We start from the raw sequence: 263,173 nt of genomic DNA, 5'->3' as shown, positions 1-263,173 counted from the left end.
TGTCTTTTCCTGACATTCGAGGCCGGGCCCTGGGGCATGCTTCGAGGACTGAAAGAAAACAAGATCACACTGTCCATATTACTAATCTCTGCATTTACAATTCTATCAATAGGCTACTGTGTGCCAAATCATACAGTCTGCTTACAGCTTCCAATAAACGGTGTGTTACTTTTTCAGCTTCCGCGCTGCGAACCGTTGTTGGGAGCGAGCTGGTTTCAAACTAATAACTTGGCTCGTAACAGGTAACTTGCGTCTAGTGGTCCGGGTCAACAGAGCTGAAGCACAAAACAATGAGGCATCGATTAGTTGCAGTAATGAACTCGGGCTTTATTACTCACAGTGGTACACATTCACGGGCACAAAATGCACTTTTCTTGCTAGCGTTCGGCTGGAGCATGGACTGCGTTCCTATTACATTTGCGCCGTAGGCTCAGACTGATTCCCACACTATACTTTGTTTTTACTACCCACAACACACCTGCCCCACTACGTCACACATACGCATTTTCCCAACAAGCCGCCAGGGGGAGGTGGAGATTGCAACAGGTGGCTCCACGTGTTTGCCTAAGTCAGTGCTCTTTGTAGCATGTTTTAACATCTGTTTCCGTCTTTTGGACAGGTGACCTACTACAGATGACTTACAAAAGTAACAAATTCCAAATCAATTCAAAGTCCTATGGTACATAGATCACTTCAAGGTTTTGGGTGCTGACATTTTATGGCTGTGACATTTTTTCATTAGCACAAATGATAGGTTAATAACAAGTAGAACATATGATGCTAAAAAACATGCTACGGAAAATGCTTCATTAAAACAATATGAGTTTGCTGTCAGCCATAACCTTTTCAACCTACGCTAACTCCTTTTGTTAAAGATTGGACTGTCCCTGTGGAATTATTTGAGGGGAGAAAGGCAACCTGAGGACATTCAGATGCTGAAGCCTCACATGACTGCAAGGGCAGCAGATATTGTGAGCAATGAGGCACCAAACTGTTAATTATTGTATAATAACCAAGGACAGTGAGTGGGTTGAGGTCAGAGAGATCAGGCTCCAAGATGCAAAAAGTCAAAAATATTTGCCTCAAAGTATTTTTGCTTGTTTTGTTGTTCAGATACATTAAATGTTGTACTAGAACGTGCAGCCCTCTCCAGTCTCAATGTCAGCTCCAGCAAATGTATGCTGAATTGTCTGTTACCAATATTAGTTGTGTTTTATGTGGTTGACGTTGTGGTGTGATGGCATGTGGCCCCCAATGTGGCTATGAGTCACTCATCAGGATCGGAAATCAACTTGCCCGTCTCCTGCCGACTCTGCTAACCTCCTGGCCTCTCTGCTAGCCTGGGCTAGCTATCCAGCTGGCCGGTGAAGAGTAAATGCAGAGGAAGAAGATGAGCTTAAGCTAGCAAGATCTCTGTGGCCATCTCAAGACTACAAGTCACTCATCAGGATAGGAAAATCAACTCATCAGTCTCCTGCTGACTCTGCTAGCCTGGCAGGTCAAAGTCTTAAAATGAAAACACAAGCAATGAGTAAACACAAGCATAACAAAGATAGCTATCAGCTATGATCTATGTCTATGAACCTACTACGTGGACAAGTGAGGCCATCTCTGTGTCCAGTGATTGATTGATTGATATGACATGGTTATTTCAGAGTGTGGTACAACAGTCAAACAAGTGATATTCCTGACTCCTGCTGAATTTTCATCTGTAAAGCTACGGAGGCTTCATTATTAGAAGTGATATTATACATATAAGTAAGAAACACTGAAACCAACAGTACAGGTTAAAAAGGAATATGCAAAAAGTAATTTATTTTATTTATTCATTGTATACAGCACATAACCATCATTCGATTATACTTTAACGTTTTTACAGCTACTTCTTCACCACATTCATATTTCTAAGCTCTCCTGAAAAGGTAATTTATGGTAATCCTTAACAGGAACCAGCTGTTAATAACTGCACGTACCATTAACTGCAGTTTCTTTTCTAAAGGTTATCGTGTGTGCTGCAGAAAAACTAGAGTACGTAAAAATGTAGTACCTTTCCCAGTTGAAATTAGTTATATACTGCTACTGGTATTCATTTGCATTCAAAGAATGCTTGAAAGAGATCTCTCTCATCACAGGATTAGGTCTCAAAGTTTTTCAAAGCGTGCAGAATCTCCAGAGTCGACACACACAGAACTTGTCAAGTCTGTCTGCTGTATCTAGGTCACTCACACTGACACTTTATCTCTACTTCTTAGCATTATATACAATTGTTCCCTTTATTTCTTTATTGCTCGGCTAATTGCAGCCTTTAAGATGAAAACTAAAGCAGAAATATTTTCTTAATCACCCTATTTACTCTCCAGTGTAAAACATGCAAACCTTTATAAGAGGTATATAAATTGTAAAAGGGAATGTAGCCAACCACCACATGCACATAGACCAAATCTTTAAACCCTTTGCCACTGGCAGCATAATTTAATATAATAATAATAATAATAATAATAATAATAATAATAATAAACTGGCTTGCAACAGAGTGATACTGCTGCAGGGTGGTGCATGTGAGATGAAGCAAGATGAAGACAAATTAATGAAATCACAAGTATTATTGTAATTTCAACATTAAAAGTACATAACACTTAAATGTAACATTAAATGTTGATTATTCAAATTTACATTTTAGTCCCAAACACTCAGTATGCACATGGAAAAGAACATGTCACAAGAGCGCTGAGATTTTCTCACGTGTTCAGTGTAAGGGAGGAACTGGCATCATTTTAGTTTATTTCACATATAAATGCTTCCTATTATTATTATTATACATTACAAAGATGAGATCGTATAGGTTTAGGCAATGCTTTTTCTTAGGCAATTTGAATGATTTCATTCAGAGCGTGAGACTGACCTGGTGAAAGCGTTTACTGTGGCTTGGAAGATAAAACAGCACCACCTGATAGTAACAAGGACACCCACACTCACGCGCATGTTGTTTTACTTGCTTCTAAGTAGAGGGATTGAACTGCAGCCCTGTACCAGATACCGCACTGAAAAACACACACCGAGGGCTTTATTCGGCTGTTAAGTTTTACCTGGATTAAATGCATCTTGTCTTTGAAGAATAATACACAGATCACTAACCTCCCGCCTTGTGTGTTTCCCCCCTCTCAAAGTCACTCTGCTGCTATTGTACAGTATATCACAGTTGCAAATCATCAAGAGCAGGTCTGTTTATATATCGGGGAAGAGAGAGTGAACGAAAGTATATAACTTTCATGATATGAAAGTGACCCGAAGAAAAAGAAGGGGCAAGAAAGATGGAACCTTCCCTCTCTCTCTCTCTCTCTCTCTCTCTCTCTCTCTCTCTCTCTCTCTCTCTCTCCTTTTATAGTTCAGATGTTGTCTGCTTTTTAAAACATCATTAAAAGTTACCCGTTTCAAATCTCGTGGTTAATATTGTATGCTATTTTTACCGTCTGAAATAATACGTGACATGGCCCATTTAGCAGGAGGAGAAAGGACGGGTCAAACAGATAGGACTTGCACCCAGGAGACCTCTTTGTGTCCCGTGTGAAACCAAAAGTCAACGTTGACTTATTTTAACTTACATGCATAAATGAACTATGTAACAATGTTACGCTCCCTCACAAACGTAACTACGTCACTAGTCTATTGCCTTGACGTTCCACTTCCGGGATTGCTCCAGTGCTGCAGGAAATTCCACCCGATGCATGTATTTGCGCCGATGTCCGTTTCCTTCCGCTTTCTTTGTCTTGACATTTTAAACTCCGGTGGATTGATGAGGACTATGGTTAACTGCTCCTCAGATCTCTGCAGGGTAATCCAGACAGCTAGCTAGACTATCTGTCCAGTCTGAGTTTTCTCTCGCACAACTATTTTGCAGCTGCTCCGTGCGGAGCTTAGCACCACCCAAGACGATTCTGATTGGTTTAAAGAAATGACAATAGACCAGAGCACGTTTTTCTCCCATCGCAGAATGCTGTGTGGACTAGTCAGAACCTCCTCCGCTCCGCAGCGTGTGGATGGTCTGGCAAAGCGAGACTTCTAGGTCATATACTTACAAACATAACTGTTTTTTATTTTAACATGTTCAAAATGAACTAAATAAACTAAAAGTTACATCACAAATATACTTATTTGAACCTAAATCATGGTCTTTTTCCAAACCTAACCAAGTAGTTTTGTTGTCTTAACCTTACCAAACGGTGACGATTTCACATACTTAGCCACGTGTTTAAATCTGTGACTGATACGTTTAGGTATGAGGACGTGTTGATTAGTAGCAGGGGCGCTAATTAAGGAAATGCTCCTGTGGGTCGTATAGGGTAGGAATAAACGACCTATGTGGTTGTATGGGTTAGTTGGGTAGTAGGGGTTGTTCTGGTGCTTTCAATCCTAATGCATAATTTTCATCTTATTTTACTAATAAATAATTTAATATGGACATAAACTGGTTTCACAGGGCTGAACACATGTTGTGTGTTTGTAAAGGAGCCTTTATATGGTGCGACAACGTTGATCATGTACATTTTTGGTGCAAACTAAATATTGTGCCAATGTATTCTGTGTCATTTCTTTTCACATTCTGATTGGTTGGTTTGCAGATGTGGATCACATTGTGTGAATTTCTGAACATTGTGAATTGTGAATTTCTGACACAATTTTGCAGCAGGATTTTTTGTCACAAAAGCACGAAACTGGCCGTGGCTGGGCGTGTCTCACAGTGCGATCTAGGACCACCATTGTGACCCAATTGTATAATAGAAGTTCCTCCATGATGACAATAAGATAAAACATTACTGCGCTTAACGGAGAATACCGTTTCATTTGAAAGTATCCTGTCACCAGCTGTGAGGTCCGAAATGGATAAATGCTGGAGATTTAAAAAAATAAAAAAAATAAAAACATACGGAAAATGTGAAGAAATAAGACACATGAGTGCCTGACAACAGAAAGTGCTCGCATTGGCTTCTTCCTGATTTCCCCACAGGTTAATAAAAGATGCCATAATGTCATTCACAGATGTCCGCTGTTAATACATGTTATTTTTTAGTGCTCTGTATGTGTGTCAGAATTCAATTCCTCCTGTTCCCAAGTGCCTCTGGTGTATTTCAGTCTTCTTCTTTTTTTTCGCAATTTCCCAGTGGAACCTCAAGCAACATTACAATCTGCCAACATGCTGTCTGGGAGATGGGACCCCAACAAGAACTGCTCTGAGTTTTCTGGTGGTCAAATAATAAATTAATACAAATCTCTGAAATTGTGGTTTCAAATATGTTATGATTTGCTCCACCCTCCTATCTTTTCCATATCAGCATATCAACATGGAAAAAACAAATTACCAAGCACATAGTCTATGGTGCATGGGTGTGTGTCTGTTGATCATGCAGCACCAATCTAGCTTGTCAGTCACATTAAGCAGTTAAATCAGACCAGTCTCACGCTCTGCACTCAGAGGTCTAAACTGTGTGTCTCAAGAGACAGGGAGAAAACAGTTGGTAGACAATGAATAGTGCAAATAAATGTAGCAATGCAACAGCAAAGGCAAAGAACAAAGAGACTGCTAGCTATTAAAACATCTGCTTTGTAAATGTTTACAAGAAATATTCCCAAAATCCAGTTTTTGCTAATCTAACTATAAAGTTGAGTTCCAAATCGTAGTTAAGGTAGGCTATAAGAAAAAAACGAACAGCGACAACAGTACTACAAAGCCGGGGTGCCTATGTATGTCCATCCATCATCCTGTCCTCCTGCTTTCTCTGTGAACACAGCCATCAAACATAAACTGCTCATTTAGTCAACAACAGAAAATATGTCTCCCTCTCCAGTGACTTCACCAGCCTATTTTTGATCCTCGCTTAGGTTCATGAGTACAGTAGGAGGAAGCTTTTTAGCAAGCAAACGTTTGAAACCTCAGAAGTTGCTCATGAGGTCATTGGTGTAGGCTGCAGCTGACAGCAACATATACACAAATGTCTTGTGAATATATCTATCTCTCAGATTTCATAGAACAGTGCAGAGTAAGGCCCTGATCAGACAGAGCGTGTTATAGCAGCCTGGGGCGGCTTTTAAATTGTTTTCAATTAGAGCGAAGCGATTTCACAGCTCACCTCACTGCTTTTGCGTTGCGTAGCTCCTCGTTTTTTTTTGCCCGAGCAACGCCTCGAGTTGAAAAAACTTCAACTCAAAGTGGAAAAAGCGGTCAACGTCATTTAACTCCACAGCCAAATGGCGTTTGGCCTAGGACGAAGATTCGATGGTTGCCTAGCAAGAATAACAAAAAGACGCAACTGGTCTGATCAGTGCGGCTCACGTTTTCCCCTTTGCAAACACGCTCTGTCTGATCGCGGCCTAAAGAAGCATTTTTTTTACATTTTTGGGGAAATTTGAGTTATATACTCTAAAAAAATAAGGTCGCATCCAAGCAGACGAGGAGAGCAACTCTTAAGTGATCTCTTTTATTTGAATTTGTTTAAATTTAAACAACATAATACTGCTGGATGTGTGTGTGCAAAGCTGTTTGGCACCTACGTATAATGTTTATGTGTGCATAATGTTGTGGACGTGCATAATGTGATAGATATGCATAATGCTGCAGTGCTCACAGTACTGGATATGTTTGAAAGTTGAAATCCATAGGTGCAGCTTGTCCCCTTTTTCTCCTTTATTATATGTACATGTAACTTTGGACAGATTAAAGCTCCATGTAAAGCACTTTGATTTGCATTCAAATGAAAACGTGACATACGATTGAACTTGAACTAGATGACTTTTGCGCTGTGATTCATGCATGTGGATGATCAGGGCCTCAAATCCGGCACTCAAGGGCTCTGACTCTGAAACCACAGTTAATAATAATGTCACAGATGCATGTTCATCTGACATTAACTTTGTTCCAATTCAACAAAGCAATAAGAGTGGAGATGGAGCTTTATTTAATTACAGTAATGCACTCATTGTTTCTGCTTTTGTTAAAGTTGGCATGACTAAATGTTTTACTGTTTGCAGCCTGCCAAGCTAATCTCACAGAACAATGAGATGCCTCCCACGGCTAGAACGAGCATGTGGGCAGCTTTTGAAGCGGAACACAGGAAGCAGAGAGGCGCTCTCTTTTAGAGATACGCTGTGGAACATACATGGGCACGTGTGAGCCCACACACACCTAGACAGACACACACACACAACCGGAACCAACAAGAAAAGGAGTTTTTATTTCATCTTATTTTGGGTTTCATTGCTTGTCTGTCACCATTCAAACTACATCATGTACAAAAACAAAAGTTCACTTCCTGGATTCTCTTTTTTACTGTATATGTTTCACTATATCCAGGAGACTGCTGTTTTTGTCCTGTTTGAAAATAAAATTAAACAACGACTTTTTATTTGCAATTTTACGGAACAAACTAAAATATGTCACGTTCTGCGTCACTTACTTACACTCACTCCGGAAGTGAAGTAACGTAACAGATGTACTGATTCTAACCCAAACCATGATTTTTTTCTAAACTTAACTTAAACTTAAAGGAGAATTCCGGTTGATTTCAACACGTAGCTCTGTTGTTTGGAAATTTAGAGTGCTGTCAGTAGCAAGAAAAACTAAAACAATCGGTGCTGCCTACACCGTGTTATCCCCCTGCTAGCGTTAGCACCCAACAGGTTTGAACAGGGCAAGTTTTAAACGTGTTTTTAGCCTCTAAACATGCTCGAAATATCATTACAAGTGCCTGCCCATGTGCAGTGATTCCTTCCGAGGGAACACAGCTAATTTGACTGGAATATTGGATTGTATGAGTTCGACAATCGACTAGTGTGGACTTGACCGGAAAACAGGAAATAAACAGAGGTATGTGCACTGGCTGGACTGACACAACTTTTATGCCTTTCTGTCACATCTACTGCAGTCAGATTCGCTATGTTCCCTCGGAAGGAATCACTGCACATTGGGTGCTAACGCTAGCAGGGGGATAACAAGGTGTAGGCAGCACCAATGGTTTTTGTTTCTTTTGCTACTGCCAGCACTCCAAATTTCCACTCCAACAACAGAGCTACGTGTTGAAATTGACCGGAATTCTCCTTTAAGTAGTTTTTTGTGCCTAAACATAACCAAACTGCGACTGCTTCACAACATTAACAACGTGTTGTAAACCGCAACCGTTACGTTCTCTGGTTAAGATATGAGGATTTTTAGAGGAATAAATGACCTGTATCTTCGTGTAGTTTGTTGGGATTAGTCTCGCTTTGCCAGACCTTCCTCCACAGCACTGCAAAGGAGGGTCTGGCTAGTCCACACAGCATTCTGGGATGGGAGGAAACAAGATGGAACAGACTTGTTGGGATTTCCCCAACTCTTCCTTCCACAATAAGAACCAGACCAGCACTCCCTTTCTATGTACACTCAGGATGGTCGTTATTTAAGGCTTTAATTACAAATAAATATATATGGATAAAAAATAGTGATGCAGACTGTGAGAAAATAGAACTCTTCATTCATGCCATTATTATTAACAAACTCACCACTGCTATCCAGCAGTGCTACCACTCTTTCCACAAAGATCCTGTCAGGTCTGAATGAAGCCATAAAGAACAACAAAACCATCACTTCAACAAAAAGATAAAGCCAGCAATGTCTGAAAAGAGCTCATGACACAGACAAAGCCATGCAGACTGTCTTATCTGTGAGAAAAGAAATGTGTTCTCAGTTAAGGCTTCATAATAATGACTTATTGTAGACACATAAATCCCTAAACACATCAATCTTTCTGATCTGATAACTATGGATTCATACATTAATTTGTATTCTAACGCAAAGAATTGTGACGCATATACTGTAGAGGCTTTTCAAATGACTTTATGTGCTTAAAATCGTACTGACTATCCCAAAGACTGTTTGGCATCTGGTGAGCGAAACTGCTGTCTTCTTTTGTATGATCGCGGCCTAATGATGAATGAAATTTGAGTTTCTTTACACGTTGCATCCAAGCAGGCGAGGAGAGCGACTCTTAAGTGATTCAAGTGTGACTCCATCTCTTTTGTTCAGATTTGTTGACAGTAGTTTTCAGCAGATGTGATGAGCTAAGTCAATGTATATTACGCAGCTGGATGTGTGCAATGCTGGTTGGTACCCATGATGCTCTTCTATGGGTGCATAATGTTGTTGTGGGTGTGTTAATGTGTTAGATGTGCATAATGCTGTGCAGTGCTCACAGTAGCACATCCATTCACCACTGCTATCCAGCAGTGCGACCACTCTTTCCGTAAAGATCCTTTCAGGTCTGAATGAAGCCATAAAGAACATTAATATAAAGGCCCCCTTTGTCTGAATTAGCCTGGCTCCGCCCTCCTACGTACTTACGCTCAATTTTCCATTTTCCTTGAGTACTACGTCTGGGTTTGCGGTATATTCTTGGGTTTTCTCCAGCCAAATCTTTGGCGGTCCAATCAGCAAACAGAGGGAGTGGCTGAGAACGTTGACGTTGAGGTTGTGCGCTAGAGTTGTAGTTCTGTAATGGCAGCGGAGAAAGACGCGAGCGAAGTCATTCGGTCCGTTGTGGCAACGCTGCCGAATATCCAGAAGTTAAAGCCAGAGTAAGAACAATCTTTGCTGAGTTTTGTTGGTGGCCATGATGTTGTGGCCCTCCTCCCCCAACCCAGTCTCACGGCAGTTCGTGTAAATGTCACGTTATTTTTAATCTATTGATACGTGTTCACGGGGACGTTTTTCTCATTTTTTACGTGGTGGCCAGCATGAAATACCTTACGGGGAAAGGACGCCTCACACGCCGAAAGACGGCCGAAAAGGATGCCCCATATGGTGGGAGGCCACTGGGGACGTGACTACGGGGAAAGGACGTCTCACGCACCGGGGGATGGACGCGTGGGACGGCTGCTGGGGACGTGCCACAATAACGGGATGGCGGAGGTTGGGTTAAGGAAAAACACTACAGGGAAAGGACGCCTCACACGCCGGGGACGCCTGCTGGGGATGCTCGACAATAACGGGACGGTTGTGATTAGGAAGACTACAGGAAACAAAACACCACACGTGGGACGCAATCTCCGCTCGCCCGGGTGAAAGTCCTGTGTTGTTTGACCCATCCACCACCCCGACCAGCTTCCCTACGCAGATTTTCGGGTCTTTATACTACTCCCTACCATTCTCGTGCTGTGACCATGAAATATGCTTCCCATTGAAATACATTACTTCACATTTTCGTGCTGGCCACCACGTAAAAAACGAGAAAAACGTCCCCGTGAACACGTATCAATAGATTAAAAATAACGTGACATTTACACGAACTGCCGTGAGACCGGGCTGTCTCCCCACGAGGTTCGGGAAAAGTAAAATTTTCCAGCTCGCTCTGTTAGTGGTGAAGGATTTGGCTAAGGCTAACGCTAGCGATGCTAATGCTAAATATAAGCCTTGACGGTCTCCCCTATTGTTGCACATGCGCATGACATACGTCACGACCAAACGTTAGCGATTGGTTATGGCAGATCCAGAGTGGCTCTGGACAGATCCAATAGTTTTAAACTTCAACAGAGAACCCGCCTTCAAGGAAGTTAACACTTGTCAATGGAGAGAGGCCAGACTCTCTGTACAAATGAAATGTACCAGAGTCTGGTAGGACCAGGCTATGTCTGAATGACACAAAACACCAAACACCATCACTTTAACAGATGACGTCAGATGTCTGAAAAGGTCTCATGATGGAGAAAGTAAAAAAGGTAAGTGTCTGGCTCCAGAAAACGTGGACATGCTCGTTTGTCTGAAAAAGAACAGCAGCAAAAAGAAGAAAAAATATTTATGGTTAGTTGACAATATATCACGTCATATATATTGTCAATATCACGTGGTATCATCATTTTCTAAGAAATGTCCGGCTGAGTTCTCCCTGCAATCAATCTACAGGACCTCAACACTTCGCAATCCAGTGATGAGGTATGACCCATGAGATTTCTCCCCAGGACATCATTTTTTCCTATGCATTTTCTGCCTTGTGTGCTCGCTGCATTGGTAGCTCCACAGTGACATTTTTGGCCAGAAGAAAGAGGTATGATAAGAGCTACAGAAATGAGGTGCAGCTTGGAATCAGCCAGCGTGGCGGATGAGATGGAGTTTGCATACAGCTGAGTGATGGGAGAAGAGAAGCAGGAGAGAAATAAGCAGCTGGCACCGAACGCCCACCAGGTCAGCACAACACACACACACACACACACACACACACACACACACACACACACACATTTACAGTAAATTTAGGAACAACCTTTGACATCTGATCGATCTCTTACTGTCTGGCTTTAGCGATGACTGACATATAATATCTTTGATTTCCCTTCCCTGCTCCATACATGCAAACAAGATACCCAGATTTACCATGCCACTGATTTGCAGATATACTTGGACACAACAGTTGTTCTACTTAAGGATATAATTGAATGAAGTGCATTCTAGATCTTTTAATGATATCCAATGACAATGTAATTGTAGGAGAGGAGGAAAAGGATAAATGAAAAAAAAAGCTCAGAAACAATGCTACTGTCCTTACAAAAAAAAGAAGGAAAGAAAAAGAAGAAATTGAAAGTAGGGTCTCTGCCATGATAATAACCTGATCTGCATGTCAGCAGAAAGTGAGAGGATAAGCACAGGTAGACAATTATCCTGCTCTCCAATTTGTGGTGCACTTCAATAAAAGAAAGTAAGGAAAGCCCTGTGGATGTGACCCTTCACCCTGCCCCACTGTCTGACACACACACACACACACACACACACACACACACAGAGACTTGATGATGATGGTAACAAAGGCAAATTAGATTATCTTTAGATTTAAAAAAATAAGGTTGAGTGTATTATTTTAAGTCAATCTGCTTTATAAAATGATTATTTGTGCATATTTTAAGAGTATTGCTCCCATACTATGTTGTATTTATGTGGATAGCGCTTACAAATAGATGTGCATCGACCCATGTATGATTTTTCTTTGTATTTTGATGTTTACATCTTCCTTTCAGTGGAAATCCTGTGAATTTCAGCCTTAATGAACCACAACAAAGTTACCATGAATATACAGTTATCTTCATTTGCCCCATGAGATTACAAGGAAATGATTCAGGAGATGAGTCATAAGATAAAAATTAGTAGGCTTGATAGGTGTACCGTCATTCATAATGAGATGGTGATAATTACATCAATATACAAGGCCTCAATCTGCAGCTCAAGAGAATCTGGGCTGTTTTATTTGATTAAATCAACGTTTGTAACTCAGAAATTTCCCCTACCTTAGGATTTTTTTTTAGTTTTCTTTATATGCGTTTTTTTAAAACTCTAGTCCCAAGGAAAATGTATTTTCAGTTTCACAGCAGCTATTACTTTTTCTAGCTAACAGAAACGATAACACATATTAGTATTCAGGTTTCAACATTATCTTCTTTTACCAATCACACAGCTCCCAGCTTACACTACAGCAGGGTTGACTGCAGCCAGTTTGTGTGACAAATGACCATCATTTACACCCATTAATCTCTTCCTTAATGTGGCCAGCAGGAGGGCTGTAAACAGGAACTCTCTAGGGACAAGACTTTTGCAGCTCCTCATTATTTTCACACCTCCTTCCCAAGGCTGTTAATGGCAATGGGAACATGTACTTTAAGTTAATCGAGTCTATTTAAAGAACAATTGATTCCGTATGTATTTTTGCTGAGCAGCTGTGACCAGGATTCCCAAAAACTGCAGAAATATGATTTATAGCATTCAACCATCTTATTACCTGGCTGTGGCTGTCAGCTGTCACAAGTAAGTATAGCCACAGGGCAAGTGTACATTGTGTATGTGTGTATGTGTGTTCCTCAGCCAAGTCAACTGTCTGACAGTTGTCAGATGGAGTTAAACATTGTGTGCATGCATGTGGATGTACTCCACACCTTGCTAAGTATAACTCACTTCTATTCGGTGAAGACGGAAGAATAGACTGTTACTGTACAGCTAAAAACACCATACAGGCAACACAAGTCAATTTAAAATAATTTAAAAAAAATGTAAATTAAAATAAGAAGTTCAAAAATGTGTGTGTTAACAGAAACAATCAGCCGACCACTGAAAGAATAACAAATCTAGTGTTCACATCCTCCTTAAAAAAATTGGTTTTACTGTGGTATCCCCCAAGAGAAGAGAGAGAGAATGGTGATGAGTGAGTGTGCCAGGTGCTTTTAGTCTGCTGCGGCGTTCAATAAATTAATCCATAATGTCGACATGCAGCAGATGTCTTTCATCCTCCATAATCTTGCAGGACATCTTTAGGGACTGTTGGTCAAACAAAACCAGCAATTTGAAGAGGTCATTCTGGGCTTTAGGATGAGATGCCATGGGCATTTTAAACCATTTTATCGACCTACTGATATGCGGAGAATATAAATGGCACATTAATTGGTAATGAAAATAATCGTTATTCACAATTCTAAAATAGTGAACTCACTGAAACTTTTCTCTTGCAATGCTGACTGTCAGTTGTGAATGTACGTTGGAGAAAGAAACAGAACAAAACAAGACAGTTTTATTTATATTCTCTTTAATATATCTTTAAAAAAAAAATGGACATACAATCTGAGAAAGAAAAGGTTGAGGATTTGAAGAAGAACAGATTGTTAATCTTCTCCCCTGGCTCAAAGATGGAGTCAGCCAAAGCAGAGACATTTCCCAATAGCATCCAGGGAAAAACATAAACACTGCTAACTGCCAAACTAAAGGACATATGACAAGTCAGAGTATCAGTAAGGCTAAGTTTAAATACAGGGTGTTGGGCTACTATATCCTGGGGGCAACTACTATGACAATTAACTGTCATGGTGATTACACAGGATGGCTTCATATTAATAGGCAGTTACATTAGCCTTCATGGTTTGAGTGGACCAACACAATGCTGGAAAATAACCATGGAATGCCCACATTCACATTTGCTTTCAATGGACCTGGTACTCGTCATATTCTGAGGTCCTTTATTTTAGCAGAAGTCAGTGTCGTCTGTCTTTCACTTAGAAAACAATAACAATTTGAGCTGTTGAACCCTGGGCCAGAATAACAAAAAGAAGAGCAAGAGGGAACCAGAGCATGCCAACAAGTCACATCATTTCAACACGTTGTACTTTAACTGCCCACACACAGGCGCTCACACACGCGCGCTCAACAAGCATATAAATTTCAATCTTTACTCACACAGACACACACCTCCAACAAAAAATTCCATCTTCAACAACTACATTTCTGACATCCTTAGTAAATAATGCACCGCTGGCAGATCACATAGACTTTGCCTCATGCAGACCTGTGAACACAAAGCTGAACGGAGCGAGTTGATCTTCAGATATGTATACAGTATACTACTCAAACTGGAAGCACAATGCTAGCCAGGGCAAAGCAAAACAAAACACAAAAGCATACGCAGACCACACCCTCAATGGCTAACTGAGTGAGTGACAGCCCTTTCTTTCTCTCTCTAACACACACAATATGAACACACATTGTATGGCCAAAATCCACAATGGCAGTGAAATAGCAGCACCTACTCAAGTTCACTAGCAAGCTAGTCCGACTCAATAGATGTACGTTGCTGGGATGAATCCTAAAGGCTCTTTTACACTAGACGCATCCAAGGCGCCATCGTGACGTCAAAATGACGTAATATCCTGCCAGCGCGCCCGATTTATGGCGCGCGAGCAGAGGTCGCGCATGGCTCTTTTTTTTTTTTCAGCAGAGTGCGACAAAGCGGAAACGGGAGGCCTGAACAAGTTCGCCGACAACCGGATGCCAGGACTCTCAGAGTGACTGCTAGTCTCTCTTTTAAACTTACTAGGTTAAGATGAGTTCTTTTATGGTGAATGAAAGACTTGATCCGACGAAGTAGGTCATTGAATCAAATCGAAGCATTGACAGCAATGCTGCTGCCAGTTCTGCCGTTGTTTATCTTTTTCTTCTTCTTCTAGTCCGTAGAAAGAGCAACGTCTGTAGCCTTTGCTCATTAGTGCCACCTCTGTTCAGGAGAAGACTGCAACTAGTGTTGCGAGCACCAGCGCGGGTATAAACAGTCACGGCGATCCCATGACGTCACATTTGCAAGCGCCAGCTGGGCTGCGTCTAGTGTATAAGAGCCTTAACATCAGGTGTGGATGTCCCTCCCCTCTCGCTATCTCCGCTATGCATTCCCCCCCATACCAGAATAGATAGGCAGTGTAGCGAGACCATACTCCAGCGCTGACAAAATGCGGTGAAGATAGGTCTGGCAATGCGAGACTACTTGCAAGCTAACGAGTGAGCTAACAAGCATTGTAGCAAGCATGCTAAGCATGCCAACTGGCTACCGAGTGAGCAACGTGCTTACTTTCAGTCCTTTACACATGCCCAGAGTGCAACAAAGGCAACACCTCCAATGTTATCCATATTGTATGGATGTCAAGAACCACACGTACTTGAGTACGAGTAAGAGTCCCTTACAACGAGTGAAAAACACTACCTTGTTAGCTAGCTAGTAAGCTCACTCGTTAGCGTGTCACCTCACTAGTTTGCTTGCTAGCTAGTTAGCTTGCTATCTAACTGCCTTTATGAACATCTGCAATTGACTAGAGGTTCACATCCAGTGACAGTGAAAACAGACAGTCCATACAACACACAAAGAGAATAAGAAAATGGAGTACTGTCCTTCCAGGAAGACACACACTAAACGTTAGCTTGGGAAATCTCACACATAAACCAGAATAAGTGCGTACAACGTACATAAAGTCGTGGCACGGTAAAATGTCTTTTATTCCGTACTGCAGCACAATGACAATGCTATGAAACAATAACTTTGAGGATAAAATGCTGGCTTTTAGCACGTTTTCACATCCATGTTGAGTCAACGGTGTAGGACTTGTGGGCCTTTTATACCTAATCCCCAAATTTTAGGAGCGAACAAAAAGGATTTTTTTTTATGGCCAACACTAACATATCATCACCTTTTAAGTTGATATGGCAAACTCTGGACACCTGGCGAATGTGATATTGACTCTGGTTTAGCTCTGTTTTTTTTGGTCTTTACCAATTATACACACTATAAACAGAACGATCTGGCTCTTTAGCTGCTAAATGCTCCAATATGTTCACCAGCTAGTCGCTAACTGTGTTTGTTTGCTGTTTGGTGCAGTGTGCAGTGGGATTTTAGCTGCAGCTGCCTGCTGCGGGCGAAAACACCACCAGTAAGAGAGCTGTGAGAATGAATGAAAAGAGTATAAGAATTTTGGGCCGGACAGCTAAACAATGAGCCAAAACTTACAAGTTCTATAAAGCTGAGTGGAGCAGGTGATAATTCTCTGTAGGTTCATAACTACGACCGACCCCTTTCCCATTGTTCAATTACACGTTGTCCATTAAACCTGGGGGACTATGTACAAAGAGAGCTACAATCCCTACACTGTTTATTTGTTATGGATGCAAAACTAAATCTGAATCAGTCCTTTAAACTCGTAGTCACTGTTTAATTATATACCCACTGTAAAGCACAGAGCGACCACACACCGAAAATGTGTCACTGTCATAGTACGGTACTTTCTGTTTGCATTGTAAGTAGGTATGAACCTCTCCATTGTCAATGAAAAAAGGTACCTGTGGTTGTGGGTGTCTGTGTGTGTGTGAGAGACAGATGGAGGAAAGACAAAAAAGGATTGTGAGGAGAGAAAAGAGTGAGGGCAAAGAGGAGAGGTGAATCTAAAACCGGAAAAATTGATTTGGCTGTGGTTTTTTAAAAGTCGTACTTTATCCCACTGGAGCTGAAAACACAAAACAGAAAGTCTGTGTGTGAGTGTTGTGTATGTGTGTGTGCACATGCAAGAAGAATGACAACAGAAAGGGACAATGTGGTCATTCACATGCTGTCTAGTGGGGCTGGCGGTTTTCCAACTTCAGTGTGTGTGAATAATAAAGTGTATAGAAACGTGTATGTACGTGATAGCTTTTACAATAGGATGTGACAGTGTGTGTGTTTATATGTGTGTGAACTCACATGCATTTTCTCTTTTGCGACACAAACATAGCAGGCACTGGAACAGAGGACCGACAGCAACAGATATTCTTTCTCTTGATTCATGAACTTTTTTTAACAGCTGAATTTCACTTCCTTTATTTTATTTTTTTTACTGGCCGGTGAACCATCACATCCCTTGCCGATCGTTGCCATGGCTCATTTCCGACAGGCTCAGAGGGACACCTCAGGGAGGCGGCCTTATTCAGCAATCTCGTCACAATGAACAGACATTGTGGTCCAACACTCAATCGATTAGGATAATTAAAGCATATTTTACTTTTGTATGCAAGTCTTTACTTAAATGCATAATTTTTTTCTCTCTTTTTTTTCCGTTCCCGCAATGTGGAATTTATTGCAATTGGTTAACAGCAGGGCGTGGCCGTGGTGTCGAGAGGGGAGTTGTGAGAGTCAAAGAGTCGGCTGTTGATTTACACACGTGGAGGGGGAGGGGGAATTGGCCAAGATAAGCAGAGGCAAGGTAGAGCAGTTTGGTTGGTTGGTGCAGGCTAATGTAGGTAGCCGATGCGTCTATCATCTGGCGTATTGCTTGATGTAATCTTGAACCTTATTCCGAAAATCCTCCTGGATTGGAGACAGGGAAAGGTAAAGAGAGAGTATGAGAGTTAGATTGGAAAAGCCAGACATTAAACAGTTGTAGGGGGCGAGCAGTTGAAAGAAAATCAAGAGTGACAAAGTAATATGACTCACCATGTTTAAAAAAAAAAAAAAGACAATAAATACAAAGCACATCAACACAGACTTAAACAAATATACAGTGTAGTTAATTTTTGGACTTCTGGCCAATTCACAAATTACACCAATTAGTGAGTTGATATAACCATAAATGAAGTGTTTGCTCCAGACACTTAAAATATCTCAAAAGTCTAAAACTTTGTGCTTTTTGTAGCTGCTTTGAATTGTAATTTTGAATGCCTGTATGCTTTTACATATTGGATTATGTTTTTACACAATTCAATTTACAAACAATGTAGTGTAGCTATCTAGTGGAAAAGAGTAGAACCACATTACATCTTATGTACAGTGTCTCTCACTCGAGTTGACTTTCCTTGGCCAAATCCCTTCTGGTCATGTGTGCCCTCTCCACCCTTTTCCCCGTTTTCCTCTCCTCTTAATCATACCCCTCCTGGTTGTGCTTGGCTTCTTTCCATCCCGGCCCACCATCCATCACTCCATCCTATAACCACCCCTCTGTCACTCCCATGACCCATTCCTCCTGGTTACATCTCGCCTGATCGAGGCTGTAGACTGTTATTAATTTGAGCAGCAGCAGCTTTCCTCTCCGAAAGGATTTCCTTTATTGTTTCTATACAAGAAAGTGCATGGCTTAGCAACACTGCACTGTAGCTCAACACCGTGAATCATAGCAATGTAATTGGTTGCACACCATCCCCAGCTAAGGGGACATTCTTTTCTGGGATTAATGTCGGTATTGTTTCTGCAGCATCAATGTAACCATAGTCATTTAAAGAATTGTATTAGCTACAGGATGACTTCCATGAGAGACCACCAAAACAATTCCTATAGCTTCTGAATGTGAGGTGGAACTGCAGTTTAAGCATACTTTGTCCATGCAGATTTCTAATGAGAAACAAGAACGGTTGACATCTTTTTTAGCATACCGTATTTTCCGGAAGTCGCACTTTGTTTTTTTCATAGTTTGGCTGGCCTGCGACTTATAGTCAGGTGTGACTTATATATCAAAATATATATAATTTAACATGCTTTTAAATGTTAATTCATACTGATTGACATGAACCAAGGAGTAAACATTACCGTCTACAGCCGCGAGAGGGCGCTCTAGGTGGAGTTGTTCAGAAACGACACCGAGGATGAAGAATTCAATAGATTCAGTGATGTGGAACGAGATCGGGAGCTTGGTGAACTTGCTTACCGGTAACTTTCTTGTTGGACTCGCTGGCTTGTTATGTTAATTATTCCGCCTCCAAGGTATGTTCTTTATGCTATTGTGTATAGAGATGGTCCGATACCATTTTTTGCTTCCCGATACCGATTCCGATACCTGAACTTGCGTATCGGCCAATACCGAGTACCGATCCGATACCAGTGTGTCATATATTTTATTATGTTTTAACAACTGTATACTACTATCCCTGTATGGATGTGATATTATTTCTATCTTTGTTGTCGGTCTGGCTCAGGTTAAACTCTTTGTGAAACATGAATGCCACAGAACGTTCTTTTATTATGCAGTTTGACAGTCAGTTATAACGGAAAAAGAACATAAATAAACTACTTTAACATAGATTTTCTTTAGGGCTTTATTACGTGGTATCGGACCGGTGCATAAACTCCAGTACTTCCCGATACCGATACCAGCGTTTTAGGCAGTATCGGAGCCGATACCGATACTGGTATCGGTACATCTCTAATTGTGTAGCTCAATAACTGTTAATGTGTTACGTTAACATACCGGACACCTATTCAGCCTGTTGTTCTGTGTGCTATTGTGTAGCACACAGAACATGTGTGACTCTATGTTGTGACTTGCCTTTCCAGATTAAATGTCTGTTCTTGGTCTTGGATTTTGTAAAATAAATTTCTAAATAAATGCAACTTATAGTCCAGTGCGACTTATATATGTTTTTTTCCTCTTCATGACGCATTTTTGGATATAGTCCGGAAAATACGGTAAATGTAATTTGGGTAAATCATTGTTTTTCCAGGGCAGCACAAAGTCACTGCAGACAAAATGTACTTGGGCTGTGTGTCTTCACCCATGCATCTAATTGTTTAACAGCTTCCCACATCTCAATTTACTATTCACTTCACTAGAAATACAGTTAAATATTTAACCAGTTTATTTGTGGCTGACTTAATAGTGTGCTCCATACACTCTGGAGATATATCATTTTTAGTTTCAATGCTTTGCACCCTCCTACCTCACCCCTTCTTATCCCCCCCTCTTGTGTCTAATATTTCCGATCATCCATCAATGCCAGGGTCTGGGCCATTAAATGGCGTGTCCAAATTTCACATACAAGTGTCCCACAGTGACATCACTGCAATGATTTACGCACAGCTCCAGTCGTCAGTTAGTCACGCATGCACTGCTGGGGCTTCTGTGTATGATCGAGAGGCAGAGAACGTGAGAAAAACCACGAGTCAGAAGGAAAATAAAGATACATGGGAAGAAACGGAGAAAAGAGGCATGGTGTGTGTGTGTGTGTGTGTGTGTGTGTGTGGAACACAGATGACAGACAGGAATGCTAAAAAGCTGCCAGTGACAAAAACCTCAGCATTTTGAGTATCTCTCCAGAGCAGGATGATGAATTGGCCTTATTGCTGCTGAGGGATCTTTGCCTTTAGGCCCTATTGTATTGCTACAAGTGCAACGGCTGGCCGATGGATCTTGGGTGCACAGACTGTGAATCCCTTTTGGAGCTAGCCTCAAGTGGCCATTTCAGGAACTGCAGTTTTTGGCACTTCCCTGTTGACTTTATTTTTCAGCGGTTGATGCTTGATATGCATTGGAGTGGCATGGGATTTTGAACCGATTATGGTGGTAAAAACACCACAAAAGTGATTACAATTCATTCCCAGGGGGGCAAGACTGTTTGAACAACATTTTATGTAAATCAATCCAATAGTTACTGAGATATCTCACTGGAAAAGTGAGAACTATGACCTGCTAGTGGTGCTAGAGGAAAAGTCAGAAGATCACCAAAATCACTAGGATTCATCTTCTGGAAACCATGAATGCTTGTACAAAGTTTCATGGCAATCCATCTTGTTAAGATCGACAGACAGACATTGCCATCCCTAGAACCATGCTGCTAGCATAGCTAAAAAGCACACATTTCACAATTCTAATAGATCTAAATTGTGTGAAGGTACAGTGTAATATTTCCATATTTAGAAATGCAATACCTATTCTGACTTGCAGTAAGCATGCATCAGTAGAATAAGATATAAATTAAGACATTTGCAAGACAGACAAAAGCCTATACCTCAAGACTGACTGAGCACCATCATGATGATCAATGCAACGTTCAATGCAGGGATCAATGTCCTAAGGTGGGAGGGATACAGACTAGTTCCTATCCATATAGAGAGCCGAAGTCACGCCCTTCTACTTCCGGCCTATGGGACCTATCTTTCAAAAAAATATGAACAGGAGTCAATGGAGAGATAATAATTATTTTTTTTATCCCGTTTGAATTGAGCCATGGATTACAAGTATGATGTTCGTCAATTTAGAAGATAATTTTTCAACCGAAGAAAGTCTCAGTTTATTGTTAAACTGTTGAAGTATAAGACTGTGAAAACATGTAATTAGAAAGACTACACACTTCAATGTCGCATGGAGGACGTCTCGCTGAAGCTACAATGTCTGTGTGTATTGTACCGGGGATGTAACGTTACTCAAATGAGCAGAGGATCTTGCTTGTTCTTTTGCTTATCTGCTGAAAACACTTCACTGGATAAAACACATCAGGTAAAATAACGTTACATGTGTTGTGGAACAGAGCTAAGCTAGCTAGCTAGCGAGCAAGTTGAGCATCAAGTTAGATGACGTAAATTGTGTGACGAGAGATGTAGTTCACTTAGCGGTTTCACACAAAACTAAGTGGTACTATGACAAACCTACGGATAACTGAGACTTTCTTCGGTTTAAAAATTATCTTTTAAATTGACGAACATCATATTTGTAACCCATGGCTCAATTCAAACGGGTTCAAAAAATAATTATTATCGCTCCATTGACTCTTGTTCATATTTTTTCCGAATTAAGGTCCCATGAGGTCCACCAGAAGGGGCGTGACTTCGGCTATCTATTGATGGTATATGTTGTATATCAGTCTGCTTTTGTGCCAATTGGTGGTTTCTAACATCCTATTTGGTAAAAAGATGAAATAATAAGCAGAAACATGGTCCGCCTCAATAAAATAACACATTTTGTCCATTTGTCTGTCTCAAGTTGTGCAATGTTAAATGGACACCACGTGTAAACATGGGATATTGGACCGTCTGTAACTGCTCTTCCACCTGTCTTTCTGGCATCTTTTGTCTACCCAGCTGTCTCTTGCGATCTTCTGTAAATGTTTGTGGGAAGAGCCCCAAAAAAAACAAAGACTTAAACACACAGACGTACACACAGCATGCCATTTAGTGGAGAAAATGAGGAAGTACTGTAAAAGGTTTGCAGGCTGCACAGACACCAGAGAAAAAAGAAGATAGACAAACACATTAATTTGAAGGATGAGTTTACCAACCCTATCAATGCAATCTCACACAAATTTACAAGATGAATTTACATAAATTGACCTCATACTTTTTTCTTACTTTGTCCACCATTTCTCTCTTACAGCAGAAAACTGGCTGAGACTGCAAATTACTTTGGTGTTCATTAGTTTGAAGACTCCAAGCAAACCCTGCAGCCAATTAAAAACTTTCTTAGGCGACAGCTTACTTTTTTTTGGCTTTATTTCACCCGCGGAGGCAATTAACTCTCCTCTTCTCCAGCGATATTTTCAGGTACTCAAAATGTGCACCACAAAATATTTATCAGAGGGAAGCGGATGCAAATTAAACCAAAAGTTGATAACTAAGCAATGGAAAGCCCCTTGATATATTAGGCAAACAGATTGCAAAGGGAATTTTGAAGAGGAGAGGAAAGGAGAGGAGAGGAGAGGGAAAATAATAAGTGGAATAGACAAGAGAGAGATGAAAGGGATGCAGAAGGATTGAACACTCAACAGTCCCGGGTGTTTTCACACTTGCGCTGACAGAGGATTTCTTCTTTTGAGAATTCTGTAAGTTTAGTAAAAATGTCAAAGCCCTGTCACGGCTGGGTGTGGTCCAGAAAAGTGATTTTACCTGGAAATGGTGAGGATTTCATATAAGTGAACTCCAGTGTGGTCTGCAGCTTTCCACTCCACACTCAAAGTTGAATAATGTTAATGATTGAGCATGTCTCACCATGACTGTCTTTTTCATTATATATCCAGCACTAATGATAAAGAAACTAAAACGTGTATTCCCAGAATTATTCAAGGCATAGTTGTTGAGATTATCTAGACTAAATACTTGTGTTTAATGACAGACTTAGATTTGATGAAAATACAGATGGCATTGTTAAAAAGGCCCAGCAGTGTCTTAACTGTTATGCAAACTAAACTCTATGTCGCTTATATTGAAAGTATTAAAACTTTTTCATTTATTTGCTGATTTACAACCCTTCATTAAGAGGACAATAATCTATCTCAAGGTAGTGTTAAACACTAAACTGATTGAGAAAAGATCTCTGGCACAGTTTAAAACTGAATAATCTCAAGAGAGATTTTCAATGGCCCACCACATGTTCTTATTTCTTTAAGCCATCAATAATGGGTTTTAGATTGCCTGCATATATAACAAGTAGATGGAAGTTTGGTTTATTTTATGTATGGAAGTATTCTGAATTAAACTTTAGGTGGCTGGGAAAGGGATATGGTCTGCCGGTGAAAAGATACATAATTAACACACAGGATTTTTGGAAGTTTACACTCGGCTTATATAGGCTGCAAAAACACAAAGTAAAAAAGACCATACACACAAAATACTAAAATGTCCAAATAATGACAAACCATCTCTTAAGAGCGACAGAACCTGATGCATTACATTTAAACTTTAATCAGCCATACTGTACGGGAGATGCCATCAGATAATAGCAGAGCTGAGATGCAATCACAGGCATTAGTCTGAAGGAACGGGATAAATACTGTGACACATTAGCCCCAACAATAGGGATTCACTCTCTATGTCAAGCACACTTCAGCAGTGTGGATGCTTGCTGAACCAGAGCCAAGACGAAAAGTCGGTCTGTAGACATAAATACTGTAAATAGCAAAGGGCTAAAAAAATAAAAATAAAAAATAAAAAATAGGAGGAGGCTGTTGTGACAAGGAGCTAAGATTTGCCTCACCTTCCTCCTTAATTTGCGTTGCTCTCTGTCACAGTTTGCATCACTAATACCATGGCCATACCCAGACTCTCCAGGAAATCAATTTGTTTGAATCATCCTCCACCTCATCAAGAGTTGGTGAGTGTATTTTGGTATAGTCAAGGTTTTGGTTCACAACTTCTCCATTCAATTGGCAGGTTTACAGGGCAACACAGACAGACAGCCAGTCAGTAGAGAGCAGAGCTGCCAAGCTCTTTTGTTACATTATTGCAATAAGACCAAGATGTAGATATAATACTGAAAAAAAAAAAGCCTGACAAGTCAAAAGTTAGAACAGAAGTACATTGTCATGGAGATGCTCATGGAGATGGAGAGTCTGAACTGAACTTTATGCTCAGCTGAATTAAATGTAAGCTGTTTTTAATTAGGATTCTATGTGACTCAGGAACAACCTTGATGTCTCTTCTTCCTTTGGTACTCTAATGAGACCCCATAGGGCTACATCGATCACTACTCAGGGACAGAAAGCAAATAATGGAGACAGAAGCCAGATCAGTATCTAACACATGGTATGTGCGCTTGACATAATCAACTATTGATTAAAGAGGCTGAGCCACTTGAGATACCTGAGGAAGCCAGGGTGTGAGGATGTAAGAGACAGAGAGGGAGAAAGGGTCTCTTTCACACTGATGAGTAACAATCAATGTAGATGTAGAGAATTTAGAATGCAGAGGACAACGATGGGACGCATGGACTCTGGAGCTTAACTGGTCACACACTCCCCAAGGTCCCACTCCGTCACTATGTGCTTCAGTAGTAGTCATATTACAGTTAACAGAAACAAATCTCTTGCAATATGTGCCAGATACACTGGCAACTAAATTATATTTTCTGTTGAAACAATGAGGTACGTGTTGTACTGAAGACATCTGAACTCATCTGATTTATGGCAGTTCAGCCTTTTTATAGACATTTGCCATTTAATAAATGACACATGTTCATGCTGCTGGGTGGTGTATTAAAGGGTAAGAGCCTATTCGTTTTGGTTTACATCGTTCAGACGGTTTCCGCCATTGCTGTCTTTAAAACTACTATACTTTTACTACTACTACTATATCACTAAAGTAGTATAGTAGTATATCTTTTTTTTATATTTCAGAATTCCATATTACACAAATATTCATGTAAACACCGCTTATGCTGGAGCTGCAGACTCTTTCAAGCCGATAAATCTATTCCATTTAAGTGCCATCCTTACTAACTGTGTATGTTATAAAGGTGTCTGTGCATGTACATACACAAAAATCCACTCACAACCAACAATGGTACAATATGACACACACACACACACACACACACACACACACAAATTGCCCATTAGGATTCTTCCTTTCAGCCACTTTAACTAGCAAATGTATTTAGAAAGCACCCACAGGAGTTCCACTTCAAAAGTCTCAACACAGACATACACACATATCCACAAGCATACTTGTGTGCTGACACACACACACACACACACACACACACACACACACACACACACACACACACACACACACACACACACACACACACACACACACACACACACACAGCTTCACCCACTCGCTGCTGAAGTTGATTACAGCAGGCTGTGACGCAGTGGGAGTGGGTCATGGATGGATGCCTTTGTGTTCAGTTGTTGTGACTCCAGAGAACCACAACAGTACACTGAAACAGCACCGACACTTAACATAAAAAATAATTTAAATTTCTTTTATGACTCACTGAGAATAAAGTAGTATCAATTCGATCTCTCTCGAATATTGAGAGATTCAGGTTCAGTATTTTTGGGTAAAACACATACATTTTCTACATTTACAGTTTTGTGAGCATACTGCATTCTGTTATTTAGCAGCCGTGGGTGGAACTCATACACAGCACAGTAAGTGCCCTGTTGCCTCTAGATGCTATAAGGAACATTCCATTTAGGAAGTAAAGAAAGCATTAAATGAGACATTTGCCTAAAATTAAAAATGAACCTAGGGGTTAATAACACGTGTACCGAGTCGACCGTTCTCTACGATTTGTTTTCATGCTAATGGAATGTGACCAGTTTTATTGCAAACCGCTAATTAGCTTATAACGCTAGTCCTGGGGGCACGGGTAAGGTAAAACGAAATCGCTATTTCTATATCACTAACAAGGCTCAAAATAGCACCACACTTCCACGGTAGCATAGTGAGGGTCCATACATGTAAACTGAAGCACTGAGAACTTTGTAAGTGTACAGACAGTTTATTAAAAAGATAGTTAAGAAAGACAGTTCCGTTCACGTATACAGGCGGGCACCATCTTGGGAAAACAGTCACGACCAGTCAAAAGTTCTCAATGCTTCGGTTTACATGTATGGACCCTCACTATGCTACCGTGGAAGTGTGGTGCTATTTTGAGCCTTGTTAGTGATATAGAAATAGCGATTTCTTTTTACTTTACCGACTAGCGGTATAAGCTAATTAGCTGTTTGCAATAAAACTGGTCACATTCGATTAGCATGAAAACAGATCCCAGAGAACGGTCGACTCGGTACACGTGTTATTAACCCATAGGGTTAATGAAGAGTTCTGAAGATCAAGATTGCTAAGTGCCACTTTCAGTGTTTGGAGTATACATGCTGTTGCTGTTCAGATACATTTCTAAGAGGCTTTGGTTTACTAACAAATTAATCTGGGTCTCAACACCAGAAACAAGAACTTCTTTGCATTTACATCATGAAAGGCTCCCAATTGACACTCTCCCTCTACACTTGCTGGGACTATTGGCTAATCTAAACAATCATAACCCCTGCAACAAACCACCATTTATTTCTTGCACATTCAATCTCCCTTTTCCTCTCACAACAACACACACGCATGCACACACAAATGCAAGCACACACGCACAAATGCACGGACACACACTCCTGCACGGACACACGCACACGCACGCACGCACGCACACACACACACACACACAAATTATTTCACATCTAATGGGGTCACATGGCAACCATTATCACGCACTGCTGGATACATCCCAATGCATCATGGGAAAGGGTATGTGCAAAGCGCCAAAGGTCAAATGTTGTACTTTAAAAGGCTTTCAGCTCGCCTCAGCTCGGGCTCAACTAACAACTATTACCTTGGCCAGCAGGCTCCTTGCAGAGTTATATTAGTTTGGTTGGCAATCCAGGAAAGCAAATACTGTAAGCAAAACACTGAGAACATGAGTTTGTCCACTCTCTGACACTGTCTGATGTACCGATAAAGAACTGAATGGAAGAAAGTTGATGCACAAGATAGAAATAAATGGGAGAGTGCAAATGGTGAGAGATATAGGGAATACGTCAAGAATCAATTAGCCAGGGTGCTTATCTTTTAGAAACAAATTTGTTTTACTTAGAGCAAGGCTGGCATTCAACCGCTTGCACACGCACATCATTGTGTATGTATAATATAATAATAACTACACTGGATGGTAAGGCTGAGATAAAGTATAACTAAAGTTACAGTTCATAGAAAGACAAACACATGCAGGCATGCATATGTGTACCCATACATACAGAATCACTCATACACAATATATCTACATCACCAAGGAGCGGGTAGTGAGGTGTGTGGGTGCTTATGTGACTTACAAATTGTAGAGTCTGCAGTCTACTGTTTAGGCACACGATTAAATAGTTGTGCACGGACAAGTATTTTTGTTAAAATATAACACCATATGCATAGTTCCATGCATACAGCTCTGGAATATAACGTCATAGCCATCTCTGCTCAGAAAGGCTGCTGTTTGCTTTTCATCTTCTTCCCATTACACCAGATTAAAGCTCTCTCAACTGAATATCTCATAATTCAGTCAAAGCTGCAGCAGAAAATGGAGTTTCTGCAGCAGCTTTGTCTTGTCCAAATACATTTTCTATGCAGGCTGTCAACAGAAGCTAGGGTATGAATATGATTATGGAGGCCATAAGCATATCTGAGACACTATGGGGAGGCTTCAAAAGTGAATCGTCTGCATGTCAATGACTAAAGTCACAGTTTGCACTGAATTTATGTCTGATGATAAAACAGAATTTAAGATACAATCCCCCCCGAGCGTGTCAGTAAAACCTCACCTTGTCTCTCAGATGATGTTCTGCAGCATCGATGTTCAAAGGGTCGTCGAAGTTCAACAGGTCCTGGTGCAGAGGCAGAGAGAGAGAGAGAGAGAGAGAGAGAGAGAGAGAGAGAGAGAGACATGAAGAATTGCCCACATCAGCAATATTTGCTATCTGCAGTGTCACCCTGGATACTGCAATTGCGACAAAAACAAAACATTATAATTAAGCTGTTGCCGTAGAGATGCCACACACAACAAGCGAGGCGAAGTGTGGGAGTGTTCATAGAGAGATAAAAAGGAGGATGGCCTGAGAGGTTGTTTACTGATTAAGAGGTACAATTTAGGGCATGGCCCCACATCAATGCAGATTACCATCAGCATTATTATCATAGACACAGTGCTGACCCCAGGCCGAGTGTGGACGCTTTCAAAGTGCAATCAATGATAGATTTATGCAAGCTTGCAATTAGCAAAGTATGCATATTTTGGACTAAACTAAGTAATCTGATTATTATCAGCTTACTTACTTTGGCATCCAAAATGTTTAAATTAAATTTTTTTTTATTATTATTATTTAACATATTCCCCATTCCATTTGATATTTAGAAGCATGTTTGCACTCATATTCACAGTCAAATCTTATCCTCCCTTTATTTTAATATTCTTCTGAACGATGAAACATCTTTCCCAATATGACCAGAAAGCTGATTAGTTATCTTCATTTTCTGAAGAATTTGTAATGAATTACTTTCAAACTCAAGACCTGACAAAAGGGGACATCCAGAACCAGCAGGGGATGCATTTCCACAAGCTGATAAAATAATGTGTAATCACAACTGTGTTTATTTCCCTATAATTTTAACATATTCTTCATAACAAGAAAGATCATTTCCCCCAAGTCAGAAATGATGGTCTTATTTCCTATGTAAAGAGATGTAGACAATAGCCTTGGTTCATCGGATCTGAGCTTGGACAAACGTCATTGGTGTAACCATATACAGTAAGCAACTTCAAACTTCAGTAGTGTGGATTAAATTAATTTCTTTAGGTAGTTCAGTTTCTAACAACATGAAGGGAATATGTCATGGTATTAAAGTAAAAACAAGCAGAACTTACAGTAAACAAGGAGTTCAATCCCCAGACAACGTCCTAGGAAAAAAAAGAATAAAAAAAAACATTAATGGTCGCGCACAGAATTGGTCAAATTGCATCACACACAGCTTTTCTACAACCTAAAAGCAAGAAAGTACATTCAAACATACAGAGCAGTCCTCTCAGCCATCTGACTGTACCAAATCAAGCTTTTTGGCAGTTAATTCCAAACGTTTGATGGGTAGTGTATATAGTATGAAAGGGGTGAATCATTTTACTGACATTAATTCAGCTGAAGCTAACTTAGAGGAATAATGAGGACGATGCTAAAGGCTTCTACTTTATACAGTGGGGCAAAAAAGTATTTAGTCAGCCACCAATTGTGCAAGTTCTCCCACTTAAAAAGATGAGAGAGGCCTGTAATTTTCATCATAGGTACACTTCAACTATGAGAGACAAAATGAGGGAAAAAAAATCCAGAAAATCACATTGTAGGATTTTTAATGAATTTATTTGCAAATTATGGTGGAAAATAAGTATTTGGTCAATAACAAAAGTTCATCTCAATACTTTGTTATATACCCTTTGTTGGCAATGACAGAGGTCAAACGTTTTCTGTAAGTCTTCACAATCTGGAGACTGGCTAGGCCACTCCAGGACCTTGAAATGCTTCTTACGAAGCCACTCCTTTGTTGCCCGGGCGGTGTGTTTGGGATCATTGTCATGCTGAAAGACCCAGCCACGTTTCATCTTCAATGCCCTTGCTGATGGAAGGAGGTTTTCACTCAAAATCTCACGATACATGGCCCCATTCATTCTTTCCTTTACATGGATCAGTCGTCCTGGTCCCTTTGCAGAAAAACAGCCCCAAAGCATGATGTTTCCACCCCATGCTTCACAGTAGGTATGGTGTTCTTTGGATGCAACTCAGCATTCTTTCCCCTCCAAACACGACGAGTTGAGTTTTTACCAAAAAGTTCTATTTTGGTTTCATCTGACCATATGACATTCTCCCAATCCTCTTCTGTATCATCCAAATGCTCTCTAGCAAACTCCAGACGGGCCTGGACACGTCTGGCACTGCAGGATTTGAGTCCCTGGTGGCGTAGCGTGTTACTGATGGTAGCCTTTGTTACTTTGGTCCCAGCTCTCTGTAGGTCATTCACTAGGTCCCCCTGTGTGGTTCTGGGATTTTTGCTCACTGTTCTTGTGATCATTTTGACCCCATGGGGTGAGATCTTGCGTGGAGCCCCGGATCGAGGGAGATTATTAGTGGTCTTGTATGTCTTCCATTTTCTTATAATTTCTCCCACAGTTGATTTCTTCACACCAAGCTGCTTACCTATTGCAGATTCAGTCTTCCCAGCCTGGTGCAGGTCTACAATTTTGTTTCTGGTGTCCTTTGACAGCTCTTTGGTCTTGGCCATAGTGGAGTTTGGAGTGTGACTGTTTGAGGTTGTGGACAGGTGTCTTTTATACTGATAACAAGTTCAAACAGGTGCCATTAATACAGGTAACGAGTGGGGGACAGAGGAGTCTCTTAAAGAAGAAGTTATAGGTCTGTGAGAGCCAGAAATATTGCTTGTTTGTAGGTGACCAAATACTTTCCTGAGGAATTTGCAAATAAATTCATTAAAAAAGAATGAAGAATGGAAACTCTCCTGCCAATGATAAAAAAAAAGTGAAAACAACTACAATCATTAGTGTCGATGCACTATAATACTAAATAATTTTGCTCGATTGTCAAGTAAATTCCGTAAACTCGAAATGCAAGCTTTTCAACTTCCAGTCTCTAAGATGGAAACCACTATGAACAGTGCATATATTATTCTGCAATAACCTTCACAAGAATCTCTTCAACATTTCCCTTGAGACAAAGCAGCCATGGGAATCTTTAGTGTACCACTGCAACAAGCAGGATATGACTATAGAGTAGGTTTGACAGTGGCTATAGGCTGTAGCGTTCTGTGTATGGTAAAACAAAGTCACAATCATAATTGCCTTTTTATTGTAGCTTACAACTTTCATTATGCCCTGCTTTTTACCTTCAGGAATAGTCAAGTGAAATCTAACTAAGAAATGCAGGGACACGGTGACAGAATATAAGAGAGTGATGGAAAACATCAAAAAAGACCAACTAATAAGAGAAGTTTTATTTCACTGGGCGCTGCTGCATACAACTGTTAGATGGTCTGCTGATCGACAATTTCAAGGTAATAGTTTCAGGGATTCCATTTAATTAACTTTGGCTCATTCTACACACATGTATTTATATAATTTACATAATGAAATAAAGCCCTGAACTAACAACATGTCTGTTTCGCTAACTCTGTTATTAAGGCAAATTAAAATAATCTTGCAGAGAATTCCAGGCTGAACTAACCCCAAAGAAAATTGCATTGCTTTTTCTCCGTCTCCTATGTACCATGGTACATACTAATAGGTTTAATTATCAAACTAAAAAACTGCCCGATTCCGGTTGAACTGAAACCAAACTATCACCAGCTTTTATTAGAGCCAGCCGGTTATTAGAGACTTCATTTCTAAAGGCTACAGTATAGACCAAATCACCATGTCACACTTAACATAGACCTTCCTCCACAGCGCTGCGAAAGAGGGTCTGGCTAGTCCACACAGCATTCCGGGATGGCAGAAAAACGTGCTCTGGTGTATTGGCATTTCTTTAACCCAATCACAATTGTCATGGGCGGCGCACAGAGCCCCAGTGCCGCTGCAAAATAGCCTCTGGAAGGAACTTGTTTTGGTGGAACGTGTACGTTCAAATGTTATTTTAGTCGTGCAACAGAAAACTCAGATTGGACAGATAGTCTAGCTAGCTGTCTGGATTTACCCTGCAGAGACCTGAGGAGCAGTTAACCATAGCCCTCATCAATCCACCAGAGTTTAAAATGCCAAAACAAAGAAAGCGGAAGGTGACCGAAAATAAGGACATTAGGCAGTATTTCCGGCGGCAATGGAGCAATCCCGGAAGTGGAATAACATTGTGGCTATAGACTACACTTAACACAACACACTTTTGGGTAGACAACTGGCCAATGATTTCAATTGTGAAGAAATGTGAAATCAGAAAACTTGTTTTATTTGTCATGTTGTCATTTTCAACCGTAACTGTAACGTTTTATATATATATATATATATATATATATATATATATATATATATATATATAGTGAATCTTGAAAGGTTCCGACCTATCTGACGTTTCTGTTGTGATTATTTTCTTTTCTCTGTTGCTTTGCATCTTTGATAAACCAAATCTAGTGTTACATACAGCTACATCTCACCGCCAGTAGACTGATTGCTGATTTCGGGTGGTGTCATTTTCTCTAGTCTGTGGCCCAACAGATAAATTCGGTCTCCAACCTAATGTTAGTGAAAGTGGTGACATATGAAAGCGTCAAACATGCATTTAAGATGAATGAGATGAGAGTATATGCAGTTGTTCCTCGCCCCCAGTCATTTTAAATGCTGTCAAATTCAATGCAAGTGCTGGTACACTGACGGCAGCCAGAGGTTTGTCCTTCCACGGAGAGGGTAGAGTTTGTGAGTTGCCGTGAAACGTATGATCCAATAAATAATCATAATTGTGAGTGACATTTAAAACAAACAAAAAACAAGCTTGGATTGTTTACTGTCTGGTTGGAGTACACTTTAATTTGTCACTTTTCCAAAAAAACATCTTAGAGTCAGTATGTTTACTGTAATTAACTGCAGGGGTGTCCTGGTAGCCTGAAAGTGCTCTCAGACAGGGAGCAGTTACCGCTGCAGAAACTGGGTTTTCTGTATTTTGAATGAGCGGCCGCACCTCCTGACTACCTCCAATCCTACCAGCCCACAAACTACAGGCTGCTGCTATCCACCGAATAGGAACGCATCAAGCAGCTAGAGAGTAGATTGTAGCTTAAAATAGAGGAAATGGTTAGCAATATGACATGATTATTATAGCAAGTTTTGCTAGTATCAGAAACATTGTTTGTCACAAAAGCTTTTCGCCGCAATTGAAAAAAAGTTTGTATTGAAATTTGACGTCTCCATTCAGCTTTTCTAATGCAATGCTTCAAAATGCACATGAATATATGTGAATAGAAACACGACTATGGTCACACGGCGGGCCAGTAGGAAGTTGAAAAAGTTGAACCATCATGAACTCCTAATGCTGCAGCAAATAGTCGCTAACATCACAAGAGAAAGCACCTTAAATGGTAGGTGCTCATACCACAACTACAACATCCTCAGTGGATTCCAGCTGAGGACCTTTGTTGCAAACCCACTCCTTTGTCTATGAGAGCACCCTTGTTTCAATTTTACAATACGTCCATTAAACTGCCTTTAAATATACAGCTGTTTTACAAAAATAGATGAAATAGAAACAGAGAAATAGTACCTGTCAAAATGAAATATTTCTGCTTAAAAACGCAAAGCAACAAAGTGGTGAGTTTGACATGACTATTTTTTCCACTCAATGCTTTAAAAATGTATTTTGTTGAATTTACATGGTGTGTGTGTGTGTGTGTGTGTGTGTGTGTGTGTGTGTGTGTGTGTGTGTGTGTGTGTGCTGAAGTGGAGCAGAGTGGTGACCAGTGAAGAGGGACATCATCACCCACTCAAAAACTCACAATCCTTTCTGACTCACAGCTTTTGCACTTACTTTTTCTCACATATTTTTGTGCACTCACAGGGACAGTCGCTGACACACATGAACCCAAGCCTGACCACTCCCTCAAATATGACCACATCCACATCTACATTTACTAACGATAGACTGCATTTAAACTTGGAACACAAAACAAACATCCACCCACTGTCACACACAGGCCAGGGATAAGAAATGGATGGCCACGATAAAGCCAAAGCAACACATCTATGAGCAACATCAAAAGGTCACTGTACTGTCCTTCAGAGGGGAACTCACTATGGCTAAAATAAAAGATACGTAATGTCAGGCTGATCATTCATTTCAGAGCAAGGTACGTTTTCATGGCAAAGTCTTCCATTTCTTCTTGGTGTATCATGTGATTGGCGTCATGCAAAGTGGAACATAATGTGTTCTGTGATATGGAGACATTAAACCTGTCATGATGACACTGCAATGAAACAAACTTTATCCAGCTTCACAATTTTCAATTACGTAGAATGTGTTCTTTATTCTGTACAAGAAAGCTATCTATTTCAGTTTCTACTGAAAGCAGAAAAATAAGAGCTCCCAAGTATGTTAATGTGTGCAGACAACTCCAGATTGACTAGATTGACATAAAGAAGAAAAAAAAAAAAAGGGGGGGAAGAGAATCCTTGAGGATAAGACAAATCATGACAATAACTTCAAGAGCACTCTTGGCAGGAGTAAAAAAAAGGTAACAAGATTTACTGGATGACCCTCTAAACTTGTAAATCTGGCAATGGGTGTAGGAGGGGCATCCAATGCCTCTGCATCCACTTCTAAAGGCAACTGCACCTAATATGCATACATTTACATATGTTCATAATTACAAGTGCATCCCAGTGCAGTGATTGAGAGGAATGTTGATCTAGTCTTGCGTCCCTGCTGAGAAGTAGAGATATGTGTCGGTTGTAGCAGAATGTTTGAGTCAAAATTAAACATGGAAGGCAGAGCTTCACCATATAACTACATTCAGCTCCACACTAGGCCTGCACGATTCAGGGAAAGATATGAATCACAATTTTTTAGCTTAAAATTGATATCACGTTTCTCTGCCACGATTTTTTTCAAAGTGTAATGTTTATTGCACACATGAACCATGACAAAACAAAACAAATTGGCAGTACCAAACATTTTCTTTTGGCACCTATAGCATATTGCGCATCACCACAAGCCTGTAAACATAGAGGCTTCAATGAATAAAGAAAATAAAGTACATACTGGTCATTTAAGTACAGCAGGCTCCCAAAAATAGTGACATATAACTCACTGAACTAAATATGGCCCTGATACAGGCTCTATCTGAACTCCTTGAACATGTCTTAACATAATTAAAACATGTTAATGTCAATGTCAAATGCTTTCAATAAATTAATTGAAGGAAAATAAAAATAAAAAATACAATATATATATATATATATATATATATATATATATATATATATATTGTATTTTTTTTATTTTCATTATATATATATATATATATATATATATATATATTGTATTTTTTATTTTATATATATATATATAAAAATCAAAGTCATTTAAAAATGTAATCGTGAACGGGTGAATCGAGATCGCGATTTTATAACGATTTATCGTGCAGGCCTACTCCACACCGGAGTTGCCATAGTACCACACTATTGCTTTAAACTTCAGTAACAGTTTCTGATCAACTTGCAGAAAGTGCTCATTTTGTCACGGCCCTGCACTGTGGCCAGTGGTCTTTAGACTCTTTGTTTCAGCGCATCAGGATGTCTTTAATTGCCTTCATTCCAGTATCTATTTCTTAAAGGTTATATGTTTTTTTGTTCATGTTCCTTGTTTTATTCATTGTGTTATTTTGAGTTTTCTGTGTGTGCCTTGTCCTTATGTGACTCTGCATGTCTTCCAATTAACACCTGTCATATATAACACCAAGGCCAACACCTCGTCAGCCCGACTTTGTGTGGCCAGTCCTCGTTGTCTTGTTACCCAATCAGTGTTTCCCTCGTTATTCCTGTTCCCTGCCCACTCCAGCTGTGCCTTGTCTTGCAATTTCCTCCATGTGTTTGTTCTTTAACTTCTTTGCCAATTTGTTTGTCCTGTTTCCCTGTCTTGCTGTTCGTGTTCAGTCTATCTAAGTTTGTTTCTCTGTTATGTCATATGTCCTTGAATAGTCCCAATACTTTCTCTCTGTGCTTTGTTTGTGCTTTATTGGGCTTTTGAATTGGTTTGGTTGTGTATTTTTTTTTTCTTCCATCAGGCTGTGTGGGTTCTTGTGTTCATGTTATATTTTGTTGTTTGACGTGGAAGACAATAAAAAGTATACAGTAAAAAATGCTTTCATGTTGGACTGGAATATGTGCCAACAATGAAATATCACAGTATAAGATCTATTCTACTACACAATTGTTGTAGGTGCTGTAAAAAAAGAAATCTTACCCTCACTGTAAAACTAAACACTGTTGAAATACAGATTGATATCACATGGAGAGAGTCCTGTTAGTCCATTCACCACCCACAACTTGAAGACAGATGAATACATGCTACACTTACTTTTCCTGTTCTAGAAAAACAGTTCTAAAAGAGAGTAACATTTTCTTTAATAGATGCAATGTACCTACCTTTAATGTTCTAGTTGGGGCCCAGCCTGTGCCGTCAATAGAGTGTTCCCGCAATAGGCTGAAATAAAAAAAAAAAAATAGAAATACTTGCATGTTATCTAAGACACTTTGTGGCAGCTTGTCACTGTACGTTGTTACCCTCACGCAATGCCAAAAGTGTTGCAGAAGGTTACAAACTCCAAGATCATGAACAAAACTGTATCATTTGGATCATGAGAATGTGATAAGCTACATTGTTTAAAAGGGACAGTTCACCCCCAAACCAAAAATACATAAACTTGTTTTGGTGGTGGTCACACCAAAACAATGGTTTTATTTTTTTGGTGTGAACTGTCCCTTTAAGGGTTTGCCCATTACATTTCAGGGAATGTGGGTGAGAGTGGATGTCTACAGTAGCTAAGGGAATAATCTTTTATTAGCTTTTTCTATCAATTGTTTAGCAGGAAGAACAATAATGTAACTTAAAGTAAAATACGAAAACTAGAGCTAAACAGAGGAAGAAGCTTCACACTGTAGGTGAGTCGTGAAGGAGGTGTCGGCAGCATTACCTTAAACAGATCTCTCCATTCTCTGTGATGTTAGGATGCCATATTCTGGTCAGGCATCTCACTTTAGGAGGCTGGAGATTAACATGGAGAGAAAATTAAGAAAGGAGAGACACACATTTTTATTTACTTTAATTTAATAAACCTTTAATACCCAATATTAACTTGTCAGATCATCTTTATATAATAAAAGCCTTTGCAGAAGGTGTAAATGGAGATAACTCCATACTTATGCTGCTGTTGCAAAATAGCGTAATTTCCCATTTTCTCTGTTTTTGTGAAATTCTTCAGTCATGAGCATTTGAATAGACCAGCCCTCAAAACTCAAGCCAGTGTTTTTATTCACTGTTGTTGGTCAACGTGGAGGCTTCTGTGTCTTCTGTCTCTGTGCTCCATGTCCCACTGTGGTTTGAGGCTTTTAACTTGTCTAGTAGGACAATATTCAAATTTGAGAGAGAAAACATCCCCCACGGCGCTTCTTCATTAACTCAGTTTCAGAGTTTGACCATTTAAAGGCAGCTTACATGTTTTAAAATAGCTATATATTTATATTGAATAAATTATAGATTATTACATGGCTTGGTTGAATTCTAAGGCATTCTGCGTGCGGTCTGTTATTTCTTGATAACAGACCGTTGCTAAGGATAACACACCGTTGCCGTGCATAGCAGAGCGTTGCTATGGACGCAGTTCTGTTCACTCTAGAGGACAGCTATAGCAATCCGCTGAAAGAATTCCGGATAATTTATCAGCTGTGGCAAAAAGTGAGGAAACGTGGATCAACTTCTGTCCTCCAATTCAAGCAATGGCAGAAGATCTGGTGAGCGCCATCGCTACATCTTTATATACGGTCTATGATCGCTACACAGTAACTTCAGCCGTAGGGACCACACCGCTTAATTAGTTAGCTTACATTATAACATGTTTAACGTTACAGGTGTGTCAACTGCAGCGGCTGTGCAAAAAGGATGTCTTGATCACCCTGTCGGGGTTGTATTCGCTGCCTCGCTCTACATTATCCCTTACATAAAATATACTTTTTTACAAATTTACTCACAATGTCTTTACTGCAATGTACTATGTTCCTATTGTTCTAACTCCACTCTCAATCTTCAATTCAACTTGTTTGAAACCTTGCTGCAGGAACACTCACACAGACTAGAAAGCAAATTACTCTTACTATTAACATGACTTTATTACCGGTTATATACTGAAACTTTCTGTCTTGTCACACTACTCTAAGCTAATATCTGCCACGGGAGCATTTCTCTCCTTGAATGCCACTAGGCCCAACTTTAGGAATCGATTAACCTTTCATGATTGAATGTTAATTGAATTCTGTCATAAAACTGCCAGGGATGGCTGCATAGAGGAAACGGTGTGTGGGCGGCAGCTGTCATATATAGTGGAGACGCTGCTACTTATATCCCTGAGAACTGAGTAGGCCTACTATGTTTTTTTATTGTGAAGAGCTATGTCACTGGGCAATGATTCGGTGAATGTATCTGACAGCTAGTTAAATAAATAAATTGTTAATTTGATACATCGTTGTATGTGTGTGTGTGTGTGTGTGTGTGTGTGTGCGAGAGAGAGAGAGAGAGAGATAAAGGACTAGACAAAAGACGAAGATACAAGGCATACATACAGACACAAACAAACACACACACACACACACACACACACACACACACTAACTATCAAGTTTTAACAACAATTAATTTATTTAACTAGCTGTCAAATACATTCACAGAATCATTGCCCAGTGACATAGCTCTTCACAAAAAAAACATAGTAGGCCTACTCAGTTCTCAGGGATATATAAGTAGCAGCGTCTCCACTATATATGACATAGACAACATAAATACACAGGCGGGCACGGGCATGCACACAAGCAGACACACAACTTGAATTTTTTTGGCCAAATGATGAGAAAACACCTGGACAACTCACCACCATGTTATAGGCTTCGGGGACGTCTACTTCAAACTGAAACCTTCCACTCTGGTAGTAACCCTCATCTGGAAGAAAGACAGAGGGCAAGGTTTTTCAATAAAGAGTATCTGTTTTATAACAAACATCACTTTACAATTCCCTGTGAAAAGAGGGACATGATCATTGTCATACACTGTTGATCAGCGTTTAGAACATATCATCATGACCTTCTGGATTAAGTGACCAAACACTGTCAGACATCATCTTGAACAAGAAGCTCAAGCGTTTCTGCTGGTAACATTTGGCCTAGCGGGCAGCCAGATGTCACTGTTTAGCAGCAGTAATAGCAGTTACCTTATGTACTCTATAGCTGACTGGGTAGAACTCTTTCCAAGGGTCTGTCTGACAGCATAATACACGGATAAAAAAACAAAGCTAATCCTCTCTCCCACCACAAATACTTGTGCTAAATGCAGTATGCTGCCAGATGATGCATACATTGAGCCAGGTTAAGCTTTTTGTCAGACGGCGCATTTTTATTTATTTTTTTTAATAGCTGGAGCCCTCCCATGCCAACGCAGTGGTCACATTGAAATGAAGGTGGTTTGTCCCTGAACTCTACGTGACAGAATCCGGAGGAGATCGACCAGCTCTGCTGAGATCAAGGAAACTGCTACATGAGAGTAAATGAGAGGACCGATTGGACAAACTGAATCTCAACCTAGGAAGTTATCTCAGAGGAGAAAAGGCCTAATGTGTGATGTTTCAGTTGGACCACATTCTGTAGGTCAAATATAACACTGGCTTTAATCCTCCCTTTTGATCTTGCAATGGCAGACTTCAGTACACCAAAACACACAGACAGACAGACACACACACAACATGAAAGCATAAAAACAAAAATGTTTATTCATATACACACACATCACAAATTATTTGTCATTATATTTGTCAATATGTCATTTGCAGTGACATTTGTTTGACCGGTTTATATATCCATCTACCTTTGTAAGCTGTCCAGTCAATAAAAGATGCCTCTCTCTCTCTCTCTCTCTCTCTCTCTCTCTCTCTCTCTCTCTCTCTCTCTCTCTCTCTCTCTCTCTCTCTCTCTCTCTCTCTCTCTCTCTCTCTCTCTCTCTCTCTCTCTCTCTCTCTCTCTCTCCCCAAATGTAGCCAATTAAAGACATAGGATCTGTTGAAGAGGGGTCTTTACAGTGGCCATATTATGCTCATTTTCAGGTTCATAATTGTATTTTGAGGTTGTACCAGAATAGGTTTACATGGTTTAATTTTCAAAAAACACCATATTTTTGTTGTACTGCACATTGCTGCAGCTCCTCCTTTCACACGCTGGTTTCTTTCAGGTTTCTGTTTTAGCTACAGAGTGAGACCTCTCAGCTTCTGTAACATCTCTATTGTCAGTCGCACATGCGCAGTAGCTAGCTAAGGATTACATGAGCTAGCTCCAACTTCAACTGCAGCCTTCGATTAGCCGGGAGACTTCTTCTAAAGGAGGGCGCACTTCCAACTTTGCGTGGAATACCTGCAGAACAGGGACATGTAAGTAGTTCTATACAATTTATTTTGTAGCTTAGGGTGAATTTGTGTGTGTTGTAGCAGTGTTTTGCCATTGAGAACGAGCTAGCATGCTAGCGCTAGCATGCTAACGGTTAGGCCCCTCGTCTCGGCTAGTGACGTAGAAAGCCGTGCAGAGTTTGAACAGCTGGCCCGGAGACTGAAGGCAGGACACATTCAGAAACCTGTATCTCACTCAAAACAGCATGGATATTTGTTTTTTTTCAAAGTTTGTATGTGTGTGGAAGCACCAGAGACACAAAATAACACCCCATTCATAATATGGGCACTTTAAATAGTTGAACCAGAGGAGATGCTAGAGAATCATGCCAGAAAGAAAAAACTACCTATGACGGCCAATATAGCTAACACAGGTGGACTGATACTCATGGCAACTTTTGATTGAACTTAGAATGAACTTGAATTTAGAGGAAAGGAAAGCATTCGATAATATGTAGTGATCTGAACGGGTACATGTGCACTATTGATTAGGTAGCCAGTATCCAGTTTTGCACAATTTGTCTAAAAACACACTTCCACGGTAGCATAATGAGGGTCCATACATGTAAACTGAAGCATTGAGAACTTTGTAAGTGTGCAGACAGTTTATTAAAAAGATAGTTTAGAAAGACCGTTCACGTATACAGGCGGGCGCCATCTTGGGAAAACAGTCTCGACCAGTGGAACGACGAACGCCGTGCTTGACCTATGTTACCGGTTACTGGTTGCACGGCGTTCGGTGTTTCGACTGGTCGTGGCTGTTTTCCCAAGATGGCGCACATGTAGGGACCCTCATTATGCTACCGTGGAAGTGTGGTGCTATTTTGAGCCTTGTTAGTGATATAGAAATAGCGATTTCTTTTTACTTTACCCGTGCCCCGATGACTAGCGGTATAAGGTAATTAGCGGTTTGCGATAAAACTGGTCACATTCCATTAGCATGAAAACAAATCCCAGAGAACGGTCGACTCGGTGTGTTATTAACCCATAGGTTCATTTTGCGCCGGATTTGTCCTTTAATGAGGAACTACTAAAATACCAAGGAGGAGGCCACAAGCACAGCACACCTGTTATAACCAGTTCATTTCCTGATGTATTTAGGTAAATCCTTGCAGTCACATGCTGATGTGTATTAGCTTACCATATATACCATATTCAAAATATTTAAGTATATACTATATATTTAGTTTGCTTAGAAGATTGCCTCCTTGACAGCTCCCTTGTTCAGCAGAATTTCATTAGTTTATCATTTACATTTATGCTAAACTCACACATCTACATCATGTGGTTGGTCTGCTTTGCTTTCACACCACAAACAAGAGAGTTTAATTGAAAGCAGGCAGAGACCCGTCCTTTGGAGCTCTCTGACAGCACCTTTACTTAAAATGTAAATAGAGCCTTCGTCTGAATCAATGATTTTGACAAACTGAAGCAAAGAAAAATCATGTAGGAAGAAATAAGCCATCATACCCAGATGAATAAGCATAGTTGTGTTTCACCCTGTAGAAAGATAGAGAAGCAGAGTGCAGGTCCTGATTGGTGTTGACAGATAATTAGGTTTTCTGACAGAGCTCTGAAAGACTCATCCATAATTCTGAGCACAATAAAAAGACCAACAAACAAGAACGTGTTTTTTTTTCCTCCATGGTACTGATGTACAAACGTCATTGAAATAAGACAGTTAGGAGCTTTATCAACATTTCCTCTATTTTGTTGTTGTTTTGCCCGGATTTGTGCACTTACATTTTGCACTACTTATATTTTATTTTTACAACTGGGCTGGCACCAAGGTGATTGCCAGAAAAGCTTTATCCTTGCAGCACAACTCAAAACCAATTCTATATATAATATTTTCCCATGATGATGATGGTTTCCCAATACAAGAAACTCAAACAAATTATACTGAAAGGCAGCAGGGCTTCTGCAGAAGGAAACGCTGTTTACCCATACAGCTGTACTGTGACATGAGCATGAAGCCCGTACATGCAGACACACTACTGTGCAGAGTTGAACTTCTGATGGCCACGTAGCCCCTGTAGCCTCTGCTTGGCTGTCCAACAAAAAAAACACCACCACCACAAACAGAGCACCAGCAAGCTCCAACATTGATCTAATAATTGAAACCCCATTGTATAGCCAAATTAACCCGTCCAGTGCACTATGTACCAAGCATCTAATTGGACAGCCACAATTCAAACGCTATTGACGTGGCTTAAAAGTGCATTTAGAAATAAACCAACAACAAGGTAGTGTCCCTACATTTTAAAGGAGGACAAACTAAAGCACAAAACATATCCAGCTTGGGAGCTCACAAAGCAAAACTAATACAGAAGTAGTCAAACCCAAGCTTGACGTTGACTATTTCTGAGCAAATGTGCATAAAGACAATAAGTCATCCAAGGTGTTACAAACATATTCAAAAAAGGGCTGTAAGATATGATTGCTGCAAAAGGTCCCTGTACAAAGTGTTGATAGAGGAAAAAACTACATGCTGTTATTTTAGCAATGTAGTGGCAATCTGATCACCAAAAATGCCACTGGAGGGAATTTGAAACAATTTCCAACGCTTGCTGGTGCAAATGATGAGGTCCGCCATCGTCTTAAGGTTAATCCTTTATTTTATAAATGCATTCAAAAAGACTGACTGTGTCAGATTAACAACGAGCAGACGAGATCTAAAAAAACATCACTCGCACACTGCTGAGGTTGAAAAACTGTGCCGCTTCCCAGATCCTAAGTTCCTCAATCCTCTTCTCACCTGTGATTCCTTTTCTAACCTCTGATTAGCACACATACACACAGGTGTGCAGGTGACGTAACACACACACACACACACACACACACACACACACACACACACACACACACACACACACACACACACACACACACTATACACATAGCACGCGTACGCAGCACATGACTAAATTGGCTACAACAATCAATAAGGGTCATTGTGAGTTGAATTTTATTTTACTAAACTATATATTTGTTTGCCATAAATGTACTTTATTCAACACACACTACGACCTCTTGCCGTCTCTTATAAACTTATTAAACAAACTCTGCAGGTTTCTGCAGCGACGTGCACGACAATACATCAATTATCCATATGCAAATCAAGCAGAAAAAGTACACATCTGAAACACAAAGACAATGTGATTTGTTTTTCTTTCATTACTGTATTTCTATTGAAAATCCAAACAATGTCATGTGAGAATGTGTTTACCCCAGGGTGTTGCTGCTGTCCCCATTCCTCAGAGACACAGGGGTCTGGCGCAACGGGGGTGAGCGGTTGCATGGGAAAGAAAAATAAACTAAATCGAGTGACTAAATAGACATCCTAACTAGCCCATTGTTTTCTGTTGTTTTGTTTTTTTTTGTTTTGTTTTTTTAACGGAGCAAAATAAATGTTAGATTCATGTTGGAGAAAATACACTTTGATCAAATGTTTGCATACAATATACAGTTTATTATGTAAAAACAAACAATAGAAAATGATCTGCTCTCAGCCATACGCCGTGCTTCAATTACATCTGGGCAAACAAATGCTAAAGAAATTATGATTCTTTGAGTTTTGTTAATCATTTGAACATTTGTATGTATGCATCATGTTCAAAAATGCTCACACTGTTCACTGAGCTGTGATATGGAAATGAAGTCAAGAGGCCCACGTCGTTTTATTACCGCCGGAAACACCATGTATGTGGACTGAATGTGAACTGATGTATATGTCAAGGTCAGCAGTGGGGGGGGGGGAAATACTGTTTTCTTATAGGACACAGAGGAGTGTTGCTTGAGGACTTTCTGATAATAGAGTACTGTAGAGAGACTATTTCCCATAGGATAAGGAGAGATTTGTTTTTGGCTGTATTCCAATCAGAAAGGATTTCTTTTGTTCTGTCACAGTATAAAATCGATGTGCACAAACTTCTCTGTGGGAGTTATTGGGGAAAACTGATCTGGTGAGACCTTGACACCTTTTCTCTGTAACTTCCCTGTAATTAATTACATAAACTTTTGCAATATATCACTTTAACCATCTCTGTGCTCCCTGTGTTTGTATATTGAGTCCTAAAGCGCATCACTGGAGAGGTCAGAAAATCTCCATAACACAATTTGTTTTGGTTTCTTCTCTTAGAAGCAGCTTGGTACTGGAAATATGAAAGTGAACCATGCAGGGTGCCTTCTTCACCTAGATGAATACTGCACCACATGCCTCCAAAAAAGCCAAAGAAAGAGTGTTGTTCACAAGAACCACAAGTGGATAGTGTTAAGATGTGTAAGACCACATCTTTGTCTCTATGAATGGGAAGTTTAGTGTTTTATATTATTGTTGCTCTGTAAAACTGTTGTGTACAAAATGTTTATCAAGCACAGGACTAAGTGAAACAACTGAAAGTGAATTAAGGATATCAAAACGGTTTCAGCACAAAAGTTTAAGCACGTTTTTGTCAGTTATCAAAAAGCTGGGCATGTGTGTGTATTTTGTTCGGTTTTTGTCACTTTATGTGAAGCGGTACGTTTTGTGGCTGGGCCATTGGGCTGGACCCATTAAGACATGGGTGTTTTTTGGACCAGCAGTCAATCAAACACTACAATTACAGCATTACCTGTAGCGTGAACAATACTCATCGAGAGTAAACAGAGCTACTGCTATTCCCATGAGAAACGTAGAAGATAACAAAAAGAGAAGAGAAAAGGAAAGAAGCACTCATGTAAGCCTTGGGCTATGACTTATCCACATAGCCGAACAAGTTGAGATGATTTTACCTTTCACTGGTTTGGATATGCATCCTGAGGCGAGTTCCCTCCTTTGCATTGTATATTTTCCTGACCACTTCCGTGCAGTGCACATTACAGCGTCTGTGTGTATAATGTCTAACTAACAAACTGCTATTCTGAAAGGAAATTTGACAGCACAGCATGACGACCATAGAAAAATGAGACACCTTCGAATTAGCATCTTTCATCTTACGTCTTACAGAGAGACACAGCCAGCACTTGAGGTGGTATATTTGGCATTGTCAGGCTAGACAGAGGTTCTGAATAATTGAGCGCGTCTTTCTCTGAGAACTCAATCTCCTTATCAATTTCCCTTAAAGAACACGACACCAGACCTTGTCTCTAATTGCTGATCTTTGCTTTTCTCTGCAGAGTTTGCTTACAAAGACCTTTGAGAAAACTAAGCTTGGGGTTGCAGTGCCTACTCGGGTGGCAGGGAAACAGATGAATCACAGACACACGCATAACATACACACGCACTTACACACTTCACACACAAGGCCGGGGAACAGCTTGAAAACTTTTCAAATGAATTCACCACTTGCTAAAACATCAAGATTTGCAGTGACTTTCATCAACTCTCTCAAAAACTGACAAAATCAAGTTACCCAGGCCTTTTTCAGAATTGACAATGTCTGGTACTGAAACCACATATACCACGTTGTAGTATTAGCACCTACAACTGCAATAAAATAATAAATAAATATTCTGTCTAGGGCTGCACTATATATATATATATATATATATTTTATTTTATTTTTATCGTTATTGCGATATCAACTTCTGCAATAAACACATCACGAAAGACAGCAACATTACTGAAAGCAGCAGAAGCGCACTTTAATATTTGTTTATTTATCGCAAGTAATATCGTTATCGCGATATTGGGCAACGTTATCGCGTATCGCATATTTTCCTTATATCGTGCAGCCCTAATTATGCCTATGTTTCAGTTTTCTTCACTACTTGTCCCCTCCCTTTCTATTACTCCACACATAAACCCAAAGCCATGTGTTCCTCTTGAAATGAGAGGGTGACATTGGGCTTGAGGGCAGAGAGACAGTGTATGACAAATAGAGAGCAGGAAGTGAGAGGTAGGAGAGCCTGCAGAGACTTGGGTAATCCCACACCAGTGTGCTCGGTTTGTACAATATTCGACAGGTAGCCCATTTTGCTTGGAACACCGCTGAGCAAGCAGATTGGATTTGGGGATTAATGATGGTGCCGCGGTACTGTCGAAGAACAGAGACAAGACTGGAGTACCATCTCAGGAGAAAATACTTTAAGCCCCATAAACTTACTAACATTTGCAGTCTCCCACACATTCTGCACACACAAACCCTGCGTATTGTCTGAAAGTACAAAATGAGAAAGCAGTGGATACAGCTGCATGTCCTACCTGGGGGCAAACATATTTTGCTGAGCACTCCATATTCAGGGAACTGTGTCACATTTAGCTAACATTTTGTATTTCAATTTTCACATTTGTCATCAGGGCTGTCCCCGAAACAGGATTTTCAGAGTCGACTTGTCATGTGCTTGTGGTTCATGCTTTATCATATTTATAAATAGTTTTAGAATTATGAACATTATTACTGATGTCTTTTCCATACGCCCAACCTATAAATATGAGAAATGCATTAGTCACTCTCACCCTCACCAGTTAGTGTCTAGGGCTGCACAGTATCTAACTTTTTTCATCGTCATCGCAATATCAACAATAAACACAGCGCATAAAAGGCTGCGACATATTGTGAAAGACACTCAAGAGATTTTTAGTTGAAAGAAAATATCAGTAGAAGAAACTGCACTTTCAAATGGAACTGTCACTTTTTTTTTTAGTGGTGCCTTTTATATTCAATTCAATGTTCAATTTGTTCAATAAAAGAATGTTGGAAATGATTTCCTTTCATTTGTTTTAAATTCAACAAGCAGTTTGTTGCTGTTGAAAGCAGCAGAAAGGAAAAACTGAGTACACTTTAAAATCTGTTTATTTATCGCAAGTAATATCGTTATCGCGATACTCAACAACGTTATTGCATATCGCATAGTTTCCTCATATCGTGCAGCCCTATTAGTGTCAGTTCAGCTCATCTCCAGAGCTGCAGTCCCTAACTAAACTCCAGTCTACATCAGTCCCACGTTTTACCTATAAGACACATTTAATACCATTGTTCATCATCTGTGATGTGCAAACAACAGGGGCACGTTTGACCGCGCACCAGGCTAGTGAACGAGACCGTAACCGTGCCTAATGCATGAGTCTATGTAATCAAACGGGTGTCTAGGTTCTCGGCAAGTTTGAGTTATCAACGATCCCAGAAGCCTTTATGTCTCGTGCATCTTAGAATTGTGTTCATGGAAATTCATAGGCTACGTTAACACCGCCCCGCCGCCGCGCAAACCGGTGACCGAATCTATAAAATCAGTAGGCCAACCAACGACCGTCCGGTTGAACCGAGTCGCGTAAAAGCGCCGGCCAGCAAAGACGTGTCTGTAAACTCGTGGTAATAAAAAGGCAGAGGGCTGGGCGATATGGAGAAAATCAAATATCACCATATTTTTGACCAAATCCCTCGATATCGATACCGCAACGATATTGTAGTGTTGACTATTGGGGCTTTCACAAAATATTTACACAATGAGATTTTTGATAAATAATCATCAGTAATGTGGATATAATGACTAAGTGGATAAAGGCAAATAATAGAACAGCTAGAACAGTCTGGTGTGTTCAGAAAATGACATCACTTTACTGTAATGCAGCCTTTAAAACCAGGAAAAGACAACACTTGTGCCGTATTACGATATCCAAAATCTAAGACGATATCTAGTCTCATATCACGATATCGATATAATATCGATATATTGCCAAGCTCTAGCGCACACAACATGGTGTTCAACGTACCCCCGTTTCAGTTTTAAAAAAAAGTGTTGCTACGTTTTGTCGGTGCTGAACGTGGCACAGATTTCCACACAGTCAGAGAAAGTAACAAAGGAAAAGTGTCATAGTTGAGTTACAAAATCCTAGCACAGAGAGGAGCATATCTCCTGTATTGGCTGCAGACAGCGATATCAGCTGAAGATCCAATCACACTGGACGGCAGTAGAGGAGGATTTACCAGCGTCTGGTTTAAAAGTAGTTTAGCCGACTTCATTGACAGTCAGCACCGGAGCTGAGAGCGTCGGAGCAGCCGAAAGACATGAGTCAGGCTACCCTGCCACACGCTGCCCTCCTTTACATTACCCTTAATTACCATCACAGTCTGATTTAAAGTGTGTTTAATTCAAACATTGAACTCAGAGCGCACCAGAAAGCAGTTATGAAACAATGATTAAAGCAGTTAGTGTAAGAGAGAAAAGGGGACAGACTGATGTCGCTTTCTCTTACCAGGTGACACTGCCAGCTGGAAATGATGCAGCTTGTCCTCATCTGGGAAACTGGCTTTGCATGTACCTAAACAAGAACAAATGGAGGGGGAAGTTATTAAGAGGCAAAGGTTAAAGCCAGAAGCAGCTGTATGAAGATCTACCATTACTTTTTATTATTTGCCTTTGCATCAAATAATGGCATTAACATAAATCACATATTGTATTTTTATGAAATCCTTCCTGAGCCACAGTCTGTCGATACTGTCTACACAGACTGCAGGATATATGCCTTGGGCCTTGCTGTGGCACCACATTCCCCCCTGGTGTCCAAGGAAACATACTGCACTCAGGAAGACAGTTGGCACAACATAGTGTTTTTTTTTTTATTTAACTATTTTCACGTGTAAGCAGTTTTTAAACAAACTTAACAGCACATCAGCCCTTTTCCCTGAACAACCCTTCTTGAGACGTGTGAAACATGTTAGTGTTTATGACTGTAATGAATGTAAAACTCAAGTCATGCAGAGTAGATCATTTACAGTACTGTGGGCTGCACATAAAATGCAGCCCTCCACAAACAACTGGTGATCATTTATCACATCTGAAAGTTGAATTTGTCTTCTTTTGCAAACTTTCTCCACCAAGCTCATATATCATTTACGCCAACTTGGGCCCAGCAGTCATCAGACATGTCAAATAACATTATACAACAGCACAGTGTAAATTGACAATCTAAGTATAAAAATGTGTATGTGTGTGGTAATGTTTAGAGGGAGGATAATGATGGTAAACAGGATATAATTTTGAAAGAAGTTTATTTTAATAACACTTTTTTTTTCTCCGTAACATAGCCTAGGCTTAACATGCTTAAACTCCAAATCAGGGTCCAAAATTAGCACCATCTACCAGCCAAATGCTGGTAAAATATGCAGGTGGCTGGCAGATTTGCTTCACTCACCGGCCAAAAAAACAATGGTTATCTATTGAGTGGCTGGTGGACAAAAAAGTTAATTTTGGACCCTGCTCCAAATCCATTCAGATTAAAGGCTCTGACACACCAACCCGACGGCTGACCGTCGGCAGAAAAGGCAGTCGGACTGATCAGTCAGCTCCCGTCTCCCTGAGTGGGTCAAAAAAGTGCCTCGGAAGACACCGAAGCGACGTCGACTTGAGTGTACGTTCTGTGAGTGTGCTAGACGTAATACGTCTCCATAACAGCAGGCGGCGCTATCTGTATTGTCGCCCAAAAAATGAAATGACGGAACATCTCTCTAGACCTAGTAAACACAGAGCACGCTGTCATCAGTCACTGTTTTCATCAGAGAGTGTTGATAGTAGTCAAGAAGTATCGTTGTTGTCATTACTCGCTGAACGGAAGAAAATATGATGGCTAGTAATAAGAAGATACTGGCGTTGTCGGTTTTCTCATGCACTGATTCGCTAGTCAAGGGCTAGCACTCCACCAATCAGATTGGTCATTGAGTGACACTGCCCACTGGCCGATTCAACAAGTCAAATCGGCTAAAATGGATGCCGACAGCTCCTCCGACTGACGACGGCACGGAACACACCGAACTGACTCGAGTCACCGACCTCGCCAGACTGTCCGACGGCCGATGAGGCCCACCGTGTCCTATATGGTTTTTCGAACGCACCACTGCTCACTCAGAGTATATATATGATGAGATCAGATCCCCTCCTCCTTTTTTCCTGAGTTCCTGTCTGCCCGTAACAGTGAAAATCCATCAGTGTAATACAGCAAGTCCAGATCCACGGCACAAAGCCAGGTTCCCATGAAGCATAGTGTTGAAGCCTCGTGAAAATCAATACTTTCCACAGGAGCATATTTCATCATTGTTGTTGGTAATAAAGCACGGATCGATGAGCATAATAGTCATGTGGGCCGTATCGTTTCTTTAATGGCGCAGAGTCAGAGTAAAATCAACTTCCCTCATTCACCTAGTCCTTCACCCAGTTGTTCACCTCAGTTCCCCAAGGGGTGTAGGCCAACAACCCCACAACTACTCGAATGCATTTCTGAAAATCTAATTTATATATCCTATACACAGGCATATGCCGGTCAGCTTCCAGTGTGCAGCAAACATACAGGCTGTAGTAGGGCTGTGCAATTAATTGAGTTTGGCTCTACCCCCAAAACAATGTAATTGAGTAAAACGATTATTTTGCACATTAAGCTTTGCAAGTAAACTCTTATATTTAGAGATGTTCCGATACCGATACTGCCTAAAACGCTGGTATTGGGAAGTACTGGAGTTTATGCACCGATCCGATACCACGTAATAAAGCCCTAAAGAAAATCTACGTTAAAGCAGTTTATTGATGTTCTTTTTCCGTTATAACTGACTGTCAAACTGCAGAATAAAAGAACGTTCTGTGGCATTCATTTGTCACAAAGAGTTTAACCTGAGCCAGACCGACAACAAAGATAGAAATAATATCACATCCATACAGGGATAGTAGTATACAGTTGTTAAAACATAATAAAATATATGACACACTGGTATCGGATCGGTACTCGGTATCGGCCGATACGCAAGTTCAGGTATCGGAATCGGGAAGCAAAAAATGGTATCGGACCATCTCTACTTATATTATCTTGTGTTCTGAATGGGGGGAAAAAATATGAAGGGAAATTTCACAGTTCAAGGTGTTTTCACTGGGGATTTGTTCAACCATTTTATTGTATTTTTAAGTTCAATAAATGCAACGTCTTTTCAAAAGTCAATGAGTAATCATGTCAAATAATCGTGTTGTCAATACTGACCAAAATAATCGTGATTATGATTTTTTTTTTTTTTCATAATCGAGCAGCCCTAGGCTGTAGAGTAGATTCATGCATGGTGCAACCCATGCGTGGTGTAGTCTTTTTTGACCCATATTGTGTAGATTAACACTGCTGAATTATCAAGCATCTTATCTAGAAGATATTTGACAGCTATTATTTCCCAGCAAACCAGTCAGTTTTCTTACTTTCTTGTCAACGCTGTGTGCTACATACACTGTTTCCTTCTCTGGCTCTCATGATACTCAGCTGTGAGGGCGAACTCATCCGACCACAAACAACAACAGGCATGCGGAGCTCAGCATAAACAATCATAATTCATTCAGCACTACTCATGCATAACAATAACCAGATGACTGAGTAATGAAGATCTGACATACTGTTATGTAAATGCTCAAATAAAAAACCCGAACTAATATAGTAGTTGGGGGACCAGTCTGAGCAAATACATCCTGAGGCCAGAAGTATAACAAGCATGAAACCCGTCCAAGGCTCAAAGCGCATGTGTTTACACTCATGGCTCATTTCCAGCTTAATACAGCAAGAAATGTATTTGGAAGAGCTGGGCGATCTGGCTAAAAATGAAAAAATATACATCTGATTCTGCCTGAATACAGTTTTAAGTATTGTTACAAATAAACTACACCTTAAAGTATCAAAGCAACTTGTCAGAACATGGAGCACATCTATGGGCTTGGTTTTGTTTTCATGCCTCGTCTCAAACAATTGTAGGAATTATTCCAATATTCCCTAATTCCCAAAACACAAAATATATTCAAAATTAGCATGTCCGAAACAATTCCTTTATATTGTCATAAAAAGGGAGAAAAAAAACAGACTATAAATGTTATAAATGTTTTCTTCCTAAATTGAGAACATTTAAAGGACAATTCCGGCCAATTTTTACATTAATCTTGATCGCTATAGCTACGCGAGTACTTTCGATAGAAAAACCCCCGACCTGAATCAGTGCAGGTAACACGGAGAAGCTTGCAGCTACATACTACAAGCGTCCCCTGAGCTAAAACAGCAGTGGTCAGGGCAAGTTTTAGAGTGCCTTTGTGCCTCTTAACAGACACAAAATGCAATTAATATGTCTGTGCCACATGAACAGGGCCCTTACGTGTCAACAAGCTGCGTTTTCAACTCAGACATTGATTAAATTCACCTACCCTGGTCCCTGTCTCGATCCTGCCGGTAGCTAGCTTGCCCTGCTAGCTGATAGCCGTTAGCCGTTAGCTGCTAGCTGCCGTCTGGTGAGTGTATTCAGACAGGCGTCTGTGATAATCATCCCAATAACAATCCACGGAGCGGCGTAGGTGTTGCTATGTCCTCCAGAGGACAGGTCATGTCACGTATTGAAGTGTATTCCCCCCTAAAAAAAAACAGTAGTGCGGTAGTAGTGTTAGCTGCTAGCTGCCCTCCGGTGAGTGTGTACAGCCAGATAGCCGTTAGCTGCTAGCTGCCGTCCGGTGAGTGTATTCAGACAGTATTCTGTGATAATCATCCCAATAACAATCCACGGAGCGCCCGGTGGTCTGGTGGATGTCCTGCATAGGACAGATCATGCCTTCGCAGCGAAAGGTTTAGATTATTTCCCCCTCAAAATAGGTAATTGAGCACTCTAGTGGTTATGACCATATCAGTGACTATGTAACTACATGGAAACGGGATAAACGATGTCTGTGGCTTGCACAGTAATAGCGTTACTGAAGCTTAGCTGTAGCATTGTGCTGTCTCCTGGGAATTCAGTTGAAGCAGGAAAAGGTAAACAGCAGTGTGCAGATCGGAGCGTAGTGTGTGAAGAGTGACGAGCAGAGTTGTTCATAAGGGAAGAAGCTTGGAGTAACGCAACTATGGAGAATATAGCAGATATACAACACACAAAGAGCCTTTTCAGTTTGATGGTCGTCCTTATTTATTCAAACCCGAGTATACAGACGAAGATCTAGTCTCACAAGAGTTGGAAAGAACGAGACAGACAGAGGGGAAACAGGCTGATGAACTTGTTGCTCCAAGTGCAAGCTAAAGCTAGCCTTCAGTAACTGGAGGACATAGCAACCGCTCCGTGGATTGTTATTGGGATGATTATCACAGAAGCCTAGCTGAATACACTCACCGGACAGCAGCTAGCAGCTACGGCTAATGGCTATCTGGCTGTACACACTCACCGGAGGGCAGCTAACAGCTACTTCCGCACTACTGTTTTTTTTAGGGGGGGGAATACACTTCAAGACGTGACATGACCTGTCTTCTCGAGGACATAGCCACACCACCGCCGCTCCGTGGATTGTTATTGGGATGATTATCACAGAAGCCTGTCTGAATAGGACGGCAGCTAGCAGCTAACGACTAACGGCTATCAGCTAGCAGGGCAAGCTAGCTACCGGCAGGATCGAGACAGGGACCAGGGTAGGTGAATTTAAACAATGTCTGAGTTGAAAACGCATCTTGTTGACACGTAAGGGCCCTGTTCATGTGGCACAGACATAGTAATTGCATTTTGTGTCTGTTAAGAGGCACAAAGGCACTCCAAAACTTGCCCCGACCACTGCCGTTTTAGCTCAGGGGACGCTTGTAGTACGTAGCTGCAGCTTCTCCGTGTTACCTGCACTGATTCAGGTCGGGGTTTTTTCTATCGAAAGTACTCGCGTAGCTATAGCGATCAAGATTAACGTAAAAATTGGCCGGAATTCTCCTTTAAGAACACAGGAGGATACTATTTAATATACCGTATTTTCCGGACTATAAGTCGCACTTTTTTTCATGCTTTGGCTGGTCCTGCAACTTATAGTCAGGTGCGACTTATATATCAAAATATATATAATTTAACATGTTTTTAAATGTTATTTCATGCTGAAAACATTACCGTCTACAGCTGCGAGAGGCGCTCTAGGCTTGTGACAACTATATGCTGCTCCTAAAGACAACTGAGAAAGAAAAGAAACTGCAGGCGACTGCAGGTAGTAAAATACGCAGCCGAAAACGGTAATCGAGCAGCAGAACGAAAGTTTGGAGTGAGTGAGAAACTTGTGAGGGACTGGCGAAAAGGTTAGTCTTACTGCAATGAAGAAAACAAAGAAAGCTAGTCGCGCGCTGAAATCCAGATGGCCAGAGCTGGAGGAAGGAGTCCACAGATGGGTGCTTGAACAACGTGCTGCTGGGAGAGGCTCGTCAACAGTGCAGTTACGTTACGTTAACATACCGGACACCTACCGTATTCAGCCCCTTGTTCTTTGTGCTGTTGTGTAGTTTAATAACTTGCCTTTCCAGATTAAATGTCTGTTCTTGGTCTTGGATGTTGTGAAATAAATTTCTAAATAAATGCGACTTATAGTCCAGTGTGACTTATATATGTTTTTTTCCTCTTCATGACGCATTTTTTGACTGATGCGACTTATACTCCGGAAAATACGGTACTTTTTTTAAGTCAGTTATTTAGCTGTCTTTAGCAGTTTTGTCTGCTAAAGACTGTCTTAGCAGTGTTTCAGATGTATTGACTAGGAGAAGATGTGGACCTGAACAAACACTAATGTAAACATGGGGAGAAGTGCAAGGTGAAATAAACTAAACTAATTGAATAAGATCAGTGTGTATGGAAGTGCAAAGCAAAACTTACTAGGGAGATTGGTTTCAAGTTCTGCAACTTCTGTTGAGAGAAAAACAAAGAACCATGAATAAGGGTGGAGAGAAAAGGGCAAAGACAGTTGTGGATGTTCAAATTGTTGGGCTAAATCCTGGACCTTCGCAATCCTACCTACGGCACCTTTAAATAATTAAGCTAGGAAAGTTACTCTGCATAAAAGTATAATGTATAATATGCATGTTGTAAATGCATACAACACAATGTAGCAGAGGAAAAACAGAATTTGATCAGTAGGTTAAAAAAAAACAAGAACTAACAGAAAGACGTGTAAAGAGTAGGGTGTTGTTTAGCTGGTGTTGCCTCTGGGGTAAGTCTGGTTGGATTTCTAAAAGCACTCAGGTTCTCGGTTTTAGTTTCACATCGCTGACATCTCTTTTCACTGCTTATTTGCATCAGCACTTCAACACAAAAAGGCGAGGGGGGAAACTTGCTTGGTTTCTCTGTTGTTGTTATGGTGTGTCGTGCTAAGACTTTTTTCCATTGTCAGTTATAAAAACATATGCTTTGAGATGTGCAAAGTGCAATAATAAGGTACTGTAATGATACTCTGAATCAATATGGTAAAATAATATAATAAAACATAATAAAAATAATAATAATAACAATAATAAAAGTCCTAAATTTACAGACTAAAGCAAAGACAGGTGAATACCCAGAAAAGAGAAAGCATTAAGGAAAGTGGTGGCGGGCACAAGGGGTGAGAATGAGACAAATGTAAACAGAGTGACAAAAACTGAGAAGGACAAGGACATCCATGAAATTTAAAGGAGGAGAGAGGAGGTGTCTGGAAGCTGCATCTCAAGGCAACCAGAGGTACCTATAGATAAAAACCAAGGAGCAAGAGGCAAAAACATGGACAGACAGACAAAGAGGAAAAAAGAGAGGGAGGTAGGAACAGAGAAGGAGAAGCACAAACATCCATGGAGGAAGAGGAGCATGAACGCTTATATATTTCTGAAATGAAATTTCCCGGAAAACACAGTACAGAAACAATTTCTTTCTTGGCCTACAGTTTGTTTGTTTGTTTGTTTTGCTTCTGTGTACTGTCGTCATTGATGTGAGCTGACGAAATACACAACTGATGAAGTAGGTACCTTTGGTAAGGAGGCGGTCCCTGATGGAGATCCTATGGGCGGAGTCGGAGGCTCCGGAGGCACGGCCCGCCTTTCCTCCATCGTCCCTCTTCAGCTTACTGGCCAACGTAAGCATGACTTCGCTGATGTGGTCTGCCTCGGTCTGCCCCCCCGCTGCACTTTGCTGCGCTGCACTGCTGCTCAAAAGCCTGACGATCACACAACCCATAAAGAATGAATTAGACGTGGCCGGTTGGCTCAGTTGGTAGAGCGGGCGCACATATGCAGAGGTTTATTCCTCGACGCAGAAGGTCCAGGGTTCGAGTCCGACCTGTGACGGTTTTCCTGCATGTCTTCCCCCCCCCCTCTCTCTCCCCTTTCATATCTCAGCTTTCCTATCCAATAAAGGAAAAAAATGCCCAAAAATTATTAAAAAATAAATTTAAAAAAAAAGAATGAATTAGACAATGCAGAATAGAGGGGAAAAAGGCACAAAATATTCTAATAATTTAAAAATTCACTCTAGTGTCCTCTTAGTGGTGCACACAAGATGAACTCAGTCCTGTGATACACTGGCTCTCTGCCTTTAGCCAAATGTGCTGAAATAGGCCTAATGACTAACTGGGAATTTTGTTTTGAAGTATTTTTAAGATGTTTTTAAACTACAGTTTCAGTGGGGCGGCTCAATTGGAAACTGAGACTTTAGAAATATTTTTCAAATCTCCAGTTAGCTTTTAGCACCGACTTAATGTTCGGCCCTATGTAATCAGTCTTATTTTTTAGATTCTGAATTTCGCGATTCCGTCCATGAGTCTGTTGCCACAGAAACTATTGGGCTCTACGTTGATGCTGCCATCGGTGTGTGACTGGCCCCAGCCAGGCCCTCGTTGAAAAAGACACTTACCACCGGGCTAAACAACTTTTCTGGGGGAAACCCTGTTTTGTGTAAATAAACAGTAGTGTGTATCTTTTCAACTAGACCAACAGCCGCAGGTGACAAAATCCCAGATTTGAAATAAGTAGAAATGTAAATGAAAGCGTTTTGTGACGTTACAGAGCTGCCTTGGCTGCTGTTCGTTTGTCTGGTATGAACATTGTCGTTTCTACCACGCTGCTTTGTGGGATACTTATGCCGGCGTAGTGTCCAGTGGTTGCATGCTGTAATATTTCACCGGAAATAGTATGCATTTCACGTATTATTGGTTTCATACTAAGGTTTCTGACATACTCAAAAATCTCACATGCTGTACTGTTTTAGCCTACTAAATCGCATGTTAGTATGGAATTTCGGACGCCACCAATGAAGGGCTGGGTGGATGAAAAAAAACAAAAAAAACATTACAGAGAAGGGTCTTTCAATGTACATTATATCCAAGTCCAAAGTTCAGTTCTGACCAGAAAATGACACTGAGTAATCGTGTCAAATAATCGTGTTTTCACAATGATGATACATCGAAAACATATTTTGCATATTCTACAATATGGGTCACATTGCAAAGAGATAAAAAGGACAGAAATGGTTTAATGGGTGAGACACAGGGAAATAATGAGGTTTAACTCTATTCCTTCCTATACTTACTTACTAAAAATAACAACTAAGACACCATTTAATCACGGTGGAATAATGGAGTGCGTGACATCGATTAGAGGAGCCAATTGCAATTAAACTCCCTGTTGTGGAAAGACGTGTGGGGCTACAAGGTGTCTAATACTGTAACTGTTGAGTTATAGTCTTGTTATATGAGACTACCTGCAGGAAACTGAGCTATTTAATAACACAGCCTCTGAAACTTTCCTTTAGATGCAAGCCTATTTGTTACAACAAATAAAATGTATGCAGTATAAGCTAAAGGAGGTAACTTCTGACAATCTGCTCTTAAAACATTCATGACCATACTGCTGTGGTTTTCATAATGGGACCGTTGTATGCAACAGGGAACTCAGAAGTTCATAACAAAAAGATAAAAAAGAAAACACATCTTATCTTTGACACTCTTTTGAATATCTCAAAACAAAACAGACAGAGGGGAGCCTACAGAGGGGAGCGTCACAAATCCTCTAGTCTGGCTCAAAGAATGTACATTTCTGCAATAAAGCCTGACATCCTCCCCTATCACTATCTCCGCTGTCAGGCCCTAGCGCCGCCCAGGACGGTTTTGAATGGTTTAAAGAAATACAAACAAGCCAGATTGTTGGTTTTTTTCCCCTATCCCAGATCAGAATAGATAGGCGGTGTAGCCAATGTACTCCAGCGCTGACACTGCGCTGTGAGATAGGTCTGGCAATGCAAGACTACAAATTCTCTGATAGTATGAAAGGCATTTTGTCATTGCAAAATGACATCAACAGACTCCTGCAAAGTAATCAAAGGAAGCTTTGACGTCATGCTTCTGCCAACTTTCCTATTAATGCTGCAGCAGGAACCTCGTTAAACTCAGAGATGAAAGCATTCCCTCTTTGTTAGGGACGCACCGACTGTAAATTTCTCAGCCGACACCGATGTGTAGAATTTTCATTTAGCCGAGGTCGATGCTTGTTGTTTTCTTTTGCACCAGGTAACCAAATAAATAAAAAATAAAAAACAATATTAAACCATCTTTATCACACTATACCACTTTAAATGAGCAGAAATGTAATTAAACACATTCATGAACAGTTTGAGTTTCTCCAAGTTTTTGTTTTTAGTGGCGCCATTAAATGCACCATTAGGTTTACGTGAAGGCACCGTAGAGTCCCGTCAGAGCCCACATGCTTTACCTTTGTTATTTGTTTACATAACTCACTCACGATGAAGGCAAAAATGTTGCCACAACGGTGACTTTAGGGAAGCAAGATGATTTTCCAGTTCTGTTTTTCCCCCGTCATCTCTGACTCCGGCAGTGGCCATGGTGTCTGGAATAGTCAAGCTGCAGGCTACCGGTATGCTACCGCACCTGTTCTTGGAAGGTCACAAGAACATTATTTTTTGAAGTTGGGTAGGCTACTGTTGTATGAGGCTACATTTATATTGCTACTTTTCGGTTTAAAAACAAATATCTTTTGCTACGTTTACACCTCGCATTCACACTGCTCTGGCATTTCAGAGCCCCTAAACCGGAGAAATTTGAAAAGACTTCTGACCCCGTTTTGACGCCAATGTTTCGCCGCCTGATTGGGTCATGAAGTCTCATTCTCTGAGACTAAGCTATTAACGTTACCATGGCAACTACAAGCAATGGGCGGAGTATACATACGGCCTCCTGTTTACCCTGGCATTTGCATTCCCAGTATAAGAGAATGTTGATGAGATATGCGGTTTGGGCATGTTAGTTTAAACGGAGATTAGTTCTTCTACTGGAGCTACTGGAGTTTTCTTTGGCTCAAAACTCCGCTTAAAAACAAAAACGCAGCAATGTTAATGTAGTAGCCTAAATCAAACCGAGTAACACAACATAAAGGCAGCGCAAAATAGATAAACATCAGCTACTGCCATCGGCGCATGTCAACTTATTTTCCAAAAGGCCGATGACAGTAAATAGAGTGGACATTGGCCGATTCCGATGTCAGGCTGAAGCATCGGTGCATCCCTACCATTTGTAAACATGTCTTCCTGTAACTACCAATGCCATGCAACAACAAACCGCCTGAGTGGGTTTCTGCCTTTGCTGTTGCTTACTTATTTCCTGGGAGTTTCTTGTGCATTTATTGTAAATGCATTTGTAAAATTAACAATATCTGTAATGGATTAAATGTATTTTAATCAAGATGAAGCAGGTTTAGTCTGGCAAAGACAATGTATCAAAAATATTGTTTACATTACATTGTCAAATTACCTAAAAATGTAATCATCCAAAAGTTTAAAATTAGAAAGTCATGTTAAAGGTGCTCTAAGCAATGTCACGCGTTTTTTTGTGTGTCACATACAGCAAACATCTCCTCACTGCCCGCTAGCTGCCTGTCCCCTGAACACACTGTAAAAAAAAAACATGGTCTCTGTAGACAGCCCAGGCTCCACAAACGCCAACAAAAACAAACTGCGCCAACCTGCACCACCAAACATAACAAACCCAGCATTCCAGCCAATAACCGACAAGAAGGATTTTGGGGTGGGGGTTGGGGGGTTAGTGCGCGGAAGCACGGAAGCGATGGGGGGGGGGTGGAGACGGGATGAGGAGGAGGGAGGGGAGAGTTAGTCTTGTTTTGTTCGAAAATACTTCAAACGTCAACAAGAAGTGCCAGAATTCCAGAATTCAATACTGATCAGAGTTTAAATTTAAAAACAAACAATGCAGTATGTCATCATCTAAAATCACTATTAAAAGCAACTGTCAGGAAATGTCAAACTTTCAAAGACAATCACCTTGCCTGGTGCCGCATCCGTACTGCCTAACAACAACCTTGACCCACTGCATACATTACTCACTTAATGTAATATAATTCAGTCATGAATGGTTGGTCCCACTGATACCTTCTGCTGTTTTGAAAATGTTCTGTTCCCCCTAGTTTTCTGCTAAAGCCCACTATTGCTCTTTTACTGTTGTACAATTCTGTAGGTAGCGCAGAGGCCTTTTAACCTCTCCTCTCTAGGGGAGCAGCTCACTGGCATCTCTGCACTCTGTTTTCAGTGCGGAGGAGCAGCAGTAGCAGAGGGTGAAGGTCTCAGGTATCAGTGAGTCCATAAAATGTGTGTCACTGAGTCAGACTGTCAGTGACACACATTGCCCACCTGCCTCAGCTGTCAGTCACCGCACCCCCGTTTTGCTCACTGACACAACCTGGATGTGAGTCAATAAGCTGCAGGGGTAGGGACAGGGTCATGTAGGTCAAGCAGACAACATAGTTGGAAAAGAAAAGAAATGCAAACACAGGTTGATACAACTAACTAGCAAGTAAACACGCACGCATTGATGAAAAACCCTGTTGTGCAATCACACCAAACTCTCCTGGGTCTAACACAAAGGCACACATCTTTTTCATAGTAACGTTACAACAAGCTTAGCTAATTACTATAACCACGAATACACCTGTATTGGTAACGTCAGCATATGGAGTATGTTCACTTGTTTAGTAAAAAGGTGTAGCCTGTATTTAATTGTAAAATAGTCCATGTAGCTATAACTCAATGCATATACTCAGTTAACATAGTATAATACTCAAACACAAGCCAGTGCATATCCATTAAGAAACGATGAATGCTATTGTAAATACTTTTAGAAGTTAACAGTTACCACCTTGTCACTTGTACTTTTAGCTTAACCAATCGCAATAACAAACCGCTAACACCGCTAATCACAGCTAGCTAGACACAATGTCCAAGCTTAAAACATGTCTCAGCTCAGGCTTATTCCTAGCACATGTGGTTGAGTTCACTAAGAAATGTCACTTGTTTTAATTCATGAAAACGCATGCGAGTTTTTGATGAAATGTCTATGCTAGCCAGTGTTAGCTTGTGTGTTAACTGAGCGTTGCTGTACCTGCTGTCTCAGAGCTAGCGCTCCGTGCTACACCATAATCAGCCGCCCTCCTCTGTTCAAGGCGCTGTCTGCAACTCCAGCCGGAGGTTATAGGAGGCACGTCCGAGTGTAAATAACTTCCAAAGTGATTATTTGTGGGTTCGGGGTGGATATAAACTGATTGGAGAATAAGCTGTCAGAACTTCGCTCCGGTGTCATGGGCAACGGAAGCGCAGTAAATGCCGTTTGTTATTGTTGTCCGTGTAGACATGGCGGCAGATAAACAGTTCCGCAGAGCAGAAGACGAGTTCCAGTCGATTTTTGTAGGTTCAGGTCATACCATAGACCAGGGGCCTTCAACGTTTTTTAAGCCAAGGACCCCTTAACTGAAACAGAGACGGATCAGGGACCCCCTACTACATATATCGTATAAAATGAAGTTGTATTTTAAACTGGGCCTACAATAACTTTTAGGGCAGCCTAAAGCCTTTATAGATACTTTTTTTTTTGCATAGAATACCAAGCTATTCAGGCTATTCAAATAGCCTAATAATTGTCGACATGATTTTATAAACTATTTTATAAATCATGATGTGGAACAGTCAATCCTTTGGGATGAACTGTATCTGTGCTACCTTAATGACTACCTTACCTATGGGCCAGTAAGCCTATCATCAGTGGGGATTTATATTAGCTAATTATATGTTGGAATTTATTTATTTTTTTTTAAAAACGTTCAAAAATTAACAATAATTTGGAGGCCCCCCTGCAATGACTCTGAGGACCCCCTGTTGAAGATCCCTGCCATAGGGGATATTAAGGTCATACACAGTCATTAGTTCAGGTTCAGGTATGAAAATGAACATACAGTCACTAAAGAAGCCTGCTGGTACTGAGTGGATATGTTTTATTGTTGTGTTGTAACATTCATTAATATTTATGTTATTTATTTTGAATTATTACTCTAACTGTCTAACGTACATGTAGAAACAAAACCCTATACAGTACTTTACATTAGCACATTGCCCAGAATAGATTCAAATTTGTTTCCTTTCCCATCTTAAAAATAGTTAAAACAAGCTTTCTACAATCAAAAGAGATGAGAGAACATGTTTGCAGAATAAAGAGCAGTATGTATGCTGAAACTGCCTTATTCCTTGTGATTGTGCTACTCTGAACCACTGAACAGGGTTCAAGATAATAAATCTGTCCAGCAGCTGTGAAGCTTTTGTTATACGACACCATTTTATTCATTATTGTTGATCATTTATTTATTTATTCATGTATGTTTGCTTTGCTAATTACCCCAACATTAAGTAAATAAATAAACATCTTCCAAAATTCACAATAAAACTACAGAAAAAAAAAAAGCTCCAACATGAGAGAAGAACAAGAAGCATCCACATGCTGAAACCACACACACACACACACACACACACACACACACACGCACACACACACACACACACACACACACACACACACACACACACTCCTTGAAAAGTGCACAATTTGCAATGGAAAATGGAAAACTTAGACTCACTGTATGACAGAACAGCTGATTTGCTTCTTGGAGCAAACCCAGTCCACCCTAAAGTATCTGGACTATGCTGTGATTCACTCAGCCAGTTGTTATGGACCCAGGGGCATGAGGGCTGTCACTGTAAACAAGAGCATGCTATTGACTGACCTGCCTGGTTGGATGAAGGTTTTTAAAATGAGAAGTCTATTAATCTTGGAGCGGATGAATATATTGTATTTCATCTACATCCCTTTAGACAGGTGTTGGCCATCAGGCTTTCTGCAAAGCTCATATGCCAAAGGTTTTGCCCCTGTGACAATGTTATGTTCACTCTCTTCTATTTACACCCAAAACACATTGCTTTTTTTATTCAATGGATGCCGGCAGAGGACAAATCATACATCTGTGGTTATGCGAGTGGTTTCACTGTGTTGTAGAGAGCCGAATAAACTCTATCAAAAAACATTAATCAGATTAACACCCAAACAATGAAATGATAAAAACGGCCTTAAGTTAGGAGAGGTAAAGCCTTGTCAGGAGGAAGAGATGAAGAACAGAAGGTCAGAAAAACAGATGGGATCAAGAATTCTGGACAGGAAGGACAATTGTCTGAACATACTGAAGATATCAACAATTGAAACTTTCCATCCTGTCCTCAAATGACCCAATAAGAGAAAATCCAGTACTGAAGATGAAGGCATTCACTTTGAAAGAAAATCATTCTGTCACTTCAAGGTCTTCGAGCTCAACAACAGCGTAAAGAGGGAGATAAGAAACGTTTGTCGTGCTTCTCTCTCCAAAGGGGATAATTAAGTGACGCAGATGCACCTTAAGGAATTTCAGACTTCTGTTTATCATTTTGGACAGCTTTTGAAAACCGAAATGTTCATTTAGCTTTCAACTTTGATGTCTGCAGAACAGTGACTTGGAAATGATACCTCAAGTCAAAAAACAAACAAAAAAAAAACATCTGCCGTCTGCATGTCGGATACAAAAATATTAGGATTTGTCTCCTGCTGCTACAGTATGTTGTGGACAATCCAGGGTTTGGGTTGTCTCGTGGGCAAATGATTGGTCTCACCTCCCGTCTATGACTGAGATTCGGTCACTCAGTTTATTTCACTCATGGAGCAGGACATGCAAAATGCATTGTCCAATCAGTGACTCAAAAAAAAAAAAAAATCTGAGGTTGTGTTGTTTACACTCCTCACAATGCATGTGATGTGCTATTTGGTGTATTTACTTGATTTACAGTAACAAATGTTCCTGGATAGAGAAGGGGGGGCTGTATATATGATTGAAGAGGGAAACTTAATTTAAAACAATCGTATGCCTGCACTACTCTTAAAAGCATGTGTGTTTCTGTTCGTGGGGTGACTCTCTGTAATAGTTTGGAGGATGAAATCAAATTGAGTAAAAATGTCACACAGTTTAAAATGAAATACAAAAGAGCCATTCTGGAAAGGTATACAGTAAAGAGGAGGGAGGTTACAACCCATGAGAAGAGATTATTGACGGGTACAGTGTATCATTATGTATTAACTTGTTTCAGTTTTGTTCTGATCTATTTAGAAGCTAATTTTGCTTAATAAATGTACTGGATGGACAGTAGCTAAAGGATGGCACATAAACAAATTATTGAATTAGCTTTAAGCTTGTAAACATGCTAATATGTTTTAATTATTAGGCTACTAAAACAAAGCAGATGAAGCTGATGGGAATGTCATTGGTTTTTCAGGTATTTGACTGTACTGAACACAGTTTGAGCTGATAATGGCGCTAGATTAAAACTCAGAGGCTCACCAACAGCAGTAGGATGTATCCTCTGTGCACCATGGAACTCTGTTCAAATGTTCATGACAATCCATCTAAAAGATGATGAGATATTTTAGTCTTCGCTCAACTGAGATTTTTCCTATGCCTACTTCGAATAATTTCCACAGTCCTCTTACCACAGTCCTTAAATGTATTAGTTATACCACCAGTTACTCTGTATATGTACATCAATTCATTCACATCAGACTGTGACTGTGACTGCAGTGACAGTAGCCCCGGTGGCTCTAATCTTAATCATGTCAAAACAAAGTTTTACACCGGGGGCTTTGCTCTCCCTGCTGGACCACATGACCCAGATGTGAGTGTCTACTCAGTTTAAAGGAAAAAAAACAAAACTTCTCTACAGCAACATGACTAATGCACAGGTCATGATAATACATCCTGTTTTATGCTGTGTGTTCGCTTTCTGCTGTACTTTTGCTATAAGCTGTAAAGATAATAAAAAAAAGAAGACTCTGTACTCTATTTGAAATGAATTGAACATAAGAACTTAATACTTATGTGCAAGCAGAGCACAAGATTCAAAATAATGGCCAAACAAACACCGTTTGCAAGTTATGCAAAATATGTTACAATTTAAATCAAATTTCAGTGAAATTGACTGCAGCAGTTGCTTCTGAGAAGCATCTTAGTTTAGTGTTTAAGGTTAACGTCACATGTGCCAATTTGTCATTTCAGAAAAAGACATATCCAGCCCCTGACACATTGCAGGACAGACACTAGATGAGTGGCTCCTAACAGTTGTTTTCTCTTAGGGTCCCAATGGATGGCAATTTCCTAGCTGAGAGTGTTTAACTTGATAGCAATAGGGCACTGACAGAAGAAAAATGGATGGCAATAGATTGTCGCACTGTCCTCAGACATGTGGAAATATGATGTAATGTGCAATGTATGCAAGTACTAAGAATCACAGGCTCAATGCACATAACTCATCTATTGAACCATGGGAGGAATGTCACTGTCACTGTATTTCACATGAAAATGTCCACAGTAGTCAAGTAGGGCTTTTATTTGTAGCAGTGATCCAGTGAGTGGTGTTACACACATAGACAGTGAAAGAAATGGACACACCGACGCCTCAGACTTCGACGGAGACCAGTGAAGGATATTAGAAGCACTTTTCTGGTGATGACTGAGCGTTACTGCGCAGCCTCAAACTGAGCTTGAAGACGTAGATGTGACGTGAGCAACCTGTCTGAAAGTTGTAAGTCTTCTGGTAGCTGTGCCAAGAGAAATCTCAATCATTCCCAATCTTGCAGAGACGGAGCGCGTAGGTATATGTAAGGAGATAACATAGGCACAGGCTAATTATTGCTAACTAAAATGCTAGTTAACATTAGTAATTAAACTTAAACAGCTAATGTAAGTCGAAACTGCCAGCTTCTCCTGTACTGTACGGTAATTCCTCTACTATGCGACAGCAAGTCGCGTGGTTATGACACAATCGTTAGCCTATTTTTACAAAAACGTCTGCTACGGAGCCATACCGTGAGGTACAAGGTAATGGAGCCTTTTATACATTGTTATGTTTCTTTAGAAATAAACAATGGACAAATAGAGTCTTTAAACGCTTCAGATGTAAAGTCGTTCGCTGTCAAAGTGACGCCAAAATGAATGGCAGTCAATGGAATGCTAACGGCGAGTGATGGCTTGTTAGCCTCAGAATCTCCCCATAGGAGGTACGCTTTCCAGATGGTCGCTTTACCCCCTTGGTTACACAGCACTTTGGATGCTGAGATGGAAACATCTCTCCAGCAGACACACCAGACATGCTCACTGTTTGACAGAACAGCTCTGAAGTCAGTCCAACTCACTCTGCAGTATTCCAACACAACAGGAGTATAGACTTAACATGTGAGTCACTATCTTAGGAATCTCATGGAATCATTGATATAAATAGGCATAGTGCATTTGTCTTTTGTCACAAAGAAAAACGATGTAAACTCTCTCTCTCTCTCTCTCTCTCTCTCTCTCTCTCTCTCTTTCTCTCTCAGACAAATACACACACACACACTAAGACACACAGAGAACTAATAACCTCTGTTTGATTTGAATATAGGAGGAGGAAGGACGTTTTCTCCTGACTAATACAAATGAGTATACAAATGAGTTTTAACTCATATTTGTGTATTCAAAAATGCTGTATTCAAAAGTGCTGGAACGTAGTTTTGTTTGATAGTTCTTTGTGGTGGACTTTGAGTTGTGTGTGAATTATCGCTTTTACAAATTCTCGATTCATGATGACTTAACGTCATCAAAATAAATAGAAAATACGCATATGGAGCCAGAGTGTGCAACACTTTTTTCTGACTTTCAGGTCTACATCCAGTGATCACCACCTCACGACAGCCATTACTTTTCTACATCAATATTCCCTTTTATAACATTGCAAATACATATACTACTCTATAAACCTACAATGTTGATGACCAATGTTTTTTGTGTACGTCATGTGTATAAAACTGAAATCTGTGACAGACACTGAAACGCTGTATTATAGAAGGGAGGATCATATCATGACAAGACAAATTTCATAAAACAGATGTATAAAAACATATGACTTCAAGCTGAGCCTGTGGTGAAAAAACATCTGATTTCACAGGGTGGGAAGGGAATGTTTTTCCATCAATGATCTTCCAGACAATAGCACAATGTTTCTAGATCTGAGGGGAACGTTGTGCTCATACAGCTGCAACAACAGTTAGACAGAGGGGAAGGCTTGGATTCACCATGGTGCCATGTTTTTTCAAATATAAACTTGGAGCTGCATAAAACCTCACTATCCATTTGCGATGAATCACTCACCATGTAGTGCATTTAAAACGATTTTTCACTTTTTAAGATTTGTAACTTTACATTTCTTAAAACATGAATTATAATTTACTAGGATTGGGATAATAGTTATGATAAGGATGTTTTAGCCCATCACTGTAAAAAGTAGTAAGTAAACTGTACTAATATGGAATATTTCGTTGCAATATTCGAGGGTTTGTCCAGTCAGGTAGTTGCTTCACGGTTATCAGTGACGGACAGAACTTTTGCTCATTTATTCCAATATGGTGCACTGCACTGCACGAATCAAGAATCAAACAGGTAATAAACATTGTGATAGCTACTAACACAAATTTACCGTTTTTGATCAATGATACTGTCAATGATGATGATACTTACCACACACATACACACACACAGAATTGTGTGGTATGACTAAAGGCTAACAATAAAATAAATTAAAAAAACTGACAACTTTCCGCCACTGTGCTACCAGGTGCGAACCATACAAACATGCCCACTCACAACACCATGCATTGCTCATAGGTCATTGCCTCTAGTCATGCCAGTGGCTACCAATAGCACAACTGAAGGCTGAAGGCTGCACTGGGTTTGTGACTAATGTCTCCAGCATGGACTAAGATTGAAAGAATGTGGATAAAGAAAATAAAAAATTAAAAAAAGGTGCAGGATTCTGTCACAGCAGATCTTCCAGTGGTGGAAAAAGGTTGCCGAGAGCATTCCCACACAGATGTGAGACAGACAGCGGGGGGTTTGAGTTTGAGTTTAGATTATTTATGGAAGGGGGCAGCGCAAATTAATAAAACACATGAGTTCCCATGGGTTAAAAAAAAGCCAGAATTAGCCAAAAGGCTATTTTTCATCTGTAGGCCCCTGCCTTCAATGTTAAAAAAGGGCTTTTTAAAATACAAAATAAAAAAAAACAACACAAGCAAAACAAAACTTAGCATAAAGCGTCAGAGACAGAAAACAACAAAGCAAAGTACAACACACAACTTAGCATAAAACAAGACACAACACAAAAACAGAAAGATATACAGCAAGGCAAAACAACAGGGTATAAAGTGAAAAAAATATAAATTAGAACAGACACAACCATTAAGAACAATAAAAGCAGTATTAAACTAGGGGGAAACAATAAGTAAAATTCATATATGTTGACTCAAACTAACAGAATAATAAATAGTATTAGTGCTGACATGTATATGTATTGACCATCCAATGTTTTAGCTGCTTAGTAAAAGACGTATATGTGTTTAACTGTCTGATGTGGTTTGGGATTGAGTTCCACTCTCTTGACCCTCTGATGGACCAGGCTGACTGACTAAAAGAACTTTTCCGCAGCGGAATAACACAGTCTCCTCTTGAGGATCCCCTTGTGACTCGAGCAGTATCTGATCTTTTGTTGATATAGGCAACAAGTGGCGGTGGAGTGACTTTATATACCAAACATACGTTTACATATTTCATTAGGTCTTCCCAGCTTAAAAGCTGGTTCTTCTTCAAAATTAAGCAGTGATGGAAACACTTTTTTATTTATTTTAGATTTTTTTTATCTAAAGTTTTTATGGCTTGTTTGTAAAGTGATTCAAGTGGTTTCAGTGTGCTATTGTTGGCCTGGGACCAGCTTGTCAAACAATAATTCAAATGGGTGAAAATCATAGAATGTAAAAACATTTTGGCAGCCTCTGTAGACATGTGATTTATGATGGAATGAAAATTAGCAACATTTAACCTGATTGTTTTACAGATTTTTTTCACGTGACTTAAAGATATTTAAATTCCTTCACAACCTGTAATTTTGCACCCTCAACCGTTATGTGACGATCACTTGTGGATCTATTGGTTTTAGAAAAGAACATGCTGTTTTAGAGACATTTAGTTGTAGGCAGCACTCTTGTAACCATGTTGTAACATTAGCCATGGATCTTGTGAGCGTATCTGCAACATCTGCTTTGGATCTGCAATGTACAAATAAAACAATATCATCTGCGTACATTATGGTTTCAACCTCAGGACAAACAGATGGAAGGTCGTTAATATATATGCTGAACAAGAGCGGACCAAGAATGGTTCACATACAACGGGCGTGACAAGCATCACAAACACGACTAACGGCAACTGTGAGAATGGTAAAGACGCATAAATCAGTCAGCGGGACTGCTAATCATCTAAATACAAAGATAAAGGCCGTTTAAATGTGTTTTGGAGAGACTGCATGCTTTCCTGTCTCTGGTGTCTTCCAGCAAACAGGCCAATTTAGTGTATATTATATATTATATATAGAAAATACATATACAGCATGCAATGATTGAAATATACTATATTATTTTTGTTTACATACAGATAATGTATGTGTCAGTCAGTAAATATGATGATATAGTGTCCCACGTGTAGAGAGTGCCAATAATCACTTTTAATCAAATGTCTCCCTCTAGTGGTATTTTGTAAAAACAACATATCCAAATACTACACTTGTACACTTTGTTGACAGTGGGTGAGTCATTGAAAATGACCATTTACACATAAAGCAGATCAATTACAACATTCAAGTGTAGCTACTGCATTCAGGGAAGCTTCAGACAAAGATCCTCTGTGTATTTTACAAATCACTATAATGATGCAAACATAAATCTGCAGTGACCGCAGCACCGAGAGGCAAAAGGAATGCTAGATGCAGATATTGAGGAGAAGACAAGAAGACATACTTTAAATTCTTTTTTTTTTTACTCTGTTATTACACACATTACACACACAGGTCCGAAATTCACACAAATGCTGAAGGGCCCTATACATATGCATTAAATGGAGAGATTCCCAAGCCAAGTCCCGACGGAGTGAGCGACTGCTGCCCGGAATAGCTGCACAGTACATTTGTGCATGTTTTTGTTAAAGAAACAGCTGATCAGCTCTTTCCTTAGTTGAACTTTAAAGCAATAGTTTATTGATATTCTCAGAAAGCTTTCTTGCTAAAAAAAATATTTCAGAAGATCAATACACTCTCATGTCTATGAGAGAGGCATCACTCGTCTCATTTAACTTTCAACAAGAAAGTAAATAAGATTTGAGAAAATGTCAAACCATTCCTTTTAAATATGTGACATTTGTATGCAAAACAGAGATTCTAAGCATATATACATAGCTTATATAAGTAACAACTAGAACACTACACACTAGCATTCTGTATTTAAATGTCCAAGAGAAAACCTTCACACACAAAAGTTGAGAAAATACTGGGGGGGTAGCACACGTTCCTGTGCTGGCAGTAGTCAGGCTTCCTGGGGTTTGCAGGCCAGAAGGTAAAAATACCTCACAGCCACCATTACCTCTGTCTCCACAGAGGTCACCCTCATTACGGACATCAACCTGAGGAGGCAGTGTGTCATCATTCAGTATTAGGGCAACATACAGTATGTCAGACACTGGTAAAAACCTTACATCTCCAATATGGCAGTTTTAAGGAGCCAAAAAAATCCATGTAAAAATGTGTATTTTTTTTCATAAAACAATAATATCCTGAATACATTTTCTTCATGTGTTGATAGCACATAGATACATGACATTCATAAATACAAATCATAGGTCTACACTGCTTATTATCGTTTTTACAGAGAGCACTGTCAAGTGTGTGGTATGCACACAAGTGAACTGCACACTGTACTGTATGTGTGCTGCCATTAGGCATTTACCTTTGACAGATGTCCTGGGAGAGTGCGGTGGCTTTCTGCGGGTCCTCTCTCAGCAGAGCCTGATAGCTCGAGAAAGACTCCACCAACCCCATGTAGCTGGACAGAGGCATGGGTCTTTTCACCCACACACACTCTTGCCTGTAATACATATTTAATAAAAACAGTGATTATGTACCTACTGTACATTTATGTACATATGAATCCAAATAATGATTTTTTTTCCTAAGCCAAAAAGAGGGAATTTGCTGAAATTGATCAAACAAAAACATGCTCTCACCAGTCCTTGTCAGGGTAAGGGATGGATTCATAGGCCTCCCGGTATAACTCCATAGAGCTGGCACCAAGGTGGGGAATGCGGTAAGGCTGCAAGGCTGCATATAACTGGTAAAACCCAGAGACAGGGAGTCATGAGATTGTTCATCACTATAATAATAGCATGATATATAACATATGTTTTAATCACTGATGTGTTTGCGTTCATTTCACTATAAAACAGCTTTAATGCTATGTGTGTTTGTACCATCTATCCAGAGTTAGTGTATGTTTTTTGTCTGACTCATAATGAACTCATAATCCATATATTTACAATGTTTTGCCTTTATTCATCTTAAAAACTTCTCCTGACTCCGGCCATCACTTTCTGACTCAGAAACCCTCATACATGCTTTCATTACCTCGCGTTTGGACTACTGCAATGGAGTCCTGTCTGGGATCCCCAGCAAAACCCTAGACAGGCTCCAGTATGTCCAAAACTCTGCGGCCAGGGTCCGCACCCACACCAAGACGTGGCAGCACATCACCCCAACCCTCATCCACCTTCACTGGCTCCCAATTAAGTCCCGCATCAAATATAAAATCACCTACAAATCCCTCCATGCCCCTGGCTCCACTGTACCTCTCCGATCTCCTCCATCCATACACCCCACCCCGAAACCTGTGGTCCTCAGACACTGGCCTGCTCTCCATTGCCCACACCAGACTCTGTACCTTTGGAGACAGAGCCTTTAGTGTTGCAGCCCCATCCCTCTGGAACACCCTCCCTGAAGATATTCGAAATGCTACATCCCTGGACATTTAAAAAAAATTTTTTGAAAAGTGTCCTTGGGATTCATGAAAGGCACTATATAAATAAAAGTTATTATTATTATTATTATTATTTGAGATCCAATAGATGGCGCTGTTGTTCATTTCTGATTGAAGGCCATTAATTGTTCTGCACAGAAAATCCACTAGAGTGTGATGTAAGGATGTGTCTGATGACGATGGCAGACAGTATAGTACAATATACTGTATATCCCCTACACCAGCAGAACTGGAAAAGGGTTCTCCTTTTGAGTTTATGGATCAGGCAGATGAGGCAGTTGGTGATGCTGGTACTCTTGTACAAAACCCCAGCAGAGGCAAAGAGAAGATACAGTAAATATATAAATATGCATTTGCCTTAGAAATGCTTGTCTGGGACTGTTGATATTAGTGATTCAATTGTTTTTATAGAATGAAAAAACAACTTTAAAAAGTGTGAAAAAGATGAACATAATTTTCTTAAAACAATACATCTCAATCGTAGGCCCTTTTTACAGCAGACATTTTTGTTGCAGTAGGAAGAACATAGGTGTAAATAATAAAAAATAATGATGGCAGTTTTAAGGCCCTGCAGCCTATTATTCATGCTGGCTCACTGTCACACTGTCATGGCTTAACCAGTCCACACGTACACGTGTATTTTTAAAAACGGGGTTCTTCCTTTGTTTGTTCTAAAAAAAAAAAAAGAAAAAGTCCTGTCCACACATGCACTGTCTAGAAAAAATCTCTGCCTGTCCCTCTGTCAAAAACACAATGGAAGCGCTGTCAAGAACATGTCAAGCCAACAGTTGGCAAGGGCTACCGACTAACTAGAAGTCCGATGGTCTTGTCGGAGAACGGCAGTGTTGGCGGCAGGGTCTGTGGCGTGGCAGTGATGGATTATGCAGCAGTGACCTCCGTGGCAAAATCTGATGCCTGCGTTCCACAATACAACAAAGAGTAACTTTACATTTATGTGAAAACGTGTTAAAAAAAGTCCTGCTAGCAAGCCTGTTATCAGCACTATTTTGGCCACATCTGCCATTAAGAGAAATGTCTGCTCATTTGTGACGCCTAACAAAAGAGATAACGGCGCACACTCTGACATTACAAGCCCAAAAACTCTGTTTTCTCTGTCTACACGACAACACACAAACGGCATTTCTAAAAGTCTTCACCCTGGCAGGAGTGTTTTAAAAGTTCCGTTTACAGTGACCTTAAACATCCTCTGTGTGTGGACGAAAGGCCAAAATGCATAGGAAAAGCTATGCGTTTTTTAAAAATAGCCGTGTACGTGTAGACAAGGCCTAAGAACAGAGCCATCATTAATGTTATCAATAACAGCTTTATTGCCGTGCAGCCTAATATCTATCTCTGTACATACAGCTAAGGAGGGTCTATCAGTGCACAGTCACAATAACTTCTCTCAAATGAACATTCTTGTAAGCACCTCTTTGCAGACTTGGTTGAGTGTATGTGAGCAGCAGTCCGGGTAGCTGAGCTCCATGTTAATGGTGTAGTTGAGCAGAGCCAAGCAGCCATTGGACTTCAGGACCCTGTGGGCCTCCTGGAGAAAACGTGGTCGGTCGAACCAGTGGAAGGCAGACATGGCTGTCACCAAGTCCACCGAGCTGTCAGCAAATGGCAGCTCCTCGGCCACACACTGTCTAAAGATGGAACAGTAGCAACAGCCATGTCAAACTTCAGACTACTGCTTAAAGTATAAAGAATACAAATGTAGGGGGTTTTCAGGTACTAGCTCTTGAATTGTCAAGCTACTTTTTAAATGTGATGTGTACATTGCAGTCTAATGTGCAGTGCAACAAAACACTGTTGTCTTTTAAACAGCAAAGCCTGATGCAGATGCCAGATGTAATAAGTGCCTCATGCAATTTCTTTCAAATGATCCATTGTTTTGTAAAAAGAGATGGTTGTTGGGTTTCACAGGTGAAAGAGATCTAATAATAATCACAGAAAATATCAAAACTCATTATTACAGAATATAATTGCATCATTTATTTTAAGGAACATTGGATATCATTTTTATTTTTTCATTGAAATTTTCATTTAAAAATGCCTTTTTGTAATAGTCTGTTTTTAAGCGCCATGTTGGTATTTTTCCCAATGACATCTTTATTTAATGTCAAGTTTTATTTCATAATGACTTCACTTTTAATAACTGTATGGCTGTCAACCCTCAAAGGAATGTCCCGCCCTACTCTGCCTCTGATTGGCTTAAATATTGGTTAAATATTTGTTCTTCTATTCTATCCTATTATTATTTCATGTTTGTATCCTATTATTTCATGTATATTCTGTATGTGTGCGGTGTGTCTGATATTCTGCTGCTGTAACACTGTAATTCCCCATTTTTGGGATCAATAAAAATCAATCCTATCTATCTATCTATCTTATCTATCTAGCCTACTAGCCAATCAGAGGCAGAGTAGGGCGGGACATTTCTTCACCGTCCATCGATTTTCCTCTGTAAAATCCATAAAATCGTTGTTTACAGACTTGAGTTAAAACTAAAGAGTAATTGGGACTCTGGCTGCATCATGCTTACCTATATGAGATGTTTGGCTCTTTAGCATGCTCCAACGCCACTTCCACCTGGGCAGGACTAACGTCTGTCCCCACCACCGAGGCAAAGTGTTTGGCCAGCAGCACTGTTCCCTGTCCTGAGCCGCAACCAACATCTACTGCCAGCTCGAAGGGATGTCCTTTCTGCCCAAATATTGAGCATGTTATACAACATTGCTGCAAAGTTAGTTTTGTTATTTCATCCATGGACAAAGCTAGTTCATTTTATATTTACCAAATAGGCTACCACACGTTTTCCACTTGCACTTACCCGTTTTTCCACAAAGTCAAGCACATGTCGTATTAGATCATCTGATGGTGAGATCCTGTACTTCCAGTAGGAAGAAGCATGCTTTTTGCCTTCAAACAGACGGTAAGCCATAGCTCGTTGATCCCTCTCAACAGCTGATATAGCATACGTTTACATAAAGATAAAAACCATCTATTTTATCTTAACGGTTTTACTGGGTAAGAGGAGCTAACTTCCACATTGTAAAGACCGTGTATTCTTTTCTGTCGGCAGTCAGTCACGTCACACACACAAACACACTCATAAAAGGGGGAAACTGGGAACAGGGAAGTCACTTCTCCCCCCTTGTACATGGCATGTTTGATAATTAAGCCCCTTAAAGGGACAGCTCGAAAAACTTCTGTTTTTAACTTTTTCTGAGCATAATACGTTCAACAATGCTTTGTTTTGAATATAATCCATGAGTAATCAAGGCCAAGCTCAAAGGTCTGTGTGAGTAAGAGTCAGCTTATTATCATGTGATTGTAAGCATTTCTGTCAGAACCAATCAAAAGCCCTGAATATCACAAGTGTTACCGTAATAACATCCTATGTGTGACTCTCCTCTGCATCTATTGGCTGATTTCTTGTTACTCTTTAACCAAGGACTGTTTATTCATTAGTGTTGTTGAAATGTGACAGTGATCAACTCAACTCAAGACATTTCAACAACGTTTTATTTTTTTTATTGGTCAATATGAAAAGTAAGTCACCATACAATTGTGATCCCAAATCATCATACTTAGGGGTTAGTTAGTTTTCCAAATCAAATTTAAGCCCCAAGAACTTTTAATTAGTATATAAACTATTAAGACATCACATATCAAAATGTTTCCAATTGCAGGTAAACTTACGCGATACTATGCTATATCGATTTTTTCTCCCACCACCAATCTAAACTGGCCTGAACACTCTTCCGTACGAGCAAAAGGTGTGTTAATGATTATGTTGTAAGTCTGGCAGAAAGGTCTTTGTCAATTGACAACTGACAAGGAAATCAAAGAGTTCTAGTAAGAATAAAGAGTAAAGGCATGTGATCATTCAACAAGCACACACCTTAAGGCATCCATAGTTTTTTAAAAGTTCATAAATTGCAACATCTAAGACTTGAAAACCATCTCTCAAAACACACACTCCAATGCCACATTGTTGATTATTGTGGTTTTGATGCCAGGACACAGAAATATTCCATTTCCTGCTCTATTTCAGTGTCAGGAGACGTGACTCCCATCTCCTCCAGAAACCTGTGGAGCAGTGCACAGATTGATTATTCTGCTCAGTGCTCAAAGTAAAACATTCAGACAGTTAATATGTACAAAATGGATGGTTATAATAACAGACGTGTGTGTGCGTGCGCGTGTGCGTGTGCGCGTGTGTGTGTGTGTGTGTGGCTAGATGACCTCTTCTGAGTATTAAGCAGCAGGTCTTCAGCAGCCTGGGGATCTTTCTTCTTGTAATCTTGGAACATGGACCAGGACTCAATGAAACCCACCAGGTTCCTCACCGAGAGTGTTGAGTTCACCCGAATACGTTCAATCCTGTTGTACCATTTTATTGACTTATTATTACATATAAAGACAATTAAACAATACAGTGGCATAATAAAACACACTTTCATTCACATAATTTAACTGTGCATTTATCGATTCAAGACAGCAATAATAACTGCGTTTCTGTTTTATGGAACAATGATACGTGATTTCAGCTCTGAGCGCTCTGTGTGTTATCTTAGCCAAACAAAGGTATAACAACTTAATCCTCTATCTGACTTCGTAGGGAGAGCAGACAATGGTATTGTATTAAGCTATCACAGAGGTGTGTTTATTGTAGGTGTGTATGGTAAATACCTCTCCTTGTCGGGAAACGGGATGGCTGAGTAGAGCTCCTGCAGCTTACTCTCAGATACAGCTACTTGATTATTAGTGTAAGGCAACAGCACCTGCCTCACAAGTGAACGTATAGAAATGTATAACTATTCCATCATGTATTGAATTTATATTGCATGTATATCATGTCTGTATATATATGTATCTATATCTGTATCTATTTCAAATATCTTCATCTTTAGTTTTCTGTACTGTTTGATTTTGCCTTACATTTGCACTATTTAGAATTATTACCTTATTGTATGTATTACTTATCTTTTCTTTATCTTATTTGTACATATTACTTATATTTTTTTATCTTTATTTGTATATATTTCTTATCTTTTATATTATACTTGCTGTACGTGTACTTATTGCAACGTGGGTCAGAGAGAAACGTATTTTCAATTGCTCTGTATGTCTGGCACATATTGCAGAATTGACAATAAAGTTGACTTGACTACTGTATGTTTTTATGCTTTATGCCTGCTGCGACGCAAAGTGCCCTCTGGACAAATACTAAATTAAATAATTGATTGATGACTGCCTGTCTAATAACTGTAACTTGTACTTTTACATTTCTATTTATTTGCACAATTATAGGCAACAACATATTACATAGTGAAGTTTATAAGTGTTGGTATAAGCAGATTTTTTTAATTCTGGACAGGACCAGACTAGGTGTTTTCCCCCTGCTTTAAAGGTGCTGTAGGTAGGACTGGGAAGATCCAGGATTTAGACAAAAAATTTGAACATCAACAACTTCTCAGTCCCTCCCCCCTTTCTGCTAAAGCCCAAAACGGTCTCCTAAGCCCCTCCCTCCACAAGGAAGAATGAATGTGTGTGCATGAGCAGTGATTGACACGCAGTTAGACACCCCCCCGGCCCTGATTGGTGCATCTGAACAGGGAGCTGTGGATTTTTGCAAATCTCACTACAGGCTGTAGGTGGTGCCAGAGGAGCCGGATGTTTTTTTTTAAATGACCAGCTTCATGTAGTTCTACTGGAACATAGGGTCAGTTTCAGCAAATATGACAGAAAGTTAGTTTTATAAGTCTTTACCTACTGCACCTTTAATCTTTATGCCAGGTTAAGATGACCACATCCTGACTCTAGCGATGTACTTGACACACTCAGAAATTTAGTTTTTTTCCCTAAATGTTATAAAACTATTCATTTAACCCCTATAAAAGGTAATTATTAGAGGTGTGACGAGATCTCACAAGATTAAAACATTACGATATTTCTCGTCGAGGTTCAAAGTTGTCTCGCAATATGATATCAGTAGCTTACACAAACTGGACCAATAAGGTCTGCGGTTAGATTTTTGCAGTATGCAGTTCGGGACTACAAATACAAAAATCTATCTGCTTGTTCAGGTACACATTCAGCCAGTTGGAACAGAAGAACACACCAGAATAGGCCTGTTTAGTAAGCTGTATGTGATGGCCGCATTCCTACACTTATAAAATGCAATTCAATGTGGAAGTAATCCAAGTATTCAGAATACGTTACTCAGATTGAGTAACATAATAGTATATATACGTTACAAATTACATTTCTGGGCATGTATTCTGTATTGGAATACGTTTTGAAAGTATCCTTCCCGACACTGGTCACACCCAGTAATTATATTTATATAGCCACACCAGTTCAGTGCCCTAAGCTCTGTGTTTACAGATTGCATAAGTGATACTGTTACTCACAAAAGCTTTGCATTGAGTCTACACCCACCTCTTTATACACGTGATTGAGTCTTTCTCCACAGTCCTGGTAGGTATGTCTGGTGTTCTTGAAGCCCAGCAGAGCCATGCAACCCCGGGGTTTTAAAACCCGACTTGCCTCAGCCAGGAACCTTGTCTGATCAAACCAGTGGGCTGCTGACGCTGCTGTGAGCAAGTCTACAGAACCATCTGGAAAAGAAAGCTCCTCTGCTGTCCCCTTCCTGCAGGGGCAACAGTCAGGTCACACTGATTTCCAGTGATGGAAGAAGTATTCAGATCCTACTGATACCACACTGTAAAAATACTCTGTTACAAGTAAAAGTCCTGCATTGAAAATGTTGTTTAAGTGAAATTATGCATCAGGAAAATGTACTTAAAGTATTAAAAGTAAAAGTACTCATTGCAGAAAAATCCTCACATTTTAGAAACTGGAAACGATAAAAACAGTTCTGTCAATCAACTAAGTGTTTTATGGTCTAACCATTTCAGCTGGACTTGTAGGCTGTTATGTTGTTGGGTAGTTTAATTTATAATAGAGCATATTTAATAAACCATGTGTTTTGTGTGCAAAAATCTTAATTTGAATGAAGTGGAGTAAAATGTACAATATTATTCTCTGAAATGTAGCGGAGTAGAAGTAGAAAGTGGCATGAAAAGAAAAGAGCACTTTTTCTATGTACAGTACTTGAATGTCGATGCCCACCACTTCCTGGAAGTGCGGTGCCAGTAGCCGGGAATTCTGACCTGTCCCACATCCCACATCCACTGCCAGCACATGTGGCTGTCCCTTCTGAGGATGGGAACAGATATGCAGTAATTGTTGTCAATATGTTGAATGATGCAGATTTTTGCTTTATAATCTCGGTATTTTCCGATACCATTTTTTCTACCCGATTCTGATTAATGAATACTGCGAATTGGCTGATACGAAGTACCGATCCGATACCAGCGTGGTAAATACATGTATTTGATTTGATGTATTTGTTTTAACAGCTGTATACTACTAACCCTGTATGGATGTGATATGATTGCTATCATTGTTGGATGGCTGGCTCAGGTTAAACTCTTTGTGAAAAATGAACAAACAGAAACAATGATTTCATTATCCAGTGTCAGTCAGTTATAACAGAAAAAAAGACATAAATAAACTACTTTAAAGTAGATTGTCTTTGGGGATAAATTACGCGGTATTGGATCGGTGCATAAACTCCAGTACTTGTCGATACTGATACAAGCATTTCAGGCAGTATCGGAAAAGCCTCCGATATCGGTATCGGAACATCTCTATCATAAACTCTTGTTTTGTGCATCAAATAGGCAGAATTAATGCACTATGATAACAGAATGTAGTGCATATTCACAGTGTATTTGGCCATGGCCTACCTTTTTATCTAGGTATTGAAGAATAATGTTCTTAACCTCATCTGGAGGTGTAAAGCGATATCTTTGGTAGATTGAGGCATGATCCTTCCCCTCAAACAGCCGGTATGTCATGATGGTCTGTTTTTTTCTCTTTTTGTTCTGTTACCAGTTTAGCTTTCTCTGAGCCTGTGCTCCAAAACAACCTCCTTTGTTCGTCTTTGTTCTCTTTCAGTCTCCTGTCTTGTTTGCCTTTGTTATGTTTCCTTGCTTTTAGCCTCTTTTACCCTCTACGTGTCTTCTCTCTTATCTTGCACCTTCTTTTCCTCCTGCTGCCATTTTCTGCCAACACACACTGCCCTACAGCATTTAACTCCTCACCCACTTCCTAAAGTGACACACAAGTAAACAATGCCTAACCGAGGCCGGTGTTGCCCATTTCCAAACTAATTGGTTTCACATATCATCTGTGACAGTCACGTACTAATTAACTATCGCCAGCATCCAGGTAACATTTCAACTGGTTACCTGGGTTAAGTTTAGAAAATACCCAAATGTATTCATCACGTTTCTGTCCTTGCGGCTACAGCTATATTGACCACTAGCCCGACACACGTATTACGACACACGTAGGCCTTGACTCATTTTAAATAGTGACGATCTAACTCAGATAAAACTGTTAACATACACAATTGCTGATCGAGCCACTGAGCCAGGAAATGTAGAATACAATCGTATTCTACCCACAATTTCTACATAGATAATATCTAGTCATTATCCTTCCTTTTGTAGGCCTATATTGAATAGTAAAACATACCTCTGTGTTTGCAAAAAGGTGCTTGCAATACAGTGTTACTTGAGCTTTGCTCCGAATTAACCAAGCATGTGTGTCATTAATCGAATGATTCTATCTGAAGCAATGTTCTGAAATCAAACTCCAACACAGCAAAGTAGTAGTAGTAGTAAAGGGACTCTTGCTTAACCCCAGGGCTCGACAGTAACGGTTGTACGGGTGGTCCATATGTGTTTGTGTTATGTGGTGAATGTGAAAATGAACTGCTACCTCCTCTGTCAGCTCTAGCCACTGAAAAGAAATAAGAGGAGAAATCACAGCAATTACAAAAGCTGGTCAGTCTGACGTGGTGTTGCCTGAGCTCATTACTATTCATGAGCTCACCCAGTTGCGCTGGGTAAATGATGCTGATAGCCAGGCTCTCATTGGCTAGCTGTTAGCCAATCAGAGTCAAGCAGCTTATTCGTTGAATATTAATGAGAACTGGCACAAATTGAGCTGAGTCTTCCTGCAGGCTTTCTATACCACGCTAGAATGGCTTGAAACAAGGTAACCAAGGCATTTATTCCACAACAAATGTTACAGAGTCCATGGTAGAACTTTAGACATTACCACAAAGTAATGAAATATGTGTGGCAGGGCACCTTTAAGCCTTATGTGGTGTTCATGTTTTTGTTACTCACCCAGTGTTCGTGGGTCTGGTGGACCCGCTGTATTTTTGGGGATTTTAATTCAACACTAACTATTTTATGTTAAAATACTCAAGAGATATTTACTTCATCCCAATGATAAACAATATAACATGGTTCATTTTTGCCCTTTACCTTTTATTAGATCACATTTATGAATTAAAGTGCTACTCGTTTATAAAATGTAATTAAAAAAAATCAATTATAATCAAGATGTGAGGGTGATGAGGCTGATGGGTATTTTTATGAAAGATTTAGATTTTCAGCGGAGGGAATTACGTATAAGCTATTTGTCGGCTTGTTGAGCCATGTGTTGCCAATGCCACACATCGGTTTGAATTATGTTTTTATATTTTTTATTTGCTCTCATGATTGCTTACCACTACCAGAGTTGCAACTGATAATATAATAAACGACAGTTTATGGAAAGCACAAGTGTAATTATGGTCAGATCTTGTGCCTGACTGATGAGGAAGTGATATTGATAAGCGTTTTGATTTACGCATTTACAGCGTCAGCTTTTTTGCCAGCTTTCCTGCATTTTGCCTGTAAAACCGTGTCTGTGTTCTTCATATTTATGTAGATATAGTTTGCTCTTCTTATGTAAAATATGTGTCTCTGGTAGATGTTTGCGATTGGTCGTGCTGTGCAAACACCGCCTCTTATGTGAATGCTCGCCTCGCTGGATTGGGAAACCCTGTGTTGAACTAGTTGTTAACCACCGTCGTGACACAGCTTTTGCGGGACCGCGGTTGTTAGGTTAGGTGAAGCCGGGTAACGGAAATAAATCCAGGGCATGTTGATCTTGATTCGTAGTACAGACCCCCGGTTCTGACAGCTGCCCTGAACTACAAGTCAAACAGGCTATTTGAGCAGGAGGTAGACTTCACTGGAGCTCCTCGATTGGGTCAGTGGTGGCATGCGGCACCAATCAGCGTCACCATCGCAGGGAACCCCAGAAACTAGGCGGGACTTCCCTTAGCATGGAATGGCACAGCCTGCTCCGCATCTCAGATAAAACACAATCACAGTTAAATATAAACACAAGGGTGCCGGCGGCAGCCGTAACACATACTGTCCTCATCACTAAAAAAGCGGAGCATGTTGGGGAGGGAAAACGTGCTTTCTCTGCTGTTTTTTTCTGTAACGTTAGTTTATAAAAACAACCTTGAACTAATGTTATACAGAACAGTATAGCCGACTTAGCCGACAGCTAAGAATGGTGCGGGCAGTAAACAATTCCAGCCGCTCCACCAATCAGAGACGTCGCTGTGATAGGACTGTGGGTAGTGTACATAGACTGTATATTATTAGTGGACAGCGCATCCGGTTCGGCAAAATGTGGCAAATGCGTAAATGCCTTAAACCTGCATTCTATCTGAATTCCAGCAGGGGGCGACACGTGCGGTTGCAAAAAGGAGGTCGGTTTCTATAGAAGTCTATGGCGAAATGACCCACTTCTCACTTGATTTATTACCTCAGTAAACATTTCAATTAAGAGTTTATATTCTCAATCGCTAGTTTTAAGTCTTCTGCAACACAGAATGATGTTAATTTTTTGAATTATGGTCTCGTTGATTTTAAAATCTGCGATAAAGCAGGGGGTATTTTAGGGCGTGGCTAATATGTGATTGACAGTTTGCTGCCTGTCAATCGTGACAGGTTTAGCAAAAGCTTATCCATGGCACGTAAACTTCATTTTGGTGGGTTGACCAGCTTTCGTCTTCGTGACTGAGACACTTGGTCGCCTAATAATGTCTTGTTCAACGTTCGGTTGTACGACAAGACAGTCGGCAGTTCAGTTTTTCCGGTAAGTAACGTTACATTTTGTTTTAATACTGTTTTTCGTTAGCCAATGTTAGCATCCCAATTAATATCAGTTAGCTAGCTAGATTGCACCTTGCTAACCAAGCTAGCGGCCTAACTAATAACGTTATGCAGACCAGACCGTATAAACGGATTAAAATATATATATATATTTAACGTTACAGTCGTATACAGTAGGTATGCACAACGGTCTCACCGGTGATCTGTTTTTAACCATATGTGATGTTATTGCTAATCGATGCCTGATATAGCTAACGTTATAGTGCAAATTCATATAAACCCTATTCGCACAGGATTAGAATCATTTTGGGACCGCGTGTGATTTAGAAAGTACCCCCTCACATCTGAGTTTTGTGTGGCGCATTCGCACGGGACAAGCGGAGACTGCTTTTACTTGAATATACTGAAATATATGTACTCTGCCCGAGAGTTGGGCAACGTTACCCGGAGGCGCCCGAAGGACAGGCACATATGCTATCACTCCCGCCGCGGCGGCACCCACACAGCATCACCGTCACCCTCACCTCGGATAAAGCCGCGCTGGAGCGCGCCGACGGACGGGGCTGTAGGCCAGAATATCCGTTTTTGCGATAAAATGTTGCACATGAAAAAATATATGTATTATTGTAAAGTTACATAAGTGTTCTATCTTGAAATTGTATAAAGCACCAGGTTCAATATTCTTTTCTCAAAAAATCTTTTCTCAAACAATTCTAAATACATTATTTCAGATTGTTAATGTACCTAACAAGCATGCTGTTGCAGGAGTTATTAACCACTGTTGTTGATGCTGTTACACTGATGTATTTCTTCCACTTACTGTAGTTGCGTCTGCTAATCTATTTGAAGCACATTAATCTGTTTTAAGATGAGTCACATACATGTTACAATCTATATTTACAAATTCTGTTTATTACTAAAATGTACATATCACTAAAAAAGTGTTGCATACAATACACAATGTCTAAGATAAATTTGACATGTAGGAGTATGTTTACTTAATACTGCATGTCCTCAACTGAAACATACATTCATGTACAAGCTCAAATATTATTAAAATTCATTGTGATCTACCATGCCTTAACTACGGTGCATGTTTGTCTTTACAAAGGTATCCACACTGAAAACTGAATGACCAGAGCCTACAGAAGGAAGACCTGGTGTATAGAGCAGTGTATTTGGTGCCATTCATCTGGTTGTGGAAAACAGATTGCATTGACCACATCTGAAGTTCTCAAATGTGTTATTATAACGATGCCAGAAAATCATTTTTGGTTCAGCTTCTTCTGCTGAAGGGACAGAAGCAGAAAGCTAGGAAAGCATTGTCGGAGGAACAGAGAAAGAGGAAACGGCAGACTGACCGAGCGAGGAGTCAGAGACGAGTAAACATAGGAGCTGACAAATGTCTATATGTAGGGGGAGCTCTATAGAGAAAAAAAGCGAAGAAATTACCAAAACTGCATAGCGCCCCTTTAATATTACAATGTTGTAAATAAGACCGTTTACAAAATAAATTTAAAAATGATTGTACAATAATTCAAGTGTCTGTTAAGTTACTTTTCATAGAGAGGTATTTTGACATGTATGTGTTAAAGAAAAACAAATCACATTTCTCTTTCAGGGAGCTTAATACAGTGCTGTCTCGGCAAATGCGCTGCACAAAAATGTCATCGTGGGCACAGACAACAAAATCACACCATTCCATGCCTGTGATGAGTAACTGGACTTGCCAATAATAACAATGACTTTCCTTCAATTTGTGTAGGCCATGGTCAAATCTCAGGAACTTGCAGTCTATGTAGCTGGCTTCATTTGGGCATTTCATTTCAACTAGACCCACTAGACCCACAGCCAAGGTGCGTCCGGATGCACGACTAGCCCACATTTTGTCAGATTAAGATTTTTTAGAACTGCATAGTCCTTCAATGCACCTGCTTCCATTTCCAGCCCCCTTTTCATTAGTGGTGTTTGTCTTGTCCCTCTGATAATTCTTTCTGCCAGTTTTTCTGCTGTGTTTGTACCTCTAACATGGCTTACCTCCCAGAAATGTGAAGCAGTCACTCTCTCCTTCCTCAGTGAATGCCACTCGGGTGTTTCACTTTGGCATCTGGTTGCTTCCTCAATCAGGTGTGACTGTGACAAAGTCACAGACAGAGAACTGAGGTGAAGCTTTTCTTGATCCGTCATGATCTCCACTGTCAGGTGGAGGTGGTGGGTGTTGATATGACAGGATACTGCCAGTTTGTACCTTGCCAAAAATGGAGTCCACGAGTGGTTTGTCAGATGTGATGTTCATTCTGCAGATAAGGGGAAGAGAGTCTGGTTCCATGTCAGCATAGGCAGGTAGTGGGTTGAGGGTTGATGGGTCTGGTAGCTCACCGCTGTAGCCCTTGTAAGGTGTAGATCTGGAATAATAATATCAGGAAAATTAAAGGTTTCACTAGGAAATACACCAGAATCTAACAGCGATTAATAACATTTATTTCGCAACACATTGTAGTCTGCCTATTTAATTGGACTCTGCATACCTAATTCCGCTTGCCGGAGTAGCATCTGGTTTGGGCTTCACTACAAACATGGCATCCACAGGTCCTGGCTTCACTCCCTATTTATTTATGAGATGGTATTAAGAGAGATGCTAGTATGCATGTGACACAACTGTCTGGTATTGAAATGATACAAACCATTGTTCGTGGTTTATGTCACTTCTGCTCTGTTTCAGTGCACAAAAGTACAGGAGGGACGACAGACATGCCACATTCAGAGTAATTGGCAGTCTGATATAGTAATGCAACCAAATGATTGCATATCCCACACCCAGCCACACACAAGAACAGTAGCTTTTAACAAGCACAACTGGCTGTGAATCACGTAATGTCATCTGAAATACACAGAAGCATAATTTAATGGGTTTTGAAAGACGAGGGTCTACAGCAGCAGGAGTAGGAGCAAAACTTGTTCTTTCTACTTTTTACTGGTGTAAGCAACTCATCTACTCTCTCGTGTCACTTTTGTGCTTTCTGCATCACTTTCCTACTGTCTTGCACCACTTACCTATTGTCTTGTCCTTCAAACAGTATTGGCAGAGCAGTAGGTGAGTGGTGCAACATTGTAGCCTAGTACCAATAACAACAGTAGAGTGAAGGTTTTGCTCCTAATTCCTCTTGAAAAGTACAAACATCAAGTACAAAAGCAAGGAAGTTGGGCCATATGTTTATAAAGAAAGAAGTAAAGATGACAGGACAGTTTTGAGTAGAACATCAGCAGTTTGAAGAATAGCTGAGTGGAATATGTTACAGTCATTGCAGTCATCAAGTCAGGAAAAAGTAGTAATCTCATTATTGTTTACATTTCAAACCAAACTCCAATTTGTTTACAACAGATCCAAAAACAAAGCATGGCAATTCCCACTCAGCTACCCTGGTCTGTATTAGGCTACCACTGTTCAGCTATCGTGAAAACCACTAAAGTTCTAAAGTGTTCTCTTAGCAATGGCAATCAAAGCTGTGGTAACATTACACAAGTAAAACATGTGTTGAACGGAACCTTGAACAAGTTCAACAGAACTTTGAACGTGTCACTTAAAGGGATATTTCACCGTTGGAAAGACGAATATATCTTTAAATTGTAGTAGAAATGTGAAAAAAGTATAGAAATTGGTGCCTTCTAGGCCGAGATAAGCCAGAAAATGTGTTTTTGGCTCATATGGATGAAAGACACCAAATCCCAGAATGCACTTACTTCGCTGCTTTAGACTCCACTCCCAAGCCACGCCTACCGTTACAGACAGACAGTGAGGCAGCATTCAACTCAAATGTGTTTTATTGTCATTTCAACCATATACACAAAACAACGTGTGTATATATATATATATATATATATATATATATATTATTTTTTAGTTTTTTTTTAATTTATTTATTTATTCGGGACAGTGCACATTAATGAACAATCTAACATTTCTGTACAGACTGTAAATGAGCCAGGTTATAGCATAAATGCTAATTTATGCTATAACCTGGGACTTATCTGCCTAGTCCCGAGGCAGGAAGACAACAACATACAAGATAATACAACACAAAAGAACATGACAATATACAATATCAAGCAAGAAAAACATTAGCTCACATTCAGGCAGATTACATTACATCAATAAAATTAGTCAAAATGATGACATAACTGGGAACTTTTAAGAAGTTGGACATTCTCTAATGTTTGTTATGCTGTTCCAAAATTGACCTCCTCTGATAGACAGAACAGTTTGTCCAAAGGTAGTTTTTCTATGCGGGATCTCTATATCTCCTTTAAATGAAGCTCTGGTACAACAACCTCTGTCAGACCTCGGTTTAATGTATGTAGAAAGTGAAGGTAGGGCCAGTCCATGAAACACTTTATAAATTAAACAGCTATTTTTAAAATGAATACAATTTTCAAAGTTGAGCATATTGTATTTTCCCAAAATATTACACTGATGGAATGAATTTTTGATCAAGTATTTTTATAGATTTTTTGAATAACATTTCTATGGGTTTTAAAATTGTATTTCCAGTGAGTGACCAGGTTGTGATGCAGTAATCTATATGTGAAAATATCATTGAATGTAGGAACATTTTAGCAGTAGTTGTAGTAGTTGTCATTGATGGTCTGATTTGTTTAAAAGTTTGTAAATTGAATGTGATTCTATTCGCTGTAAGTTTGATGTGTTTTTTAAATTAAAGTGTTGGGTCCAGTGTGACACCGAGGTACTTGAACTCCTCTACAATGTCAAGTTCCACTCCCCCCAGGAACACATTGGACCGCTCCAGTTTTATGAGTTTTCTTTTTGTTCAATAATAGGCAGGATTTAAGCAGCCAATACTGTAGATTCTCCAGTGATGATGTAAGGATGGATGATGCTTCCTGTGTGCTTTTAGAAGGTGTAAAAATAACCGCATCATCAGCATACATTTGAAAACGGACTTTTTGACAAACATTTGGCAAATCATTTATATATACAGAGAACAATACTGGTCCCAAAATAGAGCCGTGTGGGACCCCTGCTGAACATTCCAGGTAAGATGACTTAGTGCCACTAACGCTCACAGATTGTCTTCTGTTGGACAAGTAAGATTAAAACCAAACTAGTGCATCTTCTGCAAAGTTGAAGTGAGTCAGTTTAGACAGAAGGGCTCGATGATCTACTGTATCGAACGCCTTCTTTAAGTCCAAAAAGACTGCACCAACACAGGTGGTTTTATCAAGCAAGGATTTCACTGTTTCTATGAAGACATAGTTTGCCGTCTCTGTGGAGTGGTACTGGCGAAACCCAAATTGCATGAAATGCAGGAGAGAATGGCCATGGCTGAGGTGTTTATTCAGCAGCTTGGCGAGCCACTTTTCTGCAACCTTAAGGGGCTTTCCGACCGGAGGGATTTTTGCAGGGAGGGCCACTACGGGAAGCAGAGGGACCACTCGGGACAGGGAACAGAGAGGCACAGCACAGATGGGACCCCTCTGGCGGTCAGTGGTGAAAGCGGTGTCCCTCTGGTGGTCGGCGGCGAAGGCAGAACCCATCAGGCGGCCGGCGGAAAAGGAGGTGTCCCTCTGGCGGTCGGCGGCGATGTCCGTCTGGTGGTCGGGCGGTGAAAGCGGTGTCCCTCTGGTGGTCGGCGGCGAAGGCAGAACCCATCAGGCGGCCGGCGGCGAAGGCAGAACCCATCAGGCGGCCGGCAGCGAAAGCGAATCCCTTCTGAAGGCCGGCCGCGAAGGCGAAACCCCTCAGGAGGCCGTCCGTGAAGGCGAAACCCCTCAGGAGGCCGTCCGCGAAGGCAAAACCCCTCAGGAGGCCGTCCGCGAAGGCGAAACCCATCAGGAGGCCGGCCGCTAAGGCAGCATCCCTCAGGCGGACAAGCAGGACGGTTAAGGCTGAATCCATTGGGAGACCTGGCGGGCCAGCGAAGACTAAACCCCTCTGTGGGCCAGGCAGGCGATGGGTCAGTTGGGCTGAAGACAGGCGATGGGTCAGCTGGGCTGGAGACAGGCGACGGGTCAGCTGGGCTGATGTCTGCCAACAAGGCAACAGGATCAGGAACATGCAACATGCAACAAGGCAACAGAATCAGAAGTCGGCAACTCCACCGACAGGGTAACTGGAGCAGAAGTCGGCCTGACTGGCGACAAAACCCGAGGGGCAGGAGTCGGCCGGACCGCCGACCAAACACAAGGGGCAGGAGTCGGCCTGACCGCCGACAAAAGCAAAGTCTCAGGGATGCTGCAGTCGGGCGAAATTTCAGGGGTACCGGGAAAGGGCATAGTCACTGGGGCAATCTCAGGGACAGTCCCAGGAACGCCGCAACCGAGCAAAGTCACTGGGGTGTTGGAGACCGACAAAGTCGCTGGGGTGCCGGTCAGCCAAGACTCTGGGAGAATGGTCAGTGTAGACTCTGGGAGGTCAGTCGACCTAGACTCTGGGAGAGCGGTCAGCAACGACTCTGGTAGAACGGTCCGCTCTGGCCCTGGAACGCTGGTCCACTCTGGCCCTGGAATGCTGGTCCACTCTGGCCCTGGAACGCTGGTCCACTCTGGCCCTGGAAGAGTGGTCATCGAAGACTCTCGACGGCTGGACGTCAGCTGAGACTCTGGACGGCTGGACGTCTGCGGAGGTTCTGGACGGCTGCATGTCTGCGGAGGTTCTGGAAGGCTGCACATCAGCGGAGGTTCTGGAAGGCTGCACGTCAGCGAAGGATCTGGAAGGCTGCACGTCAGCGGAGGATCTGGAAGGCTGCACGTCAGCGGAGGATCTGGAAGGCTGCTCGGCTCGGAAACGTTAGAGAGCACGGGCTCAGGTCCACTGGAGAGCGGTTGAACCAGTGCATGGCGTCGGGGACCATGTCGACCACGTCCTCTTGCGGCCTCCACGGTTCCCAGAAAATATGGCCAGACGGGTCCCTTCAAAAGACTGCTCAAGGGAGCTGCATGAAGGCGAACTGGACCGTAGATCACCAGCTAGTAATCTAGCGGCTTCGGCCTCCTCAGTCCGTCTAGCACATTTAGCTAGGTACTGGAACAAAGTCATATAAGTCTCTGGCTTTCCTCCAGGTGGAGAAACTTCCTGACTGGGAGAAGCAGGCAAAGGGGTAGGCGGGGTCAAAGACAGAGAACCTGTAGCCATAATGCTAGCAGGCCTAGAAGCAGGCAGGCTAGTGGGTGCTAGCTGGCTTGGAATCTGATGAGGAGCTGGTTCGTGACTGAGTGAAGCATTGGTGGAGTTAACAGGTTTGATTGAACACAATCCTTTATTAAGTGGAGGAGCTGGAGCAAAAATGAAGCTTTTCCAAAACCTTCTTACGAGCCAATGCCAAAATTGCCTCCTTCTGGCAATCATCGTTAGCCTTCCTCCACCAGGCTTTGAGTTCCATAAGTTCACACATAAGGTCATGAAGTTCATCAGAAATCATCTCTGCTGGGTCCATGTTTGGTGGGAGCATTCTGTCACGGAATGTCAGGAATGGCTTGGACCCAAATGCAGTTTAGATGATTTATTAAACAAAAATCAAGTACATACCAAAAGTATCCAGAAAGCAACAGGCAAAAACTAATTCCAGAACAAACAGAACAGGATCTCAAAAACCGGAACTCAGAGACGAAAGGTAGACTCCAGACACGGACACAGTCACAGAACACACAGCAACAGACTACACGGCAAACAGAATGAACAGCAACAGAAACGTAAATGCTCCCACACAAGACAAAGACAACACAGATACTAAATACACAGGTTAACAAGGACTAACAAGAAATAGGTGACACAACAGGTGAAACAAATCAGGGCAGAACAAACAGGCGGGAAAATAAAAGACAGGAAGTAAGTAGATAGGACAAGGGAGACAAGACAGACTTCAAAATAAAACAGGAAACAGAACATCACAATCATGACAGTTAACTTTTATTTCCAATCAATCATTGTCCATTTTATTTTGCTTTCCAATTAGTTTATTAATATTTTGCCATATTAGTTTGCCATTTCCATTTGCACTTGTAATATTTGTAATATACTTGAATAAATTTGCCTTGGCTTTACGTAGGTTTTGAGTTGTTTTATTTCTCATGGAAGTAAATCTTTGCCTATCAATGGTAAGACCAGATTTTAAAAACACTTTAAGTAAGATGTCTCTTTCATAAGTATTTTGCAGTGATTATTCAGCCAGGGTAGATGATTTCCCCTTTTTTTTACCTTTTCCTCTTTTTATGAAAGGTTCCATAACATCTCTAATTTTAGCGTGAAGTATCTGGGAATTGGTTTCAAAATCATTATCAGAAAACAATTCAGACCAATTAACTTCATTTAGAATAATATCAAGATTTTGATGTAGATGTTTTGGAATATAATTGTAATGTTTATGAAATGTAGATGAATTAGTTTTTAGGTTTTTACTTAATTTTCGGGAAACAAATACAATATTATGATCAGAAAGCCCTGTAATCAAATTGTATGTTTTACCAATCCTTTCAGCATGGTTTGTGAATAACAAATCTATTTTAGTTTCCGAGTGGTTTGTTATTCTGGTTGGTGTTTTTATCATTTGTGTTAAATTAAAATAGTCAGTAATTAGTCAATAGTCAATAGTCAGTAGTTGTTTAAGAGTTGTTCGTTCCCTCTTCACATTCCAATTAATATTAAAATCACCCATTAAATGACATTAAATTTGTTTGGGATGTCTTTGTAATGACAACTTGACATTAACCAGGATGACATTACCAGAGGATGTCTTTGTCATGACAACTTGACATAAAAGAAAATCCACCTCTTTTTGTATTCATGACATGATTCATGAACAATGATTATTATAATTAGATGTGCAAGGTTAGAGACCAATTCCAGCACTTGATCAGATATATGTGTGACAGGATGTTTCACAAAACTGGCTGTCATGACACTATTATGACAGTGTAATGGATAGATTCTTAGATATCAAGTAAAGTGGTACCATTTTTGTCATTAAGATATCATGGATAAGACTTGCTGTTATGACACTATTATGACAGTGTAACTAATAAATATTTTGACCTCAAGTAAAGTAGTACCATTTTGATTTGTCATTAAGATATCATGGATAAGACTTGCTGTTATGACACTATTATGACAGTGTAACAAATACATTCTTTGACCTCAAGTGGTACGATTCTGATTTGTCATTAAGATATCATGAAGGATAAGACATGTCATCGCACACCAAATTACCTTCCTAACACATTATCATGTGATGTAAAAATCTTTGTTGACAGTATGGTTATGTAGTTGATATCAGTGTGAATTTGGACCAGAACCAGAAGAAAACTAGATTGTTAAGAGCCAGAGAATGGAACGTCAATAAAGAGACTAGAAAACCAGGATACAGTTTGAGAAGTGTATTAATATACACAGAAACATGGCATACATACAGATAAACACAGGTATGAAAACTAACAACTGAAATAATAAAGTGTGCACATAAATGAAACCCTTTTCAGTTCTATGAGCTCAATTGTTCTTTGATGACAAGAGTTCAGATATGTTCAACGTTGGGGCCCATATGAGTTTGGTTTCTGTTTGTCCTACCACCATGAAGAAGGAATCCAGGGCAATCCGTCTAAGTTCAGAGTCTCGATCCTGTAGCTCGCCACCCAGCCAACTGAACTGGGAATCTCTAAACCCTGGAAGTCTCTGGGATCTGAAGAGTCGATCAGTATCCCACTGTGGACTGGACCTTAAACTCACAATTTGTACTAATATTCATTCAACAAAAAACCCACAGCTAGCAATAGTGTTGAAAAGCAACATTACTTTCCATAACCAGTAGATAGAATCATTAGCCTTTTCACAGGCAATATGGAGTAGTCCGCTAGCCTTTTGTGGCTAATTACCCTATTAGCATATGAATGCAGCACCTTAGCTAACCCGTTAGCTTTGCGCTATTAGCACCGATTAGCATGGATGCTAGCGAACTCAAGGCCTAGCTAGTGCTAAGGAGAGACTCACCATTTTGCTGCTTTTAACTCCGTGACGACAGTGGATTCAAACAGCTCTCTTTTGCTCTATTTACAACAAGGCATAGCCAGTATTAGATAGTATTTAGTATGTAGAATGAATGTCTACTGTCAAGTAAAGTGTTACCCTTTTCCGTATGTTGCTGCTCCATAATAAAAGCTTTTAAATAATAAAATAACGGGGGGACTTATATTGTGAAGGATTTATAGGAAATGAATGAAACCATTATGACAGCAAAAAATCATAGGACAGAAGTTGCTTTCCGAATGTATTCATGTATTTCACGTTTCCTTTGTAAAATCTTTGTTTACAGACGTGTGAAAACTAAAGAGTAATTGGGACTCCTGGCTGGTTCATGCTTAGCTACCTATATGTGATGTTTGGCTCTTTAGTACGGTGGCCGACAGGGGCAAACGCCCTGCAACTTAAGACAACACATGCAAATAGACAAAACACAAGCAATTTAAGGAAACATCTTCATTCATTTGACAACACGTGCAGCATTCAGCAAACGCTCTGCAAATACACACAACACAACCAAATACATAAACGTGCTGCAAAAAGAAAAGCACACAAACCCCGAAAACAAATGCAATAAAAAAACACAGCATCCAGATTACACAACGGAAGTTCTCCAGACCTCTAGAGGGAGCAGCTAAGTGGAACAGCTGGATTTTCGACCCCACGGGGAGAGAGGGCTCTGCCTTTTTATTAGAGTCGGGTATGGCTGCCTGGAGAACTCCCGTCTCATGCCTCCCGTCCATAGACTGTATATTAAATTTATATATATATATATATATATATATATATATATATATATATATATATATATATATATATATATATATATATACACAGTCTATGCTCCCGTCTCATGCCTTCCCGGCTGGTGCCGTCCCTGAGCTTCGACTTTTCAAAATCAAAGCTTGCGTCTGGTCCCTATGTCTTCGTACTTTAGTGTTTTAGATGTTTGTGAACTAAACAGTACGGCAATCATGCTAATGAATACAATAACTTTTTCAGCAGATGTCTTACTTACAACACGATGGAGTTAGCGAAGCAGTTTTGTGTTTATATGTGCGGGCGGGATTTATTCAGTTTGATAAATCCCACAGTAATTCAGCTGGTTTACTAAACAGGGAGGGACTAGAAATCCTGTCTGTTTTTTGTTTTTTGTATTTCAAGAGCGAATTGCTCCACAATATGAATACAGATTGATCACCAATTTTTCTCTGATCAGTCTCTGCTGATTGAGCATCACCTGTGACCTGAGCCGAGACACACCCACCAAACGAGAGAAAACATATCTCAAACATGTCTGATTTCACAGCAGTTGCACACCGTTTCACAACGGTGCACACCATTCTGAGATTGAACGTGCCCCGCCGGCTCTCTCTCTCTCTCTCTCTCTCGAAAATCCAGCTGTTCCACTTAGCTGCTCCCTCTAGAGGTCTGGAGAACTTCCGTTGTGCGCTTTTCTTTTTGCAGCGCATTTATCTATTTGGTTGTGTTGTGGTATTTGCAGCACGTTTGCTGAATGCTGCGCATGTTTTGTCAAATGAGTGAAGTTTTTTTTCTTTTTGCATCGCTTCTTTTTTCGGGGTTTGTGTGCTTTTCTTTTTGCATTGTTTTTATTTGCAGCAATATTTGCAGAGCGTTTGCTGAATGCTGCACGTGTTGTCAAATTAATGAAGATGTTTTCTTAAATTGCTTGTGTTTTGTCTATTTGCGTGTGTTTTCTTTAGCTGCAGGGCGTTTGCCCCTGTCGGCCACCGTACTTTAGCATGCTCCAACGCCACTTCCACCTGGGCAGGACTAACGTCTGTCCCCACCACCGAGGCAAAGTGTTTGGCCAGCAGCACTGTTCCCTGTCCTGAGCCGCAACCAACATCCACTGCCAGCTCGAAGGGATGTCCTTTCTGCCCAAATATTGAGCACGTTATACAACATTGCTGCAAAGTTAGTTTTGCTATTTCATCCATTGACAATGCTATTTTTTTTTTTACACAACAAATATCACAAGTTTTCCACTTATCCTTTTTTCCAGGAAGTCAAGATATCAAAATGTTTCCTATATTGCTAGTAAACCTATTTAAGGTGAGATGTAACTTTTGCTAAACAGCAGCAAAAAGAGGCAATTGCAAGATAAAAGCACGTTAATTTTCCCTTCATTTTCCAATATTCTTTTGTCAGTTTCTTTAAAGACATCATCATTAGGCAATCTGGCTCAAATCGAGTGGAATGGGACCAAAAAATAGGAAACAGTCTCCCGATAAGGTACGCTGTTTTTGATTCTTAGTTTTACCTTTGTGAAAAAAACATTGAAATGTTTGCCTGTGACATGCTAAGAGAAGAAAATATTCTTAAAGTCGGCGAAATGACTCAATAATGTCACTTATATAGCAATGCCAATTTAAAGTTAGCTAATAATAGCTAATATTAGCCATGATCTCTTTGTCATACCAGACAAAGTAATGCGTTTTATTGCTAATTGATTACATTTTTAATTTGTGTTTCATACTGTTGCTTTAACTTTTGCATAACTCACCCCCTATGTGTGAGGATGTGATGTCACATTATCAACAAAGGGTTCGTGCAGGTTTTATGCTGATTTTTTAAACTAGTTCTAACCAGTCATGCTGATAATCAGTAAGAGTCTTGCCGTTTTACTTTAATACAACTCTTAAAAGATTTTATTGCAAAACCAATAGGTAAAAGTCAGAAAATTCACAATCTAGTTCTCATTATTTGTTATTGTTATCTACTGTACATTCTGTTTGCCTTTTACTTACTGAGAAAGAACAGAGAAGCATAATGGGCCACACACTATGCCATGTTTTCAAGAGCTTGGCTGAAAACTTCAAAAGACTTTGAACGCTTTAAAGCCAAGCATCTAAGCACCCATACTGTGAAACAACAGTGGTAGGTAATTATTTTTCAAAAGAATGCCCAGTTATGTAACCTCTCAGTGTGCATTTAAGGCTGTAAGGGATCAGCTGTTCTATTGGGAAACCGTTTGAGAGGTAGTTTCACTGCAAAATGAAAGACAAGTGACGCAAAATACAGTAGATGCTCTATTGACAGATATCTCAACATACCACTGGAATACAGATCATCTAAACTGGCCTGAACACTCTTCCGTACGAGCAAAAGGTGTGTTAATGATTATGTTGTAAGTCTGGCAGAAAGGTCTTCGTCAGCTTAATTATGCACCTGCATTACAAAAGACAATTGCAAGGAAATCAAAGAGTTCTAGTAAGAATAAAGAATATAAGTATTTAAGGTCATCTAAGACTAAAAAAAAAACCCTCTCTCAAAACACACACCCCAATGACACATTGTTGATTATTGTGGTTTTGATGCCAGGACACAGAAATATTCCATTTCCTGCTCTATTTCAGTGTCAGGAGACGTGACTCCCATCTCCTCCAGAAACCTGTGGAGCAGTGCACAGATTGATTATTCTGCTCAGTGCTCAAAGTAAAACATTCAGACAGTTAATATGTACAAAATGGATGGTTATAATAACAGACGTGTGTGTGTGTGTGTGTGTGTGTGTGTGTGTGTGTGGCTAGATGACCTCTTCTGAGTATTAAGCAGCAGGTCTTCAGCAGCCTGGGGATCTTTCTTCTTGTAATCTTGGAACATGGACCAGGACTCAATGAAACCCACCAGGTTCCTCACCGAGAGTGTTGAGTTCACCTGAATACGTTCAATCCTGTTGTACCATTTTATTGACTTATTATTACATATAAAGACAATTAAACAATACAGTGGCATAATAAAACACACTTTCATTCACATAACTTAACTGTGCATTTATTGATTCAAGACAGCAATAATAACTGCGTTTCTGTTTTATGGAACAAGGATACGTGATTTCAGCTCTGAGCGCTCTGTGTGTTATCTTAGCCAAACAAAGGTATAACAACTTAATCCTCTATCTGACTTCGTAGGGACAGCAGACAATGGTATTGTATTAAGCTATCACAGAGGTGTGTTTATTGTAGGTGTGTATGGTAAATACCTCTCCTTGTCGGGAAACGGGATGGCTGAGTAGAGCTCCTGCAGCTTACTCTCAGATACAGCTACTTGATTATTAGTGTAAGGCAACAGCACCTGCCTCACCTGCAAGTGAACGTATAGAAATGTTGTTAAGATGACCACATCCTGACTATAGCAATGTACTTGACACACTCAGAAATTGAGTTTTTTTCCCCAAAAGTGTTTAACTTTAAACCCTATAAAGGTAATTATATTTATGTGGCCAACACAAATCTAGCATAGTGCACATACTACTCTATTAGCTCTATGTTAACAGCAACACGTTCTCACTCCAAACTCGTAAAATACGGACGTTTGGACAGTGGCTGAAGTGACGGAAAAAGCGCCCTTCAGCGTGTTTGTAGAACGCACCAGGGAGAGCAGCAGCTACACGGGGTTTGAAGATGACATAGCACTAAGAGCGACTATGGTAGCAAGTAGTATGAAAGGCCAAAAGTCTGCATAGGGAGGTTGGTTGGGGTGGTGGATGGGTCAAACAACACAGGATTTTCACCCAGGAGATCGGGGATCGTGTCCCGCGTGTCACGTTTCCTAAACCAAACCGTCGCTTTCTTAATTTACTAAACCCAACCATCCCATTCTTCTTTTCCTAAACCTTACCGTCCCATTCTTTACCCAAACCCAACCGTTCCGTTCTTCTTTTCCTAAACCCAACCGTCCCGTTCATCTTTTCCTAAACCCAACCGTCCCATTCTTCTTTTCCTAAACCCAACCGTCCCGTTCATCTTTTCCTAAACCCAACCGTCCCGTTCTTCCCGTGTGTCATGGAAACGTAAGCCCACCCACAACCTTTCCTTAACCTAACTGCATCAAAAGTGACGCCAATAGACCGACCAAGCACGTTTAGATAAAGCACGTTTAGATATGACGCTAAAGGAGACTTTTAGCGTTAATAACAACGCCAAAGGCACCTGACCAAGCGTCCGTATTTTACGCGATGGGAATGAGAATCATTGCATTAGTGATACAGCTATTCACAAAAGCTTTGCATTGCTGATCAGGTTTAACATGACTGGAGTGAAACTAGAGACACCCACCTCTTCATACACGTGATTGAGTCTTTCTCCACAGTCCTGGTAGGTAAGTCTGGTGTTAGAGTAACTGAAGCCCAGCAGAGCCATGCAACCCCGGGGTTTTAAAACCCGACTTGCCTCAGCCAGGAACCTTGTCTGATCAAACCAGTGGGCTGCTGACGCTGCTGTGAGCAAGTCTACAGAACCATCTGGAAAAGGAAGCTCCTCTGCTGTCCCCTTCCTGCAGGGGCAACAGTCAGGTCACACTGATTTCCAGTGATGGAAGAAGTATTCAGATCCTACTGATACCACACTGTAAAAATACTCTGTTACAAGTAAAAGTCCTGCATTTAAAAGTAAAATTATGTAAGTATCATCAGGAAAATGTACTTAAAGTATTAAAAGTAAATGTACTCAATGTAGAGAAATCACATTTTAGAAACGATCAAAATTGTTTTATGGTCTAATTATTTCAGCTGGACTTGAAGGCCGTTATGTTGTTGGGTGGTTTAATTTATAATTAAGCGTCCTATTTTATAAACTAGCCTACATGTGTTTTGTGTGCAAAAAATCTTATTTGTAAAGTAACTAGTAACTACAGCTGTTTGTGGAGTAAAAAGTAGAATATTTTTCTCTGAAATGTAGTGAAGAAGAAGAAAGTGGCATGAAAAGAAAAGACTCAAGTAAAGTACAAGTACCTCAAATTAAAGTAAAGTAAATAAGTACATGACTTGAGTAAATGTACTTAGTTACATTCCACCACTGCTTATTTTGCACTTTTAAATAAATCGTATTTACATCATTTGTTTCCAAACCCTTCTGGAACGTTTGCATTTCAACGTCAATCTTTATTTTCAAAGAGAAACTACGTCCACACATGTAGAGCAACTCACACACTCCTACCTGTATGTGATGTTAGGGTATCCTGGCACAGCTCTGGCCTCCTCCAGTTGACTCTCACTGATGTCGATGCCCACCACTTCCTGGAAGTGCGGTGCCAGTAGCCGGGAATTCTGACCTGTCCCACATCCCAGATCCACTGCCAGCACACGTGGCTGTCCCTTCTGAGGATGGGAACAGATATGCAGTAATTGTTGTCAATATGTTGAATGATGCAGATTTTTGCTTCATAATCTAGAGATGTTCCGATACCATTTTTTGCGAATTGGCCGATACGAAGTACCGATCCGATACCAGCGTGGTAAAAAATACATCTGTTTGATTATGTTTTAACAGCTGTATACTACTAACCCCGTATGGATGTGATAGGATTGCTATTATTGTTGGATGGCTGGCTCAGGTTAAACTCTTTGTGAAAAATGAACAAACAGAAACAATGAATGCCACAGAACATTCTTACATTATCCAGTTTGACAGTCAAGTCTTAATGGAAAAAGGACATAAATAAACTACTTTAAAGGGGTGATAGAATGCAAAACCGATTTTACCTTGTCATAGTTGAATAACGACAGTTCGGTGGGTAAATAGAACATACATAGAAGCTCAAAATCCCATTGATACCCCTTTACTATGCAAATCTCACATTTTGAAACTGCCGCTAAAAATGGGCGAATCTGAACAAAGCTAAAAGTTGACGTAAGCATCTCAACTCCTAGTCTTTGCAAGTGTATCTCGCTGCAGCCTGCGGGAAGGCCACATCCAAGTCAGCCATTTTTCTTTGCTTACGTCACTCCCCATACGCTCGAACGGACCAAGACAGCCTGGTGGCATTTTTTACTATGAAGGAAATTATTTGGATAAATGTTTTCATTTTGAATCTTTTAATTTTATTTGAAATTTTTATTTCCATAAATGTAAATGATCTGAAAGAAAACCGAATATTCACCAATTTAAAAATGACATGAAATTCTATTTTGAAACTTTAAAACGACTGACAAATAAGAAAGCCATCTGGACTCCTAACATTTACAATTAACGCCTCTTTAATGTAAATTCCATGCGCCCCTTTTTCATGTATGTATGTATGTATGAATTTAATGTTTTCAATGTGTTTATGTATCTGTACTTGAATAATAAAGTTTTTTGAAAAGACAGCCTGGTAGCGAAGCTGATATAGCCTCTTGTTTCACATTAGATAGACACTGATGATGTAGGCTAAACACAAATGGCATTTCATGCAACAACTGTGAAGTTTTCATGTAGTTACTATAATTGGGCCGGTGTACTTTTTCGTTCATTTCATTTCCGATTTTGAAACGATATCCAAATTTGAAAAATGGGTCATTTTAAAGCTTGTTAATATTGATGACAATGTGTTCAAACGGAAAACGAGCCATTTTTCATTTAATTTAGCCCTCAAAAGTATAATGGTGTGTTGTTTCGTTGAGGACTTTCCTATTAGCAGCAAGAATTCAGTGTCTATTACAACCAAATGTACAAAGAAGCATACGGTGAAACTCGAAAAATTTGAATATCGTGCAAAAGTTCATTTATTTCAGTAATTCAACATAAAAGGTAAAACTAATATATTATATAGACTTATTACTTGCAAAGCGAGATATTTCAAGCCTGTATTTGTTATAATTTTGAGGATTATGGCTTACAGTTTATGAAAACCCTCAGAAAATTTGAATATTGTGAAAAGGTTCAATATTGTAGGCTCAAAGTGTCACACTCTAATAAGCTAATTAATCAAAAACATCTGCAAAGGGTTCCATGAGCCTTTAAATTGTCTCTCAGTCTGGTTCAGTAGAATTCACAATCATGCGAGATGCTCCTTGGATATTACCTGCACAGTAACACACCTAATCTAAGTATTTCAAAAGGTCAAACACACATACAGAGGTCTAGATACAGTAAAATCGCTACGTGATTACCGTTATATCCGAGGGTTGAAGTTGCATTTTAACGGGGCAGTGCAAGTTGCTGCTGTGGTTTAGCTGAAGCTAACGCAGCCTGAGCTTTCACGTTATACACAATATCAAAATCAAATCAATATCACAATATAAAAAGGTGTTGACCGTTGACTTAGCTAACAGTTAATTTACATGTCTACGAGCATGTTAGCAAACTACACCAAGAGACAAATACGGAGGAATATTGATAGAAAGCAGGGGAAACTAGTACTTCCATACTTTTTAGCATTAGCTAATTAGCAACCTGCCTGCCATTAGATGTTAGCTTCCGAGCTAGTTAGCAGCTAGCCCCAGAGGCTCATGAAAACAAGGCTTTCACCGGAGCAGTCTTACGGTATTTCCGAACCACTCTTTTCGTTTCAAAATTGGAAATCAAATGAACGAAAAAGAACACAGGCCCAATTACATTTCACTGTTGTTGCAGGAAATGTCATTTGCGTTTAGCCTACATCCGTTTCGATCACCTAATGTGAAACAAGAGGCTATATCAGCTTCGCTACCGTCTTGGTCCGTTCGAGTGTATGGGGAGTGATGTAGGCAAAAAAAAAAAAAAGACTGACTTGGATGTGGGCAGGGCTTGATGTCAAGCCCCGCCTTCCCGCAGGCTGCAGCGAGATGCTCCTCAGTCTTTGTCACGCCCCAACATTTGCATAGGCTACACCACTGACCTGAGGTCAGCTTAGTCTTCTGAATCTAGCTAGGTCATGCAGATCTCCAGAGGTCCGCTATTTAATTACAAAATTCACTTCTGAAACTTTTTTATGCGAGAAATCAACTATGTAGAGGTCAAATATGGGCCGTTTTACGAAAATTGATGGCTAATTGCAAATTTTGTCCGACTGTGTGTCGCAGTTCAGCAGGAGCTCAGCAGGCTACATGACAGCGGCCGGTGCTGCCTCGCCACCCGGCGGGTCCTACTTCATAGACTCGCTGTGAGCTGGCTGGATCTCCGTCACGAAGGGAAGCCCGCAGGGCTCCATACCCACGCAAAGTCACCGTTTCTGGGTTACTGGACTACAAAATGCCGAGGCCCTCATGGAGGGCCTGCAGCTAGCCACGATCTTTACCCATAGGATTGAAGGGACAGTAGCAGCTAACAAAATCCCTAATGTTCACAAAAATTCATTAAATTGAAATCGGACACCATTGTTAGCTTTATAAGACCTTGGGGTATATGTTATATAAGTGGCATGACGAAATTCAAACTGTAAATATACTCTAGTTATGCCGGCATCTGGCAGCCAGCCTGCTCCGCGGAGCCCCGGTAGTCCAGTAACCGAGAAACGGTGACTTTCACTGGGTATGGAGGTTGCCGTTTTCTAGTCAGACTGTGTGGAGCTCCTAAAGTCCAACACGTCTTACCAAATTTGCAATTAGCAATCAATTTTCGTAAAACGGCCCATATTTGAGCTTTATATAGTTGATTTCTCGCAAAAAAAAGTCTCAGAAGTGAATTTAATAATGAAATAGTAGAGAAACAATGTATAACTTTGCAGTGTCTGAAATATGAGACCTGCTGTCTCGTCTCCAATGTATGTGTATGTAGTTCGCTCAAACCAATCAGTGCGCAGCTCATCTAGATGATTCATCAAGCTCTTGTTCCAAATAGGGCCATATTCACAGGGTAGTTAAGGACCCATAAAATAGCATTCGAGCAATTTTCAGCCCAAAAAATGTTACATACCCTATTAGGAGACCTTAAGGAACAGTGTGAAATACCCTATATAATCATTCTATCACCCCTTTAATATTTTAAAGTAGATTGTCTTTGGGGCTAAATTACGCAATATTGGATCGGTGCATAAACTCCAGGACTTGTTGATACTGATACAAGCATTTCAGGCAGTATCGGAAAAGCCTCCGATATCGGTATCGGAACATCTCTATCATAAACTCTTGTTTTGTGCATCAAATAGGCAGAATTAATGCACTATGATAACAGAATGTAGTGCATATTCACAGTGTATTTAGCCATGGCCTACCTTTTTATCTAGGTATTGAAGAATAATGTTCTTAACCTCATCTGGAGGTGTAAAGCGATATCTTTGGTAGATTGAGGCATGATCCTTCCCCTCAAACAGCAGGTGTGTCATGATGGTCTGTTTTTTTCTCTTTTTGTTCTGTTACCAGTTTAGCTTTCTCTGAGCCTGTGCTCCAAAACAACCTCCTTTGTTCGTCTTTGTTCTCTTTCAGTCTCCTGTCTTGTTTGCCTTTGTTATGTTTCCTTGCTTTTAGCCTCTTTTACCCTCTATGTGTCTTCTCTCTTATCTTGCACCTTCTTTTCCTTCTGCTGCCATTTTGTAACACACACTGCCCTACAGCATTTAACTCCTCCCCCACTTCTTAAAGTGACACACATGCAAAACAAACAGTCAGTTACAGAGTAAATCAAGCAGTAGTTTTACACATGCAATGGGACTACAAATACATCTACAATTTTGAAGTAAGCGCTGCACAGATGAAGGTAAAACAGATTCTTTTGTTTAGAGAAAAATGTTCCTTACTAGTTGAAAGCGTCCTTTGATTTCGGAGGTCTTGATAACTCAGCTGCAGATCAGGAAATGCCTAACAGAGGCCGGGCCTCTTGCTTAACCCTTTCATGGCCAGAGAATTTCTGCAGATTGTATTTTAACAGCTGCATATTGACATAAATAAATTATATTATATTATGTATTTACATAGTGGAAAACACATTAGATTTTAGTTACAACATCTATCTGCATGTGCTCATAAACATGTCTTTGTTTGCAACTGTGGGGGTTAATCTTTAAAACGACTATAAATTCAACAGTTGTTTACAGAAACAAGCTGTATGTACGACCCCGCCTTCTGCATTTGGTCAGGTTATAGCCAGCCTCATCCACGTATACAAAGTTGTGAGAGGGTTCACTTGATTCCAACTCCATTTTACGCTATATCCCAGAACACACAGTTGAATTTGTTTTGGTAGGGAAGAGTGACATAAAATGTACATTATATTGCATGTTCCTTCCACAGCAATGGAAATGTGTGCAGTTTATGCTTACTGTACTATGTATCACTATAAAATGTTGCTGTAAAGTAGTTACATAGATATACGTTTTACCTGTACATACTGGTACCGTAGCTCCTTAATTCTGTCCTCATTCCTTTGGAATGGTACACGGTACAGCTGTTTCATACTCATCTGGTTTCTATGCAGCACCCTGTCGATGGTTGAGATGCTAACCGTATGGATGTTTTCAAAGACATCGTTGTCGACTATAATGGTCCTTTGTATTTCCCTGAGTCTCATGGCATTGTTTGCTCGGACCATGGTGCAAATAGCCTCCTCCTGTCGAGGTGTGAAAAGGCGTCCTCTGCCACCGGTTTGAGGTAATCTTGCAGTCCTATGTGGGGAAAAATGCAGTAATGCATCGCACAATTTCACATAGACAAAAACTATGCGAACACACATTTTACTGTAAAACATACAGGTGGGTGCATGTAAGGTGCAGTATGTATCTGTATATAGTATATTTCTGTATGCTGTGAACTACAAGTGGACTATTGTAATATGAAGCATTGTAGGAAGTATACTGCTTATATACAGTAACAGTGCACTGTATATTGGTGGACATACCTGTTCTCTCTTCGAAACGTTTGAACTATTGAGGACACGGTTGATCTCCCAATATTCGATCACCCTTCGACCTGCCTCAGCCATTGTAAGGCCATGATTGACAACATGGTCTACAATAGTGGCCCTTATGTCATCAGATATGTGCCTATGTCTATATATATTTTTTGATCAACATGACATGAGCAATTGAAAATGTGGAAAAAAGCTGACACTTGTACATTATCAATTGCAATATGTACAAAAGCAATTCCAATTTGTTCAAAGGAATAAGAAATTGCTTTAATGATGTGCACAAGTGACTAGATGATTTGGAATTTGTACAAGTAGTATCAAAAATTGCACTTTTGATCTAAGAAATGCACCAAAGCGACTGAGAAAAACTGTAATAAAGCTAGTTGCTATGATCACACAAACCCATTGTTTATAAAATCTCATGACATTTAATGAATTGATATATTATTATACATAATGTAAATAATGTTCAGAGTTAAAACAAAGTCACTGTCAGACTGCGTGCAAAGGCTTTTTTTTATTACATGAACGCAAATATGATTCAAGAGATGTTTGTGAATTCACAGAAAAAAAAGCTATGTAAAAAATGTATTAAAGGAAAACATACTTCTATTTTTGGGGTTTATTTATAGAACAATGCTAACATAAATATAAGAATGTGTAACTCACTTTTGGTTTTCAAAAGAATAGTTTATAAAGCTATTTTTTTACGGTAGCAGATTTTTATTTCATTATTACTGTTATGTTTTACTTCTGGAGGGTATTTTAATGAGAAGGTAGGATAGGCTTATATAAGCATCATGCTTTGCCTGTGCCTTTCAGTCAATAGGCTCGTCCAAGATGAACTGCGCCTCGCCAGTAAAGTGGGCGAGAGCAGGCGGCGGCGACAAAAATCCGCTGTCAAGTCGGACAGTTAACTGCCGTTTCCAGCAGCCTTCAGGCTGAACAGGAAGTCACACACTCAAATCATGTTAGGTCCGATTTAATAAAATGCTATCAGACCCATATATCAGCCTGTACTCAGTCTACAGTATTATGACAGAGTAGCTGTTAAAATGATCTACATGCAATCTGTTGCTAATGTCAATAAACAACAGACTGTAGATGATCCGTAATCTGAACGGATTTAGTCTCTCTGACTTCTAAACGTAACTATCAGCCACACAACATGTGTTCTGTACAGAATATGTCATGAATTCTGCTTCCTAAGTTTATTTTCTGCCTCAGTTTCTGTTTTCACCTGTGAGTCTGTGTTTTTCTGGGAGTTCCTGAACGCATCTTGTCTGGTTGCCTGGCGACGAAGCAAGGCGGGAGAATCTGCAATCACACTCACCTGTATCTCATCTGCAATCTGCACACCTGGTCCTGATCATCACCTCACCACCATTTAAGCCGTGAACTGACATCCATTCCCTGCTGGATAGTTATACTCACCAGTATGTTTGCTAGAGTAGCAGTTAGAAAGTTTGTTCTGCTGTTTTGTGACGTTTTTCCGTTGCTAATCTGCCTGTTCCTCTGTCTGCAGTTTTGTGACCTGGAAGATTCTCTCCATCTCCGTCTGGCCGTCTGCATCACCATTTTTACTGGATCTGCATTAATCCGTCAGCCGACTCAATTCCACCCACTGCCTCACCAGCTGGACTCCCCTGCTTCCACGTACCAAAACCAAATAAAAACTTACCTTTTTTTCCATTCTACTTACCTTGTCCTTGTCTGCTTTTGGGTTCCTGTCCTAGTGAATCGTGACAGAATAAGCCTTTAAATCAGACAAATAGCAGTTAAAATCCCTCCAATTCAAAAATAATAATAAAATGTATGTAAAAGGTCTTCATGTTGAGTCGATTCTGAAACAATCAGCTGTTAGATCAGCTGAGAGCCAGGCATTTCCCAGCATGCCCTGGGTCCGCCTGGGTCTTGCAGTTGGTGGAAAGCAACTGCGCTGCCTGCCTCTCAAACCTGCGGCCGCCTTGTGCATGACGTCAGAGCAAGTCGGGATCAAGTTGGACACAAATCCGACCAGCATGCATTGGGCAGCAATCGCCGGTGATCGACTCTTCGCAGACCTGGCTCATCTCGAACGAGCCTATTAACTAGTCTATATCCTCGACGTTGCACTTCCGGGATTGCTCTGTTGTGGATTTCTGAGGACTATGGTTAACTGCTCCTCAGATCTCTGCAGGGTAAATCCAGACAGCTAGTTAGACTATCTGTCCAATCTGAGTTTTCTCTCGCACGACTAAAACAACCTTTGAATGTATACGTTCCACCAAAACAAGTTCCTTCCCGAGGCTATTTTGCAGAGGCACCGCGGCTTTTCCCGGTGCTTAGCACCACCCAAGTAGATTGTGAGTGGTTTAAAGAAATGTCAATAAACCAGAGCATATTTTTCTGTCATCCCAGAATGCTGTGTGGACTAGCCAGACCCTCCTCCGCAGCGCCGCGTTGAAGGAAGGTCTGGCTAAGTGAGACTAGTCACTAACTCTCACTCTTAATTATCTTCTTTATACCTTCTAGACGGTATTGTATAGGTTTTATATAAACTGTTTATTTCCTGCTTATTGTATTGTGTGTGATGTATGAATAAAAATACTACTGAATGAATAAATGTTTTTTGTTTCAAAAAACATTAAAAAAAAAGTAACACTTTACAATAAGGTACACAAAAAAGTAGGTAGTTAATGATTAACAAATGAGGAATTAATGAGTAACGAATGGTTAGTTAATGATTAGTTACTGATTGACTGTAATTCAAGCACTAATGATTAGTTACTGATAAACAGACTGTGTGTGTGTTAATGTATTAATGAATCATTAGGAAATTTGTTCATGGGATTTATAGTAATAAAAAGAAAAGACATGATACAGGATTATTCTCATAATATATTTAAATAATGATATTCACAAAACATTTACATTGACATACAAGGTATATTCTGTAGCACTGACATTGTTGAAGGCTTAAAAGCAATTGTATGCTGCTGCAGGGCCCTTTGTGCGCTGTCGAGTGGTAGTTAAAGACCAAAGAAGGATTGATCCTTAGTTATCTACTACTTATTAACGAATGATTACTTAACCATTATTTACCATTACTGAAGCATTGTGCATACCTGCAAATAAAGTGATGCATCATACTGAGTGGTTAATCATTAACGAATGATAAGTTAAGCATTCACCACCATTAGTTAAGCATTGTGCGTACCTGGAGATAAAGTGATACGTCATAGTACCAATGGTAGTGAATGCTTAACTAATTAGGGAGGATTAAAGCATGCCCTGCAGCAGCATACAATTGCTTTTAAGCCTTCAACAATGTCAATGCTACAGAATATACCTTGTTTGTCAATGTAAATGTTTTGTGAATATCATTATTAAAATATATTATGAGAATCATCCTGTATCGTGTCTTTTCTTTTTATTACTATAAATCCCATTAACAGATTTCCTAATGACTCATTAATGTCTGTTGTCAGTCTGTTTATCAGTAACTAATCATTAGTGCTTGAATCACAGTCAATCATTAACTAATCATCAACTAACCATTCGTTACTCATTCAAAAAACAATAACTACCAGTCTGTTTATCAGTAACTAATCATTAGTGCTTGAATCACATTCAATCAGTAACTAATCATTAACTAACCATTCGTTACTCATTCAAAAAACAGTAACTACCAGTCTGTTTATCAGTAACTAATCATTAGTGCTTGAATCACATTCAATCAGTTACTAATCATTAACTAACTATTCATTACTCATTCAAAAAACAGTAACTACCAGCCTGAAAATCAGTAACTAATCATTAAAGCCCCAGTGTGTAACGTTTGTAGTTGTTCATTATCAGAATCTGTATTGCCCTTCACAAACTTTTTTACGAATATTGACCACCACCATCAATTCCAAGTATTCCTTTTGGCTTGGAATTTTACATTTGTGCTTGCATGAACTGGGGTACGGCGCAGCCTCCAACTGAGAGAGATGACGTAAATGTGCTGTGAGCAACCTGTCTGAAAGTTGTAAGTCTTCTGGTAGAAATCTCAATCATTCCCAATCTTGCAGAGATAAAATAATAAAATAAAATAAAATAGGCACGGGCTAATTATTGCTAACTAAAATGCTAGTTAACATTAGTAATTACACTTAAACAGCTAATGTGAGATGAAACTGCCTGCGCGCTTCTCCTGTACTGTACGGTAATTTCTCTACTATGCGACAGTAAGTCGTGTGGTTATGACACAATCGTTAGCCTATTTTTACAAAAACGTCTACTACGGAGCCATAACGTGAGGTACAAGGTAATGGAGCCTTTTATACATTGTTGTGTTTCTTTAGAAATAAACAATGGACAAATAGAGTCTTTAAACGCTTCAGATGACGTCAAAATGAATGGCAGTCAATGAAATGCTAACAGGAGGTGATGGCTTGGTAGCATCAAAATGGCGCCATAGGAGCTACGCGGTCCGAGGAGAAGCTTACCCCTTTGGGTAGACGCTCCAGGATGATGCGCCATCTTGAAATATGTTAGCCAGTAAGAGACATACAGGCTATACTGCTCCGCCTTTCGCGTTTTCGACTCACAGCTGCTGCTAATGGGTATCTTAGCTTCCCTTCCCCGGCAAATTTGAAGAAGGAAACATGGAGGACCACAAGTATTCAAAATCAAAATTTTAGGAACAGGAGTCTTCTTCTTCGCCCAGAAAAAGAAAAAGGATATTGAAAAGAGCAAGAGACTGGCGTCATATAGAAAAAAAGAGTGAACATTGGAGCTGCTTTGGACACACACACCAAATCCCAACTAGTTAATTATCCTCCGGACCGCTGCAGTCTCCTTTCCTTTCTCTCTCCTTTCCGTCAGGTAGCGCGCGTGCCCGCTCGTGGTGTGAAGCGAGCGTCCGCGCCACTCTCCGACATGAACTCGTCCATGAACTCGTCAATGAACTCCAACAACCACGGCTGATAGACAGCCTTTTGTACACCTTCCCTTTTTGAAGCATGACGGCTACCGTAGCTGTAATACTGCGTGGCGAGAGAGAGTTGATTGCGATATATGATCTAAACGCTAGATGGGAGTAATTCTTACACAATGTAGCTTTAACTAACCATTAATCGTTAATCATTAACTACCTACGTTTTTGTGTACCTTATTGTAAAGTGTTACCAAAAAAGTATTTCACTATAAAGAAAAAGAAAAAGCAGGAATAGGCTAAATAAATAAATACTCCTATTATTATAAATACACATTTATGGTGCGATCTTTGACTAGGTTTTAAATCTAACATGTCATTCATCACAACTGCAGTTCAGTGACCAGCAGTGTCTCTAGAAATCATGTCACTTTTAGTGCAAAGTACATTGAATAAAAGTGGCGATGAAAGTTTGAGACCATCAAAACTGTGTTTACAAATGTGTGAGGTCACAAGCTCAGTCATCTGTGTGAAACCACTGACTAAACCTATTGTTGGCTGTGTGTTTGTCAAAGTTTGTTTTTCATTCTCCTGACCATTTGCTAAACTGAAAAGTCTCTTTGTTTTGGTCTGGTTACCCAGGATTGCCCTCCAGGGTAGCAAAGCGTGTTTAATTGCACGCGAGGGAAAATGGAGATAATGGCCTGTTGACCATTTCCAACTTTGTTATTCTACATTAAAGCCTTTGAAAAATAAACTACCATCCCATGGGCTCTCATTAGTGTTGACATCATTAAACATAGCATATTTATCACATCTTATGTCTTTTCACATTTTCTTTCACAAAAACGCTCTGTGTTTCAACACCTGGTAGAAATACATTAGGGATGTCAGGCCAATGGTGGCCAATAAGGAGGACTGAGGGACTAATACAAATCATTACAGTAACGTCACATCACTTATGGCCTTTGTGTGTACGTGCGCGTGTGTGTTACATTACATCATGTGCTCTGTTTTTCTTCTGATCCCTCTGAGCATTTTTTGGGGCATTTTTAGGCCTATATTTTCACAGGACAGAAGAAGACATGAAAGGTGAGAGAGAGGGGGAATGACATGCATTAAAGCGCTTGGAGTGAAGCGGGTTGGAGTCAAACCCGCGGCCGCTACGTACAGTAAACCTCTATGTATGTGCGCCTGCTCTACCAACTGAGCTAACCCAGCCACAAACCTAAAGATTTAAACACGGGTGTGTACAGAAGCTATTGTTAAAATTTACAGGTCCAAGCAATTATTTTCTAATCAATCATTTCTAGAGAACAACCTTTCCTAATGACCGTTTGCCTGGTTGCATTATTAGATGAACAATCCTTGCACACCACTATAGGTATACAAAAACACACATTCATGGATTTCAAAGAAGTGACTTGAATCAACATAATGCTTAAAGAAAAGAGCTGGTTTGCCTCAAGGAGAAGTTTTATCAGTATTTTTTTATTTGAAACATCAGAGATCATCTCAGAACCTACTCGACTGGTTTCCGCTATTATTTGCTTGCTAAAGAACAGGAGCGATTAGGATCCAACCTTTAGGGGGGCTCAGCGCCTAATGAGAATGTGACACGGATACAGTGCCTTGCAAAAGAGTTAACCCCCCTGCTAAATCAGTAATTTCATTATCTGATAATCTCTGAGCTAGCTACTGAACAACAACGTCAACAGACGTTTTTTGACACTATTAATACTATGATGGTACTAAACCTGACACTTTTTAAGTCACAGTAATAACCAATTTGACACAACGTTCGAACATTCAGCAATTTTAGGTGCTTACGTTTCAATTTGTAGTCTAATCTGCGCCATGAAATTACCGACTTCTTCTCTGGGGACTATCAACGTTAAACTTCACAAACACACTCTTGCTCTCCCTCAGACAGATCGGATAGAGCGAGACTCAGCCAAAGGCGGGAGTCTGGCACAACCAACTCTGATTGGCCAAAACTATGTTTCTGTTAACCCTTTCCTGGACTGGGTTACAACTTACAGGTGCATAGCATTGGCGACAGACACACAGGATATTAAACCTGTTTCAATACCTTTAAACCTGTTATTGTTTGTCCTCTGTCACTAACAGACAAGGTTGCAACTCTAACTTGAAGCACAAAAAAGTTTTTTATTATTCTATTTTTTAGGGGGGCTCAAGCCAATTTCATCTCAGCCCCCCTGAAAAGGGTCTAAAATCGCCCATGCTAAAGAATAATACTTCTGTAAGTCTGATATTTTTCTTACTGTCAACAAATCCCATGAAAACAAATAAATTGATCTTGATAGCAAGTAGGCATATTGTCTGTGTAATGACAGTCTAATATAGAGTATTCCTCCGTGCCACACAGCCCTACTGTTGTCCAAAACTATTAAAAACACATCAATGAGCCACCCTGTTGAACTGGGCCACATATGTTCCTTCATCAAAAGGAGTACGGTAGGCCTGCTGCTGTAAATACTCACTAGCGCCTCAGTCAGCTTAAAGGAGAATTCCGGCCAATTTTTACGTTAATCTTGATCGCTATAAATATGCGTGTACTTTCGATTGAAAAAAACCCGACCTGAATCGGTGCAGGCAACACGGAGTAGCTGCAGCTACGTGTATAAGTTTCCGCCGAGCTAAAACGGCAGTTGTCGGGGCAAGTTTTAGAGTGCCTTTGTGCCTCTTAACAGACATAAAATGCAATTAAAATGAACAGGGCCCTTACGTGACAACAAGATGCGTTTTCAACTCAGACATTGTTTAAATTCACCTACCCTGGTCCCTGTCTCGATCCTGCCGGTAGCTGGTAGCTGCTAGCTGCTAGCTGCCGTCCAGTGAGTGTGTTCAGCCAGGCTTCTGTGATAATCATCCCGACAACAATCCACGGAGCGGCGGTGGTGTGGCTATGTCCTCCAGAGGACAGGTCATGTCACGTCTTGAAGTTTATTCCCCCCCCAAAAAAACAGTACTGCGGTAGTAGCTGCTAGCTGCTAGCTGCCGGCATTAAAGCATTTGAGAAAAAAAATAGAAAAAGTTTCAAAAGAGTGACTAAACTTTGACAGTCTGTGATTATCCATCAACATATGTTCCTCTGATGTTAACTAGTCAAAATAATTCATAATTAAAAAATTTTTTTACTGAAAATGTAGTCAGAATTTCATATAAATGAGGTTTATTGATCATGAATTCCAAAAATAAGTGTAAAACTAGTGGCAATAAGTTGGTGTTAGTGGTGTATATATTAGTGGTAGTAAAAAAAATAAAACTCGTCGAAAAAAGTGACTAAATACGTCAAAAAGGTGTTCATTTTTGACCCAGGAGGACAACACGTTGCATGGTCAGCGGTAAGACAACACAAGGGTTAATGTGTTTTGCACACAAAGTTTCCATTCTGGATTCCCCATGGAGTGATGACTGCAGTGATATAACTATGTGTGACGAGTAAAGAGGCTCTCAGCTGCTCCTGTGAACCACAGCAGGCACACACACACACACACACACACACACACACACACACACACACACACACACACACACAGACAGACAGACAGCATGAAGACCATTGAGGAGTATGTATGCATTAAATCGAACTGAGACTCTAGCCATTCTAATCTAACATACTTACTTTTGAAGTTGGTGTTGATTAAGAATATTGTTTATTAAAAATATGTTTACTAGTAATCCTCATCCTCATAATTTATTACTCTGTTTTTTCGTTTGGTTAGCTCTTTTTTAAATATCACTGCCTCAATTTGCAGGAGTTGCAGATGAATTGTAACTGTTGACAAGATCCAGCTTTAAAATTGTCTTTATTTATAAAACAATCTCTGCTACTGTCTATGGGGCAAATGGAAAACTGCACTTATCCTCCTTATTTTAACCTCACCATGTTTGGGAACATAGGCAACTACCGCTACCCAGCATTTGTCCTGTGTCTCCTGTTGTATGCTTGTATTATCTCAGCTAATCTTGTCATCATAGTGGTGATATCACGAGAGAAAACCTTGCATGAGCCCATGTATATTTTTGTTATGTGTCTTTCTATTAACTCTCTGTACGGCTCCGCCGGCTTCTTCTTCCGATTTCTGAGAGACCTTCTGTCTGATACTCATTTGATCCCAAGGTCAGCTTGTTTCCTTCAGATCCACGTCATTTACACCTATGCATCCTATGAGCTCACTATCTTAGGCATTATGGCTTATGATCGCTACGTTGCTGTATGTCAACCTTTACATTACCACATCAAAATAACCTCCAAGATGGTCTCTAAGTTGGTTGCCTTTGCATATGTCTATCCAGCCTTTTCTATTGCAGCCTGTGTTTATCTGTCCTCCAGACTTCCATTGTGTGGCAATACCATACCTAAGGTATTCTGTGCCACATGGCCTGTTGTAAAATTGTCATGTGTCAGTATTGTGATCAATGACCTTGTTGGCAGGTTTGTGTCCATAAGCACAGTCTTTCTGCCCCTGGCTTTTGTCCTGTATACTTATGTACGAATTATTCTCCTTTGTAGGAAACGCTCTTCAAAGTTCAGGAGCAAAGTGATACAAAACTGTCTGCCACACATTATTACATTCGTCAACTATTCCATTACTGCGTTTTGTGATGTTGCGCTCAGCAGAATCGATCTTGAAAATCTGAATCCATTTCTAGCAGTCATTTTATCACTTGAGTTTGTTGTGATTCCTCCCATTGTGAATCCTGTTGTGTATGGCCTGAAGTTACCAGAAATTAGAAAATGTTTGTCAAGGATGTTATCATGTTCGAAACATGACAGACCTTAGAAATAAGAGTAGCATGTGCTGTTTCTATAAGTTGTCTGAAAATTGTCTAGACTGAGTTATTTAATCATTAAGTTCAAACTGGCTGCAATAGTGATGTGTGTCATAGTAAAGAGGTTGACTACTGTGATATAATGGATTTGTTTTAATCTGTAATTTAAATCAATGTGTAGAGATGTATTTTAAATTTGATATTTAAGTCTTTTTTGTTGTTGAAAAAACATAATCACGTCCACTGTATTTAGTGTTGTACTAAACAAAGGTGTTCAAATATTTTTCAAACACTCTTGATTGACGGACAGTGTGTGACAAAAAGTGGGGTTATTGTATGACATGAAAGACTCACTGAAAAAAAATGCCTTTGTGAACTTTGGATAATGTACATTTTTAAATAAAAACTGCTGTAATTACTGTTACCCAGGATAGTGTTATTGTGACAAGAAACAGGGTAACATTTAAAAAATAATGAGCTTTGAGAGTTTTAAAAATGTTTTGGATTATCTCACAAGTTAATGGTTATATTACATATCTTGTCGATTGGGTAATTTATTTCAGAAGCTATTTTAAAGCTAAAAAAAAAAAAAATACTTATTGTCATATTTGCCCAAACTCTCACTATATCCTGACAGTATACATGAATCAGATAATAATTAATAATAAAAAAATATGTTCCTCTGCCTCCTCCTGGAGCTCCTAATGGCATTAAAGGTACAATATGTAACTTTTCTGCATTAAAATGTCTAAAAACGACCATACCTATGTTATATAGTTTTTTGAGTTAGTAACACTTAGTTACACTATCCCAAATTTTTCCATCAAATGGCAAACCCAAAGAAATCTGTTATTTTAACACGCCACGTTTCATTTAGTCGCCCGTCAGTGGTGTCATATAACCTTTCACTATCTAATTACTCGTTAATTCCGTTAAAACACGGGCACCCAGATGCTACGTCCGAGAGTAATTGTAAATCATACAATGTCACAGAAAAAAATACTGGTAACACTGCTTTTTCTGCCAAAATGCATCATTTTGTGATTAATTACATGCCACTTTGCAACACAGTAATACAACAGAAACCTTATTTATTGATACATATCAATATTAATCCAGCTTTTACTACAATGTATGTGCTGGTTGACAGGTAGCTAACATTCATGCTAGCTAATGCTTGGTGGATAACATCATAGGGTTACAACATCGTTCATCACGCTCATAAAGTTATTAGTAATATGATTGTTTTGACCATGGATAAAAGCAGCACTGCGCTAACCCACGATTAAGTTCACTAGTAACGTTAACGTTAGCCTATAGATAGACGATTAATCTAATGCTAATTTAGTCAGCTAGCACACTCCAGTCTGCCTGCCTCACTCCCCCGGCACAAAGAGACATCATTCGGGATGATAGCTGACAACACAGCCGGGACATGTAGCAATAGCTAGTTACCGTTAGCCCCAGCCGGTGCCAGGTGCCTTCGACGTTAATGGCAGTTTAATGAAGCGTCGGGAAACAGAGAATATAAGACCCAGGCATCCTAGTCACAACATTGGCCATCCATAATGTTAGCTACCGGTGTTTGTTCCGAAAATCTCCTCCCTGCCGAATTTCTCCCCCCTTCGCGTCTAGCTGTCTTTACAGTTAGCTAGCTAAATTAACCCGCCAACAGGTGGGTTAAGCACCAAAACAAATAGTTAAGATAACAGAAAATTTAAGGGGGAGATCGGGCAGCTGGGAGATGTTCTGCTGCTGCACAACAGGCATCGAACATCATCGCCGTCACAGAGATTCCCCCTGCAATCCCCACCCACACCCGTCTCTCAGCCACATTGAGTAGCTAGCTAGCGTTACAACAAACCCCGTCCAGCTTGCGGTGCCCTGTACCCGGCTCAAAGGCCCCTTTTCTCGGGTGACTAAACTACCAACTGTCACTGATACGACATAGCTTTGTAGCCGGCGTCTGTACCCGATCAGTTATACCCTAATTAAAGGCCAAACGCCTAAATTATCCTGTAATTAGTACATAAATAAGATATAATAAGCCTTACTTTCTATCAAAATTATTTGGTCCTTATTAGATAGAAAATGAACACAGACACATAAGAAACCATACACCTACATTATGCTGTAACTAGAAATGCACATATTGCCGTATTAAACTCAAACTATCCAGACAATATATTATACCAAATTACACTCTATTTAGATACTAAATACCGGTGCTTATTAGAAGAAAAGTATTGGCAATGTCAAAAAACGTCGTCACATCTGCTCTGCCTCAACTTCAGTCACTCATGCCTGGAGGCGCTCAGGAGTCCCGTCGTATTTGTAGGTGTACATACTGCATATAGTATATATATAATGTATATAATAATATGTGCGTTTCTAGTTACAGCATAATTTAGGTGTATGGTTTCTTATTAGCGTCTAACTGTGTTCGTTTTCTGTCTAATAAAGACCAAATAATTTCTTGTTTTAGTCTAATTTGATAGAAAGCAAGGCTTATTATATCTTATTTATTTTGATCCTTCTCTCTCTCTCTCTCTCTCTCTCTCTCTCTCTCTCTCTCCCTCTCTCTCTCTCTCTCTCCCCGATAGAAAAAGACAGGATGACTGGGGAAAACTGTGGTAATTGTAGCCTATATGTGGCTGTGTGTGTGTGTGTGTGTGTGTGTGTGTGTGTGTGTGTGTGTGTGTGTGTGTGAGAGAGAGAGACTCTCTCTGTATGTCCGTCAGTCTCTCTCTCCGTGTACCTGATCGCGTGTCTTGCTGTGAGAAGTCAAGACAGCCAAAATCACCATAAACCTGGCTGTTTTACAGTATTTTGAAATGTGTTTATTTTGGTCTGCTATACGCGACACTTACGCCTGCGGTGTATTCCCGGTGTAACTGTGGCAAAAATGTTCATACATTTTTAACCCCACCTTAATCCCCAAATAGGGGATATTATTAATGTGTAGTGATAAATAAAACATAGGTTAACACTGAATGAGTATTCTTGTGTTTATCGTTTATCGTCTTTTGTAGAACCAAACCTATGGAGGGTTAGTGGTATGTAACACTTGTGCCTAATATATTTGGTACCCCCATGGCCTGGCCATGTTAAATGGTCTAGAACCACAACTGTTCAAAGCGTCTTTCTTTACCATCCAACATTGAAGGCAGTATCAGTGACTTCAGACGTGCAATGCCCGCTTGGAAGCAAGAAGAGAGACAGAGCATACTTTTGACATCTTCTGACAACAGAGGGTCTCTGAGAGCAGCTGAGCTTCCCAGCACGAACATTTTTAGCAAGGCTAAACAAATATCCATGCATTCGCCAGATGTGTGGACTTGAAACTTGGTGACTTGAACTCTATTCGACTCGAGTCACCGTTTTGATCCACTTCCGGGATTGCTCCGTTGCCAACTTTCCGCTTTCTTTGTGTTGGCATTTTAAACTCTGATGGATTGATGAGGACTGTGGTTAACTGCTCCTCAGATCTCTGCAGGGTAAATCCAGACAGCTAGCTAGACTATCTGTCCAATCTGAGTTTTCTGTTGCACGACTAAAACAACTTTTGAACGTACACGTTCCACAAAAACAAGTTCCTTCATGAGGCTATTTAGCAGAGGCACCGTGGCTTCGTTCTGCGCTTAGCACCACCCAAGACGATTGTGATTGGTTTAAAGTAATGCCAATAAACCAGAGCACGTTTTTCTCCCATGCCGGAATGCGGTGTGTATTAGCCAGACCCTCCTGCAATAGTGCACAATATCCATCTCTTGATCACTGCAAAGCGAGTCGGACGACAAAAACTTGACGTACGCTGTCTAGCACCACAAAGAGATTTACTCCCGGTGCTTCGGGCTCTGGGTGGGTCCCCCTCTTGAGTCGTGTCTCTCAAGATGCTGTCCCTTGAGTGAGTGACTTATCCGTGCTGTGGGTCTCGCCGTCCTCCGTTTCTGTTAGAGCGGACGGGGGCGCAGTGACCTTACAGCACAATCTGTCATTCACACCAAAAGTGATAACAAGCTCTTTTCGGTCAAGAATTGTTTTCCTTGTAGGGTTCTTTCCTCCGCCTTATAACAATGAAGAGGTGTCTTACGGACTCTGGCCAGCACCCGCTTTGTCAGTATGTTTTACGCATGGCAAATATCAGGCAGCTGTTTGTTCGTTACAGAGAGCACTCCCAAGGCATGTCTCTTCAAAAACAGCGTCTGACTCACTGGCTGTGTGATGCCATCACTCAAGCCTACTGTGTAGCAGTAGTGGAGCCCCCTTAGGGCATCCGGGCACACTCCACGAGAGCCTTATCCTCATCCACAGCCCTCCTCAGAGGGTTAAGAGTGGCTGACATCTGCACAGCGGCATCTTGGGCGTCTCCGTGCCCTTTCATCCGTTTCTATCTGCGTGATGTGTCTGAGTTCTTCATGACTCATTCTGTCTTATCCACACTAGACGGCAGATGATGCGCTGTTAGATCTGGTATTTAATATGGAATAAAAACTGGATCAAATCCACCTGGTTGCCAAACCCCCTCTAATTCCATCATCACAGATAAGTAGGCTGCATAAGGGCCCAGAATGATATGTTAACGTCCCACCCTTCTGCAGCAGCAGTGCAGCTGTGGAGAGCGTGTTTTATCTCTCGGCTTCTCCTCTTTTTCCACTTAGGGCTATCATGGCGTCAACCATGATGCAGGCAGTGCCTCCCCTGAGCTTAGCATTAAATCACAGAGTCTGCCCGACTTCAGTCCACACGATCTATAACACTATGTGGTAAACGGGGTATCCCCATATACTGGTGCTGATCTCAAAGCTTTTAAAAGTCTGGATGCTTACCAGTTCTTTGTAGCTGGCTGGGTAACAGCGGGGGGGAGGTACCTCATAATGGCAAATATAAGACATCAATCTAGGGTTTATTTTGTATCAACATCTATTCTTTACTTAAGTAAAGATTTATATAACACTTAACCCATGTTTTTAGAGGACATGGTCGGTCGCGATGGGCAGCAGCTAGCTAGCAGTCCAAAGCTAGCTGCAGCTAGATCGTCAGCTAGCCGGGGTAGGAGCTCCGCAGACCCGCATTTAATGTTTTTTTGGCCTTTTTGAAGCTAGTTTCCGTGCCATGTCATCTTTAATTTAACCGATATTTTTTGTATGTGTGTTAAGTTAAATGGTCAAGGGAACGGCTAACTTATGTAAACTTTATGGTAATGAGCTATGACGCGGTTCAGCGGCAAGCAGCAGCAACCAATTGGAATATAGACGTCCTTCGTGCTGGCTGATTACAGAGAAACATACGATGTAAACTTTCGTTCCTACAAAAACAGTAATTCCGAGAAAAAGGAGGAGAAGCTCATCATCGCCGTTGCTGGGTTCCCTATCATTTATGATATTTGCATATAGGGACCAGTTAACGTTACCTGCCGGTCACATCGTCTCTAAACAGTCTGCTCACGGTGGTCCTGCATGGATCAACAGCTGGCGGCTGCTCGCTCTGCTGCATTCTGCTGCGGTTCAGCGGCTAACTGCTAACAGACACCGCTGCGACCAACAACCAATACAAATTCTGTCATTATATATGTAATTTATAAAAGGTTTCTAGTGTCAATGTATTGGCCGTGCAGTGGCTGCTTGTGCTTTTTCCATGATCGAACATAGAATGCTACTACGTCAGAGCGGCCAAAGTGTCAAACAGCTTCCCCGTACTTTTTGACAAGCGTCCTTGACAGGGCGGCCAGAGCTTCTTTGCAGCTCAAGTCGGCGGCAGTGTGTACGTACAGTTACTCTGCATGCTTGTGTTGGTGAGGATTACTCTGCAGATTGTAAATGTGAGAACACAAACGAAAACGTACGCGTTTAGCTTGCCGTCCGTCTACAGCATAGCTCTTCCGCCGTCCGTCATGGCGTTCATAATTTGCGCAAGTGGAGCCTGATGTCACGTGCAAAGGGTCTACACATTATCTGCCTTTAGCACATTTGTCTGCATATCTCATAGGATTAATCAAAAGCAGACTTTGCACCATATAGCCTATTAATTCAATTGGCCATTTTATAGTGTTGCTGAATCATGCGTTTTGTCAGTGACATATTTGCTAGTGAGCAAATGCATTGCACATTCACAAATAACAAAACATGGAGAAAAGCAAGACTTGCAATAATAGAACAAATAAATAAACTTATATTTTAACCTATTCAACTGACACATACATAGTTTCAATTTTCAACAACAAAAAAAATTCAATAAAAATGTTTAAAAAAATAATGCTTGTATACTAGATTGCAGCACGCTGGGAAAAGAAAAGAGAAACTCTTTCTGAACGTTGATTAGCTGGTTTGAATTTCCAGTTTCTGTGTTGCTGTAGTAAGAAAATATATTAATAGCAGTGAGATTAGGGAACTGTCACTGTGTTAAGGATGGAGGTACACAACACAAGTTTTCTCATCATGATGGATAAAGTCTCTATAATAATATTGTTTGTTCTTTCAGGTTTGAATGAAACAAAGAGCCACCGAGTTGCTGTCTTCTCTCTCAATTTACTGTGTTACTGTTTCATTGTGCTGGTAAATGTTTCTCTTATTGTGACCATCATCTAGGATAGAAATCTGCATGAATCCATGTATATTCTATTGTGCACTGTCTGTATAAATGGACTTTATGCCAGGTTTCTACCCCAAGTTTCTCTGGGATCTGCTCTCTCCTGTTCATGTTATCTCTTACGGCGGATTTCCACCAACTGCAGAACGGCTGCGGATCAGCTCTGTTGCGTGTCGGCTCCGCTGTCCTTCAACCAGGTCTGTATTTGTTGCGGAACGGCTGCGGCCATCACTGACAGCTGAAGTCACTAGGACCCACGAGATCTCGAGAATTCACGTATGATCGCATGATATGCATGATATGATAACAGGATGTAGTTTCTATAAACAGACCACAAAACCACAAACAGTTTGTTTCCATTCCGACTTCAGGCCTCTCTCCGCCCATTATGACGTTTTCAAGGTGTAGTGCAGGGAAATATGATCCGCTGTGAGCATGGTGTATTTTATTTTGAAAATGAACTGGATTTTTTATTTTGCTTCTGTGCTCGACTTCCTGTCCCGCACTATCTGCCCTGTGCTGAATTGCTGCGGAGCTCTCCGGTGTCCGGCAAAAATAGAAGCTCTGCGTATCTGCTCCAGAGGGCTGCGGATCGCCGGAGCTGGGACGGAGTTGGAACGCAGCCGTTCTGCAGTCAGTGGAAATACACACATTGACTTTAATGGAAACCTATTGACTCCGCAGCGCATCCGCAGCCATTCCGCAGTTGGTGGAAATTGGGGGTTATTCTGGATGCCTTGTTCAGGCTCTAGTAATGAACTCATATGCCTGCAATGAACTGTCTATTCTTGCAGTCATGGCATATGACAGATACGTGGCTATATGTCGACCCCTGGTGTACCACTCTATATTGTCAAAGCAAAGACTTTTAAAGTTAGTGTGTTTCACCTTTTTGCATTATAGGCGCAAATATTATTCTAACATCTAGATTAAAGTTATGCAGCCCCTTTATTGCCAGAGTTTTTTGTATGAACTGGATTATCGTTAAACTTGCTTGTTTACCAGCTGACACTATTGTTAGTAACATTGCTCACACCTCAAACTCTTCAAAACTTTAATGCAGTAGAATTTTTCATCATACCTCCTATTATGAATCCGCTTATTTATGAAAAAAAAATTCAAAACAAAATTTTGGGTTGTGTCATTCTATTACAAAGTAAAGAAGCTCAAGTGTCTTTATTGTCAGAGCTATAGTCTTCGCTATGCGGTTGGTCTCATGTAATGCTGTACGCATGAAAAAAAAAATGAGTGTATATTTTTAAGTTGTATGCCAAGCAGAATGGATTTGAATGAATGAATAAATCCTGAATACATAGCCTACATATTATCAGATGTTTGCTTAACATGATTTGAACTAAAGCTTGCATTTTATTAAATTAAATGTGTGCTCACTTGTGTGTGGAATTGTTGCTCTCTTTCCTGTATTCCATTGAAAGTGCTAAATGCCTATTTTGGGTGTATATACACTACTACTGTACTCTACTACTGTACTCATAGCATAGGCCATACTTAACAATGGATGGAGAGTCCTCTATGCCAGTGGTTCCCATACCTTTTCATGTCAAGGACTCCTAAACTAACACAAATCAGACCACAGACCCCCAGTTTTTATTGACTTTGTTCAGGGTCCCTGGATCTGAAAGGGTTTTAGTTTTTAGATGTTTTATTATAGAAAGTGTATGAAACCCATGACTAAAATAGTCATGCATTCAGTCATTGTGTTACTTATGAATGGACTCTCAAGACTTTTCTTATTGATGCTGCCTTTTTAAACCAAGTAATTGTTAATTTCTTACACTGCTTCTTTTAACTTTTTTTGTAATTTGTACCTGTCTTATTCTATATTAGTTGCCTTTATATCCTCTTGAATGCATTTTTTTTTTTTTTAACTGCTCTTTTATGTTTCATGTAAAGCACTTTGTATTACCTGGTTGCTGGCAGGTACTATAAAAATAAAGCAGACTTGCATATAGTGAAAATAAATGATTCCACTTTTTGCTGCGGAACCTCTGGAACCTTTTCAAGGACGCCTGGGGTTTCCCGTCCCCCACTTTGGGAACTAATGCTCTGGTCCTCCTGAGCATATAGCTGCAGCAGCAGAAGCTGCACTTTCAGGATCACATTTTCAGGATCGCAGTTCTAGGACCCTAGCTATAGGTCGGGTCTTGCAAAGACAAGTGGGATTCATAATAACGCGACAGGACCACATTTCCACCAAAAATGGAAGAAGAGCTCGTCAAGCCAAGTGTGAGTAACATTACTGATTGTGAATAACGTTATTTTTATTTGTTTAATGCTAACTGTGAAAAGAGTTGGTGTCTTGAATTGGAGAGTAAAGTAACATTAGCTGTCTAGCCAAAGTGTGAGTGAGTTAACTAACGTTAACGTTAAAAGTCTGATGCTGTGTGTCCATTTCCCTGCTTCCCATTCATTTCTATGGGAGCAACCGTGCAATGTATTCTGGTAGCGTTTCGAGGACTTTGGAGAGGCGGGGCGTTGATTTGCCCTCTCCTCATTTGCATGAAGTTGAATCCAGCCAACTTTATGCAAATGAGCAGCGGTCGGCTCGCCTTTGTCGATCCGAAGTGAAGACAGCTTCAGCAACTGCATGGCCTATTTCTCGCTTAAAAATGTTTTCAGAAACACGTTTCGGTGAACTATTTTCGTAAAATACGAGATCGTATTCTGAACGAGCCGCCATTATGGTCGGTTATGAAATTCGGGAGCAGCCAGCCCCACGTTCGTCCAATCAGTTGCAGCCATCGCGGTTGTGGGAGGGTGTAGACTGTTTTATTTGCTTGGTCAGTGAAGAGAAATTGGTGGGAAGCTCACTAGCGTGCAATGCTTCGAAGCGGAGCAATCCCATCCGTGAAAACAACGCGTATATGGACACCCACCATCACACGAATGACGCGGCGCGAATATTTTATTCCGCCTTGGTGTGAACAAGCTATCAAAGTTCCTAACGTTACAATCATCGTTAGCTTATGATAGCTTGCTAACTGTTAGCCTAAATTATTTGTTTAATGAAACCGTAATGTTTTAGCTATCTTTGGTGAGCGCAACTAGGTGTATTATCACCGGGTGGTATTATATTACTTGTTAACTTTATGACTATAATAATTAACTATAGCCAGCACATTCAACTTCAAAAGATGATAAAAGCCTGTCCTTATGGTTGGTCTTCACTGTCTTCAGTGTAGGCCTATGTCAAATGTTTAACATTAATGTTCATTGTTATACCTGCGACACTTTATCAACACAGGTATTTCACAGTTTTTTACACAATGCCATGAAAACTTTTCAACTATTTACTAATATTAGGTAATACCTCAATTAAGAAGTAGTAATGAATGCATCTTTTTTAAGTGTCACCAATATTTTTATAACCCAGCAGTGATTATGTTGTCCATTTACTTTTTCAATGAAGTGGAGGAATTCTGCAGACGATTGGAAAAACAAATGAGAAAAGAAGGAAGACCACTCAATTAAAAGGTAGTGGTCTTATCGACTTCATAATGTCGGTTTCAATATTGCATGGTCAGGAAAAGTCAAATGTTAATATAAAATGTAATTTCTATTGTTTTCTTGCATCTCTATCTCTCTCTCTCTCTCTCTCTCTCTCTCTCTCTCTCTCTCTCTCTCTCTCTCTCTCTCTCTCTCTCTCTCTCTCTCTCTCTCTCTCTCTCTCTCTCTCTCTCTCTCTCTCTCTCTCTCTCTGTCTGTCTCTCTCTCTCTCTCTCTCTCTCGCTCTCTCTCTCTGTCTCTCTCTCTTGCAGGAATCTTTAAGACTGTTGAAAGTGTTCAATTATGTGAAGAACAGAAACAAAAATACTGTTTGTCTGTATTTCATGTGGAAATGCCACATGATAATAACAAAAATTGCCCAACATGTAACTCTTAGCAACCAAGTTGAATTGCAAGACAGAAAGTAGTATCCGTGGAAAAACCTTTTTAAACTTAATATTTTGACAGAAAGTAGCTTTTTGGTGGAATGAACCTTTTAAAGGTGCCCTGCCACACAAAACCGTTTTTACTTGCATTTTTTGAAATATGTTAGGTCCATATGTGTTTGTGTTATGTGGTGAATGTGAAAATGAACTGTTACCTCCTCTGTCAGCCTTAGACACTGAAAAGAAACAAGCGGAGAATTCAGGCCAATTACAAAAGCTGGTCAGTCTGACGTGGTGTTGCCTGAGCTCATTACTATTCATGATCTCACCCAGTTGCGCTGGGTAAAAGATGCTGATAGCCAGGCTCTCATTGGCTAGCTGTTAGCCAATCAGAGTCAAGCAGCTTAGCTTGTTGAATATTAATGAGAACTGGCACAAATTGAGCTGAGTCTTCCTGCAGGCTGCTAGAATGTCTTGAAACAAGGTAACCAAGGCATTTTTTCCACAAAAAAATGTTACAGAGTCCATGGTAGAACTTCAGACATTACCACAAAGTAATGAAATATGTGTGCAGGGCACCTTTAACCCTTGAAATACTAAGGTCCTAGAAATGCGGTCCTGGAAATGCAGCCTCCGGTACTGCATGAACATAGTTGGATTCTCCTGACCGGCCTGCATTGACTCCACACCACACGGCGGCGCTAATGCACCATTTCCTTTACCGACCACATCAAAATATCAAGACGAAGAAGAGTGCCGACAGCAGTCTGTGGACACTGCAGTACATGCGACCGTACAACAAACCGCTCTCAGTCTCTGTTCGTTTTTTCTCCAACGCCAGCGACGACACGGATGAAAACAGTCATCTGTGTTTTGTGAAGTGAAGTGGCGAAGAAGATTCCAACCTATCCGGAAACCCTAACTTTCCGTTACAGCACGAACCGTGAGTAGGCTGTTAGCTTGTTATTTTGGGGCTGCGGAGGATGAAAACGGTGTTGCTGATTTGGGTTCCGGTTGTGTTTATGTAATAATAGGCTAGTAATCCTCGAACAGCGCAGACATGGGGACTCACCGGTCCAAATCACATCAGCCGTTTACCAAAAATATGTACTTCTTCCTCTGTAGGCGGTGCGAAATAACCTTTGTGTATGCAGTGCGACAGTGGGATATATGGCTGTCATCTTCCCTCAGCTTTACCATGTCAGTGGTGCCTGTGAAGGTCTACCAGGGAGACCGCATCATGTACAATACACAGAGATACAGTAATTATGATGCTATGCTAGCTGCTACAAAATATTGAATTAACATGCAGGTATACGTTGAAGTGTTCGAATCTGCTCTTGTCGCTGTAAACACGTTTGCACAGCCCTGTTGGACGGCAATTAGAGAAAAAAGATTAAACAATATATCGGCTACATATACATTCAGTATTGTACATTGCAGTACAATGCAATGGTATTTTAGACGTGCCTCTTTTCCGACTGCTGTTTTGTGAAAGCTAGTAAGGAAGTAATTCCTGCCTAAAAGTGTAACAACTGCATTATTGAAAAGTCAGTATACACCTTCTGATCCCCCTGTTGCTTTAAGCACAAGTAAAATAATAATAAAAAAAAGAAATGTGATGTTGCTATAAACGTGAATACTACTGTATTTCTGCAAGTAATGAATTCATAGAGTGAAGTTTCCCACAATGCACCTTAACCTGTGCATGCGCTGGCATTATTGCATGTCTTTTTAGCATGTCAGATTAGGCCAGCAGAATGCAGACACACACAGTGAAACTGAAACAGATCCCAATGTAAATTTCTAAGACATTTTTCATTTTTCAAAAAGGTTTGTGTTAAAATAAAAATAAAAACTGATGTTACCTCAAACATATGTTTCAGATTTCTGTTAGGGCTCCACACTTTTAAACATTTAGGGGCATAGCCACTATTTTATTTATTATTACACATTTATTCTGTTATTATAATTTTTGACTTATTAAATGACAGGAGAAGGGGGGAGAGAGAAAGGGGTGGATGACATGCAGCAAAGGGCCGTGGGTAGGATTCAAACATGGGCCCCTGCCAAGGACTCAGCCTACACATGGGGTGCATGTAGGGCTGCTCACAATCATTACTATTTTGGTCAATATTGAAATCACATTTAACATGATAACTCATTGATTTTTGGAAAAAAAACTCATTGACAGTGAAACACCTTCAACAGTGAAACTTCCCGTTTTGAACTTGTTTTGGAGACAAAATAAGAGTTTACTTCCAAAACACAATGTGCTAAATAAATGTTCTCGATTACATGGTTTTTGTGATCCGAAAGAGCCAAAATCGTAATCGTGATTCAAATTTTATTGCACAGACCTATAGCAGGCGCACGCTCTACCATGTGAGCTAGAGGTCGCCCCGGCACAGTCATTTCAAAGACTCAAAGAGTTACATTTTCCTTTGAACAATGCAGCATAGTTGGATTATTTTGCAGAAAAGCAATGCAGGACAAGCATTTTGCTGACAAACTCTTGCTTTCATTTAAAGAAATAAGGAGAATGATTGAATCTTTAGTGCAGCTGTGGGAAAAGCTGATTTGCTGAGTTAAGGGAGTAATGGAGGTTTTGCAAAATCCCAATTACTGTGTATTTCATATAACTGCTGCAGTACTGCTCCACTTGCTGAGATGGCTTTAAAGATGGAAAAACAGCTCAGAACAAGCACTGAGAGTACCATGACAAACTGACTGTGTGTGTGTGTGTGTGTGTGTGTGTGTGTGTGTGTGTACGTGTGCAAAGTTCACTCAGCTCTGCTGCATTGTGCCATCCCAGGAAAGCTGTATGGCTCTGTGTTAGTGGACCCATGCAGCAGCAGCAGCAACAACAACAACAGCAACAACAGCAGAGGAGCTGCCACTGCTGCCACTTGTGCTAATAAATTGTTGCTGGCTGTCAGCGGACTGTCCGTTAATGCTCCTATAATGCATAACTGCAGGCTACAAAAATCATAGCCATCCCCTTCACACAGCTCCATGTGGACATAGCTGCTCCTGTGATCGATACTTATGTTCTCTGCCCTGAGGACATTGCTGTTTGAGCCCCGACGAATACACCATTGCTGCATCATGGCGATAAGGCACTTTGAAAAGACAATGCATTTCCTCACGATTTGCGGGCTGATGCGTGCTGATGAGCATACACTTTTGACGAAGACCACAGGGGCTCAATGTCAGTTCTTACTGTGGTAAGCTGCTGGATAAACATCATCTGTTACTCCAATGCAAGTATTTTAGCTGATTTTCAGCAAATAAATCAACCGAAGTAATCAACCTTCGGAGAAAGGGCATGTTTTGTTTGACAGTTTATATAGCTTTGCTTTCCCTTCTCAGTGACCATAGCAGCTAGTTTGGTGTTTCCAATGATTGTCAGAAAAACTGTCAGGCATTCTGGTGTTTGCCAGAGCAAATAAACAACCTGCCAAGCAGCAAATTTGGGCAAGTTGTCCTTTTTGGCGAGAAGAGCGCCTGCTAGATTGGCCAGTAATTGTTTGCATGCAAAATATTTGAACGCATCGGTTGCATGAAATGAAATCGCTCTAGCTGCCTTCCACTCTGGATTGCTTTCCAAACATATTTGCTGTCCCCAGCAGGATTAGCGCTGCAAAAACAAATGTCAGCAAGGTTGACAGGACCAAGTTTAGCTAATTTAACTTCCATTAGCTAAGGAGTGATTATACAAGTGTCATGAACAATTCCATAAACAGTGATGTGGATGATAACAAGCCACCTGTCTGCAGGGATGCATGGTTCTCCAATTAGCAATGTTCCGATTACAAGCAGGAGTCCCACATTTTGTCCAACCGCACTTTTGGACAGTTTGACATGAATACATTTCTTAAAGGAACTCTCTTGACTTCCCTTGTGCTCCTTATCAGTGGCCACTTGCATGCCGTTTTTGGCTTACAAGTATTCAGCCTTTGTCCTGTGTACTCTTCCTGAAACACAACGGGCATCCTGTTTCCTTCTCTCACTCAGTTATTGATTTAAGTAAAATGCAGCTAGCATTTCATGGCATTGCGTCAACCAGTCAACCCTTATTAAGCAGGCTAGATTAGATAAGCTTTGAGAATGTCATTCTTATTAAATAAAAATGTTTCTTAAACCTTTTTTTGTTGCTAATATTGTCATAGGCTAAATACTGTTGTATGTTATGTAAAAATACTTTAAGCCAAGTGTTCAGGGTAGGGCTGGGCGATATGAAGACATTCAAATATCATGATATTTTTGACCAAATACTTCGATATCTCATTCACAATAAAATTAGTGATTAATAATCGTCAATAATGTGGATATAATGACTACGTGGGTAAAGGCAAATAATAGAACAGCTAGAACAGTCTGGTAAGTTTAGGAAATGGCATCATTTGACTGCAATGCAGCCTGTAAAACCAGGAAAAGACAACACTTATGTCATATTACGATATGCAAAATCTAAGACCATCTAGTCTCGATATAATATCGATATATTGCCCTGCCCTAGTTCAGGGGCTTGACATAATGTGGTCAAACTGTGGAGTTATTTAAAATCTGCTGTTGTGGCACCTTGTGCACTACTTGCTATGCGTCCAGCAGTCATGTGCCCTGATATTTTTGCAATTAAGTAGGTCAGAAAATAAATAAATAAATAATTTTCCTTTGATTTGTTATTATCTTTTATGTTCTGTTACCTTATTAAGGTCTGAACAGACAGTGATATGTGTGGATATGTTGGTGATGGAGAGGCTTTGTAAAGTGCTTTGTCCTACTCAGCTTGAAAAGCACAATGTAAATACAGTCCGTACGCCATGCAGTGCGTGTGAGGTTTCACATCTTTGCCACAGGATAATGAGGCTGCGGATGACCTCGCTGTTTCGCTGCGACTTTCAAAATTCGTCTTACAAAGCTGTTGTTCCCCACCCAGTTCAAATTAGAACTCAATATTGATTTTTGACTTAATTTTACATGACTGGCCAGTTTCAATCAATTCAATCAGGCTGTGTAAAACATACTCGTGTTATACATACACGTCATAAATAATGTTGGCTCAAGGCTAGTGTTACTAAATACAAGCTACAGACCAGTGTCAAAGCCTTGGAGAGGCATGAACTGGGTGATATGAAATATCCGTCTGTGTATGTTAGCATCAAAGTCACTCACATTTGTGTAAAAGAGATCAAAAGATCCATATTGTGTTTACATTATAGTATGGTATGACTGTCTGTTTGGCAACCTACCCCACATACCCTTCACCATACCTAGAGATTGGCATGGGGTACTTTCCATAAAATCATCTCTCTATCGTCTCTTTATCAGGATGCATAGTATCCAGGATACATACCTAGAGATTGGCATGGTTTTATTTCAGTTAGCCTAATAGCTGGATTGATTTGCAATGAGAGATGATGTTATGGAAAAGTACCCCATGCCAATCTCTAGGTATGGTGAAGGGTATGTGATGATGTGGGGCTATTTTAATTCCAAAGGCCAAGGGAACTTTATCAGGATGCATAGTATCCTGGATCCATGAAATAACTGGCCTTTAAAAATAAAAATCTGCCTGCCTCTATGGGAATTTAACATAGGGGTGTACTCACTTATGCCCCCTGTATTTTAAGAATCAACATTTGTTTATTTACGATACAGTATTCATTCACAAAGAAAATTGGTGTCCTTAAAGGTTGGATTTTTCCTAATTATTTTAATTAAGGAATTAAGATACATTTCCAAAAGATGATTTTTTGTATTCCTCTTTTTAGTCAACTTTAGCATGGGTTCATAAACTTATGAGCACCACTGTATAAAATGTATCTATGGTGTACTGCAGATATATGATGATGGGTTGAACAAAGCAGTCTCCAAGGCTTTGTGTTCCCATTATACTGTAGAATCCTTAGCTTTAGCTTTATTAATAAGCAACGTCATTGCGTTATAATCGATTATGGTGGGCCACTGCATCGATGCAGCATCGTCCATGTCCGCATCCCGATGCATCGATTATTTGATTAATTTCAACACCTCTAGTTGTACGACACACCTCCAGGACATCGTAATTGACCGTGTGTCGGGGAAAAAATCCAATTGAGCAGTGATGTATAATGTATCTCTTGGTACGTATATATTAGGGGTGTGAATCTTCACTGGTCTCACGATTCGATTACAATTATCCTGTCAACGATTCGAATCGATTCCATAACACGATGCGCCACCCCCTCAATATTATTATATATTACTACACATTGTTTTCATCAACAAATTCGAGCAGTCAGATATACATAAATTCCCCTTTTTATTGTATCTGCTCTTAAAAAAGACACTTACGGAGTCTGAACACAGCAGACAACAGACACAAGGCAAAACCCCAAAAAAGTAGTGACCGGAAAATCAACACGCAACATCATTAGGCAACAATCGATTATGGTCTGTCACTCCATCGATGCAGAATCGTCCAGGTCCGCATCGTGATGTATGCATACATTTTTCAAACCACTCCTAAAACCCTTTCAGAAGCCATACAGTAAGAATATCTTTTAAAAGAACCATGTTTATAACAAGGCTGTTTTATTTTGAATTCACCACTATTTTTCATTAAAGTTGGGAGGAAAGGGCAAAGTAGGGCCCTATGATTTCCGTGATGCGGAAAACGCAGACGGAATCACGGAAAACGGAATTCTCTTATACACGTGGAATCGCACGGAATTTGCAAAACAACAAGCGTAGAAAGGTCTCTACTTAAACCGTGGCCAAATGGCATTGTTAAACATGTTGCCTATTAACCATGCGTCCTCACGTTCACGTTGTGAGTTTGTTGCGTGGGGAAAAAAAAGTCGAATCGAGTGGCTCCTGATAAGCCAACGAAGAAATTAAGAAACTCTCTCAATTGACTGCCAAATACCGGGCTGAACAATACCCCAACGACTACTAAGAGTCTGGACAACAACTGTTTTGTAAGTTCTGTCAACATACAATTGACTGGACCCGCAAAGACACATGTAACGACCATTTGAAATCAAAAGTTCATCTCAAGAACAAAGTTAAATCCACAGCGGGCAAATCCCTCCAGGTTACCATTGAGGCAACGACAAAATCATTAGACGCAAGGCGTGAGTTTGTGGAAGATTTTGTTGCATTGTGTGCTGAAGCTGACATACCGCTTGAGAAAATGAAGAGGATACGTCCGTTTCTTGTTAAACATTGCAAGCAGGGAGGCACACTCCCAGAAAACGCCAGCAGCCTCGGGCAGACCCACCTGCCACGGGTCTTTGACCAGCACATGCAAAAAGTGCTGCAAGAGATCCGTGGAAAGAAAATCTTCATTGTTGTCGACGAAACCTCTGACAACCGAGATCGCAGTGTCCTCAACATTGTTATAGGTGAGCATCCAAAGCTTTTATTTAGGTCATTTTGAATGTGCTTTGCTGAATATATTAACAGTTTAAAGTGCCCATATTATGAAAAAAATCACTTTTTCTGGGATTTTGTGTCTCTGGTGCATACACACACATACAAACATCCATGCTGTTTTGAGTGAGATACAGGTTTCTGAATGTGTCCTGCCTTCAGTCTCCGGGCAAGCTGTTCAAAATCTGCACGGCTTTCTACGTAACTAGCCGAGACGAGGTGCCTAGGGGGCTAACCGTTAGCTTTGAGAACGAGCTAGCATTAAGAATAATAATTGAGAATAATTCTCAATGGCAAAACACTGCTACAACACACACAAATTCACCCTAATCTACAAAATAAATTGTCTAAAACTACTTACATGTCCCTGTTCTGCAGGTATTCCACGCAAAGTTGGAAGTGCGCCCTCATTTAGAAGAAGTCTCCCGGCTAATCCTGCCTTGTACAGGCCGAAGTTGGAGAAAAAGATAGCTAGCTCATGTAATCCTTACCTAGCTGATGCGCATGTGTGACTGCCAACAAAGATGTTACAAGTTGCGAGGTCTCACTCTGTAGCTAAAACAGAGACCTGAACATAGGGTGAAAAGAGGAGCTGCAGCAATGTGCAGTACAACAAAAATATGGTGTTTTTTGAAAATAAAACCATGTTAACCTATTCTGACACATGATGATTCTGAAAAATCCTAAAGGGCTAAAAATAAATCCGAAAACACGGAATTTGAAAAAAACATTAAACGGATTTCATAGACCCCTAGCAAAGTCAGCCAATATCTGCTGAGAACCTTTGCATTTTTTAGCAAGACACCTTTTCCGTCTGTCGTGCCATTTGTCGTTACAGAGTGTACTAGAGCAACTCCTTTCTTCTTCTGAGTTCTACTTGATGTGAAAGGTATGTCATGTTCAGTGCACTTTGCTTTGCAGACCAACAATAATCCAAATATACTTTTTACCCATTCCACCATACAGTCTCATGGACTTTGTGGATCACGTGGGAATCACACCTCTGTCTTCATGTCATACTCCGCTATGGGGCTACATCAAACTACTAAGCTCCTGTAGGCCGAGTAGGTCCGATCTTTTCACTAGGTACAGAATTGGAAGAGTGATGATGGTGCAGGGTAGGGGTTTGTGCAAATAAAGCAGCTTGTATGGCTGAGACATTCTGCACTTCGCTGAGGGGGACAGCATCAATGCCGCCCCATCACCCCTGTCACCAAATTGTGGTGAGCACGAGCTGCATGTAGTGGCCATTATTTATGCAGTATAGGCTGCATTAACGCACTCAACACACTCGTGAGTGCATAACGTATTAATCTTTACTTTGGGGAAAACAATAACAGTCTGCACCATGTTTAAAAAAAAAAAAAAAAGAATGGGTTTTGTATAATTTTTTTTTTTTTACTTTTACTGGAGATGAGTTCTCGGTGAAAACAGAAGAATGGGCTAACGCATATGCCAGACGAGGTTAGCATCAGACCGTGAATGTGACATTACAGTCAATGCTATACACACAGACACACACACACACTCACACGTTAGCACTACAAAGTGCAGTACAAGGCCTCCATAAAACCACCAGGACCAGGTCATAGTTAACTGGACCACTCATTGGCAAAATTGCGACGTAGACCAGCCCACATATTACTGCTTGTCTGTTATTACTCTTTGAGCATGTATGTCAAATAATCTTCAAGTTTTCATTAAATGCTAAAAATTAGAAGAAGAAAGAAATGCAATATTATTGTACAATGTATTCCTATAGCAAGAAAATGCATATGGTGCAGAATATTTGCAGAGGGAGAAAATGCTCGAGTCACTCTGAGAATAGTCTTCCTGCTGGGTTAAAATCAGGTGTGTGCGCCCTATGAAATAGGGTTGGGCGATCATTTCAATTTTCATATCGTCCAATCGTGGTCAGATGGCAAAAGGTTTGCAATTAAGGATTCAAAATTATTTTTTTAATTTTTTTTACAACACCTCAGTTCTGTTAGTAAGTTAGTTCAAAATACCTTAATATTGGTGTAGTAAAACCACATCGTCGATCATCCCTTTCATTGTTGAAATACGCTCCGATCGCCAATCAGCATAAGCCTAGTATGAGACCATTCTTGTTTGGGTACGTTTCTAACTTGCCATTACGGCGTTGCCAGTTTTGGGAGTTTCTCTCTGAATTCTGTCATGAAGAAACATTAAAAGGAGTAACTGCTTTTAGGTGATGTGAATTAAATCAATATGGCTAAATGAACATCATGTTTATTTATGTTCTGTTAACTTTGTTGGTTGAAGTACGTCTGGCTGAATATTCATGCTCCCTCGCTGCTCTACTTCACATTTAAATGGTTGCACTCATTCATAACTACAGGCTTCCCACTCCAACTACAATTCTGTGGACATAAAGCTGCTCCACTAGAGTAGGTAAGGGGGTTAAATGCAAGAGTATAGGCCATCTAATTGGTACTTTTGTGTTTGAGGTAGGGAGGATGTTAGTCATTGTAAAGGATAATATTGGTAAATGCTAGCTCTAAGAAGTCTTTGCTGCTGGTTATTGACTTTTTATTTTCTGTCAAGCACCTGACTCAGCATCTATATTGTTAGTTCCCTGAGCATGCTTGGCCTGAGGCAGCACTAGCAACCCCAATTTCTTCCTACATATTACATCTTTTTGGAAGATGACAGTTGAAGTTGGCCCTTATTGTAAGATTATCAGGGACAATGAAAATAAGTTGTTCCTTATCATCCTTGACAACATCTATGATATTGACCAAATCATATATCAGTTTAATTGTTGAAGTTGTCAGGAATGATTAAGAGCAGCCTTGCTTTCCACAGTGTTTTTGTGTGTGTCTTAATTTCTGAACTAATAGCCGTACACAGCTAATATACTGACGTGTTGCCAGGACCATCATTAAAGACAGGGGGAAAAAAAAAACGTGGTCGTTTTCCCAAGTTAATATATATTTCACTTCCACATCCTCTCTCCTTCATTTTGTGCGTGGTAAGTCAAAAGCTCAATAAAGTCAATAACTGAAACCAGCTGAAATTACTAAATAAAACTGAAATATAAGTCAACAAAAGTGAAAATGTTGACTGACACCAAAATGGGTTACGCCTACCTTGAAAAAGTACTGTCAGATTCTTAAAATACAAATCGGTCTTATTTTGACCTTACAAACAGAATTACAACTTGAGTTGTATCGGTATTGTTTTAGACAACCATTTACCCCTTTCACACCACATAGCATAGAGCAGGCTGACTTGTTCCCTCTCTAGAAGAATTTGGTTTTGCATCCGCACAATCCGTTTACTATTGAGTTTGAATAAAACATTTGGAAAGCATGCATACAACACATCCCTGTCAAGCTTTAGGAGAATATCCCTGATCAACCACTGTCCTCCGTCTCTCCCAGATGTTTTTTTTTTACGTAACACAGAAGTGTACCTGTCCTCTCCTTAACATGAAATTGCAGTAGATTTCCAGCATACTGGGGGAAAAGCCACACTGCCCTAGGGTATGGCTAGGGGGCTGCCATGTCGCTCTGTATAGCCACTATGGTGCTTTTTCAACACAATCTCTTTAAGGCTTTATGAACATATGCACAAGAATAGAAACTAGAGATGTCCGGTATCGGCTCCGATACTGCCTAAAACGCTGGTATCGGTATCGGGAAGTACTGGAGTTAATGCACCGATCCGATACCACGTAATAAAGCCCTAAAGAAAATCTACGTCAAAGTAGTTTATTGATGTTCTTTTTCCGTTATAACTGACTGTCAAACTGCATAATAAAAGAACGTTCTGTGTCATTCATTGTTTGTGTTTGTTCATGTTTCACAAAGAGTTTAACCTGAGCCAGACCGACAACAAAGATAGAAATGATATCAGATCCATACAGGGATAGTAGTATACAGTTGTTAAAACATAATAAAATATATGACACACTGGTGTCGGATCGGTACTCGGTATCGGCCGATACGCAAGTTCAGGTATCGGAATTGGTATCGGGAAGCAAAAAATGGTATCGGACCATCTCTAATAGAAACCGCCACAAATGTTCACGTCATAGCTGTCCTATGTGTGTGTATCACCCCCGAAAACATGGATTGTGTTATGATGTGACTGTACATGTATTCGCAGTGGATTAGGGTAAACCCATCAATAATGCATGGCCACACAGAGAAGCTGTGAAAACAGTCTTTTTTTGTTTTATAAGCTCTATTCTGCTCCTTGGCCTCGTGCTTTTACAGAAGGTACAGGCAGACAGTAAATCCTCTACCTGCGAGCAACGCATTGTTCTTTAAACTTTTGACTGTCTGAAGAGAGTCTGTAGCTGGATAAATGAATAAAGATCCCCTCTCCTCCGCTTGCTTGTCCTTTTCATATTCATCAACCCTCTCCGTTTCCGTCTCGTCCTCCATATTCTATGGAGCTCTGCACGGAGCCCTTGGTGATATGGCTATATATAGAAGGAAAAGGAGGAGCACGATTAAGGAGAATAGAGTGCCTCTTAGTTCTGTCCTGGGGAGCTCGCTTCAACGCTCCTGTTTGAAAGGGTTAATGATCCTCAGATTTGGCCATGTAGATAGTTTTTGTCTGTGTTGGGGTGAAGAGGTAAAGCCCCAGCAGTCTGAGATACACTTCCTCAATTAACAACAATACCTTCTGGCTAAATGTAATTTGTAAAAGAACAGCCTTTCCGCTTTCATCTCTTTGCTTCCTTTTTTTATTATGGCTATGAAAGTTCAGAATTGAGCACAATCTTTGTTTGTTTGGTAGTGGAGGACTCCCTTGAGGCCCATTTGAAGTCCCTGAACACCACTAGTAAAGAACCTGTAAATGGGTTATCAGCTACAATGAGATTGATTGATTTTTTTCACTTTGGCCCAAACATACACTACCTCAGCGTTTTAAAACCCCTAAAACGGAAGACTTTTGAAAGTGTGGCTGACCTCGTTTTAGTTTGAAAACTCTGGGGTTGCGTTTTAGTCTGGACGTCAGTCTGGCGTTTTCAGCCCTACACAGCATTTACACCAGCACACGCATGCTCAGTGTAGCTGAAAGGGCCTGTGGTATGCGTTTTCAGGCGCTTTAATATGGACGGAGATTTGGCTATTTCCGAATCGTGCTAAAACACTCGCGAGGACGGAGATCATTTTCGTATTAAAATGAAAACGTATTTGAATGGATGTAGCCTAAGACTTCTTTAGTCCTGTCCTGGCAGGCTTATACCCACATTCTACAACCAGTGAGTCAGACCACAGTGGATCTAAACACGATGCAAAGAAATTGGGAGGGTTGCTGGGAGCAGAGCTTAGCAGGTGCTGCTGGCCCATTGGGGCATATTTGTGTACTCTGCTCACTCAGTGGGAACATTTTAATTTGATCCCTTTGTTTCTATAAAACAGGTCAGGATTTGTTCTACCCCTGGGCAATTTGTGTCAGTTCTTGTACAGAAACCGCTACAGTGATGCAGGAGCTTCATGCACTTTCACAAACAATCATCAAAACACGCACTCTGTTTTTAGGTAATATCTTAATAAAGTTCCCTGTAGAATCTCACACTGTCAGTCAAAAGCAGGAAATAGTGGGATCTGTCTCACCGGGAACACAATTCATTTAACGTACTGTACATTCATTCATTTTGAGAATACTTTCGACATGTCTTTCAATTGCTGATTTATTTTGGTAACACTTTACTTGTTTTCTACATAAGAGTGACATGACACTGACATGAACACATGAACCCTAACCCTAACCATAACTTGTCATGACAAAACCGAATGACACTAAAAGTAGCGTTCTGTCATAAACGTTTATGACTTGTTTATAATGTTTTATGACACGTTCATGACAGTGTCATGTTACTCTTATGTAGATACCTTCAATTAAAGCTTAACCTTTTTTTCCTGCATGCAGCTTGCTTTTGCAACAGAAAACAAGCATTGGCCTTTCAGAAGTGGAAAATCTGTGCCCGCCACAGTGGAATGTTCTTGGTTTACTTTATGTGCCTAAAATTGTAGATCGTTTGTTCTGCAAAAGCAAACAATCACAACATTTATTTCCCTCAATACCACATTATGTATCCATTTAAAAAAAAAAAAAAAAAGAAAAAAACGGCTGCATTTCAGTAATTTCATGCAGGATTGATTACATGATTTCTTTTTTACAGAACTGTTATGTTAGCTAGGGTTTTCCTTTAAAAATATATTTGGAAATTTGGTCATGCACACAGTTCCCTCGCTGTTTCCTTTCAGTGATAGTCACTGGGAGGGAATTACCTCTAATTAATAGACCAGTGGTTCTCAAACCTTTTTTTTTTCAGTGTCCCCATTTTGAAATATGTTTTCAGCCAAGTAACCCCAAACAGGTAAAAAAATAAAAAATAAAAGCCATTATACAGAGGTTCAATACAGCGCTCCGGCCTCAGTGTCTGATTTACTAAACAACAACCTTGTAACTGAAAAACACTTACGTCCTTATAATCCATCCCTAAATTCATTTATTATCATAGTATAATTATTTTAGGAATAAAAAAAGTCTCATGTACCTCCTGCAGTACTCCAAAGTACCCCTAGTACTAGTACCCTCATTTGGGAAAAAACTGTAATAGGCCATAGCAGCAGGTATGTATGCTCTTAGACAATCAGTCTGATACAAACTGATACTGATATCTGGTTTTAATTGAATGTCTTTACAATCAGCTGATCCTTTGCTGTAGGGATGCACCAATACCACTTTGTTTAAGATCAAGTACAAGTACTTACATTTGGGTACTTGCCGATACCGAGTACCGATACGAGTACTTAGTAATCCCTCTGGGGTCCGAGGGTGTTTTCAGACACACAGATGATTTTGGCCTTCTCTGATATTGTTGTCAATTAGAACAAAGCAGGATTTTCAAAGTGCCATGCCTTTTTTCTATTCAAAGCTCAGTGCCTGGGCCTGGACATTTCCCCGGGCTAGTGTCAATAAAATAAATCATATAATTCCTGATACCAAAATACTGAGTGAAGTTTAGAAAGAATGAAGAACGCAAAGTCCGATGACGTCAGTCACGTGCATGTGAAGCACCCATGTGGATTTACTGATCCAGCGGAGAGGATGGTTTGTTTACGCCAGCAGCTAAGTTCACAAGATTTTGATTTACAGACTTGTGGCAAACTATAACAGTTAAAACAATTAGACTACACACCGAGAGCTTTCATTTGAGCGTGTTTATGAAAAAAACAATCGCTATTTACAGAGTAGCACTGTGGTTGGTAAAACAGCGCTGTATACTAGAAACCGCATGCAGACAGAGCAGATTGAAATATGGCTTTCTTTATGTTTATGCCCGTTAAGCTGATGAGAGACATTGGGTTAGCACCGCTACTCCAAATATCAGTGGTGAAGTTTACGGGCAACAGGCTGCTGACGTGCTTTTTCTCCAAGCAGCTTTGGAAACACGGTTTCTGTGATGTGGTGACGGCTGGGAATCTCTGGGCTCCAGTACACTGAGAAGACGTCGAAACCCGGTATTATTAACAACTGACAATGGCTGGTCGTTAAGTGCAATCATGCATTGGGCAAGAGCCTAGTTATTTTTTCACAGCCAAAAATCACCAACGGGCTGGCATTGCTCCTCTTCTGTCGCCTATACCTGCTTGACGGAGAAGTTATTGTCACATTGCTATGAGGTGGTATCGGGTATGGTAGTATCAGAGTAATTTCATGACTACAAGTACGGGTACATGCGCACAGCATCCTGGCATCGGTATCGTTGCATCCCTACTTTGCTGATTATTGATTTGTTTTTAAGTTTGACTTGCTACTCCAACATATTATTTGAGTATATTTCCTTACAATAATAATGACTAATTTCATTACAGTTAGCCTATTCATTGCATCTTGTTATTGTCCCTTGTCGAATCTGTGGTTTCCTTATCTTTAAACGTTTGGATAGGTCTTCGTCCCCTGTAAGTCTCTCTGAATGATCAGAGCAGTGGGAAAGATCAAATGACAAAACAGATCATCTTACACACGTATGTATGTATGTATATATATATATATATATATATATATATATATATATATATTTTATTTTATTTTATTTATTTTTTTTTGCACTTTCTAATGATGGCAATGTTGGTAGGTTGATCGGTCGGCCCACCACTTTGGACCACTCTGAAATATGTCATTTACAGTCAAGATTTGACATTTGAAGTGAAACATGACCCCAATAATTCAAATCTAATTATAAAATTCCCCAAGATTCCCATCCCCGGTGTTTGACTATTTCTGACTGTTATGTTTGACTGTGTTCCCTCTGTCAGTTTTTCATCTGCGTGTATGCCTAAGAGACATCTCTCCATGGGCAAACCCACACACACTCACAGACACACACGCTCCTTGTTATTCCCAGGGTTGAGAATTCTTTCTCCCCAGGCGTCACCCTCTCTCACTCAGACCAAGTGGTGATGAAAGATGTGCCTAAATTAGGATGTTCTGCTGTACCAGAGGCAGGTGTGAGTTTTTAGCACCTCTCCCAAATCTTACACTTTTCAGATGTGCACTGCATGGTGCTGAACTTTTTCATTAGCAGCGTTTTACTTTAAGAGGCTTACATTTCCATCAACACCTTGACTTGCAGTATGTAATTAAGCCTGCGTGTCTGTGTTTTGCTCAAAGCTTTTGTTTTGGTTTTTGTGTCCTGGAGAGTATTAGTGAATATTAAGTTAAACTCTTATCCCACAGGCTTGAAGCACAGAGTCAGTGGTCTGTTTATTGACATCATGACGCAGAAGGGTAGACTAATGATGAGAAATATTGACCATTGGCATTCAACCTCATGGCCTAAATCTAACAAGTATTTGGATACAATTTCAGCTTTGATGTAGCTGAATGTATTCCATAAATACACGTCTGCATGTATTTTCAAATGTGTTTGTTCCGTACCTCAATGGCAGACAGGCCTTTACTTGGAATTTGTATTGGAGACAGGGTTTTATTCCCAATTTACCTGCTTCACAGTTGTTGCTAACAATAATCAATACTTCATCTACACCTACCTCGTCGGTCCGGGCTTTAGGACTTTTCAGTTCAGGTGTGAAATCTCCAAACAGCCGATATTTGGTCCTACGAAAAGAGGTGGTCTCGGTCTGGATCAAACTGAACCATGGTGTGGTTTGTTTCTACTGTGATGGTTCGGACTTTCAGACCAAATACATGACGTTCTGGCAGGCTATCGACGTGTCATAAGAGAAGCATAGTTCCTATAAGGAATGGCTCAGTGCTTAGTGTGTATACTTTCTTTTTTTTAAGTTATCCCTCTTAGTGCTGTTTTGTGAAAGAAAAAATAGAAACTCTTTCTGATCTGACATTATATCCGAGTCAAGCCTTATTTGTATAGCATACAGAATATTGTGTAATGCCCATTGTGCTAAAAAAAGGTGACCACTGCAGACCAAATACATTTACCAGGATGATTTCCTTTAATTAGGTGGAACTATTGAGCCGTGCGTTAATCCAACCCGATGGCCTAAATCGACACAATGAAGAGTGCTGTCAAGCAGATGGGGTCTAAACAATGACCCACGCACGCATGGAAAAAAAGTGTTGTGCTGCCTTTAAATGGCAGTGTAATAACAAGGGCCATTTGAAAGTCTGGGAACAACACTTTCAGTAACACTCCAGTTTGTTGGGGATTAGCAGGGCAGGTGGCTGCTTCTCTGTACACTTCCATTTAAATCACATTTTTGGCAGTTTGCTCATCCACTTGTCTGAAGAGACTTATAATAAATACAGTAGTAACATAAACAGCCATTACTTAAGTGAGCAGGGGGTCAAAGCCATAGCAAAGCATCGCTGTTACAAATAATCCTCTGTTGCTTAAATGGTTTTGCAAAAAAAAAAAAACGAAAAAAGAAGGAAGGTGGTAGAAGAGATTTAAAATTTAGGATGGAAAACTGAACAGGCAACATGGCATGATATTACATCTGCCACTCTAATGGGACATCCACACGTTGCGAAAGAATGCTCTTCAAGTTTCAAGTAAAGGAATGTGTGCCACTTGGAATGTGTTTTTTTTGGCCAGTTATGTTTCTGTGCTGTGCTGCGAGTAGGTTTTGTTGCAACTTGTCCCCTTTCTACTGCTAAACACAAAGCTTTTTGTTTGGATTTGATCGCCAGCCACAGAACACTTTCCATCCACAGCTATGTGACCCTGTCTGTTCACCTCTCGGGGACAAAGGGTCATTTTATCCTTCAACTGAACTCATTTTTCAGTCACTAGCTTCAGGATCAATACTCAATCGACAGAAGATTCATTTCAACTATTTTGAAAATCAATAAGTCATTTAAGTCATTTTCTTCTAGCATAAATGCCAGCCACATACAAACATTCCTGTTTACAGTGTCTCACATGTGATTTGATACTTTCCTTTGTCATATCCAAATAGCTTTGGGTTTTGGACCATTGTTTTTAATGGAACAAGCTATTTTAATAGTTGTCATTTCGGAATTTATAATGGGAATTTCCCCACTATTCTCTGTCAGTTTATTGACAAAATGATTAATCTATTATGGAAATAATTGTTAGTTGCAGTCCCGCTATGAATTATCACCACTGCTACAGCTGACACATGGCATGTTTTTGTTTGATGAACAAAAGCATTGAATGATTGCACATGAGTATATCTAAAATGAATTGGCAACAATTTTCATAATCAAGTAATCATTTAAGTCATTTTTTAAAAGCAAAAATGCCAGACATTTACCGGCTCCAGTATCTAAAATGTGAACATGGGCTGGTTTTCTGTGTCTTTGCCTATGATATGTTGTAACTTGTGAATACGCTCTGTTTAATAATAATAGGCCTACATTTATTTATATAGCACCTTTCATGCAAGAATGCAGCACAAAGTGCTTTACAATAATGAAAATACATAACATAAAATGAGCATGAAAACAGGGAATCAGTGTAAAATTAAAACAGGGATATGATACCATAGCTAATGTAAAATAGGATCTTAAATAAAACACACCAAACAACAGCAATTAGGTACAAATAAGAAATAAAATATAATTGTTAATAAGTATCTGTAAAAAGGGTTCAGCACCTACACTCCCTGACCTAATGTGACACCCACAGGCTGCAGTAAAAAGACCTCATAATATTCATCCAAAGTGGATCCATTAAGACTGGCTGCTATGTTCACCAGCCCATATGAAGGAAGTGTTTGGGTCCCACCGAGGGGCTTTGCATCCTCACAGTTTGCTACAGGCTGCAGAGCAGAGAGTTGCAGACTCCAGTGGAATGCGTCAGCAGGCACTCGTGGTTTTTTTTTGGGGAGGAAGATGTAGCAGTTCTATTACTCACCTCTGTAGAAGTGATAGTGCTGTGTGGTGCCTCCCAGAGGGTTCTGTTTAATCATTGGCGCACACTTTACCTTGTTCTGTGGAGGAGTGTGTACACTTGCTGCAGAGCCCTCTGCTCTTAACTTTATGTATTGCACGGGGATTTGCCTGTCTGTATTTGCAGTATCATTTGTGCTGTTTGAGGTGCATTTTCTCTTGTACGTAGCAACATCAAACAAATGCGTCTGTGTGTTTTAGATAAATAGCTGCGTGTTTGCCACGGGTCATATATGCATGTCAGGCTTCATTTTTCTCCTTTTCCCTCCTCCGACACCAGCGCTGTGATGATGATGATGCTGCTGCAGCTTTTTTTTTTGCTACATTCGCCACAGATGTTGTTATGACCCCAGTGGACAAAATAGTTTTTTTTCTCCCCCCTAATTATTTTGAACAACATCTGGGCACAAGGAAGAGAGGAGGCGGAGAAGGACGTTCGTCCTGGAGGGCGGTCGGCCGTAATCGAACCGTAAATAAGACATGGCTCAGGGGATGTGGGATGCTTGTGCAAGCAAGCGTGGGTTTTTGTGTGTGTGGGAGAGAGGCCATTTCAATAGAGTGCGCAGCAGGGCAGGGGGAGGGGAAGAGGTGGAATCTGCCATATGGATGAGAGAAAAAGACAAAGGGAGCAATGGGAGGAGGAAGGAGAAAAGGGGGAGACTCAGCGTCCCACGTCAACTCACTTAATGCTCCCTGCTGGCCCTGGGGATGCTGACAGCACAGTTTTGTTGATTCATTCCCCCTCTCCAACTAGTCCCCTCGTCTTTTGCAGTCAGTCTCTATTCGTGTTGCCCTTGTGTCGCGCTATTTGCGATGCTCCCCCGATCTGTTTCCTCGTCCTCTAGTGTCACCTTGTCTTCCCTGTCATATTGTCAGGTCTGCTGATGCATATGCCTAATGCCAGAGTGTCTGTGTCTTCAGAGTTAAAAACGATGCGCATTATGTAATCTTTCCTACTGGGTTTGAGGTGAAGGGTAAAGCCAGTGTGCCACAGGGATGGGTTACAAAAATGATGGATGGATATGATTGCTCTAAGTATGAAGTGTTCTTTCTTGTAGGCTATGCTTCCAAATTTAACACCGGAACTGGCTGGATTAAACATATTCAGAAACTGCCACTGGGTCTTCTTGACCCCTATAGGCTTTAAATATTTTTTTCCTGCAGGGCAAAGGTTTGGCATACAGATGAATTTGTGTCGCCACACATTAATGCTTATCAGCTCCTGTGTTAGCGGCGCTTATTGTTTGCTTTGAAGCCCTCCAGCAACGTGTTATGGTAATATGAAATTGGGAAAAATGTGCATGAATTAGGGATGTACGATGTGAGGAAAATATGCAAAATACGATAACGTTCGATATTAAAGTGTCTGCATTTCTGCTCCTTTCAGTATTTTGCTAAAATACAACAAACTGCCTGTTGAATTTAACACAAATAAAAGGAAATCACTTCCAACATTCTTTTATTGTACAAATTTAACATTAACTTGAATATAAAAGGCACCACTAAAAAGTGTAGTTTTCTGCTATTTTCTAACTAACACAAAAAAGTGTCCATCGCGCGATATGTGGCAGCCTTTCGCGATGTGTTGATAAGTTGATATCGCGATGATGATAAAAAAAAAAGATATAATGTGCAGCCCTAGCATTAATGTAGTGTGCATTGCTATGAGATCTGAGTATGGCTGGACGATTAATCTAAAAATAATTCAAAACCAAATTTAGAACCTCTAAGCAACGTAATTTTCCCATGTCGGTTATTTTTCCTTTTTTTTTTTTTTTTTTAAATCCTGTTATCACTTTCCTCACTGTGTGTGTTCATGTACGTCAGTCACGTAACTCCGTCCCGTCCAGTCTGCAGCATGGAAGCAACATGGATGAGAAGCGCGTATTCGCTTCGGTCCTCAGACAGAAACCGGCGAAAACGCAGGTCTTTCCTTGCATTTTGTGAATGGGTAGTGCGTTTTAGGCTGCGGCCGTTGGGGCTGCAGGAGGGAGCCATTCCAGGTGCGTCCAGATTCATCAGCTTAACCAAAACCATTTAAGCTTTATATTAGGCTATGTTTAGACGGAAACGATCTGAATAGAAAACGCAAAAGTGGCGTTGCGTTCTCACTTTTTAGTCCGCGTTTAGAGAGTGATGGCACAGTGGATGTGACCCATGCCTTTGGTGTGGGAGAGCCAGGTTCAATTCCCGCTGTGGTACATCAACCAATGTTTCCCTGAATGCATATGGTGATGCAAAAGTGTGTGAAATTACATAGGACATTACTTCTACTTCTCTCCTTAGTAGCACGAAACCAAAACATGGCAAAGAAATTCTGTCTGGAAAGAGGAGGTGGAGTTGCATGTTTGTCTGATGATGACCGGCACAGTCGACCGTGATAAGCCACAGCACAGCACCCACTGGAGCGAAAGGCAGAGGAGACTGGTTCTCTCTTTCTCTTCATCCACAACGTTGTCACCTACTCTGGCTCAAATGAATAGCCTACATGTGGTCATCGAACTGTAACAACCTTATCCACATTGTCATATCATTTAAATATTGAGCATTACATTATACATACATATTACATAGAAAATCTTTTAGATAACAGGAGCCTATAATTTCTGTAGCCTACTCCATAACAACAGACTACCTGGACGCCTTTTTCTCGTCTCTCTCCACACCGCTGTCTTCAGACTTTTGCGTTTTTACCCTTTAGACGGTAACACGACGGTGGAGCGTTTTTAAGATTTCCACTCTGGAGGGTGGTTTCACTTTTTTGCGTTTTTAAGCCCCAAAAACGCCGTCGCCGTATAAACGAAAGACACATCTGATAAAAAAAAATTAAAAAAAACTTTTTCACCCGCGAGCGTCATCGTGTAAACCGGGCCTTAATAACAAAGCAGACAAACTGTATCAAAACCTCAATAGATTCTCAAATGACTTGATGCTTGATTGAAAAATAATAAAATATTTGAATGCTATGTCTAATGAGGGCACAGATTGGCCTAAAAAAATACATTTTCTTTGCCTTGGTAAGTTTTGCAGCAAATAAGCGGCAGGTATTAAGTATTCAAACAGATAGAAAAGCAGGCTTCCTAAACAGAATAACCCAACTTGTATACATATAAATAAATGGATGAGCTCAAAACCAGTTTTGAAGCCTTTTTGCCTCTCCTTTTTGGGATTAAATATGCGTTGAATTGATTTTTTTCTCTGTAGGTAGGCTAATTGTGACTAGAGATGTTCCGATACCGATACTGCCTAAAACGCTGCACCGATCCGATACCACGTAATAAAGCCCTAAAGAAAATCTACGTTAAGTAGTTTATTTATGTTCTTTTTCCGTTATAACTGACTGTCAAACTGGATAATAAAAGAACGTTCTGTGGCATTCATGTTTCACAAAGAGTTTAACCTGAGCCAGACTGACAACAAAGATAGAAATAATATCACATCCATACAGGGATAGTAGTATACAGTTGTTAAAACATAATAAAATATATGACACACTGGTATCGGATCGGTATCGGAAAGCAAAAAATGGTATCGGACCATCTCTAATTGTGACTCTTTTGTGAAACCACTGAAGCCGTTATGTGCAAATGGCCAAACGTGCTTACATGGAGATAGACTTTGACCCCATGCCAGTTTTAAATATTGTACCACCAATGGAATAGCAGAGGTCTAATGCCTTCCAGCTTTTATTGAAGCTTTGTCCTAGTAAGTCCAGTAAGGACTGTGGAACATGAAACTGTTGCACTTCGGTAATTTGGCTCTCCAGTTTACAGATAACTTGAGTGCAGTTCTATTTAATATGGATGTGTGAGAAGGGGCAGCAAAACAAGAAGCAGACATATTGCATTTCGGAGGACTCCAGACAAATAGATACAGTGAGCTCTAACAAAGGCAACTTACGTAATTGGAGTATTCATGTAGTAAACAACAATGGGTTATGATGGTGTCATTGTGGCATTTGGGGAGGATTTTGGCCTTGATAACTGACTACAGATTTTGGGAAAATAGACTACCCCCTGTAAAATAAAGACAAGCTATAAACTTTAACTACTTTGTTGTGGAGTTTTGATCATAGCCTTTCTTCTGTGAAATACAAGCACAATTTCCCAAATGAAGCAATCTGTTTGGACGTGCCGCCCATAAAATGTTATGTGGGGAAACACAGTTATTATATAAGTTGCACAGTTTCTTTATACTGAAACTGTCTAGGAGATGCCAGCTGAGGAACATCCCCTGTCAAGGTTATAGAAAAGCTTTTGATCTAGGTTTCAGTTGTAGAGGGATGATAGCTTGCAAAAACAGACAACCCCTCACCGACATATTAATTTAATAAGATAACATAACAACCTATCCTTTTATTTTAGTCTCTCCTTTTTATTGTCGTTTTTTGTTTTTTTTAAAGGTCCCATGGCATGAAATGTATGAGGTTTTTTAACATTAATATGCATTCCCCCAGCCTGCCTAAGGTCCCCCAGTGGCTAGAAATGGTGATAGGTGTAAACAGAGCCCTGGGTATCCTGCTCTTCCTTTGAGAAAATGAAAGCTCAGATGGGCCGATCTGGAATCTTGCTCCTAAGGTTACCTCCCCTTTCTCTGCTTTGCCCGCCCAGAGAATTTGGCCCACCCATGAGAGAGAGAGAGACATCATGGCTTTCAAACGAGCAAAGTGGCAGTTGGTCAAGGCAACACCCCCACTCTCCACCTTGCCCCCCCTCTCCTCTTCAATAGCTACAGACACAGAAATGGCACATCCTAAGGAAAGCTCATTGTGGGACTGGCTCTAGTGGCTGTAATTCTGCACCAAGGCTGAATTTCGGGAAAGAGACTTCAGATACAGTATTAGGGGACCACTAAGGCCTATATAAAAGAGACTTCAGATACACTATTAGGGGACCATGAAGGTCTATATAAAAGCATCCAAAGAGCACCATGTCATGGGACCTTTAAATACTGATTGTACTGTAGATCAAGACAGAGGATACATGAATCACCTGCTACTTGAAAACAAGCTTGCAAGGGTGACTTCACTGATGTTTTTTTCAAGCAGAACAGATCATGTGCGCATACACCAAAGCACAGACCAATTAGCGGCCAGGACCTTTTTGAGCACGTCACGCAGGAGGCATGAGGTCAAGGTGACACTACGTAAAGATGTTTTATTACTGGGTCATCCAACCAATTGCCACTCTGGGTCAGCTAATCCAGAGGCCAAACCCCCCCCCCCCCCGTGGTAAACATTTTTCTTGTGAAGCAATTTGCTGAACCTTATGTACACAACGCTAGAGCAGTGGGCAAACTGGAAAATAAGTTAACACCATAGGGTAACACATACAAAATGCAGATATTTTGCAGGTACATGCTTGTCCATAAATCGTGTATGACTTGGTTCTCTGTGTATTTTTCCCCCTTTACCTTAAACCAAATCGATGTCTAGTTTAGCCATTCCTAGGTAAAACTAGGATGTACATTTAATTTACAAAGTAAGTTTTTTCCGTAAGAAAGTCAAACTAAACAGAAACTGAATCTATATTTGGTCCTTATGTCATTTAGGTTAATTACTTAAAAATAACACCAGATAAAACTCAGCACCACACAGGAAGCAGACAGACACGTATCTGTAACAAACAGATGGAATTCCGTAGGCCACAGGTACAAGATCAGCGGGGGTTTCGCAATTTCAAGCATGTTTTCTATATGTACTGACTTACAAGGTCCTGTCAGATATGTTTTTTCGTGTGTTTGACTAAGACCATTGAAACCCACAGATTTATTTCAACTGTACAAGTGGCAGCCACTTGCCTTTTGAAGTCTAGAAAAAAAGGGGAATGACATTTTCAGGGGACTTGTTTTGTGTCATTGAGTATCAAGTGTTGTTGCTGCAGCAGGAGCATCTCTCAGGGCTGTAAGAACTGCAAATTATGGTTCTGGCTACAAGTAAATCAGAGCTGGCTTTGGTACTTAGAGACCGCATGAGGCAAACAACCACTTGAGAGGTTTCCAAACACTGGTTTGGACTAACTGCCACTCACTAGAGAGTCAGCTTTGATGACTGTCTATTACTGATAGGGTTTGGTTGTGATTAGTCTCCCACTGCCAGGCCTATCTCCACAGAGCTGCAGAGTAAGGTCTGGTTCATCCAAACATACATTGCAGTAGGCCTGCACGATATTGGAAAAAAAACTGACATTGCGATATTTGTTTTCCTGCGATATATATTGCGATATGAAAAAAAGACAAATTTTTTACAAGATGACATAAATAGCTCTATTTGGAAATAATAAATCATTCTCGACTACTGGGGTGATTTTGTAGGGGAGTGCATCTACAAAGAAAATAAAAATGAAAAAGGACATTTTCTAATGTGAACCATTCTTTGTTGAACTTTAATGCTTTACAAACACCAAAGCAAGTAAGCTGTGACTACTCTTCTGAAATGATTTTGGAGGGAAATTAGGTAGTTAAATACACTGGTTGACTGACATGACACCATTGTATTCATAAAATACTATCAATCCAGGCTAAAGTGAATGATAGTAATAATGCGTGCATGCTTGTTTGTTTGATAAATTGATCAACATTGATTGTGATTGGTGGTTCACTGTGCATGCATACCTGCATGTCACACACTAGCAACAAGAACACTTAAATCAGTGTGAATTACGTTATTACGTCAGACAGCTGTTGTAGATAAGTGTTACGTTTCCAGCGTCGCGGCTCCGAACCGTAAACCGTAACGTTAGTTGGGACAGATGCCTTGTTTCTTTAGGCTAACTATATTATACTATATTTAGCCTGGCAGCTTTCTGCGGTGAAAAATGGCCAGGAGATGTCGTGATTACGTTGCATTTACCAGTCCCTCCAGGATTTTGCGATGTCGCGATCGCGCCAATTCACGCAAATTCAACCAATCACCGCGAATTTGGTGCGACTCGCAATTTTGACCAATCACCGCAACTTCTCCGCACATTTGACCAATAACCTGAAGTTTCCCGCGACTTCAACCAATCACAGCAGTCCCACGTGCACTCTGAGAGCCAATGACCAATCGGGAGTGAGAACGGGTTGATCATTTCCTTGTTTTTGATATGAAGACGAGACGTGTGTGTGACTCATTTACCAACAAAACGTACAGCGAAAGACCGAGCAAAACATTTCAGACCGTCCGATACATTTTAACATCAGTGTAGACTTTAACGATTTAAAAGTCGCTGAAGTCGCTGTCGTTTCCATCCTGGCTGTCGGCTCTCTGCAGCGGGTGGGGCTACTGCTCCGTACCCCCCGCGACTGACGCTTGCACACACACAAACACACACACAGACACACACACACACGGTGGATGCAGGAGAAAAAGGAGATGAGACGACACGATGACCTAACTTGAGGACCGCTGCGCTCGTTATCGTATGTGCAATGATAACTTAAAGTCAGTACTTTATCAAACCGTATGAATGTGTCCCAGCCCAGGCCAGGATAGGAAAATAACTAACAATGTAAAGATCAACAAGCCACTGACAGATATGTTCAAATTTGATTAATTCAATAAATTATTAGTTTTTGTCTTAAATCCACCAGCCATTTTCATATTATACCAACATTTACAGCATCCTGAGCCTTTTTGGTAAGGTTAGTAGGAAAACTCAGCCCAGAGTAGTATTATTCTCCCCAAAACAAGTTTCCTTTTTATTTTGAAAGAACTATACAAAAAAAAATCGCAACTTTCACTGTCTCCCACAACTTCATTGCGAAATCAGGCATTTTGGGCCGCAACAATCTGAAAAAAAGGCTGCGAAATCCTGGAGGGACTGATTTATCAGGTGATTTAGTTCGTCTTTGCAGTAAACATAAAACACTGACTACTGTAGCTTCCCTACCCATGGTAAAGCATGTGCGTCACTGTGTCGGCGGCAGCTGCCGTTTACGGCTTTTCTACACACGGGAGAGCCTCACTTCCCATTACAAACCCTGTTGGACTAACGGTACGTCACATACACACGTTGTTCACATGACCACCTGTTCAAGGGGAAGGGTCGGCCGGTAACAATCATGTAAAAGGAGAACGGTGAAAGTTTACTTTTCTATCACGTTAAATCAATCGGTGCCAAAATTCGGTACCTGAGAGCGCAAGCTTCCTCTCTGCATGTTTCACAGAGCGGGGCTCAGCTCCGACACACATACATGCATACATACACACCGATACTTTTTACTTGTAACGTCACGATCATTGAATAATTGTGATTTTGCCTTTGATTATGATAAAGCACAGGACAAAGATTTTAGGCAAATCTAAATGTTTTTATTTACTAACTAGAACAATATAAAACAATGTAACGGTATAAAAATAATAAAATAACAAAATATAAACATAAGAAAGTCAACAACAACACAATCAAAAATTTTAGGCAAATCTAAATGTTTTTATTTACTAACTAGAACAATATAAAACAATGTAACGGTATAAAAATAATAAAATAACAAAATATAAATATAACAAAGTCAACAACAACACAACCAAAAATACCTTCCATTACACACTGATATCTGTGAAAAATAAAGTTAGTTGTGCAAAATAAGTAAGCAAAAGCCACAATGTATAAATATGAATATAACCGTTCTGACTCTCCGCTCTCCGCCTCCGGCACAGCAGGGAGGGGGGTCCTACAACCACGATTGTAGGACGAACGCGTCATGTGGGGCTGGCTGCTCCCGAATTTCAAAACCGACCATAATGGCGGCTCAGTCAGAATACGATCTCATATTTCACGAAAACAGTTCACCGAAACGTGTTTCTGAAAACACTTTAAGCGAGAAATAGGCCATGCAGTTGCTGAATCTGTCTTCACTTCGGATCAACAAAAAAAGATTTTGAGAGGCGGCGATCCGACCCGGCCGAGCAGGCCGCTCCTCATTTGCATAAGGTTGGCTGTATTCAACTTCATGCAAATGAGAAGAGGGCGCCTCGATGCCCCGCTTCTCCAAAGTCCCCAAGATGCTACCAGAATGCATTGCACGGCTGCTCCCATAGAAATGAATGGGAAGCAGGGAAATGACGCTGACAATGGACACGTACTATTACGCCGTCTCTCTAGTCTGTTCAGGTCATAGTGAGACACGGCAATGCCAGTAATGAGGGCGCAAGTGTGGTTACACTTTTTAAAACTTAACGCAGACAGCATTTGCTGCAATATAATATAATAACGAGATCGCCATGCAGGTCATGTTTAACTTCCGAGACAGACAGGCACTGGTGACTGACTGACAGGCTGAGGTTGTACAGGCAAGGCAGCTTTATTTCTATAGCACCTTTCAGCAACAAGTCAATTTAAAGTGCTTTACATAAAACATGAGAGCAATTAAAAACGGTCATGAAAATAAAATGGCTTAAAAAATGGCATTTCACAGTGCTCATTTTTCATTTTGTGACTTTCGATTGAATAAAAGACTATTTTTCCAGGCATATTTCATCATTTAAGATTTCTTTAAACTAGTGTTAAAATATCGTCTCGTATCTATCTTGTCTCGTCAGCGGAGTGTCTCGTCACACCCCCCTTTGCATTTCTTTAAACCAATCCCAGTCGTCTTGGCCGGCGCAAAGCTGGACGCAGCAACTGTGGCTTTGTAAAATGATCTCTGGAAAGAAGTTGTTTTGGTGGAACCTTTGCACCATGATAAAAGAAAACACCACATACAATATTAAATGAAGTTAACTGTTCACCCAATACAGCAACGTGAGCGATTTGAAGTAGCTGGATGCATGGTTAAATATAATTTGCTCTTACCAGTGTATCGCCTTGTGTAATGTTACTTCATCCACAGCAATCCTGCCACAATCGGGCCCAAAATGTCCGAGTTAAATAATTGCCGTAACGTTAAGAATATTCTTTGTAAATCTTTACAATTATTACCCGAAAGAACCAAGCAAGCCGGCCTTGTTGCACTATTCAAATTTTCAGCGTGTAGCTTGCTAGCTTGAGGTTTGTTGTTGTTTCCTGAAACTAACAGAGTTTTGCACGGCAATGGACATCCGGCGGATCTTCCACCAATTACAGTATCCAGTAAATGAACTGTTGTCGATCCAGACTACTGTAGGTTCTGATAAGCTCCAATGCTAACAAATCTCTTAACGAACCGTTTATCTTTTCTTAGCAAAGACCAATGTTAAAAGGTAATGACAGCAGCTTCTCTTTTACAGCCACCGCTGACTGTTTCCCGTTTTAATCTGAGGTGTAGTTATTTATAACTTTAGTTACTTGCAAATGATGAAAGCTAAACTTAATGAGATTCAATAAAGGATTCAAAAGGATTCAGATTTGATGAATGGATATAATACTGGATTCAGATTTGATAGAATGCTAACAAACCCCAAACCTAATTACTAATAAGGCAGAGAAGAGAGGGAACATTTGGCACCCTCCCCTCTCCTCCCATGCTCCCTTTGTGGTAGTTCTGTGCCCAGGGTGGAGCACAATGTGTTGCAAAGGTCATTGTTTGTAATAGTTTGACTTCTTGTTTAGTGGTAGTTGTTACAAAGCCTGACAATAAAGTGAAGGCCATAGATTGTTCTATTGTTGTCTGAGTCAAACCCACGCAAAGGATTCCTGTATTTAAAGAAATATATTTCTTTAATGAGCCCATGCAATGTAGAAGTCAAACCGAACCGAGCTCTCAGAATTAGGAACTTGATCTGCAGAGGATACAGTCCTGTTCACTGCCTACAGTTCCCTGCATGCTTGACTGTCTGGAGCTGGCTGGGCTCAGAACGGGTAATCCCTTCAGAATTTTTGAATGAATCTATAGCTGATATCCAGCTCATCCACTGCTCATGTAGAGTGTCAAGTCCCTCATAGACAGTGTCTCATTCACTGCCAACTGCGTATATTGTGTTTTTTTTAATTGGAATTTTCAAATCCACATGAACCACGCTTCACATCCGCATTGAATTGGATCCACCGCACAGCGCTTATTTAAAAAGAAAATACGTCACTTTTACTCCCGATATTTCCTTACAAGCAATGTAGCATTTAAAAGGCTGTTTTTAAAACGGAGTCCGGCGCAGTGCTCGCTCCACATAAAACGCTACATTACATCACTTGCAGCAAACTTAACGGTGAACAATCAGGGCAAAACAGCATCATCCAAATGTTTTAACCGAATATTCTCTGGTCCAGCTCAGCTAAAAACACAACACAGAATCCGCCAGCACGTGAACGTGTCGTTTATAACCGAGCCTGTTTGTAACCGTTACCGACAACATTATCTTCGTTTCACCTGTTCAACTGACTTTAGCAATAAAGGTTAGATAACACACTTGACCGTCCTGCTGTTACAGACGTGAACTAACCACAGACAGTTGCCTCGACTCACTGCAGTGCGACGCTGAATGAATGCAGGGGAAACACAATAGATGCTCTATATTATAAAATTCTGGCATGGTGGGGTTTCCCGTTGGCCTGGCAGGAAAAACTGCTTACGTTATAAAGTTCTGGCTTTGACCACCAGCCCTTCTCTCTGCTCTGCAGGGTGCAACAAAACTGCCCATGCCATTCTGCTCAGAAGTCGACGCTACCCTCCATAATCCATAAATCAGATTAAATTAACAGGAGTGAGTTAGACCATTTCAGCATCTTCTACCACCTGCACCGTTGTACACACTGTATAGTCTTTGGTTCTGTGAAAATAGCTAGGTCAGGTAAAACAAGCCCAAGGATACAAAGGCATATTGTCCCAAAAGAAAACTAATGCTTGTTGTTTCCGTGACGGTGTGATATTGTGGTATGCGCTGGTGGAAAATTAATTAGGATCTAAGTGCTCATTAGTTCCCCGCTTTAGTTTTTTTTCTGCTGGGGTTTCTGTTAGAGCATGCTGTTTCTAACAGAATGATTGCTGTTGGGTTGTACAGGAGAGATGGATTCACGGCAGAGTAAACCAGGATAAATAAAGTAGAGTTGAATGACATTTTTTAGAGCTTTTTTTCCGGCGTGCCTGCCAAGTAATGCTTTAAAAAGGACAGCGTTGACAAAGTTGGTGAGTTTGAAACATCTTAGTTCTGTTGAGAGTAGAGCAGCCTCTTAGGGCTGTTTGAAGGATGTTTTTTCCCTCTTCAGCCCAGTGTGAATTACGTGTTGGTAGTAATAGAGCTTACTCAATAGTATTGGTATTTGGATAATGAAAGTCCTGTCCACATAGACACATTGTTCCTTTCACTTTGCATGTGAAGAGCGCCATTTCCCGTTATTGAATTTCCATCATTCGTTCACTGAGTCTTAATTCTGTGCACTATAGAGTTTTGTGAGGTTTAATGGAAACATTTGAAAAATGACCTGATGGATATGAAGATATACAGCCATAAATTGAAAGTGAGCTTTTTGCTGGCAGGTTTCTCTATAGAGCTCCCCCTACAGCTTCAGAACAGATATTTGTCTCTGACTCCTCGCTCGGTCAGTCTGCTGTTTCCTCTTTCTCTGTTCCTCCGACAATGCTTTCCTAGCTTTCTGCTTATTTTTAGCCGGCTCAGCCATGACGATAGCGCGAAAAACTCCATCGCTACCTTGTTAGCCGGTTCCTGAATGGGCGTATGTGTGCAGTGCCATGAAGCAATTCGTTACATCGCGAGACCTGATATCACGCCATACTTCTACTTAGACGCTGAGGCCGGCGGCTCCCCGGCCCAAAGTTGCAAAGGTGTTTTTTCTGCTCACAGGCGCTAGGGGGAAGCGAGACAACCACCATTCAACCTGAAAAAAAGTCATATAACCATTCTAATGACTCCGAAGCTGTTCAGTTAAGGTAAATTAAGCTAAAAAAAAACGGCATAGTTCCCCTTTAAGAGAACAACAACCTGCAAGTTCATCAAGTAATTGTGATGTCATCTACAGCTCATGCAAGGCTGTAATCAGCCTTCCTGTAACTGATTGTATGTGCCACAAGCTGGGGAATTTATTTCTCGAATAAATCCTAAACTATGCATGTCTTTTTAACCTGTGCACGTTTAAAAAAAATCTAATAAATGTAAAAACCAGCGGCCGAACTGCGTTACTCTTTACATTCCTTGCACGTTATGTTCATTTTGCACTTAAGTTCTTAATAAAATAAGAAAAGTACTTTTCATTTGTCAAGTATTTAATTCACACAGGGTTCTACAAATATAGGTTTTATAATGTGCTTATTTCATTTATTCAATTGCTGCCTGGCAAGCCTAAACACACCCGCCCCCCCTCCCATAAATCAGACTTAACAGGAGAATTCCTTGGCACTCATCAATTTTGGTGTTGACTCATTGTACAATCTTGTGGAAGTACGCTCATCACCCTCGGGGGCTTTGCTGTCTGTTTGACGATGGCATGCTGTAAATCAAATACTTGAATCCGGCAGTCAGTTCAACCGAACTTTCAGCTGCAGTCAAACTGAAGCCATTTGTCCCCCATTTGACCCTGTCTTCATTGCTCAACTTGAACCAACTGAGGAGTTAGTGACCTTTTTAGCAAGGAGGATGACTCCTCATATAGATCTCAGGGGAATAGCGTTGGAGCTTAACCTGCGCCTCTGGCAGGCCCCACTCATCTTGCTCTTCCCATCTCTTCCTTGTGTCACCCTTTGAATAGTTCACCATTGTGACTCCATGCAAGGACAGACCTTGCTCATCCGTACCACGGCCACAGATCTTTTTTTTTTTTTTTTACCCGATGAATTGTGATGAAGATTAAGTGCCAAAAATTAAAACTGAATTTCCTCTAAGATGCATTGTCATGAACATAAGAGTTTTTCTCAAGGGTTGTATTTTTTCAATTTGCTCTGACCATTTAAATGGAGGAGACATTTTTCATGGACAAGTGCTTCTTCGTCTGCTGCCTGCGCCTTGTAAATGAGGATGGGCATCTGTTCATCTGACTGGAGTGGATGTTAGAGTAAAGCTCAGGAAAGATTTGTGACCATGACGTGTAACAGATAACTCAGTTAAAGTATATCCTACAGGTATATTCCAAACAGCTCAACTCAAACTGTTTTAATAACAGTATTAAATCATGTAAGAACATGCAAAAACAAAGTATACCTATTCTCCTTATTCTGTGTCCAAACCATCTTCTTGTGGAAAGTATACATCAGAATATAGAAAGAAATCGACTCATAATTGTGCATTGAAGGGAGGACAACACTCACATAGTCACATAGGTCCCCGAGGACAAGCTAGAGAAAGTTCCAACGGAAAAGGTCACGTTGGCTGCCCTGCTTCTGTACGGCCCTGACAAACTGACAAGGATGAACTGCCGCTGAAGTGCTCATTTTTCGTGGAAACAGTGGAAAGACAGGCCCAGAGAAACATCGAGCCTGGCCGAATGAGTGTGTCACTTGCGGTCTCTCGTCTGTGCGTATGAATGCGTCATGAATGAGGCCCATTGATTTATTCCTATATTAATTAGATATTGAAATGTTGGAAGTTCAATAAACATTGATTTCTTTTTTCCCCTCCACAAAATCGATGCAAACGAGTTCATTGCTTGCATTTTAGACCTTTGGCATGTCGTTCTTCCATTGTTTTTCCAGACCTCGGACACACTCCGCTGTATTGGTGAAAAGACCACAGAGGACGAAATATTTATCTTGGCAATGCTGGTGGAGGTCCGACTCGTGACCACATCTCATATCTGTTATAGTATTAATTTTCCTTCCACTTGTTTGTAGTCTGCGGGCAGCTAACAGGAGCACAGACAGTGACAGCTTTTATGATTTATGAGGCCACTGTTTGATCGCTCAATGGCAGAGATAAATGGGATTGTGGTTAGTGAGCCAGCGAGCTGGGTCCTGTGTGTGTGTGTTTCTATGTGTGTATCCGCACTTCTGTACGAATGCATCCCCCCCCTCTCCTGCAGTCAAACACGACCCTTTCAGCATAGCCATCATAAACTCCAAGACAAAAGCTTTTGATTGATTACTTAGTGACAGTTATATGTCCTGTGTCATCAGTGAGCTGGCCGTTGCTCGATGATTGATTATTGGTATGCCAATAAATCAGAGCAGTGTGGCAGAGCAGCTCTCATCCCGACACTGCTGTAAGTTCTGTGCCCTTGAGGCAACTTTCAGGGAAAACCCAGTTTCATTGAAGTATGGCATTGCTCTGGTCTGAATCATCAGTGGATAACTTGGTTAACTTGTTGAGCTTTCTCCTTGGTTCTGTTTCGTTTCATACTGAAAAAAACTATAACAAATAATGTTTCAATAGAAGCCACGTGAGAACGTTCACTTTGCTCATTGGTTCGATGTGTCTGAGGTAGGAGTGAGAGAAAGGTCCTATCTGCCCAAATAACCAGCATGCATTAGCTGCATGTAGAGCTGCAACTATGTTTATTTCCATACAGTAGTTGATTAATCTGTAGATTATTTTCTTGATTAATCGATTAGTTGTTTGGTCTATAAAATGTCAGAAAATGGTGAAAATTGTCCAGAGCTCAAAGATATTCAGTTTACTGTCACAGACAAGTAAATCAACTATATATAGGGTTATATATATATAACCCTATATATAGTTGATTTACTTGTAATGAAGGAGGGAGACGAGAATGTGCTGCCTGGATCATTAATTGGAACATTTACTTGTAAAAATCTTCTTCCTGCCAACCTTGGCTACCAAAATCTGGTGCCACTGATATGGTTACACTAGTTAACACTATACTTGACAGCAGCTAACGTTAGCCAACCGCTAGCTAGTAGCTGGATTAAACACGGTTACAATGCTGACAGCTAACGCTAAAGTGTGACTGTGTTTTACTGTAGAGGATTCAACACCGGGATGTAACAATCTGCAGCTGCCGTCGGAAAAACAACACAGATGGTGCGTTCAATGAAACTGGTAAACTACAGCATCGTGGTGCATTTGAAGTTATTGTAAATGTCCTTTTCCCATCTGGTGGTTGTTTTTGTCGTTCAACAGCAATTTACTAGTGAAATAAGTTATTGTTATTGTTATACATTATTATTAAATCATTTAATTTTGACCATATGGCCTTAGCAATAAACAAGCCGTTCTTTAATGTCACTGACTGTTGTTTAGTACCCTTTTTTTTTCTTTTCTTTTTTTACTTTCTTAAAAAGTATCGGTTCAGGCACCGTTAATTATGTATGCGATTAATTTCGATTAATTAATCACAGAGTATGTAATTAATTAGATTACATTTTTTAATCGAATGACAGCCCTAATATATATATATATATATATATACTACTAGAAAATATTCACGTTGAAGAAGCTGGAATCAGATCATGTTTTTCACTTTTTTAATACAAATTAGCAGTTAGTGTTTGCAGATTATCCATGGATGTACAGACATCAAGTTCTGGATTCAATAAGAGCATCTTTTATGATTTCTAAGCAGAATTAATGACTCCACATGGAATCCACAGAAAGTGCTAATCACACTTTAAAAACCTCTGATCTGTACAGCTGCAGCTATAAAGGTCTGCCCCCGACTCGAGTACCATTGCTGTGTTCAGATCTGCCCAAACAAATTGTACCGAGAGGGAAATCACACCAGAGTACAATTCAACGGGGCTTGACAATGCATGTTTAAAACCACCCTAAGATTATTTCAGAACAAGTTCTTGTCCAATGTAAGAGCGTGTGCAGGAAAGACTCGTACACCTTCTGCTGGGAAATAAATAGCTTGTTAGGCAAGAAAAGAAAACGCAAAGGGTTTGATTCTGCAATCGCAAATCACTGCCATGGCTGCAATATTTTAATGCCACCACATGTTTTCATTCCAACGGGGTATTTAAAGTTGTAGCAATGATGATGTCAATAAGCTCAGCGGCAGTTCACCTAATTTGTATGCAGTGCTGCCATGTAAGACCTAATACAGAATAGAATAGATCTTTATAGTCATTGTTTTCAACAACAAAACACAGTTTAGCAGCTCTCAATATGACAGTAAAGCACAGACAAACTTATTTTACTAAATTTAAAACAGATGAAAGTTGTGGAATTTCCCAAGACATGTCTCCGCATAGACAGGTACTGTAACAGCTGGATTACATGGTTATAGTGCCTAAACAAGCCAAAAACAAAAGGATCCTTTCTAATATTGTTTTGTTTCTTTTCCTTTTTGAGAATCAGGAAGATGTTCTCTGATGCTCTGCTGTTGGAAGGTGCAGTAACATTTAACAAAGTTATTTTCTGACAACTTTTAGTGCAAATATATACATTACATGCATTTGTGTTGCAGGCACACATTCAAGTAATTGGAAATTCTGGTGTGGAATACCATCGTTAAGCTGTGATATGCACTTTATATGTGGTGCTGTTAGGCAAAAATTCCATAATATCTTTTCAGCATGTTTTAATTCTAGTGGTCTGAGAGAAAACTAGACTTATGCATCTCCTCTTGCCTCTGTTTTCAGGTTTTAGTAAATCTAGCCTGTAACAGTAAACTTTGGCCAATCACAAGTCATGTTCGAGAGAAAAAGTACTACATGAAGCTGGTAATTTAAAAAAAGAAATCCGGCTCCTCTGGCACCACCTACAGCCTGTAGTGAGATTTGCAAAAATCCACAGCTCCCTGTTCAGATGCACCAATCAGGGCCGGGGGGGGGTGTCTAACTGCGTGTCAATCACTGCTCATGCACACGCATTAATTCTCCCTTGTGGAGGGAGGGGCTTAGGAGACCGTTTTGGGCTTTAGCGGAAAGGGGGGAGGGACTGAGAAGTTGTTGATGTTCACATTTTTTAAGTCCTGGATCGTCACAATCCTACCTACGGCACCTTTAACTATGCCGCTGGTAATGGCTCAGCAAGAACAATAGAAAGCCATGTATAGCTTCATTTGACTTGTCCTCTGAGAAGCCCATTTACCCAGACTATAGCCTATACATGGATTTCTCGGCAACGTCATCACTACTTGCGCACGCAACCGGGGGGCAGAAAGAAGATGTGTTTCGTGTAACTAGTAGTTGTAGCAGCATAGCATAAGTCAAAATGCCAAGGAGTTGTTGCGTGGTTAATTGTACAAACAGAGCCAGTGATGGGTGCCTGATGTTTAACATACCTAGGGGGAAGCATGCTTTTGCCAAAAAACGGCGGAGGTTATGGGTTCAAGTCATAAGAAGGGCAGATTGGGGTCATATGCAAGAATCAGGCTTTCATTGTATCAATCAGAAAAGTTGCAGCTTGTTCAGTTGTTCAGCTAAGTGATATCTACCTGTCAGGGCTGTAGTACTTGAGTCGAGACCATAGACAGTTAAAGGTCCGGACTCGAGATAAGTTTAGACTGCTAGCTAAAGCTACGCCGATGTTTTGCTAACGTTAGCGCAACAGCGTTAGCCTAGCCTGCTAGGTAAATATTACGACTGCCTTCGGAGTTTCTTATATCTGCGTCCACGTTGTCAACATAAGACCTGTGGCTTTAGTGCTCCTTTTGTACCATAATTTTATTAAGCTTCGCTCCTACGAGATGGGTGGGTTTTTATTACGTTACACACAAAGCTAACTGGCTATAGTTAGCCTGTTACGTATGCTAGCGGACATTAGCTAACATTGCCGAGACAGCTGCAGTAGAGTTTCGGCAAGCTAACCACGACAGTGTTGGCGCCCTCTCGCCCACAATCAACCTCTGCTGCTAAAAACAGTCAACCTGCAGTGATGTTTTGAAATGGAGACACACATATCGTACCTTTTCCCGGAAATCCTGGCCATTATTTTAAGGCATAAACCAACCATAGGGGGTACACTCAGGGGTAACCCTGCTGCTAACATTGGCTGTTACATTAGCCTAAAACAATATTTATAGCCATACATATATATCACAGTAACACTGCAAAATTAAAGACAGACAAACAGATCCAACTAAAATCACGTTTTATTGAGTCAGCAGTTATATACAAACAATAAGGAAAGCATCAATACTTAAGGTTGTTGCAGTAGCGGACCAGCTCACCAATCTGGCTTTCTGCCCCTGGTATGCGCACGCACCCTGTAATGTTTGTAAACAGGAAACCCGTATATAGACTTGGCTCATGATTCCCTGCAGCATAATCCAACAGCTACAGTTTATTGATACTGTTAACGGCCATGTTAAACATGTCCTTTCATGCCGAGATGTTGCTTTGAGGTACAAATTAAAGTTCTATATGTGATTGGCTCGTGGCTGAGGGTGTACAGTGCATTTCACTAATTGATATTAATTGATTTAATTATCATGTTTGTGTTTGACACTCAAGGCACTACACATTGCCGGATGGCAATTCTGATTGAATGGTTGTCCCCATGGCACAAGCCCACAGCTGGGGAACATGTCTCGGTTATGGTTGCTGGAAATAAATGACAAGTAGCGCTTGGCGCTGCAGTGGTGCGTTTGTTCTCTGAGGGCTCAGTCACTTGCTGTTTCACTTGCCTCTCTTCTCCTTGCCTCTTTCGTGTTACAACTTTCAACTTCCTCTTCCAGTAGTAGGTTACAGTATATTATAGTCACGTCACACCATTTTTTCCACAACATAACAGTTATGTTCTTTAAGGAATGGAACTAAATTACTGTATGCTCCTTTGTTTTGACACGTTATCTTAATGATCATGTTTTAATTAAACCCATGGGAACTGATTATTTTCTACCACTCTGTCCTGGCATTTTTATAATTATACCAGTTGGCCCGAGGGTGTTCTCCATTGTTTGTCCATGTGTCACAAGTGATCTCTCAGACATGGCTGACAGGACTTTAAAAGCACTTAGAGGAACGATGCATTTTATCGTTGCATATCGGGGATTTACATAAGCCTGTGGCCATAATAGGAAAAGGCTTTGCAACATTCTTATACCATGTGCATGTTCTTTTCCAGCAACTCTCTTCATACAATCATTAACTTTTAGTGCATAGAGCCACACATAACAATTTTCTACCTGCTCCTCTGTAGCAGTTAGTATGAATTGTTTCATTCAAGGCCACCAAGGCATTGCTGATTGACCTTTCCAATCTGGAGTTTCTCTGCTGGTCTTGCGACTCGAACCACTTGTTATGTGTCTGCTTTACTTACATTTAATGCTGCTTACCCTTTTACCAAACCAAGGAGTATTGTAATTATAGGCAAGACGTTTGTATCATTTTCAGAGGCAGAATTACCTAGTTGTGTCAGATCACAGGCAGCTATGCACCTTTTCTTAGTGTCATTAACAGCCACGAAGCTGGCAACATGATGCAAATTGAGAGCTTGACTGTCTCCATTCAGATGACTCGAATAATTTCTGTTGACTACTTTTTTTTGAGTTTCACAAACAGCCACCAATCTTACTCAGAGTTCAGTTAGACTTTATGCAGGGGATGAAAATGAGTGCACATATGCTACATCAACCATAACGATGACAACACAGAAAAATGTGGCTGCTAGGGAAAGACTAAATGCTCACGACTCAGGCAGGAGCGGCTTTGTTTAACAGATTTCTGAGTTCAGACACTCAGGGTTCCAGAAATTGGGGTAAATAATCTAAAAATAAATGCTACCTTGGTGATGGCAGGAGATGCCTGTTTGTCTGTGCACATAGAACATAGCAGCAAAATCCTTGCTAAACAGAATATTAGTAGAACTTTGTGAGACATAATTACTTTTTTTTTCTTAAAAAAAAAAGCATTACTTAAAAAATGTAAGCTCCCGGGGCTAAATACTGTTAAATAAGGTGCCTTCATATTTCTGTTGTCATGTTGCCTTTTCATTGTGTACTGCATTGATGAGCATGCCACATATGCATCCAAGGTAAGAAGTCATTTGACCTGATCCAGCCGGACCAGGTGGTTCCGGGGGGGGGGGCGGGGACAGATTTGTTTGAGAAATAGGGTGACATTTCACTTTAAGCTATTGACTCATCAACACTCATTGCTGAATCCATTGTTTCCCATTCATGAGTAGCAAAATATAGCTGGGTAGAGCACTGCACACAGTTACAGAATTGTAATTCAGCACTGCATTGGATTGGATGTAGAAAATCTTCCCTTAGTAGCTGGTGACTCTGATATCATGCAGCAAATTATACTGTTAAAAATACACACACACACACACACACACACACACACACACACGCACACACACAGGGGCAAACACTTAAGCACAGTGAACAAGGAGAGCTTTCACTGCTATGAGAATGCGTAGCAATGGCTGAATGGTTGAGTGTGTCCTCTGTCTCTGTGAGGTCGGCAGCCCAGGGAAGATTAGGAGGAAGCACATCAAATGAATAAGAAAGGAAGAAAGAAAGAAGAGAGGGAAGGGGAGAAAAAGCTGATGGCTCAGGAAACCCTGCTGCATTACACTCTCTTTAAGGGAATTATCTCAGTGAGAATTCTGCAGGGTCTGAGAGTGGACATGAGGACAAAAACATAAAATCTCTCCAGGTTTCAATCTGTCCTTCATCAATCTGACCAGCTCCACCTATTTGTAGTTGATACTCGTGGTTCCTGTGTTTGCTTCAATTCCACCACCCTCTTCTTTACCTCCTTGACCCGTAGTGCACATTCACGTTTATTTTTGTATATGTGTTTCTGCATTATTCATTACTAGTCATGGTTTCACCTTTGGCATGCCTTATGGGTGGCGTACATGCACAGATTATATTCTTACCCTCTTATCTGTTCTGAGACCTTACCACTTCTATTCTGTGTCTTGACACAATTTGGGATGCCATTCCTATTGCTGCCAGTTGTGAAATCACAGTAAAGCTGATAATAATGACAAAGGGTCTGTTGTTGACTGGGTGCGAGACCCTAGTCAAAGGAATCTGTGTCACTAACTAGTGGCCAGTGCAGTTGGCAAGGATGTTAAGGGTGGGGCTGGGTTGTAAATGGAAGCTGTTTGAAAATAGTCTCCCAGACATGATGCGTCACCACAGCCAGGCCACATCACAGCTCCCTGCTCCTTCTTTACTGGTTTCCATATGTTCCGTTGGCACCATGCTCTACGCTGTCACACAGCTCCCAGTGTTGCATGTAGATCAAAACACATCCCTTTCAGTGCCTGGAGCATCTGAAGAAATGTTTCATAATCACAATAATTAGACATTTGATTTGCCACAGTCATTTTTTAACAACATGTAGAACCCATTTTCAAGCCATGCTAGCAGCTCTAGAGAAAGCAACTTCATCATCAGTCAGTTGCTTGGTTGGTCCTCCGCTTTCATCCGAACCAAAATATATCTTAACAGATATTGAATGGATTGCCATGAAGTTGATACACACATGAATGGGCCTCATCAGGATGGATTTTCAGAAAACATTTCATCTAGCACCATTTAAAGAAATTTAAATTTTCCTAATACTTTAGGTTTATGGTCAAATACCTGCAAAACTAATGACATTCCCATCAGCCTCAACTGTGTTTAGTCTTAATTAGCAAATGTTAGCATGCTAACATGTTAACATTGTAAATTAAAATGGGGAACTTTATACTTGTTAAACATTAGCATGCTGTTGTTGTGAGTATGTTAGCATGCCAATGTTAGTATTTAGCACCACTGTGCCTGGGTACAGCCTCACAGAGATGTTAGCGCGGCTGTAGACTCTGAGCCTTGTCATCAGATTTATTAGTTATGAAAGCATATATGTTTGGTCAGTTGCAAAAGCCAAAAGTTTAACTATTGATTGTTGTGAAAGAATGTTCATTACTAATAGAGCCCGACCGATAAAGGATTTTTAAGGCCGATACCGATACAAATATTTGATGATTTAAAAATCCAATATTCCGATATATTGGCCAATATATATATTTTTTTTAAATCCAGAAATGCAGAAAAAAATCAGATTTCCTTAACATTAGTTATGTATGTGTCCTCACTAAAATAATATGATAATGCAGTTTAAAAATAATAGTTTGTTTTATTGTCTCAACAGAACAGAGGGACATCAAAATATATTAAAGTTCTGATAAATAAAATGTATAAAAATACAACCTTAAAATATGAAACTTAAAGTCCTTTGAACAAAAAGACAATAACAACAAAAAAATCAAAGAGTGTTGCCAACAGGGATGTTGTAGAGCGTCCTCTGGTGGACAAACTATGCAACGCCAACACTCATAACATGGTTGAATGGTGTTTCGTCCATTTAAAAAAAAAAAATTAATATTCAATTATCAGAATCATTTGTCATTATAAATTATTCTGATGAATGAATATGTATATAGATCGGTCCGGCTCTAATTACTAGTGTTTGTTGGGATGGTCCAGTTGGGGATAGGATTGATATGATATGATGATTAATACTGTGGTTACATGTAGATTTTCATATGATGTGGTTTCCATTAGCTTGAGGCCATTCTTTACAATGTTTCAGGTCTGTGTCTATGTCTGCCTCGCATAATAGCTTGTATTATACGGACAGTAAAGATTAATTTATTCATTGTTTGTTAGTTACGTATAATACGTTTTTTGACTTGGCATCGTCAGATTGTCCAAGTTTGACAAAAATAAAACACCAACCTACACCCTCTACTCTGACATTTGTGCTGACCTTTAACTTTAGGAAATGGTTCAATCCCAACGGATGCTCTCTGCATTTGGCTGCAACCCAAAGTCAAGCATTTAGAAAAGCCGTCGTCAATAAAAGTAACTACCTTACTATTTCAGTATACAAAGGCAACTCCTGCCTCTTTTAAATAGACGTGGATGGGAGCGATGTACATGTGTAACTCCTGGAGGTCATGTTCACAACAGTAGATGTTCTCGGACCTTCATACTGTATGAGCACATAAATTCCAATGGACAGATTCCTGAACACATTTGGTAATTTGAAATTACATACGCTTCTGCAAAATATGATATATAAGAAAAAAAGAAGTCAAGGTGACGAAAGAGAGGGGTAAAGAAAATGTGCCCTAAGTAGCTTTACAGCTTGAATGTATTATGCAAGCATTATTTCCCTACTGCACAGAACTCTGTCGCCTCACTGCTTACGGTATACCTCTCCTCCTTATTCTCCTTCCTTCTCTGATCGTCAAATTGAGACTTGACCCTGTCTCCGCTCTGTGAATTATATCTTTTTGACTTTCTTCTAAAGTTAGCTCACCTGTTCAACACCCAGCAATTATGTTCTAGGTAGCTCTAGGCACTCGGTCCACTGCTGTCAAACAGCATTATAAATTTAGTTCGATGGGTTGTCATAGTGAAATGAGAATTTTATAGTCGGAAAGGTTGTGTCACCTGGAAAAACTGATGACCATGACTGAAATGGGTCCAAATAAAAGCCATTCTAAAGGGATTTAAGCCCTTCCAACATTTGACGTGTTTGTAGACTTGTTTGTAACCTTGTTTAATAGGGCCACATGATATTAGGAAAATATCTAATTGTGATTATTTTGGACTGATATTGCAATAATGGTATGATTCACGATATTGGAGGGAATGATCATTTTTGTATCATTCTCATTTTCATTGAAAATTATTAAAATTAAAATTTAAATAATTATAGTGTGATTTTTGCGAGGATCTGTACCAAACAGCTTTTTTCTTCACGTTTCTGCAGCACCACAATACTTCATTCAGAATGGTTTGACACATATTTTGCCTTCAACAAATATTGCGCCCTCCCCCCCTGCGATTTGGATATTGAACTAGTCCATATTGCGATTTTGATAAAATTGTGATATATTGGGCAGCCCTATTGTTTAACAAGGTTAAACTAAATCAGTGTAAATCTAAATATATGTTTCTGACCTACAGACTAACTAAAGGATGGATAGATTCAAACCATTCCCTATTACCTTGCTTTCAGCCCATTATCTTTTGTATTCTTGGTTTTGTTGATTATGATGTTGATGTTTGCTCAGACACTCTAATCCATTGAGCCCAGATTTGAATCTGACTGGTCTGTTTTATATTTGAATTAGTTCAGGACCTTATTTGTCTATGTTTACATGTGGTACTTGTGCAGGAAGAGCGAGTGCTAAACCCTCCAGGCCACAGAGGATGTTGGCTAACTGAACCCATCTGTTATATTTGCCAAGTGTATACCATGCTAATCAGAAAGTTGTTTACTTTGAGTCAGAACAAATTTAAATATTTAAATTTCGAAGTGGAAAGTACAGTTTCCATGCTTTGGTTTTTTTACCTCCATCCTTGCCATAGAGTGGTATTGTTTTTAGCCATGCTAGCAGCAGGGCTCTAGGGATGGGATTGTCAGCTGTTTGGTGCACCACTTTGGGCCTGACTGAAATATCCGTTAAATGGATTGCCATGAAAGATTTTTACACAAATTCATCAACTTTTCCTCTAGCTCTATCGCTATCATCAGGTCACAATTTTATTCATAATACTTTATGTTTACGACCCTATGTCTGCAAAACATTCCTATCTGTACTTTGAGTTTAGTGATAATTGGCTAATGTTAGCATGTTAACATGTTCAACTAAGATGGTGGCCATGGTAAACATTAAATCTGCTAAACATCAGAATGTCAGCATTGTTATCGTGAGCATGTTAGCATGCTGACATTAGCATTTAGCTTAAAGCACTGCATGGCCTAAGTGCAGCCTCTTAAGGCAGTGACACACCAACCCGATAATCGGCCGTTGGACAGTCTGGCGAGGTCAGTGACTCAAGTCTGTTTGGTGTGTTCCGTGCCGTCGTCCGTCCGAGGAGCCGTCGGCCTTCATTTTGGCCGACCTGACATGTTGCGTCAGAGGGCGGGCAGTCAGACTCCATGACCAATCTGATTGGTGGAGTGCTAACCCGGAAATGACGAGCAGGATGAGCGTGACTAGAGCCTCTCAAAATCTGACGAAAATCTTTCAAACTGACCTTTGTCGATCTGAAATGAAGACAGATTCAGCAACTGCATGGCCTATTTCTCGCTTAAAATGTTTTCAGTAACACGTTTCGGTGACCTATTTTAGGACAATATGAGATTGTATTCTGAACAAGCCGCCATGACGGTCTCGCTTTGAATTTCCGGAGAAACCAGACCCACGTGACGCGTTCGTCCTATCAGCTGCCGGTTTTCATTTTTTGGGCGACAATACAGATTGCTGTATTGGAGACGTATTTCACGCTCATGTCGGCGTCGCTTCGGTGTGTTCTGAGGCACTTTTTGGACCTCGGGGAGCCGACTGATCAGTCCGACTGCCTTTTCTGCCAACGGTCGGCCGTCGGGTTAGTGTGTCAGGGGCTTTAGAGCAAGCGTGGCTGTAGACTCTGTCTTGTTCTGAGTTTAATTGATAATGATGAAGATATTTGTTTTTCTCAACAGTGTCACCATTCATGACTGGCAGCAGCACCTACTCTGAAACAAAAATAAACGTATTCTACTAATTGTGCAATAATAAATAACACGACAAACCATTTGCAGTTTTTATCACTGTTGCCTAGTTTATCTATCATACAGTCACGGTTAAAATAAAAACAGCTTGGGTTTATTGCAGAATCTGCAATAAACACAGAAGGACAAAATAAAGGCGTATTCCCGACTACTGATATTCAGATATTTTGAATATGTTCATTGCCTGGGCTCAAAGCAAAATACATGGGTCTTATGCATGGCCTTAACAGATGTACGCAAACACAGATGCACAAACACTTTTGCCCACGGTGACAATGTGGGGTCACAATGTATGTGATGGAGTCAGTCAACCAAGAGTGACCTCGTTTAATGCAGCCGCTCTGTTTAGTCCTCTTCTAATGAGTTGTGACTCATAATCTATACTGTGTACCAAAGCCGGAGGGTTAATCAGGCTGAATATGTGTCTTTGCGTTTGTGTGTGTACAGTATGTGTAGTCCGTGTCAGACTGAAAAAATGCAAAGTGGCTCTCAGACATACGTAGTTTCTCTTGATGGGGTGTCTCCACAACGTTTAGCCTTTCGTAGTAATGTCAAGAGTTGCTCTTCAATATTGAGGTGTACAACAAGGTGTAATGAACAGTTGTGCTTTTGAGGAAATACTGTGGAGTTATTATTGTTGTGACAATACTTTAATAGTGCAATGACAACAGTAGCTGTTATACCAAAGATTATAAAATGCATGAGGTGTTCAGTGGTCAGTGGTCAAAAGAGCTAGTTGTAGTGATGATATTAACTTGTGTCATCAGTAGCACTGTGGCCAATTGGCAAATACAGGAATAGAAAAATTGCTAAAACATAGTCTAATAGTAGCCCGGGTAGATAACTATTTATAAAGTCAACAAACTAACTCAATGGTGTCAATTACACAGCAACTAACATATATCAAAAGTTTGCTAACACCATCTAAAATTAGCCACCATACGCTACTGGCATAGAGTGTAAAAATAATGGACGTAGCTTTGGCGACGTCACCCATTGGTTTGTGGACTGCCGCTTTGCATTTGGCATCTTGGTTTTGAAACCGGACGTGACGAGTTTTGATGGGAGGTTGGAGAATGGGGAGAATGAAGCAGCCAAGCCGGTGTTTTTTAGGGTTGCAGTGGCGCTGCGTAAAGCTAAACGCTAAAGAGGAAAAGTTGCCGATTTTCGATCGTGGATACGCATTGCTAAGCCTCTGTTCTAATTAACAGGTTGTTGGTAGCCACGCCCTAAAGCAATCCCTGCTTTATCGTCATAATCTACTAAATAAACCCCATGCTGTATCAAAGAAGACTTGAAACTAGCAATAAAGACCATAAACTCATTATAAAAATGTTTAATGAAGTAATCAAGAGAGAAGTAGGGTCATTTCCCCATAGACGTCTTATTTTTGCAAACAGTGGCGTTGCCCTGCACGAAATTAGATAGAATGCAGGTTTAAAAGACTTCTAAATTGGCCCCACTTTTCAGACCCGGAAGCTTCCTCCATTCTTTTTAGAGTCTATGGCTACTGGTCAGGATGAAGAGGCAGAAACCCCTAAGTGTATTTAATTGAATTTAATTGAATTGAGCAAGGGTGGGCTCAATTGCCAAACAATCAAAAATGCAAAACGTTAACTATGTGACTGAAAAAGGGACCTTCTTGGTTGTTTTCACTTTCTCATAAGTCAATAAAATGGTTGATATAGTGTTGGCTGTTAGCTTTTAGACTATTGGCCCTACATTTTGTTAATGCCTTCTTTTGGCTTTTAGTCAAGCATCAGCTGAAACCGAATCTTCTGTAGCTCCTTGTGGGGGTTGGGCTGAAACGTGTCTTTTGCTGCCTTGTGCACTGGCAAGATGCACCAAGCTGTCAACAGAGGTGTCAAAAGAGTCAAATGTTTTTTTGGAGCAAGCAAGAAAAGAAGATGGGTCAGGAAAAAGAAAGGTGCATGGGTAGACAGTCGCAAAGGAGAAAGAAATAAGATAGGCATTGGGGTGCTAACTGCATTGGCTACAGAAGAAAGTGTTGCAAACATGCATTAGAGTTTCGAATCCCTCATTTCCTTCATCCTCAGGATGGTTCATTCCTGTAAAAAATGACTTGGCTTAGTGCTTTGTTCTTTTCATTATGACTCTCAGTTGACACATCACACATCAAACTAGTGTTGCATCGGTATTGCGCTCATGTCACATTTTGACACTAACAGGGCACCTTTGATCACATGCCTTTAATTCAAATTGCAGTGGGGTTGATGCTGCAACCTTTCTCTTAAAAACTGTTTTTAACCAGGAAAGGTTTGCTGACCACACAGGCCTATTCGTAGCACCGCCTGCACAATTTACATTCCCGCAGCCACTCACATTTATAGCTTTCTGATATTGGCCGCTGAGCAGCTCAATTGGATTGACTAGATGTTAATTCCCCAAAGATACCTTTGCAGCATTTTGAGTAAGCGAGAGTGAGTCATTCGCCTCTCTCCCTCACAAACATCCCCAGTATGTGACTTTCATCCTAATCCCCGATTTCAGTTTTTTAGAAGTGAAGGCTTTTTGGCAGGCAAAAAAGCCCAAAAAGCCATCAGCTGTCACGCCATCTGCATAATGATGTAGAAGCGTGCTGAAGTTTGTTGCAGTCATCCATCACCATCACAGCATCATCTGGCCCGTCAGTTTCACTGCTGAAATATGTTGCACTTTACAAAGAGAATTTTAGCACTAATTTCAATACAGAATCTTAATGTAGGATGGCGGGGGTTTTTATATTGTAGTAAGTGTAAGGTGTCAAATTAAGTAGCATCTTTCAGAGGGATTTGAAAGGAGAACAGTAGATACAACATTTAGTGGGTGATCATTCTCACACATACATCTGTATGCAACAGTGGATAATAACTGTCAGGGTCACTGAAATGTCACTGAAAGAGGTCATATAAAATTAAAGGAAGTTTACGCTTGCCAGCTTACACTGTCATTCATCATTAATTGTAACTGAAGTCTGCCTTTGTACTTGTGCGCTCCATGAGTCATTTGCCAGCTCACTAACACCGTCTGTTAGGAAAGAGATCCAGCGTTTTAAAGAAGGTCACTGTGTTTTTGATCGCTGGTGCACCCAGAGTGCAACAGGACACCATAAACTAAGTGAATAAATACATGCTTTGCACATGTAGCTGATAAATTAAGTAATTATTGTACGTAATTGTCCACGAATATTAAGATTTGTGATGTGGAGATACGTTGTTAGACCAGTATTGACCCTAAGCGTTTAACACTCAGAGGGAGGAGTCAGCAACTTTGTAAAAAGGGAAAACATACATTTTGACTTCAAAAAAGATCCTGTATACATATTAGATAATGCTTCAGAGACAACATACATATACTGCAAGTCTTCCTTCACTGAATCGTACTGTCAAAATGACAGTCGGAAGAGAGGAGTGTAACACTGACTGCATTTTTTTATCAGTTTGGTCTGCAGTGTTCTGTAAAATATGCATCTTTATTTATTTTTTAATTTTTTATTTAATCTTTATTTAACCAGGTAGGCCGTCGAGAAAAGGTTCTCATTTGCAACGGCGACCTGGCCAAGAAAAGTGTAGGCGTGCAAGACAACATACAGTTTCACATTCAATACAGTACAAGAATACAATATGCTACATAAAGTGCAGAATAAGTGGGCATTACAAATGTCGGCACGTAGTGAGGTGTAAGTAAGTCGATGGATGTGCAGTATACATGAACAGAGAGTCTATATCACTTCTGAGATGGTGTAAAGAGTCAATAAAGTTAGTCTAGTGGTCTAATAGGATCTCAGTGAGATATTATCATTGTTTTATTTTCTCAACCTTACAGAAAAAACAAAACAAGAGAGAGGCTTAACCATAGTCTTAAATTGCTCATATTATGCTCATGTTCAGGTTCATAATTGTATTTAGAGGTTGTACCAGAATAGGTTTACATGGTTTAATTTTCAAAAAAAACACCATATTTTTGTCGTACTGCACGTTGCTGCAGCTCCTCTTTTCACCCTGTGTGTTGAGCTCTCTGGTTTAGCTACAGAGTGAGACATCTCACTTCTGTTCCATCTTTGTTGGGAGTCACACATGTGCAGTAGCTAGGTAAGGACTACTAGCCAGTCAGAAGCAGAGTATGAGGGAGTGCCACGCTAGCAGCTAGGTGAACATTATAACGTGTGTTACAAAGTGACGCACGTTCATCACGGAAGTAAAGGCTGGACTACAATAGAGCTGTTTGGAGCAGTTTGTGAACAGTGTTTTCTGTTGGAGATGGTAAGTCCCTTTGGGGTGGACTTTGGGCTTTCTTCACTTTGTAAACCTATAACATGCACAAAAAAAATATATAACACAATAAAGGAAAGGGAAAACGCCAAAAAGCATAATATGAGCACTTTAAGTGAGACTGCAGATGATTTGAGGATGTAGCCTACAATGAACCCATTGATGAACCAATATTGTAATTTTGTTTTCTAATTGGTAGCAATAGCAGCTCTTCTTAACTAACTGAAAGTGAGAAACACAGATCATTGAACAATGTTTTGGGTTTCTGCCCCTGGGAAATGTGATGGCAGAACAGAAATGCAAGTGAACTGTTTTTCTCACTCTCTGGAATCGGGGTTAATTGCGCTGTGTTGAAAGTTTGGATTAGCTTAGGGCAGGCTCCATTAACAGCAGTCGACACTTTAGAAAAAAAACAGAAGTTTTGTCTTCAGGTTTCACAAATTAAGAAGCGACGTGACGTGCAGAGGTAATTTAAGAATCGGCAACCCAAGCGTATTGTTCCTGATTCATCAACGTTAAATTGCTTACCGACTGTTGTCTTTAATGTATCATGATTGACATCTGCCACCGTGTTTGGCTGCTCATGTGGAAGAGCAGCGGTAGTTAGAGAGAATGCAGAGTCTGTGTAAAAACCACTGAATCAGGGGCTGAATTCAATAAGACTTGCAGCTGCTGAGGATTTTTCGATTTATTAAACAGACTTAGCAGGCACAGTGGAAACGACTGTCAGGATGAACCACATAATGCAGATTCTTTGCTACTGCTGGAGGGAAGCAAGTGTCATCTATGGGACACGAGTCATTCCCCTCCATTTCAGCAAAACAGTGCGTCTTGATGCAGTGTTATAATGAGATTTCCCCTTGTTACAGGGTTGTTTGACTTCAGACCTTCTTATAGTTTAAGAGCAAGCAACCTCTGCTGTCACCACTAGCCCCTTGGATTCATTTTTTTCCTCTGATCTTTATAGTTAGTGGGGGAGGCACGGCAGAGTCCCCAGAGCAGATAGTAGTTGTGGCTGAATGTTCTTAAACTCAAATGGATGGTATTCACTACTGCTTAATTAGCAGTGCACACTTACGCCCTTAAAGACTAGGCTGCATGACTGTTAGCGTAGCCCGTCCTCCTCTTCTGTTGCATTACTTGGTCACAAGACAGGGGAGAGAGAGAAAACACAAGGTGAGTCATAGCACAACTCACAGCTGACTTATGTAACAAATGTACATTTTATTAACAAAAACCAACCACGTCTCTTGTACATACAGTACGTAGATGATCCAGAGACATCGCTGCCTTTAGCTCACATCCAAGCCATACAACTGGAAAGCGATGGTAAAGAAAAAAATGAATTGCAAAGCTGGTACATGCTGTTTAGGGTTAGGAAATGTAACAAGATTGTAGAAAAGAAGGACGTTGCTCATATATTGGTATATTTGATTCACAGAATCCTTCCAAGGCCAGTTTTAGCTATGTTACATCAAAGCTAGGATATGTGAGCCGGATACATCTAAGAGATATGAGTGTGAATATGAAGCGCTGTGTGTGCTGTATGATTAAAATATGTAAGCCTTATATGCTCTTGGTTATAGTTTCTGAACTCACTTGAAAGCCATATGCACATGTTGCAAGGCAAGATATGTAAATTGAAACTAACTTTTAAGTAGGTGACTTCTGTGCAAGAGATCCTTGTGGCAGCTCCGAGAGGTGTAGAGCACCTTGGTGGATGTCTTGAATACAGATGATAAACACACACGCGCATGCGCGCGCACACACACACACACACACACACACACACACACACACACACACACACACACACACACACACACACACACACACACACACACATCCACATCCACAGGACATAGGAGGATGTGGGAGACACTGTCTTTTTTTTTTTTTTTTTACAACCAAGTTGCCCATATGCCCAAGCGGATACCATATGGTCTGCAACAATCACCCCACAGGGTTTTTTTTTATTTCAAAGGGACAAGCCAACTCTTTTCAGTGTAGACCTGCTAAAGTAAAGTATAAGGTATTGGTTAAGAGAATCTTGATTTATTTGTATCGTGACGTTTTTCAGTTTGTTCTGAGTTTTCTTTTTTGAATGATAATTCAAACTGTTACTGGTATTTGCATAAATGTGCGACTTAGGTTCACTCCATGCTAAACCTTGCCAGTGTCACCTCCCTTTTTAGTGTTCTGTCCTTGTGCCTGTGACAGTGGATCACTATCACTAATGTGATTGGACAATGGGGCAGCATCTGCTTCATTTTCCCCACACCTCTGTGGTTGTCTTGGCCGTTTACTGCCACTCTGTTCTGTCGTGGTATTGATGTGGTTGGTGCTGGTTTGAGTCGAGTTGCCTGGGGCAGGGTCAGGAGGGTGTTGGCCAGCGGTTTCTTCTGATGTAGTGGTGAGCCGTGACGTCCGACTGACTGCCTGTGGAGATTCTTGGCCTTGTTTCATTGCTGCTTTGGGTCGAATGTGCCTCAAAAAAAGTCATTATGTCAGCTCCTTTTAAGAAATCATACACCCTGTGCCTGACACTGGTCAAGCCTTATTTCAGCATTACAGCTAAAAGCAGGGTGTCTGAGTACAGAGGATTTTATGCAGAATGACTAAACCAGACTCGTATACATTAATTCACTATTTTTTGATGCCATATTCGAAGAAAGATTTTTTCAGATATATATTTAGCTATTATTTATATTTATTTTGAAGACCTTAACGTACTCCATAGATTTTATACTCTATGAACTAGTTCAGAATAGAGCTGGGCAATATATCAATATTATATAGATGTCGTGATATGAGACTAGATATTGTTTTAGATATTGGATATCATAATATCGTCTTTTCCAGGTTTTAAAGGCTGCATTACAGTAAAGTGATGTCATTTTCTGAACTTACCAGACTGTTGTAACTGTTCCATTATTTGCCTTTACCCACTTATATCCACATTACTGATGATTATTTATCAAAAATCTCATTGTGTAAATATTTTGTGAAAGCACCAATAGTCAACACTACAATATCGTTGCGGTATCGATGTCGAGGTATTTGGTCAAAAATATCGTGATATTTGATTTTCTCCATATCGCCCAGCCCTAGTTCAGAATACTTTTATATAGAGAGCCACATCACACATATATTAATGATCTACTTTCTTTCTTGCAGGTGCAGTGTGTGGCCTTTGGGGATTCTAAAGGATTGGCAAATAAAACAGCTTTCCCCCTCGACTACTCAGTGGAACGGTGAGTTCAGAACTGCGGCATTTCAGGCACTTAGCTGGCACTTACAGTATACAACAATGTGACGAACATTGCAGACAAATCGTAACATGGATGCATTTCAGGGACTATGATCTAAGAAGAGAGAAGTACAATAATGGGGAAAAAAAAGACAATGTGCTGAAGAGGTTTTTTAAGGGACATTGTTGCTGATATACTGTGCACACTTGGCAACAGGATAACCGATAATTGAGAACAGAATCTAGTCTTGTCAACAGAGATCCGTTGCTATCTCAGATGCGAAACAAAGTCAGAATTGTGCCTAAGCTGCAGTGTGCTGACTACATGACTCTTCCAACCCTGGAGCTACTCCAGTGACAGTTGAGCCAAATGAGGAGTAAGGTTACCAATCACTCAGAAATGAAGAGGGTTCATATTAAGTATGAGACAGAGTTCATAAACAGCGGTGTAACTAATACATGCACCTGATGCCAACTCACATTCCTTTGTTGTCTGAAGACTTTGAGGAGTACAATTCATACCTCTGCTCCAGTGTGGCTATTTTTAGATTGACTCAGATATCAGGGGATCCTGGGCTCTTCCTCCATCTCTTTTTGTCTCTCTTTGCCTGTCTCCTCCACTTACCCCCAATTCGGTCTCAAAACCCTTGCTCCGTTGTGTATGGATGATTAATTATGGGGTATGGAAATACATTTGTGTATAGAGCATACAGAATGTATATGTGTCTATTTGTGCCTTCATGTTGTGGTGACTCATTCTGATGACGATCTGTTTACTCATGACTGGGAGTACTACTCGGCCTGTGAACATGGTTGTATAATACTGTATCCTCTGTGGCTCTTGAGGAGCTTTCTAAAGTCTGAAAAAAAAGAACCCTGATGATCCATAGGGATATCATCATGTTTATCTTAGCTTGGGCTTGAGATTTTAACTGAACGCCAGAGTCACAAACTGTGATTTGTAGAGTTCTAAAGACGTGGGTGTTTTATCAGGTAGGGTGGGTATAATACTAGGCGCTATAGAGTTGTAATATGGGGTGTGTAGGATCTTGTGTTTTTTGGAGCTTGAACAAGAGATGTTTTAGAACCGAGACGCCCCAACTCAGAGTACTTTCCTGTATCTGTGTCATGTGTCATGCCACGCCTCTTTAGGAGACTAGCAGCAGGTCCTGAGTGTATCGATTCCAATGGGAGAAGTGAACGTGGACACAGATTATGACCAATTCTTTCGCCACATAGTCGCCAAGGTAAATAAGCGACCCATTTTTCACAAGCCTACATATCTCCAGAACATTCTGACAAATACGGAGAAAATTGCCTTAGTTTGAGACCTCTTTCCGTCAGGAACAAACTCTCGTGAGATCTGGCAACATGGATAAGATAACAACAGCTAACGTTAGCAAACCTTGTGACAAACACATCTTTTGTAATGCTGATTGTGGCTTTTAGCTGCGTAAATATCTAATGTTTGTAAGAAAAGAAAATAGAAATAAATTATGCAAACTTTTCATCCATCCACACAATGTTCACTACTCTTACAAACGAGGCCACGGCCATTTAGGAGACAGGAAGTGTATACAGTGTATAAGTGTCCTTAGTTATAGAGAATCTTTGCTCCAGCTAGGCACCAAAAGTCAGAATATCTTGTCCTAGAGCTGAGCGATATGGAAAAAAATCAAATATCACAATATTTTTGAGCAAATACATTGATGACGATATTGCGCAGATATTGTAGGGTTGACTATTGGTGCTTTCACAAAATATTAACACAATTCAAGTTTTGATAAATAATCACCACTAATGTGGCTACACTGACTAAGTGTGTAAAGGCAAATAATAAAACAGCCGGTAAATCTGGTAAATTCAGAAAGTGACATCACTTTACTGTAATGCAGCCTTTAAAACCAGGAAAAGACAACACTTTGTTATATCACGATATTACGATATAAATTGAAGACGATATCTAGCCTCATATATTGATGATATAATATTGATATATTGCCCAGCCCTAGCTCTCTTCTGCATCACCTTTGGCTATTCTTTTTTTATTCTGTCTCTCGCAAGCCCCTCAACTTTAAGAAAGTGCAATACTAAATCCCTCGCGTACCCCTTCGGCTGAGTCTTTAACATTTTAATGGCGCAGTTATTGTTCATGGAGAGCCAGGGACAGCTCAGACACCTGTGGTGTTATTGACAAGAGGAGACATTTATCGCCCTCCTCGCAGTCCTCTTAAATAGTCTCCATTTTCCTGCTGGGTGCTCGGGGGAAGGAACTGTCAGGTAGAGAAGGAGGGCCGCCTTGAGATGATTCTGATCACCATAGGTTGCTGCATGGGGGCTGTGCTCAGTGGCGCTCAGGTGATGGCACCATGCTGTCATTGTTAGGACTTTTCTTTGTTTTTTTTATTTCTCCCAGGGTAAAGGTAGAGAAAAAGTATAAAAAGGCACAGTGTTCAGTTCAGTGGTCAGCTCAGCCTGTCTTCCTCATCTGCCACTCCTGTAGAAAGCAGACATCCTTAAACCACAGACAGCATGACAGCATTAGCTTCTGTATCAGCCCCACACACACACACACACACACACACACACACACACACACACACACACACCACGTATGTTGCATTTGGCGATGTAACCCCACATTTGTTTGCTTACATCATCAAACTGCAAAACAGCCCTTCGCATGGAGACATAACCTGCTGCTAATTTCCATTAGGGCCTAGTTGTTATGCTGACTTTTTAGCCAATGTCCTGTTCTCTGTGTGCGCTGACATTTGCGTGTGTTTAAGGCAGCGGCATTCATGTGGCCTGTGTGGTTCGAAACACACCGCACATGGCATCTTGCCCTCCTGCATCCACCTCACTTCCATTATTGTAATGAATATTTAGTGCAGTGTTGGCGAGACAGCCAGCGCTCATCCAGCCACAGTGTGCTGTGTTGCTGCTGGATAGTAGAGTGAGACGGACATTGGACAAACTTGTGGCACTCCAGTGGTGTATTTTTATAAATGTATTAAGACGAGGCAGATTTTTTTTGGTTGGACAGGATTTTTGCAAAACCAGCTGGGGAAATCTGGAGAGGAAAACTGAGAAGCGGCCAATCCCTCAACAGTTTCTGTGGTACTTTTGAGCATTTAGAGCATCCACTTCATAAATCCACTGTAAAAACAGCTATTGGTAATGTACGCACCCCTGAGTTCACTTTGCTTGGTGTCATTGTTGCAGGTTACATTGATGACTGTGATACGCTAGATGATAGTGTCAGGTCCTCACTGAGTGATGGAAGATGAGGGCTGTGTACAATAATAACACACCTTATTTGATCTTTTTTTTTCTCTTCTTCTTCTTCTTGTTGCTGCTATGAAGGCAGCGGCCTCAGATGATTTAATCTTTCTACCACCAGGAACTAGGCCAATAATATTTCATCGTGTCATGAGCCAGAGTTTTTTTTGCATCTAAGCAGTGCACCATTGAAATGCGAACTGCTGGAAAATTGACCTTTAGTCCCACAGCTAGGATTTATAATTTGGGATTGTGTATTGAGGTGTCATGGTGTCATGTATAAAGCTGAGAGATGGGCTGCTACTGTGTGTCGCTGGACAAGTCTGAATCGAGATTTGAGTTTATCTTTATCTTTTTCCCTGTCTAAAGACACACACACACACACACACACACACACACACACACACACACACACACACACACACACACACACTGTATTTACTGTATGTTTAGCTCCACATATTATGAACCTATTACCACGGTGTTTTGCTCAATCAGCAGCAACCAGGGCCATTGCTAAAATGTTAGGCAAGTTGTTAGCTAATGTTGTTTCAGTCTCTCACTTTAGTCCAAGCATTTCAAGCTGGGGCATTTTAACATACTGCACCAGAGAACATTTTAGCTTATATACTGTATTTAATGCCTAGGCTAACCCCTCTGTCACGTAATATGGAGGTTCTGTTGACATTTTGATAGCAAAGCTGCTGGACTGACCCACATTAGTGAAAGACCATTAAAACTGCTCCCCACATTGCTTGGGATTCTATTACTGAAGTATTTATTGGGCTCCAGTCTTCTAAAATGATTAAAAGATTTAAATTATGTTCAGTAGCAAATTATATTGCCCTCCGTAATCCTATTATTATTATTTTTTTTTATATTTAACATTTAATGTACCTGCAAATAATGTCCCACAACAGTGGTATTTAAAGTTGAACACTATGGGTCTCACCTCAGACAACCTGTACTTTTTGGCCACCACACTGGCACCATTCAAAGTATGCTGAATTAGCTATTAGCATTGGACCCATGGACGGACAACTATCACTGGGACGTGATGATCCTCAAACAAGTTCTAGAGTTCTAAGGATAATGGCATCCTTGGAAAGTGTAAGTCACATTGAACCTAAGAATATGTGTACCATGCTTGCATGTTCAGATTTGAATGAGTTACGAATTGGAGGAAGCGTGTGCTGCAGGTTTAAAAGAACCTTATTTCCTTCATGAGCTGTGTGTACAACAATAATTAACTTCCCGTTATTTCCACCACACCGGCAAACAATATCTTTGCCTCATGTCTCTCCCTTCACAACCCCCTTGCAACTCTTCTTCCCCGCTCATAGTTTGAAAATCTCTGTCCCACACCAGGGGCTCTGACCCCTCCAGCATTGACCAGATGTAACAGATGTGTTTTATAGGTTCCCAAATTACAAACAGAAAGCAAGCGTGGTCTCCATTGTTCAGTTAGGATATAAAGTTGGTTGACTCTGGAAAATTTCCCCAGGAGTCCAAAAGCGGGAGATGTTTTCCCACTTTGGGCTGAAGCCCTCACTCAGAGCAGCTGGTGGGGTGTGCCTTGGTCGATGAAGCTGATATGTGATCACCAAAAATCAAGGTGAATCAAATGTGAAGCAAAGCTACAATGGCATTAGTTTGATTGGTAGAAAAGAGACGTAACTGCCTTATTTCGGCTTCGGTTAAAGAGTTACTCCTAACGTCAATCATCTTTTCTAATATGTTCATCCTCATAAATCATTGCACTCTAATGTTGCTTTTGGAAAGCTGCAGATTTTGACTCTTTTCTGGTGAGCACGTAGTCATGTAGTCTAATGTGAATCAACGTCAGCATTATTAAATATCTTAAAATAGATGGTGCGTTATGTTTTAATAGAATTATGTTACTGTAGTTTGGCATCTCTCTTCAGGCGCTCCAACACCATATGTTCTGTATGATCCAGAAGCCAGAGTGCTTCACAGCACTGTATCACACTGATTAGCATGTATTTCTACGAGAGGAATCCACCTGCGTTCTTTCACACTTGGCACCCACACTCTGTTGATCTGTTTCTCACTTTCTCTCTCAGTTCTTTCCTTACCCTTGCTAGCTGCCATACAAAAGTGCATCGTACATGTACACTGGTTTCCATCCATCCATGCCTGTGACCGGATAGGAGACGAGTGGAGCCGGTATCAAAGCCCACATTTGTTTTGGAACCAGGAAGTGGAAGCGGTGACCAGATGTGAAAACAATGTAGTCATTTCGCTGTAACAGAGGCTGCGATCACCGATAAAGTAGCTAGAGGCCCAGCAGAGTAAGTCTGCTTACTGTCTCAGTGACATCTGTTTTACTCTGTACAAACTACAGATAGGACTTGAGGCAGCATCTGGATCAGTATTGAACGTCCTATTACTACAATGGCAGGGTTGTGTTTACGTTTTTGTACTCTAACATCAGTTCTGTGTACTTTTTGGATGAATGATAACCCTAGTTATCATTATTTGGTGCTGACATGTGTGTATACAGTATGAGTGTGATTATACATTTGCGGAATTATAAGTATGTCACAAGCACAGTGTCCAGCAGGGCCTGGCTGATACATCATGTCTAAGGTCCATACCAATTCCAATATTAAAGTGCCCATATTATGAAAAAAATCACTTTTTCTGGGATTTGGGGTGTTATTTTGTGTCTCTGGTGCTTCCACACACATACCAACTTTGGAAAAAAACAAACATCCATGCTGTTTTGAGTGAGATACAGGTTTCTGAATGTGTCCTGCCTTCAGTCTCCGGGTGAGCTGTTCAAAATCTGCACGGCTTTCTACGTAACTAGCCGAGACGAGGGGCCTAGGGGGCTAACCGTTAGCATGCTAGCTCGTTCTCAATGGCAAAACACTGCTACAACACACACAAATTCACCCTAATCTACAAAATAAATTGTCTAGAACTACTTACATGTCCCTGTTCTGCAGGTATTCCACGCTCCAAAGTTGGAAGTGCGCCCTCATTTAGAAGAAGTCTCCCGGCTAATCCTGCCTTGTACAGGCCGAAGTTGCAGAAACAGCTAGCTAGCTCATGTAATCCTTACCTAGCTGATGCGCATGTGCGACTAACAACAGAGATGTTTCAGAAGTTGAGATGTCTCACTCTGTAGCTAAAACAGAGACCTGACACAGGGTGAAAAGAGGATCAGCAGCATTGGGCAGTACAACAAAAATATGGTGTTTTTTGAAAATTAAACTATGTAAACCTATTCTGATACATTCTCAAATTACAATTATGAACCTGAAAATGAGCATAATATGGCCACTGTAAAAGCCACTAATATTAATTATTTATTAATTATTTTAAACATAAACACAGCACTGGTTATATAAAGAGTTTGGAGGGTGGTGTTTTTTATCCTCTCTTCCAAAACCACAAGTTAGGGCTGGACAATATATTGATATTATATCGATATATATGAGGCTAGATATCGTCTTCAATTTCGGATATCGTAATATCGTAATATGACCTTGTGTTGTCTTTTCCTGGTTTAAAAGTAAAGTTATGTTATTTTTGAACTTACCAGAGCTGTTGTAGCTGTTATCCTGATCCTGATGTGATCCTTTATCCACTTACTGTAAGTCATTATATCCACATGACTTATAATTATTTATCACAAATCTCATTCTGTGAAAATATTGTGATAACACCAATTGTCAACCCTACAATATCACAGCAATATCGATATTGAGGTATTTGGTCAAAAAGATCGTGATATTTGATTTTCTCCATATCGCCCCCGCTCTATCACAACCGCAGTAAAAGCACTTAGAGCAAAAATTCAAGCAACTCCAAAGTAAGCAAAACATTTGCACGGCTAACTTGCTTACTACAGTCGTAACGCTAACATAGCACTTACAAGACCAAGACTTCTACACTGTTGGGCTGTCAATGGATATTCTAAATTTGAATATATCTTCGAAAAGTAAAAAGAAACAGACATTCGAATATAAAAATGTATATTAGAAAATTATAAGTAAAAAAAAACGTCACTACCGCGGCACTCTGCCTCGCGCGATCGGGCCGCTGCTGCCTTAACGTTCAGCTTCCCGTCTGATTGAGCTCAGCCAGTCCGGAAGAGCGAGCGAGTGGGCGTGTTGATTGCGTTTCTATCATGCGGCTACTGGAAGTGAACAAACGACGACGGTGACGCTAATGTACATCTTTAACTGCAGAGACAACGAGACGGCGGTGTAATCCGCGTCCTGTACTGCCTCCTGCACGCTCCAGAGAGAGAGAGAGTTATGTCTCCTGTTGTATTGTTTTTTAACTCTTGTAGACCTGATGTTTTTTTTGGCCAATTTTGACAGCCCTACTACACTGTGGTGTAGTGAATATTTGAGTGTGTAGATGTGAAACATAATTTGGTTTCATTCTTAGCAAACAGCGGTTTACACAACAGTCAGCTAGCAACTTCTCATTTTAAGCCGGCGCTGACCGCCACTTTGACCAGTTAAAATGACAAGCGTTGCGGGTGGCAACTTGGTCTGTTGTCGGGAGTGTGTGTCGGGTGTGTGTGCTCTCTGCAAGCCAGTGTCTTTTAAAAAAGAAAGCATCACTCTGCAACACTGTTGTACAGATGCGAGTGGACCTCCAGTATTTGGATCAAATAGCTCGTGAAAGGTAAGGTGGGCCGAATTTAGAATTTCAGTGTGTGAGCTGTACATTTAATCAACACTTAGGTATATATATTCATCGGATGGGACTCTGTATCGGCAAATACCCAATATTAAAGGACTCAGATCTGGATCGGGGCCAACGATAGTTGATCGGGGAATTGCTAATTTGAGTCTTCTTTTTTTGGTGTAGACTTAAGCTGTTCTATATTGCAATGATAAACATTCATGCATACATTCACATATCGACTTTCGACAGAATGTGTTGAAGCCAATTAACACCAGCTTGGCAAGATGATTACAGATGTGTCTACCTCAGATCAGACCATCTGATCTGACACCCAGGTCACACAATATTCACACACAGATGAAACCGTGCATCGCTACTTATGGAAGCACCCCAAAGGATTATCGCCAGGAGATCATTATAAGTCTAGATAAAAGACTAACTTCAGTCAGCCACACACAAACAACACAGAGAGATGTGAGCGCATAGAGCTGCACGCACACACGTTTTAATATAGCGCACTGAAATTCTGATATTTATTCATTAAATAATAGCAAACAGCCTCTCAACTAACACAGACCACATAACATAAGAGTGAGAAATATCTTATTAGCTTTCTACAGATGAAACAGACCATTTCTATCAGGCTCATCACAAGATCAAGTGTAGTTTCCTGTCAAAAAAAAAAAAATTAATGAGTATATTCATTTGCAGTTAGAAGAAGAGATATTTTATTGATCCACAGGGGGGACATTACATTTTTACACTCTGTTGATGTATATTACACATAGGCCCGAAATACAAACACATGCACAAACAGGACCTTAAACATGCATGCAATGGAGAGATGTCAGAGTGAGGGGGCTGCCCATTAAAGGTGCCCGAGCAGTTGGGGTGTTGGTGCCTTGCTCAAGGGGACTTGAACCGGCGACCCTCCGGTTTCCAGGCCAAGTCCCTACGGACTGAGGGACCGCTGCCCTGTGTTTGTGTGTAGTGTTTGCCTTCTTTTTTTTATATCATCCCTTGCATTGGTTGAGATATGTATTTAATTATATTTTCTTTTTTTTGGTCTCCAACTAGACAAGCAGCATAAATAAGAATAAAATATGTCTGAAATGCAATCTATTTCTTCATAAAACACTGGGACCTCCTGCTTCCTGTCGAAGCCAATAAAAACCTTGTAGTGGCTGTCTTCGTGTAGGTAGCCAACCATTCCTCGTAGGTCTTGTTTGATTCTAACAGTATAACGTTGTTGAATTAATAAAAAGCAATTTAGCAGCCCGAATGGCCTGCAGACAACAGAGATAGCTTTATTTACACACATACCACACTAATCAGCCACCATACCGAGTCAAATCAGATTGTTTAAGCCTAGCAAGAGAGAAAAGGCTGTGATTTGATCTTCCTCACCTTGATCAGATTACACACTGGAATTAGTATAATTACAGCCGTCGCTGATTAATGGGCAAGCTATTATTAGCACTCTGGATATAGGGAGACTGTGTGTGTGTGTGTGTGTGTGTGTGTGTGTGTGTGTGTGTGTTTAACAGCAATAAAGAAGACGTAGTTGAAGTGGTTTGAAAGTGAAATCGACTCAGGCCTTAAAAATAATAATAATACTCATCTTATTATCATTAAAGTCCTCAGAGAATCAGTGTGTGAACATCAGAAGAAGCAGAGTGGTATACACACCAGAGCTGGGAAACCCAGCTTCAAGACACTTTTTATTTTATCATTTTATTAACTTTACTCAAGTCATACACAGGGGAGTGTAATTCACATGGACACTTTGGCCTAAGCTTTCATCAGTGTGCAATAACTTCATTGCTAATCTTTTTAACCTCTCGGGCCTACCTACTGAATCAATCACCATCCATTAATATCAGCTGTGCAAAGGGATATTGCTGTCTCTGGCATAGCTCCACATGTTATACCTCAATTAAACTTCTGTATGCAATGTTTTATTTATTGAGCACATTTAATACACAAACGCAAGTCAAAGTGCTTTACAGTACATAACACAGAAGCATTCAAAGAGCAATACTGCATTAGAACACAAATTAGAAATACACAAACAAATGGAAGGAAGTTCGAAAGTAAGATGGATAGTAGTGAGTGCTGGTGAGATTCAGTCGAAGGTAGAAGCATGGCGAAGTTATTATTTATGTCACACTTATATATGACTCTTGACTTGCTGTTATGTTTTTAAGATGATAATCAACAAACATTAACAACATAACAGCATAATTACTGCGGAAAGGATCTATGGAGCTATAGTATAGCAGGTGACAGAGCTAGGTAAATGTGTGTGTCATCTGCATAATTACTAGATTACGTGTGACGAGATTTCGTCCCCACGAGATCTCGCAAGATTAAACGTGACAAGATTTCCCGTCGAGGTAAAAAGTGTCTTGCGATATCAGTACACAAGCGCAGAGCAGCAGCCTTGAAATTAGCATAGAAGAGCTCCCTCCGATTCTCCAAAGTTGACTCCCAAGTTTACTTTTTCAGAGCAATAGCGGAAGAAAAAACTGCCTGTAAAACCCAGCGTTAGAACGTTAAATGGACTGTTTTTATATGGCGCTTCTCCTGCTGCTACCTGCTCATCATATAAACACTCCGATGGCTCAGCATCAGGGGCAACTCGGGGTTCAGTGTCCTGCCCAGGGACACTTCGACACGGGACTGCAGGGCCAGGGATCTGTCTTCACAAAAATCATCTGTTGAGTGTTTGATGGTAATTTATTTGTGCTTTAGAACATAATCAATGTGAAACAATAGTAAAATAAGCTTTATTTCTCTCTGTCTACTGTACAATGACAAATTCAAGTACAACACATTTGGTCTCGACTACTGCCAGAAAACGCTTGGTTATGTTGTAACTTTGGTTCTCTGAGTGAAGAGACTCTCTCCACCACACATATGGAATAAGTAACGGTGTAACTGTTGGTTATACAGGAGAGAAGCCAGTCAGTTGAGTTTGTGGCAAAACCTTTCAGTGCTCGGTTTTCATTTTGTGACTTTCGATTGAATAAAGGACTTTTTTTCCCAGTCTTATTTCTTCATTTAAGTTTTCCGTAAAATAGTGTTAAAATCTCGTCTCCATCTCGTGAACCCAATCTGGTGTCTTGTCTCTTCTCGTGAACTGAGTGTCTCGCCACACCCCTAGTAATTACAGTTGATGATTTAAAAAATTCCTCCCATAGAAACAATACTATTATAATAGATACTTCATACAAACGTTATCAACCACATTATAAAAGCAGCCACATGTTACACAGATTATATAGCAGAAATAAGAGTGCCCTTAAATATCTTTAGCATACTGCAGTAAAACAAAAGTACACTAGAGGAATTTGACTTGTGTACCAAAAACCCCAATATATTCTGTCTTTGTCAATTTGTCGTACAAAAAAGTTTAGTGGAGAGAGCATTTACTGTTTGAGGTATGTATGTACTAACTTGGACAGTGGCGTAACGAGCCAACACCGGGCCCTAAAGCAGGATTATCAAGGCGGACCCCCCCCTACTACAGCACGTGATGACGGCGCAATGTCCACGAGTGAGCTACCATCAATAGGACAGGATAGGATCATAGAGACACAGCATATAGGCTAAGAGATGAGATGACAAAATCAGGAGTAGCCTACGCGCACCACAACAACAACAACAACAAAAGCACTGGTGAATGCCCATAACACATGAAAAAACACACAAGGGCAGTCCCTCCAGGATTTTGTGGCCTTTCTGGGTGTTGTTGCGGCCCAAAATGCCTGATTTTGCGATAAAAGTTGCGATGTCTTTTGTATGTTTGTTGCAATGAAGTTGCAGAAGACAGTGAAAGAAAAAGTTTTTATAGTTCTTTAAAAAAAAAAAAAAAGAGCTTGTTTTGGGAGAATAATTATTACTGTTAATTAATTACTCTGGGCTGATTTCCTGGGAACTTTACCAAAAAAGGCTCAGGATGTTGCAAAATATTGGTATAATGAAAATGGCTGGTGGATTTAGACTTAAAGTATCAATTTATTGAATGGATCAAATAAAAAAAATGTAGGGTCATCCTGTACGTCTCATCTCCGGTTTTCCTTTGTGTGTGTGTGTGTCAGTTGCGAGAGACTCAGCGGCCCGCCCTGCAGAAGAGATCAGAAAAGGATGTAAACAGCAGCAGCTTTCAGTGACTTTAGAGTGAAAAAAGCGTTAGGTTGGCAAGGCGATTTGAAGAAATGTTCTGCGGTCTTTCGTTAATACGTTTGTTGGTAAATGTGGGAATGTTTGAGTCACACACGTGAAGATGGTCTCTGAAACAAAATTAATTTGACCCACGTTCTCACTCTCGCTTGGTCAGTATTATGCGATGGGGAACTGACTGTCAATCAATATCTTCCAATCACGCGGGCCCCTAGTTGGTCCCAGACGTAACCTGCTTACCCTGCTTACCGATAGTTACGCGTCTGAACTCGGATGTACGTGAAGGGATAGGGTTTTACACACATGGTTAAACATGAGTGTATTTCACTGCATGTACAAGTACAGATTCCCCACCCCGCACTCTTCCTTTAATATTTCACTGTTTTCCAAATGTCTACAAATTGTTGGTAGTTGGATGGATTCGGACTTGTCGGTTGAGTATGATGAAAAGCTCACTCGTATAGCAGTTTGTGGATGAATGGTTCTCAGATGGGAATGGGAATGTATTTCCATTGCTGCTTGCCACCGTCTGCATGCAAGTCTTACACACAGTGTCATCAAGATTTGGTGGCTGTCACTTGTCATTTGCTACGAACCTACTTTGCTGCCAAATGGCATCAGTTGCATTCTCCCGAGTGTCCAATTTGTTTGCATCTTTTTATCCATCTCTAACCCGAAGAGGAGCGTCTGGTGGTAAGGGTAATTATAATTCCCTGCACATGCAGGTACAGTACAAAGCCACATGGCTTACCTCCCACGAACCCCTGGAATATAAATTCTGTCCTAATTGGGCATGAAAAATTTTGCAGCCATGTATGATGACATATTCTGAGATTTCCACTTACATTTAAATGAATCACTGAGGGAGCAGGCGATACATACAAGATGGATAGCATGGAGCTGTTCTCAGAGCAGCAGTAGAAGGGGAGAAAGGAAGCGACAAGAGATTCAACTGCAGGATTTCAAATATTAATAGAGATGGAGTGTATATCAGACATTGTGCATGCATGAGCTATTTGTGTGCACTCCAGGTTTTCAACAAGCTAAGCACCCCCTACCTCCACACAGCAAACTTCTTAGTCAGTGACCAAGTGTAGCCAAGCAGAATGGGGGAGCAGATTAAATGGACAGGATGTCTTAAATAGATTCCGTAGATGCTACAGCGACCTCGGTGGCAGGGCTTATAGTGCCAAACCCTACCTTATCTCAACTTCTCTGTCACGGTCCCACAAGAGCTGTGACGTATCATATCCCTTCTGTTTCTCAAAAAGTCCTAAATATAACATGATCTGCAGGATATGGTCTTTATTATAGCTTGGCGTTTGAAATAAAAGATAATTTGCAAGCTAGTTATCGAGTATACTACTAATTATTCCATCGATTAATCGTGTAATCGGATAAGAAATACTTTTGCTTTATTGGAGAGCAGTAGTAACTATTCAAAAGAGTGGTTTCCTTCTCATAAAAAGCAACATATTTATTGCTTAAATTACATACAATAATATCATCTGTCAAAAAACTGAACCCATTTAGTGCATTCAAGTGCCGTATTACATTCTGTTTTTTAAAGAAAACGTCATCTGAAATGCAAAAGCAACCTCAAACTAAGGCATACGTTCAAATACAAAAAATACACTTAAAAGTAAATACAAACTAATAACAAAACTTGAGCCTCATCTCAGCACGCTATCGGCTAACTCCTTACTTTGTCTTTTATTCAACACATTACTATTAGGTGCAGTATGTTTTGGATAATGTCGCACGTTTAACCTCTTAATACTAATGCATAATCTGCTCCATAGAATTTGCCTGTGACAATTATGGGATAATGGTCACAAACTGACTTCAGTAGCACGTCAAAATCTGTCTTACATATCTAACATACATTAGTTAACATTAGCCACCATAGGCTACTAGTCATACCAGACCAAGTGATGCTGTAACTGCAAAACCCCCTGAGTGTTTTGTAAGAGGAATAATGTGTTATTTTGTTTTATAAAACCTACACAATCTCACTTTAAGTCAAACTTCACTAATAATAATAATGCTCAGTGTTGTTGTTGTTAGCTTTTTATGTGGAGCTTTTAGTTTTTAAAAATGAATTTAACAAAACAAACATGAAAACACATTTTTTTTCAGATTTCGCCAACTTCCATTTAGATTGGCAGGGAAAACCCCAGCCTAACACCGTGGCAGATCACGCTCACACATACAGTAGGTGATGTTAAAACACACAGCGCCTCAAACTATATGATTCACCGTCCCCCACTGTCATTGTCTCCCTGTTTCTCTCACACTACCTACTGCAGTACTGCTAGTGTTTAGGAGAATTTCCAATGCAATTTATTTGTTGCGGAGGATATTTAACTGTTGAACATGCAGCAAAACTGCCCAGTTTAAAAAAATAAATAATGTATTGTATAGTTGAGATGGCTAAATATTTCTGGGGCTTAGTGAGTCAGTTCTCATTTCCAAAAACCCTAAAGGCCAAAATACGCCGCCGCCGAACAGTGCTTGTCAAAACAAAACAACCCCGCTAGGGGCACACCACCAACATTTCCAACCCCGCCGCCCCTGAAAAAAAGCTTCTTTATTTTTCTCTGCTCCTGTGGCAGCTCCACTTCCCCTCCTCACCTCTTCCTGTCGCTATGTCTCGTGTGTGTCCAAGAATGGATAAGGAGAGACTAGTTGTTGAGTTTGAGAAATATCCCGGGCCGTCCGACCCACAGTCCCATTATTATGAAGACAATGGCATATCCCACGCTGTGTGGTCTTCTGTTGACGCACTGCAGTGCAGCGGCAGTGTTCAACTTGAGTGTGACACTTTTGAAATAGACTTTTTTTGAGAAGGAAGAAAACAAAGAAACATGGATCAAATTGGACAAAAGAAATACATTTGCTTCACCTAACATCCTAAGGTAATGACTTTTAATCTGTCCTTTGGTCCCTTTATTCACACCTTGGCAGTCTATATCTACGACGTTTCATTTACGGGATTGTTCCGGTGCCGCCTGAGGATCCACCGGATGTCCCTCACCTTCCGCTTTCTTTTGTGTCGGCATTCTAAACTCCGGTCGATTCAGGAAACATCCTCCGAGCTAGAGCCGACAATCAAATTATATTTATCTTTTTGTTTTAGTAAAATTCTCATCACACACTCGACACCCATTTTAATTCCAGAGCTTGCCTTTCTACGTGCACATCTTCCACCAAAACAAGTTCCTTCACGGAGTTTTTTTTTTGCAGCGGCACCGTGGCTCCGTCCGGCGCTTTGCGCCACCCAAGACGATTGTGATTGATTTGAAGAAATGACAATAAACCAGAGCACGTTTTTCTCCCATCCCAGAATGTTGGGGACTAGCCAGACCCTCCTCCGCAGCGCTGTGGAGGAAGGTCTGGCAATGCTAAACTTACACCTTGGAGAAATGCTGAAAATAAAGAAACATGGCCTAAAGTTAATAATATAAAAATGCACCATTAGGCTTGTAATGTAGAATACTGTACATGGTGTCCCTTGAGTAGTGTTTGTAACTTTCAAAAAGTAAGAATAATCAGTCTGTGACTGAAGCACAATCAAAGTGAATGCTCGGATAACAACAAGCGCAGAAAACCTTTTCAAAGTTCTCCACATCCATCTGGAATTATTTCCAAAGATGATTCAGTAGTCTATGAAGGGAGTGTTCCAAGTGTATGCATCCCCCCCCCCCCCGCAGCAGCGGACACTTTCAACATGACTGCGTCATGGCATGAGTTTGCATTTCCAGAAATTATATAAGTACGGAAATAAGCGGAAAAGCTATGTCAAATCGACACACTGCTACACACATGCACACGCATATTTCCAAATGTTCCAGCTGGTTGGCTGCCGCTGCAGTCAGAGCCATACTGCTTGGACAAGACGGTTGCCAATATGTCAAGTTTAACAGCCAAGTTCATTATTTTCGGATTAATGTGGATCGCAGAAAGAGTAGGTGAGCTCGGTTGTAATTGATTCAACAGTTTTCACAATCCGCTAACTTGAATTAAAGCAAGGGCCTTCAGTGTTTTTTTTAAGCCAAGGACCCCTTAACTTGCAGAGAGACGGAGCAGGGACCCCCTACTACAGACATTGTATAAAATGAAGTTGCATATTAAACTACAATAACGTGTGGAGCGGCCTAAAGCCTTTATACATACCTTTTTTTTTTGCATAGAATACTAAGCTATTAAGATAATAATTGTTGGCATGATTTTATAAGTCATCCTTTAATGTTAAACATACCTGTGGCACAGTGAATCCTTAGGATGAACTGTATCTGTGTGTGGCTACCTTAGTGACTACCTTACCTATATGCCAGTAAGCCTATCATCAGTGGGGATTTTTTATTTGCTAATAATATGTTGGATTCATGTCAAGACATTTACATTTATGAAAAACAACTTTCAAATGAACAATAATGTGGTGCCCCCCCTACAGTGACTCTAAGGACCCCCTGTTGAAGATCTCTGAATAAAAGCATCCCATGTACACAGATATATTGTGTTCTTCCTTACAATGACCAGTGGTGTTGCGATGACAAAAGATATGCATTTAGGTGCCGACATTGCAGCACACGCACGCACAACACGGTAGTGCTCTGATGGTGTGACCATGTTGGTGTTAAGCTTCATGCTGTTCGCCCATTCTGCCATAGCGAGGTTTTCTCCAAGCCTGTGAAGTTCGCTGATAAAATTAGCACAGCATATTAGCACTGATGAGTCACTCATTATCAGCTTGGTGTATGTTGGCAGGAGATGGTTTGTTGTGGGCTGCTTTGCTTATTCGGGTCTTCTATTTACAGGAAAGCAAATGCTGTAAACAAAGAAAATATTCGTGTGAGATTTCAGTTTGTTGTCATGATGAACAGAAGCTGTGCGGTCATGATTATTTTTCACAGCTTTCTACATCAAGTTTGCTGCATTTGTCAGAGTGCTGTAAAGCAAAATCAGGACACTGAAAAATTTTGGGGTTTTCTTTTGCACAAACACGACAATTGTTTTTCAGCTGCTGCTATCTTTTTGGTGAAGCTAATTTGCAATTCATATAGGATATGATACAGCTGAGTAGCTCTGAATCAAGCAAATAGAACCAGCTTTACTGTTATGGTTTCCTATAGTGTTTTGTACTGTGTCCATGGGGAGAGGAGTGTCATTCTGGAGGTGTTGTTGCATTAAGGTTTGGACAGCAGCACTTTAGAGGCATGCTGCATCGCCAAGTGTCACTGAAATAGAGCCAAACACAGTGGGACGACTACTTTCTTTCTCAAAGCGGCTCTGCTTACTTTGCTGGCTGCGGTTATCCTTAATTGAAAGTGCCTCCTGCAGTTTATTTCTTCATGTTGCTCCACACTTGCATTGCTGCGCATCAGGAAAATGTTCGGGGGGTTTTAACAGAGCACCATGGAGCCGTTTTTAGAGCCCAATGGGTTACAATAAACAAAGAATCAAAGTGAGTCAGGCTTTGTGTAGCTGTTACAGAACAGTTCCATTAAAAATCAGCTCTGATATTCATATTGCAGATTGTAGGGGTGGAAAAAATACGTATGTATCGTGATTTGTTATGCAACCATTTTTTTTTAAATGGATTCTTTTTCCTAGAATCAATATTTTGTATTTATTTTCTTACCAATGATTCACCTAAATATTGTTTTTGACCGAAAGCAGAAAATACATGTTATGTACTTACTGACCTAATGTGCATTCTTCTTAGAAAATAATTCATTTTTAGAAATGTCTAATAAATTGTCTCTAGAAGTGTATTATTCAACTTTTGTTTTTGTTCAAGATGAAAAACAAAATAACAATACTTCTAGAATTGCAATAAATTAAAATTGCAAAACAAATTGCATTGGCTGAATCACTTTTCCAGATGTCAATGTCAGGAGCAAACTGTGCTTCAGAGGAAACACCTGAAGTATTGAAGAACATTTTATTTTCTTAAAGCTTTAGTGCGTAACTTGATATTAATGAACGTCCGCTACATGCAAGCCGTTGCCAAATGAGTTGCTACAAAGCTAATTAAGACTATCAGCTCCACACAGCTCTCTCTGTATTTCTCAGTATGACTATTTTAAGAAGATTGTGTCGTTCGGCGACTTTCCCGCGCAGAAACTCGAGTGACGATAGTGACCTCTTCTGAAGAGTCCATCGTGTATTTTTAACCGTCCGTGTCCTCCTTGGCTACTAGCAACTGTGTGGAGGAGGGGGTGTGCGCTGTCACGGAAGGCTTGTATCATGTGGACGCGCCGACAGTTTTGTTGTCATTACTTAGAATTGCTCATGGGGGCGACAGAAACTACGCACTATAGCTTTAACGCACTTTCTTTTGAACATTTTGCCTGTTTTTATTTTATATTAACCGATTGGCAGTGCATGCCTACTTTCCCTTGTCACCATACTTTCTTGGCTCACTTTAAAACATATAGTGCTGTACTGCACTACATGTCGTGATGTAGTTGAATGCCAAGCCATTTGTGACTGCTCAGTCGATACATGAAAAATTGATGTGATAGAATGACAAATGGCCTCTTCTTGAGTGTTGCATGCAGGAAAAGGACAGAAATTTGCTGGCATGTGCACTTCAAAGCAGTCAGATGACATTATGTACCATTGGGTGACTGTTGACGGAAACACGATCATAATACATATATAACGGCGGAGATGATCTTCCGTCTTTGACTTTACAAACCCCTCACTGGGAAGCTTCTTTTGTGGACAAACTGCATTACTCCTTTGTTTCCGTGGAGAGAATCATCTTTCTTGTCCCTGCCAAACACTGGATGTAACTGCACCTTCCCCCCCTGCCCCCTGTTTTTGTACCTCTCCCCAGGCCAGTGCTGGTGTTTTCTTTTTGTCTGTGCATAGTTCCATGTGATATGGAGTGAACATCATTACCTTAGTGTCTCTTTGGGTGAAAGAGGAATGAATCGAGAGAAGTTGAAACACAAGTTGGTATCAACGACCTGTAGTAAGCCATTTCCAATATGCAGGGTCACATGCAATTTAAAAATAAAAAAATCTAAATTATACTCGGAAGCAGAAAAACAGTCCGCTAAATTCTGCAGATTTTCATTCTGGATCACCGCTGAAAACTGTTAAAAAATGAAGAAAAAAAAAAGAAATATGCCTATTCCGTTTGGGCCTGTCAATCGAGGCTAAAGCTACGCTATGGATGGGTGCCATCAAAGCCCTGGGTGAGCACAACAACAAAAAACAGCCTCTGTGACCCATGACCTCATTGGCTGTTCATATCAAAAATCAGTCTGTTTGCATCTGTGCCTGCCCACCTTTTAGATGTTAGTTTGTCCCATTATGTCATTTCAACTCTGCTATGCTCTCCTCTCTCTCTCACTCACTATTGTAATTACAAGCACCATTTGTGTGTGATGATATCAACGATGTATCATGCCCACTCTTCTCTCCTGAAGACATTTATGCTCCAAATCATACCTTGTTCATTTTAGCATTTTAAGTGCACATTGTTTTTGTATTTCTCTTTCCCTCTGTGTCTATTTCTCTGCTGTGTTATGTGTCGTAATTTGCAGTGTGTGCGTGTGACCCATTCCCATGTTAGGAAACTAGTTATATAAGCATGGCCTCGAGCATTTTACCACACAAGTGCCAGCCTGCGCCCCACACAGTGTACAGTGTGTACACTCAGTGCGACCTCTGTGTCAGTTTCCATTCAGAATTTGGGATTTAGAATAAAAGTTAAGGAGTGAGTGCACACCAAATGCAAAAAACAGTGAATGCACGAGTGAATAACAACAAAGCTTTTTGCCTCAGTAAAGGTGACTCTGACCATCGCGCAAACATGTGACCCAGAAGTCAAAAGCTAGCTAAAAAAGAAATGTGTCTCATGTGTGTCAGGAGAGAACTGAACATTGTGTCACTCAAGTCCACTCAAGTTCAATGACAGCACATTTACCCATAATGCTTTGTAACACATCAGAGAGCGTCTCTCAGGGTTCCAAATTACCTCTCACATCTGCTGCTGCTCCGTGCCACGAATACCCCGACACCACACACACACACACACACACACACACACACACACACACACACACACACACACACACACACACTATTATACTCATAAACATGAGCGCCAAAAGCCAAGAGATGGTCTGTTTGAATTGATTAGACTGTCATAAGTGAAGTGATGATGTGCTTAAACAGAGATGATGGAGGAAGTGTCTCTAACTGATTGTTCTATCAATCCGGTGGATCTGGCTTGCATGCAGATTGGGCTCAAATGACTATTCCAGTGGAATCCATATGCTGTCATGTGCGCAGTGAAAACACAATGAAAACTGAAAGATGAAGAGAGACAAGATATTTGACAAATATACAGTGTCATTTTACTGTACAGAAACACTTAACTGAAATATTTCAATATCAATGATATCACTTTGTACCAAAGCAAACTGGAGAGGAGAACGAGGGCAAAGGATTGAGCCTAGGTGAGTGTAGAAACATGCGTTGGTGCTGTTCATGTGTTCTAATGTGTTGTTTCCTGTTGTTGGACGAAGCGTCCATGCCTGACAAAAGAATTTGGAGCAAATGGGGCGCATCTCCAGAGACACTGTTAAGAAGGGGAGAGCTTCTCCATTATAGCTCTAATGAAGCTTTTAAGGTGCAATTTGCAGGTTTCAAAACATGTATTTGCTGTTTGTATTGAACAGGCTCCCCTTGAGAAGATGATGGGTCAGGTTTCAGTGTTGATTTTAACATTGAAATTGAAACATTAAGACCGTTTCATTTTTTTTTTTTTTCAAAGCATCGGTAGCCTAACTTTCTTTTGTCAGGTCCTATATCTGTGAACAGAAATATTTGTCCCAACATACACACATTAATACACATTTACCTTTGCTGCAACCTCCTACATACAATTCATTTGCAATATTGCCTGAAATTAATACAAAGCTGAAGTTTTTGTTTAAATGTGTTTTTTTTACCAAAAAAGGGCACAAAACACTAAAAAGTTACAAAATTCCATAGCATGCATTTCCTGAAATTTTGTCCACGATTTGATAGTGGCCACTGATATAAAAGACAAAAAAAAACAGGATTATGTTACCAGAGATTTCAGGAGACACACCACTGTGTTTGAAGAAGTGACGACAAAAAAGTATGCAAGTAACGCAAGCCAATGGTTCCCAAATGGGAGTGTTGTCAAGGCGTTAAGGTACCCCGTGGGGTTTTTTGATCACTAGTAGCGTTACGGAGCAATGTTTTTACAATGGGACCCCGTTTTGATTGTATCGTACTTGAGGACGCACATGCAGGCGGGCAACGTGATACAGTACACATATCTGCTGCAGGTTTCACACTACCCCGCTTATTGACTCAAAGGCACTAAAGTGTACCAGCAAAGGCGGGAAAGAAGACTGCAAGCTAGTAAACATAGATGTTAACAATGAATGATTTAAAATCTTCCAAAAATAGGCTTTGCAAATGGAAATGCATTTGTAAGACCTCAGGGGTAGACACAATGCGTTTTGGTGCGTAACAACTGAATGTAAACATAACACATAATGTTTGTTTACAAGAGAAGCCCACAGGGCACCTTTATGCTTTTACACTGCTCCCCAGTTTGGGAACCACCGGGTTGCAGTATTTTTCTTTTTTTTTTCAATACATAGTGGTGTGGCATGTCCCGTGAAATCCCTGCTAACATCAGCTATTAAAAACATACATCGTCTTTTTGTCTTTTATATCAATGGCAGCTTTATCTGGTCATGGAACCAACAGTAGTAGATGCTGTAAGTCCAGATATCCTAATGATAGTTGTACCTATTGGGTCACTGCTTTTAAGTCCCACTTTTTTTATACTAAACAAACCAAAGCAAAAGGGTCCCAATAGTAAGAATGTAGTGAATTGTCTCTATACGTTAAATCTATATTTGCTCATACTTCCATTTCCACATATTCCAAATACATGCCTAAGTTGATTTTTCATTTTAAGATTCTTTTTGGGGCATTTTTAGGCCTTTATTTATATAGGACAGCTGAAGACATGAAAGGGGAGAGAGAGGGGGGAATGACATGCAGCAAGGGGCTGCAGGTCGGAGTTGAACCGGCGGCTGCTGTGTCGAGGAATAAACCTCTATATTTGGGCGCCTGCTCTACCAGGTGAGCTACCCAGGCGCCCGCCTTAGTTGATTTTGAACCAATATGCTATTGATTAAATTGTTTAGTAAAGCACACAATTGTTTACAAATGCTAACATTTCTTCATAGATCTAGCATTTTAATTTTGCTCTGAATCTGCATCAGATTGATGCATTTAACTTCAAAAAATACATTTTCTTCGGGGGAGCATGCCCCCGAGGTCCCCCCACCAGTCTAAACAACTCCTTTGGGAAACACTTAATTAAGTATTAAATCAATAAATAAAACGAAAGAATATCCGGATAATTAAATCTTGCATATTGTCTCTCAGCAGTCTTTGTTTGGAGTGCACTTTAAAAGTGGCCATTAGATGTAACCCTTATGTAACCATGGTCTTTGTCTGGTGATGGCAAATGCAGTTCTGCAGCGTGATGGCTTTAATGCTTTCTCAACAACTAAACCAGCAGAGAACAGAACATCAATGAAAAAATACCAACAATTTGGCTGACAATGGTCTTGTTTATTTATAAATAAAAAAAATATGATCCTCTGAGTAAGAGATGAAGAGAGACTAGAGTTGTGTTTGAAACCGTTCCCTCATTCCCTCACTCACTATTCCCTATATAGTGTTTATTAAATAGTAAACTATATAGGGAACGACCAAACCAGATTTCGGACACTCATTGAAAATATCGTTGCGTCAGTAGATGCGCCGGTTATTTGCGTGATTGAGGCGGGTGCACCCAGCATTATGTAAACAAACCACTTCTAATACATCCCTGAAATAAACCGAGCACCCAGGAGGATAGTAAAATGTTGTTTATATGTTGCATGTACTCTGTTTAGAAATGAAAGCCCGCTCCATTTTTCCTTTTCAGTTTTCGCAGGTGTTCCTGCTTCTTCTCCTCCGGGAGAACTCAAATTAGCAGTGCATTGGGGGTATTTTATCAAACACCACTACAAAATGGCAAACACACTATATAGTGCACTATTTCTGTGGTAGGGAATGGTTTCGAAACACAGCTTTAGTATGTCGTGTTGAAGTGGTGTTACATTATAACGTTTTCTCAGTTTGAATAATTTGCATCATTCGATGGAAGGATGGCACAGTACCGACCATCATATTGTTGTCAGGCCGGCTTTGTTCACTGGTCCACAGTAGAGCAGGCGTAAGGCAGCTATGGCCAGATGGTAATCCCAGAAAGATGTCCCACCATCCCATCTCATTTGTACTGACTCACTGCCTACAGCTCATGTGTGTTTTAACGAGGCTGCGTACTTCTTCTTCATAGGTAGCCTTGTTCTTCTAGCATGCATTCATCAATGCCCCGTGCAACCATGCAATGCAGGACATTCAGTCATTTAAGGGTGTACACACACAGCACTAAAAGGAAACAACCATGTTTGTGTTGGCATGTATCAGGCAGACAGAAGAATACTTTAAGAAAGAGAGAAAAAAACAAAGAGGGAAAATGAATGAATGAGTGTGTGTGGGGGGGGAGGGGGGGGGGGGGGGGGGAAGGCCCGAGCCCGAGCCCGAGCCTGAGCCCGAGCCCACAAGCTCATCTGCCCATGCCTAACTTCCCCCTCTGTGGTTCTCTGGTCTGGCACATTGACACCAACAACAACGCGCCAGGAGGCTGTCACTTCTTTTTATTTACAGTAGTATTGTTGCTTTCCCAATACCAAGTACTTTCAGGGGTGGGATTGTTGATGGCTTTTTATGCAAAAGAGTATTATACTTTAGCTTGAGTTCCTCTAATTATTTGGTTTTGTTGCCTTGTTCTGCTCCACATTAACTCAAGGTTAGCCAGTGCCCAAACGAGCAGTGTTTGGCAGACTTACTGGAGCAGTTAGGGGGTTAAATAGGCCTTATTCTGTGACATCTCAGTGGTTTTATTTCTGGGAGGGGAGACTGTTACAGAGTTGTTGTTGAATTGACCGCATTACTAAAACTGTCTGGTAGCTTTGCCATAATGCTACAGATCTTGCTTTATTTATTCCCCCGAGTGTTAGCTGGAAAACTGTTGAGACTTTATTAGTATGAATGTGGGGTCACTCATGCAACCCAGTCCCTTTACAGGAAAACCAGCTGGCGGTAGTGTTTTTAACACCTGTGAAAAAAATACATCCACACACTGGACTTTAGCTCTTGATTCTTCGGAGCTACATTACTCTAAAGCAATTTGTCAGGGATTACCAGATGAAAGCCACAAATGTAATAAAAGATTATGTTGTAAGTGTCTAAATATATTATTCCATTTGTGCTTTAGTTTGAGCTTATGGCCTATATGTGGAACTGGCTGGCTATGCAGAGCAGTCACAACCTTTTCCAGTCAGTTCTTCCAGTTTCACCTGGAAATGCTGCACTTTTCCTTTTAATTGTTTTTACAGACAAACTAAAACATGTCATATTGCAAGGTCAAGCCCATGAAAGAGGCTATAAAATGTCTTAAGACCATTTATTGGTTTTGGAAACACACATTGGCTGGTCCTACGGTGGCCCTGAGAGCTCAACAAACACATGCAAATAGACACAACACAACCAAATAAAGAAACCTCTTCACCACCTTGACGACAAAAGCTTCACAATGCAACAGAAACGGTTTCCAGGGAACATTAAAAAGTGATGTGCGCAGTAGGGGTGGGAATCAGCAGGGGCCTCACGATACGATATCGTCACGATACTTATGTCACAATATGATATTATTGCGATTAATATTCTGCGATATATTGCAATTTATTACCTTTTTTCCAACTTTAAATTTTTCCCAATTTCAAATGACGTCCCCAAAAGGAAACTTTGCCAACATCTGTTTTATCTAAAAAGATACATTTCTCTGTCTGTTCATCTCACTTCAATTTTATTGCTGCAAAATGGAATTGTCAAGCAAACAGACTGACCAACACATGTATAATAAAAGATCTATATTTGGCGTCTGTGTATCGATACAGTATTGCCACAGAAATGATTGCGATAATATGCTGTATCGATTTCCCCCCCCCACCCCTAGTGCGCAGACACGCGGCGCTTGTTGTTACTGTTTGTGGATTATGAAGATATTGAAGCCGGCCATCCGTCAGTGGTGTTGGAAAATGAGCTTTTTTTTGTTTATCTGAATCATTCGATCACAATGACGCATGGTCGACTTCAATAACTTAATAAGCCAGAAACCATGGCAACAACAAGCGTGTCCTAGCCATGTGCATCACTTTTTACTGCCCCCTGAAGACAGTTTCCGTTGTGTTGTAAGCTTCTCTATTTGTAGTGCTTTTTCTAAATGCTGCGTATGTGTTGTCAAATTGATGTTTTCTTTTGTTGTCAAATTGTTGAAGATGTTTCTTGATTTGCTCGTGTTGTGTCCATATGAATGTGTTTTCTTAACTCATGGTGCATTAAGCTCTCAGGGCCACGGTGCGGTCTTTCGGCAACACGCCTTACTGAGAAAGGCGTCCCACAAATGGTTCTCATTTTACCAGGTGCCTACTTAACTGGATACTCTGATTTCTTGTTTTGTCTACTCATACTCTCCCATACACTCACTTTGTACAATTCAGAATTGTGAATAACACCATGTTGTGGCCTACTTTTCGAGTACCTCTGTTGTAATCCTATCTGCGACCACTGAATAAAAGCAGTGTGGGAAAGCCTGAGCCACCATTGTACAACAGCAAGGCTGAAAGAAAAAGGAGGCTGGAGCGGTTCTGCAGGCTGGATTTAGTCTTCATCTTGGAAGTGGCTAATTAGCTGGGACTCCACATTCCTGTTCAATGAGAATGAACCCAGTGGCGGAGGAACATGTCCATGTATGCACACATTCATAAACACACACACACACATGTACTCACACATTCCCCTATGATTACAGTCATTTTCAATCATTTTGTCCTAACGCACACACACACACACACACACACACACACACACACACACACAGTTCTCACTTTCACTCCTTAATTCCCAGAAAACATAATGGGGGTTCAGGTGGCAGCGCTGGATGGTGGCAATGCAGATGTTACCTGGTGGCTCTACACTTTCCTGTGTGTGTGTGTGTGTGTGTGTCTGTGTGTGCGTGTGTGTGTGCGTGCATGCTTGCGTTTGCTGGCCAGCTGTGATGGCCAGCTGCCCACTTTACCAATGCCTTGGCAACTCCCCAGGTGGTTGACCCAGATAGTAACAGCTAGAGGAGAGGAACACACACTCTCTCTCTCTTTGATACACACACACACTCTGATGTACACCTGCGTGGGCACCCTTCGCACAGGGATGCTCATGCAGTACCATCAGAGCAGGTGAGGGAGGAAAATAAGCCAGAAATGGGCTTATTTTTGGGATGACCTCAAACTCTCCTGATGCAGCAAAGTTTCATCAGAGTGTGGCTCTTTGTTGTTTAAAGGCGTACTACACATCAATAATCGGATATTATTCGTTTGTTCAGCGACTTTCAAGTCTTACAACAGTTTGCATACTGCACAAGGCCCATAATATATGCAGGGCTGGACAGTAATGGTTGTTCGGACCCAGGCAAACACAGTTGGGACCTGGCAACCAGAGTTTGAAAAAGGGCTGATGGGTTCCTGTGGGATCTTGCACTCTGTAGCAGACAGGAAATCCAACACTTTGGAGTGAATATGATAAAGTCTAAACCACCTGACCATTATTTAATACACTGCCTCCTGTTCTCACAATTGGGCTTTAATCATTAGACCTACTGCTAAGAAATGTTCAATACTGAAGTGTCAGCAATATCACTTTAATAATGTTTTCTCCTCCCCAATCTGTAATAGTTAGCCAACATGGGAATTATTTACTCTCGATGGAAAAGTAAACAACCGAGTTCATGGACTGAGTGGGAACAAGAGGAAGTAAAAAGGTAGCTTAGTACCCAGCGAGGTTAGGTTAACTACTGAAATAAGTCTTTACCGCGGCACAATGAATACACTTAACATCGATTAAACATTGCAATGTTATGAAATACAGATAATCTTGTCATTGTTCAGCATGTAAAAGATGAGCGGAAACTCTGCAGAGTGGGAAGGGAAGCAGAAGTAAGCCCTCAATTTCAGAATAAAAGTCTCTGTACATGAAGTTGTTGTAAAAAAAAAAGTGTAATCAATAATGTTGTATAATTGTGTCTAAATATAGTATATTTTGGGTCTAATACGTTTCAAATTTCATCATAATTAAGGTATATGGTGTATAATTAAGGTATACTGTCTAATAAAGACCACATTATTTGTAGTTTTGATCTAATTAGATAGAATAGAAGTATGACTTATACATCTTAATAGTGTACCGTAAAATAAAGTGTGACCGTAACTTACAAAAAAATAGCACCTTCTTAAAGACATACCGGTATTTATTAAATTGTCAAAGTGCTCATATTATGCTAATTTTCAGGTTCATAATTGTATTTAGAGGTTGTACCAGAATAGGTTTATGTGGTTTAATTTTCAGAAAACACCATATTTTTTGTTGTACTGCACATTACTGCAGCTTCTCTTTTCACCCTGTGTGTTGAGCTCTCTGTTTTAGCTACAGAGTGAGACATCTCACTTCTGTTCCATCTTTGTTGGGAGTCACACATGCAAAGTAAGTACTGCTAGCTTGTCAGTTGCAGAGTTTGAGGGCGTGCCACGCTAGCAGCTAGGCGAGCATTATAAAACGTGTGTTACAAAGTGCCACACGTTCATCACGGAAGTAAAGGCTGGACTACAACAGAGCTGTTTGGAGCAGTTTGTGAACAGTGTTTTCTGTTGGAGATGGTAAGTCCCTCTGGGGTGGACTTTGGGCTTGATTAAATCATTGAATCCCCATTCGAGTTAGCAGAGCGCTAAACCGGCGGAGGTCTCTTGTGCGCAGGCCTGCTCTATGGGCCGCAAAGTGCGGAAGCAGCACCTGATCATGCGGGTCATTTTTGGCTCCATGATGGAGCCAATCATCATGCACCACTGAGCAACTCTCATAGGAACTAACGGGGCTCCGCCTCGAACGCTGTAACCAGGTTTCATCATACATCCATGGAAAACACTCACATACATCATTTTGAGAAATGGTAATGGGGGTCTTTTTTTCCCCCCCGATGGTTTTTTCCCCCCACTTTTACAGTGGAAATTAATCTGTAATTATAATACGTAAAGGGGGTCATTTTTTAAGGTAATTTCAAACAACCTATTTTGCCCTGTAAGTAGGAGCACTGTTGCTGAGCGTCAGCCACTTACTCAAACTGTCACGACGTCCCCACCTCCATGCAGTCCAATAGCAAATGACCCCCACAAAGCTTTTCAACAGTGTGGGGACTGAAATGTCTTTTTAAACTATAGATGACCACGCCTTCTCACTTCCACGTTTCTTTGTGATTCAGAGGTGTTTTTCTGCAGTCTCGTGTGTGTGTGTGTGTGTGTGTGTGTGTGTGTGTGTGTGTGTGTGGGTGTGTGTGGGTGGGTGTGGGTGGGTGGGTGTGTGGGTGGGTGGGTGGGTGCGTGAGTGCGTGAGTGCGTGAGTGCAGTCATTATCCTCAATGTCACACCGCATTGCAGTGCAGTAAAAACCTTTCGAGTGTGTGTGTGTTGTGTTATCAATCCAATAGTTTCAGGACAGGCTTCCATTGGCTTGAATTTCACTATCTGAGGATAGTTCTGGAATTTTAAAGTGAGCAGCATATTATGGAGTTGGGATTTTATTTGGCATCTTTAATATTTTACTGTCCTGTCAGTCTTATTCCCCTGTCCATCTCACTCCACCTCAGTACGTCTGTCCTCACCTCGTTAATAACACACCCCTTATTTTCCGTTTTTTTTTTCTTCCCCTCTGCGACCAGAACTATTTTTTCCCCTGTGACCTCAAGTTCCCCTCTTCTCTCTCCATAACACAGGAAATGGAAGGTTGTGCCGTCAACAAGGGCACGCACAGCAGGGTAGAAAGATAAATTGACTGAGAAAAGAGACTCATTCGTCATAGGAGAACGTGCTGTACCGTGGTTCAGCATGACAGAAAGCAGGATAGGCTAATTCTGTTGTAGATTATGAGCAAGTAACATGCGTTATGTGTGTTTTAGTGTAGGAGGGGGGCACAGAGTATTCAGGGATACTGCCAGCCACACTGTATTTATCATCATATTAATTTACAATTGAATTATTGAATTACAATGTCAGGTCATTTGATTTGATTTGATCTCCTGGCCAAAGTATGTGTTATGTTCACACTAGGGCTGTCAGCGTTAACGCGTTAATCACAATGCGATTAAGGGCCGACGCGATGCATTTAATTCTTTTTAATCGCATTATTCGCATGCCGGCATTTATTAATTTATTTTACACTTCACTCGGCTTTGCGTCGTGACGAACAGGCGACTATTTTGACCCTTTGCAGCACCGTTACTTATCATCAAGCTGCCACTTCCTCGTAACACATCCTGCTGCTGCAGGCTGCAGGCATGATGGAGAAAGATAGCAGCAATGAAATCCTGAATGGCGCTTTTTATTTTCCTAAACTCCCGGACGGCTCGTAGACAAGTCGAAAGCCATATGCACATTGTGTAAAGCCGAATAAAAATATCACGAAGCACGTCAAGCTTGAGCTACCACCTACGGAGCTAAGCATAGTAGTACAGTTAATGTGATGCTACCCGCTAGCATGCTACTTGCCGACCTGTGGATGAAACCAAATCCCAAAAAATTACTACAGCTCTTGCGAAACGGGTGGCAACTAACTGCAGACCTGTCAGCATCGTATAGGACTCGGGTCTTAAAGACGTCCTACGGTTGACCTGTCTCGTTGCCGTCGAGGGGGACAGTAGTTTTCACGGGACACACAGCCTGTACGACACGGAGAAAGCAGCCCAACTGGAACTGCTGCAAGGTGCTGCAAACGCTGTCTCATTAACCGGTGATCACTGGACGTCAGTGAGTAATCAACATTATTTAAGAGTTACTAAACACTATATTGACTCTAGTAAGGATAGGGATTTTTAGTTTTTTAGTTAGGTACTTGGAGGAATTGTGCAATAATGACAGATTCACACATTTTTCTTTTGTTTACAGTAAATAAATAATTACAAATCTTAAAATCAAGTTCATAAAGTCATTTTCTTTGCATTTATTTGATTCCCAATCAAGATCCACTGGTAAGAATTGCTTTCCATTGTTAATATGTACTTAAAAACAGTTCTGAAATGCAAAATAATAGAATTTTAATCATGTGATAAAATATATATGATTAACTATAGAACTTCAGCGATTAATCGCGATTAAAAAAATTAATCGTTTGACAGCCCTAGTTCACACTTTAACTTGGAGTATCTCAATGGTGCTTTCTTCCCTGAACTTGTGCAAATCTAATAGCAAAAAATAACTCACTCACTAAATTTTCCAAAATCAACATCCATGCAGCCTACCTGCTACTGGACTGTGAAAACCAACTTAGATATTGTCTGTGTTGCCATGACAACATGCTAATCTTGTAGGATTTGATGTCGAAATGTGTTGTTTGCAGCAGCCCAGCTGAGCCAGAGTTGACATGAGGAACAACATGACAAGTGTGAAACAAAATCAAAGCAGCTCACCGGGATTGGTATTCACCTCAGGTTGTTGGTCACATCTCAGAGAAAATTGGAGAAGCACAGGAGTTTGAAGGGATGTGATGCCTTTTGTTATGGGTACTCTGTGCATGTGTGTAATGCCATCCTGTTGGTTTATATCTAGGTATGAAATATAGGTTAAACCCTATAAAATAGAGTGCATCGCTTCATAAACAATCATTAGGACCTGCACTGGGAATGTAGATTGTGTGGCTTGAACTCTGCTGCCCTTACTGTATCCCACCCTTCCTTTGTTACAGCTTGTTGGCTTTGCCCTTTAGGTGTATATATTTCCAGAGGAGCTAACACAGAGCCGCCCATTGTTCCCCTCTTGCTTACGTGATCGCACATGCACACAAGACACATACGTACACCGCACACCACAACTGCTGGTCAAGGCCCAGCCAAAAAAAAACAAAGCCACAAGCAGTGAAGCAGATCTGTCAGGCGGAGTGCCGGAGTCTTGTTAAGGAGGGGACCACACCCAGTAGTGGGAGCTGATGGCAGGCTTGGGAACTAAAAGGGAACTCCCATAGGAAGAATTAAGTCATTCCTATTTACAGGCCCTCTTTTATTTCGAACAGAAGCAGGCTTCTTTTTAGAGAGACTAATAAAATATAGCGGCTGGTAGATGATGCAAAATAAGCAATGGGGTTTCTGAAATGATGTGGATAATCAGATTTTTGGAAGCTACTAGAAGTCACAAGGTTATTTGCCAGACTGGTTTGTTTATAGATCATTCTTGGATGGTCATGTGGTACTGTGTGTGTGTGTGTGTGTGTGTGTGTGTGTGTGTGTATTGCCTCACATTAGATATGTGTTTTTTTTTTTAAGGCAACCCACCTTGTTTAACGCTGAAAATATCAGCCAATATTTACTACCAGCAATGAGAAAACATAGAATACACACTACAGCTCTAACATTCAATATACAAAATCTTGTATTAATCCCACAACAGGGTAATTCACAATGCCACTTGTTAGCTTGGTGCACTTTTACAGTTTAAGGTATTTGTTTACTCATTTCCATGGCATTCTCTCCCGTTTTTCTCCCGAATTTTGAATCTCTATTTCTCATACAAAGCCATCACTGCCATTCACTGTTGGTGAGGTTGTCGACAGCCATGTGGCCCCTCTGATACACATGGAGCCACCAGCTGCTTCTTCACCTGCCACTGTCACCGTCATCAAGAGGGCATAACAAATATTGAGGTTCACACTGTCCCCCTGCAGATTCCACCTCATTTCACAGAGCCCTAACCAACCAATTGGTGCCATCAGTGCTGTGTCCTAGGACATGTTCCCTCACTGGCTTCCCACACTGCCAAATGTGTTTGATTGAGTGCCCAGCTACGAGCCTCTCTGTCAGGGATTGAATACAGTTTTCTCTGTGATTGTAAACCTTGAGATGTATAATTTTTTTATGTTTAACAAAGCAGTGCAGCCTCTAGAGACCGTGCCACTTCTTAAATTTCCTACGACCAAAATGGTTTTGACAATACCAAATCCTTAGAGCCCTGCACTATCAAATAGGACTAGAAATGTGTAGCCGCCTCTAATTAGGTGAATTCAACCCATCACCTAAATGATTACAGCACTGAAATACAGTATGCTGTCCAACATGGACTACCCAGGATTTTTAGAATTACAAAATATTTCCCTTAAAACGGTGCACAGAATGTTGATATGAATACAGGAAAGAACTGCAGGGAAACCACAGAACCATGCTGGAAATATAGCCAAGTAAATATGTTCTTTAATCATACTGTAGCACATGCTATTTAATATGTTATTTAGTCACTGCTTAAGCACTTCTGGTTAGACACTACACTACATTCCGTTGCTATGTACTTGTGACGTGCAATGACAATAAATGTCTAAATCTAATCTAAAATGTCTAGTAGGTATCATGTTTTACTAAAAACTTTGCTGATAGCCTGTTATAAAACATATTTTTAATCAAAGGACAAAAAAATTAAAAATGTCCATTTTTGTCCATTACATTCAGTATGTGGGTGGTTGGCTTCTTATTTCAAAAGACAAAACTGCCAGGACAGTGATCTTTTTTTTTTTTTGTTTTAGAGCACTGGCAGCCGTTCTAAAACCAACTTCTGCCCCGATCAGACAGCGATTTTTGCAGCTTGCAAAATGTGAGGTGCACTGCCCTGCCTTTTTTGTTGAGAAATTATTATTATTTTTTTTTTATTGTTGCTAGGTAACCACCTCTCAAATCATCCGATTGGGTGTTCAGAGCGCTCATGCCAAAACATGAGGTGCATAAAGCAGAAAACCACAAGCAAAAAGCTTCACTCTCATTGAAAACAATTGCAAAAAAGCACTCTGATCGAGGCCTTAGTGTGTATATGTGATGAGAGTGCTTGATCTGATGTGTTCTCTTAGTCAGCGCCTTCTGTTGGCCTATTAAACTCAAATTTGTCTTAAGTACACTTCCACTGATTGTACAAAACTGTGCTTCACAATGCATTCCCATGTTGGCCATGACCGTCACTGAAAGCTTTACTAAATAGACACGTTTCCCTACCAATCACGCATTTTACCTTCAAGGATAGAGCAGCATAATATATATGTGAGCAGAACAGAACAGAACAGAAGTACGCATGAAAATTAGATTAAAATGTGCAAGCAAATGAAAAACATTCCCAGTTCTCTTTGTACATGCTGCATAATGTTTAATCATGTTGTAGCAGTGCTGCCCTCTGCTGGACGAGTGTCAGTAGAACAAAAACACTGTCAGACCTTCACAAGGGAGGAAGAATAGTGCATGGGGATCCAGCTTCTCTATCCCTTGCATTTTTACACACACACACACACACACACACACACACACACACACACATACATGCAAACAATCAATCATAGTACGATCACACAGTTAATTAAATGATGGATTAATTAAAATTGTGTCCCTGTGTATGCATGTGTGAGAAAAAAGCTAGGTCACAAAGACGGGGAGCGTTAAATGACTCTCAGGACACTGGCTAGCTGTGTGTGTGTGTGTGTGTGTGTGTGTGTGTGTGTGTGTGTGTGTGCATGTGCGTGCGTGCGTGGCTAGTTGTTACCGAGCTATTGGCCTAATTTTTGGCTGAAGACCGGGAGTCGAGGTTTACAGTCACGCACTCCTCTTATCGCCTGCAGTTGACTGACTTTTGGATCTCTTTCATAAGAGGACCCTCCCCCCCCAACTCTCTACTCCAGTCTTGAAAGACTATTAGACCCTAGCATGACCACCCCACACACATGCTACACTTAACCTCAACTCCCAACGCTCTAAAAGGCTCTCCTCTACGTCTCTAATCTCTCAAACACAGTCTCTCCCTCCCTCTCTGTAAGTCTTTGCCAAACTCTGTGCACCACATGAAATTCAGTGAGTGTTGCTCGAGGAACGTGTGAAGACTTCCTCACAAGGCAATGAAACTCCACTTCTGCCGGGACATTTTTCATCTGACTTCAGGTTCAGGTATTCAGGCATCGCAGGACACGCTCAAGCTGGATAACCACTGAGTGTTGCCTGCGTAACCACAGCCTCTTTGTCCTTTCAGTGTTGAAAATGCCAAGAGAGGGATAGAAGTGGGTAAAATATCTGCCTGTAGAACAACATGGGACTCTGTGGGCCATGCGCTGACTCCCTTCTCCCATGTCTGCAGCTTTGGCTCCATAAGTTCAAATACTAAAGGGAAGTGGACTGACTAGTCTCCCTTTTCAGAAAACTAAGCAAAACAAAAACAAGTCACCCAGCCAAAGGCAGTTGTGGTGAGACTTGGCCAGCCATAGTTATCATTGGCTTGCGCATAGAAGCATGAATGAATTTGCATCTGGAGAACATTTAAGTTCATCTGCTTTCTCAGGCTGAATTTCTCTGCACCACAACTCTTATCCCAAATCTTTTGGCTGGCTTTCTTTTCTTTTTCTTTTTTTTTCTTTTTTTTTTTTACTCTAACCATCTGCCTTTTTATCTTCAATTTGTCTCTCCGTTTGACCGTTTCTCAGTCGCTGCCTCGTTTTCTTCTTCCTGCCTTTCTCTGTCTTTCTGCTCAGTTTAACTTCATGTGCTTAATTGGCAAACCTCTACCCAAAAGCTCTCTTAATTTGCTTTTTAAAAACATCTGATATTGAGCAGCGGGAAGGAAGCTGTGGTGGAGTTAGGAAGTAGAGAAGACAGCCTCGTTGTCCTTAAGCTTCCCAAGTGGTTGGAGAAAACTCTTCGCTTTCATATGGAAAGATTCTACCTCACTTCTTACCTTTTCTCACTTCATCCAACTTCATCTCCCACTCTTCATTTCCTCATTCTTTATCTTACCTTCTCACTCAAGTTTTTTTTCTCTATATCCTCCCCTCTACTTCCTTTACGCTTCTCAAACTTGTATGTCTCTGTTTCTTCTCCCCTCTTCAATTCATTCTTTTACCATCATCTCTATCCCCAACTGCTGTATCTAACAGAAAGACTATGGAGTGTTAAAGCTGCGGTAGGCACTTTATTTTTGCCGTTGTTGGGCTAAAGATCCATGACAAGCTATTAGCATATTGTAATTCAAATAGTCTGAGAGAAAAGTAGACTTCTGTTGTCAGGCTGTAGATAATAGTTTCTGTTTATCCGTCAGTGGCACTAAATTGTGGAATAAACTAAATAATGAATTAAAGCAATGTGTAAACATATTCCAATTTAAAAAGATGTTCAAAGAAATTATATTCCAGAGGTACAGAGAAACAGTGCAATTAATAACCTGGGCTTATATTGAACAATTTGTAGTATGTGTATAATTATTGTTGTGTATGGGTAAATATATGAATGTAAATAGAACTTCTGAATATATATTTTCATTGATTACAGATTTTTTATCTCTGTAGACTTATTATTTTGTAGCTAACTCATGTAACAGGATAGAACGGGTATAAAGGGGTAGGAGTACATAAGTTTTACTTCTTCCTACTTCTTTTTGCATGTGTAAATAGAGGTCTTTAAGTACTGGAAATTATGGAGTTTTATTTTTTAACTGTTTTTTTTTTTTAATTACTATTTTTTTTCTGATATTTTATTTTATTTACATGTTCAAAATAAAAGACATCAATCAATCAATCAATCAATAATCTAACCCATCATGGGAGACTTTGGCCAATCACAGGTCATTTCAGAGAGAGCGACAGAGTGTTCCTGTTGGCTGTTCTGTGCCTGCATATGCCCGTGTGACAGAGAGGGGAGACACAGGGAGAGCTGCAGGACGAGGTCTCCCTCTACCTTAAACTCCGTCTTTTGTTTTTGCATTCTACCCACAGCTTTAAAGCTTTAGTGCGTAGTTTCTGTCGCCCCCATGAGGAATTATAAGTAATGACAAGTCTTCACATATTCAAAATAAACACTGTCAACAAACACTATAAACACTGTCAACAAATCAATCAATTAATAGGAATACCGGTGTGTGTCTAGTCTAAAATTCTAGTTGGCTGGTCAAATAGTGAATTGTATGAGGCTTAGAAGTCGCATCGGTTAGCAGGAAAACATAACTAAGCTGTCTGATGTTCACGGATAGCTTTGACAGTTAGGGTATGCTGATGTCTGGAACTTTTGTTGCCCTTTAGCCTTTACATTTTTCAGGGAACACATTTTATAACAATAATAGTAATATGTTTATTGTGTCTGGTTGGGAATCAATGTTCTGTGTCACGGCTGGCTACATCAACCACTGCATTTCTTAATAAGGGCCTTGTATTTGCCAAATGCAGCTTACATGGAAGCACTGTTGCACTCAGGTTATATTGCAATGAATAAATTAGGAAAAAATAATAGTTTCCAGCTAATTTAATAGATCCAGTCACACTCAGTGGAAAAAACTGCATGGCATTACTTCAACAATGGCTGCAGCCGGCTACATTTTGGAACAATTCAGCCAGTGTATAGCCGGGAAAGACCAGCTGTTGTGGAAACAATGGCTTAATAATCCCCACTAATGGAGCGTGAATCTGTTGGGTGTAGCTTTACTTGCCCTCTGTATCTACCACTAACTTGGTTCAATCCAGCTCAGCTGATTACTTACTTGGAACATCTTTTTTTCTTTCTTTTACTATTTTCTTTTCTTTTTCTTTCTAGCTTTGTTTATAGCACAATTGGTTGAAATGGCTTAATATGGACTTTTGTACAATTGGTGGAAGTGACTTAATATAGACTTTTTTTTTTTTAACAGAACCACCATATCTTTTAAGAATCATCAATCAGCCACAATGATCACTGTCTTAAGCATTAGTGAGTTCCCTGTGGCTTTAAATGTGCTGCTTGGAAGATGTGGCTCCATCACAGATGTAATTACAAATATTACCACTAGAGGTAGGCAGAGTGTTTCTTTCTGAGATGTCTCTCATCCTTACACTGCGGTGAGGTACCTGAGTAGAGATGGAATACAAGTACAAGAAATATAAATCTTGAAGGGGCAAGCAGTTTTCAATGGTATGTGTGAACACGTGTAAATGTGGGTGTGCTTGCAAGGATAGTGGAGTTGTATTCAGTGTACACACACCTGTGTTTTCTCTGGCGAGGTTGCGAGAGGTTGTGTTTGCTTGTCGGAGACGTCAGTTACTTTGAGACGGGATTAGAAAGGTGGAGAGTTTAATTCCGCTCCCTGTGTTAATTCACAACCGCACGAAAACACGAGTCTCTCTCCTCTGCTAGTCCCCTCCTTTTTCACACTCCACCCCATCGCCTCCCCTCTCTGACTACTGATAGGGCAGACATGGAGTCAACAGAGGATGGAAAGGGAGGGAGGGAGGGAAAGAGACTTCGGATACAAGGGAAGGACTAAAGTAGAAACAAAGAAACGCTGCAGGTGTGTGGAGTTCTGAATAGCATTAGCTTGACTGCACAAACTGGACAAGAGTGAAGGAGAGGTAGACCAGGTGTTCACAGTGAGATCCCAGTAGCCAAAGTTGTGTTTGCTCCAGGTTAGTCTAGTCGCTGTCAGAAAGCTGTTTAGTTGATTTTGTAATAACAGTGTAAGTGCTGACCAAGCCATGGCCCTTCTTACCAACGGCGCGCAGAATCTGGGCTCCTATTACTGCCTGATCCGACGCAGGTTCAAGAGGAGGCGCAAGAAACGCTCGGAACGCAAAGGTAACCCCTCACGGCAGCTGTTTACACACAGAGAGAGGGATGCTGAGCTGGATTTCTGTAGAATTTGTAATGTTTAGTAACTGGCAAGAGAAGAGAGCTGTGCATAGGCTGTGATAAATCTGTTGTTTTTTTTTCACTTGTTTGTGAAGTTTGAAGTTGTTAACAACAGCAGCAGACTGCTCTGAAACACTGACGATGCTTTAAAGTTAAAAAGCTCTTAATTCTTCACAGTATGTTTTTTTTTTTGTGTGTGTTGGTAGTGAACCTGTAGCATATTTTATAAATGGACTTTATAAATGGACAGTTTATTTCCAGTTGCAATTTGAAGTTGTTTTTTATGTGCATCGAAAATGTGTCTTGTCAAAATGGCGTTACCTTTTGGTGGTGGTGATGGCGCAGTGGATTTAATACATGCTTTTGGTGTGGGAGAGCTGGGTTGAATTCCCACTGCGATACATCAACCAATGTGTCCCTGAGCAAGACACTTAACCCCTAGTTGCTCCAGACGTGGCGTGCAACCTCTGACATATAGCAATTGTTAGTCGCTTTGGATGAAAGCATCAGCTGAAATGTAATAATAATGTCAATAATGTGTAGAAGACAATTGTTACAGAGGACATTATACTTGACCCGAGTAATCACTGATTTAAAAAAAAAAAGTCAGTATATGGTTTATATGTGGTTTTTCAATAAGGAATCCTTTAATGTTTGTGTTTTGTCAGAGAGTCTTACATATATATATATATATATATTTTTTTTATATAATTAGTTTTCTATTATTATTCCACAAATTAGGAAACATATATTCAAGATATTTAGTCCCCTGCTAGCTGACGACCCAATGCATGTGTAATTCACATATAATATAATATAATATAAGAAACATAGCTATAAATAAAAAAACAATACGCATTTCATTTTTCTTATATGAACGTAAACAAAAATATGTAACCCTATATAAAGAGAGAGAGAGGGGGATGGAGTCTAACCGTGGACATTACAATCACTGTGTCTTAACCAGTAGACTAACGGGGCGCACCATCAGAAAACTCCAGTGTTATCATGTGTATTGAAAACGTCAATCAGTTTTGGAAAGACTAGGTTACAAATGAGTTTTTTTCGATGATGTGACTCTTGGATGCATTTCCATTCTATATTCCATGGACGATGGAAGCTGCAGTTCTATAAAAAAAAGATTTACTCAGTCTGTTTTGATTAAACATTGTTTGTGTTTGTTTAAGCATCAGAATTATGTATCTATTGAGGAAAGGTGATCTCTCTCTCTCTCTCTCTCTCTCTCTCTCTCTCTGAGTGAGTCAGGTCCATGTCTCTGTGTAATTGATGTCAGGTGACGGGACGGGAGCCCCACAGAGCCTCTAAGCTTTTCTCTCCTGAGTCTGAGTTTGCTGCTCGGCTCTGGGGGATTAGCCCAACAGCAAAGGTAGTAATTATTTAGGTGGCCACAGCTCACTGGCAGAATTAGCCATGTCTCAGCCACTTGCTTTGACACCCACCACCCTCCAACCCATCCCCTCCCCCCCGCTCGCCACCCTCCTCACCGAGTCCATTCATCCTCGTAAATCCACCACTGCTGATGCTGCATTTTTAGCCCCTCGACTCGCACTCGAAACCCGCTCACTCAGGTACCGACTACGTCCATCAGCATTACACCGGTCTGATTCCGGCCTTTTTAACTCTCCCTTATCACCATGGGAGTGAGAGTGGCACTTTTTCACCATACCGCCAGAAGCGATGACTAAGCGGGACTTTGGGCCAACGTTGCTCTACCTGATCTCTGAGTCGGCTTTAATGCCCCGCGCTGGAACACCTCCTGATAAGTTGCTTAGTACTTTTGCTTTGGTGCCCGTTGGCGTTAGCAGCTAATGCTAGCTGTAAGGACGAAGTCACGCACTTACTTAAGACAATCCTCGGTAAAACAATGTCTCAAGAAAAATCTCCTTGTCAGTGAGGTCACAGTCAGCGCAGCGCCACTGGACTCGGTAGTCCATTAGGTGTGGATTAGTGTCTTCCACAAGGACACTTCAACATGTCGATACAGGGGGTTGACCACGGTCAGCTGTTTGAGTCTGTGCCATCAACCACTAATCCACACTGCAGCCCTGAACACAACTCCTAATGTGCATGAGCTTCTAAAATACTAGTTTAGCCCCTCTGACAGAGCTCTGTTTCATTAAATGCTATGGTAATTCAGCTCAGTTGGAAAGTCTGCATGTGTCTGTGATTGTTGAATGGCACATATGAACACAAAGAGAACATTACCCTTAAGCTGCTTGTGCAAATTGTCCGACCTTTCATTCAAACTTACAGTAATTACATGAATATTTTGACTAAAATACCTGAATATTCTGACTCAAGTACCTGAATAACTGGACTGAAGTACCTGAATATTTTGACTGAAGTACCTGAATATTTTGACTCAAGTACCTGAATAACATGGAACGACTTACATGCAAAAGGGGTTCAGTCATTCTTTACCCGGTTTAGGAACATTTGCACACTAGCACAGGTGTTTTCAATTATTTTGGTTAATTAGATCAGGTTAAAGGTGGGTGGAGCTATGTTGGGAATTATGTGATGTCACCAGACTAATGAGAATGATACAAGCATAATATATCTATGGATTCAAGTGTCATTTTTTTTAAAATTTTGCCCTAACAGCTGCCACAGAGCTAACTGGAGACTGTGTTAGATGTCAATCAAGCAATATCTGTACACACGGACACTGTACTGAGAGGTTCAGAAATAGTGTGTTATTATTTATTTACATCCCTGTGCCTTAGTCTTGATCAACAGATGTACAGTGCTGGGATCTTTTTTGCAAGGGCGCCGTCACTGCATCCGGGGCTTAGCACCGCTCCGGACGCTTGTAATAAGTTTATAGAAATATAAAACAAGCCAGAGCGTTTAGTCCCCTATCCCAGAATAGATAGGTGGTGTAGCAAGACCATACTCCAGCGCTGACAGTGTAGCTCAGTTTCACATTGTACATTTCTTACCGAATTTCTTTCCACATAACCCCAACATGTTGGCTTTGTTAAACCAGCGTGGCCGTTACCTTTTTGAATCCAATTTAGTGTTGACAGGACATGCATGGTACTGTCAATAAAGTTGAGGCTCAAATCACATGATGATGTAGCTTTTTCTGTGATGTTGCCTGACATGTCGTATTACACAGTGGTGGAAGAAGTATTAAGACCTTTTACTTTACTTACAATACTACAGTTTAAAACAACTGTTACAGGTACAAATACTGCATTCAAAAACGTATCTTTATTTATTTTTATCTTATCCTTTTATAGTTTATTGTTTGCCTTGTCCTAATATTTTGTTACATTGCTTTTTGAATAATCTTTTAGTTTTTGTATTATTTTTAGTGTAACCTTTGTCTTTCAGTTGTATATACTGTAGGACCCGTATTTATTGATGGCATAACCATGCAGAGGATCAAAGTTTACCTTTGCTATTTGAGTGAGTTCTTATAGAGTGCACAGTGACTTTCAAAATGCAGAACTTAAGCATATCTTCCAAGTGATAAGTTCTTCAATGCATCTCTCATAAATGTGCCAAGCCATGACACTCGTAGACGATGCTTGCCAATGGGCCGTATATGAAATATGGAAAATGGGGAACAGAGGCCTTTTCTGCCGTGCCAGCAAAATCTCCAAATTGAGCTTTTGTAACTTGCAGAGAGGGGCAGAGAGGGGGATCTGCACCACCAGACGCTCACAATCCATCGGAGTGGAAGAGACTTGGCCTACAACAAGACTCTGCTTTCGCATTTTCTCTTCTCAGATAACCTTACATCCTTCCTTTCACACACCATCTTTCTTTCCTTTCCCCTTTCTTCCAAATCCTCCTGTTCTTTTCCCACTTTTCTTTCCTGCATAGATTATTCACTTATTCAGACATTGGTTGACTTAAAATGATTTTGAAATCATCATTAGCATTTGGAATAATCTGCAGCACAACACTTGATACAGTTTCATAAATGATGTTTGCCGTTTTCCTTCCCTGTAGATTAGAATAATCTAAGCTAATGCACGTAGACACAAAAAATTGATTTACAGCCCCTGAAGAAGCTCAGACAGACCGATTAACATTTGACAACAGTAACCATGGAAATCAAATAAAAACAACACGCTCACATTCATTTACCGAGCAACAAAAAGGCTGTTGATTATGAGCAGTGCCTTATTTATTGTCACAACATTTCCAGGCACAGCGGCACTCTGTCATGATAAGAAATGAGTTGTGTCTGCCTGTCTCAATGTAATTAGGCTTGATTAGCATGCTGCTAACGGCTGTAGCAGGCTGACAGAGCGAGAATGCACTAACCGCCGAGGTGTGTTTAGCTGGCGGAGACACACTTCATGGCCCTGGAGATGTATGCAGGGATTAATGTCGGCTCCCTTCATCGCCGCAGAGATAAACTTCATATGTATTCATAGTCGCTGTAGATCCAAATGGATATTGAAATGTTTTGCCATTTGCGCTGGTTATTCCACTGCTTCCATGTGGTACGTGGAGAGGAATTTCCTTCGAGGTAATGGAACAGGACATACAGTGATGAATATTTGATTCTCCCAACCAAATATGAAACCCTTGCCAGTAATACAGAGACAAGATTAAATTCAAACTTTAGAATATCAGCACAGAAAGAGTTCCATTACAGTTCATATTGCTTTTTTGTGATATAGTGTAGCCCTCGCTGTTCTTCTGCTCAGTCTCGGACTACACATCTGTCCTCCCCCATCCTCTCCCCTCCCACCTCTTGACATTTGTCCTCTTAGGGTGTATGAACACTTTCTCTCTCCCTCTTCTGTCACCTGCCACAACCTTTTTCATCAGGCAGAAGTACCCCCACCCTGTCATGTCCTCCCCCTGCTGTCCAAGGCACAAAGTGTGAAATTCAACTCCTAGATGACAGTTTCACAGGTGCAGACGCAGGCGCACACCAATCTACATGGATGCGTTCATGTGCTTGCGCAGCATTTCTTTTTTTCTTCCCCCCGCCCCCATATATATTACACACAGACACATCCCCACACATCCCTCTCCTTGCAGAGCGGGATCCCGGTGCGTCTAACCCGGCCTTGAATGTGACAAACGGTGTCAGCTGTAGGCACCCTGGGCATCCAGGCGAGGAGGACAGGAGGACAGAGGAGAGAAGTGTGTGTGTGTGTGTGTGTGTGTGTGTGTGTGTGTGTGTGTGTGTGTGTGTGTGTGTGTGTGTGTGTGTGTGTGTGTGTGTGTGTGTGTGGGTGGGTGGGGGGGGCAATTGGAGAAAGAGGAAAAGAACAGACAAATAAACCACTTTCAAATTCCAAAAGCAAGCCGCTGCATTGAAAAAAGGCCCCATGCATGCACACCCAAGAGTTCCCAAGGCTCTTGTGGATATTCTCAAACAACACAACACTGTTTAGCCCTTTGTAGAATCCACAAACTAGGAAGAAATACATAATTTTTAGGACATTGTCAGAGTTACCTGAATCAGAAAACTTAATGTAAAAATGGATATTTTTAGGCTGTTTTGGCTTCCAAGTTAGCATACAGTAGCTTTTCTTAGATTGTTTAATATGTACTGCGCTCTGCCTATGAATGCTAGTTCAGTTGATGTGTGTGCATGCGATCAGTGGTGGAATGTAAATAAGTACATTTACTCAATTATGTTATTTTAGTACAAATGTTGAGGTACTTGTACTTTACTTGAGTCTTTTCTTTTCATGCCACTTTCTACTTCTACTCCACTACATTTCAGAGGGAAATACTGTACTTTTTACTCCACTACATTCATCTGTTACAGCTTTAGTTACTAGTTACTTTACACATTAAGATTTTTCCACACAAAACACATGTAGTTTATAAAATACGACATGTAATTATAAATTAAACATCGATGGACAGACATTTGATGGACAGAACTGTTTTGAACGTTTCCAGTTTCTAAAAAGTGAGGATTTGTCTGCATTGAGTACTTTTACATTTAATACTTTTCTGACGATACTTACATACTTTTACTTAAGTAACATTTTCAATGCAGGACTTTTACTTGTAACAGAGTTTTTTTTACAGTGTGGTATTGGTACTTTTACTTAAGTACAAGATCTGAATACTTCTTCCATCACTGCGTGCGATCACACATGTTTTAAGTATTTGTGTGCACATGCAAATGTTCGGATGTTCCCTACCTGTGTGCGCTGTAGGACGCTTGAACATTGAGCGCAGCAGTGGTGGTCCTCTGAGCCGGGCATGCTCACACACCCACACACGTCCGCACACTTCCAAACACACTCAAACATACTCTCTTTTCCCCACAGGCGCTCAGTGCCTATGCTGTGTCATAAATCAGAGCTGTCAAATAGATTTTACAGCTCCTAGTGAAAAGACGAGAGGCAGCCACCCAACAACCTTGAAAAAGATGGAAGAAAGCAAAAGTAGAGCAGTTTTATTATTATTAAACCTGATAACTGGACCTAGGGAATCTATAAAGAATGAGGGGACAGTTTTTCACTTTCTTGGTGGGGTGAGCATGATGTGGAACTGCACTGACCAGCCCATCAGTACAATCCTTGGTTTACAATAAGGCCATATGATAGGACTTTTGATGTTTTTTGTTTTTTCATTCTCATGGCACAATTTGCACTGACCTGACAATCGAATCATTTTAATCTTACTACAGTATTGTTCTCGGGCTAAATGCAAAAGTGAGGCAGTTAAGCAGGGAATCTACAGGAAGGAGGAAGAAGCAAAAACACGTGCTGAGCATAGACGTTTTAGGCTTCTTTATTTTGCCTTTCTTTAGATTCAACAGCCATCCTGACATGTTTCTCTGTCCATATTGGCTTCATCATGACTCAGACTGTTATGCAGTCATGTGCACTGTTATGCAGTGTAGCTTTGTTGCTGTGAGATATGATGCAAGATAGATTGAGCACAGTATGCAAGAAAGTTGAGCCAGAAAAAGTATCATTTTTTTGTGCTTAGGAGTTCAGAACAGATTGGTATAGGTGCCAGTCTTTCTTTATGTCTCTTGGCATTAGCCAATTGCCAATGTATTGCTGACCAGACTCAGTCCTAACTTCCAGGTGTCTTGAAATGCTGTGCGTCCTTTGTCTCTACATGACATAACGTGGATCCAGTCAGCGACTCAGGCTTTGTGTTGCTGGCCTCACAACTGATAACAAGTTCATTTTATTCCCTACTTGTATGCAAATTGGTGCGATTTTTTTTGTTTTTTATATCAATGTAACATTTCGATGAAATGTACATTATACGATACAGTGGCAGGTAGGGGTGTAAAGATTAAGCGACTCATATGAACAAAACTAATGCAAGAGACAGAGATACAGCTACATCGATACAGAACCCCAGATGGAACCCAAACTCTGCGTGAAATTTGGAAGAAAAATCGATAAGGCTGACAGAAATGGATCTTTCGCAGTTCTCTCTCTGCACTCCTGTGCCTCTAGCCTGTGTGTGTGTGTGTGTGTGTGTGTGTGTGTGTGTGTGTGTGTGTGTGTGTGTGTGCGCTCATGTGCTTCCCCAATCATGAACCTGCGTATGGAGTTGTTTGTTGCTAAATGGTTATTAAGTCATTAACAAGACACTGTACTTTAGCCTTGTAGAAGCAATTGATTAAGGACTTGTTTGCTCCATCTGAGACACTAAGCTCATGTTTTTCACTGTCTATAGCAAACATAAATACCAAGCAGGTGTCAAGATTTGCTTCATCAATGACCTGAAACAGTGGTGGCCATTAGTTTTAGCCAAGGGCCAGTGTTTTATGGGCCATTTATTGGAAAGGCAATGCAGGTTTATGATGAAAGCCATAATGTTAGGCATATTTGTGTCCTGTCAGTTGTACCACACAGCTTCACACATCTATTACATGGATGTTTAATTCTTACCTAAAAAGCAAGGGGGATTCATGTAGAGTGTTTGTTCTAGCTTCAATCTCAGATGATACACCATACTTCTAAATCTTGCTAGTGTTCATTGTCTCAGATGCCTTCCTCCTCCAGCTAAAGTCACTGATTGGATGTCAGTGTCAAAATGGCTGCCCCTTAATATGCAGAGTGGGGAGAAGCATGTACGTCTAGCAGTAGGGCTCAGACGGAAAATCGCTTCTGGCAGCGTAATTCACTGGTCATTAGAAGGGCCAAATTGAATAATGGACTGAAGTAAGCGCGTGTGTGTGTGTGTGTGTGTGTGTGTGTGTGTGTGTGTGTGTGTGTGTGTGACAGGCATGTTGGGTGGCCCTACTCCATGGCACCCTTACCTTGGTCCATCAGTTTCAATCAGGCAGCACGACAGGCACTCCCCTCGCTGCCACGACCCCTCTCTATTAGGCCAGCGGCACCCACACGTGTACTCTATTACGGTGCATTACCTGGTCAATGCCTGGAGACATCACCTGAGGAAGCACCAGAGAGGGAGAGTGAGACAAGGAAGGTTCTGACTTCACAGAAAACCCCTGATCCCATTTCTATTAAGATTCTCTGTCGCCTTCTCGAGGTAATCACTGGACTGCCAAAGCTTTATTGGGGAAAGTAATGGGATTGTGGGATGACGAAAGTAGCACTCACTTACCTAACCGCATACATGGACAGTTAACAATGATCCCCGTATTCCTCCTTGTATCCCTCTCTCTGTCTTTATTTCCTGTTCCACTTGTAAGTCTCATAGCTGCATCGGCGGCATTCACCCATCTATTCATTCTTCGTCTTGAATGTTGTGCATGACTGTAGATCATATAGCTGGTTAACATCTGAAATTGTCTGGACCATGTTGGCACACACAGGATTATCAAATGCATGCTTTTAAGAAGTAGAGGGGGAAAAAAGTCCAAATGTAATCGTTTTAGCCCTTTTATACAGATCCAATCTCTTCCAGCCAATACAAACCGGGTTATCCGGGTTGGATAAAAGTATGACCTGAAATGTATCAGAATGAATCAAAATAGTGAGTGGAGTCATTAGAGTGGAAAGATAAGCCAAAGGAGTAACTAGAGGAGGACGTAGCAATGTTTTTATTTTATTTTTTTCCTGTGCTTATCTTTCTTTTGAAACCACAGAACGGCACGCAACAGAAAGGAAAACTGAAAGCTGTTTGCTGATTTGTTGTTTGCCAGTGAAAGCAAGAAGTCCTCATGGCTCTGTATCACTATACAGACTCATCAGACGAGATCACACGGCGAAAAAAAGTTCCTGTCCCCCGGTAATGGAACTACTCACATTAATAACAAATAGGGCTGCAGCGTTCCTGCTAACAGTGACAACACATGGCTTAATACTACATTCTTGTTAGTTAGGTAGGCCTGATATGGCTTTCTTTTTAAATAAAGGAAGAATCAGACAGGACCGGAATGGATTGGAGTGGTAGCACAGCCCGGTGGGCCTATCAGTCTGTGTTAGGGCTGCTGAGAGGGCTGTCTCATAGGCGGGCTCTCCTGCACTGGCCATTTCCAATGGCCATTTGTCTCTGTCCAGTTCCTTTCCCTTTCCTCGCCCCCTATGTGTTCCTTTCATCTCCTTCCTCCCCCCCTCATCTTTGATTCCTCATTTTGGACCCTCAGTCTTGTTCGATCTGTTTCTCCTCTCTTTACTCCGACCACAACTATTCCTCCTGGCAAACAAGTTGTTTTTCCTCTGGCAATGGGAAGTAGTCATTGACTAATTAATGAAAGACACTTTGTACCGGCTTTTTTTGTTTGTCGGTGTTTTGTTCATCGCCCAGTTTTGTTGAATACTTAACTGTGATTGGTTAATCAACGATTTCCGCCATTTGTTATTTCTGAGTGCGAGATCCTGCAGACATTGTCATTCATCATATCATTCACTTCTTTCTGACTTCACACTTCAGATTTTTGTATTATCTCAAGTGACATCACTTGAGAATACAGGTCCAAAATCATATTTATACAACTTTCTCTTTACATAGTACAGTAGTAGTAAGTAAGTAGTAGTACTTCCCAAGATCTACAAATATACTTACTATGTGTAAATCGGTGGAGTTCTGCTTTAATCCTGCCTATAAAGCTCCAGTTGGTCAATTGTTTGTCAGGCAAATAGCCATCAGTGGGCACGGCAACAGATTCAGAAGTCTGAAACCAGGGATGGGAATGTCAGGGTTCAGGCCTGAGTCAAAAAAGTAAAAAAAAAAAAAAGTTTTTTTCTACTTGGATTTAAATACCATAATAGCTTTAGAGAAAATATGATATTTACTCAGCTAACTTTCAAAAATGTTCCAGCGATGGTCTTATGCCAGACAACAACACAGTTATCTAATCTTTCTGACATTCACTTTACTATGTGTCAAACTCCACACCAGTTGCAACTGCACAGCTTAAACCAGACCATATAAAGCCATTACAGGCAGATGTTTGATCTGGTTTCCTTGGAGGTGGAAGTTGTTGGTCCTTACCTCATTTTCCACCTCAAACAGTCTGTCGTACTGCGTTTCTCTTTTTAAATAGAGTGGATGATGAAAAGAATAGCTGACAGACTCTATGTGCATGGGATTATTGGGTTGGGAAGCAGTTAAAGGGCTCTCTTCAAAAATGTACACATTGTATGTGGGAAGTTAAGTCAGGAGATGTTGTCATAGCAAGTATCTTCTTTTTCTGGCTACCTCTGTATCTGCTCGTGTGTGTGTGTGTGTGTGTGTGTGTGTCTGTCTGTCTGTCTGTCTGTCTGTCTGTCTGTCTGTGTCCATCATAAAGGGTTTATTCACACCGTTATGTGTGTTTGTGCCACTGAGGTCGGCCGTCTGCGATGTGTCGCACCCAGAGGCTGAGCAGTCGCTCGTTCTGGCCTTGATGGACACAGGAAGTGAGGGCAGCCATTTAGCTGCAGCCTCCTCTCTTGCCCACCAGCCCTGCTCTCCACCCTCCAACCCCTTGGCTCTGGCTCTGCTGGCGCTGGGGGAATCACTCACTGATGATTTATGACCACACCTGAAGCCAGCTGTAGAAGTTTGTGTGTGTGTGTGTGTGTGTGTGTGTGTTTGTTTGCGGGGAAAGAGAAAAAGACAAGTAACAAAGACTACTGTACTGTATGTACTATGTGTGTATGTTAGAGATAGATATATAAGTATGATAGTAAAAAGGTGTGTGTGTGTGTGTGTGTGTGTGTGTGTGTGTGTGTGTGTGTTTAAAGAAAATGCATCAGGGGGTTTTCAGCTTCAAGCTAAATTATATTTGATTTAGAGCTTTTTATGCACACATAGCAGGGAGTAGGGTATAGTCTGTTGTAAGTGTGTGTTCCTCATGTGCAGGGACACCATTATTTCTCGCCTGGCCTTTAAGACTTGGCCTCTCTCTCTCTCTCTGCTCTCACTCTTCCATGAACCTTGACTCTGCCAGCCTTCTGAAATGCAATCTCCCCATAAAACCCATCAAATAAAAAATTCATATTGATACTCTCTGCCTTCTCCACCTTGTCCCTTCTCTCACCATCAGCGGTCCATGATGATAAACGACCCACTGTCAGATATTAAAGTCTGGAACACAGTAAAAGACTGATTCTCTCCTCTTTCCACACCTCTACATCCGTGCAATTATTTTTCCTCAGTTTTGACAAATTTTCCTTTTCTCTTTAAATATAGGTGCATTACATCTGAATTGTAGGCATTCAGTCGAGCTTCTCATCCACAGTGAGACAATGAAAGTGCAATTCGCTATTAAACTTTACAGCCTTTATGTTAAACATCCATTCTGCGATTCTCAATCAGAGTTTAAATTGTAGTATTTTGATCATGGAGTAATCCTCATTATTTTTTTTAGAGCAAAACATTCTCTGATTCCAGCTTCTCAAATTTGCGGTTTTCTGTGTCATATATGATGGTAAGCTACAGAACTTTGGGTTTTAGATTGTTAGTCAGACAAAACAGGTCATTTGAAGCCATCACCTTGGGCTCTGAGAAATTATGATGGCATTTATCACTATTTTTTTATGTTTTATGGGGGGGAAAGTATAAGGCCCTGTTTACGCGAATACGCTCGCGAGTGAAAACATAAAAATATGTTATCAGATGTGCTTTTCGTTTAGACGGCGATGGCGTTTTTGGGGCTTAAAAGCGCAAAAAAGTGAAACCACCCTCCAGAGTGGAAATCTTAAAAACGCTCCACCGTCGCGTTCCCGTCTAAAGGGTAAAAACGCACTGTGCGAGTGTGCGTGTGTTTGTGTGTGTGTGTTGCACTAAGCACTTTTTTGCTAAGCATACATTTTTGCCTCTTCAGTTGATTAACTGTGGTTGCTTTATTCACAGCATCGGGATTTGTGTGTATACATGCACACAGGGAAGTAGGTTATAGGTAAATAATTTAGATAGTGACCCCTTTGCGTAATTGCTTGAGTTTGGCATTGGTTCCTTCTGAAGGTGTGTGTGTGTGTGTGTGTGTGTGTGTGTGTGTGTGTGTGTGTGCGTGCGTGCGTGTGTGCGTGTGTGTGTGTGCATTGTTTGGAGCAATAACTCCACCTCCTCGTCTGTCCAGACAAAATTGTCTGCTTTTGTTGTTCACTTCGCGCTACTAGGGAGAGAAGTAGAAAGAAGGTTCTACGCAGGCGCGGTGGTGTTGTGTGGCAGTGCTTCACACTACCACCTAGCCGCCTGGTTGTGCATATTACATCGAATTTCACACACTTTTGCGTCACCATATGCACGCAGATTCCCCCCCCCCAAAAAAAAACCCGCTAAAACGTCTAAACGCAAAATAAAAAGTGAGAACGCAACGCCACTTCTGTGTTTTCTCTTCAGATCGTTTCCGTCTAAACATAGCCTAAGTATAAGATTAATATAGAAAATAAACAAAAGATTAGCTGGCAATCAAAATCATCGTTAGTTGCAGCCCTTCTTCCAATTAATTGCAAGTGACATACACGTTGTGTCGGGGTTTTGTATTTTCATCGTAGGACACTTTCTGTAAGATAAATCACACACTCCAAGGCTAAATCCGAGCAGTGCACCTCTGAATTAGCTGTGCCATAGGGGCTCAAGGGATAGTCTGTGTGTGAGGGCACTGCCCATTTTTTCCATCTTAACCCCCAGCTGAGCCTCTGTACTGGTCCATTACCCAGTGAGTCCCGGCGTTCTACTGCAAACCTCAATACCACCCCAGAGAGCCAGCGAGCAGACCAAGCGGTCAGTTAAGCAGACTGTTGCCCGAGCAAGTCATCTGCAGCAAATGACCAAGGACTTGATGCTGTGGATGTGATAATGACTGGCACTTTGCGTCTTTAAGTGGAGCATTTTCACTTTTTTTAATGATATCAATACAGCTTTTGCATAAGCTTAGTTTTTATTCTAAGGGTTCTAACATAAAACGGTACACTCCAAAAAATAAAAGATATGTTTGGTAAATTTTAGTTCAAATAGGCTTTGATACACATTTCGAAAACTTTAATTAATTAGTCATTAAATTATTAAACACTATATGTTTCCTATAAACCATTTATGACCTGTCTATATTAGGGCTGTGTATTGGCAAGATTCTGGCAATATGATACGTATCACGATACATGGGTCACGACTCAATATATTTTGATACTGTGCATAAGGCGATATATTGGGATTTTTTTAAAGTATAATTTTAGAGAAACTAATTCAGTACACAGAAAATCAAACTGCCAGTTTGGGATTGTGCTTCACAGGTTCTTAGTGAGCTAATTTTTGTATGCTAAAGTAGGCCAAAGTTCAGCCATAGTTACATTATTAGCTTCTAGCAAAAAGTCAGGCCCTGCTAGGCACTGTTAGGCATGGACGCTAGTGGTGTGTCTCAGCATAGCCATCTAGCGGTAGGGGGTTAAAACACAACATAAACATGAACCACTGTCTTACATGAATATTTTTCACATAGACTTAAAAAAAAAAATATATATATATAAATCGATATTGTGTTTTTGAAGTGTGTGCTAAGTAGGGGGACATAAAGTAAAGTTGGGACCAGTGGGATAAATGTCAGAGTATTCATTGATGCTTGATGGCGCAAGTTTTACGTCATTCCCCTCTCTCGCTTCACACATTTCCTGTCTTCCTGATTAAATAAATAAATAATTGGATAAAATAAATCCTAAAAGAAAAGGTTGGGGGTTGGGGGCTCTGTTCAAGTACACTTTGCAGTTAAGGGATTGCAAATTTGCAGAAAATGACAATACAGTTAAAGACAAATTAAGTAAATTAATTGGTGAAATGATTGAGCATTTTGAAAAGGCATTTCCTTTCATAGTAGTGTCAATTCAAAGTAAGGTTTGAAAGGTAAATGCCAAATCAGATTTAGCTTTGATTATTATTATTATTATTTATTTATTTATTTTTTACTTTATTACATCTAACATGCTTTCTTTATATGAAATCTTCATTTGGTTATTCATTCACAAGGCTTCTGTCCCCAACTACCTTATTTTGAAAGTGATGTATTATTGAAATGTGGTATTACAACAAAGGTTAGCCATGCTGAATATGCCAACCTGTTCCTGTGATTTTTTGACTTTGCTGAGTTAGTTGACAAAGCTAAATGAGTGAATTATGAAAAAGGTTGTTTTTTTTACTCAATCCGAATCAAAATCAGATTCAATGTGTGTAAAAATATAGAAGGCATTTGACAGAGAAGTAGTCAGAATATCATTAAGGTCAAAAATTCCTCTAGGCAACAGTACACTACCCGGGAATGAGAGAGTTTGGATTTTGGTTTCCTTCAGCAGCATAGAGAGGAACATTAAGATCACAGAGATAAGTATGTACATGGCTGTATTTGTGCAATGATGCATGCTTTGTTTTTTTCTCTATGCCTGTTTTTGACAGGAGCTAAGCGGGAGCTGTTTTTAGAGCCTGTCTCGGTCCTGTCAACACAGCAGCATGTCAGGCTTCTGGAAGTTTAAAGGAGGAGGCTGTTGTCTTTTATAATATGCTGTTAATGTAGTCTGAGTGACAGTGGTAGATTCCCTCGCTGGGCCCAAACGTTAGGTGGAGTCACTGACACTCCCTGTAGACTGAAAAATGATGGGAGGCAGGAAGTGCTGAATGAATTGCACACAAGTAATTCCATCCAAAAGGTTAAATGCAAGTGGTTTATTTTCATTAGAGTTGAGTATAATGAGTCGGCTGAGTATTTTATATTTGAGGCCTTTTCTGATGTTACGAGCCCCCCCCCCCCTTTTTGTTTTCTTCCCCATCTGCGCTTTTCTCTCAGGTGCTCCTGACCTGCTCATTAGTGGGTGCCCCCCCCCGTACTTAAGGATCACTCTCAGACTAAAGCAACCTTCTTACCATTTAGTGTAGTTTTTTGTTGCTCCTCCTGTTGTGTTTATTTCTTCTGAGGATGGAGGTCTGGTAGTCGGGTTTTCACAGCTTTATTTCTTAGATAGTTTATACAATGTGTTTTTTTCTTTTTTTGGGGGGGGTGGGGGGGGGGGGATTCCGGGTCCTGCATAGGGATGCACAGTATATTGTTTTTTTTTATAGTCATCGCAATACCAACTGTTCAATTTGTTCAATAAAAGAATGTTGGTATTGATTTCCTTTCATTTGTTTTAAATTCAACAAGCAATGTGTTGTATTTTAGCAGAATACTGAAAGTAGCAGAAATGCAGAACTGAGGACACTTTAATATACTGTAATATCGTTATCGCGATATTTAACAACGTTAACGCATATTTTCCTCATGACGTGCAGCCCTAGTCCTACGGCCCTTTCTGGGTTGGCCCAGGCGCCTTCCAGTCCTCCAGACTCTCTTAGTTTAGGTCAACATATGGTGTTTTGTTTGGCAATAAACAATTTTACTTAAAAACCAAACTGCCATGGTGTCCTTTCTAATATGTTGCTTGTCACAAGGCTGAGACAAATTCTTTGGTTGTGGCCGTAACATGTTAAAACAGGTTTGTTTTCAAAGGCAATGGACCCTGCATAGCTTGAGTGAAAGGCCAAAGTGAAAGTAAAGATAGTGTTTTCAAAGCCCAAGTGCCTTCCCCAGTGTCTGTATAATCACACCAAAGAGCAAACCTTTTACGTCAGATGACACTAGAAACTTGAGGTTACAGTCAGGCCAATCACAGGCTATCATCTTGTCAAGGGACCAATTAGACGCCATCATAAAATCAGAGGGAAAATTGCCATGTTATCACTGATACAAATTACAATTGTGTTGACTTTGTCCCTTTTGGTAGTATTACCTGCTATATCTGAAATACATTGTCTTTTTTTAAATGTTTGTACTACAGAGTTGCCTAAGCTATTGTTTGCATGTATACAGGAAGTTGACATAACAACAGTCAATCAGTGTTTCCTTTAGGATTTTTTTTTAGCAGTGGGGGCAGGTCTGTTTCAACCACTTTAGCTAAAAACAAGACCCTGGCAGAGTTTTTAGCCATGCTGAAAACAATACACTGCCTGTTGGAAATCAAGCACAGCACTCAATGTCTTATGAAAGCCAGAACACTAAACTACCAGTGACAGTATCAGGAGTTGTATGCACCAGTCTGGAGTGGATGAAACCGGCTTCACAAATTAAGGCTGACTGGCCACCAAATAAAAAGGCTGAATGTAGAAAGAAACTTAGAATCTGAAGCAATACAAGAGACTAAAAAGAGGAACTCAGTGTTATACAGAGTTGAGGTATGCACTCTGTTAAAGCTACCCTCCTTGTCAAGGCAGATCCATGTCCCAAGCTTTTTAAGAGCTGTCTCTTACCGTTTGCAGTGAAAGGTCAGGTACATATGCTTCAGAGACTAGAAAAAGCAGGCATTACCTTATGAGTAAAGCACAGTGAGCATCCCAAATAACTATATCATGACAGTGAGCGAGGCATATAACATGTAATTAATGTAAACGCACTGAGAGAATGCGTCTGTGGGAACTCAGCAATAGCTACAGTTCTAATGGTCAGTCTTTGCACCAATGGACCTTTCAACTCAATGTATTGTTTTGCTTTGTGCTCCGTTCGCATGACAGGTTACCTTTCAGGTTTTTGCTTAGAACTCTTAACAATCCAGTTACAGAGGGAGCAATATAGATTTTATGTTTATTTATATATTTTTTTAATTATTAAGGGATTAGCCCTTCATCCATTACTTTTTTTTCTATAAGGTCTGCAGTTGGTCTGAAATGATTTTGAGATTTGAGAATCTTACGTCCTACACTAGCCTTCATAGGCTCGTTTGTTTTAGACAGTTTGAACCCCACGGCCTGCCAAGGGCAGACCTTTCCATCGCCTTCTGTTTTAGAGGAGATAATGATTCTCTTTCACTTGGAATAAGATTGCATTTTCTATCTCTCTCATCCTCTATTCTTCCCTTACCTTTACCTTTCCATCCCCCCACCCCGCCCCACCTCCTCCCGCCAGTTGCCTGCTGCTGGTGGTGGCGATACTCTATCGCTCCGTCACAGCACAAGCGAGGGATGAGAGACAAATCAAAACCACCTTATTTCCCCTCAGTCCCTCTCACCGTGCCAGATTGAATTTGAGGTTTTTCATCTTCTTTCTCATCTTTCTCCTTTCCCTGCCTCCCTTGGCGTCCACTCAGATTTACCTGGAACCAAGCTGTCTCACAACTTGATGACGCAGTATCATTTATGCATGTGTGGAGGGAGATAGTCGTCAGCGCTCACCGGTGATTCTTGTGACTCACTTTTAAATCTACTGCTTCAGTTGTGTGCATTAAAAAAATGGTCTATTAAGGATCCTGTTGTATAACTCTCCATGCATGTAAATGTCCAAATTAGTTTTGCAGGCTTTAATGGCCAAAATTGGCTGATCTTTAATGAAAAATACTGGAGCGAGTTCAGAAAATGTCCATCTTTGTCATCAGTGGTAACTTGCTGTCATTCCTGAATATTCAAAGTGCATAGATACCATTTTGCTACGACTAATAGTGGAGAAATTTAGTTCAGACATTGCAGACATTCCTAACTAACATCAGTAGTAGAATACATACCTTTGTTCCAAAAAGGATATGCATAGCTCAACTCAGTGCTTCTGAAATCATTTTCATTTCAACAAAGCAGCTTATATACCTGTGAATATTTTTGATGGCCGTATTACAAATCTTAAAATAATACCTCGGGGGAATCAGGCAATGGACCATATTGAAGATAAGGTTACTGCCGTTTAAGCCTAATAGGTATTCCTTTAGGCAATGCATACTGTAATTTATTTTCCTTTATTAACTATTAGTCAACTTGATAGCTTTTTTTCTTTTTTTTTTAAAGTCCAGATTTAGATCTCTCTTATTTGTCACTTTTGTTTGGCTGAACTTGATCTGGATTGACCTTGGAGGTACACTCACATTGCCTAAACATCATGCGTTTCCATTTCTTTTCTTTTTAAATATTTTTTTAATTTTTTTTATTTTCCAGAATACAAACAAGACAATACAGTTAAACAAGACAAACAAAACAAGACAAAATAAAAATGGGGGGTGGGGGGTGTTACAGAATATTTCACCGAATCTGTAGAACATTTTCCATTACAATGTCTTTCCAATTTTAAGAACCAAAACTATTTTCTCATTGACCCTGGTGTATTTAAAAAAATATATATAGAATGATTTTAATAGGGAGCATGAATCTCAGGCAGCACAGAAATATGAGCTTTCACTTTTAGTAACAGAATGCAGTGACCAGGTTTTTTCTTTTTTTCTTTTTCTGAAGCACAGTGCCCTTTAGGACTGCGTATCCATTTACCTCCAGAATTACTTCTCAAGACACACACATACACAAACACGCACACTCATACACTCATTTTACAAATCCTTTGTGGGACTCTCCCTGCTGATTGCACCTGATTTCAGGAATAGTTACAGATTTATGACCAAGGCGGTCTCATCTAAAAAATCAAAACTGACAGCCACATTTGCATTGCGTGCTGATGAGACTACACAGCAGTGTGTATTGGAGGAAGTAAAGGAAGAGGAAGGAGTATGCGAGCAAAAGCACAGTCTTGTTTTATATTTAGTTTTACACTTAGATATTTTGAATATAATTCTTTTATCCACAATTGCCCACATCTGACCACACCATTAGCATGAAGAGACAATAGGCTTTATTTGACAGTGAAAGACCAATAAAAGACCAATTTATGATGTTAAAACTATTCATTGTTGTCAAGTTAAATCCAATAATTTAACATAAAATCATACAGAACCATGAACTGCAGAAGTAACAACCTGTAAGTAGTGCGACTTGTCGTGCGTGCAGTGCTAGGGGTTGTGAGTTGCTGGATGAGTGTGTGCGGGGGCCGGGGGCACCTGCCTCCTGCTACCTGAGAAAAATGACTCTCATCTTCCACTCTGTTGGACCTACTCCCACCCATCCTCCCTTCACCCCACCTTTTCATTTTCAGTTATGGGTTGGAATATGAATCTTTAATAGGGTGATAATTGTGCTAGCATATTTGCTGTCACCCACCATTAGCCCAGATTAATTAGCTCATTTAGTTTAGCTTAAGCAAGTGTCTGGCTGAGGAATGGGGCCACTGATGGAAGACGGGTGGAGAGAGGAATAGAATCAGCACAATCTGTTCTATATCATAATGCCATCTTTCTCCTGCTTTCTCTCTGTCTCTTTGCGTCAGTCGCCTCTCTGCCTTTTCCCTCTTTGCTGCGTGAACCCTCTCTTTCTCTCATCTAACTTACTCTGTTAGTCTGTTTCATCAGTCGGCACTCATCTGCCCTGCTCTCAGCAATATTTTTTTGTCGCGCCATGACTTTTCAAGTGGTTGGTGGGGGAGCACAATGGGGGAAGTCGTGCAGTTGAAACTTTCTTACTCTAACTATTAATTCTGTAATTAGCAGTGTAGGGTGATCCAGTGGTTCAACTTTTCCAAGTAAGCCCCTTCTCTAAGGGGATCATTTTGGAGATCATTAAATTCAGACCCAAGACTTTAAGTGACGACTGCTTCTGCATTTCCTGTGCATGAGATGATTAAAATAAAAACTTGAATTTGAAACTTGATAACCAGCAGGCTGTAATGATTTTCAAAAGTAGCCTAAACCTTATGGTTGACACAAACTCGAACACTTTGTTATAGGTTAAATGGATGGTAAATGGACTACATTTATATAGCGCTTACTGCCACTCACTACCTGCCCAGCACCAAACAACAGACAGACACAGTCAGCAACTAGCTGGTGAACACAGGGGAGAATTTAGCAGCTAAAGAGCCAGATATTTCCCTCAGAAGTTGGTACCAAAAACAGAGCTGAGAGGGAATGTCAGACTTAAATCCATGAAGTGGCCAAAAAACAAGACTCAAAAAATGAATGTTGCTCCACCTCTGCTGGATGTGGGAATGGCCAAGTGATTGTTCCCTTGTTGCCATCAAATGGCCAAAAAAAAAAGAATGAATGTTTTAAAAGTTCAGCCTTGACGGATGTGGTTTTGACCCCTGGCATTTCACATCCGGAGAGTGATGATCAAGTTGACATTCCTATCTCCCAATCATTGTTGGCTTATACCATGGCAAACACTGACCAATAGTTTCAAGAAGGCTAGAGGAAAACGTTTGCTGTATGTTTGGATTTTTTAATGAGCCACTCATTTGCTGCTTTGGATTCAACAAATACATGTAAAATGGCAAAAAAACAACAACATATATGGCCTCAGAGTTGGGTGTTCATTATCAGTGTAATTGGCAGTATGAGCGAACATCTCAGATTGCAGAAAATCATTTGATTCTGTGTGAAAAATATTGCTTAATGGAGCTTTAATCACACTCTCCACCTTGGGATAAGTCATGTGTGTATGTGTGTGCGGTAATAGAGTAACTTGGCCATGTCACTAGCTGTATATCTCTCAGCAGGCAGTGGGAAATTAGGTCTAATCGGAGGGATATTAAAGTCACAATAGACTGCTCCTGCTATTAAGGCCTGTCAGCCCTGGCCTCCTCTCTCACCGTGATATCTCTGAGTCTCTGAATATTTATAAGCCTACATCACAGCCTACTTACACAGTGCAATATGTGCAATTTTCTTTCTGTGTGCGTGCCGGTGCATCAAGATATGTATCACCGCTGTAGCCACTCAAGGTCTTTGAATGTGTTTATGTGTGTCACTTTGCACCTGCTTATGCGGTCCACCTTTATGTCCTCTTCTCCCCAGGTGCAGTGGGGGCAAGCCTTTTCTCAGGTCAGAACAAACCTGTGACCATGGATGTGGATGAGGAGGAGAATATGAGTGAGTTGACTCTGATTTTTCTCATTTTTCTGTCTGTCTTCCTGTCCAAGCAATAGCTAGTCTCTACTTCTAAATGTCTGCCTGTGTTTTAGTTTCCCTCCTTTCTGTGCACCCGCATGTCTTCCCTTGTGTGGCCTCCTGTCCTTCTCTGATGTGTAATCAGTGTGAACACATCTTGCTCACCTATGTTACACAATTATTAGCATAGTGTCTGCCTAGCCCACATTTCATAGAATAAAGTAAAGTGCAATACAACACAAAACGTAATGCAAATCTAACCTGTACATATAAATATGTTTCCAAAAGGTATGTCTGAATAACAGAAACTACTGTTTATATATGTTGTGTTATCGCTAGTTAAATTCCAGTAGTTGCCCTCCCATGAGCATGATGCCAGCCATCATATGCCCTTACCTGAACCAAGACACAGAACAGAGCATACACACACAAACACACACAGCTGGTTTTACGGAAACTTTTTAAGGAAGAACTAATCATTACATCTGAGAGTTTTCAGGTCATACTACCGAGTCCCTCTACCTCCATTTCTCTCTGAAGAAAATCCTCTTCACTCCAGCTTATTGAACTTTAATTAGACATTTTGGTTTGAACTCAGTAACTGAGCTTCAGAAGGCACGGAACGACAGGACTGAATGTGTTTCCTCCACACCTTAGCGATTATGAACTCACAATCAAAGAAAGCTGTCATCCTAGCAGTGCCCTAACAAAGCCTAGCCCTACAAACGAGCAGTTCCTATTGTAGTGTCATGCTGAGTGTTTATGCTCTGTTTTTGTTGTGTTAAGTCAAATAAGAAGAGTTACAAAATGGTCTCTGTTGTCTTTCAAAGCCTCTGAAGCATCTTTCTTACATTTCTATTGCCAGTCAAAGTATATATTTGAAGATAAAACACAGCCCAAGCTCACGCAATTTCTTTAATACCAAGGGAAGACCAGAGGAAAACATGAAAGAATTTTTAACTTTTATGTGACAACCTTTGCCGTTCTTGAAATTCTTTAATCACATGAATCATTCCATATCAAAAGCCCAACAAAAGCGTTATGTGGTTCATGCAACCCTCACAGGGAATTTAAACTCTGACAGATCCAACCATATGGGATGTTTTGTCTTTGCATAAATAATGGGTGCTGATTACACAGACGCTAGCATGATAACAACCACAACTGCATGTGTGTGCAATAATTCAATGCATGGGGTCGTGGCTGTTGCTCTATGGCTTTTGTCCTCTGATATGGTCTTAGGCCCTGGAGTACTACTGGATATCCTGCAAAAAAAAGCTACTATACTAGAAAATTAATAGTATCAACTGTAACCCAGTAGAGAAAGTTTAATTGTGTTGAATGATACATTTTGTAAAAGAGAAAGGGAATTCCAGTTTTTTTTCCTGTGTGCCATTGTATTCACTGTATTTGTCTGAGCAGCATGCTAGGGTTTTTTAGGGTGTGATTACATTTTTTTGATTGGCTTATTGGTCCCTATACCCCACAAATATGAGAGGTATTGATCGCTTGCTCAACATGTGTATTTAATACTATTATGCATTTAATTCAGTGGACTCCCCAATTTGCAGTAGCTGAAAATTCTATGACTTCTATCCTTTGCAGAGAAATGTAATGAGCTACAGTACTACATGCTGTATATTTCAAAACAATTCATTTAGAAAGTCTGTGTCCTCGTTCAACTTGTACAATTTTCCACCACAGCTAAGATTTCTCAACTAATGCTGCAGCATCTGTGGTGGTTAAAGGTTGTTGTTGTTGAGATTGTGTCCCCAGTGTTTCCTCTATGTTGATTTTGTAGTGGCGGCCCACCATGGCAAAATTTCTGCCACCACGGTATCAGAAATAGGGCTGTACAAAAAATGTAGTCGCGGTTGCCTCACATTGCTATTTAACAACAAGTAGAACTATTCAGAGGTTATTGGGCCCGTCCAGTTTAACTCCACATACTGTTGTGTTGATGTAGTTTATTGTCAAAACGTTCGCTTTCTTCTGAGTCGACTATTAAACGAACAGCTCCGCCAAAAACATGGGGGAGGACACTGGATATCCTGGATCATCCAGGATACTGGATGAGGACAAACAATACCCACAAAAGCCCTGCTAGCGGCTCCTGCAGGGCTCATTACGTGCACAAGGGTGGCATGAAAAACATAGTATTATAGTCATTATGTGTATATATTAGGGCTGTCAAAATAACGCGTTAATTTCGATTAATTAATCTGAGAAAAACATAACGCGTTAAAAAAATAACGCAGATTAATTCATTCCATATTGACGTTTGGGGGGGCTGGGGGAGGGGGGCGTTGTTGTTCGGACAGACCTGCCCCTACTGCTAAAAGACAATCCTAAAGGAAACACTGGTCCCTGTCCAACACACACATTTCACCCATCAGCATTGTGATAGGTGATAGTTCTTCTTGGCTGTTTTGTGCACAGTTAGGCTGTCCCTCCTTTCCCTTGTTTATTTGCCAAACACCAGTTTGCAGAATGCATGCAAACACCAAAATATATTGCATGTTTTCAGTGCCGATATTGCTCATGAATTGAAGGATATGCAGTTTGTGTTCTTGATCTTAGGAATAAGTGTCTTTCTTGTTGCCTTTAGACATGTCAATTGTAGTATTGCAGATGGTAACGGCATGTCAGCACATTTCGCAACCTAAAACGCTGTGTTCTCTGACAAGCTCCATGGGGGGGATCTCAGAGGCGCAGGGTCTTATGAATGGCACCTCATTAGATACAAATTTCTAATTCAGATTTTCCTCATTTTAAATACGACAGTCATTCTTTTCAAAATCTTATGTAAAACGGGTAAACAGCTTTTTAACCTCCCACCGTTTCACCAGTCAAGACTTTAGGATCCTGCAGTAGGTGGAGTCTTCTCCTTCCGCCTCTTTGATGTATCCTCCTGTTTGCCTGGTTCTCAGCTCTTCCCTCTGCACTCCTCCCCTGCACTCCCTCAACCCAACCTACAATCCCACTCATGCACACTGCGGCCTCTCTTTCTCCTGAGTACCGCAAGGAGTAACCTATCAAGCCTTTGCTGAAGGATGTTATAAATGAAAATTTTTGCCAATATTCCATCCACTTTGCTAACTGGTTTCAGTGATATGTGTTCCCCAGTAGAGTATATTTCAGGACTCGCAGTTTCAAACTGAACATTTAAAATGTACCTAATTTCTCTGTGGGCACTCAAGCGATTAATATTGATAGAGTGGATGAGGAATAGCTTTGTGTGCGTCTGTGTTGAGTGTTGTGCATTTATGTGTGAGGCCCATAACACTGTGCGACCTTTGAAGTGTATAGTAGTTGTTGAAAATATATTTCTCCCACTTTACCCTGAACATGAGAATAGCAAGCCTTCATAAATACAACTTTAATTATAAAGATATATAATAGGTTAATTTTAAAATAAAATACCATATAACCAAAATATAGTCCAAAAAAATCCCTTTACTGTTTTAAATGTTGACCATCTCTAAGAACTTGGCATACATTTAACAACAGTAGATGTACTGATGTTCTACTATTTGTAGTAATATCAATAGACTATAGGTTAATATGTTCAATCAAATTAAAAGCCAGCTTCTCTTGCTTTGATAAAGGAACACAAATCATTGGTTCAGTTCCAAAGAGTGATAAAGGAATCTATAAATTTTGCATTTACAAGATCCTGCAACGAAGGCGTTGTAAGTTACTCTTTCTGGGCACCGCAGGTTCGAGCAGCACAGATGTTAAGGAAAACCGAAACCTGGACAACGTGTCCTGCAAAGATGGGGTGGGAGTGGCTGAGCAGCTCCCCAATGGAAGTGGCCTGGGCAGTCGAAAGCGCCCCCTGGAAGAGGGGAACAATGGACATACACACTCCAAGTTCCGGGCCAAGAAGCGCAAGAAAACCCCGGGGCCGGTCCTGCCCAAGAATGCTCTGATGCAGTTGAACGAAATCAAACCGGGTCTACAGTACAAACTGCTGTCTCAGACAGGACCAGTCCATGCCCCAGTTTTTGTCATGACTGTGGAGGTCAATGGACAGATGTTTGAGGGCATGGGCCCAACTAAGAAGAAGGCTAAACTAAATGCAGCTGAGAAAGCACTGCGTTCCTTCGTCCAGTTCCCCAATGCCTCTGAGGCACACCTGGCAATGGGTCGAACACTGACAGTGAACACAGACTTTACATCTGACCAAGCTGACTTCCCAGACATGCTCTTCAATGGCTTCGAGACACCAGCCGCACCTGAAGAATCCTTCTATCTAGGCTCTAATGGTAGCAGCTCCTTAAACTTACTAGGGGAGTATCCACTGCCCACACCACCTGGCAGCAACCTTGTCCAGGCCCCATTGCCCCCTCCATCGACATTCAGCTCGCCCTCCAGTGGCAAAAACCCAGTCATGATCCTCAATGAGCTCAGGCCAGGCCTCAAATATGACTTTGTCTCAGAGAGCGGGGAGAGTCATGCCAAGAATTTTGTGATGTCAGTAACGGTGGATGCACAGACGTTTGAAGGCTCAGGGCGCAACAAGAAGCTGGCTAAAGCCCGGGCAGCGCAGGCCGCCCTCTCAGCTCTCTTCAACATGCAGCTAGACCAGACTCCATCCCGGCAACCCATACCAAGAGAGGGATTGCAGCTTCACCTACCCCAGGTAAGATGTTTCTCTTCTTGTAGAGATTCTCACCAGATCAGAAATCCAACCATTTAATTTATTTCACCAAGATGTTGAACAATTGGGACACACACAATGCATCAGCCACATGCTTTCTTCAATAGCGGTGTATTGAAAAAGGTCTACCTTGTTTTACATTTTCTTTTGTGAAGTCACTGAGTTTTCAGGTTGACGCAACATCAGTTTTACAGGCCTTGGAAGTATGAATCAAATATGAGTGGCCACATTCTTTTGTGAATTTAATAAGCCAAAGAAACCTATGTAAAGGGGTTGTGATCTGAAGTTACAGCATGTATCAGGTTTTATAGGATGCATCATGCCTGAAAGCTTTTCATAATACAGTTTTGTTGGCAATAGTTGAAAAAGATTTAGCATGTTAGAATGCCCTTAAAAGCAAACATGTGCAATGTAAGGCTTTTCAATTTGAAGACATTCAGTAGTCTTGGACACACTGAAATAACCTTTCGGCTTGTAAGAGATTCTAGACACCGAAATGGTAATCACTGGAAATAACTCCCAAAGTTGTGAGAATTTTCTTTTCATTTTTGGGGGAGTAACGGCAGATCTCATCAACTTGCTTTTAAAAAGATGCAATGACATTTCTTACACATCATTTTCACTATCATTCTGCCTTTATTAAAGCTGTCATTGGATCATTTACTTGATCTTGACAATCATCCATAGGCTTGAAACAGTAATTAGAATATGACAGAAGTTGAAATCACAAAGACTGCGATGGGTTTCAGAAGTGCAGGGTGCTGCACATCTCTAAAAGATTCTTTTTTCAACACTACACATTTGATCCAGATCAGATAATCATTGTCACGCAGATACTCAAGATGCCAGTGCCTGCTCCATCTCTTACTTCTCCCTAGGTTATGTACATTTTAAATCTTGGTAAAGCACAAAATTGTACCCCCTCTTCCTAAAATGATCTGATGATATTATATAATCGTAGTATCATTTGGTCAGTTACTGCTCAGAGACTTGACAGAAGATGTGGCCAGAACTAAACAAGAAAGCATTGTTGTTTAACATAGTCTTTATCCACCTGTCAAACGCTGCTGTTGTGTCTTTAAAACCTAATTTACATCAGGTGGGCAGGGACACTAGGTTGTTGCTTTTGATGCCACTGTAGAGGTGACTGTCAGAGCCACGCCACTGTGTGGAGCGAGATAACACAGTCGGCAAAGCTAATCAGCACAGCACACTGTCAGCAGTCACCTCCCCAAAGGCTTCTTTTTTCTCTTTACTCACTCTCTCCACTTGTCAACTAATTTATCCAACAAGAACCCCATTTTAACGACAGTGCCCCCACTAATTGCTCTATTTATTCTCTGTCGCTTGGTATTTGATTTCTGCAGCCTGTGTCCATCTGGCAAGCAACTAATGGGGACAAATGGTCGGAGTCAATTGCTGTTGCAAAAAAACATGTAAACTTTAGCTTAGTTTTTTATAGTTTGAGTGGTTTTGTTGATGCGCAAACCATAAAAGTAACCAAAACATATGTTGGCGCATATTGAGAAAATTTGGTGTTCTGTTACTCACTCCCAAAAGGAAATATTTTTAGAGATTAACTCAATCTCAATCAAGTCATTCCTACACCAGAGAAGACCTTGGCATTGGAAAGTCAAATGATCTGGCTACGAGTGGATGACTCCAAAGTATAGCAGGGAAGTAATATTACACTAATCTCTTTAATTCGTGGTCATCCAGCCGTCATCTCTCCTCTCGGTTGTCATCATTTTCCATCACATTAGCAATGGATAAAGAGCCAGCAAGAGAAGGTGGCTGTCCAATAACAAAATAAGTGTGAAATTCACTTGAGGTTCCCCCAGAGTTTAGCCTGCTGTTTTAAACCTTGTGGAATGTCGACAAACACTTTGTTCACACCGATGCTCAGGTTTACTTGTTTGGTTTTTTGCTTCACTGTCACAAGGGAGATGGTAAATTATAACTGTCAAGCCAAACTCAAACAACAGTGTTGCTTAAAAGAGGGTTCGATATACCTCAGGGGGTCAACCCAGTTTCACTTGTTGCCGTTTCTGCGCTTCGACGCTTGTTTGGAGCTGAATGCGAACACTGTGACAGGTACATGGTGCTCTAGGGGAGGATAACATCAGACGCGCTTTGTAAACTGACACATCTGACACAAGCTTGCGTTTTGTGTGGCTGTGTGTATGTATGTGTATGTGTGTGTGTGTGATTCCAGGTTCTGGCTGATGCAGTCTCTCGCCTGGTGGTGGATAAGTTCAGTGAGCTGACAGAAAACTTCACCTCCCCCCATGCACGGCGAAAAGTCCTAGCAGGGGTCGTCATGACAACAGGTAGATTTGAGAGGGAAAGGTGGTTGGTGCTTCCAAAATACGGCACTGACAGTCAATTCTCAAGTATTACTAAAAGGAAAATGTAGGTTGCAAGGCTCATAGAGAAAAGCTGACAATGTTTTCACTTCACGTATAAATTTGCTCCGTATGATAATGTTTCACTGAGAAATGAATGGCCTATTTTTTTTTTTCAGCATATGCAACAACAGTTATGAGTTAAACAACAGCCACTGTTTTTTTTTCAATTCTATAACCAGTAGTGGAAATGCATTTACTCAAGTACTGTACTGAAGTATTTTAGGTATTTGTACTTCCTTTGAAAATGTCATTACTTTGCCTTTTTATACCTCACTGTTTTTTTTGATAAGCTCATCATATATGTTTGCATGTACAATCTTAATTTAGTGTCTAAATTAGGATTTTGCACACAAAACAATATGATAATCTTAGAAAATATGATGCCTTGTTATAGATTAGACAACAGTATATGAATTAGTTAAATATCTCCTCTGGACATGTTTTAAGACATAACTAAGACAAACTCTGCTTTGATGAATAGTTTGTGTTTGACCAAAACGTTTTAAACCGAAGAAAAAAGAACTTCTTCTTTTTCTTCCTCACTGAAAAAGCCTGAAACAATCTATGTAAATGTAGATATTTTTCAAAAACTCAAACTATCATATAATAATACATTTTATTTGTAGAGCACTTTTCATTGAAAAACCAATGCCAAAGTGCTAAATATCTTTAATAAAAAAAAAAGTTTAAAAAAAAATGCTGGACACAAGACGTTTCTCCTACTTCATTGAAAAGTGGCTTCAAGTTTCCACCTCCACATTTGTGTAAGCTGCATAATGGACCACAATTGGCTTACAAACTGTGATGTCACAAAATCATGCTCATACTGTAGGTACACGTGTTGAACTGAGATTTAAGGTGAGCACAGAGAAACCCCTTCAGCAGATGAATGTGAGAACAGTCACTCTGTCTGGACACCCTGCAGGGTTAGACAAGGACAATAGTTAGAGGTTGGATTTTAAAAGAATAGAAAATGATCACTGTGACAGACAAGTTTGCAAAGGATTGCACTCTGTCCCATCAAGGCCATTAAAACACAATTTGGACCAGTGGCATATGTCCAGTATGTACTTTAAGAGTGTGTGTCCATTACCTGATAAGTCTCTGTTCCCTCTTCCCCCAACAGGGACAGATGTGAAGGAAGCACAGGTAATATGTGTCTCCACGGGAACCAAATGCATCAACGGTGAGTACATGAGCGACCGCGGCCTGGCACTCAATGACTGCCATGCTGAGATAATCGCCCGACGCTCACTCATCAGGTACCTCTACACTCAGCTGGAGCTCTTCCTCAGGTCAGTGGACGCTGTCAGTTCTGTTTAGTTTCTAGTGTCGGGAGGTTACTTGTATTGATTATTAGGGCTGAACGGTTTTTCTGCCAGATATTGCCATTACGGTTTGATTTGCGGTTTGTTTGTTTTTTTAAAGTTTAGCTTAAGTTCAATATTGTCTGTGTAACAGATAAAACATGTCATGGAACATTATAACATGAGACACCAACAAAACTGCTCTGTATCTTTATGAGAGGAACATAAATATGACTTTCCAGCAATAACTGATATTTAACTATTATTCCAGCATTTATCTTACGAAAAAAACAGTAATTATAATACCAAAAAGAGGAATAAAAAATGTTAACCCAAATGTTAGACCTAACATTCAACTAAATATTGCACATTCGATTGATCGCGGCCTTCACAATTAGCTAATCACATTCTTTCAAATCGCGATTCCGATTTGAAAACGATTCATCGTTCAGCCCTATTGATAATCTAATTATTGTATTTAGACTGCTCTTTGCTGTATCTGATTCCATCCATTTTAAGTGCAGTTAAATTAGCTATATTGCTGTTTGTTAGCCCTGAATTAAATGTGCCTATTGAATCTTCGTCCCAACCACAGCAAGGAGGACCAGCAGAAGTCGATATTCATGCAGTGTGACAAGGGAGGCTACCGGTTAAAGGAAAACGTTCAGTTCCACCTCTACATAAGCACCTCGCCCTGTGGAGACGCCAGGATCTTCTCTCCACACGAGGCCGGAGTTGAAGGTACACGGCGGTCGCAGTGCATCCGCTCGCTGCCTCACAACAGCCTCAGCTCAGCTGACATGTTTTTAATTTGGTCTCGTCTTAGTTCAGCATTCAGTTTCAACAACAGTGATGTTGGGTTTTTTTTAATTAAATTTGTAGGTTGTCCTTTTATCATTGGTTTCATTTAATTAGAATTTTATTCCGAATCCAAATACGCATTACTGACACATTTAAACAGGGCTCTAGTAATTAGAGCTTTTTGTCATTCGCTGTCTGTCTCTATCAGTCTTTCTCCCACCCAGCCCACCCACACTGTCTGTCTGATTAACCTCCCTCTTACTCTTGTCAAAGTGTTTTCTGTTGCACATGGCAGACTGAATAGAAAACAGCCACATTCAATTAGTCACTGAATAGATGGCGCCTGCTGGTGGAACAGCAGAAAACATTGATAACATAATAATAAATAATAGGTCATGCTTTTGTGGAAGCCATTTTTCCGTTTTCCTTTTCTTGGAATCTCTGTTTTCTTATGTTGAGGGGCGTTTTGTAGATCTTTGCACATTAATAGTCCATGATTTATTCTACACTTTTATGCTTTTATGTATGTATCTCTTTTTTGTATTTCTCTCTTCTTGTTTTGTCTCACTCAGACCAAGGAGACAGACATCCCAACAGGAAAGCACGGGGCCAATTAAGGACCAAAATAGAGTCAGGAGAGGGCACCATCCCTGTGAGGTCCAGCAACACCATCCAGACCTGGGACGGGGTGCTGCAGGGGGAGAGGTTACTCACCATGTCCTGCAGTGACAAGATTGCAAGGTAGTTTGGTTCAAACCTAGTTCAGTTATAGCCCTTACAAAATATGACTGCAGACACTGTTTGTGATTTATATTATAGTAAAAATACTATGTAGTTAGTATTGTAAACCCTCAGCGACAGCGTTCAAAGTTGGCCCCTCCTCCCCGTCTTGGAGCCAGAGAGAGAGTGCAGCTGTGGTCAAGCAAGCTGGAGAGTGAATGAGAGAGGGAGCGCCGAACAAAGCAGTGAATCAGAGAAATAAAACATTATTTTCTGATTGTTTCGCGGCAGTTATGTTCTGAAGCACAAATAAACACTCCCACGCCTCTGCGGAAAGGTGCCACATTGCTGGATTATGAGTGAATGCAGAGCTTCATCCTGTCTGTTTCTGTGTGTGTGTGTGTGTGTGTGTGTGTGTGTGTGTGTGTGTGTGTGTGTGTGTGTGTGTGTGTGTGTGTGTGTGTGTGTGTGTGTGTGAGTTAGACTCGTGTGTTGTTATTGGCTAGGGGTTACATACCCACATAGGGCCCAGAGGTTTGCTGACGCCCATAAACGTCCCACACCCAGACAAATAAAAAGAAAATCGAAAAATACAGGCTGAGGGCAGGGTCTCTGCAGATTCAGACACAGCCACATCACTTCAATCAGTACATTAGTTATTGAGTGGTGATTGAGTGGGGTTGTTTTTTGGAATAACAGCATCTGTTTTGTTCTCTAGCCCTTTATTGGACTAAAACACAGACTCCAGTTAACAAATCAAAGGAAGATTGTGTGTTTCCATAGATGGGGTGGCAGCTCAGATCTTTTCTTATGGAGTCTTCCCCGTTGGCCGATGACTTAATCCTACCTGAATCATCTCTCGTGTATCCCTGCAACTACCCCTGTAAATAAAACCAATACTGCCTGAGCTCCATAAAAAGGATGCAGCTGGACCAGTTTGAATAACAGCAGCTGTTTTGTGTTGTGTTGTTCTTCAAATTTCACAGAAAATCATTAAAGGAACGCTTGAACGTTTTGGGAAATGTGTTTATTCACTTTCTTGCTAAGAGTTAGATGAGAAGATTGACACTCTTGTGTCTGTATACTAAATATAAAGGTACAGCAGGCAGCCATTTATCTTAGCTTAGCATAAAGACTGAAAACAAGGGAAAACAGCTAGTCTGGCTCTCTCCACAGGTAAATCTACCTAGCAGTAGGGATGTAACGGTATGAAAATTTAACCTCACGGTTATAGTGACCAAAATGATCGCGGTTTTCGGTATTATCGCAGTATTTTTAAAAGTGTGTTCAATATGTTCAGAAAGCACTGATAGGCCTACACAAGCTGAAATTGATTCAAAAAGTGTAATAGTGTTTATTATATTACAAAAATATAGGCAATAGGCTTGTAAAAACTATTGAAAACTGGCTACTGAAACACCGGCCCGCTGTAGGGGGTCCGGTAAGAACTTGAACCAGTCCAGAGATGTCTGACTTTGAGATCCAGGAAGATTTATTTACAACTCCAACATGAAGTTAACTATGAAGTTGTATTTGACGTTACATGTGAAGTTGGATGTGGTTCTGAAATATAAGCAAGTAATAATGCACATTAATAAGCATCTGACTTACTATGAACATTATTTACCAAAACTAAATGTTATAGCCACCAGCATATAACAAGAAACAATACTAAGAATTACATTCATTTCTCTGTAATAATGAACATAAATGTAACATATTGCTCAGTAACAAAAACCAGGGAATAAGCCACATCTATTACAGCACACATATCCATAACGGAGCACAAAGCGTAATACACCTTTAATAGCTAAGCATGTGGCTCCAGAGCGCTAGTCTGTTTACTGGAGATTGCACGTTGCTAGCAAACACAACCTGAATATCAACACGTGGCTGCACAAGTAATATTAAACAATCTGCAAATCTATCAGCTATGCAATAAGAAACACAGCAACAGCAATATTATCAAGACAATAATGTATCTCTCTCTCTCTCTCTCTCTCTCTCTCTCTCTCTCTCTCTCTCTCTCTCTCTCTCCAAATGTCACGTCGTAACACGGGCTAATTCCACATCGTAGCAGAACACTTACTGAAGATAACGAGCAACTCTCAACTTAAAATAAGCAAATTTCCCAAAATGTCAAACTATTTTTTTAAGCAGAATGTACTTTTTGCTGTATATACTACACATTAATATGTTTCATTCTCATGTTATAACTTTATACTTTATACTTTACTTTAGCACACTTAGCCATAGCGTTTCATGATATTCTTTGTATGCATTTTATTTATTCATACTGCAATACATTGCATTATATCCTCGCTTTGTCATTTCAAGCCTATCATTTTCTTCAGGGAGTTTCAGGGACAGCTGAATTGATGGATCCTCTGTCCCTGGGGCATTTTTGCAGGCAGATCATAGCGTCTTTAGTCTCTGTCCATGTTCAAGGCAACACTGTGCCTCCCTTGTGACGAACGATAAAACTTCTCCATAACTCTTCTCTCAAGCCCCTTTTTTTCCTCCTCCTCCTCTTCCTCCTCATCCGTCCAGGATTGTAATACCTTGCCTGAACGCACAGAGTGATTGAACGCCGAGAATGTATTTGATGAGGGAGATGTCGACAGAGTAGCGGACGCTGTTTGCACCGTGTTAGAAGTCTTGTTGCCCTTTTGGCGTGTCAGAGCTGGTGCTAGCAATTCAGGTTTGTGATTGCGGTTGTCCAAAGTGGAGCGATCCAAGTCAGTAGAGGACAAAATAGGTTGGAAGTCTTACATTTTGTCATGTGTTGTTTTTTTTTTTTGGCCAAGCTTTACTAGAAAACACAGAAAAACATGAGATATTTTAAAGTTGACTGCAGTTTGGAGTTGATATAGAGCATCAGAAAATCAATCCATTACAGTTAAGATAAGGGATTGGTATTATGAGTACATCTCTTCCAATGTGAGGGAAAGACTGCTATATGCAAGGCGTCTCCTTCTGTCCCCATGACAGCTTTTAACCAGGTGAGAAATCTGCTGCCCACCTGCTTCTGTCCCTGTGTGAGTGATTGTTAGCCACAGGCCTGCTATTTAACACAGCAACTGACTGGCACACTTTAACCATGCGTATAATGTTCCCTGCTTACACAGTGTTTTCTCTCCTCTCGTTTTCCTTTGATTACATGCCCAACTCCACGGCTTCAGTGAGAACAAGCAGTTCTCTGCCTTTAGTGCTATTTGAATGAGCTCATTAACAAACAGCCAAAGCTCTTATGGGTTATTTCTCTCCGTTTGTCCTTTTTCCTCCTGTCTGTATATCTTTTAACAGCTGTTTATGTAAACCTACTGACTTGTTTTTACCCTGTTCTTTGAATAAGATAAAAAAAAAAAAAGAAATACAGAGATGTTTGACGGGAATGAAATTGAATGCCTTCTGAAAACATAACTCCAAATGTGTGTGTGCTTGTTTGTGGTTCTTTCTATGTACTGCGTGTGCCTTTTAGAGTGTTTTCAGGTGTGTTTGTGTTACCCTGTTGTGATGAAAAAATGTGTGTGAGTTACTGCACAATTTTATAAGGCTGTTTGACTGTGCTGAATGTGTGCTTCATGCTCGCAGCTATGCAATTTCGAGATTTCATTTTCACACTATATCACACACAGAATATTGCATATGGAGACGATGGCATCTCTGACTAGCCTGGGGTCTTATGCTTGCATATTCCTCATTGTTCTGGGTCCATGTTGGTAATTTCACACACTCTCCAACAGTCTGCCTGAAGCGAAAAGGGAGAATGGGAAGAGCTCATCATCACACTGTCAGTGTCTTGTTTTTTTTTTGTTTTTTTTAGTGGTCCTTAATAGATAAAGGCTAATCTATATTTTTTTTATATCAACGAATCCAACAAACTATGAATTCATCCTACTAACTTCTAGTATCATTTTATCAATGACAACAATAAGGTTATAAAAAGCAGGAAAGAAGTGGGAAATTAATTGAACTCCTATTTTGTAAATGTTGGGCCCAATTTGGCAAACACTATTAATAAAAGTAATGATGTACAACTTGAAGGTGGCTGGAATGGGGACGTAAAGTGGTGCAGTGCATGGTTTGAGGAGAAGTGAGTGAAAATGAAATAAGATCAATTGTAGCAAAACAAACAAAAGAACAAGACATCAACTGATAGTGATGGGTTGGACATGATTGTAGTGAAAAAAACTGTTGACTGTATACTGAAACCTCTTAGTTATATTTTCCATCTTTCCTTTTGTACAGGTATAGTTCCTGATAAGATGAAAACAGCAAAGGTCATCCCACTTTTTAAAACGGGAGATAAAGCCTGACCAACTATAGACCAGTGTCTCTGCTTTCACAATATGTGCAAGCAAAGCAAGGTGCTTGAAAAATTGTTTGTAAAAAAAAATTGATGCTTTTCTTGAAAGCTGAGTGAGAGTCTGTGTCCATGAGGGGAATAAAAACATTGTGAAAGTGAAAGTATTGCCTGTTTAGCCGAAGCCTCTTATAGCTCATTCTGATGTGCCATTGAGCTCTATTGTTGTCCAAAAAGTAATAAAAAAAAGACATTGAGCCACACTGTTGCTCTTGGTGACATGTTTTTTTGAATTACCATGAACATGGGCACTATAGCTTCACCCACATACACCTTCCTGTTGCTGTAAATTGGTAAATACACCAAATGTGTGTTAATCGCACCTGAAAATAGGAAATTATTTCTTTTCTTTTTTTTTTAAACAAAAACTAAATATGAACTGTGTATTTGTGCAAGCCCTTCTCACTCCCACCTTGTCAACATACCTGATGCCTGGTCGTTGGCCCTCAGCGTCAGATACCAACACACAAGGCACCCTTTAGCGTCTGTCGGGACGCACCTAGTAAAGGACATCCGGCCAAAAATTGTGAATTCCGGCGGATTTTCCGGCTGCAACGGAGCAATCTCAGAAGTGAAACGTCATGGATATAGACTAGGTCGCACCAGGCAGAGCAGCTGCTCGACCACGGCGCTGTAAGATGGCGTAGTATGAAGAGCAATCATGGTAGGGAGTAGTATTTAAGACCGAAAATCCGCTGAAGGAGGTAGGTTTGGGTGGTGGATGGGTCAAACAGCACAGGACTTTCACCCTGGGGTTTGACCGGGGTTTGTGTCCCGTTCTTGTACATTTTTTAACCCTAAACATGATTTTATCCTACATGTTGAAAACTGAGTGTCAAAAAGTGACATCAAAGGGGCAGGACCCAGAGAGTTAGGAAGTGACGGCAAGGGGTCCTGACCAAGCGTCAATATGTTGACATTTATTTGTGGCTTTTGTTTTTGAAGATGTGTACTGTTACTGTACTGTTACTGTAAGCATAAATGAGCTTGGAGTTGAATGCCACACAGAGGGTACAGTCAGTGGAAACATACACCAACCTAGTCTTTAAGTCTTTCATCTCTATGGAACTTTTGCTCTCTCCCTTGGTCTACTCTCTCATTTTCCTTACCCCTCTCTGTCATCTTTCTCCCTTCCTCGCTCTCATATTTTCTTCATCTCCATCCCTCTTTCTTGTCTGTATCTGCTCTCTCTCTCTCTCTCTCTCTCTCTCTCTCTCTCTCTCTCTCTCTCTCTCTCTCTCTCTCTCTCTCTCTCTCTTAGTGGGTTGGTGTAGGCAATGCTTCACAGAGCATGTCAATGGGAAAATGACTGGGAAGAGATGGCTAATGACACAGCATAGAAATACAAAGAAGTTTGTGGAAAATGAAATTGGATACCTCAGAAAGTATACAACTGTTGTGATTGTGTGTGGTGGATTGCATTGGCTGGCTATGTACTAATATATATTTTTGCTTATGCGGCTGTATGTGTGTGTCCACTTATGCACGTACCACATTATCCTACAGGTTGTTTTTTTTGTATACTCAGTTCCCGAACGCTTTGGATGCTGAAGAAACTTAATCTTCTTTTCATGTTTGTCATACAGTCTCCGGGCACTTTTTAGGCTGATTACAATAATTTTCACTGTCTAATGTCAACCATTGAAAGTCATCTGGATTTTTGTAAAGCATATTTTCATGTTCAGGACAATGAGGAGTTGACAGTGTGTAATAACCATGAAAAAGGAGAATAAAACATTGGTAGAAAAGCTGGTGTTTGAGCTCACAGATACATATTGTGTTTAACAGTTAATGCTAATGCAACTGACTGCTGTGGAATCTAGGTGTGCTTCATGCAACTTGTTTGAATGTGTGAAGTAGATTTTTTTCTGATATTTATGAATGTGTATAAAGTGTTGAGAAGTAAACCAAGGTATTTGGCTCGGTCTGATGAGACTATTTGTCTTCTGAATAACTGTGTGTGTCTGTGTCTGTGTGTGTGTGTGTGTGTGTGTGTGTGTGTGTGTGTGTGTGTGTGTGTGTGTGTTTTGCAGGTGGAATGTGGTAGGCATCCAGGGCTCTTTGATGAGCTACTTCACAGAGCCAATCTACTTCTCCAGCATCATCCTTGGCAGCCTTTACCATGGCGACCACCTCTCCAGGGCCATGTACCAGCGCATCGCAGATATCGAGGACCTGCCCCAGCAGTTCACCCTCAACAGGCCTCTTCTCAGTGGTGAGTGCCTACTTTGATGTGGACTAGATGGGGAAATAACATCAGATTTCTGCTGAAAAATGTTGACATGTTAACTTAACATATTTGCGCATTGCCAGACCTTCCTCCACAGCGTAGCTGAGGAGGGTCTGGCGAATCCACACAGAATTCTGGGATGGGAGAAAAACGTGCTCTGGTTTATTGGCATTTCTTTAAACCAATCACAATCATCTTGGGCGGCGGACGGAGCAACGGTGCCTCTGCAAAATAGCCTCGGGAAAGAACTTGTTTTGGTGGAACGTGTGTATGTCCAAAGGTTGTTTTAGTCGTGCAACAGAAAACTCAGATAGGACAGATAGTCTAGCTAGCTGTCTGGATTTACCCTGCAGAGATCTGAGGAGCAGTTAACCATAGTCCTCAGAAATCCACCGGAGTTTAAAATGTCAACACAAAGAAAGCGGAAGGTGACGGACATCCAGACGAAATGAGGGACATCTGGCAGAATTTCCGGCGGCACCTGAACAATCCCTGAAATAAAACGTTGTTGATATACTGTAGACTAAACTTAACAAGACCTCAGGCTGAGGTAAAAGCATGATCATGTTCACATTGTCATGTTTTAAGGGGATCTTTTTTAAGGATAATCTTCGCCAATCAAACTCTAGCTGTCTAAATATCAGAGAGTAAGACAGTAAACACATTCATCCTCCTCACTGGTCAGTCCACAGCAGAAAGACAGCTGAGCTGACATTTACCTAGTTCCTGTGGAATTTGAATAGCTTTATCATTTTGTGTAAATTTCCAGCATTGGCTTGACCTTTTAAAAAGGCCATATAGACCAGGGCTCCTGCTGTTTTTGTTGTTGTTTGTTGTATTTTCTATTTTTAGATGTAGCATTCATTTTTTGTCTTCTGGTTGTTCAGAAGAAGAAGTGTTAGGTTTGTCAAACCTTTTTTGCATAAATGGCATTTGGTTCTTAAATGCACGATATGTAATTTTCTGCCGCATAGGGGTCTCTCAATCAAAACAATAACAAAAGACGGCGCAATGCCGTCATTGCAGTCAGTTTTTGTGTTAAAGGTGCTTTAAGCGATGCCACGCGTTTTTTAGGCTACAACATTTTGTGTCACATACAGCAAACATCTCCTCACTGTCCGCTAGCTGCCTGTCCCCTGAACACACTGTAAAAAAAACGCTGTCTCTGTAGACAGCCCAGGCTCCACAAACGCCAACAAAAACAAACTGCACCAACCTGCACCACCAAACATAACAAACAGCGTTCCAGCCAATAACCGACAAGAAGGATTTGGGGGTGGGGGTTGTGGGGTTAGTGCGCGGAAGGGAGGGGGAGGGGACGGGATGAGGAGGAGGGAGGGGCGAGCTAGCCTCCATTTGTTTGACAATACTAGGGTTGTGCCGATGGACGATATCATCGTCCATCGTGATGGCTGGCCGACATCACGATGGAGAGCCGCCATCGTGATGCCACACGTCCCACCCTGTCAGACACACTAATCTTAGTCGTGGGCGCTGGACGGGAAATTGACAAGTGCGTCGGTCTTAAACTAGCAAAGACACTTGCTTTGCGCTGTGCTGCGCAGGGTGCAAGATGGGCCCCTTAAGTGGAAGCTTAAGCCCCCCCCCCCGACGACGATATCATCGACCATCGCCATGTTTTACTGTGAGCATCGTCAACTGCCAATTTAGGGGACATCGCCCCAACCCTAGACAATACTTCGAACGTCAACAAGAAGTGACGTCACCCAACGTCGCTTAGAGCACCTTTAATCGCTAGAGTTTAGCAAGTCATACGTTTTAACAAATAAGAATAACAGCACAGGACAACAGCAAAAACTACTTCTAATTTAACTCTAAAACAAACAGGTAAAGTGATGCTTCTCACAGGGCCTGGAGCTATATGCAGCTCCCCCTGCTCCTCCTCCCATGCTCTCTAAATGTCGGGTAAAGGAGATAATAGTATGGGGTTATTAACCTTTTCCGCTTTAGAGAGTTTTTAGCGGTGAAGGGCTGTGGCGTTAGAGCGCTGAGGATTTCATCCCCTTTAAATCATCTTCTGCCACAAGTGCTGCCAAATGGAACCGAGAAGCTTAATACACACACACACACACACACACACACACACACACACACACAAAGAGCAAGACACCAGGATTTATAGCATCCATATATCTCCCATTTATGCTTTAGATACAGTGGAGGCTGATGCCCAGTAGTGTGCTGAAAGAAAGCAGGCTCTGACCTCATAGTCCCCCTGGGTGGATCGTATTTTGTCTCCACTCAGTAGCAAAAACAAAAGAAAAGCAAGGAAAAAGTTACTGTTAGAGCTGTGGGAGTAGCTGTCATTTGAAAGAATGGGTTACCATGTTTTGTACCTCATCCATTGTTTAATACATCCATGCAGTAGGGTAGCAGGCGGTTAAGTTCCTGTGTGTCTCCCACAGAAGCTTTGGAGGACAGAGAAAGAAAGTAATTATCGTATTACAGTCCCTTTTTCTGCTTAAAAGCTTGAAGACATTTTATGTGTTGAGGGTCTTTTCCCAACACGTTGTTGGGAAAACGTTTCTTAAAATGTGGACAGTGTTTTAGTCTGGGATAACATATCGCTGTCCTGTGACATGTCAACTTGTTTTCAGCTGTGTGGCAATGCATTTTTCTGGTAATCTTATTGAGTATTTACATGGTGTATTCAGCTTAATAAGAAGCAGGATTTTCACAACCCATGAAGGAATGCTGAAGCTTATCCGATTACCTTAAAATCATGAAATTATTTACATGTTTTTGTTTTGGACGGCAACAATCAGTTTTGGCTCGTTGTGCTGCTCACTGTTTTACCCTCATTTGTTTTTGATTCCAGGTATAAGTAATGCAGAGGCCAGGCAGCCGGGCAAGGCGCCCAACTTCAGTGTGAACTGGACGGTGGGGGATCAGGCCCTGGAGGTGATCAATGCAACCACAGGCAAGGACGACATGGGTCGCGCTTCACGTCTCTGCAAGCACGCCCTCTACAGCCGCTGGGTGCGCCTGCACTCCAAGGTAGATACACAGCACTCGGGTGTTATGAAGCATTTTAGTTTCCGTCCATATTCTAAAGCACTTTTACACCCAGCCATATTCATCAGTAATGTGGGCTGCTGTCGTTTTGGTCACATTCCATTGGCTTACCATCCAGTCAGGTTTTGTTGAATCAATCATATGTTTGGATAACAATTGAAGAATTTGCAAACTGCTCCTGTTGCAGGAGCTGCAGCATGTCGCATTAATCTGCCTGAAGCAAACCTGAAGTTTCAAATCGTACTTCCTTGAAAAGCTGGATTAAGTAAAAGGAGCTGGGGTACCCACCTGTAGGGCATTACTGAGAGATCTTTTAGGTCAAACAGGACATTGAATTCCAGCAGTAGCATGGTGATTGTTCCTAGGCCACATACCGAGATCTGATTGGTCAAATATGAACTAAAACAACCTTTTCGCATTAAATCACATTTGGTTCTTAAACGCACAGATATAGCCGGCCACCGTCAATCCTGCCTACTGCAATGAAATATGTCGCTGGCAGATCTTATCAGCTGACTTAAGCTACGTCCATGAGTGGGTTGAAAGTTGTTATTGGCTGACTTTTGAATGTTTCCAGCTGACTCATTTCAAAGAAAGGATCTTGTAAAAGTGGGTCTTAATATGCATATCATGGCTACTTACCTTGATATCATGCTAGAAAAAAAAAAACATGATTGTTCCCAGACCTCGTACAGAGATCTGCTTAATCAAATATGAACTGAAACGTCAACAATTGACACTGTAGGTGAAAGTTAACGTCTGGAAACGTTTGGAAAATAAAAAGCGCCATTCAGAATTGTGTTGCTGCTGTCTTTCTCCATCATGCCTGCAGCCTGCAGCAGGAGGAAGTATCGCAGCTTGATGATAAGTAACGGTGCGGCAAAGGGTCAAAATAGTAGCCTGTTAGGCATGACGCGAAGTCGAGTGAAGTGTAAAATAAATTAATAAATGCCGGCATGCGATTAATGCCATTAAAAAAAATTAACGCGTTATGCTCGGCCCTTAATCGCATCGCAATTAACGCGTTAATGCTGACAGCCCTACTTTAAACCAATCACAATCATCTTGGGCGGCGCTAAGCGCCGGCCAGAGCCACGGTGCCGCTGCAAAATGAGGGACATCCGGCGTAATTTCCGGCGGCACCTGAACAATCCCGGAAATGAAACGTCGTTGATGTAGACTAATAGCGATTAGACCGAGCTGCAGTCAACGTCATGAGCTGTACATACGCACTTAGAAAAATCATCCAGAGCTTAACCTCTCTTCCCTCTTTCCCTTTTTCAGCTGTCATCCATCTTGTGGATCAAAGTGCTCAAGCCCAGCTCTTACCATGAAGCCAAGCAGGCCGCCACAGAGTACCACTCTGCTAAGCAGGCGCTCATCAAGGCCTTCCACAAGGCCGGCCTGGGGGCCTGGGTCAAAAAGCCCATTGAGCAAGACCAGTTCACCCTCTGCTCCTGAGGGAGTCAAGGGACCAAAGCCGGGATTCCTAAACCCCCCACCACCACCACCACCCCCCCCCCCAACACCACCACCAGTCCTCCCCCCAGACCACCCCCCGACCCAGGGCTGAAAGAAAGAAAGCCCCCTATTAACAACCAGCCCACAGAGACACTTACCTCCGTCCCGTGTGTCGGCGCGCACGTGCACTTTGTACTCGTGGAAACAAACGTGCGTAGTTTCACAAACCGTTCATAGCTCATCATTCTTATTCCTCAGAGGACCTCAGCCTCACCATGTCTTTTCTCATTATATTGATTTTTGTCCATTTTGATTTTAATGGATGTTTTTTTTTTTTCATCTTACTTGTTTTCTGTTTTAAAACTGGAATCCATGTTTTTTAATGCCGTTGATGTGGAAGTTAAAATTATGCAGTTGTGTCTTTTTTTCTGGATCAACGAGTGTAGCCAGTTTAGGGTGAAATGTAGCCGAGAAAACACATGATCTTTGTTAACTAAAAGCAATGTGTATGGACCTGGAAAAACAAATCTACTTGCTAAAATGAAAGACTTTTGACGAACTTTAATTTAAAGATGCATAAATCTTCAGGATGTAAATCTAGTGCTGAAAAAAAGTAAGAGAACATAAAATAGTTATATAAGTTTTAGTGTGTGTTACTTGGTCCGTTCCTTAGATGAGACTACATGTCCTTAGACCCTGTATTAAAGATGAAAAATGTTCCAAAATATTGTGACCCTGTTTGATTCACTGACTGGAAAGAATATACCGTACAGGCCAGGAGTCGCAGAAGTTTAGTACACTTTTTGTTGATTTTCTATGTCTTGTTCATTCATTCGTGCATATGTTCTGTAAGTTATATTATGTCACTCTCATTTCATACTTGAACAATGGGGGGGGGAGTGTCATGTTGAGAGCATCGCAGCCTCATCCCCCCACACCCCTCTCCGACTCCTCCCCTCGCCTGGGTCTTGGGACAAGTTTTGGGAGGTGCTGCACGTTGTATTTTTCCTTGATCTTAAGCCATGGCTTTGCATGGGAACTGAACTGGGAGGCCTACAGAGCAGAAAACACACAGTGGAGAGCCCTGTGCACCCATCAGTGAATGATTTTGAATGAATGCCAGCATCTTCCTCCACAGGCAGCTTTGAATCTTTGTCTCTATTTTCTAGATTTCTTGTGATTGTTGGTTTATTTGTTTTAGGGGGGAGGGATGGGGACAGTTTTTGTTTTTCTTAAAGTTGGGCATTTTAGGATTGGGGATACTACTGCAGTGAAAATGGTGATACACAGACCTCTCAGATCTTGTCACTTTGTTGTGGCTGGGATCCATGATAGCTGTCAGTTGAACTATTAGTAGAAGGCATGGTCTATGTGCTGTAGTGCCACAGACAGTACGTGAAGTTACATTCACTGGATGCCACATTATGCCAGTCTTTATTGATAGTCTGAAATTTAAACATGTCATAACCCCTGCACATAATTCTCAGCGAGAGGAACAGTGACGTAACACGAACAGACGTATGCTAATATCTGCGAAAACTCTTACCAGTAGGTTACAACCAAATGTATTACAGTGTGATGCCATTTTAGTCGTCCTCTCTTTTCCATCTACAGGAACATGTTAGTAGTTCAAGAGCACCTCTGTGATCTGACCTTTACACCCTGAGTGAATAAATGTCCTCGTGTTTGCAATTTGTAAATGAGGACGTTTCCAAATAACTACAGTTAATTCCTTTTCCCAGCAGTAGGAAATGTATGTGCGTTTGTGTGTGCAATCTACAGTATGTGTGTGCTCAGACGTCTTTAAGCATACTCTGTGGAATATTCACCAAAGATGATGTCCATGTGTGTTTCTGCCCCTGTATTTTCCACTATTTACTTTTGATTTCTACAGAAACTGTGTATTCCATTCGATACAGGGGACATTTGATTGTCAGGCTTCTTCTTTAGTGCATCTCTAGCTGTCAGTGGCCACGTTTATATTGTGACCTGCGATCATCATTGCTGCAGTAAAAGTAGTTCTCTGTATATAAGGAACAACAAAAAAGTCTGTTCCCTGTACAATCAGTTCATCCCGTCCTAACAACAGTGTTGACTCTTTCCCTGTTGCTGGGATTGTGAAGATGTTGATGTAAAGTATTAGTGGTTCTCTGTGACTCACTGGGCACCATAAAGCATGGCACTAACACTGCCGGGGTTAACAGGCTTCATCCCCATTGTAGCCACCAATGTTTAAAAAAAAAAAAAGGAAAATGCACTGTAAGGTGTCTCAGCTAAAAGTGGCATCCACAAGCTGGCACATGTGATGTCATATACTGTATGTACCCTTTTCTTTTCTTTTTTTACTTCTATTTCAGTCAGTATTAGATAAGCAGGAAAGGGGATTCCACCAGAGTTGAATTACTAGAATATTTGAAATGTGGATCACAGATTCCCCCCCCCCCACCAGGTAGACCTAGACCAAAGTCACGAGCAATACTCCTAATGTGTCCTTTAATGTCACCCCGTCACAAACAGGAGTCTGAAGTTTCCCTCCCCCTCTGCCCCTCCAGTCTTTGTTCTTCTCCTGTTCCCTCTCTCTGCAAAGCTGTCTGAGCACCAACACCCCCCCCCAAGACTGCCTGCTTCTAGAGTTTTTTTCTTCTTCTTTTGACTGCACTAAAGATGTCAACTGATGATGTCATGATAAAAAACCGTCCCCGTTTATGGATTGGATGGCAACTATCACAGCAAGAAACTGAACTGCTTCCGCTTAACCCTTTGTGAATCCTCGATGATGGCCAGTGCCCCACCTCCCCCCAACCCCCGCCCTGCAGCAGTAGTGGATTCTCTCTTTTATTTTTATTGTTCGGTGACTCCCAGAGTGGTCAGTGTTCTTCCACTCTGAGTTTCAGAGCCACGGCTCCCCGTTCTTCCTCTCTCCAGTTGTCCGATGTGTGAAAAACTCCACCAACAAGCAAACCCACCCCCTTGCATGTACTACCAACACTGAAGCTGCACCTAGCATGATGACAAACTTTTAAAGGACTCGAGTAGAAAAAACTAAACAGCTAAAGATAGATATATAAAATGAACAAAAAAGAATAAAAGAGTTCTTAGTTTACTTTTGCACATGGCTGGAATTCTTTCTTATCACATTGTGTGTGTTTGTGTGTGGTTGTTAAGAATGGAGAAAATTAAATGTACAGACTGAATGCTTCAAGATGCTTTGGGATTTCATGTATCCACGTATAGTAACTGTTTTGTGTGTACTAAATGAAGAAGACTGAAATGATTTCATCATCACCCTGATGCTTTGTGGCTGCTTTACCACACTTAACCTTAATTATAAGATAAAGATTTTTTTTATGAGGGTCATCATGACAGAATGAATGTATTCTCTCCCTTCCATTTGCCGAAATAGCCATTGCTATGATTGGAACGAGGATGTGATGAAAGCAGATGTCCTCAGTGGTGGAAAACGTAGGCTATTCAGATCCTTTACTCAAGTAAAAGTATTAATAAAACAATGTTAAAGTATCAGCAAAATGTACTTAAAATAGCAAAGGAAAAGTACTTGTTCTGCCTATTTCAGTATGCTACAGTGTTGTTATTATTACATTATTAGATTGTTTATACTGATGCGTCAATGCAAAAGCAGCATTTCACTGTTGTAGCTGGTTGAGGTGGAACTGTTTTTATACAGTATACAGTTAGGTAGTTTAACACAAGTGGATCCTAAGATAGGGGTCAGGCCCCCTCCCAAGGGTCTCAAGCTGAATCTAAGGGCTGAGATGATTACTAGGGTAGGAAATATAATTTGCTGCACAAATTTGCATTCACTTTTTTCATTTATTTCTTAAACGTTGGGATCCATTGGGTACATTTTTTATTGTATGTAGTGGAATTCATTTCCCTCTGAAATGTAGTGAGGTAGAAGTGTAAAATAGCATAAAATGGAAAGTACCTCAAAATTGTACTTAAGTAGAGTACTTGACTCTCCACCACTGGACGTCCTTACTGTATGCACACCCACCCACGGGACAGCATGGACTTAGAAGAGCAACAGATCGTTGGCGTCTGCAATGATCAACAATGCGGCCAGTGTGGATGATGACACGTAAATGTAAGGATGGTAAAATGGCTTTCATAAAAAAGTAATCGTCAACAAATCGTACTGTACATACCTGAACATTTCAAACATACAGTACATTAGCTTCATATACTATTTTTTCTTTTCCGAAACCGATTTTGATACCTGAACTTGCGTATTGGCAGTTACAGAGTATATATCTATATAATTATTATGTTTGAACAGCTGTATATTACTATCCCTGTATGGATGTGATATGGTTGCTATCATTGTTGGCATGTCTTAGGTTAAACCCCATACAAAGAATGAATGCCATAGAACTTTTTTATTGTTGTCACATTCCGTGTTTAGTAGAGAAGCTCGTTGCTGAGAGGAACATTTTAGCAGACACCATTTGCAAAAGTGTTTGGTGTCAATCAGACTCAAGGTAAGGTTGAATTAGTCAGACGGAAGCGTCTCATGCATTTTACTGCTGCTTTTAATCTTCAACTCACACGGAGTCAGTCAGGTCGTCAAGTCTTCTGTGTTTGTGTTTGCGTGTGTGTGTGTGTGTGTGTGTGTGTGTGTGTGTGTGTGTCTTTACAGTACTTAGAGTAAGGAGTAAAAACAAAACTAGATGTGATCACCAACACATTTATAATACTTTTAAGATCTTTAATTGTTTGTCAATCTGAAAGAAAATTAGTACTTTTGACTACGACTATGTATTTTAATAATGTTGACTCACTATAATTTGACCTAGCTTGCGATCACTGTATAACATACTGAACACCAACCTTCAAGCTGTCCTCAAATCAATAAATTAAGATCGGAGAAAGGTTTGTAATATTAAACAGTAAAAGGTAGAAATCATGTTGTCCGTAGAGAATATTTTCCAAAGTGTGTGTGTGTGTGTGTGTGTGTGTGTGTGCGTGCG

At 40.6% G+C, this 263,173-nt stretch overlaps 6 protein-coding genes and 2 long non-coding RNA genes across 12 annotated transcripts; 3 read left to right on the top strand and 5 right to left on the bottom strand.

Moving 5' to 3' along the window:
* Positions 1–15,782: 15,782 nt before the first annotated feature.
* On the bottom strand, positions 15,783–61,906 carry ube2f (ubiquitin-conjugating enzyme E2F (putative)). 2 transcript variants are annotated; one of them, XM_078263267.1, is made up of 10 exons: positions 61,671–61,905; positions 56,239–56,426; positions 55,118–55,147; positions 48,715–48,780; positions 38,982–39,049; positions 37,035–37,105; positions 36,487–36,544; positions 29,227–29,259; positions 28,127–28,189; positions 15,783–17,648 (listed from the first exon to the last, which is right to left on the bottom strand). In XM_078263267.1, exons 2-10 carry the CDS (start codon positions 56,351–56,353, stop codon positions 17,598–17,600), a joined length of 555 nt encoding a protein of 184 aa, XP_078119393.1. In that variant the 5' UTR covers positions 56,354–56,426; positions 61,671–61,905; the 3' UTR covers positions 15,783–17,597. The 2 variants fall into 2 exon arrangements, with proteins under 2 accessions (XP_078119393.1, XP_078119394.1); XM_078263268.1 differs by lacking the exon at positions 55,118–55,147 and having other exon boundaries at positions 61,671–61,906.
* An 8,611-nt stretch (positions 61,907–70,517) lies between these two features.
* LOC144526068 (uncharacterized) lies at positions 70,518–75,744 on the bottom strand. Its single transcript, XM_078263265.1, has 6 exons — positions 75,406–75,744; positions 75,118–75,278; positions 74,002–74,218; positions 71,767–71,870; positions 71,490–71,627; positions 70,518–71,166 (listed from the first exon to the last, which is right to left on the bottom strand). The coding sequence occupies exons 1-6, from the start codon at positions 75,514–75,516 to the stop codon at positions 71,070–71,072; spliced, it is 828 nt and encodes a 275-aa protein (XP_078119391.1). The 5' UTR covers positions 75,517–75,744; the 3' UTR covers positions 70,518–71,069.
* Positions 75,745–76,534: 790 nt separating this feature from the next.
* LOC144526073 (uncharacterized) lies at positions 76,535–77,388 on the bottom strand. Its single transcript, XR_013502727.1, has 3 exons — positions 77,271–77,388; positions 76,824–76,961; positions 76,535–76,667 (listed from the first exon to the last, which is right to left on the bottom strand). It is a non-coding gene; the product is annotated as an uncharacterized LOC144526073 (long non-coding RNA).
* Positions 77,389–78,979: 1,591 nt separating this feature from the next.
* LOC144525803 (putative methyltransferase DDB_G0268948) lies at positions 78,980–80,742 on the bottom strand. Its single transcript, XM_078262868.1, has 3 exons — positions 80,396–80,742; positions 79,680–79,802; positions 78,980–79,229 (listed from the first exon to the last, which is right to left on the bottom strand). The coding sequence occupies exons 1-3, from the start codon at positions 80,504–80,506 to the stop codon at positions 78,987–78,989; spliced, it is 477 nt and encodes a 158-aa protein (XP_078118994.1). The 5' UTR covers positions 80,507–80,742; the 3' UTR covers positions 78,980–78,986.
* Positions 80,743–96,747: 16,005 nt separating this feature from the next.
* Positions 96,748–103,935, bottom strand: LOC144526071 (putative methyltransferase DDB_G0268948). Its single transcript, XM_078263269.1, has 6 exons — positions 103,623–103,935; positions 99,668–99,828; positions 98,789–99,005; positions 97,714–97,814; positions 97,267–97,404; positions 96,748–97,122 (listed from the first exon to the last, which is right to left on the bottom strand). Exons 1-6 carry the CDS (start codon positions 103,731–103,733, stop codon positions 97,032–97,034), a joined length of 819 nt encoding a protein of 272 aa, XP_078119395.1. The 5' UTR covers positions 103,734–103,935; the 3' UTR covers positions 96,748–97,031.
* Positions 103,936–103,971: 36 nt separating this feature from the next.
* Positions 103,972–106,950, top strand: LOC144526074 (uncharacterized). Of its 2 annotated transcripts, XR_013502729.1 has the most exons (3): positions 103,972–104,104; positions 104,822–106,689; positions 106,779–106,950. It is a non-coding gene; the product is annotated as an uncharacterized LOC144526074 (long non-coding RNA). The 2 variants fall into 2 exon arrangements; XR_013502728.1 differs by having other exon boundaries at positions 103,972–106,689.
* A 7,075-nt stretch (positions 106,951–114,025) lies between these two features.
* On the top strand, positions 114,026–121,540 carry LOC144525802 (olfactory receptor 6N2-like). Its single transcript, XM_078262867.1, has 2 exons — positions 114,026–114,959; positions 121,443–121,540. Exons 1-2 carry the CDS (start codon positions 114,026–114,028, stop codon positions 121,538–121,540), a joined length of 1,032 nt encoding a protein of 343 aa, XP_078118993.1.
* A 4,643-nt stretch (positions 121,541–126,183) lies between these two features.
* adarb1b (adenosine deaminase RNA specific B1b) lies at positions 126,184–261,288 on the top strand. 3 transcript variants are annotated; one of them, XM_078263263.1, is made up of 11 exons: positions 126,184–126,377; positions 177,955–178,031; positions 237,101–237,175; positions 240,913–241,838; positions 244,072–244,186; positions 245,391–245,559; positions 246,167–246,312; positions 246,945–247,113; positions 253,492–253,673; positions 256,528–256,706; positions 258,009–261,288. In XM_078263263.1, the coding sequence occupies exons 3-11, from the start codon at positions 237,148–237,150 to the stop codon at positions 258,183–258,185; spliced, it is 2,091 nt and encodes a 696-aa protein (XP_078119389.1). In that variant the 5' UTR covers positions 126,184–126,377; positions 177,955–178,031; positions 237,101–237,147; the 3' UTR covers positions 258,186–261,288. The 3 variants fall into 3 exon arrangements, with proteins under 3 accessions (XP_078119389.1, XP_078119390.1, XP_078119388.1); XM_078263264.1 differs by lacking the exon at positions 177,955–178,031; XM_078263262.1 differs by lacking the exons at positions 126,184–126,377; positions 177,955–178,031 and adding an exon at positions 215,669–215,990.
* Positions 261,289–263,173: the final 1,885 nt, after the last annotated feature.

This window comes from Sander vitreus, chromosome 11 (assembly GCF_031162955.1).
Source record: "Sander vitreus isolate 19-12246 chromosome 11, sanVit1, whole genome shotgun sequence".
Lineage (NCBI taxonomy): Eukaryota > Metazoa > Chordata > Actinopteri > Perciformes > Percidae > Sander > Sander vitreus.
This window is presented reverse-complemented; position numbering and strand designations above follow the sequence as displayed.

What these genes read in the sequence shown, in the direction of transcription:
- ube2f (XM_078263267.1), bottom strand. Translation starts at nt 56,353, where the DNA reads ATGCTTACGTTGGCCAGTAAGCTGAAGAGGGACGATGGAGGAAAGGCG. An exon ending in ACTTGAAACCAATCTCCCTA is followed by an intron (nt 48,781 to 55,117) that starts GTAAGTTTTGCT and finishes GTTCTTGTTTAG; the next exon opens with GTACATGCAAAGCCAGTTTC. An exon ending in CCCCAACTAGAACATTAAAG is followed by an intron (nt 29,260 to 36,486) that starts GTAGGTACATTG and finishes TTTTTTTCCTAG; the next exon opens with GACGTTGTCTGGGGATTGAA.
- LOC144526068 (XM_078263265.1), bottom strand. Translation starts at nt 75,516, where the DNA reads ATGGCTTACCGTCTGTTTGAAGGCAAAAAGCATGCTTCTTCCTACTGG. An exon ending in CCTTACCCTGACAAGGACTG is followed by an intron (nt 71,628 to 71,766) that starts GTGAGAGCATGT and finishes TATGTATTACAG; the next exon opens with GCAAGAGTGTGTGTGGGTGA. An exon ending in TCCCAGGACATCTGTCAAAG is followed by an intron (nt 71,167 to 71,489) that starts GTAAATGCCTAA and finishes CTGCCTCCTCAG; the next exon opens with GTTGATGTCCGTAATGAGGG.
- LOC144525803 (XM_078262868.1), bottom strand. Translation starts at nt 80,506, where the DNA reads ATGACATACCGGCTGTTTGAGGGGAAGGATCATGCCTCAATCTACCAA. An exon ending in TTCAATACCTAGATAAAAAG is followed by an intron (nt 79,803 to 80,395) that starts GTAGGCCATGGC and finishes TCCCATCCTCAG; the next exon opens with AAGGGACAGCCACATGTGCT. An exon ending in AAGTACTGTACATAGAAAAA is followed by an intron (nt 79,230 to 79,679) that starts GTGCTCTTTTCT and finishes CCCTGCAGGAAG; the next exon opens with GGGACAGCAGAGGAGCTTTC.
- LOC144526071 (XM_078263269.1), bottom strand. Translation starts at nt 103,733, where the DNA reads ATGACACACCTGCTGTTTGAGGGGAAGGATCATGCCTCAATCTACCAA. An exon ending in TCAATCACGTGTATGAAGAG is followed by an intron (nt 97,815 to 98,788) that starts GTGGGTGTCTCT and finishes GTTCACTTGCAG; the next exon opens with GTGAGGCAGGTGCTGTTGCC. An exon ending in CCGTTTCCCGACAAGGAGAG is followed by an intron (nt 97,405 to 97,713) that starts GTATTTACCATA and finishes ATGGTACAACAG; the next exon opens with GATTGAACGTATTCAGGTGA.
- LOC144525802 (XM_078262867.1), top strand. Translation starts at nt 114,026, where the DNA reads ATGGAAAACTGCACTTATCCTCCTTATTTTAACCTCACCATGTTTGGG. An exon ending in ATGTTCGAAACATGACAGAC is followed by an intron (nt 114,960 to 121,442) that starts CTTAGAAATAAG and finishes CAGGTTTGAATG; the next exon opens with AAACAAAGAGCCACCGAGTT.
- adarb1b (XM_078263262.1), top strand. Translation starts at nt 215,891, where the DNA reads ATGGCCCTTCTTACCAACGGCGCGCAGAATCTGGGCTCCTATTACTGC. An exon ending in ACACGAGGCCGGAGTTGAAG is followed by an intron (nt 246,313 to 246,944) that starts GTACACGGCGGT and finishes TGTCTCACTCAG; the next exon opens with ACCAAGGAGACAGACATCCC. An exon ending in GGGTGCGCCTGCACTCCAAG is followed by an intron (nt 256,707 to 258,008) that starts GTAGATACACAG and finishes TCCCTTTTTCAG; the next exon opens with CTGTCATCCATCTTGTGGAT.